The 288,358-nt window shown below is 32.9% G+C and overlaps 3 protein-coding genes across 7 annotated transcripts in view; 1 reads left to right on the top strand and 2 right to left on the bottom strand.

Moving 5' to 3' along the window:
* The window catches only part of LOC114326358 (eukaryotic translation initiation factor 4 gamma 3), a 394,838-nt gene extending 292,908 nt beyond the window's left edge, over positions 1 to 101,930 (bottom strand). The window contains exons 1-3 of one of the 3 annotated variants that reach the window (XM_050641532.1): positions 101,627 to 101,923; positions 101,413 to 101,574; positions 7,828 to 7,880 (exon numbers count right to left, since the gene is read on the bottom strand). In XM_050641532.1, coding sequence (XP_050497489.1) covers positions 7,828 to 7,880; positions 101,413 to 101,477 — 118 coding nt within the window. In that variant the 5' untranslated portion in view covers positions 101,478 to 101,574; positions 101,627 to 101,923. Of the gene's footprint in view, positions 1 to 7,827; positions 7,881 to 98,628; positions 99,312 to 101,412 lie in introns of those variants that run through there. The other 2 variants (XM_050641529.1, XM_050641538.1) reach the window with 2 other exon arrangements.
* Positions 101,931 to 123,071: 21,141 nt separating this feature from the next.
* On the top strand, positions 123,072 to 156,553 carry LOC126878754 (protein LZIC-like). 2 transcript variants are annotated; one of them, XM_050641625.1, is made up of 4 exons: positions 123,072 to 124,058; positions 140,428 to 140,563; positions 148,001 to 148,156; positions 152,753 to 156,553. In XM_050641625.1, exons 1-4 carry the CDS (start codon positions 124,018 to 124,020, stop codon positions 152,885 to 152,887), a joined length of 468 nt encoding a protein of 155 aa, XP_050497582.1. In that variant the 5' UTR covers positions 123,072 to 124,017; the 3' UTR covers positions 152,888 to 156,553. The 2 variants fall into 2 exon arrangements, with proteins under 2 accessions (XP_050497582.1, XP_050497581.1); XM_050641624.1 differs by lacking the exon at positions 123,072 to 124,058 and adding an exon at positions 129,394 to 129,577.
* A 6,105-nt stretch (positions 156,554 to 162,658) lies between these two features.
* On the bottom strand, positions 162,659 to 286,271 carry LOC126878692 (zinc finger MYND domain-containing protein 11). 2 transcript variants are annotated; one of them, XM_050641561.1, is made up of 14 exons: positions 286,164 to 286,271; positions 281,359 to 281,551; positions 270,756 to 270,810; positions 267,792 to 267,950; positions 240,549 to 240,794; positions 230,870 to 231,083; positions 225,092 to 225,288; positions 220,099 to 220,215; positions 210,902 to 211,129; positions 191,497 to 191,635; positions 186,318 to 186,459; positions 181,169 to 181,277; positions 176,774 to 176,941; positions 162,659 to 170,419 (listed from the first exon to the last, which is right to left on the bottom strand). In XM_050641561.1, exons 2-14 carry the CDS (start codon positions 281,547 to 281,549, stop codon positions 170,297 to 170,299), a joined length of 2,088 nt encoding a protein of 695 aa, XP_050497518.1. In that variant the 5' UTR covers positions 281,550 to 281,551; positions 286,164 to 286,271; the 3' UTR covers positions 162,659 to 170,296. The 2 variants fall into 2 exon arrangements, with proteins under 2 accessions (XP_050497518.1, XP_050497513.1); XM_050641556.1 differs by having other exon boundaries at positions 286,035 to 286,264.
* Between the last annotated feature and the right edge of the window lie 2,087 nt (positions 286,272 to 288,358).

Genomic DNA, 288,358 nt, shown 5'->3' with positions numbered 1-288,358 from the left:
ACCCCGTAAATCTTATAATTTTCCGAGTTTGGACCTCTATCTTGAAAATCCTTCATACGATTGAGTTGTGCCCATGAGAACTTTTTATCACGATGTTTCAAAGAGTATTTTCCCAAAGTATGAACGAAATCCACTGGGACCTATTTTCCATAAGGTTTGTGCGGGGTCCTTTAAATTTTAGAACGATTTTAAAATTTTAAATGAGTATAAAAAATAACTAAGGCCCGCTTGCTCATTCGGAGTTCAACTCTCGTTCAGCGCCATTATCGAGTTCAAGGCATGAAGCGCGTACCACCGTACAATGCACTTCATGCCTTGAACTCGGTAATGGCGCTGAACTAGAGTTGAACTCCGAATGAGCAAGCGGGCCTTAGACATTCGTTTTCACGAAAAAAATATATAACGTGTATTTTTGCATAATGTTTCACCCTGAATTTTTTCAAATTTTTAAAATTGGTGAAACGCACCTTTAAAAATAAAAAACCCTATATTTTCGTTTTTTGATAAAATTTTATACATATTTTTCAAAAAAGTAACACCGTCACTGGAGTAGGTAAAAAACTGAAAAATAATTGGGGTTTGCTTAATAAAAATTTTTTGTAACGCCATCCATTTTCAAGATACATGAAGAAAACAAAATTTTACACATTTTTTACGATTTTGCCGTAACTACTGGCAACATTGTAATAAAACTTGGCGGGTTTTAAGAGGTAGTTATTGTGCATGTTTTGACATACAATTAAGGATTTGATATTCATCATTGGCGCGCTTAGGGGTAATGGTCTGAAATTTTCAAAGAAAAAAATTAACAATCATTTTTGAATGTCTCGTTCAATTTGCGGTAAAAAAACTATCTTCTCATTTTTTCATACGAGGCGCCGTTTGGCTGCAAAAATTAAAATATCTTAACGCTTCCAAAGTATTCGAATTAGTTTTTATAATGGATGTACGAGTTTATGTAGATGTAGAAACTACTAATAGTATTTTATTTCATAGAAGTTCGAATACTTTGTAAGGGTTAAGATGTATTATTTTTTGAATAAAAATGGCGCTTCGTATTAAAAAATAGGAAGATAGATTTTTTGTCACAAATTGAACCAGGAATTCAAAAACGATTGTTAATTTGAAATATGTCAGTGGCGTACTATATTTTTTCTTTAAAAGTTCAGACCATAACCCCTATGCGCGCCAATGATAAATATAAAATTCTTAATTGTATGTCAAAAAATGCATAACAACTACCTCTTAAAACTCGCCAAATTTTATTACAATGTTGCCAGTAGTTTCGGCAAAATCGTAAAAAATGTGTAAAATTTTGTTTTTTCAACGCCCTGTATCTTGAAAATGGATGGAATTACAAAAAATTTTTATTAAGCAAACCCCAATTACTTTTCAGTTTTTTACCTATTATTTACCAAAAAACGAAAAAAAAAACCGAAAAAAATGCGGTTTTTTATTTTTAAAGGTGCGTTTCACCAATTTTAAAAATGTGAAAAAATTCAGGGTGAAATATTATGCAAAAATACACGTTATATATTTTTTTCGTGAAAACGAATGTCTTAGTTATTTTTTTATACTCATTTAAAATTTTAAAATCGTTCTAAAATTTAAATTTCCCGCCAAAAATTAAAAAAAAATTTCGGACAGATCTTTTTAAAGCTTAAAACTTTTTTTATTTAAAGTTTTTAGCTAATTCTCGATGCAGCTGAGATAAAAAATAAAAACCCTAATTAGGCTCTAGGTGGGTCACATGACCACCTAGGGGGCTAAAAATTTCAGAAAATTAGTTTCACTTTATATGCTAAACAGTGACCTATATGGAATTCGAATCGAGTTGGGGGCACTTTTCATCATCTTATCCGGCTAGGCCCTTTAACTATTATAAATTATTATAAGATAAGTACCTATGTATAACCGTTCAAAAGATACGAGAGGGTTAGGGGACTTTTGAGTAGTAGCCCGATCAAAGAACAATCTGACCCCAAAAAAAATAAAGGAAGGATGAAAATTTGGGAATAGGTAGTTGAAATTGTCTATTATTATAAGAAAAAGTTTACAATTCTACATCCCCTCCATTTTACAACAATGGAGGGGAATACCCCCTCTCGAAGGTGAAAAATATACATTCAAAATAAGACCGGAATTGGATAAAATGACTAATTCTAAACAACTTTAGTTCTATAGAGTTTTTTCGCTAAGCCAATACTTTTCGAGTTATTTGCGAGTGAATATGTTCATTTTTAACAAAAAAAAACATGTTTTTGGACGGTTTTTCGAAGATAACTCAAAAAGTAAGCATTTTATCGAAAAAAATATTCTTAGCAAAAATATAGCTTATAAAAAATTGAAAAAAATGGTGTATGCATGAGGTCTGTAGACCCAGTAGAAATAGAGTTGTAGCTAATGAAAAGTAGGTAGGTTCTTCTTCGTCAAATTCCAAATCGAATATTTCAATGTGAAATAACCCAAAAACGGAGCACTTTTTGGGGAAAATTCATTTCAACTTTTTTAAAGTGTTTAAAAAAGGTTTACTTTTGTTTTTTAAAAAAACTTTTATCATTAAAAGTAAGTGAGTTACGCTCAAAATATTGTTGGTCCCTTTTATTTTTTGGTAAAAAAAAATCACGAAAATCACCCCCTAATTAGCATCACAAATAAATTTTATCATTACCACTTGACAAGTTACTTTGCTTATGTATTATTTATATGATCTGTAAGTTTCATCGGTTCAAAGTGCTTATTTTTGAAAAAGCTGTAGTTAAAATGGCTTGAACGAGTAACTAATCACGAGTTTAGGCAAATTTTGAACAGCCATAGCATAACCAATTTTTCTCTAACAAGAAAACAAAAATCAAAAATATTCACAAAAGCAAAACGAACATTTTATTACTCTTTGAGATTTTTGGTATTACATACTAATAATTTTTAAGATAATTCCATAAAAAATTCTATTTTTTTCAGACATGAGCACTTTGATTAATGAAACCTATAGACAATATAAACAATACATAAGTAAAGTAACTTGTGAAGCGGTAACGATTAATTTTATTTTGGGAAGCTAATTAGGGGGTGATTTTCGCGATTTTTTTAGCAAAAAATAAAAAAGACCAGCAATATTTTGAGCGTAACTCGCTTACTTTTAATGTTAGAAGTTTTTTAAAAGCAAAAATAAACCTTTTTTTAAACACATTAAAAAATTTGTAATGAATTTTCACCGAAAAGAGCTCCGTTTTTGGGTTATTTCAAATTGAAATATTCGATTTGGAATTTGACGAAGAAGAACCTAGTTCATTAGCTAGAACTCCGCTTCTAGTGGGTCAATAGACCTCATGCATACACCATTATTTCAGTTTTTTATACGCTATATTTTTGCTAAGGATAATTTTTTCGCTAAAATACCTACCTTTTGAGTTATCTGCGAAAAACCGTCCAAAACATGTTTTTTTTGTTAAAAATGAACATATTCACTCGCAAATAACTAGAAAAGTATTAACTTAGTGAAAAAACTCTACAGAACAAAAGTTACTTAAGTAGAATTAGTCATTTTATACAATTTCGGACTTATTTTGAACGTATATTTTTTCACCCCCGAGAAAATATTTTTCACCCCGTATTTCCCAATTTTTGTAAAATGGAGGGGATGTAGAATTGTAAGCTTTTCCTTATATTTATAATAATAGACAATTTCAACTACCTATTCCCAAATTTTCATCCTTCCTTTATTTTTTTGGAGGTTTTCGTAAAGTTTTGTCTGATCGGTCTATAGCCTATCCTATAGCATTGTATAATTGAAAATAAGTTACCAACAGGTAAAGGAATGGAGCTCGTGTATGCTCTTAAAATAAAAAAGTACACATTTCGTGTATTCACGAGTCGAAAAAAAAAGGACAAAGAGCGAAAAAACTAAATGAGGATACAAAAATGAAAAGTAACACTAGAAGTGTAATATTGCTGCTACAAAAATTAAAGCGTATGCATGAAAATGATGTTAATGAGCTGGAAGAAATACTTTTGGTAGATTCTTCTTTTTCTTTAAGTGCTATCTCCGCGACGGAGGTCGACAATCATCATAGCTATTCGGATTTTAGAGAAGGCTGCTCTGAAAAGTTCATTTGATGTACATCCGTACCATTCTCTCAAGTTGCGCAGCCACGATATTCTGCGTCTCCCTATGCTTCTTTTCCCTTGAATCTTTCCCTGCATAATCAATTGGAGCAAGTTGTATCTCTCTCCACGCGTAATATATTATGTCCAAAATATTCCAATTTTCTTGTTTTGATGGTATTTAAGATTTCCATTTCTTTATTCCTCTCTCTCTCTCTCAGAACCTCTTTATTTGTGACTTGTTCTGTCCACGATATTTTCGAGATTCTTCTGTACACCCACAGCTCGAATGATTCTAGTTTTTTCATTGATGCAGCATTCAAGGTCCAAGCTTCCATTCCATAAAACAAACTCTAGAAAACGTAGCACCTACCCAACCTAACTCTTAGCTCACAACTTCAAATCTCTTGTACAGAACACTTTTCTCATTTTGTTAAAATTCGCTCTAGCCTTTTCTGTTCTGATTTTGATTTCCTGTAAGTAATCTCCTGTGGAGTTGATCATTGTTCTAAGGTATGCATATTTTGGTCGACTCGTTGGATACTGGATCCGTTGGATATTATCCGTTTTGATAGACTAAACAAAGAGTTTGACAGAAAACCAGTTAATATAGCTGAGATAATTTTGAACAGAAATGTGTAGGTATTAGTACCTACTTTTTTGTTTTTTTTTTCGTTATCTCAAAAACAACGCTTGAAGCGATCGGCGATTTTGAATGTCAGTTACGCGCGCAAAATCATTTTTTTAAATAAAATCTGTATCAACTCAATGGAAAAAATTCAATATCTTTTGATCGGAGTGTACTATCGACAAAAAACAAAATGCGTTTAGGTACAGAGTGCAGCTATCGTATGTAAATCTTTATTTGTGGCAAAGCTGCACTCTTCACCCTTAAATCGCATTTTGATGTTTTTCGATAGGACACTCTGATAAGAAAAGATATTGAATTTTTACCGTTGGTTGTGTTGATACAAATTTCATTTAGTTTCAATCAAAATCTGCGGTCTCCTCAAGCGTTGTTTCTAAAAGAACGGTTTATTCTACACAAAAAGTATGTACTAAATAAATATTGTTGTTCAAATTCTAAAGAGATGTTCTCCGTTTTTCCCTGTTTTAGAGGGAAGCTAGACGGTAGGAGTGGCAATCTTTTTTGCATCATTTTTACAGTTGAGTCCGCGAGTCTTTACCCGTGCATCATTAATACCTGAAGAGATAAAACACATACTTTTTATCTAGTATCATTCTCTTCCACGCATGAAACTCATGACAAACCAGCTGCCGTTTGTTATTAAGTAACAACACATGTTATTTTTATGAACCATGTAGACTCAGTGCATTGAAAAGAGATAGGTACACAAAAAGACGATTCGGTAAGTTTTCATATTTTAAGCACAATTTGTTTGACGTTTCTGCTTTGTTTACTTTTGTGTCTGTCAATCAGTTGAATTTTTTGCGGTTTTTGTCGAATTTCTGCGTTTTGAAGTTTCTTTATATTACACAAACAGTTGTTTTCACAACTAATTTTATATTGGGCTTTGAAATTTTAAGGTAAATAATTATATTTTGCCAATTAATATTTAAAACATACAAAGCTAACGTCATTCACACAGTAAAGAAATGATTGTGTTTAGATTTCCGTCAAAGTGAATAAAATAACAAAAATAAAATATGTTACTGATTTTTTTTATAAATTGTTTATTTATTTATAAATCAATAATAATATAAGAATTTATAAAGACCGCGTCTCACCATCAAATAATTTGATCAAACAGTTTGAGCAAACTTGACGTACTTGAGGAAGTACGTCAAAGTGACGTCACGATTGCAGTTTTTTTGAAATTCTAAAAATCTGTGCTCTCACTATCAGTCTAGTTTGATCAAATATTTTGTATTGAGTTGTCTAACTTGTTTGTACTTTATTTAAAATTAAAATTTTTCATTATTATCCACAATGAACACTCATGATGTGACGTCACTAACTGTCACTTTCAGTTTGCTCAAACCAGTTTGATCAAATTATTTGATGGTGGGCTACGGCCTTTAAGCTACTTCAAATGTAGCTGTAATTCTGCACAAAAATTTTGAAGCAAAACTTACATTTGACATTCTATATATTCAGCCCTGTGATGGATGACCGAAGTTATCGTTAACGTAAAGTTATCCTGTAGTTATGTTATAACCATCGAATTGGTGTGATGTATCATACTTAACTTAACTATTTGCGTTATTTCTTGACAGTTCTTGAGTTATCTGGCCACTTTATAACGCGACGTTAAACCTCAAGTTATGAGATAACTTTGTAGTTATGCAAGGTTAGGTTCATCTTTTGACTTTTTTTAGACAGAAATCAAGTGAATTTAGAAGCTAGTAATTTAATAATTAAGAATAGAAGGGTAATACAATTTTAAAAATTATACAAAAATCAAATCGAGCGATATAAGTTGAAATTTTATTTTAAGTACCTACTGAGCTTTCTATCCAGAGTTGCCAGATGATATTTTATAAATCCCCCACTTAGAAACTGAAATTCCCTGAAATTCAAGCTCAAATACCCCAAATTTAAATTGTTGCCGCATTTTAATAAATTATTAGTCAAATGAAGAGAACAGTAAAGCAAAATTAATACTACAATATCAACGAAGGCCATGGAAATAATTCATAGTTCCTATCGTCTTCGATTATATGTGAGTATAATATACAGTTCTATGTACATTCGCAAATTTAATTTACCATGACCCCTTAAAATCATCCATAATTTTCCGCCCCCAAAAAATCCCACTACAATTTCTGCTTAGAAAAATTTCAATGACGCTTTCAAATTAACCCAAAATTTTGGGAAAATACACCAATCTGGCAACCCTGTTTCTATCTACCGTTTGAAAGCAACTTAGAAACAAAAACGAACCCAAACAGGTGTTTGCTGTTCGGTCATCGGCGGTAGCCGACGACGGGTATGTTCGGAACAATCTCTCGCGCTCACTCCAACTTGTTCTATTTGTACATAAGGTTCTCTTTGTTACTTCAAAATTTTTTCCTCAAAACTTCTTTCTAATATAACCTTGATGATATAACTATCTCATAACTGCGAGCGATACATCACACCAAATTTTACCTATATAGTTATGGGCACGTTATTCCTGAGAGTTATCTTAACTTTAACTCAAACGTTAAACTTAACTTCGGTCATCCATCACAGGGCTGATTATTTGATAACGTCAAATTTTATAATAAAACCCGTAATCGGAACAGTAGCCACTTTCTGTCAGTTGTTGTTGCGTGAAATAGATTTCCGACTTATTTCGTATGCTTTAAATGATGACGCACGGGTAAAGACTCGCGGACTCAACTGTAGAGTCCCAAAGTTAACATTCTCGCCGGTATTGACATACTTATGAGCAAAACAAACGACAGTGTGGTTAAATATTAAATATGCAGTAAAATAATGCATAATTTTTAATATCAATTAATAGCACTAAGAAACCAAAGAAAATAGCATAATAATTAATTATTGTCCTCCTCTAAGAAGAGACTGTAAACGCTTTCACAGTGTACTTACTTAAAAAAAGAATAATAACATAGTTAAAATCTTTGTTCAAAGCTAAAAATATTTCAGACATACTTAAATACTGTAATTATTAAGAATAAAATGTAATTTTTAATGTCGTATCAGTGTTAAAATATATTTCATATTAAAAAAGCAAAACTAAAGGAAATGATACCTACTATAATTGTATTCATATTCGTTTCCTGGGACTTGCGGAGGTATTGGTTGGTACCTAAATCCCGACATTAAGGAAAATATTGTAACAAAATCACAATTATAAACATTCACCAGATAGATAGGTATATCCAAAAATACAGCAAAATATTTTCACTATTATTTCAAACTTCCGTACTCAATTAGCTTAAACGATAACTGTGGTAGTTTTCGAAAATTTTAACGAACTAATCTAATGACCAATTTGAATTTCATTAAATACAAAAATTTGTCTACCCCCGCTCAGGTTAAAATAAAGCTTTAATAGTACCTTGTCATAAAATAAGACAATAGCGTTCCGCGGAATTTGTGTACATTCATTGATAAAACCGGGCGGGCTTGTTCTTTCCAAAAAGTCATTACCTGAAGGATTTGTTTGTCTAGTTTCTAAACATTACTATGTACATACATACTTTCTTATTTTGTATAATTCTATAATATTGTCTATCTATGGTTGATAGATTTTTACAAATATTGAACACAAGCCATAGAACAGAAACGTAGATTTAAAATTTATATAAATGTAGCTAATAAAGAATAGGAATAACATTATCTACTTATAGTCTGGGCTAATTAGCAAAATTCATGGAAAAGTTATTTACCAGCAATTTTATTGCTGGAATCGAATTATAAGATCCTATATATTAATAATATAGGTATGCAAAGTCCGCAGATAGTGTGCTACTTTTTTTATAAACAAAATGGCGCCGACAAATCGTATTTTTTTTTTCAATTATTGCTCTATAACTCCGAAGATTTTAACTTTACAACAACAACACCCAAATAAAAATTCACCGCAATTAAATTCTGCATAGAGATATGTTTTTCACGATTTGCTCCGACGAAAATTTTCCTCGGAAAATGCCGGTTTTCCTAACAAGCTTTCCTTGGTAAGTGATAATTATTATTAATCAATAATTAAATAACTTAGTGACATCAAAGCTTTCTTGGTATAGATTGTAATTGCAGAAGCCGGTGAAAATTAAACGAATATTTTAGCAACAATTCAATTGTTAATTGACAATTTATGATCGCAATAATAACCAAAATAATCATGATACATTGATCAAACTTATAAAGATTATAAAGATGAGATGCTTATTTAATATTTTATCGACAAAATATAAATTTTTCTTTTTTTGCATTATCTTTAAATTTTGAAAAAAAAAATAGTTATAATACGCTGGTCTAATTAGTAAAGTACAAAGAAAGGTTATTTACCAGCAATTTTATGGCTCTAATCGAATTATAAGATCCTATATATTATTAATATAGGTATGCAAAGTCCGCAGATAGTGTGCTACTTTTTTTATAAACAAAATGGCGCCGACAAATCGTATTTTTTTCAATTATTGGTCTATAACTCCGAAGATTTTAACTTTACACCAAAAACACTCAAAATAAAAATTCACCCCAATTTAATTCTACATAGAGGCATGTTTTTCCCGATTTGCTCCGACGAAAATTTTCCTCGGAAAATGTGGGTTTTCCCAACAAAATCTCGAATTTTCAAATATTTTTTTGGGCCAGTAAATATTTATCAATAATTATATAGCTTGGTGAAATAGAAGTTTTCTTGGTATAGATTATAAATTCAGAAGCCGGTGAAAATGAAACGAATACTTTAGCAACAATTCAATTGTTAATTAACAATTTACAGTGGCATTAACAACCAAAATAATCATGAGACATTGATCAAACTTGGAAAGATTATAAAGGTGTGATGCCTAATTAATATTTTGTCGACAAAATATAAATTTCTTATTTTTTGCATAATCTTTAAATGCTTAAAAAAATTGTTATAAACAAATTAACATTTCTCAGAAATTGTTTATTATATTCTAATTTTAAAAATACTTAAAATGCGTATTTCATAGGTCTTGAAAATGAATGCTTTAAAGAAATTTTCCAACCATTTGCAAAAATGTTATGAAACAGCAAAGTAAATATACGATATCTCCGTTGTTTATAATTTGTTTTAATTGTTTCAAAGCTTAAAAGTGAGTCTATGGTACAATCTAATTACTCACAAAGAATGTCAAAAATTAGTGCAATGGTTATATTTTAATCGAAGATTAAAAATACTTTTTTTTTGTAATTTTTAGCGCAAAAGTAGGCCTGATACAGAGTCGGAGCTAATGTTCACTCGAAGCGACTGACACGCAGCATACATTATTTATTAAAAGTGTACGTCACGCGGCCGCCGGTCGTCGCTCCGAGTGAAAATTTTAGCTACAGTACTGTATTATTCTACTTTCGCGCGTGTAAATTACAACAAAATTTATTTATAATCTTTAATTAAAATATAACCATTAAACTTATAATCGATATTTTTTTGTAAATAACTAGCTTGTACTTTAAACCCACTTCTACGCTTTGAAAGAATTAAAAAAAATTATAAACATCGTAGTAATCGTATGTTTACTTTGCTGTTTCATAACTTTTTTGCAAATGGTTGCAAACAAGTTTTAAAGCATTCATTTTCAAGATATTTAAAATGCGCATTTTAGCTATTTTTTTTAAATTATAATATAATAAAAACTTTCTGAGAAACGTTAATTTGTTTATAACTATTTTTTTTAAACATTTAAAGATTATGCAAAAAATGAAAAATTTATATTTTGTCAACAAAATGTTAAATAGGCATCTCATCTTTATATGATTTCAAAGTTTAATCAGTGTATCATAATTATTTTGGTTATTATTAATTATTAATTAATTATTAATAAATTATTAATTAACAATTGAATTGTGGCTAAAATATTCGTTTAATTTTCACCAGCTTCTGGAACTATAATCTAAACCAAGAAGGCTTTTAAGTCACAAAATTATTTTTTTATTGGTAAATAATAATTACTTATCTAAAACTTTATTTGAAAATTAAAGATTTTGTTGGGAAAACCCGCATTTTCCGAGGAAAATTTTTGTCGGAGCAGATCGGGAAAAACACGTCTCTATGCAGAATTTAATCACGGTGAATTTTTATTTGAGTGTTTTTGTGGTAAAGTTAAAATCTTCGGAGTTATAGAGCAATAATTGAAAAAAAAACACGATTTTCGTGCGCCATTTTGTTTATAAAAAAAGTAGCACACTATCTGAGGACTTTGCATACCTATATTATTAATATATAGGATCTTATAATTCGATTCCAACAATAAAATTGCTGGTAAATAACTTTTCCCAAAAATGGCCTATTCTCCGATAATCAGCCCAGACTATTAATAGACATAAACTAACTAAACATAAATTAACTAAAATCTATAATATGTTTGTATTAATGAATTCTTACAAAAAGTAACGAATAAATAATATATATGTGCTTTAAATCAGAGTTGATGAAATTAAAAACAGTTGTAGGTAATGCTATTGTATCATCTAAAAAAAGTGATGTGGGAGAACGGGAGAAGACTGAAGAAGGAGAAAAATTTTAGTATTAATGTTTGACAACAAATGCATTGCAGGATATAGGCGACGAATCAACTGGAAGCATACTGCCCATAATTAGTTCCATTAAATGCAGAAGAATACAATGGGCGAGCCTTCTTTAAGAGTGAATGAATGGAGCAATGGTCTAAATCACTTACAAAAACACAGAAGATGTTAAGGGGCTATCCTAGTAGGTCTGGATCCCGCGTATGAAAAAAAGTTGATTAATAGCAAGCTGAAAATTTGTTAATAGCTTAAGTGTGTCTAGTCGGAAAACTTTGATATATGGGAACACTGGAACAGGGGTAGTTTTAATTGTGGAACAGGTTAAAAATTTGGAACGGTCAGACCACGAACACGGCACATTTATTTTGTCCGACAGAATAGAAACTCTCCGAACAGAGATTAAACTCTCATGCAAAAATCAGACTGCTATTTATCACCAAATGGGCGTTTTAATGAATGGAACATGTAGAATATGTCAAATGACAGGAATTATGACAGGTGATAAATAGCAGTCTGATTTTTGCATGAGAGTTTAATCTCTGTTGGGAGAGTTTAAGTCTATTCTGTCGGACAAAATAAATGTGCCGTTTTCGTGGTCTGACCGTTCCAAATTTTTAACCTGTTCCACAATTAAAATTGCCCCTGTTCCAGTGTTCCCATATATCAAAGTTTATGCGACTAGACACCCTTAAACTATTAACAAAATTTCAGCTTGCTATTAATCAACTTTTTTTTCATACGCGGGATCCAGACCTATAGTGTAAAATTACGAAATTCATAATTACTTATACTTTTTTGGGAATTTCTAAAATAAAAAGTACTGAACCAATTGTTTTGAAAATTTGCATGAGCATTTATTATAAAAAGAAGTACATGTTAAACAATTTTGAAATGAAAATAAAAACATAGCTCCACTGCTGCAGTGATTGGGACTAATAGAGATCCTGAAACATAAAATTAAAGTTATTATTGAAATATAAGGTATTTTCTATCTATACCATCAACTAGGTGTTTTTTGATCGGATAAAAAAATGTCAATTTGGCGGTTTTTTAAACTGAAAATGTTTTAGCTAATTTAAAAAAAATTCAATACTTCATTTTTACAAACTTTAAAATTTTTCAAAAATCCTAGTTGATGGTATAGGAAATAACTTATATTTCAATAATCACTTTGAAATTTTTTGTTTCAGGATCTCTATTAGTCCCAATCACTGCAGCAGTGGAGCTATATTTTTATTGTCACGGTGCCAGTAGATGGCGCATAAATCGTTTATTTTTCAATATTTTTTTATGAAAATTGTTTTACATGTACCTACTTCTTTTTATAATAAATGCTCATGCAAATTTTTAAAACAATAATTGGTACAGTACATTTCATTGTAGAAATTCCCAAAAAAAAGTATATGAATTTCGTACTTTTACACTGGATGGCCCCTTACAGAGAAATTTCGTATCTGACAAATGCTGGTGAAAGATATTTAAAACGTTGGTTGCCACTAAATTTAAAAATATGAGTCCTTACGGCCACGTTTCTATGCTATTGAGACAACTACGATGTGTTACGCGGTTGTTATCGAAAACAACATGGGACCCAACATACGTGTTTCACGGCAGCCAACGTGTTAAAAAACAACTCCAAACAGAAGACAAATGCAGAAAAAAATGGGAGATTTAATTATATGGTACTAACCTATCCTCATATGCCTACCTAGCTATACGATATTGTAGCGGAAGAGAAATCTTGGCCGATCCCCGTATAACAGTAAACACCTCGAGAATGACGTAATCGGATGTGCTAGGCCTCGCCGGAGAATTCTGGAAGGTACGTCACGTAGGCGGAACAAGCCGACAGCTCGAGATGGGAGTCGATTGTTCCAGAATAACAACTGGGTATAAATACGGGCATATTTTGTGAATAAGTTTAGTGTATAAGATAAATTCGTCTGTAACTTATATAAATAAAGTCGTATATAAATTACGAACCGCTAGTTTTATTGTAATTAGAAGTACAGTCGGAAAAATGAAAGAATACCCATGAACGAACATATAAAACACGCTGTATTTTCTTGTCACCGTGTCACAAAGAAAATTGTCCAGTGCAAGTACATGTAACAATAATTATTACATATACTTGCGCTGGCCAATTTTTTGTGTGACACGGTGAAAGAAAAATACAGCGTGTTTTATATGTTCGTTCATGGGTATTCTTTCATTTTTTCTACTGTAATTACACTAGTCACGTTACAGTTGGTGTCGGTGTTCGGTTAACTTAGTGCGATATAAATAAGTGAATTACAGAGAGACTTTAAAAGACTTTTGAACTTTATTCGTCGGGAATAACCGGAGTGCGTTAATTGTTCGGTATTCGGAAAGACTTTTGGACTTTATTCGTCGGGAATAGTTAAAGTGCGTTGATTGTTCGGTATTCGGAAAGACTTTTAAAAGACATTTTGGAAAGTATGTGTGTGCCGACCAAAGATGTTGCTACGAGAACTTACAGTAAAACAGCTCCGTGAACAGCTAGAGGAACGGGATCTGGACAGCAGTGGGCTCAAGATAGTCCTACAAGCACGACTCGAGGAAGTCCTAACGAAGAACGGAGATGATCCAGAGACGTTCCACTTCCAGTCAGCAGAACAAGCAATCTTATCGAAATTAAAAACTGTTTCTGAAACGATTGATGATACTTCTAAGATACGCAACGAGAAATTTGAAAGTGTTTCTCAAAAGATCGATGAAACTTCTAGACAGAACAACGAGAAATTTGAAAGTGTTTCTCAAAAGATCGATGAAACTTCTAGACGGAACAACGAGAAATTTGAAAGTGTTTCTCAAAAGATCGATGAAACTTCTAGACAGAACAACGAGAAATTTGAAAGTGTTTCTCAAAAGATCGATGAAACTTCTAGACGGAACAACGAGAAATTTGAAAGTGTTTCTCAAAAGATCGATGAAACTTCTAGAAAAAGCGATGAGAAATTTGAAAGTGTTTCTCAAGTAATAAAAGACGTTTGTAGACAGACTGACGAGAAATTTGAAGAAGTTTCCAGAACATTCGATAAGATACAGAAAAGTGTAGACGACAATAAAGAAATGCTAGAAGAGAAGATCAAACAACTAGAGAGCATGATAACTGATACAAAAGTACAACCATCAGTTAATGCAGTAGCTTTAGATCTTGTAGTGAAGGATGAAACACCGAGAGACGAAACATCGCATCATATGAGATTTAAATTACCACCATTCGATGGGAAGTCCTCTTGGTCCATATACCTTAGACAATTCGAAGCTATTGCGACCGCCAACCATTGGACCGAACAAGAAAAGGCTGTTTCCTTGACTGCTGCTTTGCGAGGTGATGCTGCAGATATATTAAGATCAATTCCTAAGGGTCAAGAAAAATGTTACCAGACCTTGTTCACTCGTCTAGAAAAACGCTATGGAGATGCCCATCTACAACAAGTATACAAAGCACAACTGAGAAATAGAAGTCAACGAGCAGGTGAGAATCTGCAAGAATTTGAAGCAGATGTGGCTCGTGTGGTGCGGTTGGCTTATCCGGAGTTGCCAGACAGCGTTTTAGAAGAAATTGCAGTAGATACCTTCGTCAATGGGCTGAAAGATAATGAACTACAGAAAGCTTTACGACTAGCAAGACCGAAAGTTTTAGATGAAGCACTTGCTATTGCCTTGGAACACGAAGCAGCTAGCCAAGCTTCACGAAACAATCGAGTAATAACCGTGGAAAAAGGCGATAAGAGAAAAGATGAACGTTTGGTGGAAATGGTACGGAGGGTGATTCGTGACACGATGCCGAAGAGACGCATGAAGAGGGCTGGAAGAGTTGGTTCAAATACAGATGCTTCCTCGATACGGCCATGCAGTGAAAGTTGTAATCACCGGCTTAAAGTAGATGAACAGCTTTGCCCTGTGAGACGAACTACCGTCGTTAATGAGCAATGGCAGCCACAACAGTTACAAGAAGCCCAAGAAGACGATCCATGTATAAAAAGAGTATTGGATTGGATGCGTCGAGGTGAGAGACCTAGTTGGCAGAACATTAGTGCATGTAGTCCAGAAGTCAAGGCCTACTGGAGCCAATGGAATTGCCTGGTACTAAAAGATGATCTTCTGTACAGAACCTTTGAGAACGATGATGGTACAGAATCTAAGCTTCAGTTAATTGTACCTAAAAGTAAAGTGTCAGAAGTATTGCGTCAGTTGCATGACGGTACATCAGGTGGACACTTTGGTATTACGAAGACTCTGCAAAAGGTTCGAGAACGGTTCTATTGGGTGAACTGTAAAGATGATGTAAGAAGATGGTGCCGAAAATGTGAACTGTGTGCATCCGGTAATGGTCCGGTTGGTAAAAAGAGAGCACCCATGAGACAGTACAATGTTGGAAGTCCTATGGAAAGAGTAGCTATCGACATTGCAGGTCCATTTCCAGAAACCGATGCTGGAAATAAATACATCCTGGTAGCCATGGATTATTTTACAAAATGGACTGAGGCCTATGCATTACCAAATCAAGAAGCTGCTACCGTTGCAGAGGTACTTGTTAAAGAATTCTTTAGCCGATTTGGTGTTCCCTTGGAGATCCACTCCGACCAAGGGCGAAACTTTGAGTCAGCTCTTTTCCAAAACGTTTGTAAATTGATTGGTGCCAATAAGACCAGAACAACACCCCTGCATCCTCAATCAGATGGGATGGTCGAGAGGATGAACCGAACGATGGGTAAACACTTGTCCAAAGTTGTATCTGAACATCAGCGAGATTGGGACCAACACATTCATTTATTCCTGATGGCCTACCGCTCGGCCGTAAATGAAACTACAGGTCAAACACCAACCTGCCTGATGTTGGGTCGTGAAGTTCGGTTGCCCTGCGACCTAGAGTTTGGCTGCGGACCTTCCGAGGAACATGTTGCAGGCGAAGACTACGTTGACCGCCTGAAATTACGAATGAACAACATTCATGAACTTGCCCGACAACACATCCAGATAGCCAGTGACAGAATGAAAGATCAATATGATTCTCGATGCAAGAATGAAAGCTTCGAAGTAGGTGATCTTGTCTGGCTTTATAATCCGCAACGTCGTCGAGGCTTATGTCCTAAACTGCAAAGACAATGGGAAGGTCCATATGAAGTTAAGAAGAAAATAAATGACGTAATATATAGAATTAAGAAGTTGCCAAACGGTAAACCAAAAGTTATTCACATAAATCGTCTTGCACCATATGCTGGCTCAAATGAAACAGAAGAAGCACGAGTCCTCCAACAGGAGATGAAAGATGTCGCACAGCCAAGTTTTAATCAATTTATGTCAAATTACGCAGCGAGAAAGAGTGCTAGATTCGTCGGGACCACAGAAGTTCAGCAAGATCTGTTTGGTGTTCCAGAAAACGTCTCTCTGGCCCACTGTGTTGCCCAAGACCTCGAGATGACTAAAGGAATATCGTCCGTATTCAATAGAAAGTTCGGCCGCCTGGACGAGTTAAGAAATCAGCAGCCTAAAATTGGAAGAGTACTGCGATTGGAAGATGGTCCTCGATCTTTGCTGTATATGGTGACCAGAAAGTCTTATACGGACACGCCAAGCTACGAGAACATATGGCGTGCTCTAACTAATTTGAAGAAAATCGTGTGTAATTATGACATCAAAAATTTGGCTTTACCAAAAATAGGCCATGCAGTAGAAAATCTGGATTGGAAGATTGTGAGAAGCATGCTTGAAGTGGTCTTCAGAGGAACTGGTGTACAAATCACTGTGTGTTGCATGAACCCGAAGATGTCGTACCCTTCAAAGACAGTAGACTGTTATTTCTTCTTGAAGGGTGTATGCAGAGCTGGAGAGTCGTGTAGATTCCGCCATCCTGGGCCTTCATTTAGAGTTGCTGATCGAGACGCTCAGATCTTAAGAGGGGAGCAGTGTAGCGGAAGAGAAATCTTGGCCGATCCCCGTATAACAGTAAACACCTCGAGAATGACGTAATCGGATGTGCTAGGCCTCGCCGGAGAATTCTGGAAGGTACGTCACGTAGGCGGAACAAGCCGATAGCTCGAGATGGGAGTCGATTGTTCCAGAATAACAACTGGGTATAAATACGGGCATATTTTGTGAATAAGTTTAGTGTATAAGATAAATTCGTCTGTAACTTATATAAATAAAGTCGTATATAAATTACGAACCGCTAGTTTTATTGTAATTAGAAGTAATTACACTAATCACGCTACAATATAATAATATACAGTGATGAGCGCACTAATAACCGGCAAAATAGCCCAAAAGATGGAAACCATGAAACATTGAGAAACAAAAAGAGATAAAACTATTGGAGGTGAAAATTATCGTTATAAACGTATATAGTAACAAAACATTACATAGTTTCCCACCTTTAGACGTATCAGAGGAGTATGACAACTGTCACTGTGAGAGTAGAATTTTATAAAATACTCCTCTCACAGACCTCTAAAGGTGGGAAACTATGTAATGTACATAATGTTAATTACTACGTTTATAACGATAATTTCCACCTCCACTAGTTTCATCTCTTTTTGTTGCGCAATGTATTATGTTTTCCATCTTTTGAGCTATTTTGCCTGTTATTAGCGCGCTCATCACTGTAGATAATATTATTAATAATTATTATGTAAACCGTTTAATCCATTAACCTAATAGTTTTATACAGAGCATCAAAAGTAATATTTTAGGAAGGGTTTTTGTTGTTTTGTAGTATAATACCAATTAACATACTGATTATTCATTGATTTTCATATAAACTGCTCGTAAAAAATAAGGATATTGCTGGCACACAAATAACATTCGTCACAGAAAATTCGTTAGTTAAAAGTAATAGTCCGATATTCGCGGTGTGCAAGTACTCGGAAGGGATACGCGAAACGATCGTGCGCGAATAGCGGAGAAATATTGTAACTTTCTTACATAATTCATATTGTCAATTGAAATTGTCAAATTGACGTACATTTCATACCTATTGTCATTTAAGAAGAAAAATTATATATTGCTTCACAATATTGATATATGCAATTACATATTATATAAAGGTAAATTTAATTAATTGTATTTTGCTTGCAGTACTGCATTTTAATAACTAATTTTATGTACTACATACAATTGTTTACGTTTTAATAACATAACCTAAATCTTATTTTTTCTTATTATTTTTTTTTGGACTATGGGCTTGACAATTATCCAGTAACCAGGACCATATGATTGGCCAAAATAATTAAAAGTGCGAATAAAAGTGCAGAGCGAAGAAACCAGGTGTCGCTTTTCCGAACTTGCACGGTCCCAATCAGGTCGATTTGCACCGATCTGTTTAATGGAAAAAAATTATTGGATATGTTAACAATTACAAAAAACAAGGGTTGCCCGTTCTAATCTTGTTCTAACTATAATTAATGAATAATTAAAAAATTACATTTTTTTATGAATTAAAAAAAAAATTTCTACCCGGGCAGATATTATTTCAGATATTTTGGATCATGTTAAACAAAAAAGGTCTTTTGTAATTTTTCTCTGAAGTTGATCGTTTTCGAGTTATAAACAATTAAAACTGAAAAAAGAACGAAAGATGACAATTTTCAAGGCTCAAAAACACAAGTAAAAAATATATGCCTCCTGATGGGAGACTAATAAGTTTCGAAACCGATAGAGGTGCTTGCTGCACTCTCTGATTGAACTGGAATAATGATGCGGCTGTAGTTTCGTGTTGTAACGAAATTGAAAATGGTTATTCATTTTTTATTTACATGTTCCCAGAGAAGGTTCCCATTGTTTTCAGTCTGATAGGATGTAGAATAACATTTTTGGATGCTGTTTTATGTGCTATTAGATTGAAAACTTAGTTTTTTGCTAGCAGTTGCCGCTAGGGCATCCCTGCCATTTCGTTCGTTGCAATCCGTGACTGCACGCCGGGGTTTGTCCTAGTTGGGTCAGAGAGAGGAGCATATGTGCCTCCTGATGAGAGACTAATAGGTTTCGAAACCGGTAGAGGTGCTTGCTGCACTCTCTGCACTCTCTATTAAAAATAGTCATATTTCGTTCTTTTTTCAGTTTTAAATTGTTGATAACTAGAAAATGATACTTTACGAGAAAAATTACAAAAGACCTTTTTTGTTTAGAATGACCTAAAAAATCTGAAATAATATCTGCCTGGTCGAATTTTTTTTTTAGAATTTATAAAAAAAAATTAATTATTAATTTAGAACAAGATTAGATCGGGCAACCCTTGTTTTTTGTAAATGTTAACATGCTAAATTACATATCCAATAATAATAATTTTTATCCATTAAACAGATCGGTGCAAATCGACCTTATATCGTATCTTAGACTATAAACAAAGTAAAGATTTTTATTCGCAAACAATTATTTAGGATTTTAGTTGCCATGAGACCTAGTCGTAGGGGCCCTCCATAATCGATCACGATAGCTAATTCTGTGAAGTGAGCGAAACCAAGTGGTGTAATTGCCATCAAATTATTGCAGAAAACTTTAATCTTAAACTTATTACAAAGTCTTTTGTATTTGAGTGGTGTGGTTAAGTTTCCAGTACAGGTAGAAAGTAATAATAGTCCAGGGTAATAAGGTTTTTTCCATGACACTTGAACAGCCAGGGTACTGAAGCGTTTTTTCGACAGGTAATACCTATAAGAGCAAATTGTAACTATTTCCTGCGTAGGATCTGGCGGTCATTTTTATTTATAAACAATTAAGTGTCAAAAAAATGGCATTTTTCACTTTTTTTTTCAAATCAATGGAAAACAGGAAAATTTATGGATTTTTTAGTACAAATATCTTCGAGATTATGGAAAAAGCTTTAAAATGACGTATTACAAAGTTTGATATACTCAATTATTGTTAATATAATTGCGAAAAAAGGTCGGAATTGCAAAAAAAATTATTTTCGCAATAACTGTTGTAAAAATTAGTGTACAGCTTTAAAATTTTTGTCAAATAAGGGTTCTTTGGTGCTTAATATGTGATAAAAATTTCAAAAGCGATTCATTCAATTGTTTAAATTTTATTCAAATTGTTTATCCCAGAGAGCACTACTTTTCATAATAGCAGTTTTCCAGAATATGAATTAAAATACGTAAATAAACAAAGTTTTCGTTATGATAATGCTCGCATTTTCAGCTTGTTGTTAATATAATTGCGAAAAAAGGTCGGAATTGCAAAAAAAAATTATTTTCGCAATAACTGTTGTAAAAATCAGTGTACATCTTTGAAATTTTTGTCAAATAAGGGTTCTTTGGTGCTTAATGTGTGATAAAAATTTCAAAACGATTCATTTAATTGTTTAAATTTTATTCAAATTGTTTATCCCAGAGAGCATTTTTTTGCAATAACATAAGTCAGAAGAAAATGACGTTAGAACCATTCCACAGGTGTAAAATGAAAGAGCATGAGCTATATTTTCAACTTGGTTTAAAAAAAGTGAATAAAAAATGCATTTATTAGTAATAAATAATTATGCAAAAGTATCGTAAATCTTTCCTTATAAACTTTTTATTTTGTTATATAAGAAATTATACATATTTATTACAACTTTTTATCAATTATGATATAGATAACATTACTTGGTAGTTGTGTACTTAAAACAGGGTAAAAAAGTTAATTTTTTTGGAAAAAGTTATTCAAAAAGTTTATAACGAAAAATTGACGATACTTTTGCATAATTATTTATTACTAATAAATGCATTTTTTATTCACTTTTTTAAACCATGTTGAAAATGTAGCTCATGCTCTTTCATTTGACACCTGTGGAATTGTTCTAAGGTCATTTTTATGTGACATGTTATTGCAAAAAAAATGCTCTCTGGGATAAATAATTTGAATAAAATTTAAACAATTGAATGCATCGCTTTGAAATTTTTATCACATATTAAGCACCAAAGAACCCTCATTTGACAAAAATTTCAAAGCTGTACACTAATTTTTACAACAGGTATTGAGAAAATATTTTTTTTGCAATTCCGACCTTTTTTCGCAATTATATTAACAATAAATGAGTATATAAAACTTTGTAATACGTCATTTTAAAGCTTTTTCCATAATCTCGAAGATATTTGTACTAAAAAAATCATAAGTTTCACTGTTTTCCGCTGATTTGAAAAAAAAAGGGGGAAATGCCATTTTTTGACAGTTTATAAATAAAAATGGCCGCCAGATCCTACGCAGGAAATATTTATAACTTGTTCCTATAGGTATTACCTGTCGAAAAAACGCTTCAGTACCCTGGCTGCTGAAGTGTCACGAACAGGGTATATTTTTGTCTTATTACCCTGGCCTATAAATGTTAATCTATTGTACGTTTAATTATTATACCTGCTATTCAGTATGTTTACCTGTCGAAATTTAACGACACCACTCAAATACAAATGACTTTATAATAGGATTAAGATTCGGTTTTCTGCAATAATTTGTTGGCAACTTACCTGCCTAAGGCCTAATTCCGGATACAAGGCGATACCCAGATTTCATTGGCCCACATGCATAGCTCTCAGCTCTGTCGTTCTCTAGTTTCCACTGGGACAAGAATGGGGTAAGAACAAGCAAAGAAACAAAAACCGCTCAGCAAGGACCCGGGAATCGATGCTTCTCGCACGGACCGTGAGTCTTTAATTCCAATTTGAAATAGACGTACTATACAAGGAAGTGTTTGAGAAAAGTATAGAATATTTTACAGTAAGCAAGTACAAATAATAATAAACAACAATGCTTTGCACCGGTGTCAGACACCAGTGTCTTAGTCTGAAAGGGTACTAAGATGCCACAATAAGATAGTTTCAGAACAATATCTATGAGATAGAACATAAATTTATTTTATTTACTTAATAAAGCTGATCAAATACAAGATACTTGCAGTGTAAAATTGTTCAATGACAAAGGACATCGCACACATCTTATGGAAAATATAATGTCACTCAAATTCAATGAAATTTATACGAATAGATACGTTTTAAATTAACGGTCAAATCTTATCATTGCGCCAACTCTATATTTTCAATAATAAGAGCAGAAATTGATATAAATAAATCTGAAATCAAATGAGTACGTACATAAGTTAGAGAGAGAAAAAATATTTTAAAATACCCAAATTGTCGGTACTCCATAAATCAGCGGATTAGTTTCACTAATCCGCTTAGGCCCAGCGGGGTTTAAGCTCCTTTTGAATAGCACCTAGAGCAATAGTGACACTTTTACTGACTCCAAAAATGTGATTTCGATAAACTTTAATTGCAATTTGCGCCGTAATTAATCATAATTAAGAGTTGGCGCAATGATAAGATTTGACCGTTAATTTAAAACGTATCTATTCGTATAAATGTTATTGAATTTGAGTGACATTATATTTTCCATAAGATGTGTGCGATGTCCTTTGTCATTGAACAATTTTACACTGCAAGTATCTTGTATTTGATCAGCTTTATTAAGTAAATAAAATAAATTTATGTTCTATCTCATAGATATTGTTCTGAAACTATCTTATTGTGGCATCTTAGTACCCTTTCAGACTAAGACACTGGTGTCTGACACCGGTGCAAAGCATTGTTGTTTATTATTATTTGTACTTGCTTACTGTAAAATATTCTATACTTTTCTCAAACACTTCCTTGTATAGTACGTCTATTTCAAATTGGAATTAAAGACTCACGGTCCGTGCGAGAAGCATCGATTCCCGGGTCCTTGCTGAGCGGTTTTTGTTTCTTTGCTTGTTCTTACCCCATTCTTGTCCCAGTGGAAACTAGAGAACGACAGAGCTGAGAGCTATGCATGTGGGCCAATGAAATCTGGGTATCGCCTTGTATCCGGAATTAGGCCTTAGGCAGGTAAGTTGCCAACAAATTATTGCAGAAAACCGAATCTTAATCCTATTATAAAGTCATTTGTATTTGAGTGGTGTCGTTAAATTTCGACAGGTAAACATACTGAATAGCAGGTATAATAATTAAACGTACAATAGATTAACATTTATAGGCCAGGGTAATAAGACAAAAATATACCCTGTTCGTGACACTTCAGCAGCCAGGGTACTGAAGCGTTTTTTCGACAGGTAATACCTATAGGAACAAGTTATAAATATTTCCTGCGTAGGATCTGGCGGCCATTTTTATTTATAAACTGTCAAAAAATGGCATTTTCCCCTTTTTTTTTCAAATCAGCGGAAAACAGTGAAACTTATGATTTTTTTAGTACAAATATCTTCGAGATTATGGAAAAAGCTTTAAAATGACGTATTACAAAGTTTTATATACTCATTTATTGTTAATATAATTGCGAAAAAAGGTCGGAATTGCAAAAAAAAATATTTTCTCAATAACTGTTGTAAAAATTAGTGTACAGCTTTGAAATTTTTGTCAAATGAGGGTTCTTTGGTGCTTAATATGTGATAAAAATTTCAAAGCGATGCATTCAATTGTTTAAATTTTATTCAAATTGTTTATCCCAGAGAGCATTTTTTTTGCAATAACATATAATTATTCAGATGCAACAATTAAGATTTCTTTATTTTTGTGGTGAATTCCGAAGTATATAATATTAAATTAATCATAATCTTTTCGGTGACTAATATTTTATCTAGTAAATACTGTAAACGTAAACAAATATTTATCGCTTTTCTAACTTAATTGTAGAAAATACCAATTGAAAATTGAACAAAAGAAACTCGTATTGTTTAAATAACAAAACCTTTGTTATGTATTGTTTGTGTATTGTAAACAAAAAATCACAAACAAATTTGCAATGTTGGTTTCAACACAAAATCGTAAAATCGTAATTTGTTTACTATGTTAGGAATGTACAGCTCCGTCCATTGAATAGTTTACACCCTATTTTTTTTATTTTTACCTCGTTTAAACACACCTTTTAAGTAAAAGTGGCGTTACCAGTGGCAAACCCAGAATAGTTTGATTAGAGCTAAAAAATCAAAACAAAATTTTACAAAACGTAACAAAATGGAAATTATAGAAATTATGAAAAATTATGGAAATTATAGAAAAGTTTTTTTAATCAAATTGGAACAAAATTATTATATACCCTATTCCACGAACATACGTCTGTTGTGGATTATCTCGACAACGAATATTTTACTGTGCAAATTATGAAAAACGAAAGTAAATTGCAAAATACATTGTTGTTTATTGGAACAATTATTAGAGCCATTTACTTTCGCACTTCTTATGTTGCACACTAAAATATGCGTTGTCGCGATAATCCAAGACAGTTGTATATTCGTGGAGTAACCCATAGTTTAGGAATTGCTCTTGTTTTAGCGTTTTATTTTATTTTTAATAGCGGGAAAGCTTTTGATAAGCATTTTGACATTTATTCAGTGACCACAGCTGTAGCTATAATTACCAGGTTTGCCAGGTTTTCAACACGTTATAATATGTTTCCATATTAGTATGGTTTCTTCTTTAAATAAACATACTATAAAGTTTAACAAGCTATCTAATCTAGAGACAAGAGACTCATTAATATTCAGCTCGGAGTGATTTTGTTCGAGATGCGAAATTCGAAATTACAGAAACAGGGAATCATTTCATAGAACAGGTAGATCCCTTGTTTATGGAATTTCACACCTTGAACAATAGTACCCCAATGAGCGGAATATTAATGAGTCTGTTAGATAGCTTGTTAGACTATGTACACATGTGCGTTGTAGATCAAATTCCTGAATAAAATGAGATATACTTATATATGTAATAACATAATTCGCTAAATAAGAAATTTTCTTGTCGAAATTAATGAACAAAAATTAAAAAATAAAATCAAGAACATAAAGACTTAAAAACAATCAGAGAAAAGATGAGGATTTACAGGTATTAATAAGTTTAATGATTTGGCATTACAATATGCCAACAATATAGGCCAATGTTAAGAGGAAACAGTAGCGATCAACAGGTAGCAAAAACGCGTTTCAAGATTGCGGCTGTAATTTTGAATATTTTTCGAGATATTTGGCACACGTATTCGTAATATAATAAAAAATGGCGGTACAGAGCCCAATTTGAAAAATATATTAATATGTGGAAATTACTCTGTAGTTTAATACAATATTAAAAAAAACGAGCCTGTACCGCCATTAAGAATAACAAAAAAATACACTTTCTTCAAATAAACTTTTTTATCCGATGCCTAGATTTTGTGTCATTTTGGAACTACTAAAAGTTTTTATTTCATTAGTAGTTCCAAAATGACACAAAATCTAGGCATCGGATAAAAAAGTTTATTTGAAGAAAGTGTATTTTTTTGTTCTTCTTAATGGCGGTACAGGCTCGTTTTTTTAATATTGTATTTAATTACAGAGTAATTTCCACATATTAATATATTTTTCAAATTGGGCTCTGTACCGCCATTCTTTATTATATTACGAATACGTGTGCCAAATATCTCGAAAAAACATTCAAAATTACAGCCGCAATCTTGGAACGCGTTTTCGCTACCTGTTGATCGCTACTGTTTCACCTTAATGGTAGGGGAGATCAAGCAAGGATTTTGCGCGTTACTCGAGCGCGTCAGAAAATCACATGAGGAGAAACCTTGTATTACCTATATTTAATTACAAAAAAAAAGAAAAACCTGTATTTTTTACACGGTAATTTGCAAAATCCTCATTTAAAATTATGTTAAAAAAAAAGAGACAATAATTATTCTTTTTAAAACCCAATTCCAACAATTTCAATTCCATGCTCTTAAGAATATCAAGGTACACCGCGAGTGTGGGCCGAAGAAATTTTAGTAAGTTGGTTAATTCATACAATGATAAAAATCTTAAAACAACGTAGTTGGACGGTGGACCACTAGCTCAGTCGAAAGCGGGACGCTTTAGTACCTGTATGTTAAATTTCTTTGTCACTTTACCGACAATTCACGGGAAAAAGCACGACGCTCCACAGGACAATAAAAATAGGGTAGAGGCCATAAATTAGGGTTCGGTAGGATCATAACATAACTAACAAAATTTGAGAGAAATTTCGCTATTTCACGTTGCGTTGAATCACGTCTTCAATTTTTATTTTTTTCTGTTATATTTTTCCATTTCACTCAGCCTGTGAATAAAATTGCACTATTTATTAACATTAGAAAATAATGAGTTGATATACTGACTATTGTATAAACATATTTTAGATATTAAACTTAAATTGTAATTGTAAAATATAGAGTAAGTATTTCTTGTAAATTGTTATTATTAAAAGAAAAAAACAAGAAAAAAATATACAGGGTGAGTCATGAGGAACTGTACATACTCCTACCTCGTATAGAGGCTCCTATGGGGAATAACAAATGACCATTAAAAAGTATCTGCTCCCATTGTTTAATAATATACAGGGCGAGTTTCGCATTTTGACAGAAATTTGTATTCGCCATAATTTTTGAACGGTCAGATCGATGTGTCTCTTATTTTGGTCAATCGTTACACTATTACCACCTTATCAACTGATTTATTCAAACTAGAAAAAAATCAGGTCCGGCTTCAAAAAAATTAGTTCGTTTAGGTCTTAGAAAAAATTTCACCCTGTATACGCTTTTTGAAAACTATAACATGAATTTTATAATGTTGTTCTGAAGCTATTTTCTTGTGGCATTTTTACAATTTTAACTATTTAGAATGGGAAATAAGCCACAATATTATTAAAAAATGATTTTTATTAACGTTTCGACGCCCAAATCGGGTGCCGTTGTCAAAATACAAAATACTATTAATATAAACAAAAATGTTGTTGCTTAGTAAAAAAATTCTTCTAATAATTTATTTAATTTGACTCATTTATATCGGCAATTCAGATACATATGATACATTTTAAAGTAGAAGACTTTAAAATGATATTGCCAATATTTATGAGTTGCGTTCCTGGGACGACTTTACTGAAAGATAGTTCATTCGATTACATGAAATCAACCCCAACTCAAGAATATCCGTCACAAAACGGAGTATAATAAAACGGCACCCGATTTGGGCGTCGAAACGTTAATAAAAATCATTTTTTAATAATATTGTGGCTTATTTCCCATTCTAAATAGTTAAAAATGAATTTTATAAATTAGACAAATAAGCAATTAAAATGACATATTTATTTTTTTCCACACACGATTACTTAATTTTTTATAAAAAAATCAATACGAATTAAAAGTTTGGTAAAGTGAACCATAGACTTAAAAAGAATAACTTTTATTACAAAAATTAATTTTTTTTGAACAAATATTTAATTTATGTTACCACCCAATCAACTGATTTATACAAACTAGAAAAAAATCAGGCCCGGATTTAAAAAATTAGTTCATTTTAGTCTTAGAAAAAATTTAACCCTGTATACGCTTTTTGAAAACTCTAATATGAATTTTACAAATTAGACAAATAGGCAATTAAAATGGCATATTTATTTTTTTCCCCACACGATTACTTAATTTTTTATAAAAAAATCAAATTTGACTATGAATTAAAAGTTTGGTAAAGTGAACCATAGATTTAAAAAAAATAACTTTTATTACAAAAATTAATTTTTTTTAACAAATATTTAATTTATGTTACCACCCAATCAACTGATTTATTCAAACTAGAAAAAAATCAGGCCCGGATTTAAAAAATTAGTTCGTTTTAATCTTAGAAAAAATTTCACCCTGTATACGCTTTTTGAAAACTCTAGTACGAATTTTACAAATTAGACAAATAGGCAAATAGGCAATTAAAATGGCGTATTTATTTTTTTCCCACACGATTACTTATTTTTTATTAAAAAATCAAATCTGTCAAAATCGGAATTTTACCATAAAAATAAAAAAAAATTAAACAACGTTTTTCTTAAAATTAAAAGCTTCACCATTTTTTTTTCTATACCACGTCTAGATCTAAAACCCATAACACTTCTCTTTGGACTCTATAGTTTAACATAGAAGTGATCAAATAGATAAACTTTAAATTTTTTCACTTAATTTTTGCGATTTAACTTTGCAATTAACGAATCTGCACCTTTCATTTTTAAAAATTCATAACTTTTATGAGAAGAAGACTGAAAGTCTACAATTTTCATAGTCTTCACAATGGTAAGAGATATGTGCTGTAAAAATTTCAGAAAAAAAATATTAAACTGGAACAGAGTTGTAGCGAGTTAAACCGTGATTTCATTTTTTTTCATTTTTAGGTTAAAATTCCGATTTTGACAAATTTTATTTTTTAATAAAAAATTAAGTAATCGTGTGGGGAAAAAATAAATAAGCCATTTCAATTGCCTATTTGTCTAATTTCTAAAATTCATATTAGACATTTCAGAAAGCGTATACAGGGTGAAATTTTTTCTAAGACCAAAACGAACTAAGTTTTTAAATCCGGGCCTGATTTTTTTCTAGTTTGAATAAATCAGTTGATTGGGTGGTAACATAAATTAAATATTTGTTCAAAAAAAATTAATTTTTGTAATAAAAGTTATTTTTTTAAAATCTATAGTTCACTTTACCAAACTTTTAATTCATAGTCAAATTTGATTTTTTTATAAAAAATTAAGTAATCGTGTGGGGAAAAAAATAAATATGTCATTTTAATTGCTTATTTGTCTAATTTGTAAAATTCATATTACAGTTTTCAAAAAGCGTATACAGGGTGAAATTTTTTCTAAGACCCAAACGAACTAATTTTTTTGAAGCCGGACCTGATTTTTTTCTAGTTTGAATAAATCAGTTGATTAGGTGGTAATAGTGTAACGATTTACCAAAATAAGACACATCGATCTGACCGTTCAAAAATTATGACGAATACAAATTTCTGTCAAAATGCGAAACTCGCCCTGTATATTATTAAACAATGGGAGCAGACACTTTTTAATGGTCATTTGTTATTCCCCATAGGAGCCTCTATACAAGGTAGGAGTATGTACAGTTCCTCATGACTCACCCTGTATAATAAAAAAAATAAAAAAAGAAGGAAAATATATATAAAAAATATACCTATACAAAAAAAAATATACAGCGTGTCTACTTGAGTTGGAAACATATGGGAAACTTTTTTATTATTAATTTTACGAAAAAAAGTTATTCTTTATAAAAAGTTCTGCATGCCCCAAAACCTAAGATTCAATTATCAGATATCAAATTTTCTCAATATTATACGAGGTATGTCAAAAAATATGAATTTCGGCTAAGGGTAAAGTACCTTTATTTCTCTCAATATCGAAAATTCTTATTATGAAAAGTTGTTTGGAAATAAAAACCAAGCTCAAATATGTAATTACATGCTTCTAATTGGAAAAAAATATTTTCCAAATTTTTCTCAAATTTATTGATACTAACTTCGTTTTTATTCATTACACATACGATAACTCTTTTATTATTACTTTTACGAAAAAAAGGTATTCTTTATAAAAATCTCTGTATGTCCTAAGACCGAAGATTCAACCAACAGATATGACATTTTATTAATTTTATACGAGTTATGTCAAAAAATATGAATTTCACTCAAGAGTAAAGTACTTTATTTTTCACAATATTGAAAACGGTTATTAAAAAAGTTGTTTAGAATTAAAAAATATGTGTCAATATGCAATTACATCATTCTAATTGAAATACTGTGAAATATAAAGGTGCTATAATATTGAGCGAATTTCATATTTTTTGACCCACCTCGTATAAAATTAATAAAAGTTGATATATCATGGTTGTGTCTTAGATTTTAGACCATGCAAAGTTTTTTATGAAGAATAACTTTTTTTCGTAAAATGAATAATAAACGAGTTATGATATTTGTAATAATTAAAAACGATGTTGGGTATCCATAAATTTGAGAAAAATATTTTTTTTTTCAATAAGAAGCATGTAATTGCATATTTCATCTTAGTTTTTAATTCCAAACAACTTTTTATCATAAGAATTTTCGATATTGAGAGAAATAAAGGTACTTTACCCTTAGCCGAAATTCATATTTTTTGACATACCTCGTATAATATTGAGAAAATTTGATATCTGATAATTGAATCTTAGGTTTTGGGGCATGCAGAACTTTTTATAAAGAATAACTTTTTTTCGTAAAATTAATAATAAAAAAGTTTTCCATATGTTTCCAACTCAAGTAGACACGCTGTATAAAAAAATAATAGAAAAAAAATATAATAATTAAAAAAATATAATAAAAAAAATATGTACCCAGATAAAAATGAATGACGAACTTGGACAGTCCATAGTAAAAAGCTTTCGAATTAAGTAGAGGGCTAAAGAAGAATGTTGCAGTTTTTGCTGTGGAACTCTGAAAACATCATTTAGAAAAAAAATACAAAAAGAAAAATATATTATAAAAATTTATTCAAAAAAAATACAAAACTAATTATTTATTAGTAGAATTGTTTATTAGAGATTAATATTAGTATTAGCTTTAATATAAGATACGAAAAAATTACTAATAAAATAAAAAAAATAGTAAAATTGGCGAATGGATTTAGTGTCCTCAGTCATATAAACCCAAATAAACAACAACACTCAGTCTGCCGCTTTTTAGAATGAAGACAGACAAGAAGTAGCGCTCAAATCATAGGTCACAAGAGTTTAACTAAAAGTTTGATTTACTTTTTATTATCAGGCTTTACTATTTAACATCCCCATTTTTTTCAACCGCTCTAAATAATCTTTGTGGCACCAACGTAACGCAGGCATGTGACAAAAAGCACTCAAAATACCACCTACTGGATAGAATAACAAATAATATAACAAAACAATTAATTAGGACAAATGTGATTAGGGTTGGCGATCTCTGTCTCCCTAATAAATATACAGCCACCCCAGATAGTCTTCACTTTCGGAAATACGCCTACTAAGGGCTAAAACCCCTGTGTCTAATGACCCAATGACGTAATACTTTTCACTAAAAGGGTCGTAGACCCCTTTATCGAATGATAGAAATGGAATGTCAATGGCCTGATTATGTCAAAAGGAGATACTTTTGTTTTTTTTTTTGGAAAATGAATTAACTATTTATTGACGAATTAGTGTATATTTATGTTGAGTAAGAACTTTACCCCTAAGTTTCAATTATTATTACCGAAAATTTTATATATTTATATTTTGTTGAACGAAGTATCAAATAACTATTAACGTTAAACAGACTGGGCGGGAAATAATTACTACATATTGTTTATCAAATATATCAGGATATTATGACTAGCTATATCGCGCAAGAAAAACATTGTAAAAATACAAAAAATGAAAGAAAGGAAAAAAATAAAACAACAGAGGATAGCAGGCCAACAAATATATTTATGATTAGAGAGCGGAATATATGCAAAGTGCATATAGATGAACACAGCATTGCATATTTAAGCTAAACACGATTTATTTTGCATATTTTAAAAATAAATTATATAAAAGTTTAAAATTTTCCTCTCTTAGTTGGAATTTTATAACTTCGATATGAACGAACTCGTTATTTATCTATCTCTGGACTTTCCCATTACTACCTGAATTTAACAATTATGGGTGTTCCCAGAAAAATATTTTTTTATTAGCGTAGCAAGTCGTAGGTACCTACCTGCTTTTAAGGGTCTAATAATTATTTTGTCAGTTTCCGGCCAACATTTGTTTAAAGTAAACGTTGTATCGTATTTAGTGTTTTTGAAGTGATTGGTATATATTAAATTTAAATATGTCTACCATTCAAAAAAGTGCTTGGATAAAGTGTTCCCGAGTTAAAGCTAAGTGGAGACAAAGTATTTTGCAAGGCCTGCTCCAAAATCGTAAGTTACATTCATTTTCACATTTCATTTTTTAAATGAGGAACTGACAAACAAAGGCATCATGTCCCACAAAAGAAATTTTTCTGGAAAGAGTGTTTTTATTCGACAAATTCGCTTTTACTTCTATAAAGACGGACATAGAGAGAAGCATCAAAATACAAAAATCCATCAAATTGTAGACAATTCCGCTTTTGTTCTTCAGCTTAAGTAACGTACTTTGTTCTTTAAGTAACGTACAAATTGCTAAAGAACTTATGTTCATAAAAGTTAATTTTAGTTTTTTACCAGATCTAATAAAGTCATTAGAACAAAGGAATTTAAAATTAAGTGATTCGGTTAATTTTGTTAACACTTTTTCTGCTCATTGTCAAAAAATTCCCGGAAATACAGGGATTACAAATTAGAAATAAATTAAAAAATGTTTTAGAAAAAAATGAGGGCTTCGATTGTTTGAGGAAAGTTGTACGTATTTTTGAAGGCAACTTTTCTGAAGATCTTACGACTTAATATATTGTTTTATTTTTGAGTATTTTTAATATGCATTTGCATATTTAGACAAATTTAGAAAAAATACCTGCATATTTGTAGTAAAAGTAATGCATATACAGGGTGTCCCGAAAAGATTGGTCATAAATTATACCACAGATTCTGGGGTCAAAAATAGGTTGATTGAACCTCACTTACCTATATACAATAGTGCACACAAAAAAAGTTACAGCCCTTTGAAGTTACAAAATGAAAATCGATTTTTTTTCATATATCGAAAACTCCTAGAGGTTTTTTATTGAAAATGGACATGAGGAATTTTTATCGCAGCAACATCTTAAAAAAAAATTATAGTGAAATTTGTGCACCCCATAAAAATTTTATGGGGGTTTTGTTCCCTTAAACCCCCCCAAACTTTTATGTACGTTCCAATTAAATTATTATTGTGGCACCATTAGTTAAACACAATATTTTTAAAACTTTCTTGCCTCTTAGTACTTTTTTGATAAGCCAGTGTTTATCGAGATATTTTGAACATTTGTCGTATCTACCACATATTTGTATATGGTTAAGTATGATTATAGACACCTGTTAATAATCTGAAAATTTATTTATAACTTAAATTTTTTGGTATATTTTGAAAAAGAAGCCATATCTCGATAAAACTTGACTTATCAAAAAAAGACTAAGAGGCAAAAAAGTTTTAAAAACACTGTGTTTAACTAATGGTACCACAATAATAGCTTAATTGGAACGTACACAAACATTTGGGGGGTTTAAAGGAACAAAACCCCCATAAATTTTTTATGTAAATATAGTAAAAAAGAAGCCGCATCTCGATAAAAACTGGCTTATTGAAAAAATACTAAGAGGCAAAAAAGTTTTAAAAACGTTGTGTTCAACTAATGGTACCACAATAATGAATTAATTGGAACGTACACAAAAGTTTGGGGGGGTTTAAGGGAACAAAGTCCCCGTAAATTTTTTATGGGGTGGACAAATTTCACCATAATTTTGTTTTAAGGTGGTCCTGCCATAAGAATGATACATGCCCGTTTTCAATAAAAAATCTCTGAGAGTTTTCGATATATTGAAAAAAATCGATTTTCATTTTGTAACTTCGGAGGGCTGTAACTTTTTTTATAAGCACATTTGTACTAAGTTAAGTTAGGTTCAACCGAACTATTTTTGACCCCAGAATGTGTGGTATAATTTATGACCATTCTTTTCGGGACACCCTGTATATGCGCATATTTTGGTAATGTTGTGTTGCATATATTCCGCTCTCTATTTATGATGAATCTATGTATAATACAAAATATGTAATTTCATGAAGATATATTTAGTCCTGTCGCCAGGGGGGAGTTTTTTGGGTAACAGTTGATCCGGATGTCGATAATATTGTTATAAACAAAGAACTCGAGGAATTACATAACAGCGATTTTTCGCAAAACAAAACATTTTTTTGTATTTTTTGGATGATTCTCAGCAAAAAATGTTCTTACAAGTTTTTTCGTAGGATGCATAGTTTTCGAATAATGCGGTTGAACTTTCAAAAAATCGAAAAAGTGCAATTTTTGAACCCGAATAGCTTTTGATTAAAAAATAAAATAGCAATTCTGCTTACTGCATTTGAAAGTTCAAGTCAAATTATATCGGTTTTGATTATTTGCATTGCTAAAAATTAATTTTTTTATTGTTAAACAAAGCTATAAACGCATAGTGTTTCCCGTGCCCAATGCATGCGTTTTAATCTACGTCGTAATCTACGTAGAAATTGTCTGTATGCGCGCCTACTCGTTCGATTTCAAATGAGAAATGCATTGAAAACATCATTCAAGCACTGTTTATAGCTTTGTTTAACAATAAAAAAATTAATTTTTAGCAATGAAAATAATCAAAACCGATAGAATTTGACTTGAACTTTCAAATGCGGTAAGCAGAATTGCTATTTTATTTTTCAATCAAAAGATATTCGGGTTCAAAAATTGAAATTTGTCGATATTTTGAAAGTTCAACCGCGTTTATGTCGAAAACTATGCATCCTACGAAAAAACTTGTAAAAACATTTTTTGCTTAGAATGACCCAAAAAATACAAACAAATGTTTTGTTTTGTGAAAAATCGCTGTTATGTGATTCCTCAAGTTCTTTGTTTATAACAATCTTATCGACATCCGGATCAACTGTTACCCAAAAAATTCGTGTTCTACGGGTCAAAATACATAAAAAGAACTTGGGTTAGTCTATCTGAATTACGGAGGCCGTTGTACCCCCACTGGCGACAGGACTAATTTGCCTATCTCCCCCCCTAACTGAATCAGTCAATTAAACATGATAATTAGTACAGATAACAATCCTGAGTATGTAGACAATAATTGTGTCGAACATTGTTTATTTGCTAACTAAACACTACAAATTCTATCTAGCAGTACTATTCAGCCTAATCAATATATTACAATTATTAGTATTTAACAGTGTTCTTGGTGTTGTTCTGAAGCTATTTCCTTGTGGCATTTTTATAATTACGTATTTTTTATGGGAAATAAGCCACAATTTTACTAAAAAATGAATTTATTAACGTTTCGAAGCCCAAATCGGGTTTCGTTGTCAAAATACAAAATACTATTATGAAACGTTAATAAATTCATTTTTTAGTAAAATTGTGGCTTATTTCCCATAAAAAATACGTAAGTGTTCTTGGTTGTATGGATCAACACACATGTAATGCCAAAAAGTAAAAAAAAAACTATAAACGTTTACAACCAGGGACAAAGCAAGGGATGCATTTCACGGTAATCTAAAGATGTCACAAGTTTCGTGGAAGAAATAGAAAGGCAGAAAAGAACGCAGGTCAATTCTAAGCTATTAATATGGACTAAACTAGGAGACTCTAGCAAGGTTACGGTAGATAGATAGATAGATAAGTAGCCTGGATACCAGGGCACGAGGGTCATAGAGGCAATGAAAAACCAGATGAAATGTCCAAACAAGGCTCATGAATGCCATTTATTGGACCGGAACGCTTATGCAGCGTTGCAAAAGCAATAAAAAGAACGGCTTCAAGAAAGTGGGTAGCATGCAAATCTCTGTAATGGTGGAGGAATTCACCAGGACAAAGACAGGTGAAACAGTTCATTATAGAACATTCGTCAAAATCTAAAGCAGACCTAATAAGCAAAGACAGGAAAACAGTAAAAGCCATAGTAAGACTGTCAAAAGAGCACTGTAAGCTGAATAGGCAGTTGAAGCTGATGATATTGGCAGATGATATACGCAGATTCTGTCACCTAGAATAGAAGAAGAAACTGCACAGCACATTTTGTGTCAGTGCGACAGCCTGGCAAATTTGCACTTCTTTACATTAGGCGCGGAAAAGCCACCAGCAAAGAGCAACATGGAAGGTTCAGCCTCGAAGCTATTAGATCTTTTAAAAGTCAGTCTAGAAGTCAGTATAGAGAATGTAATCTAGGATTAGAGGACCACAATAGATCTGAAAAGGTCGCGGTGGAATAAACCAAATACAACCTCATTGTTGTATTTAACTATCTGGATATATAACAATCTATCTATCTACGACTTCCAAATCAACAACTATAAAAAGCCAAAATCAATAATACTGCAAACAGAAGTGGAAATTGTCAAGAGTATGACTAATTATAGGATTATATTATTCCTTTTTATATTTAGTTTCTAGTGGAAAGCAATTTTCTAAAAGTCCTAGAGCATGTATAAGGAATTCTACTAAGTGGAGAAAGGTTAAACAATTTCACGTATGCTGATGGTGGTAATTTCTGCCAATACTGCACAAGGACTACAAAATAAGACTATGAACTCAACAACAAAAGTTAGTAGAAAATATGACTTAAAAGTCAACCTTAACAAAACAAAAATCTGATAATCGGCAAAAAAAATGAAGGTGTACAGCTTACCGTCAGTAAGAAAGTATTGGGACGAATGTCAACATACACATATAGGTCTGGATCCCGCGTACCAAAAAAAAATTGATTAATAGCAAGCTGAAAATTTGTTAATTAATACTTTAAGGGTGTCTAGTCGGACTAACTTTGATATATGGGAACATTGGAACAGGGGAAGTTTTAATTGTGGAACAGGTTAAAAATTTGGACCGTCAGACTACGAACACGTCAGATGTATTTTGTCGGACAGAACTTTAAATTGATTTGTTACCCTTTCATTAAACTCTCATGCAAAAATCAGACTGCTATTACTAACCAACATGATTCCTGTCCATTTGACATGTTATTTATTCCATTGATGATTCCATTTGACATGTTCTTCGTGTTCCACTCATTAAAATGCCAGTTAGTGATAAACACCAGTCTGATTTTTGCAGATTGGCAGATTGGAAGTTCTGTCCGACAAAACACATCTGACGTGTTCGTAGTCTGGCGTTCCAAATATTTAACCTGTTCCACCATTAAAACTTCCCCTGTTCCAGTGTTCCCATATATCAAAGTTTGTAACATTCATCAAAATATGTTTGATGCTAAGATAATGTTTGTCTTGTTATATAGAGTAGTGTTGGATCTTGACCGAATTGAATAAACAAAGAGGTTTTAGAGATGGGGTAGACGAGGGGGAAAATATTTATAACGAAAGGATTTAGTTCATAATAGATGCCGACGAAAACAATCATTTCCCTTCTATGTCTGTTTCTGCCGACGAAAACAATTATTTCTGAGAACTTTTTAGTATTATAATTTTCGTGGACCCACAAACAGAAACGATGTTTTTTGCTGATACTCCTCAAAAAATAAATTTTTGCGCTAACATTTTATTAGGGATTATAATTGTCATAATCATATAATCAACAAGCTGAAAATGCGAGCATTATCATAACGAAAACTTTGTTTATTTACGTATTTTAATTCATAATATGGAAAATTGCTATTATGAAAAGTAGTTTAGAATTAATAATTATGTTTTAATGTGCAATTATATCATTCTAATTTAAATGTTATGAACTATAAAGGTAGTTTACTTTTGATCGAAATTCATATTTTTTATATACCTCGTATAAAATTGATAAAATTTTACATGATGGGTTGCATCATAAATCTTAGAACATGAAGAGGTTATTATGAAGAATAACTTTTCTTCGTCAAATTAAAAATAAAAGAGTTATAAATGAAAATGTTGTTGGTATCTATAATTTGAGAAAAATCTTCAATTTTTTTCCATTAGAAGGATGTAATTGATTTCTAGTCTGGGCTGATTATCGGAGAATAGGCCATTTTTGGGAAAAGTTATTTACCAGCAATTTTATTGCTGGAATCGAATCTTATTATTGTATAAATTAATAATATAGATATGCAAAGTCCGCAGATAGTGTGCTACTTTTTTTATAAACAAAATGGCGCCCGAAAATCGTGTTTTTTTTCGTGTTTGTTAAAGATCTTAACTTTACACCAAAAACACCCAAATAAAAATTCACCGCAATTAAATTCTGCATAGAGACTTGTTTTTTCCGATTCACTTCGACGAAAATTTTCCCCGGAAAAAGCGGGTTTTTCCAACAAAATCTTTAATTTTCAACTAAAATTTTAGATAAGTAATTGTTAATCAATAATTAAGTAACTTGGTAATGTAAAAGCTCTTTTTGTATAGATTATAATTCCAGAAGCCGATGGAAATTGAATGAACAGTTTAGCAACAATTGAATTGTTAATTAAAAATTGACGGTCGCTATAATAACGACAATAATTATGAAGCATAAGAATAACCATGATTTTTTCATAAAAACAGACTATACCTATCTAACGTACTTTACAGAATTGAAATTGGACTATTTAAGCGGCCTTAGGAATATTTTAAAATTATAAACAATTTTTTGGCTTATAAACAAATAGAATATCTCGGTAAATATTAAACCAAAATAAATTATGAAAACGGTATTCGAAAATCAGCGTCAGGACGCTTCTTTTAAAAGAAAAAACGTTTAATTATAACAAGTGGTTCCTGAGATACAACCGGTCAAATTTGAGCGGAATTTACGGCAAAGATATACAAAATAGGATCATAATTTTCAAACAATCCCCTTTTTGTTTTTGTCCTCTTTCTCCACACCAATTTTCATATTTTTAAAATAGTCATAACATATATTATTATAATAAAAACTATCGATAATACGTGTGAAAATTGCCAAAAATAGCAAAATTCCAATCAAAAATTAGGTTGGAGAAAATGTAACCCTCAAAGTTCAAAATCGGTATACGTTAAAAAAATGCATTTTCTCGGCTTCCCATGGAGCAATTTCCTTCATTCTTTTTTTGTTCCCTAATAACTCGAGTAGAGCCATCGAACTAACGCATTAATAAATGTCAAACTTGCTTTTATTTGGTTATAATAAATTAATTTATTTATTATAACACAAAATTTTAATTTGTTTAAATAAAAATTGTTTAAATAATTATACAGCTTTCAAATGAGAATATTTATGTTTTTAACTTTAAAAGGTACACTTGTAGTAGGTTTATCTAAAAAAAAGCCTACAACTTGAAAAAATATGTAGTTTTCTGTTCTTATAAATAAATTAATCTATTATAACAAAACAAAAGCAAGTTTGACACTTAATAATGCGTTAGTTCGATGGCTCTACTCGAGTTATTAGAGAACAAAAAAAGAATGAAGGAAATTGCTCCATGGGAAGCCGAGAAAATGCATTTCTTTAACGTATACCGATTTTGAACTTTGAGGGTTACATTTTCTTCAACCTAATTTTTGATTGGAATTTTGCTATTTTTGTCAATTTTCACACGTATTACCGATAGTTTTTATTATAATAATATATGTTATGAGTATTTTAAAGATATAAAAATTGGTGTGGAGAAAGCGGACAAAGATAAAAAGGTGATTGTTTGAAAATTATGATCTTATTGTTTATATCTTTGCCGTAAATTCCGGTCAAGTTTGACCGGTTGTATCTCAGGAACCACTCGTTATAATTAAACGTTTTTTCTTTTAGAAGAAGCGTCCTGCCGCTGTTTTTTGAATACCGTTTTCACAATTTAATTTAGTTTAATATTTCCCGAGATATTCTATTTGTTTATAAGCCAAAAAATTGTTTATAATTTTAAAATATTCCTGAGGCCGCTTAAATAATCCAATTTCAATTCTGTAAAGTACGTTAGATAGGTATAGTAACTTTTTATGAAAAAATCATAGTTATTCTTATGCTTCATAATTATTGTCGTTATTATAGCGACCGTCAATTTTTAATTAACAATTCAATTGTTGCTAAACTGTTCATTAAATTTCCATTGACTTCTGGAATTATAATCTATACGAAAAGGGCTTTTGCATTACCAAGTTACTTAATTAATGATTAACAATTACTCATCTAAAATTTTAGTTGAAAATTAAACATTTTGTTGGAAAAACCCGCTTTTTCCGGGGAAAGTTTTCGTTGAAGTGAATCGGGAAAAACACATCTCTATGTAGAATTTAATGCAGTGAATTTTTATTTGAGTGTTTTTGGTGTAAAGTTAAAATCTTTGGAGTTATGGAGCAAAAATTGAAAAAAACACGATTTTCGGGCGCCATTTTGTTTATAAAAACAGTAGCACGCTATCTGCGGACTTTGCATACCTATATTATTAATACATACAATAATAAGATTCGATTCCAGCAATAAAATTGCTGGTAAATAACTTTTCCTTGTATTTTGCTAATTAGCCCAGAGTATTCGTATACTGTCGGTTCGCTAAACTCAGACACAACTGGTTAGTGATTTTAGTCAATAATTTTGCCAATTTGGCAAAAAAAATAATTACTAATTAGTTAATAATTACTAAATAATTAGTAATTTTGTCAATTTTGGCAAAACTCACAAAAACAAAAAAAATTACCTACTAAAATTACTAGCCAGTTGTTAATACCTTTTTAAAGCTGTTAATAAATAATTATTGCTTTTAAAATATACTCAAATTGTATTTTTGAACATCTTATTTATTTTATATAATAATTAAATTCACTATGAAATGTCATTGATGTTTTATTAATACTTAATTTAAAATTTAGTTTGACATTCACGAAGTGTCAAACTCAAATGTAAATAACCTATGCTTTGCTTAACAAATTGAGATTAAAAAACTAGCCTACTTAATAGCAACGATTTCAGCTGGACGTGTAGTGTGTCAGCAGAAAATAAAACGATTGTGACGTCACATTTTAGACTTTGAAGTCGATTATCTCGAAGACGGTTAGAAATATCGAAATGTCGTTTTCAGATTTGGATTCAGAAGGAAAAACTACATAAGAATCCATCGATAAATCTGATCTGAGTATTGCAGGAGCGGCAACGCAATAACACACACACTTTTGCGAATTTATAAACGAAATGTTTTCGTTGAAAATAATATTTTTCGCGGCGAGGCGTTCATTGAAAGTTCTATTCTTCGCCGCATATTTCGGAGTTATACTTTTCGTAGGCGGCGGCGAAATATGGTGTGTTAAATAGCAGCATCGCATCGGTTTCCTAATCTAACAAATTTAGCACACGTGGATCGAATAAATATCAAACATAGTCACAAAAAGAACGAAAATATTGATAAACCTACAGAATTCTAATGAAGCCCCTCCTCAGTTACGCGCCAGAAACGTGGACAATAACAAAAAGTGATGAAGAATTTTGAGCTTTACCGTCTTTATAGTGAGCCTAGTATTGGTAAGTCTATCAAAATAAACAGGCTGCGCTGGCTAGGTCACTTGAAGAGAATTAATGACATGGAGCCGTCGAAACACATATATAACCAAAGACCGGATGGGGTGAGGAGAAGATGCGACTTACGCTTTGTCCACATGAGGGCGGTTTACAAACGTCGACTGCGCGGTTTACCTGTTTTTAAACGCTTCTATTTAGTTCAATCGTTTGCGTCAAATCTTTAGACGTTAATTTGACTGCCTTTTTTTCAATGCAAATGATGAAATTTTGCAGACATATGCATTCGCGGGAACAATACACGAATATTCAATGAAACATTTTTTTTGTGTTTATTAATTGTTTAAACAAAAAAAAAACGATTTTAATTGAAAATGCTTAAATTCTCTTGTTTTTTACAATATAGAAACTTGAAACTTTTACAGATTTTAGCTAATTATATGAACTATACATAATTTCACTTTTTACGTTAATTGTTTACGTTATGCTTCATAAATAAACAATAATGTTTCAAATTTATCCAGTTTCTGTCCGATTTCTATCTAGTTTTCAGCGAAAAAGTTGTGGCATCGCAGAGAAACGAATGCTGCCCTTAGTATTGTCGTGGGCTTCGACTGTCCATAAAACGCAAGGTTCGACTGTTGACTACGCTGTCGTAAACTTGGGCCCGAAAGTGTTTGCGTAAGGACAGGCTTTAAAGCCTGCATTGAGCCTGCAAAGCTTACGTTGCATTCAGCTGACTGCGATCATTAAGTACGTATCCATACAAGGATGCACCTCGCTCGGTGTAGCTGCTCAAATGGATACGGCATGCTTTCCTCTACATATAAACCGCAAACCGGTTGAATCGAAGAGGGTGAGCGCCGAGCGGCAACGTATCCTCTATGTGGAGCTGCTACACCGAGCGAGGTTTACCTTTGTATGGATTACCTTTCGACGGCTTGCGCATCGAAGAACTGCATTGCGAAAAATTAACAGGGTCTACACCGTGCAATAGTAAAGCATTAAAAGAGATGGAAAGACTGCGAAAACTGTAATAGGTGTAAATAATGATTTTGATTTAAGAAATGTATGAAGAAATTACAGAAAATGTACAATGTATGTATCAAAAGTTGAAATAAATGCAAAAAATGTCTATCATAGATATACTTACATCCTTTTTTTTTAAACATGACGATATATTTTAATGTTTGAAAAATGTAAGACTAAAAAGTAAAAAATAAAAAAATATGAAAAAAAATTTTTTTAAGAAACGCTTTTTTTTAGTTGAATGACTAAAATTAAAAATATAAAAAATCAACTAAAAAGCAAAAAATAAAAAAATCAAACTCGAAGGATTATTCGACAAAAACGTTCGTTAAAAAATGAAAAAATCTAACATTCGTTAAAGAAAAGCGTGGGGCGCTATCCTCAAACCGTTTATTCGATGAAGACGTGCCCCACGCTTTTCTTTAACGAATGTGTTAGATTTTTTCATTTTTTAACGAACATTTTTTTCGAATAATCCTTCGAGTTTGATTTTTTTTATTATTTGCTTTTTAGTTGATTGTTTATAATATTTTTAATTTTAGTCACTCATAACTAAAAAAAAAGCGTTTCTTAAAAATTTTTTTTCATATTTTTTTATTCTTGGTAATTTCAAAGGTGGTATTAGGGTGTGATCAAGTAAAACAGGTAAACCGCGCAGTCGACGTTGGCAAACCGCCCTCATGTGGACAAAGCGTTATGAGTATTAAGAGTACGAAATTGGAAAACTAAGACGAAGGATAGGAAGGAATGGAAGCTGATTCTAGAACAGACCAAGACGTAGAGCCAATGATGATGACGATGATGATAATGTATCGAATAAACGTAAATCACGTAAAATTTATTAAACTATAAGGCAAGACACTGTATTAACTTGTAAATTGTAAAATTATACACAACTTCTGCCTTTTCACAAACTATTGCAAAATCAGACACGTGAGTTTTTTAATGGGACATTTTCTCATTGATAATCACAAATAACAAGCAATTAAACTGATTATAAAAAAGATAGTTCTTAAGTGCTTGTATACAGAAAATATTCACATTTAATGCTTATGATAATGTACCGGATGTCTCATTACCATTTATACTATTTTACCAAGTAAAACTTATTTTATTATAAATTCAAGGCATTTCTAGTCTTCTAGTAACCAGGGCTGCTTTATCAATTAGGCAATATAGGCAGTTGCCTAGGGCGGCAAATTATGAGAGGGCGGCAAAAATACTGTACACAAAATATTTGTATATAAAAATTAAAATCGAATATAAGATTTAAGTACATCGTACATCCATCAATGGAATATAAGTGGGCATTAATTTCTAGAAAACAAATTGAATTTTCTTAACACTATTCATTCAAAAAGGTCAGAAATCGTAAATTTAGGGATTATTGGGCCGTCGCGTCGGCAGTACCGCAAAGGCGGCAGGAGCAATGTTCTATAATTTTTTTTTAAACTGAATCCTTTCGGGTTATTCCTGGTTGAAAATTTGCCATTTTCATTGAAAAATGTCGTCTTTTCGGACGGTTTTTTGCGAATACCTTAAAAATTATGCATCTAACGAAAAAAAAACACTATAAAACATTTTTGTAGCTTATGAAAAATCAAAGAGATTCGTTCCTTCATAAGTCTTCTAGTGATATCAAAAAAAAAGGAGATATGGTAGGTGAAAAGAATTTTTGTTTGTCTATGCTCAAATGGGTGTGTTCAACTTAATAACAGAGAAATGGTCGATTTTAAGGGTATAATGGAATCAATATCATTTAAAGTACTGCCTGAAAAGGGGCAGACTGCAATTGCGCGCAGCGGTCAGGGTTCTCAACAGGGTGTCTTAAGTTTTATTTACTTCTTATTCGTTTTGAACGGAAATTTTGCTAATTTAAAAAAATTAATTAATTAAAAAAAAATAAATTATATTTATTATATATTATACAGTACAATTTTCAAAGGAGGAAGACCTAACCCTTCGGTCCAAACCTAACTTTCGGGTATTAGAGTGTAGAGTACCCCAGGAGGTATTTGACCGCTGCGCGCAATCACAATATACCGCTGAAAAGACCTTTAAAACGACCGCACTGTTAAATTTCGATTACATTTAACTAAGCGAGATATACAACAAAAAAGAATGACTAATTTATTTTAAGATAAAATGCGAAGTATGTATATTTTAACCCCTCATCCACCAGATTTAAATGCATAGTTCTGCTTCTACAATACCTTTTATTATAGTGTTATTTCTATTTTCTAAAAAAATAAAATCAAATATAGAGAGCATTTTTATTTTTTTTTAATTTCCCTTTTCTCCATGTAACTCGAAAATCATAATGAGATACAGTAATGAAAGAAAAACAAAATTATTATCTAAAAGAAAACCTACATTTTTGTAAGGTATTTTCTACGTATATCTTATCACTTTCGAATTACATGGAGAAAAAGGAAGATTTTTAAGAAAATTTAAAAATGCTCTCTATAATTTGATCTTATTCTTTTCAAAAACCATTCATTTTAAACCCGTTCAACTTTTTGAATATAGAAATAACACTATAGTAGAAGGTATTCTAGAAGAAATACGATGCATTTAAATTCTGGTGGATGAGGGGTTAAATATATTTTTCATTTTTCCTTAAAATACATTAGTCGTAAGTTTTTTTGCACCATATCTCGCTTAGTTTAAATGTAACCGACATTTAACAGTTCTCGTTTTAAAGGTCTTTTCAAGCACTACAAAAGGTATTCGTAGCATTATACCCCTAAAATCGACAATTTCTTTGTTATTTTAAGTTGAATACACCGATTTGAGCATGCACCAAAAAATATCTTTTTTCACCTACCATTTCTTTTTTATTAAAACTAGAAGATTTATGAAAAAATGAATCTCTCTGATTCTTCATAAACTACAAAAATGTTTTATATAGTTTTTTTCGTTAGATGCACAATTTTTATGGTATTCCCAAAAAAAGTCTCCGAAAAGTGTCATTCTTTAATGAAAATGCCAAATTTTTAACCACGAATAACTCAAAAAGTACTGAGTTTTCAAAAAATTTATAAAACAGTTATTGCTTAGAATTAGGTTATCTGACCACTTCCGGTGTTAGTTTGATAAAAATAATTCCACCCCTGAGAACGGGTGGGAACCACCCCTAAGTTAAAAGCGTCATAGGATATAGCGTAGACTTTGTTTCTTGAGCTATTCCCTGCTTACAGTAAAAATATCAAGTAACTTGATGCAGTAGGATGGAATTTGGAGCCAAATACCCTCACTGACTGCACTAATAGATACCTACAATCACCAATAATTTACATATCTAAATTATTATTAAAGAAGAGTGGATTGAAAGATATTTTCCCTAATTTTGATATTGCTTTGCGCATTTATTTGTACATCCCAGTTGCCAACCAACGTGTCCGCTAAAGGTCATTTTCGAAAATATCAAGAATTTAAAATATTCATGAAGATAATTTCAGATCAACTCCCTGAAAAGAGAAAAGAAGAAGTGGTAATAAACCGATTAAAAATTGGGCATACAACATTAACAAATAAGTACTTAATAACCAAAGAGCTACCACCACAATGCTCATACTGTAGATGTCTGATAACAGTCCAGCACATTCTTACAGAATGTCTACTTTACTCGTATGAACGAAGCATCAACAAAATTTCTGAAGAACCGAGTCAGCTGAAGAAGAAGAATATATTAAAGTATAATTTATTCAGTACAATGAATTATCTTAAAGATATAATGTACATTTATTTCATAAAATGTAATAATTATATTGTAATTGTTCAACATCCGCTAATAACCTTCCATGGTCGAAGCGGCTTTATGTAAATAAAAAAAAATCCGATCAAGTATGACGCAAGAACGTCTTAAAAATTTGTCGATATTGTCCATAGAAAGTGACGTAACAAAGGCGATAAAATATGACGACATTATAGATAATTTTTCCAAAGAAAAATCAAGAAAGAAATCTGATATGATCGAACTGGAACGACAATTTTTATGTATTCTTATTTAAATAAAAAAATCTGCTTGCAATTTTTTTTCGCAAAAAATGGTACATGCTCGTTGTGCGGCTACTAGAGAATTGCCTAGGGCGTCAATTGACCTAAACGCGGCCCTGCTAGTAACTGTGGAATTTGAATAAAATTATATAAAACTTCTTAGTTCTCACAAACTATTGCAAATCAGACACAGGAGTTTTTTTATTGAGGCAGTTTGTTATTGATAATCAAAAATAACAAGCCATTAAACTGATTATAAAGAGGATATTTCTTAAGTGCATGTATATAGAAAATATTAGACATTTATTGGTTATGATAATGTATCGGATGTCCCATTACGATTGAATAGTATTTTTCCGGCACGATAAATTTATTTTAGACGGTTATAGTCCAAGTAATGAAGCTTAAAATAGGACAAAACCTCGCAATTTTTACAGAATGAATCGATTTGCTTGATAATTTGAGAATAACTAGTGGATAGTCCAAGGATCAAAATCTATATGATGCCGAAAGGCGCTTTTACCATGGGGGTGCTTGCCACCCCATCTCGGGGGTGGAACTTTTTCATTATATTTTTACCACAAAAGTTGGTAAAAACACTCATTCTAAACAAAAAACGTTCTATACATTTTTTTGATAAAATCAAGATTTTTCGATTTATTCGCTATCGACAGTGTTAGTTTTATATCAAAAAAATGTTTTTAATAAGTTTTTTGGTAATAACTTCAAAAGTTTTCGTTTTATCAAAACAACTTTAATTAATAAAAATGTACCTTTTAAAAAATGAAACAAAACTCTATTTTTTAATTTTCTTTAAGACTAATAGTAATCGACTTTATTATATGTTAGCTCTTCTGCGTCAAATGCTAAATATTGTAGTTTCAAAGTCAAAAGACGGGAAAACTATGCATTTTTCGAGGATAACTTGTTTAAAGTAATTTAAAGTATTTAAAAATATCTATCTCCAGAAATACAAGAAAAGTCTCTAGCTAAAAAATTAAGTGACTTATAAGTAATGAAAAGAATGTCAGTCCCTATTTTTTTCAGCGAAAAAGTGATAGGAAGCAACCTCCTAATCACCACCCTAATTAAAATCAGTAATTGACCTTATTTTTTCTTCTTTATTTATGTATTATTAATAGGTTCTAGAAGGTTGACCGGCTTAGAATAATTAGTTTTAAAAAAATGGAGTTAAAAGCGAATAACGAATTTTTGTAGTTTGGAAAAAATGGCCTTTTCTTCAGAATAGAAAGATTAGCATCAGATATACGAAAACATATTTTTATATGATATTTTAACTTATTTAATTCCCAAGAACCTGGTTTGAAAATTTTTTTTCTACGGTAAAAATTGAGTGAGCTATTGACAATTAAAACTTGTAATAACTTGCATAAACCACCTTTACCAACCTTTTCAAAGACTGAGTTTCGCAAAGTTTTTGCGACTGAGAATTTTAAAAAGATTTAGTATTAATAAGCTTATAGATCTTGTAAAAACCTACAAAATAATTTTTTACCAAACTTTCTAAGATAAAAAATAAAAACGTTACGGTTAAAAAATCAATATATTTTTTTGAAAAAAAAAAAGAAGGAGAAATCCAATTGGAAGCATAATAATGTAAGTTAGCGGCGTTTTTAGTCATTGGCCTTATCCATTCTTCTTTATTTATGCATTATTAATAGACTGTATAAGCTTTACTGGAGTAGAATGATTAGCTTAAAAAAAACTGGAGTTAAAAGCGAATAACAAACTTTTATTTTGGTAAAAAATGCCATTTTCTTCATAATAGAAAGATTAGCATCAGAGATACGAAAAAATGTTTAAATATGAAATTGTAGGTTATTTAATTCCCAAGAAATTGGTTTGAAAAAATTTTTTTTACGGAAAAAATTGAGTGAATCGTAAATGAGTAGTATCGAAAAACATTGATTTTTTCGATATAAAACTTAACACTTTCGATAGCGAATAAACCAAAAACTATTAATTTTATCAAAAAAATGTATAGAACATTTTTTGCTTAGAATTAACGAATTTATCAACAGTTGCGGTCAAAATATAATAAAAAATTTCCATCCCCGAAATGGGGTGGCAACCACTCCCATGGTAAAAGCGCCTTTCGGAATCATATAGATTTTGATCCTTGGACTATCCACTACTGATTCTCAAATTTTCAAGCAAATCGATCCATTCTGTAAAAATTGCGAGGTGAAAAGCTTCGGTTCCTGGACTATTACTGTTCTGCTTGAATCAGACTATCAGTATCGTAACACGAAATGCAATGATCGGAATTTTTCCGATAATAATGTAAATTCCTGATAACGCTATTAACACATTTATTATGCATGCTATGTCCAACGTAAGTAAATAAATATTTTTTTCGATATAATTTACGTCAAAGTACTAACAAGAAACATAAATTCATATAAAATATATGGAGAATTATCCAAGCAGTATTTACCTTTGAAAACTAAAATAATTAAATCCAGTAAAAAACGTAAAAGAAACCGACAATTAAATGCTGTTTGTCAAATTATTGCGATAACTAAAGGGATATAAAATGGGCGAAAATGAGATAACAGGTACAATACGTTGATGATACCGTTCTAATAGCAAGCACCGCACAAGAACTACAAAATATAATAAATGCGGTAGTTCGCTATAACGAAATGTTCGGTTTAAATCTAAATTTTTCCAAAACTAGAATTCTAGTATTTTCAAAGATACCAATAAACGTAAAGGACACAGCACACATCTTATGGAAAATATAATGTCACTCAAATTCAATAAAATTTACATGAACAGATTTGTCTCAAAATTATAGTAAATTCATGTCGTTGTGCCAGCTCTGAGTTTTGCTTAATTAGGGCGTAAATTGATATAAATAAATCTAAAGTCAAATGGGAGTGTACGTGAGTCAAAGATAGAGAAAAGATGTTGTAAAACGCCAATTCGTAATCTTCAAGAGGCTTTATCTTATCTTATCGATAATAAAGTAAGTATAATTTGGTCAGTCGCACAAAAGTCTAATCGGCTTAGCAGACACTGGGAAACTATTTTCAATAGCCATTAGACTAATAGTATTTATGAATGACGGTTTTATGAACTTCAAAAATGTGATTTCGATAAACTTTAATTACAATTTACGCCCTTGTTAATTAAAATTCAGAGTTGGCGCAATGATATAAAATCATTGTAATTTTGAGACGAATTTATTAATGTAAATTTTATTGTATTCGAATGACATTATTTTTTCCATAAGATGTGTGCGGTGTCCATTTGTATGTGAAGGGTCAAACAATAGAATAGGTAACTTGCATAAAATGTTGGAGCAAATTTCAACAAATCCAGAAAAGTGCTCTGCACACGAGATTTAAACTTGAAGTTGAGTTACGTTGCCGAGGTGCTTCGTTTTCTCGACTTATTATATATGGAGAGAGATATAACTTGCTCCAACTGAATATGAAGGGAAAGATCTAAGGAAAGAGAAGCATAATAAGACGTAAAATATTATGGCTGCACAATCGGATTGAATCGTACGGATGTATGTACACCAAATTAACTTTTAGAGCAGCCGTTTCTACAGTTCTAATATCTATGATGATTGCCGACCTTCGCCGTGGAGATAGATAGGCACTTGAAGAAGAAATCGAGTTATTATTTTTTTTTTCATTAGTTTCAGGAAAAAGGACACAGACTCGTGAAAGCACGAACATCTTTATCAATTCTGGATATGTCAACTGCTAGTTGACGATGAATTCTTTCTTTTTATATTATCTTCCCTTATCGCGGCATTTGAATACATAATATTTAGATATATCATGTGACTCAGTGAAATGCGTGAATAACAAAATTAAAATCTAATGCAAATACGTTATACGTGATTTTAGTGCAGTCACTGAAGGTGGATATGAGCTATTACCTCCGATTTCGTTGAACCTCCATCGATTTCCATGAAAATTGGTGAGTGGTTAGAGGATATCTCAAGGAACAAAGGTGACATGGTGCCAACTTGCGCTTTTACCCTTGGGGTGGATGCCACCCCTCCTCGGGGGTGAAAATTATTTTATTAAAAATAACCCCACAATTCGATAGAGGGACAAATTATAAGGAAAATTTGTTATATAAAGTTATTAAAATAAATTAAAACTTTTTGAATTATTAAAGATCAAAGATTTTAATTCTTCGTGAGAAAAATTCATGTTTTAACCGATTTTTCATAAATAACTCAAAAACTATAAGTTTTTACAAAAAAGTTATAATTTTCAAAATTGAGGCTAATAAAAAATTAAATAAACTCCTTACTAGAAGAACCTTTCAATGTTAACTAGAAGTGAGTTATAGGTAATCGAATGTATATTTCTTTTGTCGAGTACCCAAATCTAAGTATTCAAGCTTAAATACCGGGAAAATGATGCATTTTATAACATAAACTTATTAAACATTTGTCAAAGTTCATAGAAATATCTATCAAATAAGCCCTCGAACAAGTTGATAACATTAAAATTTTCAAAATGTATCTTTTAAAAATTTTTCCAAAAAATGTTAGTTTTTTTGTAAATAACTCCGTTAATTTTTAAGATATCAGATTCACCTAAAAACTAATTAAAAGTTGATTCTAACAGCTATTAAAAAACGTCGAAATTAGTCTTTTAAACCTCTTACTTTTTTTAAAAATAAAAGGTTAAGGCCCCGGTTACATGGTTCTCGCAGCAAAATTGAAATTTTAAACGTTTCTATCTCGGTTATTTTTTATTCTACGGAAATAGTAAAATGGGTAAAGTATTTGGAACTAAAGAAACTAAAATTTAGTTATATATCATTTTTTACGTATATTGAGTATTTTTGGAGTTATTATCAAAAGAAAATGAAAAGTACGATAATTTTAAAAATTCTGATTTTTTTAAATTATATCTTCTTTTTCAAAAATATGCATTCTAAACCGGTCAAAATTGTTGAAATCATTAAGTATGTTAACCTAAAGAAATTTTTGTGAGGATTGCTACAAATTTTAATTTTTGTGGAAATGGCGTATGTTTTATTTTTCACTTTTTCCTAAAAAAAATCGAAAGGTTTCTCTTATTTTCATCATAACTTGCTTAATTTTGATGCTATTAACTACTGGAGCTCATTTGATAGGTATTCCGAAGTACTTTGACAAGTGCTTAACAAGTATATTCTATAAAATGCATCGTTTACCCGTTATGTAAGCTTGAATACTTAGGTAATAATAGCTTTTTTACAAAAGCTTACAGTTTTTGATTAATACGTGAAAAACAGCTTTAAAACATGCATTTTTTTAAGAAAAAATAAAATCTTTGATATTTAATAACTCAAAAATGATTGATTTATGTTAATAACTTTATATAACAAATTTTGCTTAGAAGTTCTCTCTTTAGAAGCCCCTCTATCGATTTCTGGTATTATTTTTAATAAAAAAAATTTCACCCCCGAGAAGGGGTGGCATCCACCACCCGAGTAAAAGCGCAATATGGCATCATTCACCTTTATTCCTTGAAGTATCTTCTAACTACTCACCAATTTTCATGAAAATCGATGAAGGTTCAACGAAATCGGAGGTGAAAGCCTTCAGTGACTCCACTATTTGGTAAGAGTGATAATCGTAAAGTATACTTCTCAGAGTGTACATTGTCAACTGAAGCTGTACTAAAACCGAAAGTGTGAAATATTTCCCACAGAAATAATTATCATCGAAGATTAAACAAAAAAGATTTAACAATAAACAGAAAAAGACTAAGATAAATAGAAAAATACCACTCTGCAGCGCTACTCTGTGGATCCACAAAGGGGCTGAAACAGGTGATTTTGTAGCCAATGATTTTGTAATGGACGCCACAGTGGCGTGGATTGGCGACCGTGGCCAGCCACTGTCGCTCGTGTGGAATGGCACGTTTAATTTACCGCTGTGTCTAGGTACACGCTAACGTGCACGCAAATAAAAAAGTTAGGTACACGCTATTCTATATAGGTCGATCAGATTAGCCAAGCGGACTGAGGCGCACGATTGACAAATCTAGTGGATATGCGGTCGAGACGATCGAGGTTCGTGCCCCAGCCCGGTGAATAGAAAAATAAAAAGGCTGACGTCGTAGTCTAAAATTCTAAAAAGAATCTACGACTTGGTCTGGAATAAGCTGGTGTCTGATTGGCCAATGGAGGAGCGGTACGGCAAGGGATAAGGGCTTGCGGCTCGGTGACACTCCTCCATAGATCCCTACCGGAAGGGCGTTGACGCCTAAAAAACGGTGTATATATAGGTACACGCGAGTTAAACTTCATCAAGCCAGTGACGTCATTATTTAGCGTGCGCAGTGACTGTATATTGGGTACACGCTATTTTGATATGAAGTGTTTGTTTAATAGAAAAATATTATTGTTATTAAGGGAAGGGAAGCAGAACTATTCAGATGTTTCAGACTTAATTGTAATAAATCAATGTATATAATATAAAACTATATTCAGGTTAGCAAAATAAATATGTATTTAGTTGACATCACATGTACAACATATTGTTAAAATAATTTTTATACCTAAGTTAATTATTATTGTGAAAGATTTAGGTCTTCCTTTTATTTTAATTTTGGACGGTAATACTATTTCACTTATAACTAAAAAAAATATATATTAATTTATAGTCTCTTATCTTTTTCATAGTGTTTTAAAATGTTGTTAAACTCATTAAAAGAACTAAATAATTGTCCACGCTCCATAGTTAATTTAAACACAAACACTCAACAAATAAAAAATAAGAAATCTCTTTACTAATTAATATTAAAGTGTAAACACAACGCGATTAGACAAATTCTAACACTCTGACTCTCTGACACTCAATACAGGGTGTCCAGAAACTCTCCCGACAAACGAAGACCGACGATTCTTCAGATAATTTTTAGACAATTTAACCCAATTCACCTAGTCCGAAACTGCTTCCTAAGGGAGCTAGAGCTCTTTGAAGATGGCGTCTTGGAATTAGTCTTTCTTAAATAATATCTCCAGAACGCTTCTATTTAGAAAAACGCAAACTGGTACTTTTATTTAATTTCCAGAGATAAATCGTTTCCATCAATTACGAATTTCTAGTACCGGTCATAGGCGCCCGTTTTGGGTTGGGAAACGGTTATTTTATCGCATAACTTTTTTGTGTTTAACTTATAAGCATTTCTTTCACTGGATTATTAAATTGTAAGGTATTCTAGTACTAAAAGGTACTCTTGCTTTAAGTCGGTAGGATTCACCGATTTCTAGAAAAATCGATTTGAAAAGTTTTGGTTTTTTGAATTGGAAAAAAATTTGAAAAATGTTTTCAAAAAAACACGGTGTTATTTACCGACTTAAAGCAAGAGTGTCTTTTAGTACTAGAATACTTCATAATTTAATCATCAAGTGTCAAAAATGCTTAAAAATTAAAGACAAAAAAGTTATGCTATAAAATAACCGTTGACCTGCCCAAAACGGACTCATATTATGACCGGTACTAGAATTTCTCAATTGAGGAAATCGATTTATCTCTGGAAGACAAATAAGTGTACCAGTTTTCGATTTTCTAAATAGTTTTTTTTTTATTTTTTTTTCCAAATTTAGCAAACGAAAAATTTTCAAATCGATTTTTCTAGAAAACGGTGCATCCTACTGCCTTAAACTAAGAGTATCTTTTAGTAATAGAATACCTCACAATTTAATAATCCAGTGTCAGAAATGCTTAGAAGTTAAAGACAAAAAAGTTATGCGATAAAATAACCGTTGCCCTACCAAAAACAGGCGCCTATGACTGGTACTAGAAATTCGTAATTGATGGAATCGATTTATCTCTGGAAATTAAATAAGCGTACCAGTTTTTGTTTTTCCAAATAGAAGCGTTCTGGAGATATCTAAGAAAAACTAATTCCAAGACGCCATCTTCAAAGAGCTCTAGCTCCCTTAGGAAGCATTTTCGGACTGGGTGAATTGAGTAAAATTGTCTTAAAATTATCTGAAGAATATCCGGTCTTCGTTTGTCGGGAGAGTTTCTGGACACCCTGTATATTTACCACAGCATACACGCGGCTCAAGTTAACGAGTATGCAAAAAACTGAAAAACCAGTAACAGTGCACGCTAAATAGTGACGTCACTGACTTGATGACGTTTCGCGTGTACCTAATTTTTTTATTTGCGTACACGTTAGCGTGTACTTAGACACAGCGTTAATTTACATAAAAATTTATGGATACTCATCGGATGCTACTTTTAGTCTAAGAGCTAGTGAACCCTCCGACTAACGGTCCTACCGTAAGGCTAGAAATTTTTCTAGTGATAATTCATAGCACACCAAGGCTAAAAACCATGACCTGGCAGGCCTCAGCGGTGCACGTGTATCTACCAGGTGAATCGAAAAGTGCAAATTTAGGGGGTAAAATAAACTTTCTCCTGTAAGGTTTAAATTTAAGTATGTGTTTGAGTAAGTCATTTAGAAGAAATGTGTACAATGACAGGCGATTCTGAAGAGCATAAGACCTTGCCAGGCGAGGGGAAAAATTAGGGGTGTTTCCTAAAATTATTCTTTTTGCATCGAACAATTTTTTTTAGGTTTTTTGAATAATTCCAAACAGAAAACGTTTTTAGTGATTTTTCTCTTAAGTTAATAGTTTTTGTTATATAAGCGATTGAAAATATTGAAAATTGCGAAATCGGCCATTTTTAACCCTAAATCGGACATTTATCTAAAAATTTCAAAGTTACCAAGTTACGTAGATATTCTTTAAACATTGATGGATGAAATACCGAAGAGTTATTTGCAATAAAATATCGAAAACCCCTTTGTTTTTTTAATTGCTAATCAAGCGGGCGCGACACTGTGGTATAGTGAGGACGTTTGAGTTGGCATAAATTCATTATCTCGAGAATGGGCAAATTTCGAGAGAAATCCTCAGACAGGACGATTTTTATTTTTAAATTAGGACTTTTTGGCATATATGTAATACTAGAGACGTCATCCATCTGGGCGTGATGACGTAATCGATGATTTTTTTAAATAAGAGTAGGGGTTGTGCGATAGCTCATTTGAAAGGTTATTTAATTCTCTATTCAGTAATATAAACATTAACATAATTATTTATACAGGGTGTACAAAAAAAATTTTTCTTCTATTTGTCAAATTTAATCAAAGTTAATTCAATAAAAAAAATTTTTTTGTACACCCTGTATAAATAATTATGTTAATGTTTATATTAGTGAATAGAGAATTAAATAACCTTTCAAATGAGCTATCACACAACCCCTACTCTCATTTAAAAAAATCATCGATTACGTCATCACGCTCAGATGGATGACGTCACTAGTATTACATATATGCCAAAAAGTCCTAATTTAAAAATAAAAATCGTCCTGTCTGAGGATTTCTCTCGAAATTTGCCCATTCTCGAGATAATGAATTTATGCCAACTCAAACGTCCTCACTTATACCACAGTGTCGCGCCCGCTTGATTAGCAATTAAAAAACAAAGGCGTTTCCGATATTGTATTAAAAAAATCTCTTTGGGATTTCATCAATCAATGTTTAAAGAATATCTACCTACCTTGGCAACTTTGAAATTTTTAGATAAATGTCCGATTTAGGGTTAAAAATGGCCGATTTCGCAATTTTCAAAATTTTCAATCGCTTATATAACAAAAACTATTAACTTAAGAGAAAAATCACTAAAAACCTTTTCTGTTTGGAATTATTCAAAAAACCTAAAAAAAATTTGTTCTATGCAAAAAGAATAATTTTAGGAAAAACCCCTAACCTTTCCCCTCGCCTGGCAAGGTCTTATGCTCTTCAGAATCGCCTGTCATTGTACACATTTCTTCTAAATGACTTACTCAAACACATACTTAAATTTAAACCTTACAGGAGAAAGTTTATTTTACCCCCTAAATTTGCACTTTTCGATTCACCTGGTAGATACACGTGCACCGCTGAGGCCTGCCAGGTCATGGTTTTTAGCCTTGATGTGCTATGAATTATCACTAGAAAAATTTCTAGCCTTACAGGACGACCGTTAGTCGGAGGGTTCACTAGCTCTTAGACTATTTATGGATCCACAGAGTAGCGCTGCAGAGTGGTTCATCTGTTTTAAACCTAAATATATGACACAAGGGGAAAATATTTTATAAAAGTACATGTCGGTACACAAAGCAAATAAAATAAAGAATAAATAAAACTATGTACTTTTAAAATAGTTTTTTAGTCTCAAATAAAACTACTTTTAAATTAGGTATGCCAATCTTGGGTGCTAACAAAGAACAAAAACCAAATTCAGACATTAAAGCATTCATCAAATAATAAGTTTGTCAAATAAATCCGATTTCTCATCTAAGTACTACTTAACCCTTAAGTACTCTCTCAGACGGGATCGCTTGTTGAAAGTGAGATATTTCCCTTCCTAGAAAAATTTGAAGGTCACCCGTTTATAACTTTTTAAGTTGGGTTGTTATTTAGTAGTACTGAATTCTGCAATTTGCTGCAGGTTGTTATTCGAAAGATATTTAGACTCAAAGTGTGATTTCTGTCTAATAGATGGGGTTTTAGTGTTTGTGCCCAGTTCGTCATTAAACATAATGTGCCCCAGTTCGTCAACAAGTTCAAATAAGGGGATAAATACTATGAGGAAACTCTTTTAAAATGACTTGATGAGGTAGAAGACGACATAAGCGAAGTGGGATCAAAATGTGATGAAAATGTTGCCATTGACTACTATTGCTACACTGTACAAATTTTAGTGCCTGTCAGTTTTTTTTTGTTTTAACATTTTTTTATTTTTTTTATTTTTATGTTTATTACTCTTTGTTTAACTCGATTATAAATTTTTATCAAGATTCTTTAATTTGTTTCATTTTTATCACACTTTTTTTCAGGAATAAAAAGTCACACAAACAATCCTTCCATTCTTGTTATAATGTTTTTTATTTTACTAAATACAGAAAAACTAGATCAATTACTGTGTTTTTTAGATAAGTAATACTTTCAGTAAGTCATCGAAATATTTTTTTGCATTAAAATATTTAACACAAAAAAATAACCAGTAAAATGTTAAGTCCGTCTGTCAGGCGGTTAGTTAATGTTTACGTCATTGATTTAAGATGTTAGCACTTAAGGGTTAATTATTATTTTGCGAAAATTGTTTTTTTTTTATTTTTGTTCATAAGACCAGATAAACTCGATTTGTGGGCCAGTGAGGGTATGGATTTGTTGTCGACCTTGGATTTTCTTTATACAGAGAGATAAGATAAAACTTTTGGAACTCGCTCCTTTATGTGTTGTTGGTGATAGTCGATATCATTCTACGAAAACGGTTCAGGTAAAAATAATTCCGTCGTCGGGTAAATTGTAAAAAATTCAAATACCTATACGCGCCTATACATAATCTGGGTTTTGAAAAGATACCTATTAAATAAATGCAAATGAAGTGAACTGTTTAGGAAAACAATGGTAGAATAGTTACGAATAATTTTGGATATTATTTATCCGAAAATGTTTTTGATCAGGCCACCTACATAGTCTCATTTTTACCTGCTTAAAACTTTATAAATTAGATAAAAACTGAAGTTCTTCTCAGAGCCTTCTTTCAGTGCGTCATTAATTTTGTCGTCACACAGGATTTTAAGAATGTCGTGAATCATTGCATGACATTTTAGTTAAATCTGACAGCTGTCAGAATCGTAATCGGCCAAATATCAAACAATTTTATCACAATTTGGTATACAAACAAAGCAACCGTGTTTATTGTAGATATTTATAAAAAGTTATGTTCTTTGATTTGTATAGTCGCATATATTGTATACAGGGTGTCCAGAAACTCTACCGACAAATGAAGACAGGAGATTCCTCAGATAATTTAACCCAATTCACCTAGTCCGAAAATGCTTCCTAAGGGAGCTAGAGCTCTTTGAAGATGGCGTCATGTAATTAGTTTTTCTTAAATACCTCCAGAACACTCCTATTTAGAAAAACGAAAATTGGTACGCGTATTTATCGTCCAGAGATAAATCGATTCCATCAATTGCGAATTTCTAGTACCGGTCAGAGGCGTCCATTTTGGGTAGGGCAAGGGTTATTTTATCGCATAACTTTTTTGTCTTCAACTTTTAAGCATTTTTGACACTGGATTATTAAATTATGAGGTATTCTAGTACTAAAAGCTACTCTTGATTTAAGTCGGTAGAACACAGAGTTTTCTAGAAAAAGCGATTTCAAAATTTTTCTTGCCGGAACATTGAAAAAATCGCGAAAAAAGCGAAAAATTTCAGCTTTTTTCCGCTTCCTTGCTCAAATCTCGAAAACTATTAACTTTTAGTAAATGGTCTGTCAACAGAAATTAAAGTACTTAAAATTATCTACAAATATCACTATTTACTTTTTTTTTCAGACGAACCGTTCGGTCTGAAGTACAAGTTGAAAATTGCCAATTTTTAACGGTCTCGCAAAACCCACTTTTTACATTCCAAAACTTTATTTTTTATTAGAATGCTGTCATTTGATAAATTTCGCCTAGTTTTCTGTACAAATAATAAATGTTAGTTCATATGGTATGTCTCTTGTGACAGCTTCCATGAATCCATTCCATCCTAAGAGGCCGGGAATGTCTCTGCTTTTCCCTTAGAGCCACAAAAGATCAGGCATAGATGGAGTCACAGTTTCAGTTGGTGTGAACATTTCCTTAGGATCTGTTATCCTTGAGGTTTTGTCCTTTTAAAATGAATTAGTTGAAAAGCTCCGTGACTTCCATAAACCTCAGACGCGGGTTTCTTTTTTATCCGAGGAATGGATTGCTTAGGAGCTACTGCATGTTTTGGTGCAATACAAGAAATGCCACATATGATGTGAAAAGTGTGGTATTCGTCGATTGTATGTACGTTAAAATCAGCGTTATCGTACACCTGCTGTGTAAAGCACGGCAGGTTAATTTTCTGCGGATTGCCTGCGAATGCTGACACTTCCAGGCGAACAGCTTCTGTGTATAGATAGGATGAACAAAACCCCACAGAGGAAACTACATCAACCTATTTTCTTGAGCCGTACTTTTTGTAGAGAAAACGGCCAACCCTTCAAGGAATGGTGAGACCAACTACATATCTGGGCCTTACTGCCGCTACAAGACTTTCGAGCAAGCGCGTTGCTTATCTGGAAGTGTCAGCAATCGCAGGCGATCCGCAGAAAATTGACCAGCCGTGCTTTACACAACAAGTGTACGAAAACGCTGATTTTAAACAACTTGAAAAAAATAATGTAATGTAAATTAACATTAAAAGTTTTCTATTGTTTGGTACTCCTTAAAACATGACACTACGCAAAGGCCGACTCCGCATCTTGCACACATGTATCTCGATTCGCTTCTTTTCTTTTCTGGTCTTTTCTGTGGCTACAAACGCTTCACCTTCTAGAAGCTACCTATAAGCGTTGCCACCAGTGCTACAATATTGCATATATCTAAAATATGTGAACAAATATATACGGAAATGGGTCTGCATGACCTGTCTTAGGTGCCAACATTTTGAGGCTTTGTGAACAATATAATCTAACATTTTCGGACATATTTCTACGGCATTGGGACACCAATGAGTCTAAAATTTTATAAGCAACGCATATTTTTGGCTTTGATAAATTGAGACCATAACACCTTGAACGTATATATACGGCGGCTGGGAATACAGACCCACTTTTTCAAAAACATATATATGCAGCGTTGGGACAGAAAGGGTTAACGTACATACAATCGACGGATACCCCATTTTTTACGTCATTGCACCAATTGGTGCATTGCATTCATTTCTTGTATTGCACCAAAACATGCAATAGCTCCTAACCAATCCATTCCTCAGCTAAAAACTAAACCCGCACCTGCATGAGGTTTATGGAAGTCGGAGAGCTGTTCAACTAATACATTTTGAAAGGACAAAACCTCAAGGTTTATCAGAAATCAAAATCCGAAGGGAATGTTCACACCAACTGAAACTGTGACTTCATCTGTGCCTGATCTTCTGTGGCTTTATGGGAAAAGCAGAGACATTCTCGGTATTTTAGGATGGAATGGATTCATGGAAGCTGTGAGAAGGGACATACCATATTCATATTATGAACTAACATTTATTATTTGTACAGAAAACTAAGAGAAATTTATCAAATGACAGCATTCTAATAAAAACTAAAGTTTTGGAATTACTCTGGGCTAATTAGCAAAATACAAGGAAAAGTTATTTACCAGCAATTTTATTGCTGGAATCGAATCTTATTATTGTATGTATTATATAGGTATGCAAAGTCCGCAGATAGTGTGCTACTTTTTTTATAAACAAAATGGCGCCCGAAAATCGTGTTTTTTTTTCAATTTTTGCTCTATAACTCCAAAGATTTTAACTTTACACCAAAAACACCCAAATAAAAATTCACCGCAATTAAATTCTGCATAGAGATGTGTTTTTCCCGATTCACTTCGACGAAAACTTTCCCCGGAAAAAGCGGGTTTTTCCAACAAAAACTTTAATTTTCAACTAAAATTTTAGATAAGTAATTGTTAATCAATAATTAAATAACTTGGTAATGTAAAAGCCCTTTTCGTATAGATTATAATTCCAGAAGCCGATGGAAATTGAATGAACAGTTTAGCAACAATTGAATTGTTAATTAAAAATTTACAGTCGCTATAATAACGACAATAATTATAATGCATAAGAATAACTATGATTTTTTCATTAAAAGACACCACACCTATCTAATGTACTTTACAGAATTGAAATTGGACTATTTAAGCGGCCTCAGGAATATTTTCAAATTATAAACAATTTTTTGGCTTATAAACAAATAGAATATCTCGAGAAATATTAAACTAAATTAAATTGTGAAAACGGTACTCGAAAAACAGCGGCAGGACGCTTCTTTTAAAATAAAAAACGTTTAATTACGACGAGTGGTTCCTGAGATACAATCGGTGAAAGTTGACCGGAATTTACGGCAAAGATATAAACGATAGTATCATAATTTTCAAACCATCACCTTTTTATTTTGTCCTCTTTCTCCACACCAATTTTCATATCTTTAAAATACTCATAACATATATTATTATAATAAAAACTATCGATAATACGTGTGAAAATTGCCAAAAATAGCAAAATTCCGATCAAAAATTAGGTTGGAGAAAATGTAACCCTCACAGTTCAAAACCGGTATACGTTAAAAAAATGCATTTTCTCGGCTTCCCATGGAGCAACTTCCTTCATTCTTTTTTTGTTCTCTAATAACTCGAGTAGAGCCATCGAACTAACTCATTATTAAATGTCAAACTTGCTTTTGTTTTGTTATAATACATTAAGTTATTTATAAGAACAGAAAACTACATATTTTTTCCAGTTGTAGGCTTTTTTTTAGACAAACTTACTACAAGTGTACCTTCTAAAGTTAAAAACATAAATATTTTCATTTGAAAGCTGTATAATTATTTAAACAATTTTTATTTAAACAAATTAAAATTTTATGTTATAATAAATAATTTAATTTATTATAACAAAACAAAAGCAAGTCTGACATTTAATAATGCGTTAGTTCGATGGCTCTACTCGAGTTACTTGGGAACAAAAAAAGAATGAAGGAAATTGCTCCATGGGAAGCCAAGAAAATGCATTTTTTTAACGTATACCGATTTTGAACTTTGAGGGTTACATTTTCTCCAACCTAATTTTTGATTGGAATTTTGCTATTTTTGGCAATTTTCACACGTATTATCGATAGTTTTTATTATAATAATATATGTTATGAGTATTTTAAGGATATGAAAATTGGTGTGGAGAAAGAGGACAAAAATAAAAAGGTGATGGTTTGAAAATTATAATCCTATTGTTTATATCTTTGCTGCAAATTCCGATCAACTTTGACCGGTTGTATCTCAGGAACTACTCACCATAATTAAACGTTTTTTCTTTTAACCTTTGTGTCTATACCCAGGTACCTGGGTATCATTGGTAATTGTTTTATCTAAATAATTGGCGATAGTAAAAATATTTTTATTCCAGCTTCTAGTTATTCCTAAAATTATTCAGAACGAAGAGATTTATAATAAAATCCAAATAAAAAAATGCATATAATATATTAAAAATACCTGTCAAAGTTTTTACACCATTAAGTCCACACCCGTGGCACACAGGTAACAATAATGTTTAGTAAATCATGAAGCTGTGTCTAGTTTTTTTTTATAATAAAAGTGATATAGAAACAAATAAAAATTACATTTCAAACATATTGTTAGCACTTACTTATTTTTACTGAGTGTTTGTTACATAGTGAACGATTACAAACATTACATAATTTTGGTGTCTTTCTTAGCCGTTTTTCTGGTAAAGACATGCAAATGTAGCAATTTCCAACAATTTTGAGGGGTCCAGTGTAATCTTGGAGAGGTAATGACTCTGCTGTATTACTTGAATCTGTAGGTAGAGGTTTTCCTAACATGCACTCAATTCCTGACCTGGATGAAAAATTTCGATATACATTTGGCAGTTCAGATCTAGCATAAATTGCAGGCATCACTAGTTGTTTCCCTAATTCTTGTAGAAACATTCTACGCTTACTAGTTTCAGTAGAACTCTGTGGATTTTTATTATAGGTTACTAGGCAAGCTACTTCTAGGATATGGTAAGGTAAAAGGAAGCTACTGGCCAACGCAAAGTTCTGCGTTTAGTCGAATATTGAGAAACCATTTTGTCTACGCCTCCTTCAGTTTTATTATAGTACTGAATTATTTCAGGTTTATTTTTTGAGCCACTTAAATTATCGTTGTCATTGTTGACAGCTAAATAAGGTTTTTCCTTTTATGGCACATAATGAACAAGTGGTAATAATATGACTGCACTGAATCCATATAATGATGATTCAGGCTCACGCTCTGGCGAAGGCAGCATTTCTTGTAGATTATAAATATGGTTTGTTTCTTTTTGTTATCATTAGTTAGTACCCACTAATGATAAATTTCAAGACAACAGGAGACGGGCTAGTGGAAGAGTTGTGAAAAATTATCCATTTTTATGTTTCGTCCAGAATTTTTGTATCTGTAACACAAATCTTTTACTACGCGTTCACCTTTAGGCTAAGGCTCCACGGGCGGGAAATTGACGCTAGCAGTAGCAGTAAAATGAACTTAAGGTTCCGCGGCACGGAATAGGGATAGCCGAACTGTACCGACTACAAGACTTGTGCGTAGTCGGTTCAGTTCGGCTATTCCCATTCCGTTTCGCGGAACCTTAAGTTCATTTTACTGCTACCGCTAGCGTCAATTTCCCGCCCGTGGAGCCGTAGCCTTAGTATTTTCACGTCCAGTTGAATTTTTTCCAGTATATATTTGTCTAGAAGTGGATACGAATTACCGTCAAGCGAATTATCGTCGAAACTATGAGCGAAGTGTACCGAAACAATGCCGGGTACCTGGGTAGCACGGGTATAGACTACCGTATCAGGTAGTTGGGTATAGACATAACGGTTAAAAGAAGCGTCCTGTCGCTGTTTTTCGAATACCGTTTCTACAATTTAATTTAGTTTAATACTTCCCGAGATATTCTATTTGTTTATAAGCCAAAAAATTCTTTATAATTTTAAAATATTCCTGAGGCCGCCCAAATAGTCCAATTTTAATTCTGTAAAGTACATTAGATAGGTATAGTGTCTTTTTATGAAAAAATCGTAATTATTCTTATGCATCATAATTATTGTCGTTATTATAGCGACCGTAAATTTTTAATTAACAATTCAATTGTTGCTAAATTGTTCATTCAATTTTAATCGGCTTGTGGAATTATAATCTATACAAAAAGGGCTTTTAAATTACCAAGTTATTTAATTATTGATTAACAATTACTTACCTAAAAGTTTAGTTGAAAATTAAAGATTTTGTTGGAAAAACCCGCTTTTTCTGGGGAAAGTTTTCGTCGAAGTAAATCGGAAAAAACACAACTCTATGCAGAATTTAATTGCGGTGAATTTTTATTTGAGTGTGTTTGGTGTAAAGTTAAAATCTTTAAAGTTATAGAGCAAAAATTGAAAAAAACACGATTTTCGGGCGCCATTTTGTTTATAAAAAAGTAGCACACTATCTGCGGACTTTGCATACCTATATTATTAATATATACAATCATAAGATTCTATTCCAGCAATAAAATTGCTGGTAACTAACTTTTCCCAAAAATGGCCTATTCTCCGATAATCAGCCCAGACTAAATGTAAAAAGTGGGTTTTGCCGAGACCGTTAAAAATTGGCAATTTTCAACTTGCACTTTGGACCGAACGGTTCGCCTGAAAAAAAAAGTAAATAGTGATATTTGTAGATAATTTTAAGTACTTTAATTTCTGTTAACAGACCATTTACTAAAAGTTAATAGTTTTCGAGATTTGAACAAAAAAGCGGAAAAAACCTGAAATTTTTTTAATTTCTCGCGATTTTTTCAATGTTCCGGCATAAAATTTTGTCCGCAAACCTCATATTCTGATTCAGCAGCCCAAAATCGACATATAATGAAAGAAATCAGAACTACCCCAAAACTTTCCCATTAGGGAGCTCGTAGAGTACAAATTGACTGAATCAAGTTCGCAGTTGTAAGAAGAGAATATTCTCGGTCAGAAAATTCTCGGCAAGAATTTTCTATATTTACAAAAACCGAAATAAAAACTAGATAGGTATGGGTCAAATTATTGTAATTTAAAAAATATGTATATTGTTTTTGCCAATTCACCTAGTATATTTTTTGCATCCCAAACATTATTATTCTTGAAGCCCAAACACCTATTTGCCGCTCTGCTCATGAAATATGAAATGCTTTTTCGCTTTGGTCGGCCGGGGAATCACGCGATTTTAGATAAAATCCCCGAAAATCGAAGTAGCCTGGGCTGAGAATCCCATGAACCACTAGCTAGGGTGTTTACAGTGTTAATATTTATTGTTTTGGTGCTATATTAACATACAAATAGTTAGAATGGTATTCATTTAACCCTACGTTAGGCGCGTCGTTATTGCTGACAAGCTTAGGCGCGTGGTCTACAATCGTAGACCAATAGTTTTTTGTCGTATAATACCGGATTTTGGCAAAATTAACAAATTAGTGGTTAATAACATTGTTTATTTATGTTCGCACTTTGATATTAGATATGTTTTGTTCCTTGGCTTTTCTCATTTTGACAGTGGTAAAATTAAAAACGAGGTCATGATTTTTTGGGTCTTTATTCGCAAGTAAATGAAAAATGGTCACAAAAATAAGCTCAATTTATCAACTCAAAAAGTAAAAAACACAAATATTTTTTATCTTTGAACTTATAGAATGACCAATAGGGATAAATAATAAAGAATAGAACTAAAAAGTAAAAAAGAACAAAACTATGAAATGGTCAAAGTGGCACAATTTTAGTCCGTCAAACATTCAGTGCAAATATCCCCAAAATGATCCTTGAATGCAAATGTGTCACATCTTTGGCATGCCCTTCTTGTTGACATATTGCAAATTCATGCACAAATACAACATCGTCCCACGTAATTTGTTGGAATATTAGGGGAAGGGAGTACGACTTCTTGAACTCCGAGCAGTACGCGAGCTCGTCGTCTAAGTTCTCTTAGCAGGGAAGGCATAGTTGATCCATATTCAATTTGCTGTTTGATTAGTTCCCATGCTAAGTTTTCAATGAAATCGCTTCTTGAAACATTTTCATTTATGTTATTAGCTTTATATACACAGCAGGCTACATATTAGCTTGATATATACAACTAAAAACTGGAACGCGCTTAGTCGCGTGGTCTACGGTTGTAGACCAGTGCTCTTTGAATAATGGTAAAAAAATAATGCAAACAGATCGGCGGCGTTTAGCAAACTGAAGAGTAAGTTGGAAGTATTAGTGACAGCTACTAAGCGGGATGGGGGCGTATGTGGAGTTTTATGCAATTGGCGACCACTTAAAGGAGAGTGGTCTACGATTGTAGACCACGCGCCTAACGGAGGGTTAAGAAGAGAAGAACAAGTTGAGGGAACTGAGTTTATAGATAATTTAGCAACTTTAAAATATAATGACTCGGCTGAAATAAGGGCAGATTTGGCATTTTATGGGTCTAAGGAGATATTTTTTGGAAAACCATACCTTGTAAAATCAATTGAAAAACTAGACCCAATCATAAGGTGGAAAGGTACATGTTTCGAAACAAAATTAACTAAAATAGCAGTTGATATATTAAGCATGCCATAATACAGTACAGTGACTGAAAGAAGTTTCAGTACTTATGGTTTTTTATTCACTCCTCTAAAATAAACCGGCTTACTGCTGAACGGGCTAGTAAGATTCCTCACAATTTAAAATTGTTAGACGTAGACCAATCCATGACTGAGCTGGCGACTCGTGAAAAACAAAATCCCACAACTTCTCATCAGTACATTGAAATGCAGAATGTAGATGACCAGGATGAGCTAATGATAGAAATAGATCCTGAATCTGAGGCCTCATCTTTTTCAGATTAGATCACTACATCCATTATTTGCTATTAAGAGAAAAATTTCATTTTTTAATCAAATAAATTTTGTGTTTTCCGTGGTTTTTGTTTTGCTGAACAAGAATACGCCATCAGAACCTACCTCCGGAGTACCTGGTGCCCAAAAACCATGCAAAATCCAGAAGAGAACATGCCTTAGCAGTGACCTTGGGCACCAGGTGGTCAGGGGATCAGTTATGATGGCGTATTCGTATTCAGCGACCCTAAAAACCGCCTGGATATCTATTTACATGCATTCGGTGCCTAAAACCTTCAAAACTCGAAACCTCGACACCGATGGCTCAGCAACCCCAAACCTTCCCCTGTAAACTGTTTGCATCAATTTAGTGCCGAAATCACTCGAACCTCCAAAAGATGACGTGACGTGTCATATTGAAGTCCATTATGATACAGGTATTGAAATCATAATGGACATATTAAAGTACGAGAAAAAAAAACCATTTTTGAAGTCTAGAGAATCCATAAATCACAAAAATGAGTGCCTCATTACCCATCCCACTCTATACAGTGCGTCCATAAAGTAACGCATAAATTCATTATTTCGTAAACCGGCGACTTTAAGGAAAAATCCCAAAACAGGTCGATTTTTATTTTTAATTTCCAATTTTTTGGTATATATATCAGACTAGTGACGTCATCCATCTGAGCGTGATGACGTAATCGATGATTATGTTAAATGACAATAGGGGTCATGTGATAGCTCATTTGAAAAGGTATTCAATTCTCTATTCACTAATGTAAACATTGACATAATTATTTATACAGGGTGTTTAAAAAAACATTTTTTTAATTAAAATAATTGAGACAAAAAGAAGAATGTATGTAATTTATTTAACTTAAAATGCGTTTTACTACTGTCAGAAAACAGAAAAAAAATTATTTGACAAATAAACATTTATTTTAGCTTGAACGAAATGTTCAAACTGGCAAGAGGCAGGTGGGTGGCAGCTTCAACATTGAATTTAAGCGAAAAACAATATTTATTTGTCAAATCAACATTTTTTTCCTGTTTTCTGACAACATTAAAACGTATTTTGAATTAAATAAATTACATACATTCCTCTATTTGTCTCAATTATTTTAATAAAAAAAATGTTTTTTTGAACACCTTGTATAAATAATTATGTAAATATTCATATTAGGGAATAGAGAATTGAATACCCTTTCAAATGAGCTATCACATGATCCCTATTCTTTAAAAAAAAATCATCGATTACGTCATCACGCCCAGATGGATGACGTCAGTAGTATGATATATATGCCAAAAAATCGGAAATTAAAAATAAAAATCCATCTGTTTCGGGATTTTTCTTTTAAAGTCGCCGGTTTACTAAATAATGAATTTATGCGTTACTTTATGGACGCACTGTATATTAAAAGCATACATTATTTACGAATGGATACTTCTAGAAACTTTTCTTTATTTAATTGAACCATTTTTATTAGTTTTATTTTAATATGTAAATGTATGTGTAGGAGCCAACGACCCGATGATTTTACGTCGAGTTTATCAAATCATGACGAAATTATGACAGAATTATTAAAAATATAAGTATAAATTAATTTTTAATCTGTCTATAATAATAATATCCAATACATCTAATAATAATTACATCTAAATTATAGGATGTTATTATTATTCGTTCGTATTCACGAAAGTGATTTTACGAAATGTTTATTCAATGCACATTGTATCCTAACTAACTTGGTAGAAGACGAAAACTTAGAAACGGCACATCAAATTTAACATAAAAGAAAATAGAGATGGAATTATAATACACTTGTGCAGAAGGGACAAAAATAATTATGTATATCAAAACGGGTGCACAACTAGAGGAACATGCTAACCGCCAATAATCTGGAGAACTTTTCTTAAAAGTCAAATATCTAAAGTCTATTTGTTTGCAACTGGCAGCACATTACAAAGGCAAATCTTTAGATAGAGGTAAATACGCAGGTTATGTAATGTATATAATATGTCAGATAATTTAATTACATAGGCTCCAGCATCACTACCCAGAAGACTCCAATGGGCAGGACACCTCAGAAGACATTCTGACCAAAGAAGACTAAGACTGGTATGGGAGGAAGTCCCAACTGAAAGAAGCCCACGCGGACGCCCTCGACCCCGGTAGCGAGATAATATAGCAGGAGACCTAAACACTATGGGCGTGGATAATTGGATAGAGGTTGCTCAAGACAGAGAAGAGTAGAGGCATGTTGTCAAGTCGGCTAAAACCCACGAAGAGTTGTAACGCCTCGGAGTAAGTAAGCAGCATCACTAACATTGGAGGGTGCGAAGACGCATCATAATGGCCAGATCGGCAACAGTCAAACTGACACAAATATGGAAGAACACTGACATTACAAAAAATACAGAAATATGGCTTTGTTCGAGCATTACTATTTCCTATAGCCACCTACGCTTAAGAAACATGGGCCATCAAAAAGGTTGATTCGAAGCGTATAATCGCATTTGAAATGTAAATGATGCCGCATATCACGGACTGCACGTCGCACAAATAATTCAATATAGTCCATTAAAATGTTACATTTTTTAAGCCATACCTTGCATTTGTTAGAGGACTCAATTTTATTTCTTTAATGTGTAGGGGGATCAGTAGAAATTTAAGATAAAGTTTTTAAGGTCGCCACCCGTGTCCTCCGGCCGCCATCTTGGAAATGGGGTGCAAAGGGGTTTCGCGCTATATCTCGTAAAGTACCAACCCTACGGAAAATCTAATTAAACATAAAATGTAGCAAATTAAATTTTCTACAATTTTCTTTCTATTACTTTTTATCGTCAAGTGACCAACAAAAAAGATATAAACAAAAATATGTACAAAATTTTTACCAAGTTTTCTTTTGGAGGTTATAACTTTTTTTCAGTTCATTTTAAAATAAAATAACATTAAAGCAATTTTGTAGAGGTCTTTCAGCGAACAATTTCCACTATAAAGTTGTTTAATTCTATTTTTTTATATAGGTTTTACAGCGCTCCAAACTTGACCAGATGCTCGAATGCTCATAGGGATACAATAAAAACAAAACGTTAGGCTTACTTTTCTATCTATATATATTTTTTATTCATACAATTTATTATGATTTTAACATTCCTATGCTATTCTTAATCTGTTCTTGATCTTTCTCCCCACTATAAAACTTATAACCCTAAGGATATATAGAAAAGGCCCAAGAAGTTCTTTGAAGACAAATTCGCCGGTCCAGAAAAAGAATGACGCAACCGAAAAATGCAAAATTCTTAAAAAGAGCACAAAAAAACGATTTTTGATATCAAAATCATAAAGTATGATCAAAATTAGCCATTCGCCACACCGTATTCAGGATCTCGAGATATAAGCGTTTTTTGGGGTGTCGCTTGTTTATGAAGTACCTAACATAACTTTTTTCGTATTGTACATTTTGACTTAAAATTTTCCAAAAAACTTCTTCATGAATTATATTTTATTGCTGTGTTGGTTAAAATTATAAACTAAAAAGTTTGTCACTCAACTTTTTTAAGTAAACATGAAACTAACGAAATGTGATGACAAAATGTTTAAAAATTAATAACTCCTTTTTTAATCTGTCTAAACATTTTGGACAAATTTCATTATTATCTAAATACTTCAAAAATAACACAGTAAAATTTTCAAAAGGAAATATTTACAGCGACCAAAGATACAAGCGAGGTAAATTTGAAAAACCAACTCTAGATAAAAACAAACTTCATATTCGGATTCAGCGACCTCTAAAACATAAAAATAGACGAAAATTTTTCATTAACCTTAAATTTGATTTTCGTGATCGGCATAACGGTTGCTGCCGCTCGCCAAATATATAGATAGAAAAGTATTGTTTTTATTGTATTTCTATGAGATTTCGAGAATCTGGTCAAGTTTGGAGCGCTGTAAAACCTAGATTCTAGATAATAAATAAAATTAAACAACTTTATAGTGAAAATTGCTCATTGAAAAATCCTCTACAAAATCGCTATGTTATTTTATTGTGAAATGAACGGAAAAAAAGTTATAACCTCCAAAAGGAAACTTCTTACAAAATTTTCTCTTATTTTTGTTTAGAACTTTTTTATTGGTCACTTGACGATAAAAAGTAAGACATAAAATTGTAAAAAATTTAATTTGCTACATTTTGTTTCATTAAATTTTCTGTAGGATTGCTAGTTTAGGAGATACAGTGCGAAAGCCCTTTGCACCCCCTTTTTCCAATATGGCGGCCGAGGGAAAAGGGTGGCGACCCCAAAAACTTGAACTTAAGCTTCTACTGAAACCCCCTACACATTAAAAAAATAAAATTGACTCCTCTAAGAAATGCAACCTAAATGTAACAATTCAATGGAGTAATACTAGAACTTAACATAAAACTAGACTAAAGACAACTACTATCAACCATGATATATATAAGGCTGTGGTCTCCAATAGACGCTGTAGGCTGCGTACAGCGTCACGCCGTAGGAAAATTGTTCATTTCCGTTACTTTTAATAAAATTTGAAGAACAAAAACTATCTTACAACCGAAAGTTAAAAAAGGGTAATTCTAAAACAAAGTAAAATTACGGGGTGAACTGAAGTGACCACCGACTTAGCCTGTTGTCTCCAATAGACGCTGTAGGCTGCGTACAGCGTGTATTGGAGACCATCGACAAGATATTTTGGACATATAACTAGAAAAAGAGAAACGTGGAAATAATGATAGTTGAGGCAAGGTAGCTGGCAAAAGGTCCAGAGGAAGATCTCCAGCACGTGGTCGAACCAAACAAACTGCATGACTGATTACTCATTCTCCGAAGCAAAAAACACGCACAGGATAGAGATAAATGTACAGAAATAGTCACACAAATTACATGACACCACTACAACCCTACGAAGGAGAAAAGATAGAGAAGTTTTCAGAGCGGCCGCCAAAAATGCAAATAGCTATGATGAAATCTCCGACAGAGCAACGAATCGCCAGAGGAAGAACATCTTTCTTCAGTTGGAATAAAATTTTAAAAACATAAATTCATGGTGACAACTAAAAATTAGATGAAACGTCAACTGAAAAATTTATAGTTTCTGCTTGAAATAGTGTCGTCTGTTTGCCTGTGCGATAACTACTGAAGGAAAAGTTTTGAGTTTTGAAATTTTGTACCGAAGTTCCTCTTGGTCCAATGAACCGCCACACTGAATTTGCAGCCAATAGGTGAAGGATAACCAAATTTACAGAAAAATCCGAAGAAAGAATTAGTGTTAGTGAAGTAGTAGTAGTAGATTGATCCGGTGTTAATGAATAACATATAATATAGTGGGGCTACTGAAATCAGGAGGACTTGTATAAATGGAACATCTACAAAAACTGAATTCGCTTTAGTACGACCGGGGTAGAACCGTCTGCTCCAGAAAAAAAATAGCTGCAAAATCTTGCTTCAATTTCTCCTAAGGCTACGGCTCCACGGGCTGGAAATTGACGCTAGCAGTAGCCGCAAAACGAACTTAAGGTTCCACGGAACGGAATAGGAATAGCCGAACTGAACCGACTACGCACAAGTCCTGTAGTCGGTACAGTTCGGCTATTCCTATTCCGTTCTGCGGAACCTTAAGTTCGTTTTGCGGCTACTGCTAGCGTCAATTTCCAGCCCGTGGAGCCGTAGCCTAACACCACTCTACTATACTTCAGAAATTTTGTTACAAACTGCAGATTAGAGGATTACCAACGCTAATCAGAACCCCGCTGTGGCTTAGTGGTAAGAGCGCCTACCTTTGGATCAAAAGGTCCGAATGGTCGAATCTCACCAGGGTCAGAAATTTTTCGTTTATTATAAATTAATAAATGAAAATAGTTTCTGTCCTTGTGGGATCGGTATTCACCGGAGGGACCGCACACGTTCGGATACAATTAGCGTCTCTTTGCAAAGACAATGACGCCGACTTTGCAAAGTATCAAGACACTTACTCAACACACACACTACACATGACACTAAGTACCTCATGTGACTGGCTGAATGATATAAAGTCCATGCCATAAAAAAAACGCTAATCAGGGAAACAATAGAAAACTAAGAAACCATTGACAATTAACCACAGCTCCAACCAATAAAATAATGTTTAATAAGGCTGAAATGTAAAATTAAAAATTCATAGTACAATTGCTTCACATTTTGCGACGGCTGAATTCCTTAATCGGCATAAGATCATGCAATCTACTTTATTGGCTTCTTCTTGTTGAGAATACCACTCGATGAATTATTGCATATGCTTCTCTAGATTATTTACGTAAATCTTTGTCAGTTACAATAGGTTCATCAACATAGCTAATAGCTACAGTCAAATTCCAAGTCTATGTCATGAATCTGTTTGGTTCGCCTTTGTTGTTATTTCAACGATTTCTTTATCTGTGAGCAATGGATAGCTGTTTGTGTCCTCATCACAAATAAAATTAACTTTTTTTTAATTTTTTTTACATTAAAATTTTTGCTTATGTAGTCAATACAACTTCTGTATATACCCTGACGGTTAACAGAGGTGACGGTTAATGGAGAGACGGATAATCGAGGCTCCACTGTATTGCAATTTCAAATAATTATATTTAACCGGCCCCAAACATTTAATCCACCACTCTGTACAAAAGATGAACAATGAATAATGAGAAAAAGCAGCTGAATTCGCCAATTGTCTAAGTCTAAAGAATATTCCAACCAAATCAGCAGACAGTCATGGGTCATGGTCATAACGAAAAATAAATCGATAGCTAAGAAAACAAATGTATGTCCAAAATTGATGTTTTCGGTAAAATCAATTTAAAAATTTGCGTTATCCATGACAAACCCTACATATTTTAAAAGTAACTAAATTACAGTTTCGTGTTAAACCTTTCTTGTGTAGCTTACTCAGTTCTATTTCTGTTAGGGTTAAATGTGAATCACATTTAACAATCTAAAAGTAACCCCCTGTATGGACATACAATATATTATTTCCATACTGCAATAATTGTGAAAATATCATAAAATCAGGTTTAAAATAGTACTAGTAGTACAAATCAATTTTTTATTAAGGGCGTAGGCGCAAAATTTTGGATCAATGCTTTTTAAATGCATTCATTTTTTTTCGAATTCTGAGAAAACCAATAAATATTTTTGAAAAATTTAAATGCAGAATGAAAGATTACATTATTACCGAGGGCCGAAATTCCCTAACAGCCATCCAAAAGTTTTTTTTTTGAATGAGATATTTGAAATTAAAAATTACACTAAATTTACTCTTTTTATCACCCCTGTAACTCATTAAAATAAATATTACAGAAGTTTTCAGGGACTTTCGGCCCTCAGTAATAATGTAATCTTTCCTTCTGCGTTAAAATTTTTCAAAAATACTTATTAGTTTTCTCAGGATTCGAAAAAATGAATACATTTAAAAAGCATTGGCTTGAAATTTTGCGCCTACGCTCTTAACGGAATGAACGTGCATATAGTCAAACACAATTAAACCTTAAGCTACCTTTACGTAGACGCGTCCAACACATACTAAACCGTTCTAAGAGGACATACATTATGAGCACAATAAAGATTTCATCTCGACTGGCATAGACCAGGGACTATCTCATTTTAAACAAAAATGGACATACAATATTATTTGTCCTCTTAGCCATCGAAATATGTAAATTTCTGAACTCGCCCTATCGAATTTAACCTCATCTGAAAAAGTTTTCAGTTCAACATTCCCCTTATCCATATGTCAACTATTTAGCAAGAAATACAAATAAGGCCAGTAGATAAGGATACATCAAAATTGTCTTTATGGTGCTTTTGGCGAACTAGTCATTAATAGTGACAGGATACAGAATCTTACAAAAAAGATATAATGATATGAAAAATATTGTTTTTATTATTACTTCTAAGGATATCCAATACCGTAATTGTATTTTATGCGTGAGGAAACTATTGTGCTTGAAAAGACAAAGGTGTGAAGGATAAATCTAATTCATATAATTATAATGTCATTACGTCCAAGTATATCCGAAAACAATTAAGTCGTTCGTTGATAAAAATTCCGGTTAGGGATGGTAAAGAGTATACATACTTCCAACCACTACCATAGTGGTCAAAAACTAAAATACGAGTGGTCAAAAACTAAAAAATGATGTTCTACTTAGATATTGATATCTGATTAACCTTGCTTCCCTCCTGTTTTTTTTTCAGAAGCCGTTTATTATTATAACCGGTCGTACTTCACCAATTAGCTGATTGTACATTTCCATTCATGTAACCTTTTGGCTAAGGCTTCGTACACATGAGTACGTCCGTTTGCCAACGGTTACGTTGCGTTTTACCTGAAAAACCCAAACGCCGCGGTTCAAGTTACCAAGGAACAAATGCAACCGCATAGTATTGTACACATGCAACCGCTCAACGTCGTTAAACCTCGGCAGTTGTAAGTTACCAGGGCAGGAATGGGACCGCCAGTCAAAAGCTGTCATGTGTACGGTACAAACGTCGGCTAATCACGGCGTCAACTGCTGACAAACTGCCCTCATATATGAGGGCGGTTTGCCAGCGGTTACGTCGCGTTTTACCTGTTTCCCTTGGTAACTTGAAAGGCGGCGTTAGGGTGTGATCAGGTACAACAGGTAAACCGCGACGTCGACGTTGTCAAACCGCCCTCATGTGGACGAGCTGTAAGGTTTTACGGCTTGCCAGGCGGTTGCGTTTTAGCGATCGTACATATGAGGGCGGTTTGCCAGCGGTTGACGCCGCGGTTAGTCGACGTTTGTACCGTACACATGACAGCGTTTGATTGGCGGTCCCATTCCTCCCCAAGTAACGTACAACCGCCGCGGTTTGACGACGTTCATGTGTACGATACGTTGCGGTTGCATTTGTTCTTTAGTAACTTGAACCGCGGCGTTTGGGTTTTTCAGGTAAACCGCGACGTCAACGTTGTCAAACCGCCCTCATGTGTACGAAGCCTTAGCGCTCGCCTAGCATTTTTGCTTTTATGTAGGTATATTTTCGATAGAGAAATCAAAATTTCAATTAAACTACCCTCCAAAATGGCGTTTGAGAATTGTAATTTGTTAATTTTTTAATACAAAAATTTGTTTTGTAATTTTGTAAATTACAAAAATTTTGTTAACTTCGCGGTTATCTTTTGTGACAATTTATGTTCACCACATTAGAGAAAAACTAAACCACTTTTCAGAAAAAAAATTTTAATTTAAGGTAGATACGAACATCATTATTTTTCAATACATATTTAATAAATATTCTACAATTTTTACTAAATGTAATTAGAAAAAATGACATAATTAAGTAGTAGAATTGATCAGAGGTGTAACCAGGATGATCCTAAGGGGAGGGGGTGTTACAACTACTTGATGGTCTGTGGGGGGTATGGAATAGTAACGGTGTTAAGCGTATAGAGCTCAAAGTACATCCAAATGGGGGGTTATAACCCCCAAACCCCACCTGGTTACGCCTATGGGATTGATATTATGTACGTAGTACTCACGCAGTTAAAATGTTTATTCATAAATAAACAAACTATAAATTTTTAAAGTTGGAAAAGCTATCCCCGCAAAAAATGGTCCTAAAAAACTTTTTTCAAGCGTTGTTTTGGACGGAAAATTAATTGAAGTTTTGATTTCTCTATCAAAGCTTTTATCGAAAATATACAAAAAAATGAGACCTTATAAAAGTGTATCGGCAACAACCGCGTTTTTGCAATTGAAAAAAATAGTAACATTTAATAAACAAATTACTTAAATATGTACCTCATAAGCTATAATGAATAATATCCATCCAATTTTTTTTGGTTTATATTGGTATTTAAGATAACGCAACTTCTCCTGCAAAATATATTATAGTGCTTATTTATAATGCTAATTTAACTGTTTGCAAGTTTGTTTTTCAAGCTAGATTTATAATATTTTAAATAGATTATGCGTCAAATTAAATAAGTCTTGTATGAAAGCTATTTCCTTCAACTTGCAGAAAAATATCGTAAAAACCTTCACAACAACATGAATTACCGAAGTCCCATTTTTCAATATTTAAACAATGATCCCCTCAGTAATATGCTTTCTTGAAAATATATTTTGTTTTCACCTAAACTTTTATATAAAGGACATCGCACACATCTTATGGAAAATATAATGTCACTCAAATTCAATAAAATTTATACGAATAGATTCGTTTTAAATTAACGGTCAAATCTTATCATTGCGCCAACTCTATATTTTCAATAATAAGAGCAGAAATTGATATAAATAAATCTGAAATCAAATGGATACGTACATAAGTTAAAGAGAGAAAAAATATTTTAAAACACCCAAATTGTCGGTACTCCATAAATCAGAGGATTATTTTCACTAATTCGCTTAGGGCCAGCGGGGGGTTTAAGCTCTTTTGAATAGCACCCAGAGCAATAATGATGGGTAACTGACACTTTTACTGACTCAAAAAATGTGATTTCGATAAACTTTAATTGCAATTTGCGCCGTAATTAATCATAATTAAGAGTTGGCGCAATGATAAGATTTTGGCCGTTAATTTAAAACGAATCTATTCGTATAAATTTTATTGAATTTGAGTGACATTATATTTTCCATAAGATGTGTGCGATGTCCTTTGTCCCAACTTGTACTACATTTTGATTTTATTGTATTTGATCAGGCCATAATATAATACATTTTGAGGTTGTTACATTGATTTAGTGCAATAAACAAAGCCTTCAAAACAATGTCAAAACGAGCCCGTTAATTAATAAGACTGCAAAAGGTTAGATTGTTTTTTTGTCTAATTTGGTCTTCATAGCAGACGACGACGGCGGAAATCATACGACAGCTCAATGACACGCGACGCGGTGTGTCTTGTTTAGACAAAAGCCACCAAAATTTATTGTAGGAGGTGCGGGTAGGTGGTCCGATGATCTCAAGTGGTCAAGGTCCTCTGGAAGCCAGTGGAAGCGGTCGTTGAAAGCGGGAGCGTTCGATCTACGACCTCGATGTCGAGATGGGTCGTTCCGAAGAAACCGAAAACTTAGGAACGGATCACTTAATCCAAATGAATCAAATTATTATTTATCTACTAAGCGAAAAACGTAAGTAGTTCTACCGGAAATACTTCGAGATTTGTTAAAATAAATATTTGTACTGTTACTAAATCAGCAAAGATCGAATGAAGATTAGGTATTTACTTGATTAAATACATTGCACGCCAGTTTCACGATCTATCAAAATACGTCTTCTCGTGTCAAACAAACGTAGAAGATAACGGTAACGTATCAGGCTTGATAATGCATTAGCGGACGATTGTCGACTAGTACAAAAAATAAAAATAGCTGCAATTTATTCGCAATATTGTTCTGAAGCTATTTTCTGGTGGCATCTGATGCAATTTGCTAGTTAAGTTGGATAAGGGACAATTTGAGTTTGAAACTAAGTCGAAACGTCAAATAAACTTGATTTAAAACTCAAATTGTGCCTTATTCCCAACTAAAATAGTAAATTATGTACTCATTTGCAATGAGCAAAAATAGGAATATGCAGAGTTACAGAGGAATATATTATGTACATGATATAGCTTGTTAAAAAAGCCAACTAAGTTCAAGAAACTAGAATAAATAAGTAGGAAACATTTTAAATGACAAGCAAAAGTGAATATGTACTTGGAATTTTTTTGGCTGCAATGCAGTGGACGCAAACGTAAAGAAAATAAAAAATATATAGTGTAGGAAACAAAGGTTGAACCTTGCAAAATGGACACAAGTCCGGTTTTATTTTTTTTCTGGTATATCAAGGGGTGCTTATTATAAGACTAACTTTTTCTGAAAAAATTTCGCCCCGGAACCTCCCTTTTCACCCCTTTAAAGGGGGTAATTTGTGGTTTTTGCGAAACGTAGCCCATCCTGTAACTTGTACAAAAAATTTCTTTTATAGAAATATGAAGAGGACTACATTTTCTACGATTTAGTTCCGACATCATCTCTCTATCATCCACCGTTTAGCGGGGGTGGCGCCCTAAAGTTGACAAGTTTTTAAAAAAGATGTTTTTAAAAAATATATGTTTTTCCCTAACTGTAACGGAAATTAAGAAGAAATCCTGCGGCAATTATTCACAAATAATTGACTGATTTTTTGGTATAGGTTTCACTTAAGGGTAATTGCCCTTTTTTTAATTACAGGGTGTTACATTTTAAAAAACCTCTTTTTATATCATCTGAACCGTTTATGCTAGAGTAAAAAGACTTTCAGCGATTACCCATGTACTGGTGCTATTTACAAATTTGTATAATGCACCCCCATTTTTTCCCCGGAACCATCCCAAAAAAAAGAAGAATTAATAAATAAATTGATTTTCTTGGAATCCTTCACACACAATGCCCTTTATTAATACGCTTCATATATCATTTTGTGCACGTTATTATTACCCATGCATGGACACCAAAAGCAATTTCCTAGTGCAACCTTTGTAGCAAAAAAAAAATAAATAAAATGGGGGGTTGAAAATTTTTTTTTGTTTTTTGCTTTTTGATCCATATGGGCATATGCTTCATCAATAGTGCTTTTCAAAAATATATATGGTTATTGCAACATCTCTGCGAAAACCACCCCTATCCTTGAAAATATACTGCAGAAACTACCCCTATCCCTTGGCGAGCATGTTTTTACGATTTTCTCATTACCTATGTATTCTTTTTAAACAAAACTTATACAAGGTTAAAGACCACTATTTACTCTAAAAATTATGTCCGATTCATTTTTTCGTATAAGCAATTGTTACGGCACAGTGGCGCCGTAAACCTAATATATGCTTTGACGGGCTCCAGTTTTTGTTTTTTTTTCGTCATCTGTTCGTTTTATTGATAAAGTACTTATGCAAAATAAAACAACACAGTGTAGCCTACAAATTATGACTTATGCACATTTTACATTCTTTGCTCCCCAAAGCCACAGTGGTGGCCCAAAATAAATTTTTGCATATTTTCGCCACCTACATGCATTTTATTGCATTAATGCTACCTTAACAGCACAATATTTACCCTTAGGTGGTCGCTACGCAGTGGCGGATCCAGGAAGGGGTGATGGGGGTGATCACCTCCCCCCCTCTCAAACCAAGTGATATTATATTCAAAGATTATAAAAATATTCATTTATTTTTATAGAGATTTAACCAATTGGCACTCCCCTCTTAACGATTCTGGATCCGCCACTGTCGCTAAAGCATAAAAAGTCATTCTTATAAAAATAATATTAATATAAGTATTTCTATAAAAATAAATGAATATTTTTATAATCTTCAAATATAATATCACTTGGTTTGAGAGGGGTGGGGGTGATCGCCCCCATCACCCCTCCCTGGATCCGCCACTGCTTAGCGACCACTTAGGGGTGAATATTGTGCTATTAAGGTAGCATTAACGCAATAAAATGTGTGTAGGTGGCAAAATATGAAAAAATTTATTTTGGGCCACCACTGTAGCTTTGGGGAGCAAAGAATGTAAAATGTGCATAGATCATGATTTGTAGGTTACACTGTGTTGTTTTATTTTACATAAGTACTTTATCAATAAAACAAACAGATGACGAAAAACTAAACAAAAACTGGAGCCCGTCAAAGCATATATGAGGTTTACGGCGCCACTGTGCCGTAACGGTTGCTTAAACGAAAAAAATGAATAGGACCTAATTTTTAGAGTAAATAGTGGTCTTTAACCTTGTGTAAGTTTTGTTTAAAAAAATGAATAGGTAATGAGAAAATCGTGAAAACATGCTGGATAAGGTATAGGGGTAGTTTTTGCAGTATATTTTCAAGGATAGGGGTGGTTTGCGCAGGGATGTTGCAATAACCATATATATTTTTGAAAAGCACTATTGATGAAGCATATGCCCATATGGATCAAAAAGCAAAAAACAAAAAAAAAATTTCAACCCCCCATTTTATTTATTGTTTTTGACTACAGGGGTTGTACTAGGAAATCGCTTTTAGTGTCCATGCATGGGTAATAATAACTTGCACAAAATGATATATGAAGCATATTAATGAAGGGCATTGTGTGTGAAGGATTCCAAGAAAATCAATTTATTTATTAATTCTTCTTTTTTTTTGGGTGGTTCTGGGGAAAAAATGGGGGTGCATTATACAAATTTGTAAATAGCACCAGTACATGGGTAATCGCTGAAAGTCTTTTTACTCTAGCATAAACAGTTCAGATGGTATAAAAAGGGGTTTTTTAAAATGTAACACCCTGTAATTAAAAAAAGGGCAGTTACCCTAAAGTGAAACCTATACCAAAAAATCAATCATCTATTTGTGAATAATTTCCGCAGCATTTCTTTTTAATTTCCGTTACAGTTAGGGAAAAATATATTTTTTTAAAAACATATTTTTTAAAAACTTGTCAACTTTGGGGCGCCACCCTTGCTAAACGGTGGATGATAGAGAGATGCTGTCGGAAATAAATCGTAGAAAATATAGTCCTCTTCATATTTCTATAAAAGAAATTTTTTGTAAAAGGTACAGGAAGGGCTACGTTCTGCAAAAACCATAAATTACCCCCTTTAAAGGGGTGAAAAGGGGGGTTCCGGGGCAAAATTTTTTCAGAAAAAGTTAGTCTTATAATAAGCACCCCTTGATATGCCAGAAAAAAATAAAACCGGACTTGTGTCCATTTTGCAAGGTTCAACCTCTGTTTCCTACACTAATATACCATATTACTTGTTGAACTACTAATAGCCCAGTAAATGAACGGGAAATTCGGCGATACCGTGTAATTTTCAGGGGCAACTCCGAATTGCATGAAAATTTGGATTAAGGTTCTACTTACCCTCCACTTCAAAGTTGAAATTGTGCCGTTGGTTGCTTTTACTTGGGGGGTGACAGTCACCCCTTCTCGGGGGTGAAAAAACATACGTTCAAGATAGGACCGGAAGTGGATAAATTCATAAAACAAAGTTGTAGCTCATGAAAAATACGTTCTTATTCGTCTAATTCCAAATCGAATATTTCAAGGTGAAATCACCGAAAAATTAAGCACTTTTCGGGAAAAACCCATTTAAACTTTTTTAAAGTGTTTATAAAAAGCTTTGTTTTAATCGTTAACAAAAGTTTTAGCATTAGAAATAAGCGAGTTACACTCAAAATAAAGTTGGCACTCTTTTTTTTTTTGTAAAAAATCATAAAAATCTCGCCGTGTTTAGGTCCCCAAATGAAATTAATCGCTACCGCTTTACAAACGATTTACTTACCTATCTATTTTTTATATGATCTGTCAGTCTCACCGGTTTAAAGTGTTTATTTTTGAAAGGGTTATAATTGAGAAAGCTTGAATTGGTCACTAATCACGAGTGTATGCAAATTTTGAACAGCCATATCTTAACCAATTTTTGTCTTACGGAGAAACAAAATGAAACTAGCATATTTATAATAGCAAAACCTACATTTTTTACTGTTTAAGATTTTTCTTATCACTAATACTTTTTAAGTTATTTTGAAAAAATGAAATTTTTCAAAAATTTTTAGAAATTTTTCTTTTTTTACTATAAAATCAAATGTTTTCAAAAATAAGCACTTCAAACCAATCAAACTTACAGATCATATAAACAATACACATACAGTTAAAATAGATGGTAAAGCCAAACGATTAATTTCATTTAGGGTGCTAAATAGAGGGAGGTTTTCACGATTTTTTTTTACCAAAAAAAGGGGCCAACTTTTTTTTCAGTGTAACTCGTTTATTTTTGATGCTGTAAACTTTTGTAAAAAACAAATAATAAGCTTTTTTCGATACTTTAAAAATGTTAATAAGGTTTTCCCGAAAAATGCTTCTTTCTTCGGTGATTTGGCGTTGAATTATTCTATTTGGAATTAGACGAATAAGAAAGTATTTTTCATGAGCTACAACTTTGCTTCTACTTAATTTGTAGACTTTACTGGTGCACCGTTTTTTTTGTTTTTTTATAGGCTACACTTTTGCTAAAAATATTTTTTTCGATAAAATATTTACTTTTTGAGTTATTTGGGAAAAACGGTCTGGAAACGTAGTTTTTTTGTCGAAAAATCAACGTTTTAAATCACGAATAACTCGAAAAGTATTGACTTACGTAAAAATCTTTATAGAACGAAAAGTACTAAAAATAAGTCAATTTATCCATTTCCGGCCTTATTTTAAACACGCGTTTTTCACCCATCGAGAAGGGGTAAATGTCACCCCCCAAGTAAAGGCAACCAACGGCACAAATTCAACTTTGAAGTGGAGGGTAAGTAGAACCTAAATCCAAATTTTCATGCAATTCGGAGTTGCCCCTGAAAATTACACTCCAAAACGGTCATTTATTGGGCTATAAATAATGATAGAGAATATAACTGAACCATGCACTTTAGACACTTTCTATGCAAGAGAACAAATGGTAGGGACAGCCCAAGAGGGGGTTTTGCGCTTTACTCCAGCGCGTCATAAAATCAAATGGGGAGAAACCTTGTACCGAGTAAATGTACCCCTACCATATATCATATATTTATGGACTCTTAATATAGAGGAGTGCGTTGGGGATAGTCCGTAAAAAATCTATCCTAAGAAAAACTTTTAAAAAATTTAAACGCAGAATGAAAGATTACATTATTACCGAGGGCCGAAAGTCCCTGAAAACTTCTATAATGTTTATTTTAATGAGTTACAGGGGTAAAAAAAGAGAAAATTTAGTGTGATTTTTAATTTCAAATATTTCATTCAAAAGAAACTTTGTTTACTCGTAAGGGACTGTCGGCCCTCGGTAATAAGGGGCCGTTTAAGTATTACGTAACGCCGATTGGGGGGGGGGGGGGTAAAAATCTTCAAAAATTGCGTTACGCAATAGTTAAACGCCCATTACAGTGCGTTACGTAGGGGGGTGAAAAATCGCGTTACGTAATACTTGAACGCTCCCTAATTTCGGCGTTCAAAAATAGTTATTATTTTTCTCAAGATTCGAAAAAAATGAATGCATTTAAATAGCATTAGCCCAAGATTTTGTGCCTACCTCCGTAACTTCAACATAAATAAAAATATATTAAAAATATATTTGACATATATATTATAAGGGCAACAATAAATGTTTTTTTTATTTTATGACGCGGAAAAGATTTAAAAAACCACCATACTAAATTGAAGTGTCAAGACCAATTTACATTTTTTTAAATACATTAGTGATAACATTGTCACGATAATAACCACTAGCTTATATAAACGATTCAAAAGAGAATCACTGCTAGATTCGGTTACAAACTGACATCTCTATCTTGATATCTTGTCGTCGATAGAGAACCCAAAAGGTGCATTCTGCATGGCGGTTAAGGGAAGGGGAAATTCATCCCGACGATGATGACGCTCTACGTCGACGTACTCTATTGATTTTTATTTACAGGTTTTAATGTTAGGCCAGTTATTAAACTCATTAAATTTTCTGTCAGACCAGTTTTTTGATACGCAATAAAAGAATGTTTCAATTAGATGTTTAGAAATCAATGTTGTACAAAGTGAAATTGCCTTGGCAAAATAAACATTGTAAATATACTTACAGGTTAAATTTTAGATATTTTAAAAAATGTATACACTGAAAATATTAATATAAATAATTAAACTATAAATAAATGTGTGCCAAATAAATGACGCTCCTTATCATTAAGGGTTTGGCGCAAAATTTCGACTCCAATGCTTTTTAAATGCATTCATTTTTTCAAATCCTGAGGAAACTAATAATAGTTATTTATGAAACAGTTCGTGAAGTATGCTTTTTGCGAACGCACGCGATGTTTAGATACCTACATCGCGTAAGTTCGCAAAAAGTACTTCATGCACAGTTTCATACAATATTTTATCTACGATAAACAAATAAAAAAACTGTAACTCTTCGTCACTGGAATTCATTTCTATTCTACAATTTTTAGAACTTTGAGATTTAAAAATTCTAACTTCTTTCAAACTACAAAACTGTCAAAACTTTTGTCGTAATTTATTGCTGAAAATGTCATCACCATGACAACGCGAAAGTTAAGGATATTTGATTATATGAAAGTCTGCCAAAAACAGTGCGAAAAAGTAAATCCCATTTAAAATACATTGTTACTTCACGCACACTTTAAATCCTTCACGCACTGCTATCTATAATGACAGTTTTCACAAACTAAAAACTTATACATAATATGAGTTAGAGTAGATAAAAATATTTTTGAACAATTTAAAGGCAGCATGAAAGATTACATTATTACCGAGTATTATCTTAGTCTTAGAATAAACAAAAAGTTTCTTTTGGATGAGATATTTTAAATTAAAAATCAGACTAAATTTTCTTTTTTTCAAGCCTGTAACTTATTAAAATAAACATTATAGATGTTTTCACGGACCTTCGGCCCTCGGTAATAATGTAATCTTTCATTTGGCGTTTCATCCTCTTAGATTTTTCAAAAATACTTATTAGTTTTCTTAGGATTCGAAAAAAAAATAATGCACTTAAATAAGCATTGATGCCGAAATTTTGCACCTACCCCCTTAAGAACTATGTATTTGTGGCTGGTATATCATAAAAACCATGTTCTTCTACTAGTCAACTCGTCAGAGATTTGACCTCTAAAATCAGAAGAGCAAGATGAATTTTGCTGAGAATGTCATTCTAAGTGTTTCGCCGCGCCGGCGAAATTAATTTTTTTAAATAAAATGTGTATTAACTTGAGAGTAAAAATTCGATATCTTTTGATTAGCGTGTCCTCTCAACAAAAATCAAAATGCGCATTAAAGATGAATAGTGCACCATGCGTATCCAATTTTTGCATTTATGTACTTAAAGTGTTTCTATAGTTGTTCCATTTTATCTTTGCCCATGCGTCATGATTTATTTTCAAACAAATTAAATTAAAACATAAAGTAAAACTTACGTGCATAGAAATCGGCCCACTTAAAAATTTGGTCATTTTTGATGTCTCATATTTCCTAAAACTGTTGGCCGATTTAAGTGATTTTTTAAACATGTTATAGCCTGATTCTTTAAAAATACCACTGGAATAATATTGTTGCTAAACAGGTAAATTTTCAATATATACTGGGTGTACCAATCAAACTGTTTTTTTTTCTCAAAGTTTGCGTCATCCTGTGGAATATTCTAGCATTTATAAAATACTGAAATTAAAACCCAACTATAGCCTCAGGTTTTCTTAACAGTATGTTTTTTTATTCTTTCGTTTATGCTGGATAATAAAAAAGTTAGGTACTTTAACAACTAGACATGTTCTTCATTAATACACGGCGCGGCGTTTTTAAATAAGTGCGACAAACTTTAAGGGGTAATTCTGCATGAAAAAATAATGACAGTTGGCTTTATAAATGTATGTCCGCAAATGTTTCGTTTCCGAGATACGGGATGTTGAATTTTTTTTTACAAACTGACGATTCATTTATTGCTTTAAAACTAGTTGAGATATGCGAATGAAATTTGGTAGGTTTTAAGAGATACACTCGCGATCATAAAAAGAGGGTCACTCGATGAGTTATTCAAGTTAGATGTCTCGAATTTTCTAAACCTGTTGTCCGATTTGAGTAATTTTTTTAGTATGTTATAGCCTTATTCTTTAGCAATATCGCTATAATAATATTGTTGCTAGACCGATAAATTGTCATTATATACCGGGTGTAACAATCATACTGTGTTTATTCCTAAAAATTCGGAACACCCTGTGGAATGTTTTAGCATAGATAACATGTTGAAATTAAAACTTTGCTGTAGCCTTAGGCTTTCTTAACATTTTCTTTTTTGATTTATTTGTTTACATTGGATAATAAAAAAGTTAGGCACCTTAACAACTAATCATGTTCTTCATCAATACAGGGTGTTTCTAAATAAGTGCGACAAACTTTAAGGGGCAATTTTGCATGAAAAAATAATGACTGTTTGCTTTATAAACGTATGACCGCAAATGCTTCGTTTCCGAGATACGGGATGTTGAATTTTTTCTTACATACCGATGATTTATTTATTGCTCTAAAATCGGTTGAGACATGCAAATGAAATTTGGTAGATGTTAAGAGGTAGTTATGGCGCATTTTCTGACATACAATTAAGAATTTTATATTCGCCATTGGCGTGCATACGGAATGTATCTAAAATGTTTATACCCGTATGCACGCCAATGGTAAATATAGGATTATTAATTGTATGTCAAAAAATCCACAATAACTGCCTCTTAAAACCTACCAAATTTCATTTGCATATCTCTATTGGTTTTAGAGCAATAAATCAATCGTCAGTTTGTAAGAAAAATTTCAACATCCCGTATCTCGGAAACGAAGCATTTGCGGACATATGTTTATAAAGCAAACTGTCATTATTTTTTCATAAAAAATTACCCCTTAAAGTTTGTCGCACTTATTTAGAAACACCCTGTATTGATGAAGAATATGGCTAGTTATTAACGTGCTTAACTTTTTTATTATCCAACATAAACAAATAAATAAAAAAAAAATGTTAAAGAGAGCCTAAGGCTACAATTGAGTTTTAATTTCAATATTTTATCTATGCTAAAACATTCCACAGGGTGTTCCGAACTTTTAGGAATAAACACAGTATGATTGTTACACCCGGTATACAATGACAATTTACCGGTCTAGCAACAATATCTAGTCTAGCAATATTGCTAAAGAATAAGGCTATAACATACTAAAAAAATCACTCAAATCGGACAACCGATTTAGAAAATTCGAGAAATCTAACTTGAATAACTCATCGAGTGACCCGCTTTTTATGATCGCGAGTGTAGATATTGCGGATTTTTTAATATAAAATTAAGAATTTTATATTCACCATTAGCGTGCATACGGATAATATGATCGGTCATATTACACGTATGCGCGCTAATAGTGAATATTAAATTCCTAATTGTATGTCAAAAAATGTGCAATAACTACGTCTTAAAACCCACCAAATTTAATTGGCATATCTCAACAACGAAGACTAACCTCAAAGTTGACCACATGTGTTTGTTATGCTTGTGATTTAATTTCCCGAATTTAACTAAAATAAGTGATTAAAAATAACTATTTTCATACTAAAAAGTGAAGATTGATAAAGTTCTTTGGATCAAAGTTGTTAGTTTGACATATATTATCATTGGGACTTCATTTTTTTGAATCAAAATTTTTGAGGTTATTCTATGAAAATGAAATCTTGTAATAAATGTGCAAAACCAATCAATGACGAGCAAATGGAGAAAGCTCCTAGATGTGATAGCTGCCGTGCGGTTTTCCACTTGGAGGAGAAATGCTCAGGACTTTGTGCAAGTGAGCAAAGAGCCATTGTTGTTCAAAAACGGATAATTTTGTTCTTCTGCGAAGACTGTGTGCTTTCCTTCAAAAAAATACCTGTTTTAACTAACAAGTTCATTCAACTAGAGGAGCAAATCAAGTCCTTAAAGGAGGAGCTAGACGCAATTAAGCAACAGCAGTGTGTTGGTGGTACAACTAATGTGGAAACATTATTGCATGAGGTTGAGGATCGTGCTGAACGTGCTAATAATTTGATGGTGTATGGCATCCCTGAATCACCAAGTAATAATATTCAAGAAAGAATAAATGCTGATAACAGTGCACTTACTCCTATCTTCAACAATATTGGTCTTGTTCAGAACGATGTGGTGAAGATATTACGTGTGGGGCAGACATCTGATGGCAAAAACAGGCCAATAAAAGTTATAACCAAAAACCGCCATATAGTCAAAAACGCAATTAATAAGCGCAATCGCATTGAGGATGGCATAAAAATAGGCTATGATAGAACGAAACTTCAACAGGAACAGTTTAAAACTGTTTTGGCAGAGTTGCGTGCTCGTGAACAGAAGGGAGAATCTGACTTAACTATTAAATTTATAAATGGACTTCCGACAGTTGCTAAAAAACCTTCAAAAAACCAACCGCAATAAACACCATGTCTATATATTATCAGAATCTTGGAGGAATACGTACACGTCTAGATGAACTTCGAACCTCCATCTCTCAATGCAACTACGATGTCATCATTCTAGTAGAAACTTGGCTAAATCAAGATTATTCGGATAATGAATTGTTAAACTCTGGCTACCACGTTTTCAGATTGGATCGTAACTTAAGAACTAGTACTAAGCAGCGTGGAGGAGGAGTTTTAATTTTGTTACGAAACCATTTTAAAGCTAAACAAATCAAATCTGACATTGATAATGTTGAGCATCTGTTTGTTCAAGTGGATTGTGAAAGTGCATCAGTTGTCTTGGGTGGAGTATACATTCCTCCGAACTCATCAGAAGATATCTACCTTGGTCATTGCTCAGCAGTTGAAACTATTAGAAACAATAGGCCAGACATACCAGTATATTTATTTGGCGACTACAATTTACCACTGGCTTCTTGGGCTCACTCAAATGAAGAGGGCTTGCTCGTTGACTGCCCACAAAACTATCCAGCAAAGCTGATATGTGAATGCTTCTCTTACCTAAACCTGAGGCAATCAAATATCATACCAAATCAACGTGGAGTATTTTTGGATCTCATTTTCCACAGTATTGAAGATTTTCAGAAACTGTCAGTCTATGAAGCAGTTGACACTTTGCTTCCCAATAATTTTCATCATGTGGCAATTACTTGTGATCTTAGTTTTAGTGGTAATGTTAAACAATTAGATTATAATACTACATATTTTGACTATCGTAATGCAAATTTTGTGGGTCTAAATAATTATTTTTCTTCTGTTGACTGGAATATTGTTTTTGATGATGCAAATATTAATATCTCAGTAAATAATTTCTATGAAGTAGTCTCTGAGGCAACATCACTTTTTGTTCCGAGAAAAATATATAAACCTTCAAAATTTCCTCGTTGGTTTTCTCCAGAATTAAAAAAACTTGTTATTTCAAAAAAAACTGCTCATACTAGATTCAAACACACTCAGTCAGCTGCTGATTATACCTTATTTTCAGATCTTAGAACACAATGCAAAACATTAACAAATCAATGCTATAGATCTTATATCTCCAACATTGAGGAATCTATTCACTCAGATTCAAAACAATTTTGGAATCATGTTAACTCATTGAATAAAAGCCATGGAATTCCAAGTGTTATGCATTTTAATGACTTGTCAGCAGAATCAAGTGAGGAAATAGCAAACTTGTTTGCGAGCCATTTCTCCAGTGTCTATCGCTCAGACAAAGTTAATTTAAGTAACTACGATTTTAAATTAAAAAATTCAGTCGACATTCCGTTTATTCAATTTTCACTTTCTGAAGTCTTTGAGTCTATGAATGGTCTCAAGGATAAACTTAGTTATGGCCCTGATAACATTCCAACATATTTTTTAAAAAGATGTGTGTACAGTTTATCTAAACCTTTACATGTATTATTTAATTTATCTTTGAGACTACATACCTTCCCTAGTAAGTGGCGTGACAGTTATATAACTCCGGTATTTAAAAACGGTGACAGAGACAATATAAAAAATTATAGGCCTGTTGTTATGTTATCTGCCATCCCCAAACTTTTTGAATTAATTTTAAACAAATATCTTACTTGGCACTGTAGAAATCTCTTGATTAATGAGCAACATGGATTTAGGCAGGGCAAATCTACGTCTACGAATCTTGTCTTATATCATGATTACATTGTCAGGGCTTTCGAAGATGGGTACCAAGTGGACTCTATTTATACTGATTTCTCGAAGGCCTTTGACACAGTGATCCATTCTTTACTCATCTTTAAATTAAGATGTATTGGTTTTCCTGAATGGTTTCTTTCATGGTTGAGTAGTTATCTTGATGAAAGAGTTCAGTTTGTTTTTATAAAGGGTTCACTTTCTATTCCTATCTTGGTCAGTTCAGGGGTCCCACAAGGCTCACATGTGGGTCCTCTTCTCTTTAACTTGTTTATTAATGATATTTCTGAGGTAATAAAAGTTTGTCAGTTTTTGCTATTTGCTGATGACCTTAAGCTATATTTCAAAGTTTCAAATCTGTCTGATTGTCTAAGGATCCAGGAAGACTTGACTTCTCTATACAATTGGTCTCTTTCCAATTGTCTCCAGTTAAATAAAGATAAGTGTTTTGTTATATCCTTTAGCAAATCTAAAAATAATGTTGTGTTTGACTATCACATTAATACAAGCGTTCTATCAAGAGTGACTGAAATAAAAGATTTAGGGGTGTTATTTGACAGTTCCTTGTCATTTATCCCACACATTAACAATTTGCCAAATAAAGCATACCGTAATCTAGGTTTTATCACAAGAAACTCTCGAGATCTTTCTGTACCTACATATAGAATTTTATATCTTACTTTCGTCCGTAGCATCCTGTCTTATGCTTCTATAGTATGGTCACCATACTATTTTAACCATATTTACACCCTTGAAAAAATTCAAAATAAGTTTCTCCGGATTTGTGCTTACAGATTAAATTTAAAGAACATGTCTTCGGTGGAATTAAGGTCAAGGCTAAATATCAGTTCCTTAGAAGACTATAGAACTAAATGTGATTTAATTTTTCTCTATAAACTACTTGATCATACCACTGACTGTTCTGATTTATTAAGTCTTATCAACTTTAGATGTAGCACTAGAATTCTTAGAGATATGCCCGTATTTTCTATAAAACACTATCACACCAACTATGGCAAATTCTCTCCAATTAACAGGATTCAGACACTGGGAAATGACTTTAGTCAATCTTATGATCTGGTGGATACAAGATTTGTAAGATTTAAGCACTGCCTGACTGAGTATGTAAGGAATCGAAGATAAGTGACCTTTGAATTGGAGTCTTCATTTCATTTGATTTTAATTGTCAGAGATTTTCATTTTAATAATATTTTCAGGAAGTTAATTTACTTAAATTATAATCATTTGTTTAACAATATTTATTAATTATTTAATACTTAGTTTAGTATTTGTGTTATGGTTAGGATACCTTATTTTTGTTATTTGTAAAAATGGGGACATCCCGTAATAAATAAATAAATAAATAAATAAATCGTCAGTTTTTAACCTTCCGATGACCAACCTTTTTTTGTTACACGGATGACCAAGGGGATGAAAAAATGACCCCAGGTCAAAAATGTCAAAAATGACAATTAACAAAAAAATAAAGTTTTTTTTTTAATTTTTATTTTTTTTTTGGCATGGACTTTATGTCATTCAGCCAGTCACAACATGAGTATTAGTGTCATGTGTGGTGTGTATGTTGAGTAAGTGTCTTGTTACTTTGCAAAGTCGACGTCATTAGCGTAAAACTACTTGTAATTACACATAATAGACGCTATTTTACTAAACATCAACTTCAGAATATACTTTTTATTCGTAAAATATAGGGAATTTTTTTTATTTCAAAATATGAGGATATCTAGAATGATATTCAAGTCAAATAAAAAAATAATGAGTTAAAAATTAAAAATAGATACTTTTGAATTTATTAAAGAAAAACATACGCTGGGGTCACAATTTCCCCCGCTTGGTCATCCGAAGGTTAACAAAAAATTCAACATCCCGTATCTCGGAAACGAAACATTTGCGGACATACGTTTATAAAGCCAACTGTCATTGTTTTTTCATGCAGAATTATCCCTTAAAGTTTGTCGCACTTATTTAGAAACACGGCGTAATGATGAAGAACACGTGTAGTTGTTATAGTAACTAACTTTTTTATTATCCAAAATAAACGAATGAGTCAAAAAATAGAATGTCAAGAAAACCTGAGGCTATAGTTGAGTTTTAATTTCAGTATTTTATAAATGCTAGAATATTCTGCCATAATGCCAGAATATAGAGTGATGCGAACTTTGAGAAAAGAACACAGTTTGATTGGTACACCCGGTATACAATGAAAATTTACCTGTTTAGCAACAATATTATTACAGTGGTATTGTTAAAGAATCAGTATATAACATGTTCAAAAAATCACTTAAATTGGCCAAAAGGTTTAGGAAATATGAGACATCAAAAATGACCAAATTTTTAATTGGGCCGATTTCTATGCACGTAAGTTTATGTTGTACTATACAGGGTGTTTCATTGGGAAAGTAACATACATTAATTGTAGAAAGGGGACACCTACGCGGTCTCAAAAATACCATACTTAATGGGTCTTACTTCATTAATAACAAAAATACTGGGTGATTTATCTATTTTGCCATTTTCTTATTTGGTTCATAACTTTTTAACCACACTCTATATTCATTTTATATTTGGCACGCAAATAGTCTTTAAGGTGTACAATCAATTAATTTATTTATAATTGTAAAAAATCCAGGTCCGGATTAAAAAATATTGAAACATTTTTCAGACCCAAAAACAACACCCTGTACAATAAATTTTTTGAAATGAATTTTGCATTTGAAAATAGGATGAAAAACTAAATTTAGTGGTATACTTTGAATTTTCGGCAAAATGATTTTTCAGGTAAAATTTTGAATTTGAATTCTGAAATTTTGTGAATTGCGAGAGCTCACTGAAATACAGTTTACAACTAACCACACTGTATATTTATTTTATATTTAACACGCGAATATTTTTTAAGGTATTTTATATTGATTAATGTTTCATATGAAGTTAAGAAGGTAGTTATTGCAATCTAGATACTATTGCATATACTTTTCTGTTTAATAACAATCATTTTCTAGCTTTCATTATAATTGGGTATTGTTTAATTTTAAGTAGCAGTGGATACATTTGTTACAAACTTATTAAAATGCAAGTGACATTTTAGAAAGAGCTATTATGTATGTCTTAATTAGTAAGAAATAAATTGAATAATTGACAAGAACATGTTAGCCACAATATTAAGTGCCATTTGTCATATGGAGCAGGTGCCACCTTATAAGCTTATTTTAAATTAAATCAGCTGTCAATGTAACACCCTATTTAGAATCTCCTGTATTACTTAGTACTTTCCTAGTTTTTTATTTGATTTTGACAGGCCATTTAAAAAAAGGTGACTGTTTAAGAGTTGTCAATGACCACTGTAAAAAAAGGTATAGAACACCCCTAATAATTTGATTGTCTTCAGTCCCCACACAGATCTGATATTTTTTCCCCTTCCCATATTCTGATAAAATTACTTTGTTTATCTGACCTCCGAAGCAGCTGGTGCTCAGGGTTACTGCTAAGGTACATCATCTAGAGTTTCGGGGGTTTTTGGCACTTAATTGTTGCTAACAGATTACTCGAGGGTTTTTGGGATCGCTGAACACGAATATGTCATTATAACCGACCCCCCGGAGCACCTGTTGCCCAGGGTCACTATTGACACTTTTGGAATTTCATGGGTTTTCGGAGGTCGTTTTTGATTGCATATTTGTGTTCAGCAACCGCAAAAACCTCTGAGTAATCTATTTGCGTCAATGTAGTGTTGATTCCTGGAAATTCCAGAAGATGAGTGCATATCAGTCACCCTGGGCACTAGGTGCCCTGAGGATAGGTTCTGATCTCATTTTCGTATTCAGCAACCACAAAAACCTCTGAGTAATCTGTTTGCATCAATTTAGTGCCAAAAACAATTTAGTATGCCAAGATGACATGCCTCACCACTCTCTAATGATGTACTTGTGTCCAGCAATCCCAAAAACTCTTGAGTAATTTGTTTGCATCAATTAACAGGTTGACTGCCACGCCGAAAATTCTATTTTTTTTTCTGTGTGGATAAAGTAATTTTTACTAGAAAAGTGTATTCCAAAATAGTTCCACACAAACTAAATTTTGTTATAAATTAAAAGAAAAAAATTACGGCCAAAATGACCACTCTGGCGTAGGCAGACGAAATAACCTGTTTAAGCCAGAGCGGTCACCTGTAGCGGCCACCTGTATCCTTTTGCTAAAGTAATAGTTCTATAAGGAAATACTGCAGTGATTGCTTCGAGAAGAAGACTACAGGAGAAATATCTAAAAACAAAGTGAAAAAAGTTACTACATATTGCACAGACTGCCAGGGACATCCTCATTTTTGTCTGCCTTGTTTTAATTTCCAGCATCTCAAACAACATTCAACAATGTAAGGACCTTTAAAATCATGTTATTTTTCAATTATTTCAGTAAACACTTCACTTAGGTACTTATTTCTATCTAAATCATTGATTTTTTACTTAAAATGTACAATTTTACAATTGTATGATATACACGTAATACATAGCGCATATGTAAGTAAATATATTTACACACATATCCACACAGGCCAGGCAGTCATGTTGCCTATACATTTTTAATGAAATCGGCGGTCATATACCTTTTACAGACATTTTTGTTAAGCCATGCATGGCAGACAATATGACTGCCATGGAGTGAGTTACTAGTACTATGAGCGGCCATAATGACCGCTGTGGCAGTCAACCTGTTAAGTGCCAAAACCCTCGAAACTCTAGATGACCCACCTTAGCAGTAACCCTGGCAACCAGGTGCTTCGGAGGTCGGTTTTAATTGCATATTCATGTTCAGTGATCCCAACAACCCCCAAATAACAAAATTTGACCCTTAATATACTGATTTTGACATGGACGGCGTTATGCATAACTCGACCAAGCGCCATTTCTTTAATATCTAGATAACACAGGATTCTGGTGAGACATAGCTAAAACTATCTTGGAAAAAATCCCTGTTATTGTCACGTTAACGGTTACTAAGAAAAACAAAATTAAACCAAGCGACATTAATCCACTTACCATTAAGCGACCATTAAGCAACCAAGAAACTAAAAACTTTGAAGCCATTTATCTCAAAACTATGTTTTGGCGCTTGGCCGAGTTATGCATAACGCCGTCCACATGTTCATGCACTTTTGGATGCAGGTTATAATGTAATTATGCATTTCCACCCATTTTTCTGTTGTAGACTTTTTCCTGTTCCCCTATTTCCCTAAAAATCGATTTATTTTTTCGTAAAAATCTAAAATCAAAAATAATATCTGCCCTTGCCGAAAAAAATTTAGTAAAATTTATAGTCATTTTTTAATTATTAATTAGTCTGGACAAAATGATATCGAACACCCCTTGTTTTTTATAATTTTTAACATATAAATTAGATATCAAATAATTTTTATCGATTAAATAGATCAGTGAAGGTCATTGTTTTATCAGATCTTATACTAATACAAAATACTGAGAAATGCAATTCTCGATATGATTACTTGTACCCAAATGCAAAAGTAATCATAGTAATCAAAGTAACGAATAATGTAAATGATTACTTTATACAAAAGTAATGATTAGTAACGAATACTTAAAAGTAACTATAATCAACATAACTACATACTTAGTTATCTTAGAGAACATATTGAAAGGACTGATACTTGACTAGACTTCTTGTATCCAATATAGCCAGTCTTGAATTTCGAACAAAAACCTTTCGGAATCAAAAGACATTTTACATGCTCACTATGTTAACTCTCGTAAAAAACTGCTACAGCTGCAAAAATAGACCCTCTGAAAAGGTTCATGCAACTTGTGGACGGCACTAGTAGCGGAGACAACTAATGGCGGGCTACTGTCACTCATCTGGAATAGCATTTTTAATTTACATAAGAATTTATGGCTAATCAGCGGAAGTTACTCTATGGCATAGGTCGGCAATGCGGCCCTTCAATAAATTTTAGTGCGCCCTTAAACTATTGTTAATTTACACAAGAAATTCAAAATGTATTTTCTTATATGTTTATATTTTTATATATTTATTAGGTCAAAAAAGAGTTGGCGCCCGTCATGAATTTTCAATTTAGTATTTCACTCTTTACATTAAAAACGTTGCCGACCTCTGCTCTATGGCATTGCTTAGCTACTCTGCAGAGTGGCCTGTGTGTTTCTACACTAAAGTATCCTATGTATATGTTTGCACTTAACAAAATATAACAATGCATTTCTGTGGAGGGTTTACTGCAGAAACTCATTCATGTTCAAAGATGGGGAAGAAATTACCAGCAACTTCTAATATGTTCTACTGCTCCTGATTCAGAAGTACACCTACCACATGGTTTTTACAAATGTAAAATTTTTGGGACAGAACAAGGGTGAGAAACATCAACATTTCAAGCTGAACCAAATCCAACAAAAGATGAGATAGTAGTTTTTTATGTTATTGATCTTGATTGAGAGAATTTGACAAATAATAGATCAATTTTAGATGATAAGTACTAGTTTTTTTTAACATTCTTCCTCTTAACACCTTTACTCTCTACCCTACTCCTTTATATAAGTATACTCAAATTCAATAAGCTATGAAGGAGATGTAAACATTAGACTAATCTGTTGTCGATGATCTCATCACCAGCGAAATAGAGATGGCTATTTTGTTTAGTTTTTGAATATCCTTGGACAATCGTTAATTGCATAATCGCTTAAAGCAGCTGTTCCCAATCGGTGGGTCGTGACCCACTAGTGGGTCACGAACGAATTTCAGGTGGGCCGGGGTGTGGCGCTTTCAGTAGCATGCAATGACCGTGCAAATCTGGAAATGGCGCCAGTCCATGGGTGAGGGATAGGTCGCGAATATGAAAAAACATCAGGTGGTTCGCCAGACATAAAAGGTTGGGAACCACTGGCTTAAAGTATTTATTGATTTAATTAATAGGATTATTTTTTCACTAACTATATATTCGGGGTTCAAATGGGGTAGTGAAGCGCAATACATGATGCTGTTTCCAGTTAGCATCTCTAGCCTCTCCTACTAAATTCCTATCCTCACCTCCACGAAGTGCGGCTTGGGCTGCACGGGTGAACCACGGAGAACCTGAGTAACCTTACCGGAGATTGGGTAACCAACCCCAGTGGAAAGTAGGGTCAGGGCTGACTAGGAAGGGAGAAATGGTCCTCCGAAAAGGGGGTTGGGCGATAGGCCAGTAACCTAATCTTGTAAAAAAGTACTACTACGAAACCTTCAGATAGGCCTCGGAATGGACGGATATCAAGACAACGACTTTGGCAACAGAAAATGGAATTTATGCAGGAACATGGAATGTCAGAACGCTAAATAGACCAGGAGCACAGAGGATCCTTCTACACGAACTGAAAAGATAATAGGAATCACTGCAGTACAAGAAACTAAATGGTTGGGAAAAGGTATCCGGGACACTAAAACACACACTATACTGTATAGCGGCCCTGTAAATAGCAGTCTGATTTTTGCATGAGAGTTTAATGAAAAGGTAACAAATCAATTGGAAGTTCTGTCCGACAAAATACATGGGATGTTTTCGTAGTCTGACTTTCGAAACCTGTAACCTGTTCCACAATTAAAACTTCCCCTGTTCCAGTGTTCCCATACATCAAACTTTGTCCGACTAGACACTGTTAAGATATTAACAAATTTTCAGCTTGCTATTAATAAACTTTTTTTTGGTACACGGAATCCAGGCCTTTTAAAATACAATTATATTGTTGTTTACATACCTTGCATCCCTTATTGAAAGTTAGTTTGCTATGAAATGGTCTAGCAAGCAGACCTTTAAAAAATACTCTTGGCTATGTAAAGGATAGATAAGTATATAAAAATAAGACAAGCGATTTGATTAAACACCTCTGAAAACAGAGTGTATTAAGAAATTAGGTCTACAGAACTACATATATTTTGAGAAAATACTGAATTGTATATGATTGCACTGGTTACCAGAATATAGCTGATATTGTAGCCAAAAATGGCATACTTAGATACCTAAACATTTAATTAAAAAAAAGTTATTTTTCCTTTAATCTTGGCAAAAATATAACTGACATAATTTAAAAAGAATAAGTCAAGAACTGGCCTAACGGCACGATCGGTCCTAGAAAACCGCCAAACACGTGTGATTCATAGCCACTAACTAGCCCTTTGGGAAAATAATTTTAAAATTGTTTTAACTTACTTTGAGGTGGAGGCATCATCCTGAATGGTTGTGGCAGCAGGCAAATGCCCTCCTGCTTCACGTTGACAGTGCCGTTAGTCATGTACCTCGAAACCATTTTCAGAGGCCGAGGACAATTTAACAAGGAATGTAATATATGCAGTCAATGAAAATTATCAATTCCTTATCGTAAACATAGCCGATGATTGCGATTTACTTAAAACGAATAAATTAACTAAAAAGAAGTGTATTTTGGATGAGAATTCGCTCGAATTTCGTCTCGACATGATGTGAATCACCACCGATTTCTGCAACCACTAGCGATGGGTGCATCAGAACATAAACACTAGGAAATCAAGCACAAAACGCAGTGTCACTCGCGAAACTAAAGCCTTGATTGCTGTTGAATTACGATGAACACAATTTGGTGATTAGAAAAAGAGTCTGTCTGTGTTAAATAGAAAATAGCAAAACTCGAACATGCCAAGCACGTCTCGCTGCACCCAACAGCAAAAATCAATAAGGGCGTTTTACAAATAATTTCCCTAGTAAAAAACAACCACAGTGCCACAGGAAAACCCACAGCCTGTCACTAACACTTAAACTTTTAGGTTACAGTGCACAACCTTATAACTCGTGTATAATCTTGATAAATAATTAAAAATTATATTCTTATCAAAGTCAAAATAGAATTTCGGCGACACACGCCATTGTATCGACTGTGACAGACAGTGACAGTAGTTCCAGTATCTGCCACTAGGAAATGACAGGGCATGCGCTATCTTTTTTAACCTATCAAATACGTACGCGGTGTTGCCAAGATTGATATTATTTCTAAGGAAATATATTTTCACTTTTGATCATCGAAATTTTAAAAACTGAACAAATAGAAAGGAATTGTACAAGATAAACGATAAAAAACAAAAACTATACGATTATTATAGAATAAATTCCATTGATGGAAAACGCAATACACTGGCATGGCAAATAAAATGGCAATTTGAAGATTTTGGATGCATTTTTGCAAATTGTGTTCTTTTGATACCAAATTTAACACACTAATTATTCTAAAGCACGTTTATACCAAGTTTCAACTAATTTCTCTCTATACGGAATTATCATATAAGTTCAATACGATTCTTTCGTGGACTAAGTGAAATCTATGTACCCAGTTTCAAAATTTGTGGGGATTGGGTGGGAAAACCACTGAAATCTAGTAATCCATAGATATTTATAGGAACTCTAATGCATTTTTCACACAACAAAAAACAAGTATGTAGTTAATAGTCACATAGCCAAAAGTAATTGGAGAATAATTATTAACACATGTGAATGGCCACAGATGATCAGACAAATAATAAACTGAAAGTACAAAATCCCGAAAACCAGATTAAGAAAGAAAATAAAATAATTCTCGAAGCAGCCTAGAATAGAAAATACATTAAGCATATATTAATGGAGACACATGTCTAACAGTGAGCACAACTGGGAGAAAGTAAAAATGAATCTGTTTTTTGATTTTCAACACGGAATATAAAACATCTTTAATATTCGAATAATAATGTTCTAAAATCATAAAATTAGTCATTATTGTTACAATTTCACCAATGATCATAATATATTTACTAATAATGTATCAACAAAACAAAAAATAAGAATGTGCAAATTGAATTTTAGCATTTCAGTATATAATAATCAGATGTATTATTTGTTAATTACTATACTATTCAACTGTTCTAAATAATTCATAAAACATAATATAAATATAAATTCCAAAAAAAATATTTTTAAATCAAGAGTTTTTGTTTATTCGCAAATTTAAAATAGATGTGGCAACGCCGCAAGGGAACTTTTAAATTTCGCAAGAAATTCTACATTGGGAGCAACATGTGCACGATGGAGATAATTTTGATTAAGCATTAATAATTTTAAAATTCTTGTGCCTCATAATATAAAAGTAAATTCACCTTTGCAAATTTAAAGGGTGCTTTTCACAAGACTCACTAAAAATTCGGGTAACAAGCCGACCAGTTTTATTCAATTTTTAATGTACACAACGTGGCATAAAAATGATTTGTCTTCCCAGAGAATAGCAATAGAGAAGCTTATGTAACTATAACATACATTACACTTAACTACTTACAGTAATTATTGTTATTAAACATATTTTACCTAGGTCATATGATGTAATAAATACCACAATAAAACACGTCACACGTTTTTAAAATTAAAAACTCACGATTGGCTTGTAGGGAAAAATCTATCAGTTACTTTCGCAAATTTCGAGTTTTAATACTTTTACCACGAAACTAAAAAATACCGACTATTATGTACCATATGGACTATTAAACTAAGCAGTTATGCATAAGCTGGTGAATGTAGACAGACCTACCTGATTCTGGGTAATACCTATTGAGTAATAAAAGTTAGCATGCCTCCACTTGACATACCAAGATCAGGAAATGCATCGATGTTATGGTTGTGTCTGACTGATTAAATTTTGATAGCAAATTATTGTCGTCAAGAATTTAATTCCCACTTATATTCTTTTCTATCAGCCTCTATTTGATTATGAAATTCTGATAAACTTACATTGATTTAAAGATTTAATTGTGGGTTCAAAAAGTTGGAAGTAGGTCTTTGATATAAATGAATAGAATATTTATATTTATAAGCACATACTTTTATACAGGTTTTTTTCAATTAGAAAAGATCTCTGTACTTTGCAATAAACAATATTTTTGACATTTTGATTTTGGTGTGACAGATGGGTGTAACTAAGATTAGGGTATTTGAAAAGGATACGGTGACGAAGTGTATCTTTGAGTCTGCGGCCCACCTGCCGCCGTTTGCTTTTGATTACTGCTCATTTCAGCCTTGGAGGGCCCAAAGTCCCTTACAGCAGCGGTGGCAGACCGATTCTTGACTTAATCTGCATATGTTCAGCATTGACACATTATTGCAATTCTACGAAAGTACATATTCTACTTGTTGGCATTTTCACTAACAGCGTACTTACTTTCGCGCTGATTAATACGAACTTAAAAAAATATAACACTAAACAGTTTAAACTATGTATGGAAGAAGGTTAAGAATATTCCAAAATGGCGGAGTATTAAACCAAAAACATATTTTCACTCTACGTCCTTGTTCATTTCACCTTAAATTTATTTAAGGGAAAGAAGTAAAAACACTGAATGTTTGTTTTTCAGTTGTATGTACAAAATGTCAATTTATACTATACAAATTAAAAGTTATAACTTTTCACTTTATCGAAAATGACACGCGGCTTTCACGTTTTCATAAAAGCACACCCAACGGAATATTGCCAAACTAACATAACCAATCAAAACTGAATTTTCCGTCATCTACGACTGACGGATATTTATCTATCTTTGTCGACTGATAACAAATTAAATTAGTCCAGTATTTGAGGTTATTCGTACCTACTTATATTTGGCATTGTTGGAGTTAAAGATACAGAGTATACAGGATACAGTAGCGATCAACAGGTAGCAAAAACGCGTTCCAAGATTGCGGCTGTAATTTTGAATATTTTTACGAGCTATTTGGCATACGTATTCGTAATATAATAAAGAATGGCGGTACAGAGCCCAATTTGAAAAATATATTAATATGTGGAAATTACTCTGTAATTAAATACAATATTAAAAAAGCGAGCCTGTACCGCCATTAAGAAGAACAAAAAAATACACTTTCTTCAAATAAACTTTTTTATCCAATGCCTAGATTTTGTGCCATTTTGGAACTACTAATGAAATAAAAAATTTTAGTAGTTCCAAAATGACACAAAATCTAGGCATCGGATAAAAAAATTTATTTGAAGAAAGTGTATTTTTTTGTTCTTCTTAATGGCGGTACACGCTCGTTTTTTAATATTGTATTTAATTACAGAGTAATTTCCACATATTAATATATTTTTCAAATTGAGCTCTGTACCGCCATTCTTTATTATATTACGAATACGTGTGCCAAATATCTCGAAAAAATATTCAAAATTACAGCCGCAATCTTGGAACGCATTTTCGCTACCTGTTGATCGCTACTGTTTCCTCTTAAGTATATTTTAGTATTCTTAGATGCGAACTTAGAATAAATTCTTCTTTACATAAAAAGAATGAATTCAATTTTAGAATATAATACTACATGATAGAGCTTATAATATAACATATATTATAGGAGGGTTCCCGCTCGCTACTATAGCAAGCACGTGCAGTTTTCGACAAAGATGAAGACATTTCCTTAATACTTTTATTTTTTCAACATCAACTTATTGTTGCATTTTTATTAAATTTAAATGGTTTAAATATGTAATTTAAGGGTCATGTCCATGTGATCAAGTTCTGTGTCTAGTTTCAACTACGATGACTTAGAGTGTAACCTGATGATGGTCTGATATGACCGAAAACCTTCGTTCTGTGATGTATTTAATAATCCAATTTGGATAATTTTTAAAAGAAATTTTTAATAAAATTCACATACTAGTTACAAAGGAAGTATTTTAATTTCTTCAGTATTCTTACAATATAAGTGCAATGTCTAATAGGGATGTTCACTAATTTTTAAATATAGTTAAATTCAATAGATTATAAGGTATATAAAAACGTAACAATCATAAAACTGTTTAAAAATGTATATTTTTTAAGATAAATGAGTTCATAATGTTGATTTTCTTGGAGGCTAGAAAAACGGTACCCTGCAGTGAGGCTACGGTCTGTGACGTCAGCAGTCGTATCGTCTTTGGTCGACTAGTCTTTTATACTTATTTACGAAGTGTATTTGAATGTGTGCAGTTCTTTACGTATTTAATTAGTAAAAATGAAACCAAATAAGTGGTGTTTTGCTCCTTGGTGTGTAAACACCTCTAAAAACAATTCTGACAAGATTTTTATTACAGTTCCAGCTAATTTAAGTCGTAAAAAGAAACGTAAAAAAGAAGTATATGTATCAATAAAAACCAAGCTTTTTTCTTGCGAATATCACTTCTTTATTGTAAGTTATGGATTATGGATCTTTTCCTAAATAAATGGGTTTTTAAATTAAGTACTCCTTTTTCTCTATTAAGTACTCATTCTATGATATGTTTTAGATTTAAGTTAGCTTGGTTATAAAAAAATAAATTATAAAAATTCTTAGTACCTACAGTCGAACACTTCGTATTTTGGACTTCTAAATATCTGTTTCTAAATATCCAGGCAACGAAATGGGTTAGCAAGAAAATTTTTACAAGAATAAAAAGTACCTATATAGTTTATGATCTTTCAATTTGTCTGGAGGTTTAAAAGACTTGGTGTCCATAACATAGTAATGAAGTAGGTAATTTATTACCGACAGACCCTATAAACTAGACATCATTTAAATTAGTAGGGCAAAGTCTATGCAAATGCTATTTAAATGCATTAATTTTTTCGAATCCTGAGAAAACCAATAAATGTTTTTGAACAATTTGAACACAGAATTAAAGATTACATTATTACTGAGGGCCGAAAGTCCATTAGAATAAACAAAAAGTTTCCTTTGAATGAAATATTTGAAATTAAAAATCACACTAAATTTTCTCTTTTTTTCACCCCTGTACCTTATTAAAATAAACATTCCGCTACTCTGTGGTTGATTTATTTCTTTACAAGATGACAAGGAATCAGACACCATTGTTACATGTACAGTACGTAGGTTAAATCAGCTATTTTAAAACCTTTCATTTTATTTATTTATTTGTACCAGCCAAAATATGTCCTTAGAAACGTATATCCACTTTAAACTAAACAAATTCACCATAAAACTCCACGTTAGTCCTGATAAATCAATAAGAGAACAAAATACAAAATAAAATGACCTGAACTAACGTCAAATAGGTACCTACCCAAAGAGAAAGATACTGTGGCTGTGGACATGGCGCGCGCTGGAGTATTCGAATACGACTAGTGACGTCAGAAGCGTTTTCTTGAAATTTAAAATAATGCTAGATTTCTAATTAAGTTTTTTCATAGAATGGTTTTTTTAATTTTCTTAATATTTTAGACAATTATTCCTAGGGTGTTTCTTAATCGTTTTACATGTTTAAAATGACTATTAAATTTTTTGTGAATATCCCTATGTGGCTAATATCGGCAGCGATATAGTTTTTACACAAAGTAATGCACTCGTATTACTGTCTAGAAGATTTTATAAAATTAGGATCAAGTAAGTATGTAATCCAGATTCAGATAACTTAATAGATAGTTCTGCTAAGTCATTGGATTAAAGACAAAGCGAAACTAACAGATGTCGGAAGACAAATAGCAGAAGTAAAATTGCAATTTGCAGGGCACAACAAATATTATAAATGCAATGTATAGATGACCTGAAAAAATTCGCAGGCCCGAGGTGGATGACTATAGCAGAAATCACAGAAGAATAATAGAAATAAAGAACAATAAGAGTTAAAGACTTTAAAGTTTAGACACACAGTAAAATACATCACTTAAGAAATGCACTCTACCGAAACAGCTGTAGTGACATTAACTTATAATAAATTTTACAGAAGTATTAAAAACAAAAGCTTTTCAGTGATTTATTGTTAGACAAAACGAATGGACAGGACTTACAATGTAATTTCATTGTTTAAATCAGTTATACAGTATACAGGGTAGCGAGAAAGTATGGAAACACAATAATTTCTCGGAAACAGCTAGAACGATTTTTATAGATTTTGGTGGGTAATGATCTTCTAATGCGGCCGATATTACAGTGGTAATTACATTGTTGTCACATCTTCCGATTTTCTGAAAATCTAATGAACTGTCTTATTTTAAATAGAACACCCTGTATATTTTTTGCGTTTTGAAGCTCTTACAAGATACTCATTATTTTTGATGTTATATTCCATATACCTAAATGCCATAATTTCGGAGTTACTGCTACATTTATCTTAAAAAAATTAACCAAATTATAAAAATCAATTATTTCGGTCGAGATAGACATTATTTTAGGTTTTTTTTTGATCATTGGAAACAAAAAAGACTTTTTATAATTTTCCTCAAAAGTTATTCGTTTCCGAGTTATGGACAATTTAAACCCGAAAAAATCGAAAAAATACGATTTTCAAGGTTCAAAAACACAAGTAAAAAGTACTATTTTTGAAACCACAAAGTATCTAATTTCAAGTTCGAACCTTATTTTATCAGGCACCGATAAGTAATTTGGTCTTATGTAATTTTAAAACATTGGTTTTTAGTTGTTAATGCAGCCCGATCACCCGTCCTCTCATATGCGCTTTATTAACAATTAAAAAAGAAACAATGTTTTAGAATAAAATATGCCAAAAATTCTTATAGGGAGCTGATAGAAGATGGTTTGAGATTGAATTTAGGTACTTTGTAATTTCAAAAATTATTTTTTTTCTTGTGTTTTTGAACCTTGATAATTGTCATTTTTAGATTTTTTTCAGTTTTAAATTGTTTATAAGTCGGAAACGATTAACTTTTGAGGAAAATTACAAAAGATCTTTTTTGTTCCCAATGATCTAATCTAAAGAACTTAAAATAATTTACACACGGGTCGAAAAAATGTGATTTTTAAAATTTGTTTAAATTTTTTTTTTTATAATTGTAGCAATAATTCCGAAATTATGGCATTTAGGTATAGGAAATATAACATGAAACATAATCAGGTTTTTTAAACCAAATAATATTTCAAAAAGATGGTACAAAATAATTTAAAATTTGCCTCCGCTAATGAACATTTAATTTTTTTACTATAGAAAAAAAAAATAGTATGTAATTCGTTTTTAAAATTTTTATTGTGAAACATTTTAAACTATATTAAGATATACACTATTAGTCGGCTAGGTTATCTAAAGACTACGATTACTTACGGAGTGTAAGATTAAGACGGAATTACTAAAATTACGTAATGCAATTTTGTGGACGACATATCACTATGATATGCTGGAGATAGCAACAGATTAGATATGGTTATTAACACATTCTTTCACAAGAAAGACAGAAAACTTTACAACACACGAAAGTGGACAAAATCGATCTCAAATTGATTATTTCATGACAAGCAAGAAGATATACGTAAATGTAAGGCCTGCAAGGTGATAGTTATTAACGAGACTGAGTGTTACTGAGTCAACAACATAACATAACATAAAAAACATGAGATAGAGGAATATTCAGGGCAAGAATAGTAGAAAAAGGAGCTGTAATATTAATATAAAAGGAGGTCAATACAATTTGTAGGAATGTAGTTAGTATCAATAGAAATATTGCTATTGAAATACTTATAAAAACATTAGCAAAGATGTTTGAAAATAAAGATACCTTGTGATGGTCAAACGAAGTACCTACAAGAAAAAATAAATGAGAAGGGAAAATATAATATAGTCCATATAAACAGTGGCAAGAAAATAGGTCAAAAATATAATATTTGGTTGTTAAAAAAGGAAGCGAAAGTAGTAATAACAAAATTTAAAGCGGAAACATATACAGATCTATACAATCAATTAATAGTATAGTATAGTTGATCCAAAAGATGGCATAACCCAGACATCTAAAGTGAAAGTTATTCTTCAACACCAAATTGTTCTATATGCTCCACACAATGTCAACAAAAAAGTCACACCATTTTGAGCGTCGGGTTTGGGTGGGAGAGGGGGGAGAAATCGGTAAATTCGTAGTTTTTTAAGTTTTTCGCCAATATTTATAAAACTATGCGGTTTAGCATGAACAACCTTCTATACAAAATTGTTATACATTAAATTAGAAATAAAAAAGGCCCTATACATAATCTTTCTAAAATGCATGGTTCCAAAGTTACGGAGGTAGTATAGTATATCTGGTCCAAAAAAAGGCCTAACCCAAACATCCAAAGTAAAAGTTTTCCTCCAACACCAAAATGTTCTATATGGTCCACATATTGTTCAGTAAAAAGTTACACCATTTTGAGCGTCCGGTTTGGGAGGGAGATGGGAGAGAAGCCGGTAAATTAGTTGTTTTTTAAGTTTTTCGTCAATATTTCTAAAACTATGCTTTAGCGTAAACAATGTTATATACCGAAATGTTCTACATGAAATTTAAAACAAAAAATATTCTATACATAATTGTTATAAAATCAACGGTTCCAGAGTTACGGAGGGTGAAAAGTCGAGGTTTTCGATACTTTTTATATTTTTTGGGCAATATTTATGATATAACTATACCAAAAACCCAGACATCCAAAGTGAAAGTTATCGTCCAACACCAAATTGTTCTACATGGTCCACATAATGTTCAGAAAAAAGTCACACCATTTTGAGCGTCGGGTTTGGGGGGAGAGGGGGGAGAAATCGGTAAATATAAAAAGTATCGAAAACCTCCACTTTTCACCCTCCGAAACTCTGGAACCGTTGATTTTATAACAATTATGTATAAACCTTTTTTATTTTAAATTTTATGTAGAATATTTCTCTATAGAACATTTCTTACGCTAAAGCACAGTTTTAGAAATATTGACGAAAAACGTAAAAAAACTACTAATTTACCGATTTCTCCCCCATCTCCCTCCCAAACCGGACGCTCAAAATGGTGTAACTTTTTACTGAACAATATGTGGACCCAGGGCCGGACTGGCTCCTAAAAAAGGCGCCAACCCAAATTCTAAAAAAGGCGCCAACCCAATCTCTAAACAAAGGCGCCACACCCCCTTCTAAGCTTTTGCATCAAACTTTTTTGAAATCCTAGTGCATTAGGCCTGGATCCCGCGTACCAAAAAAAGTTGTATAATAGCAAGCTGAAAAGTTGTTAATAAGTTAACGATGTCTAGTCGGATAAACTTGGATGTATGGGAACACTGGAATATGTGAAGTTTTAATTGTGGTAACAGGTTAAAAATTTGAAACGGCAGACTACGAAAACTCTCACATGTATTTTGTCGGAGAGAACTTCCAATTTATTTTTTACTCACTCATTAAACTCTCATGGAAAAATCAGACTAGTACCAACTGAGCATTTTAATAAGTCAGACACGTAGAATATGTTAAATGACAGAAATTATGTTGGTGATAAATAGCAGTCTGATTTTTGCATAAGAGTTGAATGAAAGGGAAACAAATTAATTGGAAGTTCTGTCCGACAAAATACATGGGACGTTTTCGTAGTCTGACGTTCCAAATTTTTAACCTGTTGTACAATTAAAACTTCCCCTGTTCCAGTGTTTCCAAACACAAGTACATCAAAGTTTGTCCGATTAGACACTGTTAACTTATTAACAAATTTTCAGCTTGCTATTATACAACTTTTTTTGGTACGCAAGATCCAGGCCTACATGTAAAGTAAATTAATATTACTTGTGAATTTTTTTAAGTTTAATATTAATTTAAAACAATAAAGTAATTTACCATTTTTCAACTGCTTCTACAGAAGAATCTACTGGTTCAAAAACATTGATCAACAATCATGATCATTGGTGTTCAACAGAAGGTACTTTTAAAATTATTTCGAATTCTTAGAGCGCTCTAAAATAGCAGAGTAAACCTCGATAAAAAAGCCGCAATCACACTGTTTCAGGTGATCCGTAAATGAGCAGTGAATGGCCTAATGTCAGTCGCTCGCAAACGGAGCCCTCGGAGAACTGGCGAAAGTCCTTTGTAATTCAAGCCTTAGCGTGGGCAAGGGCTCACTGCCTCGCCGGACAGTATAATTCTCTCCTAATCGCGGGAACTATATGGATAAGTATTTAATCACTTAGGAAAAAATAAAACAAAACGAAGTGAGAATGGAGCGTGTCACCGGTGGTGGTGCAGCTTTAACAAGGTATGAATGAGATGATAAGGTGTTCATTCTAGTAAAGGGAACAAAGGAAAAATTCTAAGCGAAGAGGGAAAGAGGAAGAAAGAGACTATGATCTTCGGAAGAATGGGATCTGTTCGAAGATCTCCGGTCAGTGGTAGGGACCTGAACAAGACGGATCTCCCAGGGGAGACAACCTTGCAAAGGAGCTCCTCACTTGGGGAGAAAAGACCTAGAGAGAAGGAGGAGAGCTCCGACATAACAGTCATGGTAAGAACAATGGATAAACTTACCAGAGTTTCAAATAATTTAGTGAAACTAATGTCCGACCATACAAACACGAAGGTCGAGATCAAGAATGAGGTAAAAAACTTAAAGATAGTCACCAAAGACATGAAAAGCAATCTCAGACAAGTCGCCCTCGGCAGCATTGAGAAACGAAATAGAATAGTAGAGCAAACCGGTGAGGAAGGAACGACTAAGGAAACGGCAGGAGTGTCCACACAGGTCGGCTTCGAAGAGTTCTTTCCCGAAAAACTTAGTGAAGAAGAGATAGAAATGATCGCAACGGTTCTGAACTTAGGAGAAAGAGGCTTTAAAAAATAAAGGACATCATAAAGATGGGAAGAAGCTCACTGTAGGGTCGCCAAACGGGAAGACAGGATACACCTACATGCGACTTAGTAGTGGTCATGGATTCAGTGAGGGGGAAAGGTTCCACAACCTGACAAGGAAAAACAGGAACTGGGAGTATGTGCAGGAGGTACATACAGACCAGGAAAGGTGGAGTACTTCCAACTTAGTACTATGAGCACGATGACAAGGACGGGTCAGAAGGAAGAGAACCGGGAAAACCGTCAGAATATTTTCATGGTCCCTGTAGAGAAAGGGGTGACGGAAATCGACGGGGACAAGAGACTACTGGCAATTATTTCTAAATTGAGGAAAGACATGGAAATACTGGGGACCAGAAAGGCGTCCCTAAGAGTAGTGGGGGCTACAAAGGTAGAAACTTCAGGAAGCTCCTGGAAGTTACATTTATGGGTATGGACTTTCACCTCGCGCAGGTGGAGTATGAATGCGGGGAAAGTAGGATGTAGACGCAGAAGGTGATCATGAAGGAAGGTAGAAAATCCCATGCCGAATTGCTCAAGCAAATCAAGGGTAGCCTAGACACAAAGAAGGAGGCGATTAGCATCAAAAGCGCTAAGAATACTACGGACGAGGACTTCACCCTCAAAGTGGCAGGGAAAGAACAGGCCAAGCGCCGGAAGAAGAATATCGTGGCCCGCACGGAGGAAGGGAAAATAGAGAAGGGAACACAAACGTCATGGTCGGACTGAAACGCATCACAGCCAAGAAGCCCCTGGAAAGAAAACATATACCAATTGACTGGAACTCGTGCAAGATTCGAGAGAGACTGCATGCCCAGCGCTGCTTTAGATGCCTGCAGTTCGGGCATAGTAAAACCGACTGCAAGGGAGAAAACATGACGGACTCCTACTACAGATGTGGCAAAGGGGGCACCAGGCACGATAGTGTAGTAGTAAGGCGACTTTTTGCCTCACTTGTAAAGAACCCGGTTACAGAGCTGACAGCTTACAGTGCCCGCAGTATAAAAAACTCATCCTCGAAAAGCGGGGGCTTAAGAGACACCTGGCCACAAGGGATGAGGAAAGGGTGGATGAAAGCACCTAGGACCAGAACTCAGACAGCCTATAGGTATGTTAGAGAGATAAGAACCATCTAGTTCGAAGTTCCTTTAAATAAATATGGGAAGGGCGAGGGCCGCTCACGACGTTGCAGAGGTACTCACACGAAGGGAATGTTATCACATTTAGTCTCTCAACAAAAAATCATTAAAGATAAGAGATCTAACGTGACCATATACGTGATGAACCGAGGAGTTGGCATCACCAGACACTTTGTTAAGAATCGGTATGTTGAAGTACAAGTTTGATACCTGATGGTGTGCAATTGCTATGTTTCACCAAATGTCCCGCTTTGAGTATATGAAGAGTATATTGACTCGATTATCCAAGAGGCTGAGACGGAGAGTGTACCGGTCTCCGGTTACCGATGGTAAAACCCATCGTCTATTTGTTGACTTCAAAGCCACGTACGACAATGCTAAGAGAACAGTACTATACCAATCAATACATGAGTTTGTTACACCAGAATAACTAGAATGACCAACTCCGACCAACTAGAATGACAATGTCTGACTTAAAAGAGTGCGTAAGTATAGAGAAATATAATTCTAGAACTTTTGAAATAAAGGATGGACAAGGGGATGCGCCGGTAACCTGAATGTGAACGATCGTCCATGGAACCAAAGAGTTCAAGATGGGAGAGGAAAATACCTATGATAATGGATCCATGCACCTACGTTCGTAGGTAATAGTAAATACTTTCCGGACATCTCGCTGGTTTCAACGTTACTTCTAAACAGGGTCGTAAGCTGGACTGTTTTAAAAGAAGAATCACTCAGCTTACATAAATATGTGAGTTTTGAACTAGCGAGCAAAAGGAAGAAACGGAAAGATGAAGATATCGATCTAAAGAGATTTTTAAATGAGTAAGTCTTTGTGGGTGCTTTTAGCTTGATTGGTCTGAGATGCGAGGATGTGAGTGAGTTGATCGAGGATCTGAGTGGGGCACCGGAGTTGGCTTGTGTTAGGTCAAATGGGTGGTATGAAAGAAAATAACCGTACTGGTAGAATGAGGGGCTTGAATATCAGAGAACGAATTGTATGAGAGTAAGAATGGAGTGGAAGAGGTTATTAAAATTTCAAGCAGGAAAAAGAGAATCAATGAATTAAAGCGAATGCAGAACCAGTACAGAAATGAGATTACATGATTGAAGAGAGAAAAGTGGAGTAACCTGCTTCAGGTTCTCAAAAGAGGTATCTGGGGACAGTGTTTCAAGATGGTGTGTATCTAACAGAAGGGGAAAAGACACACTATCCCCTGCCCGAGGAGAAGAGACTGTTTAATACGGGAGCGCTTTCCTCAAGTGGAGAACAGACGTTTAAGTGTTACTTGTTTCATAGAGGCGGTACCTTTTACTGAATTGGAACTCGGCGAGGCCGTTGGATGGATAAAGATCCGAAAGGTACCTGGCATAGACGGAGTCATACCGGAGAAGCTAAGGCTCGCCGCACAACTGAACCAAAAGAGGTCAGAAAACCTGGGTGCCATTTTCGAGCTATGTGTGTTGGCCTTTGATTACCTGATACGAGTTGAATTTTGTTGTACTCACTGGCTTCATTATGATGTATGATTCTAGGGTGCAAAAATCCTGCATGTATGATTTAGTTATGGCGCGCAGAAAACTGCACTCATTAGGCCAATTGTGGGATGTAACACTATTGTAATATAATATAAACAGATGACATTGATACCTACGAAAGGCTCCTGAATCGTAAAATAGCCGCGCGACTCATCTAAGCTATTTATTATAACAGAAACCGTGGATACGAAAGGCGCCCGAATCTTAAAAATGGTCTTCGAGGGCGCCGCGCGTCCTCGGAGCAGATAGTGATACCAACAAAAGGTCTTCGAGGGCGCCGCGCGTTGCATCTAAGCTTTTTATTATAATAGAAACAGCGGAAATTGATACCCACGAAAGGCGCTCAAATCGTAGAAATAGTCTTCGAGGGCGCCGTGCGTTGCATACAAGCAATTTATTATAATAGAAACAGTGGATGTTGATACCTACGAAAGGCGCCCGAATCGTAAAAATTGTCTTCGAGGGCGCGCGTCCTCGGAGCAGATATTGATACACACAAAGGCGTTCGAATCGTAAAAATGGTCTTCGAGGGCGCCGTTCGTCGCATCTAAGCAATTTATTATAACAGAAACAGCGGACATTAATACCTACAAAAGGCGCCCGAATCGTAAAAATGGTCTTCGAGGGCGCTGCGCTTTCTCAGAGCGGATATTGATATCCACGAAAGGCGCCCGAATAGCCTACGTTATTTGATTATCTGATATCTGGTATTTTGTTGTACCCACTGGCTTCATTATGTAGGTTTCTGGTGCCAAACGGCGAAATCACAAGCAAGTAGAAACATTTTTTAGGGGAATGGTAGCTGCATCATATTTGTGTAACAGTTCAAAAAAAAATTTTTTTCAGCGTTTAATTTTTTTTAATGGATAGATAGTAACCAAGGCAAAAGGCGCACCGGCCCGATGGCCGGTGGGCCGGCGGGCCAGTCCGGGCCTGTGTGGACCATATAGAGCAATTTGGTGTTGAAGGAAAACTTTTACTTTATATGTCTGGGTTAGGCCTTTTTTTGGACCAATTATACTATACTACCTCCGTAACTTTGGAACCGTTCATTTTAGAAGGGTTATGCATAGGGCCTTTTTTATTTCAAATTTAATGTAGAACAATTTTGTGTAAAGGGTTGTTCATGCTAAACCGCTTAGTTTTAGAAATATTGACGAAAAACCTAAAAAACTAGGAATTTGCAGATTTCTCCCCCCTCTCCCCCCCAAACCCGACGCTCAAAATGGTGTGACTTCTTTCTGAACATTATGTGGACCATATAGAACAATTTGGTGTTGGAGGAGATAACTTTCACTTTGGATGTCTGGGTTAAATACCAGAGAGAGTGAAGCAAATTTATATAAAATAGTTAAACGTATAGCACAGAAAATAAAAGATTTTAATCAGATTCGATGTATTCGAGATGAAAATAATAAAATAGGTTTATTTAATACAGACTTTGACCGGTAATCAGTTGAGCATATGAGTACAGCAACACCTATGGTCACCAAAATAACAAACAAAGAAAGTAAAGCAGTTCGTCCAGATGATCTTCTTGGGGAAATATGGACATTTTTAAGGGAGACAGTAATCAGTTGGCTAACAGGTTTGTTTAATAGAATTATGGAAGTGGAACAAATGACAGACGAATGGAGAAGCAGTATCTATATAAACAATGGCAATATAGTATACCTGTTTACAGGGCCATAAAACACCATGCAAACATATAGGATAGAGTAATAATTGTTAGATGGCGGGACGTCAAGATTTATGCAATAGAGATTAACAATAGATGCAATTTATATTGTAAGACAAAAAGTTAGACAAAAATATAGAAGTAAAAAATAAACAAGAAAAGAGAATCAAATAAGAATTGAGCTCAGTAACGGCCGTTTTCACAAAGTAAAGTTAACTTGTGGTTAAGAGATAACCTCAAAATTACCCCAAAATATGCGTTTCAGTTTTATAATTGTTACCCTTCTGGGTATACTCATAAGGGTAACCCACTCCAACCTCTGGTTAAAAATTCTGTGAGTTAACCATACTTCGCCGTTGACCTGAAACTAAAGCGCATATTTTGGGGTAACCTCTGATTATCTCTTAACCACAAGTTAACTTTACTTTGTGAAACCGGCCGTAAGTATGTGAAAATTACGAGTGAACCTAGAGGGTAATATTTCCTGGCCTGGTGTGGTGTTTAATGTATGCCGAGGATGTACTTTTACTAGAAATTACTGAAAAGATTTAGAACAAAAACTGAAACAGTGAAGACAAGCTTTTGAAGGAAACTGTTTAAAACTTAGTAGAATAAAAAATAAGTATAAATACTTCGGAGCAATTATAAACTCACAGTTAGATCAAAATGAGGAGATAAAGGTCCGAATAGAAATCGCTCGAAAAGGATTTATAAAATATAAGTTAATGTTTACAAATAAGAAATTGAGTATGGCTGTCAGATTGAGGTTGGTCGGATAATATGTTTGGTCTTCTTCTTCATGTACCATGTCCTTTCAGAACGTTGGTTACCATCATAGCTATCTTAATTTCGTTAACTGCCACCCTAACTAGCATGCTTGTATCAACACCATACCAATCTCGCAAGTTCTTCAACCATGAGGTTCTTCTTCGTCCTGGACTGCGTTTGCCTGATATTTTTCCTTGTATGATATTTTGTAGCAACCTATATTTGGGACCTCTCATTACATGTCCGAAATACTCCAGCTTTCTCTGCTTGATGCTTTTTATGATCTCAGTAGTCTTGCTGAGACGTTCTAGTATTGTGGAGTTTCGAATCTTCTCCAACCAGGAAACTTTTAAAATTCTTCTATAGCACCACATTTCGAAAGCCTCAAGGCTATTTAGATCGATTTTATTCACAGTCCAGGACTCGACACCATAAAGTAAGACCGAGAACACGTAGCAGCGAAGTAGGCGGATCTTCAATGCCAATTTTAGGTCTCTGTTACATAACACCTTGGACATCCTTCTAAAAGCGGCTCTAAGGTAAACGATTTTATCAACTTGCTCAAGTTTGGTATTATTTACATATATAGACGGTTTTATATGCTGTTGTTTACTTATTATGAGTATTTTGGTTTTCCGTATGTTCAGATCCAGACCTGCCTCCCTACAACTCTCAACGACACTATCAAGTAGTGTTTGCAGATCTTCTTGACTAAAAGCTAGGAGTACTGTATCGTCCGCATATCGCAAATTATTGATGACTTCACCGTTCACAAATATTCCTTCTTGTTTTTCAGAAAGTGCTTTTCTGAAAATTCTTTCGGAGTAAACGTTGAAAAGCAAGGGTGACAAGAGGCATCCCTGCCGTATTCCTCTTTTAACATTAAGAGCCTGTGATTCCACACCATCTACTAAAACTGATGTTGTTTGATTCCAATAAAAATTTGCAATTATTCGAACATCTATGCCGTCCAAGCCAATGTCTTTTAGAGCTTCGATCAATATAGAGTGCTTAACACGATCAAATGCCTTTTGGAAGTCAATAAAACAACAGTATATGTCTACAGATATATCTTGACATCTTTGAGCAAGTACGTTCATTCCAAAGTTTGGTCGCAGCTCGGTGTGCAAGTACTTGGAAGGGAAACGAAAAACGACCGTGCGCGAGTCGCGGAGAAATATTGCAACTATCTTAAATAATTCATATTGTCAATTGAAATTGTCAAATTGACGTATATTTTATACCTTCTGTCATTGAAGCAGAAAAATTCTATATTGCTCCACAATATTGATATGATATGCAATTATTATACAGGGTGTCCCGAAAAGATTGGTCATAAATTATACCACACATTTTAGGTTCAAAAATAGATCGATTAAACCTAACTTACCTTAGTACAAATGTGCTCACAAAAAAAGTTACAGCCCTTTGAAGTTACAAAATGAAAATCGATTTTTTTCAATATATCGAAAACTGTTAGAGATTTTTTATTGAAAATAGACATGTCGCTTTCTTATGGCAGCATCATCTTAAAAAAAATTAAAGTGAAATTTGTTCACCCTATAAAAATTTTATGGGGGTTTGGTTCCTATAAACCCCCCAAACTTTTGTGTACGTTCCAATTAAATTATTTTTGTGGCACCATTAGTTAAATACAATGTTTTTAAAACTTTTTTGCCTCTTAGTACTTTTTCGATAAGCTAGTGTTTATCGACATATTTTGAATATTTGTCGAATCCACCACATATTTTTGTATATGGCAAGTACGAATGTAGAGACCTGCTAATAATCTGAAAATTTATTTATAATCTACATTCTTATGTATATTTTGAAAAAGAAGCCATATCTCGATAAAAGATGACTTGTCAAAAAAGACTAAGAGGCAAAAAAGTTTTAAAAACACTGTGTTAAACTAATGGTACCACAATAATAGTTTAATTGGAACGTACACAAACATTTGGGGGGTTTAAAGGAACAAAACCCCCATAAATTTTTTATGTAAATATATTAAAAAAGAAGCCGCATCTCGATAAAAACTGGCTTATCGAACAAATACTAAGAGACAAAAAAGTTTTTAATACGTTGTGTTTAACTAATGGTACCACAATAATGAATTAATTCGAACGTACACAAAAGTTTGGGGGGGTTTAAAGAACAAAACCCCCATAAAATTTTTATGAGGTGGACAAACTTCACTATAATTTTGTTTTAAGATGTTCATGCCATAAGAATGATACATGTCCATTTTCAATAAAAAATCTCTAATAGTTTTCGATATATTGAAAAAAATCGATTTTCATTTTGTAACTTCAAAGGGCTGTAACTTTTTTTGTGAGCACATTTATACTAAGGTAAGTTAGGTTCAATCACTCTATTTTTGACCCCAGAATGTGTGGTATAATTTATGACCAATCTTTTCGGGACACCCTGTATAAAGGTAAATTTAATTAATTGTATTTTGCTTGCAGTACTGCATTTTAATAACTAATTTTATTTACTACATACAATTGTTTACGTTTGCATAACATAACCTGCATCTTATTTTTTCTTCTTATTATTTTTTTGGACTATGGCCTTGACAATTATCCAGCAACCAGGACTAATATAATTGGCCAATATAATTAAAAGTGCGAATAAAAGTACAGAGCGTAGAAATAGAGGTCGCTTTGCCGAACTTGCACTGGGACAATCTGTCAAAAAATTAGAGCCATTCGAAATGTGGATATGTAGACGTATTCTGAAAATTCCTTGGACTGACAAAATCTCAAACGAAGAAGTGTTAAGACGAATTGGACATGATAGAAGCAGAAAGCTTATGAACACAATTAAAATATGAAAAATGTCGTATCTGGACATACTTCGAAACGATAAATAATCTCTGCTACACGTCATCATGCAAGGAAGAGTAGAGGGAAGAAATGGCTTGGGAAGTAAGAAGAAATCTTGGCTGGGCAATATCAGAGATTTGACGAACCTCAGTGTTGAACAGATATTTCACGTTGCAAAACATAGAGAAGCGTTTATTGAAGTGATCGCGAACCTTCGTTAAAATACGGAACAATAAGAAGAAGAAGAATAAACATACCTATTGTACTTGAAATGTGTATTTGAAGATGCAGTTACCTCTACAAATAATATTATAACTTTGGATCACGAAATGACTTTGAAAAGTAATCATATTAAGTATCTACCCTGCGATCGGCATTACAGGAGTAATTGGCAAATAGATGGAAATACACTCAGTATAATTGGGTCGAGATGGATGAAGTTGAAGAAAGCGATGGTATGTGGTGTGAAAGAAAGATTGGAATGTAACAAAGGAAAATTCTATAAAACTGCAAGAAAATCAACTATGATGTAAGGAACAGAATGTTTTAGTTTAAAAAAAGAGGAGCAACGAATGTACAGTCCATACAATATACATACCGGTGCACGTCATTATCTACGTCAGAGATCTAAGTTGACATTGTTGCCCATATAATAAAACAAATAATATAAATATAATACAACAAATACTTATAGTAAAGAACAAAAACAAATCTGAAGTGTCAATATCGCAACTGTCAAATAAATGTTACCAATTTATGCCAAAATGTCACCTTTGTTCGATCGCAGTTAGAGTGTAATCCGGACAAGTGTGCTTTATAAAAACGCTTTATATTCCACTTATACAAATTAAATTAAACAAGTTAGGATATGTTTCTTTAAATTTACATTAATAGCGATCTGCCAATATTATTTCTATGAGTATATAATAAAATATGTCTAGTGGCTGTAATTCCAGTGTACTCAGCTAAACGATTCTAAAAAGGAACACACCTACGACTTGAATACTTTGTGTTGGTATCATGTGACGCCACGTGCTATGACGCGGATGACGTGCAACGGCATCTATATTGTACGCACTGTATGTATTGGTAAACTTCATAATGCTTTACGTGATCTCTGTGATCATGATTTTTATTTCATTGAAATTAATCTTTAATCTGTATCTAATTTTAGGGGTTATCATTCTTCTCGTTAGAAATTGTTATTCATTTAGAGAATATTAACGTGCCGTCTTTCGTGCCATCATCATCATTAAGGTCTTTCATACCGAATGTTTGCCGCTCTTACTTAGAAGACTCTGGTTAGTTTATTGCGGTGAATCACTTCTCACTCTTCTTGTGTATTGTCAAAGTTTGTTGTATGACTTGGCTCTCGTTACAATTTTCTTCCACTTATTTCGATATGTGCATAGTACCCTCCAGATTCTCACTTTCAGAATTTTGATATTTCTCATGACCTGGTCCTTCCATCTCTCTCTGGGTCCTACCTTGGCCTTTCAGTTCCTCTGGTGAGCTTAATTGGTAGGAAGTGTTTCCTTCTCTCTATGTGTCTCAATCATGTCAGTCTCCGCGCTTTAATAAATCTAAATATATCTTCTCCCTTCATTATGTCTCTTAGTTCATGGTTTATTCTTCTTCTCATTTCTCCGTTTTTTATTCTTATCGGAACCATAAATCTTCTAAGAATTTTCCTTTCGAATAATCTTAAATTTTCTTCATCTTTATCCGTGAGGCATATTGTCTCAGCAGCGTATAGCATATGTAACTACTGGTCTGAGGTCTGATTGCAACTCTATATATTTTCAGTTTTGTATTTCTGGATAAGTTCTTGTCCTTCACTAGCCTGTGTAATGGCCGTCTTTAATGTGTAGTAATTTGTACCGTGTTTGTCTGAATACATTTTATGTATATACTAACCAACACAGGACTTGCCCTGAATAGGCCGTACCAAAGTCCGGCTGCTCCGGATAAAGTTCTTCCTTCGTATTTGTGTGCCTATCCGTGACGAATGTTGGCGATCACCATAGCAGTCTTTATTTTATCTGCAGCAACGCGAAAAAACTGCACATATGTTGTGTTGAGCCAGGTTCTGATGTTCTTTAACCAGGATGTTCTTCTTCTTCCTGGACGTCGCTTTCCAAATATTTTTCTTTGCAGGATGGCTTGTAGCGGCATATCTGGATTCATTTCGCATAATGTGTCCAAAGTATTCCAACTTTCGAGATTTGATAGTTGTTAGTACCTCTCAGTTCTTCCCCATTCTTCTAATGATTCAATAAAATTGTGTTTTGTCTAGGAAAGTTTTGGGGTAGTTCTGATTTCTTTCATTATATATAGATTTTGGGCTGCCGAATCCGAATCTGAGGTTTGCTGACAAAATTTCGTGACGGAACATTGAAAAAATCACGAAAAAAGCGAGAAATTCCTGCTTTTTTCCGCTTTTTTGCTTAAATCTCTAAAACTATTAACTTTTAAATATAGTAATGAAACACAGACTTACTCACAATCATTTAATTATACTTTGACGACCGGTTTCGATCTCTACAATATACAGATCATCTTCAGGTCGGCGTTACAAGTAGTTAAATGCTACAATAAGAGAAAACTTGTGTTAGACCAGTGTCTGATTGAAGAGATGTTAATAGAAAGCCAAATTTAAAAAATTTTTTATAAAATTTTTTGAAATAAAGGTTTGCAACTGTTGACATTTCAGAATATTGGTATATACAAAGTCAAACCTATGAGTAAAAATGCTCATAGGCATGTATGTGCAAATGGGTGCATACAGTTTGAATTTGTTGAAATTAAAATTTTTTAACCATTAAAAACAAACAAAATAAACATAAACTGACTTAAATATGCTTCCAAATTCAAAGTAGTAATAATAAAAGAGATAGTAATATTGTTCTAATCTACTTACATGCCGTTACAAGGATTGCGTTGCGACTTAGTTGTTGTCATATTAGTACGTCCAAATTATGCTAATTGGTTTGTTGGGATAGTGATAGGGTAAACAGACATGTTACGTAGGTTAAAACACAGTAAGATTTCGAATTTGGAATGGATCCTGAAGGAAGATGCGTATGTGAAACGGGTGATGTTTTGTTCGAATGGAGAAAGACAATGCTCCAGGAGTTGCGTATTAATTGTAGCAAAGTATGAAATGTTATTCTAGGCTCTTGTACAAATGTGATGGTCTTAGCTCGTAGATGTTATACGATGCGGGCAGAGGTCAAAGCATAGGAAATGACAAATAGGAAAATGTTGTCATAAATTAATCTAATTTAAGATATGTTGTTCTCAGTAAATTAACTGAGGGATGTCATAAGTATAATAATGTCATAATATTATGAAGTAGTAAGTGCCATACACTGTGAAACTATGAAGTGTATAGAAATTAAAGGAAAGCTAGTTAGTTAAATGAAAAAATATTATTATCAAAACATCGGTTAAGAAACTTTAAATTGAAAAATTGAAAAAGGTAAGAAATTGATAAAATTAAAGATTATTTTGTTTGAGCTATTGTATAATGGGATATGTACAAAGAAAAAGAAAAAGAAAGAAACGAAATATTAATGGAAGGGTGTAGGCACTTACTTGAGAATAGTTTTTAACTAAATAAATAAATTAACACATAACACATAGGGTTTAAAAGCACAAAGACATAACAATTATTGGTAAAAGGTTTTTTAAGGGAGGTAGCACTACATTTCCCCAATTACTATTTAACTTAGTTTTTACTTCCTAAATTGAAGTCTAGTTTTTGTGTTTTCAAGAGGGAATATTGACAGTGTAGGCAGATGTAGGTTATCTGAAATGTCAAAACACTTCTTCTCAAATGTTGTACAGTGGTTGCCTATTTTAATTAAATCTCTTAGTAACATAAAGTATACAGCATTTTCAAATTTTACAAAAAAGGTAGTTGTTAATTTATAGTATTAATAACAAAATCTAAACTATATGTGTAACCACTATTGTGAAAAAATGGTGTAACAATAATAAAAATACATGATTAATTATTCTACATTAGTATTCAAGTAGAGAAGAATTAAAGTAGAGAAGAAGTGTTGAGTTTAAGTTTAAGTAGGCAGTGCATAATCTAACGTACAAGCATATCACCTGTTGCATAATTGTAGATGAGTAAGATAAATTGATTAGCCTAGTCTATTTAAATTTAGTAAATGAAAACAGATATAAAACGTGAAAGTTATAACGAAGAAAAAGAAAAAGAAAAGAAAGTAGGTTGGTAGTATTGTTAATATTGCAGTCGTGGCAATGCCACGTCAACGAGGTCAAAGGAAGCGGAATGTTTAATGACAGGTGTGTGGAGGGAGGTAGGGGGGGTGTTAATTTAAAAGAGAACCTAAAGTTTGTTTAAATCCTATTTGTATTTAAGTATTGGTGCCAACCAACTTCCTCATGCGCCATAAATGGTAAGTTATAAATTTAAAGTATTTAAGATTAAAAGGTTTTGATAACTTGTACAAAATGATCATGCACTTCCATAGCGGAACCTATTAAATTTATAAAGCTATAATATAAAATGTGTAGTCTTAGTGAATTCAAAATAATTTAGGGTGACATTTTTAAATTGAGAAACACGTGTTTAATGTTTAAGAATATTGCACTGATCAAACTCCGTATTAAATGTTCAAACGGTCAGGCACCTATGGGATATTAACAGAATGAGCTCAAATGCCATACCAGCAAATTTTCTGACATTTTAAAAAAGTTGTAGGTTACCATTTTTATATCACCACGTGGAAAAGTGCAGATGGTAATTGATTGTCCAGTAATGAAGCTAAGATGGGAAAAATTGGCTGTGTACTGAGCTACAAAATCATCAAATTCAACAGGAAACGAACAATGGAGAATGGATTTGAATAAAATTAAAATTAGCGGGAATTTGGAAATTAAGAGTGAGTAGTTGTTGTAACTTTTTTAAAAATTGTAAGAGTGTGTATAAGATTGTGAGTTGAATTTAATTCTTCTCTACTTGAATACTAATGTAGAATAATTAATCATGTATTTTTATTATTGTTACACCATTTTTTCACAATAGTGGTTACACATATAGTTTAGATTTTGTTATTAATACTATAAATTAACAACTACCTTTTTTGTAAAATTTGAAAATGCTGTATACTTTATGTTACTAAGAGATTTAATTAAAATAGGCAACCACTGTACAACATTTGAGAAGAAGTGTTTTGACATTTCAGATAACCTACATCTGCCTACACTGTCAATATTCCCTCTTGAAAACACAAAAACTAGACTTCAATTTAGGAAGTAAAAACTAAGTTAAATAGTAATTGGGGAAATGTAGTGCTACCTCCCTTAAAAAACCTTTTACCAATAATTGTTATGTCTTTGTGCTTTTAAACCCTATGTGTTATGTGTTAATTTATTTATTTAGTTAAAAACTATTCTCAAGTAAGTGCCTACACCCTTCCATTAATATTTCGTTTCTTTCTTTTTCTTTTTCTTTGTACATATCCCATTATACAATAGCTCAAACAAAATAATCTTTAATTTTATCAATTTCTTACCTTTTTCAATTTTTCAATTTAAAGTTTCTTAACCGATGTTTTGATAATAATATTTTTTCATTTAACTAACTAGCTTTCCTTTAATTTCTATACACTTCATAGTTTCACAGTGTATGGCACTTACTACTTCATAATATTATGACATTATTATACTTATGACATCCCTCAGTTAATTTACTGAGAACAACATATCTTAAATTAGATTAATTTATGACAACATTTTCCTATTTGTCATTTCCTATGCTTTGACCTCTGCCCGCATCGTATAACATCTACGAGCTAAGACCATCACATTTGTACAAGAGCCTAGAATAACATTTCATACTTTGCTACAATTAATACGCAACTCCTGGAGCATTGTCTTTCTCCATTCGAACAAAACATCACCCGTTTCACATACGCATCTTCCTTCAGGATCCATTCCAAATTCGAAATCTTACTGTGTTTTAACCTACGTAACATGTCTGTTTACCCTATCACTATCCCAACAAACCAATTAGCATAATTTGGACGTACTAATATGACAACAACTAAGTCGCAACGCAATCCTTGTAACGGCATGTAAGTAGATTAGAACAATATTACTATCTCTTTTATTATTACTACTTTGAATTTGGAAGCATATTTAAGTCAGTTTATGTTTATTTTGTTTGTTTTTAATGGTTAAAAAATTTTAATTTCAACAAATTCAAACTGTATGCACCCATTTGCACATACATGCCTATGAGCATTTTTACTCATAGGTTTGACTTTGTATATACCAATATTCTGAAATGTCAACAGTTGCAAACCTTTATTTCAAAAAATTTTATAAAAAATTTTTTAAATTTGGCTTTCTATTAACATCTCTTCAATCAGACACTGGTCTAACACAAGTTTTCTCTTATTGTAGCATTTAACTACTTGTAACGCCGACCTGAAGATGATCTGTATATTGTAGAGATCGAAACCGGTCGTCAAAGTATAATTAAATGATTGTGAGTAAGTCTGTGTTTCATTACTATATTTAATATGGACTCACATATGCAACCCATTCAATATTTTATTAACTTTTAGTAAATAATGTGTTAACAAAAATTAAAGTACTTAAAATTCTCTACAAACATCACTATTTACTTTTTTTTTTCAGACGAACCGTTCGGTCTAAAGTGCAAGTTGAAAATTGCGAATTTTGAATGGTCTCTGCAAAACCCACTTTATTTTTTATTAGAATGCTGTCATTTGATAAAATCTCCTAGTTTCTTATAAATACATAATACATTTCTCCTACTTATAAATAAATAAGAATTATTTCCAATAATTCTTCTTTTTTTTAATGACAGTAAGATTAATTAAGCTGTTAAGAGCGTGAGGTCGTAAACATTACAATGATGTAAAAATGATTAACGCTTACTTGAAGAAAGTTGAGGAGGATAGGGAGCAAGTTCAAAGACGTTCTACTGCACCACCTTTTAATTTCAAAACTAAATGTTTTATGTGTGGTCTCGTTCATAACACTTGAGTTTATAGCACAGCAAAGTAAAATGACAACCAACCGCAATATGGTGTATCAGGTTCGAGTTTTAAAATTTAAAGAAACTGTTATAAAACGAGCAAAAGAACGTGATGATCAGTATGGCAAAGCCATAATCAAACGCCTTTTGCCTGTCTCAGACTTAGTAGCCTCTGATTGCCGGTATCATAGTTTATACATGAGAAAACTGTACAATCGCCCAATCACTCAAAAAAAGATTAAAAAATCGGGTCCATTTGCCGATGATGTTGAAAGAGCAATGCAAGATGTTTACAATTATTTAGAGAATAGGGATGGGGAGTGCCAATTTTGGCTCGATGAGTTGATCGACCAAATCAAGGATAAATATCGTCCTGACAAAAAGGCAGTCTAAGCTCATCTACTCAAAAAATACAGAAGCGATATAATTATTACCATGTCCCGAAACAAGAAGTCGGTCGTTTGTTTCAAAGACACAGGTTACAAAATCTTGAACGACGCTTGGTACCAACAAGCGTTAAAAAATGAAAGACTACGGATTCTTTAAACGGCTGCTGCCATTATTGTTGAGGATATCCGGAGCCAGGTTTACGAGACACAGGAATACCACCCACCGGATAAGTTTTTAGAAGGAAATGAAGAACTAATTCCTGAAACACTCACACTACGAGCATTTATGGAAAAAGTTGTACTTCATAAAAAACGTGGGGAGGATGATAACTGGAAGAAGAAAAGCAACGCGCTTGCTCATAGTCTTGTAGCGGCGGTAAGGCCCAGATCATTCGTCTCACCAGTCCTTGTAGGGTTGGCCGTGTTGCTCTAAAAAAAGTACGGTTCAAGAAAATTGGTTGATGTAGTTTCCTCTTTGGGGTTTTGTTCATCCTATAAAGAAGCTATTTGTCTGAAAAAATCAGCAATCGCAGGCGATCCGCAGAAAATTGACCAGCCGTGCTTTACACAGCAGGTCACTTTTCACGTCATGGGTGGCATTTCTTGTATTGCACCAAAACATGCAGTAGCACCGAACCAATCCATTCCTCGGTTAAAAACGAAACCCACGCCTGTGATTTATGCAAGTCAGGGAGCTGTTCAACTAATTCATTTTTAAAGGAAAAAACCTCAAGGTTTATCAGAAATCAAGATAATAGATCCGAAGGGAATGTTCACACCAACTGAAACTGTGACTCCATCTGTGCCTGATCTTCTGTGGCTCTATGGGAAAAGTAGAGATATTCCCGGCCTCTTCGGATGGAATGGATTCATGGAAGCTGTCACAAGAAACATGCCATGTGAACTAACATTTATTGTTTACCAGCCATTTATCAACGCTCCGCCAAGTGATTATGATACAATATTTACAGAGTTGTTGAAAGGAGTAGAGAAAACTAAATCCTTGAAGCAAGTTACATGTCTGGTGACATTTGACCAACCCCTCTACCTCAAGGCAAGATACATCCTTGCTAGTCGTCCCGATGATCCTGATCTGTCAAATGTTGTTATAAGGCTCGGTGGATTTCACTATTGATATCCTTCATGGGGACAATTGGTTACATTATGCAAGGTGGTGGATTGGCTGAACTTTTCAATACCATATATGCGGCAAAATCAACCGAAAAAATTATGTCTGGTCACGCTTACACAAGGGCAGTACGAGCTTATATGTTGGCTCACAGAACTCTGGCCAAAATAGTGATTAAGTCAATGGCCCTATCATCAACAATGGTGGATCAATTAGAGTAGATCTTGTTCAACTTAGACAGAATAGTGATTATTTCTAATGATGTAAAAAATATTGTAAAATATGTGCCAGAAGAATTTAAATCCAAGCTTCAACTGTTGGCAGAACGTGGCCCCCTGTCTGGCCTGTTGTGATACTGAATTTGTACAATTTCGACTTTTTTCTTTTTAATTACTTTTGCAGAAAACTAGCAGAAATGTATCAAATGACAGCATTCTAATAAAAAATAAAGTTTTGGAATGTAAAATGTGGGTTTTACAGAGACCGTTGAAAATTAGCAATTTTCAACTTGCACTTTAGACCGAACGGTTCATCTGAAAAAAAAGTAAAAACTGATATTTGTAGAGAATTTTATGTACTTTAATTTTTGTTAACACATTATTTACTAAAAGTTAATAGTTTTCGAGACTTAAGCAAAAAAGCGGGAAAAAGCAGGAATTTTTCGCTTTTTTCGTGATTTTTTCAATGTTCCGTCACGAAATTTTGTCTGCAAACTTCAGATTCGGATTCAGCAGCCCAAAATCCATATATAATGAAAGAAATCAGAACTACCCCAAAACTTTCCCACTAGGGAGCTCGTAGAGTACAAATGAACTGAATCATAAGGACCTTCTCATTTGTGACCCGGTCAGTCCACGGGATTTTAAAAATTCTGCAATATAGTCACATTTCAAATGCTTCCAATTTTCGGCACATATCTTCATTCAAGGTCCATGATTCAACACGTAGGACAGAGAAGGCGTAGCATCGCAGCATTCTTACTTTTTTACCAAGAGAAAGGTTGTGGCCCTTGAAAAAGTTCTTCCAGGATAGGTATCTTTAATATCACGTAATAACGCTTTTGTTGTAATATATAAAGTCTATATAGTTATTTGTGAGACTGGCAACTGGGACACAGTGGCGGCTCGTGGCTTTAGGGACAGGGTCGGCAAGGCTTTGTCTCCAAAGGCTTAAATTTCATAGGAGATCTTTGGTTTTTGTTTTTTTTTTATTATTTTTTTTTTGTTTTTTTTCCTATAAATTTAGAAACTATACCTGTTTATAAATTAACTCTAGTCTATGTTGTTTCGAAGTAGCAAAATGGGTTATAACGTAATTGTAAAATTTATTATTGTTTTGGAGGGATTTTAAAAGTTTTTTTTCTATCGACATTTGAGACAAGTTTGACATTCTCTCCTGTTTCATGGTGTTTCGACAATACGTTTTGACTCTTTTGAGACAAGAGAAATCCCGTTCATTTGAGACAGAATTTGCCCACATTTGAGCACAATAATTTATTAATTTCGGGAACAGTTTGTTGTACCTAATGAATTGCAGTATATAAAATTATACATAGTCTGTAACTTATCCCACCTTCCGAGAATATTTGGATCAGAATATAAAACTGTTAATCCATTTTCTTATTTTATTTGATTAAAAAATGATGGATAATTTTTAATGAACTTGTCTAATATATATTTTGAAAATTCTTTGGCGTAACTTTTAAATTTTGAATAATCAAAGAGGTCAATGACTTATAACAGTGAGTAAATAATAGTTTTGCTTGGTGCAATTGTTTTAACTTTTGTCCGGAGACCATACAATTCACTGGACATCAAGACAGCCCCGCCATAAATTTGCCTTACCAATTTATTTTTAAAAATTCTTTAAAAGTCCTTTAAATTAAAACACCAAAAATATATTCTGTCTTATGGCTTCTACTCACGTCTGAAAACCTAACAACCTCTCATAAATATTAGACGTAACGCGTATCGAAGAACAATTATTGATACTTGTGAATGACATGTTACCTCTATCAGAAGTTTCGTCTACTTCTACCGAAAAGGATCAAAATGTAACTACCAATTGATTCTTTCATTCTGTGCTGTTTTAGGTACGCCGCTATATTCTTCGAGTCAGAAAATAAATTAGAAAATTCCAGATCGTATTTGTTAAACAATTTTATTTGTTCTCTATAATTACCTTGATTTAACGAATGCTCCGATACATCCTGTCCCCTAAATGGTAATTCCTAACAACTTAAAATAATTAACAACAATTCCTAACAACAAATAATTAAACGACGTAAAACTACTTACCTATTTCATAATTTTATCCCGAGCGCGCTAGCAAGGCAATACGTGGCTACGTACGTGCCTTTCTGCCGTTTGCAGATCACCGCTCGGCAGAGGCTTCTTATTATAAGCAAATCGTCGATCTGGGGACGGCATGCCGTGCCGGGCTTTATAATAAGAATTCACACAATCGCAAACGGGTGCGGGTGCATGGCTATAGGATCATTAATTTGAAAAGTCTCTTACGCACAGCACACAGGGATCACTTAACTAACGTATCGGGATCGAATTCTTTTAAAAACAATGAATAAAATTTAGTCTGTATTATCTCATAGATAAATTTTTTATTTCACAGAAACGAATATCATTAACTCCGATTAAATTAAATATTTCAAAAATCTATAATGTGTCCATAAATGTGTGGGTCGGCACTGCCGACCCTGACGAGCCGCCAGTGCTGGGACAGTTAAAAGTTAATAAAGCAGATTTACTTTAAAACCCCTAAAAAAATATAAAGCCATTATCACATAGACACATCAATACCTGGCCTAACTATGCCGTATATCTGTGATCGTTTCGTGATGTACGAAATTGACCGACAGACAACTGTCAAATATGTCAAAATAAACAAACCCCGGTCCACTAACCTCAAAATTAAAAAATGTCAAGAATTTAGGTTTATATCTTTAATTATTATGGCTTCTCACGGAAAAGCGGAAACTGAAAAACTAAAGCAAAATTTGGAGAATCAGTTGGACAGATTAGTGGAGCAGCTGCAGGATTTGGAGAATTGCAAGCAAGTTTATTTCATATTACTATTAGAAGATAAGAGAGATATACTGATATAAATACTTCACTTCCAAAAAATGAACTATTTGGCTTATCACAGATGTATTGAAATACTGGAATAGTTTTAAGCTGAGCGGCCTGAAAGGATTATTTGTTCTTTTTTGTGATATAAAATATTGTCTAATTATATGTTTATATTGTCTGCAATGGATATGCTGACATTGTATTGATTACATTCAGCTGCATAACAGTTACCCCAGCAGCAATTTTCATAATATTCCATTAAATACGAAAGGGATACAGTATGAAAAATTTGATTATAGAAACATGTAGATAACATATAGAAAAACACTAAATATTTCCATATGGTATTTACAAAATGTTGCTTTAAAGACTTTTGATTCTGATCAAATATTTTTGCATGTAAGTATATGCTAAAGAGTATTGCAACTTCAGTTCTAACTTTGAAGTCTAATTTATCCATTAAATTTCTGGTTTTTTAGCAAACTTTTCTTCAATGGAAGAAAAAGATTTTGCATATCTCAGATTTGCTGAAGTCTCTATTGATGTATTTTTCATGCTCATTTTTATCCTGACACTTACTGGTCTTGTTTCTCCCACATACAAATTATTGCATTATACATGCAATTCTTTGATCTTTCTTGTGTGTTGTTGGGTTTGGTTTTGGTTAGGATAGATCAGTGATGTGGGAGGGAGGGGATGCAGCATATGGTGAAGTAGATGGGCTCGTTTCACTCGCAAAAACGCTCCATCCAATATGGCGGAACAACTCTTTGGTAGTTTATTCTGCTCTATATAAAATATATAATTACAAAACTATATTATATTACATAAATATATAAATAATTAATAATTTTAATAACTAATTAATAACATATTCCATATATAACGTATAAAAACCTGCCTGTTGCCATATTGGATGTAGCAAAAAGTGGCAAATCAAGTGGTCCCATCTAGTAAATACAAAATCTTCCCTTATGTCGTATCCCCTCTCTCCCACATCACTGGGATAGATCAAAGTCTGTTGGTTGTTTTGAATGTTGTTTTGGACCACAGTTCTTAGACATTACTATGGTTGCCTAGATCGACTAACCAATGAACATTAAGGGTGCGATTACGTCATGACTGAGAGTGTACTGTCATTTGAATCGTAATATGATTTTTTTCGAATCCTGAGAAACTAAGTATTTTAGAAAAAATTAAACGCAGGATGAAAGATTATATTATTACCGAGGGCGGAAAGCTCCTTAGAATAAACAAGCAGTTTCTATTGAATGAAATATTTGAAATTAACTATCACACTTCTCTTTTATTTTCAGCCCTGTAACTTATTAAAATAAACATTATAGAAGTTTTCAGGGACTTTCGGCCCTCGGTAATAATGTAGTCTTTCAGTCTGAGTTTAAAATTTTCAAAAATATTTACTAGTTTTTTCAGGATTCGAAAAAAACGAGTACAATTAAATCACATTGAGAATTTTGACATGCCTCAAAATTTTGCATTAACTCAATGTAAAATTCTAAACTGTTGAATTCCAGCTTCCCTAATTATTTTACATCAAAAGACATTAGAAACTATTTGTAGATGATTGAATTCTGTATTGAAAACACCTGTTAAAATTGGTCTATGTAATTAAACATATTCCAAATTTTGTAAAAATGTAATACATTTCAGTTTTCAGCCCAAACTTAGGCCACACACAATTCAATAATGTTCACATTTTTGAACTGTCAATATTTTTTTTATCATCTATTGTTTAAAAACAATACAGTTGATAAGATACCCTCAGTTGCGGAGAAAATATTAATATTAAAGATTTTTTATTCAGTCAATGGTGTGAGCACTGTCAGTTAAATAGTAACATGTGGCCTAACTTTTACAATCATACCTATTGTGGCAAATGTATCCTATTTTTCAAAATTTTGGAATGCATTTAAATCGTCGAACAACTTTAACTTTTGATTTTAATACAGATTTTAATTCTCTACAAGTATTCTCTCATGACTTTTGATGTAAAATAATTAGGGAAGCAGGAATTCAAAAATTTAGAATTTTACATTGAGTTTCCTATCGCTCATTTTAAGATTCACCACCCAGTATAAGATAAAATGTGTACTATTTGTCTTATTATTTCATAACACAAATAATACACATATATACACAATAACACACATTAAATGATCGAAAATCATTTAAAAATATGGGATTGTGTACTCTTGTGAGGTAAAGTCAAAAATATAAGTCTCCCCACCACCGTCGGTCAAGGCAACCGTAATAAAGTCTAATAACCGTGGTTTTGGACATCATTAAGTTGGAAGATCTGAGAAGTTAGTCACATTAGATTTTCACAGAACGTTGAATTTAAGTTTGACAGTGTTGCCATGTGCCATGTGATTATAATGTATATAATGTATAATTCTTTGCATGCTTCAAATATACAGAGAAAGCTTTGAAAACTACATTTTTTACATTATTTTATGGATTTTGCTATTTTTTTATTTATGTAAAATACGAACGAATAAATATTTGTTGTTTGTTTTGATATTAACTGCAGTTAATTATAATTTTTTTGTGGCAATTGCCCTGCTAGATTACTGGATAGATTTGGCAATAGAGTCAGAACGTTTAAATTTGTGTTTGCCAGATTGCACAGATGTTCCAAAGATATAAATTTATGACTTTCTTTTTATTCTTTTATTATTTATTATTTGGAATGAATGTACAGTAAAACCTCGATATAACGGACCAATTGGGAGGACGGGTTATCCGTTAAAGCCGAAAGTCCGTTATACAAAGATATGTTTAAAATGAATCAAAAAACTTTTTTTTTTAAGTTTTGTTTGCACTTTTGAAGTTTGGTCTTTTTTATACTATGATTAGAAATATGTCCGCATTATGCTATAATAAAAATTTTATTGAAATTCTTTGTAAAATACAGAGACGTTTTAATTTTTTTCACATTTGAGCGGATTTTTTTGTCCGTTATATCCGAAGTCCGTTAAATAGAGGTCCATTATATCGAGGTTTTACTGTACCTGAATACTGATATGCTGTTAGTTAATGAAAAGTGTTCACTTCGTCAGTACGTTATTTTTGTATTTATTGTGTGCCTTTTTAAAATATTAAAGCGTCTACAACTATATTGCACCACGTGAAAGTTTTTCACTGTTTTGCTTTATTATTTATACAAATCGTATTTTCATATAGATAATAATAAACTAAAAGTATATAGTAAAATCTTAAAGCAGCAGAATTTTACTTATTTTACACTTTTTAACTTTAATATTAATATTGATTCTAAAATCTTGGTATTTCGACATAATTAAAGAAATTTAAAATTTTTTCTTGTTATTTTAACTACATAGTTTATGTTTTCTATGTTAATAAATAAATTAATAAAAATATATCATATGCTCTTTTCCGATTTATTCTAAAAACACATTGCAAAACTGTTATGCCTTCATATCCTTATATCTGTAGCTAACTTCTCGGACCGTCCAATTTAATGATGTCCGTTGTTTTGATGTACTTACTTCTTCTCCTTTTCAATTTTTCTGATAAGCATATACATATAAATAAAGCCAAAGAGACCTTGGGTCTACAAAAAAAGGTCAAATCAACTGAAGTGAAGTGGTTCGATGAAGAGTGTCGTAACATAACAGAGAGAAAAAATAATGCATATCAACGACTACAACAACGACATAGAACAAGACAGGCAGAGGAGGAATATAGAATGCTAAAGAGGGAAGAGAAGACAATACACCGCAGAAAAAAAGAGAACACATAGAAAAAGAACTCCAAGAAATTGAAGAATTAAATAAACCAACAGAAACCAGAAAATTCTACCAAAAACTTAACAAAAGCAGAAACGAATTTAAACGAAGAACTAACAATGATGTGCAGAGACAAAGAAGGAGATATAGTAACTCAACAGAGTGAAATACTGCAACGATGGACTGAATTTTTCAAAGAAAAGTTTGAACAAAACGGAGATCCACTATATGATGAAATTATACTGGATCAAACAGATACCAGAGAAACAACACCCCTTCTGTAGCTGAAATGTAGGAAGCAGTTACCAGACTGAAAAACAACAAGTCACCTGGATTGGACAACATTAGCGCAGAATTAATAAAAGAAGGCGGAGACTCCCTATTGAATGCGATACACGAACTTATAGTGAACATATGGAATAATAAACAACTGCCACAAGACTGGAATACCGGAGTAATCATTCCACTACATAAAAAGGGAGATCAACTTAAATGTAAAAACTACCGGGCAATAACGCTACTGACTGTGACATATAAAATACTGTCAAATATTGTGTATGAGCGATTGAGACCATAAGCGGAACAAATAGTTGGGGGATATCAATGTGGTTTCTGCAGGCAAAAGTCCACAATAGATCAGATCTTCGTTTTGAGACAAATCTTGGAAAAGACTAGTGAATTTAATATAGAAACACATCATCTCTTCATTGACTTTGAGAGTGCCTATGATAGTATCCATCGAGAATTTCTGATCGACGCCCTGAAAGAGTTTAATATTCCAACTCATCTCATTCATATACTAAAAGAAACACTTAAAGTACAAAGCAGGGTTCGAATTCAAAATACACTATCAGATACAATCCATGTTAGAACGGGCTTACGACAGGGAGATGCCCTATTCAACATCACATTAGAGAAAATAATTAGAGAGTCAAAAGTCAACACCAGAGGAACAATAATAACAAAAAGTGTACAAATATTGGCATTTGCAGATGATGTTGATATCATAGCTAGAAGCAAAAGAGAAATGATAGAAGCATTTAATGCTATAGAAAGACGGCACAAAACAGTGGCCTAAATATTAATGAAATAAAAACCAAATACATGAAGGCCAGCAAATCGACAGGCCAAATAAACCTACAGAATCTGACAATAGGAGACTATAACATCGAAAGCGTAAAAAATTTTACATACAGTTGAGTCCGCGAATCTTTACCCGTGCGCCATCATTTAAAGCATACGAAATAAGTCGATGATAAGTCGGAAATTGAAATTTACTAAACGCAATAGCAAGTCACTTAGTGTCACTTGCTGTTGTGTTTAATAAATTTCAATTTCCGACTTATCATCGACTTATTTCGTATGCTTTAAATGATGACGCACGGGTAAAGATTCGCGGACTCAACTGTATCTAGGTTCACTAGTTACCGCAGATAACAATGTCAGCAAAGAAGTTAAGAGAAGAATACATATTGCTAATAAAACATATAATGGACTTATTAAACATCTAAGATCTAACAAGATCACGAGAAAAATTAAATGCAAAATATACAAAACCCTGATAAAACCGGTCCTTATATATGGATCAGAGACATGGACACTGTCGAAAAGTGATGAGAACTTATTAGGTACGTTTGAACGAAAAATCCTTAGAAACATATATAAGGGGGTGAAAGAAAATGACGTATGGCACAGAAGATATAATTTTGAACTATACGCAGCATACAACGAACCCGACGTCATAACATCCATAAAGATCTGACGTCTGCGCTGGATGGGCCATGTTGAACGAATGTTGGAGAGTGAAACACCAAAACATATAATGAAGCAAACACCAGTAGGGAGAAGGTCAAAGTTAAGACCCAAACTTAGATACATGGAACAAGTGGAACAAGATCTGAAAACGCTTGAAATTACCCACTGGAAGAACAAAGCAAGGAACAGAACAGAATGGCGGAAAATCCTAGAACAAGCCAGGCCCAAAAAGGGTTGTCGAGCTACTGATGATGATGATGATATACATATAAATATGGCATTGTTGGCATCTTTGTACAGATTTTTGTGAGTGTTTCTGGATTGCTTGTGGTGTTGTGTTGTTTCCTTTCTTCAACCTTTTGAAATTCCTTGTTTATAGATGACAATGGGTGGTAGCAAACCTATTCGCAGAATGTAGCAGGCTTTTGTTGCTAATACTAAATAGAAGAAGTCAACAACAAAAACATACCACCAATAGCAGATTAAAGGAAGTTGCAATATAACATATACAGTGATGAGTGTACTAATAACTGGCAAAATAACAGAAAACATGGAAAACATAATATGTTGTGAAATAGATGAAACTATTAGAGGTGGGAAATTATCAATAGAAACCTATAAAAATTTACATTATATTGATAGTTTCACACCTTTAGACTGCCACGTTTCACAGTGACAGATGCCACACTACTCTGATATACTACTGAACTCGCTTTGCCAAGATTCACTTTGACACATTCGGAATAGGAAATATACAACACAAAAATTCCTACCTCACACCATTAACTGCACAAATCAACTTAATCTTTCATTAAAAAAAAGAAGAATTATTAGAAATAGTGGGAGTGCATACTAATCTCATTAAATTTTGTGGAGTTTATTTCTACAAAATAATTTTATTTTGTACAATAAATGGGTACAATTTTGTACAATAAAAGGTTTATGTTTCTATCCAATTTTGTTTATGTTACTTATGTCTGTTTACTATTAATAATATTGGCTAAGAGCAGGCATGTTTGGTTGTGTAGTAATTTCCAGTCACGGCTAGCAACTGAACTTTCCAAAAAAGAAATTACGAACGTCACTAGACATTTGTGTCTCAGACAAGCGAATCGACTTTACATCTATTCTCACCCCTACTAGTTTCATCTCTTTTGATTTCACAACTTATTATGTTTTTCGTCTTTTGCTGTATATAATATATGTAAACACACACACTTTATGGTAAGTAGGGGGGGGGGGCAGGTAGAAAATCATTAAATAATAATGATTAAACATAATTTGGAAAATGATTTTTTTTTTATTTAACACCTTAAGCGCTTTGTGTGTAAAATATGTACACAGTTGTTGGGTCCAGGACGCCGTGTGTGTGGATAATATTCACAGGGCATAGCTGTATAGTAGGCCGTAAATTTTTTATAGTGCCACGGACCCTACCTCAAAGTATAGTTCGGCCCTCAATGTGTTAAACAATTAAAATACACCTAATCTACAAGTTTAATCAGTATTTTTTCTTTCACCTAATTTTCGTAAAATTGTTTGTAAACTAGATGTCACCTGGTCCATCCTACCTTTTTTTGACATGAAATGCCCACTTCTTTGTTGTGGCTACACAGCACAGCACTGATTCTGCTTTTCACTAACTGCTCTTTGTTGTGGCTACAATACAATGCACAGCACTAACTAAGCCCGACACAACTTCACACATTACACAAGTTCGCACGGTTTACTCCTCTTGAGCCTTTGCATCTGGAATTGTTTGACAAGAAGCTGAAGTACTTCGTGGTTGGGATGCTTATGGAGCCTCTCTTTATGTCTCCTGGCGACTTTCTTAATTTCATTTGGAACAGATTCAACTTTAAGGTTTCTACACAAATCGTCATTCCGAACATACCAAGGAGCACATACAATATTCCTTAATATTCGGTTCTGGAGTGTTTCTGTAATTGCTAAGAAATTTCTGTAATTGCTTTTTTTGGTACAGCCCCATAATTGTAGGCCATAGGTCCACACCGGTTTCAATATCTGTTGGTAAACCAGTGCTTTGTTCTGAATGGAAAGTTGAGAGTACCTACCTATTAGCCAATACATATTTTTGTACTTTATCTTCAACTGTTCAGTTTTCTTTTTGACATGATCCTTCCATTTGAGTTTGACGTCCAGATTTAAACCCAGGTATTTCGCTGTTTTCTTATTGGGAACAATGTTGTTGTTTAACTTTGCGGCACGGAAACATTCAATTGCACATGTAAAATGACCTCACTTTTCAAGAAACAATTGATAACCATTTGCGTTTGGCTGATAATTAAACCATAGGAATTTTACCAATTAATGATTATACTTAATAGGGGCAGAGCGAATACAGAAGTACATAATACAAACCTCTTGCGTATGTGTATCTTGATAAAAATAAGTTAGTAAGTGGTATATTTTGTGGATCACTGTGCAACATGTAGCAAACATTTGGTGGTTCAAATTTCAATCCGGTGTGCTAAAAAGAGTTAAGATAATTGGAAGATTATTTATTTTCTTGTTAGTGAAGTTAATATGAACTGATTTCTGTTCGTTACAACTTTATATGCCATTTTTTGGACCAGGGTTCTATTCCATTAATTGCATTTTGTAGGTTAATAGTAGATTCCTCTATATTTGCTCCTATTGTCAGGACTGCTGTATCATCAGGAAATGTGGCTAGATAAATGGTTTCCTTCTCCGGAATATCAAATGTGTACAAAAGGTATAGGACCGGTCCAAGAACGCTACCTTGTGGAACCCCTGCGTTTATTGGCTTTAACTCAAGAGTACTCGTTTTCCATTTTAACTATAAATGTTTACTGGTGTAGGTATGACTGCAATATTTCAATGAGTTGCACAGGAAATATTTTCTTTAGTTTCATTAACAGACCGTCATGCTATACTTTGTCAAATGCTTTTGCGATATCCGGGAATACTGCTGCACAAATTTTGTCCCCTTCCAAAGGTTTCTCTATTTTGGTTATTATTCGATGGATCTGGTCAGTTGTGGAGTGTTTATCACGAGTGCATAACAAGTACCTATATTAACCTTTAACTACCCGCGCATCAAGTTATGACATAACTACACGCGTGGCGTACTTTATACGCCACAAGAAAATACACAATAACAGCCGATTTGTTTATTTCTTTTTTTTTGAAAAAAATACACTTAGTTGTTTGTTATAAACCTTATTCGACATCAGTGAATACTTGGAGTTCCTTCTCAGTAAGCCAATTGGGATTTATAACTGGAATCATGGAATAACCGTATTCCACGATAAATAAAATTGCTAATAAAATTTTTTTGAAATGTGATTTTTTACGGGAGAAAAAGTATTGTTTATAAAGAAAAATATATGTTGTGCCATAATGACTAAAAAACAATTGAAATATGTACTTATATTACTACTTATATTAATATAATCGTGGCGTATATTGTCCACCACCGGAAACAACAAATAATAAACTGATTACGATCTTCCCAGAACGCCGATTATAACGAACGAAACTAAAACCAAATTGTAAAGCACATTCCAGTGATAGGTTAGAGATATAAACAAGGTCAAAAATTAAATTTTTAAATATATTTGCAGTAGAATTCTTATATCTGGCGTACAAAATACGCCAGCGCGTGTAGTTAAAGGTTAATCTTTAAACATGTTGGGATTTATTCTTAGAAAGTGTAATCAGTTTTCAGTACAAAACTTTAAAAATGTTATACTTTAGTTTAGTTCGATCAGTTTTGGAATATGGTTTTCTCATTTGGCCTCCTTCATATAATAGTGACATCTACGTACAGTATTGAGAGAGTTCAAAATAAATTCTTGAGGGTATGTGCTTACAAAATCGGTTTTATTGGACAGCAATAGACATGCATACAAGATATACTGTCAATACTGAATATCTCGTCACTACATCATAGAAGGTTTGAAGCGGATTTATGTTTCCTTTTTAAGATCATAAATGGATAGGTATGTTCAAGATCCAGAGTTACTAAGATTAATAAGTTTTAATGTTAATACTAGAACTCGTAACATTGAGATTTTCAACATTCCATTCCACACTACAAATTATGGTCAAAATGAACCCATTACAAGAATTTTACGAACTGCCAATAAGCACAGCAATAGTTTAGAATTATTTGGAATGACTACAACAACATTTAAGAAATCAGTTGAGATTTTGAGCATTACTTAATAACATAAGCTACTAATTTAATTGAATTTTGTTTAATTTTGATTTGTTTTTGTAACGCAACCTATGCTTTGCAAAAGGTTGACGTTATATTTTTGTAAAAATGGTATATCCGTAAAATAGATAATAAACAAATTTATGGAGCAGAAACATGATAAGACTATAACTAAAAAGCTACAAAAAAGGCCATACATTGATTTGATAAAATAATATTTTTTGTTGACAAATTCAGTCATTTGCACATTTTCTTGATCTGGTGAGACATTTATAAGCAGTGGCGGCTCGTGATTTTTTACAATAGGGGAGGCTGTACCTAACTGTAAAATATCTAGACAAATTTGCACTAAAAAAAAATCCGCCAAAAAAATCTAATTTAAGGCCCCTTTTTTGACCATTTTTTATTTACATTTTATAATATCATCATAATTCATAATTTCATAATATCATATCATCTTAAAAATAGTTAGTCTAGGTAATTGTTAAAGTGTATTACCAAAGTTTGTGTCGTTTATTTGTTAACAATAATTATGTCTCTGTAAGTAGATATGCATATCAAAATAAATACAGATTTAATGTTTAGCAGTCCATACAGGTTTATACAGTCCATACATTGTTTAAGATACTCAACTGAAGTTTTTTAATTCTAAAAGCGGCCTACTGCGAATCCAAACACACGGTAAATTACCGATATGTTGCTTTGACGGTAAATGACCGATTTCTGACTACAAATAATGAAAAAACTAAAAGTGCGAATTTTGTGATGAAATTTGGTATGTGGGGTTAGAACATTATGTGGAACAACTTGTTCAAATAACTTTTTCCGATATCGCTAACGCGAAGCAAATTAGCAAAGTAAACAAAACAGTGTAGCATGTGTAAAAAGTTTATGGGTAGGCTAAGCCTCCCTTGCCTCCTCTGACCCGCCGCCACTGTTGACAAGTATTGTAAATAATCTTTTGATGGTCATGTGTAAAGTTTTTATGTTCCAAAATTCAGTTTTAAAAAATCTATTTGTTTCTCCCATATAAACTTTTTATTGTTAAGTACTGTTGCTTTTTCGTTCCTGTTTCCCGGTATATAATTCATTTTAAATTTATAGAAATGAACTGGATAAAGAGGAATATGAGGAAACAAAAAATGACACTATGGATCAACTTAAGGAACTTAATGATAGTTTAAGTAAATTAGTAAAAGGAGACATTTCTCTAATTAGTGCACTAAGTGCTGTTCAGCTGGTAAGTATTGTAGTTATTGCTTGTTTTATAACCTATTATTTGAAAAATTGAAGCGTTTATTTGAAAAACAACACATGTCCAATACACAAGCAACTTTATGTAGTGTTCTCATAGAATAGTAGTTTCTTACTCCATCAGACACATTCAGTTCAGTTGTGTAAAAATCTCAGATGTCCGGAGTAAACTACATAGAAAATTTGGATAGTTTTAGAAAAACAACAGATGTCGATGTGTTTTTTTTGTAAAAACAACACTTGTCCCATCTTAGTAAACAGTAATAGCTGGGCGTGAATGATCTTATCCGTAAATTTATCAGTTGTTTGCGTTCTTTGTTAGTAATAGGTGATGTTTGTTTCTTTTGTATGTATTAGGAATGAATAGTTCAACGTGGCGGAAACTGTTGAACACAATACCTCTATATTTTCCAATATACACATAGTTTCAAAAGTTATGCATCACTTAAAACTATGCTCATTTTCATAGTTGATTTTTTCGTGAACAGATTAAGGCCGATGTCAGATTATGCGTTTTGACCGGATGCGTTTCCGCCGCATCCGGTGAAAACGCATAGTGTGACAGATCGGTCCGGTTGCGTTGGAAACGGATGCGTTTTGAGTCATCGGTACGCGCTTACAAACTGCACCAGACTAAACGCATAGTGTGACAGGTCGGTCCAGTTGCGTTGGAAACGGATGCGTTTTCACCGCATCCGGTCAAAACGCATAATGCGGCATCGGCCTAACGGATTCCGCTTATGTTTTTTATTATTTTAGACTTTTCTTTGATATTTACACAGTTGGGCAAAACTATACTCAAATTTCTCTTTTGAACATGTACCGGGTGCAAAAAAAGATATGTTTTTCTGATGTTAAGTTTGAGACACCCTGTAGAGAGGACGACGTATAAGTGTAACGATTTGTTAAGCACTATAAGTATCCGATTTAAGAGCAATCACCAAATGTTAAGTAGATTCTTACAAAAGTTATAAACAATTAACTTATACAGGGTGTTTCATTAATATAATTGTCCATATAGTAACTGGAGAAACCTTAGCACAAAATACGAAGATATAACCTAAAACACTTAAAAAATGTGGTTCCTTACTGAGTTACAGGGTGTTTTATCTAAAAATTTAAAAACTATTTTTGATCAGCATTTTAAAACTATTCGACGTATCCTTTTCATACTTGGCAGAAAGTATAGGTACTGTACAAACTACTAAATTGCATTAAACAAACGTTTCTGGCTATTACCAGAGGCGTACGACGGGGGAAAGTGAATGGTTGACCCTTTCCAAATTCTACGCCACAGGCGGAATTGCTATTTTAGTTCAATTTTTGGATTCTCCAATACTTTCTATGAAAATAATATACTCTTCATTCGTAACGATAAAGTCATTAGTTTTCGCGATATTTGAAGTTAAAAATGAAACGACACGGTTATTTTGATTAATGTATTGTGTCGCTTCATTTTTAATTTCAAATATCTCGAAAACTAATCATTTCATCGTTACGAATGAAGAGTATATTATTTACATAAAAAGTATTGGAAAATCAAAAAATTACACTAAAATAGCAATTTCGTCAGTTGCGTAGAATTTGGGAAGGGTCAACCAGCCACTATCCCCTGTCGTACGCCTCTGATAGTAGCTAGAAACGTTTATTGATCTTAATTTAGTAGGGTGTACAGTGCCTACACTTTCTGCCAAGTATGATAAGGATACGCCAAATAGTTTTAAAGTACCTACTGGGTACAAATAATTTTTAAATTTTAATCATATTTTGAATCATATCATAAATTAATCAAAAGAACAACTAGACATTTTTAAAATATCTATAGGTCCCAGGTCGACTCAGCCTGAATAAAATGAGTACCTTGGGTAAAACCAGGGGTAATAATAGGCGGTTGAAGCGTAGCACTGGCCCTGTTACCTTCCTTGTATACCGTAGACCCTAGATAAAGCAGACTACCCTGCTATAATCCCAAAGCCGCGTCAGCGGTATAAAACGGGAGACTATTATATTATAAACAATTAACGCCTAATTTTGCTGTTTTCGGGCCGCCTCTCCCGCTTGGCTATTTGACTGGCTTGGCTCAAATATCATATGATGAGCTCTTATATGTATAAACATAAAATATCAGTATCAGGAGTTTTTCAAAGTTATTTATAAATTAAATGTATGAAGTTGAATGTAATGTTTCTGGATTCCACGTTAAGCATTATAAATGGTCGCCTTTATAGCATTCTCTCTCAAATGATCTAGTGTCCATCGAATGTACACTAGATTTTTTTCTATTCGAAATAGACTAAAAAAAATATTGGGATGGCCGGTGAATGAACTCGGATTACCCTATCAATTTAGCGTCGTAACCACTACAACTACATAAACCATTTCGGCGATAATGGTTAAATGTATTATACCTTCGGAAGTCGATAACTTCTGAACGGCTTAACTGATTTTGATCATTAAACATGAGTTTGAAACGGAGTGACAAGTAGTATCTGATGCATCTAAGGTCAAGTATGATAACTGAAGGTATTACAGGAATTATTGAGCTTGAAAAACCGTTTTTCACATAAGAAATAGATTTGATCATACTTATGAAGCCTATGAAACTTAAAAATTCGAATTTTCCCAGATATGTGGTATACACCGTTAGATACATCTAGAGTCCCCCTAGAAACGCTAAGTTATTGGTGCAATTCGTAGCTTGAAATTTTGAGTAGTTGTCGAAAAACCCAAAATTTTCAAAGTTTAGCTCTTCAGTTTTTCGGCTATACTGAGCCGTGTATAGGTATGATCTTGACCGCTTAGGCGCTATTTGAAAGCTTAACTCAACGCTATTGATTTGGTGTATTTGCAGCTTTCCTGTCTCTCCTTGAACCTAAGATATATACGCTCAAAGAATATGCCATTTTGTATCTACCTAGCCCTATAGCTGGCTTATGGGTGGTCAAAAGTCACAATCTACACCGGTTCTGAATCGGCCCTGGCCCCCTCTTTAAACACAAAAAGAAATCAAAAATGAATAACCATTTTCAATTTCGTTGCAAAACATATGTGCCTCATATGAGAGCAGCATATGTGCCTCCTGATGAGAGACTAATAAGTTTCGAAACCGGTAGAGGTGCTTGCAGCACTCTCTGATTGGACTGGAATATGGTTCGGCTGTATTTTCGTTTTGCAACGAAATTGAAAATGGTTATTCATTTTTGATTTACATTTACTCTGTGTGGAGTATGAAGGGAACCAGTCTCGTTGGAACTTTACCGCGCTGAGCAGATGTGACGTGAATTGTAAATTGTAGAATTCCCTCATCTTCCTTAGTCTCAGCATCCGTATGGCTTGCAAATTGTAGAAGCCTCGGAGGTGTAACCAGAGAAGGTTCCCATTGTTTTCATTCTGGTGGGATATGTTATATGCCATTAGAGTGAAAACTTAGTCTTTTGCTAGCAGTTGCCGCTAGGGCATCTATGCCATTTCGTTCGTTGCAATTCGGGACTGCACGCTGGGGTATGTTTTGGTTGGATCAGGGAGAGCAGCATATGTGCCTCCTGATGAGAGACTAATAAGTTTCGAAACCGGTAGAGGTGCTTGCAGCACTCTCTGATTGGACTGGAATATGGTTCGGCTGTATTTTCGTTTTGCAACGAAATTGAAAATGGTTATTCATTTTTGATTTACATTTACTCTGTGTGGAGTATGAAGGGAACCAGTCTCGTTGGAACTTTACCGCGCTGAGCAGATGTGACGTGAATTGTAAATTGTAGAATTCCCTCATCTTCCTTAGTCTCAGCATCCGTATGGCTTGCAAATTGTAGAAGCCTCGGAGGTGTAACCAGAGAAGGTTCCCATTGTTTTCATTCTGGTGGGATATGTTATATGCCATTAGAGTGAAAACTTAGTCTTTTGCTAGCAGTTGCCGCTAGGGCATCTATGCCATTTCGTTCGTTGCAATTCGGGACTGCACGCTGGGGTATGTTTTGGTTGGATCAGGGAGAGCAGCATATGTGCCTCCTGATGAGAGACTAATAAGTTTCGAAACCGGTAGAGGTGCTTGCAGCACTCTCTGATTGGACTGGAATATGGTTCGGCTGTATTTTCGTTTTGCAACGAAATTGAAAATGGTTATTCATTTTTGATTTACATTTACTCTGTGTGGAGTATGAAGGGAACCAGTCTCGTTGGAACTTTACCGCGCTGAGCAGATGTGACGTGAATTGTAAATTGTAGAATTCCCTCATCTTCCTTAGTCTCAGCATCCGTATGGCTTGCAAATTGTAGAAGCCTCGGAGGTGTAACCAGAGAAGGTTCCCATTGTTTTCATTCTGGTGGGATATGTTATATGCCATTAGAGTGAAAACTTAGTCTTTTGCTAGCAGTTGCCGCTAGGGCATCTATGCCATTTCGTTCGTTGCAATTCGGGACTGCACGCTGGGGTATGTTTTGGTTGGATCAGGGAGAGCAGCATATGTGCCTCCTGATGAGAGACTAATAAGTTTCGAAACCGGTAGAGGTGCTTGCAGCACTCTCTGATTGGACTGGAATATGGTTCGGCTGTATTTTCGTTTTGCAACGAAATTGAAAATGGTTATTCATTTTTGATTTACATTTACTCTGTGTGGAGTATGAAGGGAACCAGTCTCGTTGGAACTTTACCGCGCTGAGCAGATGTGACGTGAATTGTAAATTGTAGAATTCCCTCATCTTCCTTAGTCTCAGCATCCGTATGGCTTGCAAATTGTAGAAGCCTCGGAGGTGTAACCAGAGAAGGTTCCCATTGTTTTCATTCTGGTGGGATATGTTATATGCCATTAGAGTGAAAACTTAGTCTTTTGCTAGCAGTTGCCGCTAGGGCATCTATGCCATTTCGTTCGTTGCAATTCGGGACTGCACGCTGGGGTATGTTTTGGTTGGATCAGGGAGAGCAGCATATGTGCCTCCTGATGAGAGACTAATAAGTTTCGAAACCGGTAGAGGTGCTTGCAGCACTCTCTGATTGGACTGGAATATGGTTCGGCTGTATTTTCGTTTTGCAACGAAATTGAAAATGGTTATTCATTTTTGATTTACATTTACTCTGTGTGGAGTATGAAGGGAACCAGTCTCGTTGGAACTTTACCGCGCTGAGCAGATGTGACGTGAATTGTAAATTGTAGAATTCCCTCATCTTCCTTAGTCTCAGCATCCGTATGGCTTGCAAATTGTAGAAGCCTCGGAGGTGTAACCAGAGAAGGTTCCCATTGTTTTCATTCTGGTGGGATATGTTATATGCCATTAGAGTGAAAACTTAGTCTTTTGCTAGCAGTTGCCGCTAGGGCATCTATGCCATTTCGTTCGTTGCAATTCGGGACTGCACGCTGGGGTATGTTTTGGTTGGATCAGGGAGAGCAGCATATGTGCCTCCTGATGAGAGACTAATAAGTTTCGAAACCGGTAGAGGTGCTTGCAGCACTCTCTGATTGGACTGGAATATGGTTCGGCTGTATTTTCGTTTTGCAACGAAATTGAAAATGGTTATTCATTTTTGATTTACATTTACTCTGTGTGGAGTATGAAGGGAACCAGTCTCGTTGGAACTTTACCGCGCTGAGCAGATGTGACGTGAATTGTAAATTGTAGAATTCCCTCATCTTCCTTAGTCTCAGCATCCGTATGGCTTGCAAATTGTAGAAGCCTCGGAGGTGTAACCAGAGAAGGTTCCCATTGTTTTCATTCTGGTGGGATATGTTATATGCCATTAGAGTGAAAACTTAGTCTTTTGCTAGCAGTTGCCGCTAGGGCATCTATGCCATTTCGTTCGTTGCAATTCGGGACTGCACGCTGGGGTATGTTTTGGTTGGATCAGGGAGAGCAGCATATGTGCCTCCTGATGAGAGACTAATAAGTTTCGAAACCGGTAGAGGTGCTTGCAGCACTCTCTGATTGGACTGGAATATGGTTCGGCTGTATTTTCGTTTTGCAACGAAATTGAAAATGGTTATTCATTTTTGATTTACATTTACTCTGTGTGGAGTATGAAGGGAACCAGTCTCGTTGGAACTTTACCGCGCTGAGCAGATGTGACGTGAATTGTAAATTGTAGAATTCCCTCATCTTCCTTAGTCTCAGCATCCGTATGGCTTGCAAATTGTAGAAGCCTCGGAGGTGTAACCAGAGAAGGTTCCCATTGTTTTCATTCTGGTGGGATATGTTATATGCCATTAGAGTGAAAACTTAGTCTTTTACAAAAAGAAATATTCAGATCGGTGTAACTTTTTCACACACATACATACATACATACAGTTCACCAAATATAGCTGAAAGTGTGAAAATAACTACGATTATGATGCGCATTCGTCAAACGACGGACCTCGCACTCGCACTGACGGTCCAAACCCAGACCCTTTGTATGTGCGTTCTCACTTCATTGTTAGCGCAGGCAATGGGAATTTCACACTTTCAGCTATTGGGACCGTGCAAGTTCGGCAAAGCGACACCTATTTCTACGCTCTGCAACTTTATTCGCACTTTTAATTATATTGGCCAATTATATTAGTTCTGGTTACTGGATAATTGTCAAGGCCATATTCCAAAAAAATAATAAGAAGAAAAAATAAGATTCAGGTTATGTTATTAAAACGTAAACAATTGTATGTAGTAAATAAAACTAGTTATTAAAATGCAGTACTGCCAGCAAAATACAATTAATTAAATTTACCTTTATATAATAATTGCATATCATATCAATATTATGGAGCAACATATAATTTTTCTTCTTCACTGACAGTAGATATGAAATGTACGTCAATTTGACAATTTCAATTGACAATATGAATTATTTAAGAAAGTTGCAATATTTCTCCGCTATTCGCGCACGATCGTTTCTCAATTCCCTTCCAAGTACTTGCACACCTCGAATATTTGGTGAACTGTACATACATATCCACAAACATTTTCCCCTTTTTAAATAAAAATTGAGTCATACTTCTGAGCTCGGTAACTTTTGAATGGTATAACCGATTTTCAAAATTAGTCATGCGTTGGAAAGGTAATGATCACTATGATCAGTGCTATCAGAAGCCGCAAAGGTCGTATTTAAATTTTTGGACATTTTTGTGAGTTTTGGGGACGAGAACAAAAAACAGACCCTAAATGGGAAGGGCCGTAAAATCCACATCCTTGGACCAAAATGGAGAGTTGACATATGGATGGACGAGTCTTTTCCTAAACTTTAAGATGGGATTTGGCCCAATTTTCAATTCAGTCAGATTTATAAAATCGAAAATTTCGTGTATGTATAATATATAGAGTCGTGTAGGGGTGTTGTGCGCCACTGGCGAGAACTGCCGTTCTTTGGTAATAGACGAGAAGCTTAGCTTAGAATATTGGATTTGTTTAGAATTACGTTTTGTTTTATATTTAAGGTAAACTTACTATGTTCATTTTATTTTAGGCTACACAAGCTGCCATATCAAAGGCCTTTAAGACGCCAGAAGTCATAAGACTTTTTGGCAAAAAAGAACCTCAACAATTGCGAGAAAGGTTGTGTATAATAGACGAAGAAGTGAAGCTAAATAAGCTCAGTTTAGAAGCTAGGGACAGTCAGAAGGTATTTAACCGTTATGACATTATGTAATTTATTGGCAGGTAGGATATCTGTTGATTTCGCTGTGGGCCTTTCTCTGATTTTCGGATTATAGTTTCCACTTTTCTTCTACACGTATTCCTGCGGGTTTCGACAGCATCGTTAAATTCTACATTTCTGTTAATACCAACATCGACCAGGCGAGAGGAAGGTGCAACAGTCAGACGAGTTTTTGACCGAATAGGCCGATGGGATAATGAATCAGAGCCTAAGAACTCTGAGATTTAGGTATCAAGACACTTTAGAGGACGATTTAACATCTATTGTAGTTAGAGCATGGAGAAGAGTTGTCAGAGACAGGGGCGAATGGAGGATTGTTCTGAAGAAGGCTTTGGCTCATAACGAGCTATGATCCAACTGATGATGATGAAACCTATTTAAACTCCTAGAACCAATTGTTGACATATGAATAAAGTATATTGGCGATCAAGTACGCTTAATTTTAATGTGTGCCGTCAAGTAATTAATTTTAATACAGATTTTTTTTCTCAAGTCAAGACAACCATTTTATTTTGATTGTACCCACCTTTCTTCTTTATGCTAATGACTTTTACCCGTGCCAATATTTAAAGGTCTTTTCAAGTATGTACTTCAAAAAGTGTAATATGAGTTTTTTTTTTCAAAAAAGACTTGAATGTTTAGGCAGTCCGCACATCAAAGAAACATGAAACGTAAATTACGTTTCATGGAAATAAAACACTGCTAAACAAATATACGTCCGGCCATTTATGAAACTCTCCGAAAATAAAAATGTGTCATGAGCATGAATCACACTCGTTTCATTGGTAGGCGGACTTTGAGGTTTGTTTAGCAGTGTTTTATTTTCATGAAACATGTTTCACGTTTCATGTTTTTCGTTTCATGTTTCTTTGGTGTGCGGCTTGCCTAAGGAGTCGGGTTCTATACAACCTACAAAAGTAAATAAATTTTTTTGTTATTTTATTAGGTACCTTTATTTAGGTTTATTATCATGTTTTTATAAAACTTTAGCTTTTGAGATATTTGCAAAAAACATGTTTTTTTCGATTAAAAACGACCACATTAGCCGCCAATATCATATCTCAAAAAGTTTGTTTTCTCAAAAGTACTGTAAAAAATTTTTACAGAATATTTTATTTTTTATAACAAAAATTCCAATTCTCAGATAGGGTGGCATCTACCGCTAGGGTATAAGCACACATCGGCACTATATAAGTTTTGTTTCTTGGGCCACTTTACTTTCTAGCTACAGTTCTAAATTCATGCCAATCCATCCCTTCAGACAAAACAGGCAGCCAAATGCTTGAGTGATTGTTCTATTTGTCGACAATTTGCATTTGATATTTCCTGTGTACGAGGTAGTACCTACTTAATAGTGTAAAATATTTCAGCGAAAGACAGTTCATGTTTCCTTTCGACTCATAGGCGGTTCAGCATCCCCAGACAACTGTTTCTGTCTCTAGACTTCTTCAGTGCGGCTACCTGAAACCAAACTGTGTATATAAGCAGAATTATAAGGACACTATATACTTTCTTTCTTCTTCTTTAAGTGCCATCTCCGCGACGGAGGTCGGCAATCATCATAGCTATTCGGATTTTAGAGATGGCTGCTCTGAAAAGTTCATTTGATGTACATCCGTACCATTTTCTCAGGTTGCGCAGCCACGATATTCTGCGTCTTCCTATGCTTCTTTATCCTTGAATCATAGACTACCACTAGAACCACTCTAGACCAGTGTTTCCCAACCTTTTATGTCTGGCGACCCGCCTTCTGATGTTTTTTCATATTCGCGATCCATCCCTCACCTCCGTCGGTTGTAAGCTCGACACATTTGGACCAATTACTTCCATTTTCGTGAATAAACTTATTCAAGGAATCGAAAATGTATTGGCCAGTTGTAGGAGTGTTGAGTGTGTGGCAAAATAACATTTCTTCTTCAACTGATTCATTGAAATTAAACATTACTAAGCATAACGAATTAACTTTGTCAGCACTATCTGTACTTTCGTCTAATTGTAAAGAATAAGTCATTTTCTTTCATAGCAGATATTAAACTCTCCTTTACGTTAACAGACATTTCCGTGATTCGGCATTTCACTGTAGTGTTGGATATGTAGTTTACATAGCTGTTGATCTGTTTTTTCGTCAAACAGAAGTGACGAAATTATTTCTGTCCCGGACAAAATGAGGTTTTCGCCTGCTGTGTGCGGAGCGCTATTTTTTGCTATTAGCCATGCTATAGCTATAGTAAGAGGCCATGGTAATTTTATTTATTACCTTGTCCCGACGCCATATTCGACCTGGTCGAAATCAGTTCTTTGAAAAAATATCAAAGGTTTATTTAAGGTTTCTAGAAGTTTAGTTGAAATGAAGTTTTGAAGGCTTCATACTTTCGAAAGGTTTAGCCAATGTTTCGAAACAAAGTGGTGCATTGTGGTATATCTTCTTTTTCCGTACCTATAAGCGTGAAAAATGATTGAAGGTATTCAGGAGAATATTTTCGTAAATTTTTCTTCCCTTTCTTAAAATTTGGAAATACTGGAGGTACGTTAGCGTCATTGCTAGAAGATGGACGAATAAAATCACCTTCGCCAGTAGATTGCAGTTTTCTCTTAACACAAGACCCACTTTTTAGCCAGATTTTCATCGTTAAATACACTAAACGCAAAAAGTATCACATAATTTTTGAAACAGCAAAAAAGTTTAAAAATAATTTTTAATTTTTAGCAGAATGTTATAATACCCGTCTATCGTCTTCTTTAGGTGTCTACAAACCCGTAGCATTTCAAGTTGAAGCGTGTTTTTGCCGAAAAAAAAAAAAACAGGAAACAAAACGCTGTTAAAGCAGAAAACTTCACTACTTTTAAACGAAAACAACGTTAGAAAGAGGATCAAGCCACTGTGGTATGTTATTACTCGGGCAAATACCAGAGCCAAACTGAGAAGAAGAACCGAGTGTTTGGATCCGAGCATTGATTAATAAATACTACACAGGGTAGTTTTTAATCAGTGGTCCGAGTTAGAGGGCAAGTGGGAGAAAACCGGTCGGACTGGCGTCTGGGAGAAAATCGGTCTGTCGCTACTCAGCTACTACTGTACGTGATGTTGATTATAGTTACTTTCGAGTATTCGTTACTTTGATTACTATGATTATTTTGTTACTTTTGTATTTGAGTACCGGTAATCATATCGAGAATCGGATTTCTCAGTAGGTAGGTATTTTGTATAAAGTAGGTAATAATTTACAGTATTCTTTACTTTGGTTACTATTATTACTTTTGTATTTGAGTACCGTTAATCATATCGAGAATCGTATTTCTCAGTAGGTAGGTATTTTGTATAAAGTAATCATTTACAGTATTCGTTACTTTGATTACTATGATTACTTTTGTTACTTCTGTATTTGAGTACCGGTAATCATATCTAGAATCGTATTTCTCAGTAGGTACTATTTTCTATAGGCATTCCGATATAACAACGACCTTCACCGATCTGTTTAAGGGATAAAAATGATTTGATTACTTTGATTACTTTTGTATTTGAGTACATACCGGTAATCATATCGAGAATCGTATTTCTCAGTAGATAGGTATTTTGTATAGGTATTCCGATATAATAACTACCTTCACGAAGTACGAAGTAATCAGAGTAATCAAAGTAGATACAATAGTCGTTACTCGCTCTGTTACAATTGGTACGAAGTAATCAGAGTAATCAAAGTAGATATAATAGTCGTTACTCGCTCTGATACGATTGGTACGAAGTAATCAGAGTAATCAAAGTAGATACAATAGTCGTTACTCGCTCTAATACGATTGGTATGAAGTAACGAAGTAATCAGAGTAATCAAAGTAGATACAATAGTCGTTACTAGCTCTGATACGATTGGTACGAAATAACGAAGTAATCAGAGTAATCAAAGTAACGATTTGCCTCTCTGTATAGTAATCGTTACTTTCGGTATTCGTAAGTAACGAGTACTTTGTAACTAATAGTTACTTTTTCAACATCACTACTGTACGTGCCACGCCGCGACCCACCTGAAATCCGTCCGCGACCCACTAGTGGGTTGCGACCCACTGGTTGGGAAACGCTGCTGTAAAAGTTGATTATAAAATTATTTTTATAATTCTGCTTATATACACAGTTTGGTTTCTCTTCGATTCAGAGGTGTTCAGGTAGCCGCACTGAAGAAGTCTAGAGACAGAGACAGCTGTCTGGCGATACCTCTGAATCGAAAGGAAACATAAACTGTCTTTCACTTTTATCTTTACTCAGATTTTTGAGTACCAGGAACTAGCTTTCGGATCTTTTCATAGACGGATGAAGCGAAATGTGACTGCACATTGTAGATGTCTTTTCGTCTTCTTTATTCGTCGTCTCTTGTCTTATAAATTTTAAAAATCAGATATTTAGGATGTTATTACCAGAAAGTTATTCCACGAAAAGTTTTCAGATTTAAATTATTATTTATTATTTTTAATAAATGTTGCATCTGGACTTTTCATCTTTTCTAAAATATTTTAATTTTAAATGCATTTTAGTTTTGTGTTATTTACATGTATGTATATTAATTTTAGGCTGAAATTTTAACTGCATTGAGACAATTAAACGAACAATTGACCACAGAGGAACTAAGATTTTTGGAACAACATAACCACATTGCGAAAGCATTTTTAGATTTTAACTTTATAGAAGTGCCAGATGACGAATAAACGGATTTGATGTTTAAATATGTACTTTTATACGTAACCAAATATATAAGCCATTGGGTAGAATAGGAAGTAAATACGAAAAGTGAATTTTTAATCATAAATAAGAAACTATGTGGTGGTACTGATCCAATTATTAGTCACCTGGTAAAATTTGATTTTTTGTTTAAAACGGTTTATAATTAGCATATAAAATACACGTACGGTATTTGGTTGGATAGTAACTACCAGCCACTTCCAAATTAATTATAAATTTTCGAGTCACTTATGACTGAATTTAGACTGATGTCTTTAAATCCTGATTACAAAATAATTTCGTATTTACCAGTACAATTCACTATTGTCACAGTTACAATACTGTCATTAAAATATTGTAAAAAAATGGCATGAGCTTTTTTTGAAAAAACTTTTTAAATAGAAATAAACATGCAAATATAGTTATATAGTAGCTAAGTTCTGAGTATACTTTAAACTAAAAGTCCAGTTTTACCTGATGAGTCATAATACTTTAATATTAATGATCCACTATACATTTAATATTTTCTAAAAGTTGCCATAAAGCCAGAAAATAATCTATGGCGATGATTTCTGCAAAAACTAGGGACACGCTCAACATACGTCAAAGTTAATAAGAACAAAACGAAGCCAAATGAAAAATAAATTCATAACTATTTAATAATAAAAAAATGTTTAAAATGACCTTTTATTTATTCACCCTATAACCGGTGTCTGAAAGTTGGTCGAGAACACTTCATCGACGGAAAATTAGTCGAACAGTTGGTCGAATGCACAATTCATCGAATGTACAATTCGTCGACGAACATTTGATCGAATGGATTTTTCGTCCACAAAGACCCAAAGGGTAGAAATAATAAATAAATAAATAAAAATACATGGCGGAAACACGCCAATATACAGCGTGTCTGCGTAACTTGGAACCATATGGGAAACTTTTTTATTATCAATTTTACGAAAAAAAGTCATTCTTTATAAAGTGCTCTGCATAGTCTAAAAACCTAAGATGCAATCATCAGATATCAAATTTTATCAATAATATCGAGGTATGTCCAAAAATATGAATTTCGCTCAAGAGTAAAGTGCCTTTATATTTCACAATATCAAAAATTGTTATTAAGAAAAGTTGTTTGTAATTAAAAATTATGTTATAATACACATTTACACTCATCTAATTGAAAAAAAAAAATTTGAAAATTTTCCTCAAATTCTGGATACCCAACATCATTTATATTTAAGATAAGTCCGTTATTATTAATTTTGTGAAAAAAAGTTATTCTTTATAAAAATGTCTGAATAGTTAAAAAACTAAGATGCAATCATAAGATATCAATTTTTTAAAATTTTATACGAGGTATGTCAAAAAATATGAATTTCACTCAAGAGTAAAATAGCTTTATAGTTCACAATATTTCAACTAGAAGGATGCAATTGCATATTGAAACATAGTTTTTAATTCTGAACAACTTTTTATAATACTTTATTCTTCAGAGAAATTCATATTTTTTGACATACCTCGTATAAAATTGACAAAATTTAATATCTTATAATTTTATCTTATTTCTTAGACTATGCAAAACGATTTATAAAGAATAATTTTTTTTTCGTAAAATTAATATTAACGGAGCTATCATAAACAAAAATGATGTTTGGGTGTCTGATTTGAGGAAAATTTTCAATTTTTTTTTTAATTAGAAGACTGTAAATGCAGATTATAACATAATTTTTAATTACAGACAACTCTTCTTAATGACATATTTTGATATTGTGAAATATAAAGGCACTTTACTCTTGAGCGAAATTTATATTTTTTGACATACCTCGTATACTGTTTATAAAATTTGATATCTGATGATTGCGTCTTAGGTTTTAGACTATGCAGAGCACTTTATAAAGAATAAGTTTTTTTCGTTAAATTGATATTAAAAAAGTTTCCAATATGGTTTTAAGTTACGCAGACACACTGTATAAAGTTAGTTTCTTTGTACCATATCAAAAAAAATTATTTTATAGATTGCCAGTCCTAAGCCTTGGATATAGTGTAAAGGGAAGTTTATTTTCACGAGTTCTTTACTTTTTCATTGATATTGACTGATTATTGCAGTCAAAACATTGTAAGGAAATGTCTCGATTCCCTAACAATTTATTTCCTCAGCATCTCGCATATTTCGTCTTGTCCGCAAGTGCCCCCAAATTTGATTGGTCCGGAAATGCTCCGTTCGCAAGTCCGCCGACACCAAAAAGAAGAACGGTACAACATCACTAACTGGTCCTTAAAGGCAAAATAGAGGGCCGTAGAGGTGTCGAAAGAAAACAAGTTTCTTGGTTAAAAAACATTCGTGAATGGACTCAGATATCAAATGCAGGACAATCATTCCATATCGTAAGGTCGAGAAGCCTTCGCAGTGGTGATAGCCAACGTCGGATAATTCTGATATGGCACGTGAAGAATAAGAACTAATGTTTAAACACCTCAATGGTTTACTTTTCCTTCTCTTCTGCTTTAAAGGTTTTCTTATTTAACCTCAGATTTCAGAGTAACACATACACAGACTACTTATAATGGTGCACGACAATTAGACCGAAATCATTAGACCGAACTCACTGGACCTAAAAGCACTTTACCGAAACCTCACTAGACCGAACAGCATTAGACCGAAATGGTACATAAATTAAAAAAGATTGCAATAAATTATGCTAAGATTTTGTATATCTGTCGTTTTGTTTATTGTATTTTTTTGTATTATTTTATATATATAGACTGTGTAAATTGTTACTCCGTACATTCTGATATGAAATAATTTTCATCCGTTAAACAAAAGCACTGCAGAGAGAACAGAGTTTGAACGAACTAAGAACAGAACAATATTTAGCTGGCGAACAACCACCCACAAGCCAGAAAAAATACAGAGATTCTGCTGACAGATTAAAACACCTCGTCTGTAACTTTGATGTTCATGGTAACATACTTAATTACTTAAGGGGGATTGCACATAACTTTAATTTTTAGTATTGTATTAATTTAATTTTTAGTATTGTACATAATAAATAAAAAATAAATGCACCCTGTATTATGTACCTAATGCTTTTTGGTCTCCTGCTTTTCGGTCTCCTACTGTTCGGTCTAGTGAGGTTTCGGTAAAGTGCTTTTCGGTCTAATGATTTCGGCCTCTTTACAGTAAACCACTTATAAGAAGTGAGGTAGGTGATCTATAAATACTAATGAAGTTTTTGAAGATTTTTTTTACTCTTGTACTAGTCTGTAATTTTGAGCTCATCAGTACCTATTAAGTTTTTTCTTTGAATAATTTTATTAATTCAAAGAAACATAAATCTTTTTGTTGAATCTAAATCAGTGTTGGATTAGTACTTTGCAACTGAAATTGATCCGAGATGTCAAACCATTTCGAAAACCAAGAGTACGGGTGAAATGTGTTTTTTTATATAAAATTCACTTTTAAGAATTTACTGCAAGTCAAATTTGTTATTAATTTTTTATGAATGTTATGTGCTTTTTATGTTTAATATTTCTTTTAATCAATTGTTGTCACAATGAAAGCTTTTATATGTGTAAAATTTAAAAGTAAAACCGTTTGATACGAATTTATACTTTGATATATGTATGCATATTGCTATAATAAAAACTTAATATTATTTTTTATGATTTATTGTTCTTCCTATGTGCCCAGAGACGTTAGTGCTGAACTGTGAATACAAAGTTCTATATAATATGTTGATATTGCTTTTCAGAATTTTCAAATGTAAAATTTTCTTGTATTTTTCGTGCAACCCGTTTTGATACAACTATTTTATACTTTCTTGTTATAAGTCCCTTCAGGTAGTATTTTTCAAGGAAAATTTTGTTTTCGTTTATAAATTCGCAAAGTCTGTTCGTTCGTGCGTCTCCTGCAATACCTGGAGCCCTATGTAGCAGTGGCGGCTCGTGACATCTGCTATAGGGTGTGCTGCATGAACCACGGCCAATATAAAATAATAGAAATAGAATAACATACGAAAACAAAAACAATAAAATTAGCTTTAATACTAATTAATAGTAACTAATAACGACATGCTATAAAAATCTGATTAACTTACATTTATTGCATTTTTCTAAATTGGAAATTAATACGCCGGTCCTTTTTTGTCGCAAACTTTTCGATTACTTTATCGTTACCTAAGAATTTCTAAACACGGCACAGATGCAACGGTCACGAATAACTGTCGTGAATTGCAGCTCGCAAACACATTTCCGAGGCCGTTAATCAGCCGATTGCCGAAGCACATCGGCTAAGATCGCCGTTTGCCTAATAAATGCATTTTACCGCTGCCAGTGTTTCGGTTCTTATCGACGCGGCTTCACTGGAGCAGCAAATACGTAAAAAGATTGCTTCACTGGAGCACCAAATACGTAAAAAAATTATACGGTTTCACTAGAAGAGTAAATACGTAAAAAAAATAATATTAATCATCGTTGTTGGTGAATTATTATTAACAGTTGATGTTTAATATGATAATATGGCAGATTTGAAATAAAACTATATTAATTATTCTTTAATAATTAAGATTTGCTATGGTTGTTTGGTAGTTCTGCAGCTCAGCAGCACATAAAGAAAAGCCGCCACTGCTATGTAGTTTTGTCTCCTGAATCCAAATCTGAAATCGGCATTTCGATATCTCAAAATATCTTCGAGATAACCGACCTCAAAGTCAACTTGCATCTCGGGACAGCAATTTAGGATCTTTTAACCATTTTAGATAGCAAAATAATAATTGTACAATGGAAACATTACTACAAACGCATTAAACCTAATGTACGTAAAATGCAAATGAAAATTTCATATTATTTCAAACCAGCGCGTGACTTCGACTGACATCAGTGACATCTACAGTCCGTCTAATTTACTTACCGTTGCACGTCATTATCTACGCCAGAGATCTAAGTTGACATAGTTGCCAAAGTATAAAAAAATCCTGAATCCATTTTAAATCAAATAGATCACATAATTATTGTAAACGTGCAGTGCCGGATTAACCATTAGGCAAAGTAGGCAGTTGCCTAGGGGCCTCGGCTCCAAAAGGGGCCTCGTAGGGCCCAAAACGAAAAAATAATAATTATAATTAAATAAAAACTATAAATCATATTTGTTGCAAATTCAAATATCGCGCAATACCATAAACTCGGTTTCGCACGGAAAGCCACAGCTACTGAAGCTGCAACCAATGGAAATTCACGTGAAGAAATATAAATAGCTGAGGGAAACATAGCTTACGTAACTGAAGAAGATGAAAAAACATACAATGACAGTTCTATCCCAATTCAAGATAAGAACCAGAAACAGAAACTAAGTTAGAAATTGAAGTTATAAAGGTAAATTGGGCCCAGAATTCGGAAACAACATAAGATTATGGAATACCTACCATAACTGAAGAAATATGGAAATTTTGAATTGGGAAAGGTTCTTCAGAATGTAAAAATCTTAATGTAAGTTTTTCAGCATCAATAGAAATTTTGAAGGCATTACAAGATTTTTTACACAATCTATGGTTTTTCGAAAATATATCAGTGTCACAAATATTAAAAGAGATTGGCTAACGCACTCTCCCTCAAATGGAAATGTTTACTGCTTTCCATGTACATATTCCTTTTTTCGAACATAGCGAACACTCATCGACAGGCAGCGCCTTCATGGTCGAATTGACAGCTCTTTGCAAATTTAATTTAATCAAGAACGAGATTACTGGATTCAAGTTCTGAAAAGAGTAGTCTCTGTGGTTAAGTTTCTATCTTCTCGCGGATTAGCGTTTAGAAATGATACAGATATCCCTCGTTCACAAAATAATGGGAACTACTTAGGCATTTTAGAGCTACTTGCAGAGTACAATCCTCTTTAAAAGCTCTCATTTAGCTAATTACGGCAAAAAGGGTACTGAAAAGCCTTCTTACTTATCTTCAAAGATCTAGGAAGAAATAATAGAAGTAATGGGAAAACACGTTTTGAATACAACAATTGTTAAAGAAATTAAAGAAGCCAAATACTACTCCGTAAGTGTCGATTCAATACCAGATTTGTCTCACATTGACCGAGTAGCCATACTGGAGGAAATCTTTCTTTTGCTGTTTTAATCGTTTTAAATGACTGTGGCAGTGATCTAAACGACATACGACATGAGGGGAAAATCATTCAGCAAACATGTCAGGCAAATATAATGGTATCCAGGTTGATTTATCTAAGATTAACAAACTTGCAATTTACATTCCTTTTGCCGCACACTAGCTTAATTTAGTTGGAGTAAGTGCTGCTGAAAGTGGCGTTGGAGCAATATCGTATTTTGGGTTTGTTTAAACCGTGTACAACTTTTTCCAGCCTCTACCCACCTTTGGAAAGTTATGATCAAATGCTTAAACGAATCTCCACTAATCGATCCCATTCGCCACGGTATTAAAAGAACAAGCACGACAAGCAGCATTAGATGGAGTGCAAGGGCTGACGGCGCTGACACAACAAGAGTCTAAAAGTTACGTCTTTAAATCTGCTGTGCATTCTCTTGCTGAAAACACTAATCAAAAGGATGAAACAGTTTAAGAGGCTAAGTGTTTGTTGAAAGAAATATCAAAAAAATAAACATTCGTAATTAATGAGTTACAACGCTGTCAGTAAATCATTACAGAGAGAAAATTATTGAACTTAAAACTGCAGATGAAGGATGGAGATGGAGGGGTTACCCGAGGTGGTTTTGGAGGGAGAAGACGGAGGCCTTAAGGGGCCTCATACCTTGGGTTGCCTAGGGGCCTCAAGATTCTTAATCCGGGACTGTAAACGTGGATTATACAACAAACCAAATTAATATTCAATGTAAATAAGTAAAAACTTAAGAAATAGAGAACAAGAATTGAGTTATAATTGTGCAGTGCAAGCATTTTTGCACTGCATTGTTAATAATTAAAAAACGGCTCCGAACTCTTCGCATGAAGCCGGTAGGTTTCTTTGTATAAGTCTACAATAACAACTAAAAAAGTTGTCAGATATCTCGATTATTCCAAGTCATGATAAAATTAGGTGGAATTTATATTTTTACATTAGAGGATCCTTTTATAGTAAAGTAAATAATAAAAACAGTAAATATAATAAAACAGATACTTATAGTAAAGAATATAAACAAATATGAAGTGTCATCACCGCAACTGTCAAATAAATGTTACCAATTTATTCCAAAATGCCACCTTCGTTCGATTAGACTTACAGTGTGTTCCGAACAAATGAGCTTCATAAAAACGCTTTATAATCCATTAATACAAATTAAATGAAACATATTATTGTGTATTTCTTTAGGTTAACATTAATAGAAATCTTCAAATATTATTTCTACGCGTATATATTAAAATATGTCTAGTGGCTGTAATTCCAGTGTACTCGGCAAAGTGATTCTAAAAAAGAACACATCTACCGCCTAAATATTTCGTGTTGGTATCATGCGACGTCACAGGCTATGACGCGGATGACGTGCAACGGTTAGTAAATTAGACGAAGTATATAAATGCTTGTGACCAGGACCCCAAATTTCTGTCCCGAGATGCAAGTCTTTGTTTAATTTGACACATAAAGGTCAAATGAATTGAAATGTCAAATAAATAAATTTTATCTACTCTATGTCATATTATGTATAAGTTTTTAGTTTTTGAAAACTGTCATTATAAATAGCAGTGCGTGAAGTGTTTAAAGTGTGCGTGAAGTAACAATGTATTTTAAATGGGACTTACTTTTTCGCACTGTTTTTGACACATTTTCATATAATCAAATATCCTTAACTTTCGCGTTGTCATGGTGATGAAATAATAAACAATAAATTACGACAAAAGTTTTGATACTTTTGTGGTTTGAAAGAAGTTAGAATTTTTAAATGTCAAAGTTCTAAAAATTGTAGAATAGAAATAAATAAATTGTATGAAACTGTGCGTGAAGTACTTTTTGCGTACTTACGCTATGTATAGCACTCGCTCCGTTGCCGCACGTGCTCTAAACATCGCGTGTGTTCGCAAAAAGCATACTTCACGAACTGTTTCAAAATTAAGAAAGAAAAGGGAAACTATTTGGCTTAAGTTTGTACAAACTTCGAGGAATCCATACACTTACATACACCCACAACTTCCGCAAAATATCCCACATATATTTGATTATCACGTTACTCGATTTTATTCCACATCCCTAAGTCGCTTAAGATTAAACCATGGCAATTTTCCTGCACATTTAGCTAAAATAGGAATGCGTATGAACTCTCTCTGTTCATGTGATAACTACTCCACTGCAGATTTAAATCATATAATCTTTAATTGTGAACTTAATAAAAACCATACGAAAGCACTAATTGCTAGACTTCATGACCGGAATGTAAGTTTACCGCTGAATATTTCACATCTACTAAGCTTCAATACCAAAACTATTAATGATATTATCATACAATTTCTTAAAGATTCTAAAATAAAAATTTAATATGACATCTTCAATCTTCAACTTTCAAATATCTGTGGCAAAAAGTTTATCTAATGCCATCCCCTCTTTGTGAACACACACACACGAACTGTTTCATAATAGTTATTTAATAGATTGTAAACTATTCTTCAACTTATTATGATGGGTAAAATCGAAGGACACAGAGGAATTGGTAGAAAGCAGGCCTCTTGGTTGAAGAATATCCGGGAGTGGACAGGAATAAAGAAAGCAGAACACCTATTTAGAATAGCTCGAGACAGAGACAGTTTCGCCATGTTAATCGCCAACGTCAAGGGGACTTGATAGGGCACGTTAAGAAGAAGAAACTATAAATGTATAATTGGTTGACAATAATTACAATACTCTAAATTCATAACCAATCCATGATGCGAATAAAGATAATTTGAAACAAAAGTAATCTATCGTGACAGTATTTTCACAATGTTAACGGATAAAATGACAATTATTCTAATTGTAGGTTAAAAATTTGTCAACGATGTAAATATTTTATGTCTTTGGTATATTCGGACATTATATAGTGAAATTGTATTCTATATTTATATATTGTTTCCTTAAAACATTTTAAATATTGATATTCTGGCAAATATTTATGTAAATATTGATATTTAAATAAACATAAATATTCTGACAACTGTCCGATTTAAATAAAATGTCATGCAGTGATTCGCGACACTCAAAATCATGTATGACGTCAAAATTAATGACGCACTGAAAACAGTGTTTGGGATCAACTGTATGTCATTTTTTAAACTTAACCATGTATAACAGTTTGTGGTCTTTATCTAAAAAACATTTATTTTGATCCTGATTACTTGTGTTATAATAAAAACATACCTAATATGTGAGAACTTGAATTGTAACCAATATTTTTGGATATAAAGACAAGTTTTAATGATATAAAACATACGTCTGGCTTTTTCAGTATTAATACGCATTTACAGTTACAGTCATCCCAATTTATTCAAATTACATTCAATTATATAGTATTTTTTACCAGGTTATTTACAACACTGGTCTTGTTTTCCTGCCCCTTGTCTCACCATCTCCTTCTTAAATGTCCCCTTTTTCCTTCGTTCCTTTGGTAACAACTTTAATACCCATTTTGGCCTTTTCTTGTTTTGTTTATGTGACCAAACCATCTAGGATATCTTTGTTTTGCTCAATTTTTCATTTTATCTCTTCATTGCGGATTCTATCCGCAATGATACTTTTAGGACAGACCACTAAGTTAAACGATTAAAAAACAAAATAAGCTTGGCTTATATCTTTATTTATAATCACAAAAAATTAAATAATAAAAAAGGACAGTTACATAATAGTTGTCAAAAGAACCATTAAATATATCGTACCACAAAAATACATAAACCGTGCATAATTGTTGATTCTATATTGCAATATTACTTCTTAAACAAAGATTTAACAACGAAGAATCTCACATTACTAGAAAAAAAAATGATGAAAGCAAAGTCTTGTAATTTTTAAAGTTTATGACAATTTATGTCAAAGAAAGTCTACGTGAAGCATCAAAACAGTATTTAGTATTTAGTTTGAATTTGTTATTTCGGATATCAGTTTCATTTTTTTTTGAGCGAATTATATGTGTTGGTGGCAGTAATATTAAAATCAGAACGAGTCAGGGAATACAAACCGTACTAGAATAAATACATACACTGCGGTGCAAAAAAATCGATCCACTAAAAATTTGGTAATTTTTTATGTTTTGAATTTCCTACAGGAAATTTCTAAACAGGGTGTTTCTAAATAAGTGCGACAACCTTTAAGGGGTAATTTTACATGAGAAAATAATGACAATTTGTTTTATAATCATATGTCCGCAAACGCTTCGTTTCCGAGATACGGGATGTTCAATTTCTTTTTTACAAACTGACGATTTATTTATTGCTTTAAAACCAGTTGTGATATGCAGATCAAATTCGGTGGGTTTTAAAACGTAGTTATTGCACATTTTTTGACATACAATTAAGAATTTTATATTCACCATTGGCGTGCGTACGGTAATATTATCGGTCATAATGCCCGTTTGCGCGCCACTGGTGAATATTCTTAATTGTATGTCAAAAAATGTGCAATAACTAAGTCTTAAAACCCAATAAATTTGATTTGCACATCTCAACTTGTTTTAAAGCAATAAGTAAATCATCAGTTTTTAAAAAAAATTTAACATCCCGTACCTCGGAAACGAAGCGTTTGCGGACATATGATTATAAAGCAAATTGTCATTATTTTCTCATGTACAATAACCCCTTAAAGTTTTGTGCAAATATTTTAGAAACACCCTGTACTGATGACGAACGTGGCCAGTTGTTAAAGTACCTAACTTTTTTAATATCCAACATACGCGAATGCATCGAAAGACAAAATGTTAAGAAAACCTGAGGCTATAGTTGGGTTTTAATTTCAGTATTTTATAAATGCCAGAATAGTCCACAGGGTGATGCGAACTTTGAGAAAAAAACACAGTTTGATTCGTACACCCGGTATACAATGATAGTTTGACTGTCTAGCAACAATATTATTACAGAGATATTGTCAATGAATAAGGCTATAACGTGGTAAAAAATCACTTAAATCGGACAACAGGTTTAGGAAATTCAAAACATCAAAAATGACCAAATTTTTAGTAGATCGATTTTTTTGCACCGCAGTGTAGATAGGTGGATGTAAAAGTTCCGGAAAGTTGGCTTATAAAAAGCCCAAGGAAAAATAGGAGCAAAGACATAATATCATCAATAAAACCAAAGATAATGGAAGAATGAACTTTGACTCTGTATATCATATTTTTTGTGGACGCCCACGTTTTTCATGATTATGACGGCCATATAATATGACGTAAATTGATAGAGCAATAAAACGAATAAGGTTTAGAAATAAACGTAGACAAGACGAAATATTTATCCATCCCAGGGCAACAACAAAAATTGGTATAAGAAGAAAATGAATAAATAATAACAGTAAAGCTTTTACATGACGTAACACGCAATGCGACGATCAAGCAAATAAATAAACTTGAGATGAGTCCTAAATGACGTGGAAATAAGTCCTATATATCGAAACTCGCTAAACCACATTTGAACCGTCTTGTACATAGTTTGTACAAAAGAGTACATAGTTTGTTACTCATAATAACATAAGATGCGCACTGTTTTATTGGAGGTTTATGTCTAAATAACAAAACTAGTACGCTGACGTGCTTAGCCAAAACGCCGTATCTGCAGAGACATTACATTCGAGTAAAATCGATTTTAGTTTAAGAATTCGTATACATTTACACAGGATACGGCATAAGACGCGGTGTGTTTAATGTGTTTTGGCTTAACTTACGTCTTTTTAGTAAGCAAATAAGATAGATATGCACATTTGGGTTAGAAAGAAGTAAAAATTTCATTCTTTCAGATACGGCGTTTTCGCTAAGCACGGCAGTACGGCCGAACATCATTTATACATGCTATTAGCAGATTATCAAATTGTACTTGAATTGGAAAGAGCACTTCAAGACTAACGAAGATATAATTAAAAAAATAATATGTATTTCATGTATGTCATAAGCAAATAAACCAAACCTGTTCCACCAAATGTTTGATGTTTACTTAGATTATGAAACTGCAACACTTGTACCATATACTATATTTATTTGAAAATATTTTAAAATCGCAAACTCTAAAAAAAATCGACAAAAATATATAGTCGATTCGCTAAACTCAACGCTAGACACAACTGGCTAGTGATTTTAGTAGGTAATTTTTTTGTTTTTTGCCAATTTTACCAAATTGGCAAAATTACTTACTAAAATCACTAGAAAGTTGTGTCTGAGTTTAGCGAACCGACTATATCAGCAGTAACCGGTTGTTTCTAATTATAAAAAAATAATAGTAAAATCAAATTCTATCGTTTGAAACTTGTTTTGTTTTGGTTTTTTTTATTGACAACACTATGTATGTGAAACCTGTTTAACAACACATATATATTAAGAAATATAATTTTACTAATCTAACATTACTAAAAGATATATTATTTAACTCTTCGATCAGATATCTGTTTTACCTGTATCTCACTGAAAAAGTTGGATAAAAATACTGAGCAGGACAGAAACGAAAAATTATAAATTGTAGCATTACTAGATCGGTTTCTGATAAAATAATATAATAAAACAATTGCATTATCTGAACATTGCTTCTTATAAAGTACAATTCGCCTAGAAAATAATAGATATAATAGTCTCAGTCTAAGATTTGCAGAAAATAATCTATTTATTATTAGTAAAAATTATTTCTTTCAAATTATTCCAGGAGAAACTTATTTCTTCATAAGTAAAAACAAAATTTGACGTTGACTTTTTACAAATTATTAGAGTCACACATAAAATTGAACTTTTTTTTAGATACAGAAATAGGAGGTATGTTTTTCAAGCCTTGTTTTCATTAGTAGAATTAGGGGTAGAGTTCTCTAGCATGATTTTTAGCCGAACTACTCTACTTTCTAGAGTAGCCGTTTTCACACGAATTGAAAATAGTGGTAGGGGAACATCCATAAACTACGTCGTTGAAAAGGGTGAGGGGGGCCTTTGCTTATTACGACGGTATACGACAGGGGGAGGGGGGCCATGAGTGCACATCACGAATATAAAAAATATACCATATTGTAGGATTAAAAAGAATTAGTAGGTATATTACTTTTATCGCATACTTTTCATTTCGTTTTTATAACTCACAGCCTTAATAATATTGCTAGCAGTTTTGTACAGAATAACAAACAATAAAACATTGTTTTATGTATTTAAACAAACGCTTCTATACCGAATAACGTCTGGAAGCAATAAATAAAAACTGTTCATTTATTTACTGAATACTCTGTGTGAAACAATTATTCTACAATAATGAATAGAAATAAAATATTCTATTTTATTTAGTTAGTACATTGTACTTATACTTAGTAAAAGAAATTGTATTGAAATCAAAACAAAATAAGTATCAAGATTTATATGATGCAGTTAAGAAAGCAAAGGAACTCCGATAAAAGTATTGTCTTTTGTCCCAATAAAGCTAATTAGTTGTACAGTGAATTGAGAGAAAAAAGCGGATATTAATGAGCTACATACTAATACTGATTTGTATACATTCGTAAATAAACTTTGATAGGCAACTTTAAAAGAATCCAGAAATAACATGGAATTAAAAAAAAACAATAAAAAGGAGGGTCATGAGTTGCAATTGCGACGTCGGTATGAGGGGGGGGGGTTTCAAATGTAAACGACGCTTTAGCACGGAAGGGGGGTATTACAGGGGGTATTAAAAAGTCCAAAATTTTTACGACGTAGTTTATGGATGTTCCCTAGAGTCGTACAGAAAAAAACGCACGATGAATATCAGCCGTCGTCGTCGTGCCGTGAGAAAGTGTGATAAACATTACTAATGTTAAAAAATAAAAATGTATACCATTTTTATTCAGTTGCAATGCGAAGACTAAACTGTCTTAATTTTCACTTAGTCCAGAGAGCGCACCCAGCACTCTTATCGACGATTTCGCCACTTTTTAGTGGCTCATCAGAGAATGCATAGGTTGCTATCTCGGAACCAAGTTTAAATCACCCAGTCTACTAGTCCCGCATTGCAACTAACATGATGGTAGGTGCCTAGTGGCATCTGCTAGATACAAGTCAAAGGTTTCAACTTAATAAAATATTACTACTAATATTACTGAGAGAAGTAACCTGAGCTATTGAGGAAGAACAAAACAGAAGAAAGAAACTTTGGGCGAGAGATTGGCTCAAAAGAAGGCATAGTCACAGTATAATGCCAAAGAATAAGTAGGGTCATTCATCGAAAAATCTTTTGTTCTCTATGTTTGGTGGGTTCCATGACATCTCGTAACGCGACAGTTCGTAACCGGACAATTGATAACGGACAATACGTAACAGGGACAGTTCGTAACGGCAACAGTTGGTAACTATAAGTTCGTAACGGACAATTCGTAACGTCCAAATTGAATTATGCTATTTATTTTTGTTAACGTGGAAACTACTGTTATTACAGTTATAAATGAAATTATGTTTATCAATTTAACGAATCAGTATCAGGATAAACATTTTAAGGCATTTCATATTTTGTGTTTCAGAATATGTATAATAAAAGTATTTAAACACGCAAATAAAATACTTAGAAAAATGTTTACTTAAAAAGTTAGGAATGTCTAAAGACGGTTGTCGGCTTAAAGATTTCACGAATTACTTCATTATTCTTTGTCTAAGTAGGTATATGCAAATTTAAGGAACAATAAGAGGGATAAACTTTTAAAAATATTGTTGAAAGTTTGTATGTATTTAAATATTTAAAGTTTGTATGTGTTTAAAGACTTTTAATATATTCTTAAACACGAAATATAAAATGTGTTAAACATGTTTATCCAGGTACCTACTATTTCGTTAAATTGATAAACATAATTTCAATTGTAACTGTAATAACAGTTAGTTTCGACGTTAACAAAAATAAACAGAATAATTCAATTTGGACGTTACGAATTGTCCGTTACGAATTTGTATAGTTACGAACTGTCGCTGTTACGAGTTGTCCGTTACCAATTGTCCGGTTACGAAATGTCGCGTTACGAGATGTCTGGTCACGGTTTGGTGACAATGTCACCAAATTGTCCCAGGAGTGGATTGCATAATTGGAATCGTCAAAATTCGAGACTCAACTAACTGATTCGTTAGCATTAAACTGTGGCATAGTCATGGGGCATCTACTCTTCCTTTAACACCAGAAGGGCCAGCTGACGGTTGCACTTAGTAAAATGGAAATTTTCTTTTCTATTTTGTTTAAGTTCATGATATTTATTGAATTTTATTAAGTTTTGGTTCTTTATACAGCACTGAAATATTATGTCAATTCCGCTTTTACATTTTATGATATAATGACTCATTTTGACAGCATTATGTTTATGCCATTTTTAGTATATTTATATGGTAGCTTTATTTTGCACATTTGTTTCATTCCTAATTCGCCTTTATCAGTGGTAGGACCTAAAGTGTTTTGTTTTGTTGGATTTTGTTTTCTATTTCATTATGAGTTCGCGTAAATTTTTGAGTGAGGTGGAAATACTAGAAGAATTATTAAATTTCCCAAATATATCAGCTGACGTGTTAGGTAACGACAGTGATAATGATAATGGCACGGTTTTCCATGATGACTCCCTTTGAGATACTGATTTATTACTACTCTTCGTCCAGTGAATCAGAGTCAGATAAATCTTTTCTTGAATTACCCGTCCCAAGCACATCCACTGAACATAGTTCGAATCAAAAATAATTATGCGAGGTTCCGGCACACGTGGTAGAATGTCTAGAAGAGTTGGCCGAACCTCACGTAGCGGGCAACAATCTACTCCATGCAATTCAGTTCCTACTTTCGATGATCTCCTCATTTCCAGTGAAGGAACAGAGTGGACTTGTACTGATCTCAGCGGAGTAGGACGTCGCAATCAACAAAATGTTCTAAAAGAATCTCCGGGCCCAACAGCGTTTACAAAACGATATGTTCAAGAGAATAATGTGCTAACGTCTTGGCGATTATTTATCAATGATTCAATGCTACGTCACATAAGGATCTGCACAGAGTCTAAAGCCCGCCGACAATCAACTAATGAAACATAATGAACATTTCTCTTCCAGAACTAGAAGCAAGCATTTATTGCTTTGCTTATACTCGTAGCGCCTATAATGTGAGTCACTTGGATATTGATCTCTCGTGGTCCAATGTATGGGGATGAGAAAAGACCGAAGAGGGCAGATAGGACAACGAGCAAAAGGAAGACCGAGACTTAGGTACCAAGACAACTTAGAGAACGATTTAAAATCAATTGGAATTAGAGAATTGAAAAGAGTTGCCTGAGACAGGGCCGAATGGAGGATTGTTCTTAAGAAGGCTTTGGCTCATAAAGAGCTGTGACGCCACTGATGCTGATGATATTAAAAAAAATCTTTACATATTTTGTTTACACATACGCCTGCAACCAACGTTAAATTATGAAATTGTTTAACAAAAACGATTCCAGCAGATTAGCTCTTATCTCAGTTTTCACCTTTAAATTGTTTAAGCCAGTTTCAATAAAGCCTTAGACTTGATAAAGTAAATGTGGCGACCTTGCCAAGAAGGGACTCATGTACAAAGTAAAGTTAAATAAATATAAAATACCGGTTTTCCCTGTTTTATTCCAATAAATCTGCATACCAAGTTTATAATAAGAATATGACAATATTGCATTGGTTGTTAGACGGTGATATATTATTTTCATCGTGCCATTCCATATGCGAATCTTGTATTATTAAGCAAGAAGGTTTCATAAGTATAAGTCTTATGAAAACTACTTGTGCTCTCCCGATATAACTCCTAAACTGACCTTGCTGTATTATACATTCATTTTGTAACTTTTTACCAGGTGACTCTAATAATATTGTTAACCCGGGGCAACGTAAGAATGGTATTACGTTTAGTAATAAAAAGAATAAAAATAAAAAACGATAAAAACGAACGATTTTCGCGAGAAATTAGACATATCGCTAGTATAGATATAAAATGTTAGCCTCTATTTTGTGTTACTATCAAAACACAGATTAAAATTCTTCTTAAAAGATGTTCTTTTAAACTTAGAAGACAGGTATTAAACCTACCACGACATATACTGAAGATACAAACAAGATAAAGATTTTCAACCGTTTATGAATAAGTGAACGAATAGACTAAAAATACAGTGATGATCCCCGTTAAGGTTAACAAAAAGTCGCATACCCTATTTAATTAAAAACTAACAATAATTACTAATGAACTTATATCTAAAAGCTCCGTGTTTTATCAACAATCAACTTATATTCTTCTTAACGTTTCCGACGGCATACTCTCTTATGTTCGGCTATCCAATGTTGCTGTTGGCAAGTTTGAGAACAGTATGCAGTATTCCAACAACAGTGGTAAATGGCTTCTTGTTCGCAGTTATAACACTAAAACGGTAAGATCGATTATTATTACCAAAAATATTTACCTAATTTTATCAAAAAATAAATATTGACATTAATACACTTTTCCAAGAAATTAACGCACCACCTTAAAAATGGGTCCTTTTTGATGTCTCGAATTTCCTAAACCTGTTGTCCGATGCAAGCGATTTTTTTAATATGTTACAGCCTTATTCTTTAACAATATCGTTGTAATAATATTATTGATACAAAGGTAAATTGTCATTATATACCGAGTGTACCAATCAAACTGTGATTTTTTCACAAAGTTCGCGTGATCCTGTGAAATATTCTAGCTCTATCTATAAAATACTGAAATCAAAACCCAACTATAGCCTCATATTTTCTTAACATTCTGTTTTTGATCCATTCGCTTATGTTAGATAATAAAAAAGTTAGCTACTTTAACAACTAGCCTTGTTTTTTGTCAATACAGGGTATTTTAAAATAAGTATGGCAAACTTTAAGGGGTAATTCTGCATGAAAAAATAATGACAGTTTGCAAAATGCTCCGTTTCCGAGATACAGGGCGATGATTTTTTTTTAAACTAACGATTTATTTGTTGCGCTAAAACAGGTTGAGATATTCAAATGAAATTTGGTCGGCCAAATTTCAATTGCATATTTCAACCGGTTTTAGAGCAATACATAAATCGTCAGTTTGTAAGAAAAAATTCAACACCCCCTATCTCGGAAACGAAGCATTTGCGGGCACACCTTTATAAAGCAAACTGTCATTATTTTTCATGCAGAATTACGCCTAAAAATTTGCCATACTTATTTAAAAACACCCTGTATTGATAAAAACAAGGCTAGTTGTTAAAGTAACTTACTTTTTTATTATCCGACATAAGCGAATGAATAAAAAAAAGAATGTGTGTGTACTTTGTACGCACGTAAGAAGTTATACTTCTATTATATGATTTAAACGAAATTAATATACTTTTTATTTATATTTTGTTTAAATATTAAACTAATTTATACTTACTACTTCTCAAACATTTTTATTAGAACAGTGCCAAAAATTAAAATAATAAAAGAATAAAACACACACACAAACACATTAAACAAGCCACAAATGATGTCTGAACATTAATTGTCGAAAGTTTTTTTAACTAAATACGTATTTTCTGAAAATACAATTATATAATAAATATACTTACAATCATAAAATGTATTAAAACAAAAAACAAAAAAGAAAGTTTCTATTGGGACTCGAACCAGCGCTGATAAGCGCGGTTGGTATTGGAATTCTTTCGCCTTCAACGCTTAGCCACGGACACTATGTGTCATTATTTTCGAAGATCGACTAACTAAACGGATTAAACTTGTGATATTTTGATATTTTGAAAATTGATCAAATTATTTTAATTTTGAATTGAAATGATTTAGAATTGAAAAAATACAACAAAACATAGAGTAAGAAAACAATATATTAGGTGAATATTGATAGAAATTTTGATGGTAATCAAATTATATAAATAAAAGTATTACATACCTACTATGTATTTTGGCAGATCAAATAGGTAGGTTTATACTCATGATACATTAACAATTATTACGTACCTGTTGCTTTTAAAAACTATTTAAAAGTCACTACAATATTATAAACTTTTTTGTTTCTGTCCTCACAACAATAAAACTAATATATTATACATTTGTTTACCTTTACCTTTACCTCCAAACCACAGCTGTCCTACAGCTGCCATATCGGATAATTTTTGACATGTCATTTGAACATCCAATCAGAACAAAGTTATAATGCGCATGCGCCGGGCTGATAGGTTTTAACATATAAAAATTCACCCTCTATCGCCGGTAAAGAAGTATAACTTCAAAAAACATGAGGCTATAGTATTTTATAAATGTTAGAATATTCCACAGCGTGACGCGAACTTAAAAAAAAATTAATTTGATTGGTACACTCGGTATACAATGACAATTTACCTTTCTAGTATTTTAACAATATTATTACAGCGATATGTTAAAAAAATCACTTAAATCGGACAACAGGTTAAGGAAATTCGAGACATTAAAAATGACCAATTTTTAAGGTTGTGCGTTAATTTCTTGGCGAAGTGTATTTAATGCAACTTTATACAGTATGAGTACATGTATATATTCTTTTATTGCCAGGAAAATGTAAGGGGCCAAAGTCTAACGATATAAACTAAAAAATTGTATATGTTAAAAAGGCCCTCAACAATTTGGACCCAAGATTACTAGTGTTTTTGTTAACTAGTCAGTCAAGACTATTTTTTCTTAAAAAAAATGCATTTTTGGGATATTCTTATTTATTTTTTTGTACGTAGGTATTTATAATTCAATTGCGATTGGTTCATTTTAATTTAGAAAATAAATATATTATCCGACCCCCTGAAGGTCACTAAGGAGATTATGAGAAAGAAGAAGAAAATATATTTCTCTCCACCATTGGTAATTTGATTAAATCGGCCAAACAGGGTGAAATGGACTATAGCAGCTACTTGAGCAAAGTCACTCTAACCTATTTTCAATGAAATTTGAGAGACTATTATGGCGGCACTACACTTACACGCTATGTGTTATTTATTATGCGCCTTATTCGGCCGCATAGGACAAAGTGTGGAGGGATCATTCGTCAATATTCGCTTTATGCGCATGCATAGCGCATAAGCAAGCATAGCAAATACGCCTATCCGTCCAGTTGTTGGTTTTTGACACACTTCAAAGGACAAATATTTGGGCGCATACAGCGTAACCGCATAACAAGTAGCACATTGAGAAGTGTGGTACCGGTATTATATACCACGACTTTTAGAACAAAAAACACCGGAATAAATCGATTTTTAAATACAGCACCTATCGACTAATCGACTTGCAACTTTTTGCATTGTGCTCAGGCACTGGCGGCAATTTTTTGTATTGTGTTCAGAATGACGCCAGGAAAAAAGTCTACAATAAAAAAATGAGTGGAAATACATACAGTTGAGTCCGTGAATCTTTACCCGTGCGTCATTAATAGAGCTATTCATCGATTGTCATTTATTTCGAGATTCCGTCATGTGTCGTCTAATATTAATAGATCTACGTCATACGTTATTGGTATATACCAATGATACAAACCAAAGACGTATGGCGTAGATATCTTAATATTAGACGACACATGACAGAAGCTCGAAACAAATGACTGTGAATGAAAAGCCCTATACCTGGTGAGATAAAACACATACTTTTTATCTAGCATCATTCTCTTCCACGCATGAAACTAATGACAAACCAGCTGCCGCCTGTTATTAAGTAAAAACATATGTTATTTTTATAAACGATCTAGACTCAGTGCATTGAAAAGAGATAGGTACAAAGAAAGACGATTGGGGATGTTTTCGCATATTTTAAGTACAATTTCTGACGTTTTGGTTTGTTTACTTTTGTGGCTGTCAGTTTGTTGAATTTTTTGCTGTTATTTTGTCGAATTTTTGCATTTTGAAGTTTTTTTATAGTATACAAACAGTTGTTTTTACAACTAATTTTATATTGGAGTTAGAAATTTTATGATAATTTTATGTTATTTTGCGATAAATTTTGACAACGTATAAATAACCTCATTGTTGACACATTTAAGGAATGCTCGTGTTTAATGTTCCGCCAAGGTGAATAAAATAACAAAAAGAAAATATGTTATCGAATTTTTTTATAAATTGTTTATTTATTTATTAATCAATGATAATAAAATAATTTATTAAGCTACTTCAAATGTAGCTGTAATTATGCACCAAAATTTTAAAGCAAAGCTTAAATTTGACATTACATTTATTTGATAACGTCAAATTTTATACTATAACACTAAGACCCGTGATCGGAATAATACCGACTTTCTGTCACTTACTGTTGCGTTTAGTAAATTTCCGAATTATTTCGTATGCTTTAAATGATGACGCACGGGTAAAGACTCGGGTACTCAACTGTAATTGCGTTTACAGTGCATAAAATACATCCAAAACTGAAAATTTTGGAATTTTTTGGTCATATAGAATTTTATGAAAACATGTCAAAATCGGTACATTATTTTGTTATTCTAGGGTTTTTGGGGTCGTCGAACACGAATACTCCATCAGAACCGACCCCCGGAGCAACTGGTGCCCGGGTTTACTGCTAAGATACGTCATCTTCTGGAGTTTCGAGGGTTTTCGGTACTAAATTGATGCAAACAGGTTATTCGAGGGTTTTTGGGGTTGTTGAATACAGAATATGACATCAGAACCAACCCTCGGAGTACCTAGGAGCTAGGGTGACTGCCATGGATGTATCTTCTGAAATTTCGAGGCTTTCCGACACTAAATTGATGGAAATAGAGTACTCATGGATTTTTTGGGGTTACTGAATACGAATATAACGTAGATAAAGGTCTCTTGAGTATCTGGTGTCCAGGGTGACGAATATCAATATCAGTGCCTAATAATAACACGATCACATTAGAATATAATACATCAATCTTAAAATAAAGGAAAAAAATATAACTCTAACATAACAACAGTAGTTAATTTAATAAAAATTCAACAAATAGTAAAAGCATTTATTTTCCATCAATTTGGACTCTTGCCGTGAAGTTTGGTCTACCTCATAATCGTAATCAGCAACCCCAACGGTCTCCACCCTCCCGAGTAATCTATTTGCATCAATTTAGTGCCGAAAACCCTCTAAACTCCAGATGACGTACCTTAGTAATGAATCTAGGCAATAGGTGCTCCGGTGGTCGGTTCTGAAGGCGTATTCGTGTTTAGTGACCTCAAAAACTCGTCGAGTAATAAAATCTGGTCCTTAATACAGGGTGTTTCATTAATAATTGTCCATATAGTAACTGAAAAAACCTTATCGCAAAATACGAAGATTTAACCTAAAACACAAATAAAATGTGGTTCCTTACTGAGTTACAGGGTGTTTTATATAAAAATTTAAAAACTATTTTTGCTCAGCCTTTTAAAACTATTCGACGTATCCTTTTCATACTTGGCAGAAAATGCGACTACTAGACACTCTACTAAATTATGATAAACAAACGTTTCTAGCTACTACCAGAGGCGTACGACAGGGGATGGTGAATGGTTGACCCTTATCAAATTCTACGCCACTGGAGGAATTGCTATTTTAGTGCCATTTTTGGATTTTACAATACTTTCTACGTAAATAATATACTCCTCATTGATAACGATAAAGTCATCAGTTTTCGAGATATTTGAAGTTAAATATGAAACGGCACAGTTATTTTGATTAATTTATGATATGATTCATATGATGAAAATTTAAAAATTATTTGTACCCAGTACTTTCAAACTATTTGGCGTATCCTTATCATACTTGGCATAAAGTGTAGGTACTATACACCCTACTAAATTAAGATAAATAAACGTTTCTAGCTACTACCAGAGGCGAACGACAGGGGATAATGTTTGGTTGACCCTTTCCAAATTCTACGCCACTGACGAAATTGTTATTTTAGCGTAATTTTTTGGTTTTGCAATAGTTTTTATGTAAATATTCTACTCTTCATTCGTAACGATAAAATGATTAGTTTTCGAGATATTTGAAATTAAAAATGAAGCGACACAATACACTGATCAAAATAGCCGTGTCGTTTCATTTTTAACTTCAAATATCTCGAAAAATAATGACTTTATCGTTACGAATGAAGAGTATATTATTTTTATGGAAAGTATTAGAGAATCCAAAAATTGAACTGAAATAGCAATTTCGCCAGTGGCGCAGAATTTGGAAAGGGTCAACCATTCACTTTCCCCCGTCGTACGCCTCTGGTAATAGCCATAAACGTTTGTCTAACATAATTTAGTAGCTTGTACAGTACCTATACTTCCTGCCAAGTATGAAAAGGATACGTCAAATAGTTTTAAAATGCTGAGCAAAAATATTTTTTAAATTTTTATATAAAACACCCTGTAACTCAGTAAAGAACCACATTTTATTTAAGTGTTTTAGGTTAAATCTTCGTATTTTGTGCTAAGGCTTCTCCAGTTACTATATGGACAATTATTAATGAAACACCCTGTATACTGATTTTGACATGTTTTCATAAAATTCGATATGGTCCCAAAATTTGAAAGCATTTTATGTACTGTAAATGTAATTATGCATTTCCACCTACTTTTGTATTGTAGACTTTTTTTCTGACGCCATCCCCAACACGATGCAAAAAGTTACAAGTCGATAGCTATATTTAAAAACCGACATATTTTTTCCTAAATGTCTATTAGACAACTTGATAAATTTTTCCATATCGAATTAAAATAAAGTATTTTTTAACACAGCAATTCTTGAATAATAATGTAACAATAGTTTACTTACCCACTGCCTTTTCTTGACATCAGAAATTTGCTGGTTATGAGATTCAAATAATCTTTTTATGTACTCGTTATGATCACTGCCAATTTTATCTATTTCAATCTGCATACAATCCATAGCACATTTTATTATTTCCTTCTTATTGGGAAGATCCTCTAGTTTTCTTCGCATCTAAAAAAGAACAATTTATACTTATACATAGAAAAAAACTAAAAAAAGTATAATTGATGGCATCTACACCATTTGCACACATTTGCATACAAGTTGCATTAAAAAAAGGGTTTTACATAAACCCAAAAACTCAGAAAACTTTTTGCTGAATATGGGTGTAAGTCCAAATAAATGATTGTATTTAACAAGCAAGGGATTGGGTAGAAAATTGAAGAAACCAAACATCTTTTGGCTGATCGAAATAAGCAATTTTTTGCTGTGTTCCTGACGAATAACATTTATTAATCAAAATAAATTTTAGATTGTATTACAAATTTATCTATTCAGTATTCATTATCATATTAATTACTCTGAAATGTTTTACCAAGGTAAGGAGCTGAAATAAACTAAATTAATCAATCCATATCATTATTTACGAGTCTAAATAAAAACAGTATATCACATTTAGTTCTATAATTATGCGTGTAAGCACAGCGAAGATACAAATATAAGACTCCTTTTGAAACGCTATTTAACGACTTTATAATATGTACCGGGTGTCCCAATAAGAATGGCCCTAGGCCATATCTCAGGAACCGTTTATAGTGCAACTTTGAGAAAAATATTTATAACAAAAGTTGCCTCGGGAAAAGCCTGGAAATTATTTTCATAATTGTAGGTTCACCGCTAGAGGGCGTAATTGTATATCAAAAATTATAAAATTAAAATTTTACAAAATTTGCCTAACGAAAGGGCACTGGAAATCCGAACATCGTATTCTTCATAAATTTCTTTAAGTCTACCTTTGCAAATAAGAGGTAGGGGTGAGTGGGAACCTTGTTATGAAAAAATGGCCTTAAGTCCGGTTCTGCTAAATCGAATTTTGCAGACTTGGTCTTGTTGAAAACAGCTCTTTTTCGTCAGTGTGAGAGTTATAATTTCGAAACAGCCTATTAAGTCATATGCCAGCTAGGAGGCGTTATTTAATTATTTTCAGAAATCTAGTTTTATTTGGAAAATATTAAATACAAGTATGCATTTTTAATCCTGTATTACAAAATTAGATAATTAACAGAATAGCGAAAACCGCATGTCGATACCTTTTTTCTATCTCGAGATATCTTAACAAACGTGTAAATTTTAAATGTAACTGTTACTGTCACCGGTAAACGAAGAAGGAAAGGTAGTGTGCTGTGGAAAAAACAAAGAAACATTTTTTAGATGTCAACGTGTATTAATTTAAAACAACAATGGGACAAACAACACTAAAACATATAACAAAGAAATAAAAACAACTACTTAGTGACGACTTAAATGTTCAAATTATGGCCCATAATTTTCGATGCAAGTATTTACTCTTTAAGTGTTACTCTTGAACAGCAGTCTCAATTTCTGCTTTCGCAATGCTTTGCATGGCGTTTCCTACTCTCTGGATCATGTTTTCTTGAGTAGTGGAATTAGCGGCAAAAACAAGGTCTTTAATCCGCTCCCATAAATAAAAGTCTAAAACAGTTAAATCTGGTGATCTGGCTAGCCAAAAAATAGGCTTCCACGTCCTATCCATCTATCAGCGAATGACTCGTCTAAAAAATCTCTTACTACTCTGGAAAAATGCGGGACAACCATCGTGCTAAAACAACATGGACCTACGAACTGCTAGCGGTACACCTTAAAGAAGAAGAGGCAATTCAATCCTTAAAACAATTAGATAGCATTCACCAATAATAGCATTATCGAAAAGAAAGGGTCCAATTATCTGACTATCACCACGTTTAACTGTTTGGTGTGGGGACGGTTTGGTATTTCACTTTAATTTAGGTATAGGGACGGATTAAAGTCCTTGTTTTTGCAGCTGGGCCTACTCGAGAAAAAATGATACAGATAATACGAAACCCCATTCAAAGCATTTCGAGAGCAGAAATTAAGACTGCTGTTCAATCCACTCTTGAAAGAGTACATGTTTGAATAAAAAATGATGGGCAATAATTTGAACATTTAAGTCGTCACTAAGTAGTTGTTTTAATTAATCATATACGTTGAGATTTGGAAAATGTTTCTTTGTTTTTTCCACAGCACACTAACTTTCCTTAACTTCGTTTACCGGTGACAGTAACGGTTAGGTTTAAAAAATTTACACGTTTCTTAAGATATCTCGAATAAAAAAAAAGGTATCGACATACAGTTTTTGCTATTCTGTTTCTAATTTGATCTAATTTTGTAATACAGGATTAAAAATGCATACTTGTATTTTAATATTTTCCAAAGAAAACTAGATTTCTGAAAATAATTAAATAACGCCTCCTAGCTGGCATATTACTTAATACGCTGTTTCGAAATTATAACTCTTACACTGACGAAAAAGAGCCGTTTTCAACAAGACCAAGTTTGCAAAATTCGATTTAGCAGAACCGGACTTACACCCATTTTTTCATAACAAGGTTCCCACTCACCCCCACCTCTTATTTGCAAAGGTAGACTTAAACTTGTGAAATCAAATATGCGCAGAATTTTATGAAGAATACGATGATCGGATTTCCAGTGCCCTTTCACTAGGCAAATTTTGTAAAATTTTGATTTTTTTAATTTTTGATATTCAATTACGCCCTCTAGCGGTGAACCTACAATTATGAAAATAATTTCCAGGCATTTCCCGAGGCAACTTTTGTTATAAATATTTTTTTCTCAAAGCTGTACTATAAACGGTTCCTGAGATGTGGCCGAGAGCCATTCTTATTGGGACACCCGGTACATCATGATATTTTAAGACGTATAAATAGAGATCATGAAAGGAATTATTAAAAAACGGAAAACATCTTATATTGGACATATATTCAGACACGACAGATATAACTTCCTTCAACTAATAATGGAAGAAAAAATAGAAGGAAAGTGTAGTCCAAATGAGTGGTGACAAATCACCTGGCTGCGTGACATTGAGAAATTCACACCGAGAATGCAGTACGGCTAAGATAGGGTAATAAATTTCTAATGGGGAATAAACGCACAGGGCTGTGGGTCTTCACCAGTTGTTGATTGCTCTCTCAAGAACGTCGCACAGGAACTGTGGCAACACTGAATGCACATTCCTATCTTAACCGTACTGCAATCCCAGAGTGAATTTCACGTTAGACCTCCAAACCCTAATAAGAAAAGCATAGAATACATATGAATTTGCAGAAGTCATAACTATTTTCCACTCTATACAGTATGGTGCAAATGAAAGGAATAAATTCGTTATTTCGTAAACCGGCGACTTTAAGGAAAAATCCTGAAACAGGTCGATTTTTATTTTTAAATTATGATTTTTTGAGATATTATGTATTATACTAGTGACGTTATCCATCTAGGCGAGATGAAATTATCGATATTTTTTTAAAATTAGAACAGTGATAGTGTGATCGCTCATCTGAAAGGTTATTCAATTCTCTATTTAGTAATATAAACAACGTAAATATTTATATAATAGTCTCCCGTTTTATAAACATTAACCGTAAATATTTATACAGGATGTATAAAAAAAATGTTTTTGAATTAAATTAATTGGCACAAAACGAAGAATGTATGTAATTTATTTAATTCAAAATACATTTTATTGGTGTCAAAAAACAGAAAAAAATGTATATTTAATAAATAAACATTGCTTTTCGCTTAAATTAAATGTTCAAACTGACAAGAGGTGGGTGGGTGGCAGCATGAACATTGAATTTAAGCGAAAAGAAATGCTTATTGATCAAATAGACATTTTTTTCTGTTTTCTTACAGCAGTAAAATATATACATATTATATTCTTATTTTTGTGTCAATTAATTTAACTAAAAAATAAATTTTTTTGACATCCTGTAAAAATAATTACGTTAATTACCCTTTCAAATGAGCTAGCACACCACAGCTATTCTCGTTTAAAAGATAATCGATTACGTCATTACGCCCAGATAGAGGACGCCACTATTATAAATGTCAAAAAATCACAATTTAAAAATAAAACCCGTCCTGTTTCAAAATTTTTCCTTAAGTAGCCGGCTTACGAAATAATGAATTTATTCTATTCATTTGCACCAAACTGTATAATTGTAACTAACGGATTAGCTTTATTTCAGTAAGTGACTGTTATTACTAAAGTATTTCGAATTAATGTTGCAGTTGAGATATAATTTATTACTTTGTCATGTAAGTATTAATTGCGAGAATATTTAGAATAATTCATAAAAAGTGATAAAACGTATAAAAAGTATAATAATGTATATTTACCTTCTCAACGGAATCACTATATGGTTGATCTAGAGGCAGCATACCTGGTTCACCAGATTTGCCAAAGTTTTCTGTAGAACTTGTGACTTGCTCGTATGATTCCTCCCTACTGAAATTCAAGAAATGTGAGTGATTTATTAAATGGTTATAGCCTCGGTGTTCTATACGTTTTTGTTGGAGATACGGTTCCCTTATTGTACGCTGAACGCCGCGTGCAACTGTGGTACGCGGCTTCAAGGCGGTGGTCACCAATAAACGCATTATGCCGCGTACAGCGCTACGCCATACGTCGAGTCTGTATATGTACCGGGTGTCCCAATAAGAATGGCTCTCGACCATATCTCAGGAACCGTTTTCAGTACAGATTTGAGAAAAAAATATTTATAACAAAAGTTGCCTCGGGAAAAGCCTGGAAATTATTTTCATAATTGTAGGTCCACCGCTAGAGGGAGTAATTGAATATCAAAAATTAAAAATCAAAATTTTACAAAATTTACCTAATGAAAGGGCACTGGAAATCCAATCATCGTAATCTTCATAAAATTCTGCGCATATTTGATTTCACAAGTTTAAGTCTACTTTTGCAAATAAGAGGTGGGGGTGAGTGGGAACCTTCTTATGAAAAAATGGCTGTAAGTCTGGTTCTGCTAAATCGAATTTTGCATACTGGGTCTTGTTGAAAACGGTCTTTTTCGTCAATGTAAGAGTCTTATTTTAGAAATAGCCTAATAAGTAATATGCCAGCTAGTAGGCGTTATTTAATTATTTTCGGAAATCTAGTTTTCTTTGGAGAATATTAAATATAAGTATGCATTTTTAATCCTGTATTACAAAATTAGACCAAATTAGCAACATAATACCGAAAACCGCATGTCGATACCTTTTTTCTATCTCGAGATATCTTAAGAAACGTGCAACTTTTAAACAATTGTTAATGTCACTGGTAAACGAAGTTAAGGAAAAGTAGTGTGCTATGGAAAAAACAAAGAAACATTTTCCAGATGTAAACATATATAATTAATTAAAACAACAATAAGACAAACACTATAAAATATAACAAATAAATAAAAGCAACTACTTACTTAGTGACGACCTAAATGTTTAAATTGTTGCCCATCATTTTCGATGCCATTTACTCTTTCAAGAGTAGATTGAACAGCAGTCTCAATTTCTGCTTTCGCAATACTTTGAATGGCGTTTCGTATTCTCTAGATTCTAGATCATGTTTTCTCGAGTAGTGGGCCTAGCGGCAAAAACAAGGTCTTTAATCCGTCCTCATAAATAAAAGTCTAAAACAGTTAAATCTGTTGCTATTCAATCTACTCTTGAAAGAGTAAATGCTTGCATCGAAAATGATGAGCAACAATTTGAACATTTAGGCAGTCACTAAGACTAAGTAAGTAGTTGCTTTTATTTTTTTGTTATATTTTATAGTGTTGTTTATCTTCACTGTTGTTTTAATTAATTATATAAGTCTACATCTGGAAAATGTTTATTTTTTCCATAGCACACTACTTTTCCTTAACCTCGTTTACCAGCGGCAGTAACAGTTATGTTTAAAATTTACACATTTCTTAAGATATCTCGAGATAGAAAAAAGGTATCGACATGCGATTTTCGGTATTATGTTGCTAATTTGGTCTAATTTTGTAATACAGGATTAAAAATGCATACTTGTATTTAATATTTTCCAAAGAAAACTAGATTTCTGAAAATAATTAAATAACGCCTCCTAGCTTGAAACGAAACGCCTATTTCGAAAATAAGACACTTACATTGACAAAAAAGAGCTGTTTTCAACAGGACCAAGTATGCAAAATTCGATTTAGCAGAACCGGACTTACATTTATTTTTTCATAAGAAGGTTCCCACTCAGCCCCACCTCTTATTTGTAAAGGTAGACTTAAACTTGTAAAATCAAATATGCGCAGAATTTTATGAAGAATACGATGATTGGATTTCCAGTGCCCTTTAATTAGGTAAATTTTGTAATATTCTGATTTTTTAATTTTTGATATTCAATTACGCCCTCTAGCGGTGGACTTACAATTATGAAAATAATTTCCTGGCTTTTCCCGAGGCAACTTTTGTTATAAATATTTTTTTCTCAAAGCTGTACTATAAACGGTTCCTGAGATATGGCCGAGAGCCATTCTTATTGGGACACCCGGTACATATACAGGGTGAGTGGGGAGGAACGCGCCAAACTTTAAGGCTGTATAATATACGTAAAAATAATCAAAAATAACTCATAGGTATGTTGTTATTCGATTTTCATTTGTTTCCGAGATATGGGGTGTAAAAATTTTTCTTACAAACTGACGATTTATCTATTGCTGTAAAACCGGTCGGGGTGTGCAAATGAAATTTGGTGGGTTTTAAGACATAGTTATTGCGCATATTTTGACGCACAATTAAGAATTTTATATTCACCATTGACGCGCGTACGGATGAGTCTGAAATTTTTAAAGAGAAAAAATAGTACGCCACTGAGATATTTCAAATTAAAAATTTATTTTGAATTCCCTGTTCAATTTCTGACAAACCACCTATCTTCATGTTTGCTCATACGACACTTCGTTTTCATGCAAAAAAAATAAAATATCTTAACGCTTACAAAGTATTCGAAACTTCGTCGAAAACTTTGTAAACTTTAAGATGTTTTATTTTTTAAATGAAAACTAAGCGTCGCATGAAAAAAGCTAAAATAGATTTTTTTGTCAAAATTGAACGAGGATTTCAAGAAAGATTTTTAATTTGAAATATTTCAGTGGCGTACCATTTTTATCTTTAAAAAATTTCAGACTATTACCCGTACGCGCGCCAATGGTGAATATAAAATTCTTAATTGTGTATCAAAACATGCGCAATAACTATGTCTTAAAACCCACCAAATTTCATTTGCACACCTCAACCGGTTTTAGAGCAATAAATAAATCGTCAATTTGTAATAAAAATCTTAACACCTCGTATCTCGGAAACAAATGAAAATCGAATAACAACATATGAGTTATTTTCGATTATTTTTACGTATGTTATACAGTCTTAAAGTTTTTATCGCGTGCCTCCCCATTCACCCTGTATATACAGTGCACTGGAATAAGTGTTACTCCCCCTTATTAACTTATTTATTTTTACCACATAAGCAAAACGCTCGGACAGGTCGATTTTTAAAATAATCATAGTATTTTATAGCATCAATGTTTCGAACTTTGCGCGATCCCACTTCAAGTGACAGGCATAACTTGAATTTTTTTAAGTGGGAAAGTACATCATGTGACACCTCATTTAAAAGCTTTTGAAATACTGATTACAAAAATGTATAATACCTTAATCTTTTTTGAGAGCGTAGGCGTAAAATTTCTGTCGAATTTTTTTTAAATGCATTAATTTTTTCAAATCCTGAGAAAACTAATAAGTATTTTTAAAAAATTTAAACGCAGAATGAAATATTACAGTATTCTCGAGGGTCGAAAGTCCCTGAGAATTTCTATGTTTATTTTAATAAGTCACAGTGGTGGAAAAAAGAGAAAATTTAGTCTGATTTTTAATTTCAAATATATCATTGAAAAGAAACTTTTTGTTTATTCTAAGGGACTTTCAGCACTCGGTAATAATGTAATATTTCATTCTGCGTTTAAAAAGAATTCGACCGAAATTTTGCGCCTTCGCTCTCAAAAAGGATTAAGGTAATATACATTTTTGAAATCAGTATTTCAAAAGCTTTTAAATGAAGTGTAACATGATGTACTTTCCCATTAAAAAAAAAAATAAAAGTTATGCCTGTCACCTGCAGAGGATTCGCGTAAAGTTCGAAACATTGATGCTACAACATACTATGATTATTTTAAAAATCAACCTCTTCGAGCGTTTTGCTTTTGTACTAAAAATAAATAAGTTAATAAGGGGGGAGGTAACACTTATTCCAGCGCACTGTATAATATATATAGTCTTTTTGCTATAAAAGCAAGATTACGTAGGTCAAAATTTCTGACGTCAGAGCACTGTCAAATCATTAGAATGTGACTTTTCATCATGGCCACGTTAATGTCATTACTTGTCAGATATTTTCTTTGTTTTTGTTTACTGTACAAATAATATCTCTAATTCTTTATTCTAATTAATGATTGTCAATAGGTTTTCATTTCTTGCCGAAATATATTAATAATACGCCGAAATATTTGTAATGTTAATTAACGTAAATAAACATCAACTTTCAAATTGACATTTCTCTAGCACAGCTATAAATAAGACACCCACACGGAACTGACCGATGTTGCAAAAGTGTCAACATGGTATTATAATAAGAAAAACTTACATCGCGATTACATTGAAAATTTTAGAATTATATTAATTAAATAACCAAAAACATTTTTTATTATTAATAATATAAATTTTATGAAACAATCCTTTAAGTTAAATACTCCAGAAAATAATAATTGTATTTAAATATATTAGACAATCGTACGCTACTGATGTGACAGTTCTGTGTTGCTACATTTTTACTTCATTTCGTACACGATTTGATTCAAAACACTGTACTGTTTTTATAAATACCTACATATTAAATATAGCTTAATTTAAAAACTATTGTAATTATTGTTGTGTACCTATATTGCATATTGTGTTTGTTTGTATTGAGAAACATATGCCAAATCAAATTAATATATTATTTTGAACAAGAACGAAATAATGGGATTCCCTTTTACCATTAACTGCAGATAAGTAAGTTAAAGAATTTAGATTTCTTAGATAAGATTATTATTGGATTTAAAGATCAGAAAGTTTTCTTATGAATTTTAGCGTTTGCAGTACTTAGTTTTAAAAATATTAAATAATCCATTTTAATGATTATACCTACACTATGATAATATTGTTGTTAATTAATATATTTCGGCCAGTAATGAAAACCAATGGACATCATTAATTAGAATAAATAATTATAGATATTATTTTCATAGTAAACAAAAAAAAAAAAAAAGAAAAATATCTCTGACAAGTAAGGACATAAACGTGGCCATGATGAAAAGTCACATTCTAATGTTTTGACCGTGCTCTTACGTCCGAAATTTTGACTTAGGTAATCTTGCTTTTGTAGTAAAAATACTATATCCATGTATTACAATAACAAAATAATGACTAAACATACCTGAAAGATTCCGTAGAAGTATTTTGTCTATATGAATATTCTTCACAGTCTTCAATCTCTCCATCCGAAATATCTATCACATTAGTAGAATTAGCTTCTGCAGTTGATGTCTTAGGTTTTTTGGTTTCCTCAGAATTAACATCTGTGAAAAACATGTTATTATTAGATTTTTTGAAATTTTTTTTTGATTCTTAATTTTTGAAATTGAACTAATTTGATACGAACAAATGTGTCAAAACGCTTCCACGTTTCAAGTTATTTATTTTCTCTTTATTTTTCTAATTTCGTGAGACATCCCGTGTAGTCTCTGCGGCCCATGCTCACTTTTATTTTTTGTTTTATTATTATTAAAATTAATACATAAAGTCCCCTTCTAGACCAGTAAGGATCTGCGAAAAAAACGTCTATTTTTGGATGTGAGAGGTGGCATTCGGATTTTTGCAGATAAAGTTAGGTGACACCTTCAGTAATAATAATTGACTTATGCTCCTTCTCAAATATGCCCGGAACATTAATAAAAAAATTTAAATATTTAAAAATTTCGAAAAACATCGATTTTTTTCTGCTTTCTTTGCTTATAAATTTAAAACGATTCGTTTTGGAACAAAGTCGTAGAGAAATAAAATAAAGATAATTGAATTTTGTATGATATACGACTGGTAAAAAATGTCTGAAAGTATTACCTTTTCTGCAATATAGCAATAAATACAAAACAAGGGGGCATAATAAGTCTGTTGTTATTCAATATTTTTTAACCACTTTGGTGGCACTTAGAACCTTAGTAGTTCTCTTAGGAAATTCTTTGTAACATACTTAAATCGTATACCAAATTTCATTAAAATCGACCTAATAAATTTTGCATAATAAATTTGCAATCTAAATGTTTTTAAAAAAGTTCAAATTTTTTAAAATCTTTCTGAACAAAAAGTAGACCATTTAGAAGTTGGCTAATTTTTTTACATATAAAGAGGTGCTCTACCTATCTAATACACTTTACAGAATTAAAATCGGATTATTTAAGGGGCCCCAGCACTGTTTTAAATTTATAAACAATTTTTTGGCTTATAAACAAATAGCTTTGTTTAATAATAAAAAAATTAATTTTTAGCAATGCAAATAATTAAAACCGGTATAATTTGACTTAAAGTTTCAAATGCTGTCAGCAGAATTGCTATTTTATTTTTTAATCAAACGTTATTCGCGTTCAAAAATTGCAATTTCTCGATTTTTTGAAAGTTTCACCGCGTTTATCTCGAAAACTATGCATCCTACGAAAAAACTTGTAAGAACATTTTTTGCTTAGAATTACCCAAGAAATACAATATTAATTGTAAAAAATTAAAATATTTAAAAATTTAGAAAAACATCGATTTTTTTCTTGTTTTATTTTGCGAAAAATCGATTTTATGTAATTCCTCAAGTTCTTTGTTTATAACAATCTTATCGACATCCGGATCAACTGTTACCCAAAAAATTCGTGTTCTACGGGTCAAAATACATAAAAAAACTTGGGTAAGTCCATCTAAATAAAGGAGCCCGTAGCACCCCCTCCTGGCCACAGCACTAACTTTTTTATAAGCCAAAAAATTGTTTATAACTTTAAAACATTGCTGAGGCTGCTTAAATAATCCGATTTTAATTCTGTAAAGTGCATTAGATAGGCGGAGTACTTCTTTATATGTAAAAAAATTGACAAATCTTTGTATGTTCTAGTTTTTGTTGTGCAAAATTTTAAAAAATTTTAATTTTTTAAAAAAAGTTTAGATTGCAAAATTATTATGCAAAATCTAGTAAGTCAATTTTAATGAAATTTGGTGTACGGCTTTAACACATTACAAAAATTTTCTAAGCCAATTAGGAAGGTTCCAAGTGTAACCTAAGTGATGGAAAATCATTGAATAAAGACAGGCTTGTTTTGCCCCCTTATTTTATATTTATTGCTATTTTGAAGCAAGGGTGATAAATTAAGACATTTTTAACCAATCGCATCTGATAGAAAATTTAATTATCTTTGTTTTATTCCTCTAGGATTTTGTTCTAAAATAAATAGATTTTAAGTTATAAGCAAAAAAAAGTAAAAAAAAACGAAATTTTTTGAAATTTTTAAATATTTTATTTTTTTTTATTAATGTTCCGGGCATATTTGAGAAGGAGCATAAATCAATTATGATTAACGAAGTTATCACCTAACTTTATCCGCAAAAATCTGAATGCCACCTTTCACATCCACCTAAAAACAGATCCTTACTGGTCTATTCACCCACCGTATCTTTTTAACGATTATATAGTGAAATTTGGAGGGACGACATAAACGAACGTAGGCTTCTCAAATAGTCATAACAGGTGACGTAATAGTGACAGATGATGTTACAGAGTCACTTTGACCGATAATTTTAAATGAGACCTTATGGCAGGTGATATCTCGTTTGAAAGGTATTGAAAATACCTATTCAATCATAATAATTTTGTTTGGATTTAAGTTGATTTTGATGAATGAATTAAATGAATACTAAAATTGTAGTTTCGCATTTAATTAATAAAAATTCAAACGTCCGCCTATGGTTACTTGTCAAAAAGTTGACATTTTTCAATTCTCTAGTTGTTTTTACGGCAACGTTAACTTTTTTGACAAATTATATTAATGAGCCTATACAGGGTGATTGATTAGTAGGGTAAAGCTCAATAGCTCCGCTATAGTAATAGATAGCAATAAAAGTTAATAACAAAAATTTTAGCCCCCTTTGAGCTTCACATTACAAAATTAGTTAGAATGTTACAGGGTGTTCGATAACACAGTGGCAGACCAAACATGTTTTTTTAAATGGAACACCCTATATTTTATTTTAAATTCAAAATCCTGTTAACTTCTCCATCACAAAAATATAAAGGTTTGTTATGTTATACAGGGTATTTACAAAGTTATAACCAATTTTATATGAAAATCGTAACAAGTTCAACTACCTGTATAAATAAAAATAAGCAAAACAACAATGGCTTATTAATGCCATATTTTTTAACGTATTGTCAAAATTTTCAAGAATGGTCGATATTGCTAATTTTCTTTATATCAAATACAGGGTGAGTCAAAACGCAAGTACATTATTTTCTCAGTAATTTTAAATGGAACACCCTGTATTTTATATCACTATTGAAAAATACCATTACCATACTTTAATTTTTAGATAACATTCCCTATGTCTAAATTTATTAGTTTTCGAGATATTTTCATTTTTCAATGGACCAGTAGCGTGGCCACCCAAATCACCAGAATTTAATAAACTGGACTGATTTTTTTGGGGTTACCTTAATAATGAAGTTTATAAAATACCTCCAACAACAAGGGATGAGATGAAAAATAGAATACAAAGTGTATTTCGATGTGTTAATTTACAAAAATGCTCCGTATAGTAAGTAGCTCATTCAATGATCGTTTTTAGGCGTACATAAATGTGTTAGGAGATAATTTTGAACACCTTATGTAATTAAATATTAAAAGTAGCTTCTGATTTTTTCAAACATATTTTTTTGCAAAATGTATTACTGATAAATTATGTTTCTTTCTTTATTTGTTATATTGTTACATTTACATACAAAAGTAGTGTTTAATTGTCTTCACAAAATATTGTATTTTGTGTTTGTGTGTTTTTTTGTAAAATTTATTACTAATTTTCTTTCTTTATTTGTTGCATTTACATAAAAAGATAGTTTTTAATTGTTTCAAAAATGTTGCATGTAGTGGTTGTGTTTTTGTTTGTAAAATGTATTACTAATAAATTATTTTTATTTCTTTATTTGCTACAGTGTTACATTGATTACCGGATTGATAATCGGTAATCTTCAATTGTCAATTCAGTCATGGCTTACTTAAAATTTAGATAAATTTAAACACCTAAAATAATTTGCTCTGAAAAATGAAAATATCTCGAAAACTAATAAATTTAGACATAGGGAATGTTATCCAAAAATTAAAGTACAGTAATGGTACTTTTCAATAATGATATAAAATACAAGGTGTTTCATTTAACATTACTGAGAAAATAATGTACTTGCGTTTTGACTCGTATTTTGACTTGCGTATTTGATATAAAGAAAATGAGCAATATCAATAATTCTTAAAAATTTTGACAATAAATAAAAAAATATGGCATTAATAAACCATTGCTGTTGTGCTTATTTTTATTTATACAGGGAGTTGAACTTGTTACGATTTTCATACAAAATTGGTTATAACTTTGTAAATACCCTGTATAACATTACAAACCTTTATATTTTTGTGATAAAGAAGTTAACAGGATTTCGAATATAAAATAAAATATAGGGTGTTCCATTTAAAAAAACATAAGTTAGGTCTGCACACTGTGTTATCGAACACCCTGTAACATTCTAACTAATTTTGTAATGTGAAGCTCAAAGGTGGCTAAAATTTTTGTTATTAATTTTTATTGCTATCTATTACTATAGCGGAGCTATTGAGCTTTACCCTACTAATCAATCACCCTGTATTATATTGAGAAGCCTACATCCGTTTATTTCCTCCCTCCAAATTTCACTATTACAAGTATAACAATTCAAAAAACACAAGGGGGAGGGGACTTTTAACTAGCACTGTATAAAAGGAACCGAGAAACATTGTTTTCCACCTACCTCTACCGAAAGTATACTTTTCCGGACCTGATTGTAGGGAGCAAAGTTGTACTTTTCCTCCCTAGGGAGGAAAAGTAAAAGTGACGTCATGGTATTTCATTCGTGAAATATAACTTATTGGCGCCCTGTACAATACCTATTTTCTATTACGTAAGTATCTATACATTTTAACGTTTATTTAAAAACACTCTGTATTTTGCAGAATGGTAAAAAACAGTAAATTGTTATTCTGATTTAACAATGTTTACATTAATAATTTGACTTATATTTGACAGTTGACAGTTATATTGTACCTACTTGTTAGTTTTAGTTCTAATAAATTTTGTTGGTTAGTTACATAAATAAATCAAGTAAAAATGAAAAAATGACTTGTTATTTGAGGAAGGTGGAAAAACCATATGTATAACATGGGAGTAAAGTGCCTTTTCCTCCCTTGAATGATTACTTCCCTCCGCTACGCGTCGGGCAGTAAACTTCATTCTCGGGAGGAAAAGTAGCACTTTCCTGCCTTGTTATACAAATAGCTATTACTTACCAACTGTTTTACTTGTACTACTATGTGTAGTTTTATTTGTATCACTTAGTTTTCTTTTAGAAGCCCGAGTACTCGAGACGTTTGGTGAGTTTTTGGAGGAACTTGTTGAGGGTTTGCTCTTAGATTTCTTACTTGTGGCCTAAAAATATTAAATAAAGAAAATTAAATTAGGAATTAGTACCCATATCACTTTAAAAGTTATACAGGGTGGGCCAAAGAAAAGAGTCCACCTCGATATTTGGCAGTAGTTATTAGGCTTTTAAGGAAATGCCAAAACAGGTCGATTTTTATTTTTAAATTATAATTTTTTGATACATATTTCATACTAGTGACGTCATCCATCTGGGCGTGATGACGTAATCAATTATTTTTTTAAACGGGAATAGGTGTCGTGTGGTAGCTCATTTGAAAGGGTATTCAATTGTCTATTCAGTAATATAAACATTATCATAATTATTTAAACAGGGTGTCCAAAAAACATTTTTTAATTAAATTAATTGACAAAAAAAAAAGAAAAATGTATGTATGTAATTTATTTTATTTAAAATACATTTTACTGTTGTCAGAAAACAGAAATAAATGTTAATTTTACAAATAAACATTGCTATTAGCTTAAATTCAATGTTCAAGCCAGCTCCCGCCATCCACCTGCCTTTTGGAAGTTTGAACATTTAATTTAAGCGAAAAACAATGTTTATTTGTGAAATAAACATTTTTTTTCTGATTTATGACAGCAGTAAAATGTATTTTGAATTAAATAAATTACATATATTCTTCTTTTTTTGTCAATGAATTTAATTAAAAATTGTTTTTGGCCATCCTGTATAAATATTTATGCCAATGTTTATATGACTGAATAGAGAATTGAACACCCTTTCAAATGAGCTACCACATAACCTCTATTCCTATTTAAAAAATCATCGATTACGTCATCAGGCTCAGATGGATGACGTCACTAGTATGAAATATATGCCACAAAATTGCAATATAAAAATCGACCTATTTCGGCATTTCTTTACAATCTAGTAACTACTGCCAAATATAGAGGTGGACTCTTTTCTTTGGCCCACCCTGTATATTTCAATGAATATCAGTAGTGATGACGTAATTGTTAGTTTGGTATATTAAGGGCCAAAGTGCAAAATTTCGCGCCAATGTGTTTTAAATGCATCCATTTTTTTTTTCGAATCCTGAGAAAATTAATAAGTATTTCTCAAAAATTTTAACGCAGAATGAAAGATTATGCATTATTACCGAGGGCCGAGGCATTAATAGCGCGAAATTTTGCGCCTACGGCCTTTAAATGTATTAAGGGGGAAGTCTACTGTGACATAGGAAAAAACGCCGATTTTCCGGATTTTTTTTCTAACAAAATATGACTCGTACATTAAATTAAATTAAACCGGCATCTTTACTATATACAGGGTGTAACAAAAATACAGGTCATAAATTAAATCACATATTCTGGGACCAAAAATAGTTCGAATGAACCTAACTCACCTTAGTACAAATATGCACATAAAAAAAGTTACAGCCCTTTGAAGTTACAAAATAAAAATCGATTTTTTCGAATATATCGAAAACTATTGGAGATTTTTTATTGAAAATGGACATGTGGCATTCTTATGGCAGGAACATCTTAAAGAAAAATTATAGTGAAATTTGTGCATCCTATAAAAATTTTATGTGGATTTTGTTCCATTAAACCCCCCCAAACTTTTGTGTACGTCTCAATTAAATTATTATTGTGGTACCATTAGTTACATTCAATATTATTAAAACTTTTTTGCCTCTTAGTATTTTTTCGATAAGTCAGTTTTTATCGAGTTGAAGCTTATTTTTCAATATGTTTACATAAAAATTTTATGGGGGTTTTGTTCTTTTAAACCCCCCAAATGTTTGTGTACGTTCCAATTAAAATATTATTGCGGTACCATTAGTTAAACACAGTGTTTTTAAAACTTTTTTGCCTCTTTGTATTTTTTCGAAAAGGCACCTTTTATCGAGATGTGACTTCTTTTTTAATATGGTTCAAAATATCCCTAAAAATGTAAATCATAAATAAATGTTCATATTATTACCAAGTCTCCATAATCGTACTTACCCATATACAAATATGTGGCGGATTTGACAAATATTCGAAATATCTCGATAAAAACTGACTTTTCCAAAAAGTATTAAGAGGCAAAAAAGTTTTAAAAACATTGTGTTTAACTAATGGTACTACAAAAATAATTTAATTGGAACGTACATAAAAGTTGGGTGGGGGGGGAGGTGGGGGGTTTAAAGGAACAAAACCCCCATAAAATTTTTATGGGGTGTCCAAATTTCACTATAATTTTTTCTTAAGATGATACTGCCATAAGAATGCCACATGTACATTTTCAATAAAAAATCTCCAATAGTTTTCGATACATTCGAAAAAATCGATTTTCATTTTGTAACTTAAAAGGGCTGTAACTTTTTTTATGTGTACATTTGTACTAAGGTAAGTTAGGTTCAATCGAATTATTTTTGGTCCCAGAATATGTGATTAAATTTATGACCTGTATTTTTGTTACACCCTGTATATTCAAGTATTTGTAAACAAATTTTCAAGTCGAAATATTCAAAATTGCAGTCGTGGCACTCCTTCAAGCGCAGGTCCTTTTTTTAGGTTCCCAAACGGTGTACATGAAATCTCACGTCTGGGTGATCTGAAACAAAAAACAAAATATGGTTATCATCTACATAGTATTGACTCTCGTCTGACTGAGGATTTTGCCGATAAAAAATTTTGGCGCCGAAAAAAAATTCTTGAAATTTTTTTCTATTTTTTTGCCCAAATTTGATATTATTATTGTTTATAATAATTAAACAAAAAACGATATCAAAAAAATCCTCCGTCAGACGAGAGTCAATACTATGTAGATGATAACCATATTTTGTTTTTTGTTTCAGATCACCCAGACGTGAGATTTCATGTACACCGTTGTAGTGCCACGACGGCAATTTTGAATATTTCGACTTGAAATTTTTTTTACAAATACTTGAATATATAATAAAGATGACGGTTTAATTTAATTTAATGTACGAGTCATATTTTGTCAGAAAAACAAATCCGCAACATCGGCCTGTTTTTTCTCTTGTCACAGTTGACTTCCCCCTTAAATGCAACTTGCTATCGTTTGCGACTTTATGGGCCGGTTGTTCGAAAGCTAATCAGCAATGATCATTATCAAATATTTAATTACTGTCCCCAACTGTCAATGTCAACTTTGTTTGGGTTGCTGAAAACATAATATGAAATTACTTAATCAATTATGTTAATAATTGTTATGTTAATTGAGTAACTAATCTCATAATTTTAATCAATTATGTTTTCAGCAACCCAATAAAAGTTGACATTGACAGTTTTGGTGACAGTAATTAAATATTTGATAGTGATCATTGTTGATTAGCGTTCGAACAACCGGCCCTTAATCTCTGGAGACATTTATGTCATATTTTATTAATAACTAGAATAAGAATAAATCTTCACAAATTTTTTCTATTGTATCCCATCCATCAAAGACAACGTTCGAAGCTAACAAGAATTTATGAAATTACTTGTGTACACTGTCCACTAGGTTCTTCTTCTTGTAGTGCCTATCCGTTTCGGATGTTAGCAACCATCATGGAAATCTGTACTTTGCACACTTAGGGGAGTGCATATAGATTTTCACTTCGGAAAAAATCAAACAAGATAGAACTTTTTGTAATTTCATTAAGAAATGTTTAATAAACAACATATCAAAAAGTTCTACTGGAGAAGTGGGTGCTTAATTTTTTATTAAACCAATGAACTACGAAATTAGATGGTTTTTTTAATAACTCCGACAATATAAATTTTAGAAAAAAATTGACTTGACCATTGAAAAATTCAGAAAATTTTACAAAAAAACCTTATATAAAGAATTTTCTAAAATTAAATCAGTATCTTCTATAATTTTTTATTTATAACGCTAAAGTAACCCTTCTCACAAACATTGGCACACTGTAAACTAACGTACGGCGAAGTGCACGGTTGAGTTATTTTAATGTAATTCTTTAACTAATGGATCAAATGGAATTTTACAAATTTAACATAAAAGAAGAATAATTAAGCTATCTTATGGTTATAATAGAAAGAAATAAAATGTATGGGCATAAGTACGATGTAGGTGGAAACTAAGCCTTACATGAATTTTGTTTAAAAATGATTTAAAAATGTGTAACTAATACAATTTTTCTTATAAAACGCTCAATTTTGCACAACTTACCTTTCAAGCATCTTACTAAATCGACACCCCCATCGAACAAGGTTGTAACTCATTTTTAGCGATTTTACAGGGGAGGCAAAAAACGAAAACATAAATTTTTAAAAATTTGTAGCGAAATGATTAAACCCTTTTACACTAATGTGATATGATATTTATAACATAATAAGGGATTACTGTGAGATGTATGCTTTGTAATTTTATTAGCTATTGAGAATCATGAGTTTGATCGAGATACAACCTTGAGATTAAACATTAGTATTCGTAGAAAAAGGTTATAACTCGCCTAACAACCATTTTACACTCTCCGTGTTATTTATTTTTCCCGTTTAACTATTAAAAGGTTGTATGTTTTGAGTTATTTGAAATATAGCTAGGAGAAAATTAGTTTTTATGGTATATTTAAACAAAATATGAACTCACAGTTTACACAATTTTAAATGGAAATTATAAATTTTACAATAACAATAATATTCTATCACTATGAAAAAACCGTGGTATGAAATATCTCAAATTTTTCGCATTTTTATTGCGTATCTGTAAATATTTAATTTTAAACCATTTTACTTTATTACTTTACTCTTTTACTATTAATATTTACTTCAAAATTAACATGTGTGTCCTTAAAAGGGTTAAAATTTAGAATTTGCTTCTGATTTATTTCAGTTACGGATTTAGGGTTGCCTGATGCTTTGGCGTATCGTATCATGGTTATCCATTGGTGTGGAGCATATACGACTCAATGTTTTTTCCTTTTTCCATAAGGGCATGCATTGAATCACCGCAACTATCAAAAAGGAAAAAAAACTCCGTAAATCCGTTTTTACTTTTATTTCGATAATTTGACTTATGACATGCACCATATGTTTGACTACGTTATAAATTAAACATACGTGCAACAAAGTTGTAACTCATTTAAAAACCTTGTTAATCGTCAAGTATAAAGAAAGTAAATATTTTACATAGGGAGTATCCAGTGTTACTGCCTTTTTCACGCTAAAATGGCACGCGTTAGTTAAAATACAACTTTTTTCAATGGAGTATTAGCCAAACTATTGAGAATTAAACCATTTCGTTTATATTGATGTGTGCGCAATTTTTTAGTGAATTCGCCTGTGTTAAAATCTGAAAAAAGATGTAACTTGAGTTACAACCTTGTTCGATGGGGGTGTCGAAATGATGTTTCATTCAAAAAAATCTCAAAAAGTTAATTCAAATGATATATGACGTCTCAAAAAATGTAATTTTTTAAATATTCGTAGTTTTATAGAATTACCACAACTTTAAGACGGTATTACTCAAGTTTGAACAGATCTATTACAGTTTTATAAGTGCTTTTTTAAAGCTTGGGATGTAATCTTTAAAATGCACTAAATTATTTTACTTTAGAAATGAAATAAACTATTTCTTTTTAATAAAATTAAGAAAGATAACAAAAATGTAATATAATACAAAAACCGAAAATTACTAGCTAAAAAAATGTTTATACAAAGTGATCAAAACTTTTCTCTGTAAAACTTACCTAAAATACATTTAATAATAAGCTTCAACAATAATAAATGTTCAGCAAAAAAAATTTTTTAGCTCTTATACAGTATGTTTGCGTAACTTGGAACCTATTGATAACTTTTTTATTATCAGTTTTACGAAAAAAAGTTATTCTTTATAAAATACTCTCCATCGTATATAATATAAGATGCAATCATCAAATATCAAATTTAATTAATGTTATACGAGGTATGTCAAAAAATATGAATTTCACTCAAGAGTAAAGTACCTTTACATTTCACAATATCGAAAATTGTTATTAAGAAAAGTTGTTTGGAATTAAAAAGTTTGTTTTAGTGTTCAATTACACCCTTGTAATTAAAATATTGTGAATAATAAAGGCACTTCACTTAAGAAAAATTCATATTTTTTACATACCTCGTATAAAATTAAAAAAGTTTGATATCTGATAGTTGTATCTTATATTCTAGACCAGGAAGAGCACTTTATGAAGAATAACTTTTTTTCGTAAAAGTGATAATAAAATAGTTATCATAATTGTAATAAAATGATGAGTATCCGTAATTTGAGAAAAAACTGAAATTTTTTTTTCTATTAGAATAATGTAATTGTATATTTAGACAAAGTTTCTAATTTCAAACAACTTTTCATCATAGCATTTTTTGATATTCTGGAATATAAAGGTACTTTACTCTTTAACGAAATTCATATTTTTGACATAACTCGTATAAAATTGATAAAATTTGACATCTGATGGTTGAGTTTTAGATTTTTGACTATCCAGAGCATTTCATTAAAAATAACTTTTTTTCATAAAATTGATAATAAAAAAGTTTTCCATGTGGTTCCTAGCTACGCAGACACACTGTATAAGAGCTTCTGTATACGAATTTTCAAATTGCAATGCTATATTCGGATTCAGCATAATCAAAAACAAAATAGAAACATATTTGATCAAAGTAAAATGATGAATTTAATGATATTTTTAAAATTATTTATACAAAACAATTGTTATTGTTTAAACAATTAATAAACAATTAGCGGCCAAATCTGCGAGTAGAAATTTTTACTAACATTTATATAAACTAACAAAAAAAGTTTTAGAAAAATATAAGCTTGTTTGAATTTTTCCTAAACAATGCATGTTTTCGTTCTGTTACTCTGAAAATAATTGAACCACGTACGTAGATATTTCAGCCAGGAAATCTTTGGCTTTCTTCCTCCCCTTTTTCTTTCTACTTTTCCCTGTAAAATTAGTTGCAGCAGTCCATATCTCTCGCTGTTCCTCATGTTGTGACCGAGGTATTCGATTTTCGCTGTTTTTATTCCTCAGTTGTTCTGAAGCTATTTCCTTGTGGCATTTTTATAATTAACTATTTAAATGGGAAATAAGCCACAATTAACTTGAAAAAAATAATTTTATTAACGTTTCGACGCCCAAATCGGGTGTCGTTGCCAAAATACTACTAAATAAACAAAACTGTTGTTGCTTAGTAAAAATTCTTCTAATAATTTATTTAACCTGACTCATTTATATTGGCAATTCAGACATATATTATACATTTTAAAGTAGAAGACTTTAAAATGATATTGCCAATATTTATGAGTTGCGTTCCTGGGACGACTTTGCTGAAAGATAATTCATTCGATTACATGAAATCAACCCCAACTCAAGAATATCCGCCACAAAAAATCATAGCATGTGATCTGCTTTTAAAAAGAAAACCAAATGCAACGGTGACAGTAAAATTCTCGCGTTAGCGATTCCATAGTAAATCACGAGGGAAAACCAGGAAAAAAACCTCGTGATACTATCACTCTCAAAACTAATACCAAATTCTGACTTTAATATACAATATATATGTTATTTAAATTATAAATAATATTAATAATACATAGATATATAAGTACAGTAGACTCCCGTAAGTTCGGCCTCGGTTAGTTCGGTCTCCGCTTAGTCCGGCTGGCTCTCTGAGCATTAGTCACACACTTTGCACATCAAAAATCATTAGAAAAGAAAATTCAGAAAAAAAATTACTGACTTTTTTTAAGTGTTTAAGAAGCCAAACCACCAATGTGCAATAATATTTTTAAATTTTATTAGGCCTAGAGTTCTGTAAGTATTGTTTTATAGTATTTTTGTAACTATCTTTTCATATTATGTTAAATATATGTCAGAGTATTCCTCTGTGTTGTCTTCTACTTAATGTACAAGCGTTTTGTTTTTGCTAGATCCATACAAACAATAAATGGGCATTTTTTAAATAAGCATCGGTTAGTTCGGCCACTTTTAAGTTCGGCCTAGGGTCCGGTCCCGAGGTGGCCGAACTTACGGGAGTCTACATACTAAAATATAAAATATTTACAACTCAATATATTATTGACTTACTACTCGTGGTATTTTATTTCTATTGACTTCCCCTTTCAGTATGGGTGACCACATCCTACTGCATTCTACCGAGGAATTTGCGACACAATTGGTTTCATTTAGCATAATTAGAGCCGCTTCTTTGATTTTTCTCTTTTTACTATCTGTTTCTTTCAGGACTATACCCCAACTAGACTATATCTCCCAACTGAACTCGTTCATTATCCCATGCGTGTTGACATATTTGAGATCTATCAAATTCTTTATTTTTAATATAAGACTGATGTTCACTTATTCTAACGTTTAATGGTCTTGGATGTTTCACCTAAATAAAATTGATCGCATTCACAAGGTATTTTATAAATGTAATTCTTTGTTCTTTCTTGCTCACTGTTAGGTTTAGTTTTAAATAGAATAGATCTCAATGTGTTTGTTGTTTTGAATGTTGTTGAAATGTTGAATTTATTTCCTATTGTTTTCAGTTTCTCGGATAGTCCTTTTATAAATATGGTATTGATATTTTCCTCTTGTGAATGTTGTAGGATCCCGTTCGAAGTTGTTCTGTTCCATTCGATCCAATCTTGACAATTCCTTATCTATAAACGATAAAGGATAATCATTTTTTAATAAAACAGATGTTAACAATTGTTTTTCTTCTAAAAATGAATTTTCGTTAGAACAAGTAATTTTGGCTCTATCATATAAGGATTTAATGATTCCCTTTTTAACGTTGATGTTGTGATTTGATTTGTAATTGAGATATCTGTTGGTGTGTGTTGGTTTTCTATACACTTGAGTCTCATATCCAGTATCCTTCTTTGAGACTAAAACATCGAGGAAAGGCAAGGTGTTATTATATTCCTTTTCCATTGTAAATTTTATTGTCCCTTCTTGATCGTTTATAATATTTAGGAATGTATCCAACAATTCTGATCTATGAGGCCATATTGAAAACACATCATCTACATATCTCCACCATACTGTGGGTTTTCAATTTTGTTTAGAAATGATATTAGTTTCGAAATCCTCCATAAATATATTAGCCAATAATGGAGATAAAGAAGAGCCCATTGCTAGACCAAAATTTTGTTTATAGAATTCATTATTTAGTTGAAAATAGGTATTATTAGTACATAATGTCAATAACTCCATTATAGCTGATACATTTAGTCTTGTCCTAGTTGTCAATGTATTATCATTCTCTAATTTCGTTTTGATTATGTTTCAAGTTTTATCTAATGGCACATTTGTAAATAAACTTTTTATGTCAAAACTTTATTTACAAAATATTATTTGGATTAAATTCAATATTTGATAATTTGTTTAAAAAATGTGTATTTTTTATAAATGTGTCATTATTATTTGCAAATGGTTTTATAATATTTAATAAAAATTTTGATAGTTCACTACAAGGAGAATTAATGGTACTACAAATGGGTCTAAGTGGTATATTCGCTTTATGAATTTTCGGCACTCCATAAAAATGTGGTGTCTTACTGTAATGAGGTGTCATTAATTTTATTTGATAGTATGTTAGATCATTTTTAAATTTGAATAAAGATCTATATATTTTGTTTTCCAGTGTCTTCGTTGGATCCTTCGTTAATTTCGTATAAGGTCCATTTGTAATTAGATCTGTAATTTTGTCCTCATATTGTATTTTATCCATTATTACAGTTGCATTTCCTTTATCTGCTGGTAGGATTGTTATGGAGTCATCATTTTTTCTTATATCTGGTTAACAGCTCTTTTTCTTTTTGGATTCTTTATAAAACACCCTGATTAGTAACGTATAAGATATCTTCAGGACTCGACCATAAAGCCACATTTCTTCTTCTTTTTGTGTAGACATGACTGTGTTTCTCAATATGCCGCCAGTAAGTTGTCATTTCATCGTTTTTGAGGTCTTCCCACTGATCGTTGACTATTTGTTGTCATTCGGCTTATGTGGTCGTTCAATTCTACTCTACGTCGTTTTTTACCCAGTTCTTAACGTTGTTCACCTTGCATCTCCGTCGTATATCTGCACTTCTAGCTCTATCCCATAGTGTCTTACCATCGATTTTTCGAAGGGTTTTCATCTCCGCTATTTCGAGCAATCTTTTTGTTCTGTCTGTGTCGGGTCGTGTTTCTGCCGCGTATGTCATTATTGGTCTAATGACTGTTTTGTAAATTCTGCCTTTCACTTCTTTTCCGATATTTTTATTTCTCCATATTGTTTCATTCAGGTAACCTGCTCCTCTGTTTGCTTTATTCACTTTATCTCACACTTCCGTTTCGAGCTTTCCGTAGCTAGATAGTGTGATGCCTAGATATTTAAACTCGATCACTTGTTCTATCATCTGCCCGTCCAGCTCTAATTTACATCTTATTAGATTTGCTGTTATAACGATGCATTTTGTTTTTTGGGGAAATTAACATGTTATATTTTCTCCCGGTTATATTAAATTGGTGCAGCATACGTTGTAAATCATCTTCACTTTAAAAGATTAATATTGCGTCGTCTGCATAGCAGATTATTTTATTTTCGAAAACATTTCGAAAACCATTTTTCTTGCAGGTGGCGCCTGTGAGAGTCTACCAGATTTTATGGGTATTGATAAATCATGATATTTGAATAGCTTAGCCATTCTTTGAAATTCAGGTCTTACATTATCTAGAAAATGTTGGACTATCTTGCAGATCCACTAGGTTGAGTAGGTGAAATCAATCGAAGAATTAAAAAAATAATCTATGACCAAAACCATTTTTCTTGCAGGTGGCGCCTGTGAGAGTCTACCAGATTTTATGGGTATTGATAAATCATGATATTTGAATAGCTTAGCCATTTTTTGAAATTCAGGTCTTACATTATCTAGAAAATGTTGGACTATCTTGCAGATCCACTAGGTTGAGTAGGTGAAATCAATCGAAGAATTAAAAAAATAATCTATGACCATTCCATTTCAATTCGCAAGTCCGATTCAATTTCTATTCTAGCTCAGCAGCATATTTGGAAATTTGAGAACTATATACCCAGTGGCGTAACAAACTCCGTCGGGCCCCCCCGAATAATTGGAAATGGGGCCCTCTTTAAAAAGTTACTAAATACGACTTGTGTAACAAAAACGTATATGTAATAGTCTAGTAAATAACCGTGAAATACGGAGATTCCGTGTAATTTTCAGTGTCACCACCGAAGTGATCAAGTCAATACTTATTAAATTATTTGCGAGTGAATAGGTTTATTGTTCAACAAGAAAACCACGTTTTCAAGCGGTTTTTCGCAAATAACTCAAAAATAATTTGATCTAAAAAACATTCTTAGCAAAAATGTAGCTTTTAAAAAAATTATGTCTATCGGCCCAGTAAAAACAAAGTTGTGACTTATGAAAAATTTTTCTTATTCTTCAAATTCAAAATCGAATATTTCAACGTGAAATAACCAAAAAATGAAGCACTTTTCGGGAAAAACTCATGGAAACTTAAAAAAAAGCTGTATCTTTATTTTTTATACAAGTTTCTAGCATCAAAACTAAGTGAGTTACACTCAAAATAAAGTTAACCCCTTGTTTTGGTAAAAAATCGTGAAAGTCTCCCCCTATTTAGCAACCCAAATTAAACTAATCATTACCGCTTTACAAATTACTTAACTTTTTTTTATATGATCCTGTAAGTTTCACTGGTCCAAAGACCTTATTTTTGAACGAGTCACTAATCACGAGTGTATGCAAATTTTGAACAACCATATCTTAACCAATTCTTGTGTTAATTACAAAATAAAACCATAATATTTATAAAAGCAAAACCTACATTTCCTTACTATTTGAGATTTTTTGTATCACTATACTTTTTAAGTTATTTTGAAAAAGGGCATTTTTCCAAAATAAAAAACCCTTTCCTACTAAAAAACCAATTTTTTTCAAAAATAAAAACTTTGAACCGGTCAAACTTACAGATCATATAAACAATACATATATAAAGTAAATGGTAAAGCGCTAACTATTAATTTTATTTGAGGTGCTAAAGGGACATTTACACGATTTTTTTTACCAAAAAAAGTGGGCCAACTTTATTTTGAGCTTAACTCGATTAGTTTTGATCCTAGATACTTTTATAAAAAAATAAAGCTTTTTTTAAACATTTAAAAATTTTTTATTGAGTTTTCCCCGAAAAGTGCTTTATTTTGGTTATTTTACGTTGAAATATTCGATTTGAAGTTGGACGAATAAGAACAATTTTTCATGAGCTTTAACTTTGCTTTTACTGTGTCGATTGACTTCATTACTAGACCATTTTTTTTTGTTTTTTTATGAGCTACATTTTTGCTAAAAATATTTTTTTGATATTATTTGCGAATCACCGCCTGAAAAAGTGTTTTTTTTGTTGAACAATAAACAATTTCACTCGCAATAACTCGAAAAATATTCAACAAAAGTTGTAGTCCACAGTACACTGTCCTGTTTGGAAGATGATTAGAAAAGTCTTAAAAATGGCTTCGTTTGAGCGAGTCTATCACTTTCTGAAAAATTTTAGAGTGCAGGTTGGACGCGTTTTCGCGTCCCGCTTCATTAACATATTTACGTTGCGGGACTATCGAAACGCAGCTGTAAATTTGTCGGACAAGAGATCGACAATCTTTAATAATTACATATGTATAGGTACTTTAACTGAAAATTGAGAGCTTTGTGATAACAAAACTACCGCACTAGAGTGATATCTTGCGGGTGTTGGACTTCAAGATTTTGTGATTACAAAACCCTTAATTTTCAATTTAAAGTACTTATATTTATATAATAAAGGTTGTCGAACAAATTTACAGCCGCGTTTCGTAGTCCGACAACGTAAATATGTTAATGTCGCAGGACGCGGAAACGCGTCCAACATGCACTCTGAAATTTTTCAGAAAGTGGTAGACTCGCTCAAACGAAGCAGTTAAAACCATTTTTAAGACTTTTGTAATCATCTTCCAAAACGGACGATGTACTGGACTATTGCTTATAATTAGTCAATTTAACCGTTTCGGGACTTATTTTAAACATATGTTTTTCACTCCCCCCAAGTGGGGGTTAAGTAGAACTAAAATCCAAATTGTCAAGCAAATCCGTCGTGACGCTGATAATTACACTCCAAAACGGTCATTTACTGGGCTATCAGTGTATTCGTGCACTGTTTATGACAACTTATATTTTCCATATTTATTGGTATAGAATAAAAAAGAACAAAAATTAATAAATGATTACAATATTTCATAGTATTATTGATGAGAGGAACAACTTTCTTCGTGTACTACTATCAGCGAATATATCTACAATTTTATTAATACATATCTATCTGATGGACAACTTTATTTTCAATACTACACAGCTTAAAAACGTTGCGTATGTACTTATGTCTATAATAATATAAAAATGACACATTTTTACATATCTTAGACGATAAGATGGAGCCCCTAACATATTGGGGCCCCCTGCACGCTTCACGACTCAAGCATGTAATCCATATTCTGTATAATAGAGAAGTTCCTGTAGAATAGATGGACAACTTCAGAATCCATAGACATAGGCAACGGAATAAGGCATGGGACTCATTGAGCCCAATTCTCTTCAATTTAATCAGCATCAACAAAGGAAGAGGATACAGAGTGGGAAACAAAGAATGGGAAACAAATACTCTGTTATGAAGACGACGCAATATTGATAGCACATGCTACGGGGGCCTCTGTTACGCCTCTGGAAACTACTGCCGATAATTGTATTGAAATACTAAATGTAAAGTGAAAACCCATTCCTAGATTTAGAAATATTGTTCTGAAATTCGGCAAATTGCAATTCTCAAATCTTTCAATGGTCACGTACAAAGCAATATATGTAGTTTATTGCCGTTACCATAAAAATTCGTGAGACCGGAAAAGATTAAGTTTATAGATATGAGATAATTCACTTGCCGAACATGCCTATTTAGAAATTTAGTACATTCTTTCACGGTTTTCCTCTAAATTTTAAAGAACCGCTTGTATTGACATGAAATTTGGCATACGCATAGCTTACATGTCAAAGAAAAAAAGTGATATTGTGCCGATGTGTGCTTTTAACCTGGGGGTGACTGTCACCCCCTATTGGGGGTGAAAAATATATGTCCAAAATAAGTCCGGAAATGGATAAACTGACTAATTTTAAGTAACTTTTGTTCCATAGAGCTTTTTCGCCAAGTCAACACTTTTCGAGATATTTGTGAGTGAATATGTTCACTTTTCAACAAAATAACTACATTTTTAGACGGTTTTCGCAAATAACTCAAAAAGTAAGTATTCTGTCGAAGAAAACGTTCTTAGCAAAAATATAGCCTGTAAAAAAGTAAAAAAAAAATGGTGTCCGCGTTAGGTCTCTGGACCTAGTAAAACCAGAGTTATAGCCAATGAAAAATAGATTCATATTCACCAAATTTCAAATAGAATATTTCGAAGTGAAATATCCAAAAAATTAAGCACTTTTTGGGTAAAACCCATTATAACTTTTTTAGTGTTTAAATAAAGTTTGTCCCTTTTGTTTTGGCAAAAAAAATCGGAAAGACCACTCCCTAATTAGCAACTTAAATGAAATTAATCGTTACCGCTCCACAAATGATTTTACTTATGTTGTGTTTATATGATATGTAAGTTTCATCGTTTCAAAGTGCTTATTTTTGAAAAAATTTGGTATTAAAGTAAAATTTTTAAAAATTTTAATTTTGAAAAATATGCTTTTTTTCAAAATAACTTAAAATTTGTTAGAGATACCAAAAATCTCGAAAAACAAAAAAAAGTTAGCCTTGCTTTTCTGAATATCATGTAGTTTTTTGTTTTTCTGTTAGACAAAAATTGATTAAGATTTGGTGTTTCTAAATTTGCATACATTCGTGGTCAGTGACTCGTTCAACCCCTTTTAACTACAGCCCTTTCAAAAATAAGGACTTTGAACCGACGAAACTTACAGATCATATAAACAATACATACACGAGTCAAGAAACTTGTGAAGTCATAACGATTAAGTTCATTTGAGATACTAATTAGGGGGTGATTTTCCCGATTTTTTTACCAAAACAAGGGACTAACTTTATTTTGAGCGTAACTTGTTTACTTTTGATGCTAGAAATTTTTTTATAAAACAAAAATGAAGCTTTTTTAAACACTTTAAATAAGTTGTAATGAGTTTTCCCCGAAATGTGCTTTATTTTTGGTTATTTCACGTTAAAGTATTCCATTTGGAATTTGACGAATATGAACCTATTTATAATTAGCCATAACTCTGCTTCTACTTGGTATAGAGACGTCTTATATACACCATTTTTTAAAATTTTTTACAGGCTATATTTTTGCTAAGAATTTTTTTTCGACAAAATACTTACTATTTGAGTTGTTTGCGAAAAACCGTATAAAAAGTGGTTATTTTGTTGAAAAAATGAACATATTCACTGGCAAATAACTCGAAAAGTATTGACTAAGTGAAAAAACTCTATAGAACAAAAGTTACTTAAAATTAGTCAGTTTATCCATTTCCGGACTTAGTTTGGACGAATATTTTCTCACCCCCCAAGAGGGAGTGAAAACCACCCCCGGGGCAAAAGCACATATCGGCACAATATCACTTTTTTTTCTTTGACTGGTTAGCTATGTGTACGCCAAATTTCATGTCAATCCAAGCGGTTCTTTAAAATTTAGAGGTTTTGCAATATTTTACCGTTAAAGAACGTACTAATTTACTTTCTTAAATTTAAATAGACAACGTAAAATAATATACCAATAACAGATTTTTACATAATATCAGACGACAAGATGGGCCCCAGATCAATTGGGGCCCCCCGCAAGCTTCATGCTGCGGGGGCCTCATGCTGCTGTTACGCCCCTGTATATACCCACCAAAGTCAGCTGATGGATTAGTTGGATAAGAAAGAGTTCGCAGTTCGATGAGGCTCATTCATTGATCCATATGCAAAGAATTTAAGACGCTAGAAAACCAGAATATAAAAACTGTTAGCTGTTAACCTACATGCTTTACTACAAGCGACAGTGGACTTTCACACACGTCTATTTATGTGTATTAAAATAACCATCTTTGAGATTAAAGTGTCTTATTTTTTCTAATTACATTAGTCACTTGACGCTATTCAAAATAGTTAATAAAAATAATAACGTCATCACTTTGAGACAATGAAATGTAAAACGTAGGCTATAGTTTTTCCATTGTATCTTTGCATATGCATGAAATTTTTTGCATATACCACAGAAACTAGTATCGCAAAATTAAAGAAACCACAATAAGTTCAACAAGGATAAACAATACGGCATTAGATATATTATTTTCTAAGAATTTTGACGTTCATTAGTTTCAGTGAGATTAGCGCATTTGGTGTGTTTACAAAAAATGGATTTTCATATTATTTAAACTTTTAGTCTGTGTTTGTACCGGGTGTCCCAATAAGAATGGCTCTCGGCCATATCTCAGGAACCGTTTATAGTACAGCTTTGGGAAAAAAATTTTTATAACAAAAGTTACCTCGAGAAAAGCCTGGAAATTATTTTCATATTTGTAAGTCCACCGCTAGAGGGCGTAATTGAATGTCAAAAATTTAAAAATCAAAATTTTACAAAATTTACATAATGAAAGGGCACTGAAAATCCAATCATCGTATTCTTCGCAAAATTCTGCGAATATTTAATTTCACAAGTGTAACTCTACCTTTGCAAATAAGAGGTGGGGGTGAGTGGGAACCTTGTTATGAAAAATGGCTGTAAGTCCGGTTCTGCTTAATCGATTTTTGCAAACTTGGTCTCGTTGAAAACAGATCTTTTTCGTTAATGTAAGAGTTATAATTACGAAACAGTCTAATAAGTAATATGCCAGCTAGGGGGCGCTATTTTATGTTTTTCAGAAATCTAGTTTTCTTTGGAAAATATTAAATACAAGTATGCACTTTTAACCCTGTATTACGAAATTAGACCAAATTATCAACAGAATATCGAAAACCGCATGTCGATACCTTTTTTCTATCTCGAGATATCTTAAGAAACGTGTTAATTTTTAAACATAACTGATGATGTCTCCTGTAAACGAAGTTACGGAAATCAAAGTGGAAACAAGTAGTGTGCTGTGGAAAAAAATTAAAGCGTGACACTTGCGGAATGCCGACAGAAGTGAATACTTATTATAGATTCGATTATATTCGTTTGATTCAATTAGATTCCATTCGATTTGATTTAATTTTATTTAATATATATTATATCTATAATTTAATATAAATATATAATATATACCTAATTTAATACATAATATTATATACTAGTGATTTTACCCGTTAAAATTAGGATTAATAAGATATAAAGATACATAAAGCTTTAAATTATTATTTTTCTTAATAATGTAACCGATATTTTTTAATTTAAAAATTTAATTACTGATGAAGTATAGTAAATACTTCGTGTAAATTTTAATCGTAAATAATGCATGGAAGAGTTCATTTATTTTTAGATACTCTCATTAAAGGGGAGGCCGTTAAACAAAAGTGACTTTTTTAAATCTGTTGATTACATTATTCCTTTCAACCTACTTATCCTCAAATTGTATTTTTAAACATCCTATTCATTCTATATAATAATAATTAAATTCACTATCAAATTTGAAGTAAAACTTCTTTTGAAGTTTGTTAATTCTAAAATTAATGGGTAAAATCACTAGTACAGTTTGTCAAACGTAGCAAAAAGTTTAAAAATTTCGGCGATTGTAAGATTTTCAAACTCTTTCCTACGTTTGACAGACCATATATAACGAGCGATCCACAATTATTGGGATCAAAGCTAGCCGTGCAAAAAATTACGTATGTTGTGTTTTAATCTGAATTTATATCATTGGTTTATCAATGAATTTTGATTAACATTATAAAACATAAAAAATCAGTCAAAACCAGAACTTTAATCGAATATAAAAAGAATTAACAAAATTATAAGTAACAATAATAAATAAAATCAAACAAGATCTGTACATAACCTAACTTTTCTTGTTAAGTTGACGTAAACTGGAAAGTATATCTGAATTAAGAATAGACATGCACTGTATGCATCTCTGTCGTTCAGAGCCACCTATGGTGACAATAATTTTGGATCACACGTTATTATGTATTAAATTGGGTATATTTTAAATATATTAAATTATAAGCATAATAAATTATAATAAATAAAATTAAATCCAATTAAATGGAATCGAACCGAATATAATTGAATCTATGAGAAATATTCACTTCTGTCGGCACTCCGCAAGTGTACCGCTCTAATTTGTTTCCATAGCACACTACCTGTTTTCACTTTGATTTCCTTAACTTCGTTTACCGGTGACATTATCAGTTTGTTTACAATTTATACGTTTCTTAAGATATCTCGAGATAGACAAAAGGTATCGACATGTGGTTTTCGATATTCTGTTGATAATTTGGTCTAATTTTGTAATGCAGGGTTAAAAGTCCATACTTGTATTTAATATTTTCCAAATAAAACTAGATTTCTGAAAAAAATAAAATAGCGCCCCCTAGCTGGCATATTACTTATTAGACTGTTTCGTAATTATAACTCTTACATTAATGAAAAAGATCTGTTTTCAACGAGACCAAGTTTGCAAAAATCGATTAAGCAGAACCGGACTTACAGCCATTTTTCATAACAAGGTTCCCACTCACCCCCACCTCTTACTTGCAAAGGTAGAGTTACACTTGTGAAATCAGATATTCGCAGAATTTTGCGAAGAATATGATGATCGGATTTTCAGTGCCCTTTCATTATGTAAATTTTGTAAAATTTTGATTTTAAAATTTTTGATATTCAATTACGCCCTCTAGCGGTGGACTTACAAATATGAAAATAATTTCCAGGCTTTTCTCGAGGCAACTTTTGTTATAAATTTTTTTTTCCCAAAGCTGTACTATAAACGGTTCCTGAGATATGGCCGAGAGCCATTCTTATTGGGACACCCGGTACATTTCATCGTAATTTTTATTTTCAAACATAATTGTTATAACGACTAATTGTTGCTTTCTTAATTTGATTACTTCCGGTAAGTATTTATTTTTTGCGATAATGAGACAACTAATATTTTCTAACGTACAGATTGTGTACATTGACATTACATATCAAAGATATTAATGTTTTGATTTAACTTGTTTGGAAATTAATCATGACGTTTGTGCAAAGATATAATGGAGTAACTATATCTGTTAATTTATTCTGATGCATTTTTTTGTTACATACCTGCTTACTAGTACTTGGCATATTAGCATTGATTTTACTAGTTTTAACAGGGGTTTTAGCGGGAGTTTTGGCAGGTGTTTTGGGTAAACTAGGTTGGGGTTTGGGCAAGGATTTGCGTTTCTGCTTGGATTCTGATATTAATCTTTCTACTTCTACAGGATCATTTATCAGTCGTTGATGGTATCGTAGTTCTTCAAGAGCTTTATCCGCAGCACTAGATGGTTTTATCTAAAAACAAAAGTATCTCAAACGTTATTTTAAAATCCAAATTTAAATATTATGCAACACGATGAACAATAAAATTTTAAATAAAGTTATAAAAACTCCAGCTTACAGCTTCTAAAGTTTCTATTTAACAATAGTACAAGTACAAGTTGTAGTATCTATAAGTCACATCGAATAATTCAATGATCAGTCACAACAAAAACCTAAAGCACGATAAACTAGCTACAGTTTATTCCAAACCCTTTTTTCAGTGCGTCATAGTTTGTCGAATTCGCTCTAACGCATTAAGCTCGAATTAAGCGACAGAAAAAAACGTACATTATACACGTGATTATTATACCTACATAGAACTTCGAAAATTATGTATTCCTTGAAAGGTATTTCCATATTAAAGCGACTTATACTTATATAATATTATGTATAATGGGTCTAGGACGTTTCATCGCCGCCAGTTCATCGCCGCCGTTTCGATGCCGCCAGTTCATCGCCGGCCGATTCATCGCCGGCCGATTCATCGCCGGCCGTTTCGATGCCGCCGGTTCATCGCCAGTCAGTTAATCGCTAACTGATATATTTCCGAATTTTCAACCAATTTTCGACAGTTACATTTATTATTTATTTTTAGTATTAATTAGGAATTCTAGGAAATACGAGATATGACCATTCCCGTTGCCATACTTAATCTTTTAATAGACTTTTCAACTTTTATAATATAAAATATAATTTAACACCACAAATTTAATACTGTTTAGTATCAAATTTAGGGGAAGTAGAAATAGAACAGTAAATTAATATAATAATATTTTTTATCTATTTATTTGTCTGAACTGAGTTTTGAAGTGAATTTAACGTCGTGTCGTGTCATCTCCCATAATACAAGATCAACTGACTAACTGGCGATGAAACGGCCGGCGATGAAACGGCCGGCGATGAAATGGACTGGCGATGAACCGGCGGCATCGAAACGGCGGCGATGAACCGGCGGCGATGAAACGTCCCATTCCGTGTATAATTGGTTGACAATTATACTCTAAATAGATAATCAATCCATGATGTGAATAAAGATAAATTGAAACAAAAATAATCTATAGTGACAGTAGTTTCACAATGTAACCGGATAAAATGACAATAATTGTTATTCTAGGTTAGAAATTTGTCAACGACGTAAATATAAAAATTTTATGTCATTGATATATTCGGACATTGTATAGTGAAACTGTATTCTATATTTATTTATTTTTTCCTTAAAATATTTTAAATATTAATATTCTGGCAAATATTTATATAAATATTGATATTTATATAAACATAAATATAAATATTCTGACAACTGTCAAAGGGTACCCCCCGTTAAGATAAGCAAAATGCCCTCACTCCCAGAATTCAATATATTTATTTTTTTTACGTTCTATGCAATTAAAAAATGAGATAACGCGGATTTTTAGGTCGCCACCCCCCTTACCCCTCCCCCCAGCCAAAAAGGTAGATTTTTAGATTTAATTTTTTTTAGTTGGGTTGCAGTTGATTTAAACATTTCAAAAAATTCACACATGTATCTGAGACTTTTACAAAACATGTCCATTTTTTATGGACCCCTAGGTCGAGTGTACATAACCTCAAATTTTTTTTTTAACTTTTTTAAAGCTTATAACTTTTTCTTGGAGGGGGCTGCAGATCCAATTTTTTTTGCATTTTGTGTATTTTATCAAAAGCTATCTCTCTGATTTTTTTTCAGATTTTTCCGTTACCTGCGCCATCTTGAAAAATCCGGAAAACTGTTTTTTGAGGGTTTTTGGGGATTTTCTCCATTTTATAGACTGCAACATAGATCAACTCAAGGTTTTGTTAATAGATTATGTAGAATTTGAAATAACTGAGTATTTTAGGACTATCAAAAATTGGGCAAAACACGCCAAGCCCCCCAAAAACCATGTTTTTTTAAGTTATATAAGGGTTTTTGTTGGCTTAATGATATTTTTTGAGGTCGATACAGCCTAAAAATTTTGAATTTTTTCATTTTTTTACTTTATATGTTATTAAAAAATAAGACGCATCGCATTTTTAACCCACCGCCCCCTCCCCCTGCCCCCACAAAAACGACAATTCTTCTATTTTTTTTATTTAGTTAAGTTGCAATTAATTTAAACATTTTATGAGGCTTCTAAAAAACATATCTATTTTTTATAGACCCGTAGGTCAAGTGTACACATAACCTCAAAATTCCTTTTTTATTTTTTTAAAACGTATTTTTGACTTCGATCGATACTTGTTTTATCGATATTTTTTAGAACGTCCAATGAATTGTACATCTCTCGCGGACGACCGCCTCAATACGTGCTTAGCGCTCATTTTTAATTATTAAAATTAATAGTTAGTAATAAAATAATGACAAAAATTTCTTCAGGCTCTTGTAGGGGGGGCTTTAAACTTTGATTTGGTCACTTTCTGACTTTCCTAATAATAATTTTTAATCGAGTTATTAAGCCTTGAAAATGGCCATTTTCGCGTTTTTCAAATTTTAAATCGCGTGTAACTCGACAACAGTCAATTTTAGAGCAAGATCACAAGAGACCTTTTTTGTTCAGGTTGATCCAGATAATCTAAAACAGATTTGTCCGAAGTGAAAAAATTGATTTTTTGAACTCGTTTAAAAAATTGTTTAAACAATTTTCCGACCGCGGTACAGGTGAATTTGTTTAAAGGACCTGTTTTTGAGTAAGTTTGTGCAAAAAAACGAATCGGAATAATTTACCTAACGGGGACAAGCATACGTCGTGGACTATTTGCATTATGAGCCAAATGTAGATGGTTTGGAAAACATTAAACGATAGATATCTATGTCTTGTATATATCTTGTAGATGCGAGTTGCGCAATCGGCAACATAACCATAGGCTGTTCTGTTGTTCGCATGTAGCTGCCATAGTATAATATTTATGACATGGAAGATATTCTACAAAAATCATCATGCCAGCAGAATATCTTGCAAAACTGTTTGAAAATACAGATGTTATACCTGTAATAGACGAAGACAGAGATGAAGCCTTTAGAACTGTTAAGTGTAATACCAACGAATATAACTCTCCGAATACTCTATGAATATACCTATACGGAGCTATATATTCTTTGGTAATACTTTCCTCATTCTTTTTATGGTGTTTTATGTGGCAGTAAACGTGAAGCAAAGTGTCATTATAGGCAGAGATACATATAGGTTATGTAGATGGTACAAGCAGATGTTTGAATAATTAGAATATGTATAATGTAAGGTAATATTAGGGTACCTACTAAATACAAACTAATAAACAAAGGACAAAATGATTTGATTCACAAAACTACAAGAAGTATGATATATTAAAATGTACTTTTTGTAATTTATAATTTAATAATTATTAACTATTCTAAATGGGAAATAAGCCACAATTTAACTAAAAAATGATTTTATTAAGGTTTCGACGTCCACCACGTTGTAAAAATACAAAATATTAATAAATTAAACAAAAATGTAGCTTGGTAAAAAATCTTATCTTAAAAATATCTAATAATTTAATTTAATCTGACTTATTTATATAGATCGCCCCGAACCCTTTTTTCAGTGCGTCACAGATTATCGAATTCTCTCTAACGCATTACAGATGGAAAATAAAATCATTTTTTTTAGTTAAATTGTGGCTTATTTCCCATTTAGAATAGTTAATTACAAAAATGCCACAAAGAAATAGCTTTAGAACAACATTTTCGATTTAATTGCAAGCCAACTTAAAAAAATAAAATCGAAAAATTTACGTTTTTGGCTGTGGGGAGGGGTAATAGGGGAAGTGGGCTAAAATTGCGGTGAGTCATAATTTTTTAATCACATAGAACGTAAAAAAATAAAAAAAATATTCAGGCTGTATCGACCTCAAAAAATATGATTAGACCCGCAAAACCCGTACAAAACTTTAACTAAATAAAAAAATAAAAGAAATAACGTTTTTGTGGGGGCATGGGGAGGGGTTGGTGGGCTAAAAATGCGATGAGTCTTATTTTTTAATCACATAAAGTAAAAAAATGAAAAAAATTCAAAATTTTTAGGCTGTATCGATCTCAAAAAATATCATTAAGCCAACAAAAACCCTTATATAACTTAAAAAAACATTGTTTTTGGGGGGCTTGGGGTATTTTGCCCAATTTTTGATAGTCGTAAAATAATCAGTTATTTCAAATTCTACATAATCTATTAACAAAACCTTGAGTTGATCTATGTTGCAGTCTATAAAATGGAGAAAATCCCCAAAAACCCCATAAAAAAACAGTTTTCCGGATTTTTCAAGATGGCGCAGGTAACGAAAAAATCTGAAAAAAATCAGAGAGATAGCTTTTGATAAAATTTACAAAATGCAAAAAAAATTGGACCTGCAGCCCCCTCCAAGAAAAAGTTATAAGCTTTAAAAAAGTTAAAAAAAAATTTGAGGTTATGTACACTCGACCTACGGGTCCATAAAAAATGGACATGTTTTGTAAAAGTATCAGATACATGTGTGAATTTTTTGAAATTTTTAAATCAATTGCAACCAAACTAAAAAAAATTAAATCTAAAAATCTACCTTTTTGGTTGTGGGGGGAGGGGTAAGGGGGGTGGCGATCTAAAAATCAGCGTTATCTCATTTTTTAATTGCATAGAACGTAAAAAAAAATAAATATATTGAATTCTGGGAGTGAGGGCATTTTGCCTATCTTAACGGGGGGTACCCTTTTAACTAAAATGTCATGCCTCGATTCACGACATTCTTAAAATCTTTTATGACGTCAAGATTAATGACTCACAGAAAAAAGGGTTTGGGATCAACTGTATCATAGTTGTGTGGTCGGTGGACGAAAGCAGACAAATCAGTCTTTGGGAAACTTTCTTATTTATAGACCCGGATCCCGTGTACCAAAAAAAGTTGATTAATAGCAAGCTGAAAATTTGTTAATAGCTTAACGGTGTCTAGTCGGACAAACTTTGATGTACGGGAACACTGGAACAGGGGAAGTTTTAATTGTGGAACAGTTTAAACTTGTCAGATAGAACATCCAATTGATTTGTTACCCTTTCATTAAACTCTCATTTAAAATCAAACTGCTATTACTAACGAACATGATTCCTGTCATTTGACATGTTCTTCGTATTCCACTCATTAAAATGTCCAGTTGGTGACAAACATCAGTCTGATTTTTTTGCATGAGAGTTTAATGAAATGGTAACAAATCAATTGGATTTCTGTCCGACAAAATACATGAAACGTTTTCGTAGTCTGACGTTCCAAATTTTTAACCTGCTCCACAATTAAAACTTCCCCTGTTCCAGTGTTCGTATACATTAAAGTTTGTCCGACTAGACACCATTAAGCTAGTAACCAATTTTCAGCTTGCTATTAATCATCCTAAAAACACCTAAAAAGCAAAATGTTAAACGTGTAGTTTCATATCAAATAGTGATATTTTTCTGTTTTATTCACAATTTTAACTTTAATTGATTAATTTTAACTTGAAAACTCAAAAATTGACTTGTCTGCTTTCTCCGCCGACCACACAGTTGATGATGTTAAGAATATTTTCTAGTTTTTTTGAAACCGTTAAGTAGAAACTTTCTATCTAAGAGCAATAATTTATCAACAAGTAATTCATAATGCAAAAAACATCAGAGAATCGCAAAGAATGGATAGTTGAAACAAAGTGAGAGTGGCATGAGACAAGTGGATTAACCGGACAAAGTACTGGTGAAGTGCCGAAAACCTGTAGAAAAGATGACGGCTTTTTGAAGTAAATGATGACTGCATACATTGATACCAATGCTTTATGCACTAAACAAATTATTTCCTTGAGATGAGGATGAAATAAACAGGGTAAAACACTAAACTGTAATGAAAAAAAAATCAAAATAATAATCAAAATTTAAAATAATAACAAATAAAAAAAAACCATAAAATATGTAATATGTACGACTTAAAATGCTAAATAAAAGAAGATATCAACATCAATGGAACTTATGAGCGGGTTTCTGATATACCTAAATGAAGCAGTTTCAAAATCCATTTTAGTTGTAAATCTTCATAATGGAGATTTATATGAATACTCACGCAGTATTATTTAATAGACACAAACTTCAATTTTAACCTGCAGACACAGGAGATACCACAGGATCCACCGAGATACCGGGGATTAATAAACGTGCTGATGAAAACTTACCAGAAAAACAACTGCTTGTCGCAGAAATGAGATTGATTTGATTAATGAATGGAATGAGACAAAAGTATATGATCATAAATTGATGCATTAGTGGCAGATTCAGAGCTAAAATTGGAGTGTAAAGAAGGCTGGAGAATGAGAGATAAAATGGCTAAAATAGAGCCAAGATGAGAGTGTAAATAAGAACGGGGAACGAGAGATAAAATAGCTAAAATATAGGATTAGTAAAACTATTGACTATGATAAGGACCAGTATTCGATACTGAAAAAAGTGTATGGCCGGTGAACAGTGCCGGTTTAACCTAACTTCGGGCCATGGGCGCTGGAGGTTTAGGGGCCCCTTCATTGCTATTCATTGTCAGTTTTTTAACAAGAAAACACATGCATTAACTATAAAGGTTTATTGTAAAATCCATAAAACATTTTTTTAAACAATCTAGAAGAATAGCAAACGTAAAAAATAATCCAAAAAATACATTTAAAAACATAAATAAAAAACAGAAAGTTCCACAAAACAACACATGACAAACAAAAAAACATATTCTAAAAAATACATTAAGACAAAAATAGATCACTTTTTTTCTTGACTTGGCATTCGCAAACTGCCATATAATAATATTATCACAATTCAGTTTCTCCAGTTCTTCATTCTCTATATACAATAGTGATAATGCGTCTAGGTTTTCTTGACCCAAATTTGACCTTAAATATGTTTTTATTCTTTTTAAAACCGAAAATGACCGCTCGCCTGACGCATTAGAAATTGGTATCGTCAAATAAATTTGCAGTAAAGTTAAAATATTGGGAAAAGTTGCTTTTACATCCTGGAAGAATCAAATTTTTCATAAATTGTATGATGTTTATTCAAAATTTGGCATAACGTTACAAAATGGGTAATTTCATTATGCAAGTTCTCTTTGGTTTCATCAACATCGTTTTTATGTTTCTCGCATAAAGTATATTGACGTCTTGACTTCTTCTTTATCTCTAGATTAAAAAAACATCTAAAAGATGATGCTACATCCTTGTAGCATTCAATTCGCGATTCTGAAAACAGCGACTAATTTTCTAGACTCTAGATTTTCTGCGACAGCGATTTTTTTGTCGCTGCGACTACAAATCGCAAGTGGAGTGCTAGCCTTAGAGGCCACTGTATAATGCCAAACTGCAATTTTTGTAATCGTTTTACTGTTGAATGTTTGAAAGGGTGTCTACCTATTGTTTGGGTATTGGCATTTTCGAGAATAATCTATTCTTTATCTATAAATTAGATTTATTTATATCTATTTTTGTCTTTCGTTTAACTATTTTAAAAGGACTTATTTGGTTACTATTTTAAAAGAACTTATTTTAAAGCCGAAAAGTTAGATAAATTATTATTTAAGCCCCACAATTCAAAATGAAATTATTAGAAATTAAAAAAAAACTCCGTTTGTGCGATTATTTTGGATACAATTCGAGACATGGCCATTGATTAATAACCTACACAGTTTTTACCCATTACCTGGGTAGTTTTTAATCAATGACATGGCGAAATCTGACAACTTTCTGTAGTTTTTGGAAAATAGCCCCGCCACAAACACTGACACGGGGCCCCTGTGGGCTGTGGGGCTAGGCTACGGCACTGTGTATAGGCGTGAAGAGATGTAACAATAGAACAAAGGCGTTTGCAGTGAATTGGCATATCTGCGTATGAGATTTTTTTCGGAGAATATGTGAATTATTTAGCGACTTTTTTTTTATAATTAAAAGGCCCGGGCCCCTGGGCGCCCGCCCCAAGCGCCCAGCGGATATACCGGCACTGCCGGTGCAAGAGGAAGACGGTACATGGAGAACCAAGAGAAAAGACGAAGTTAATGAATTGAATGGAGGGTATGACATTGCAAGATATGTGAAAAGTCAAAAACTGTCATGGCTGGGACATGTCCAGAGACAAGAATTGTTAGGTGCTGCAAAAGCATTACAATGGAAGCGATAGGAAGACGAAAAAAAAAGGCACAGAACGGGATGCTTGGATGACGACCTGAAAACCATGAATATAAGACAATGGAGAGAAGGGCACAAGAGAGATCTGAATAGAAGGGCATAGCCAGACAGGCAAATACCCATCCAGGATTATGATACCAAAAGAAGAATAAGAACCAATATTGAAACAACTTTTTCATATTACCAAATCACGCTGATTAATTCACTTACAAATTACAGTCATGTAAAGAATATTTTGTCAAAAGGTTTTCAGTGTCAGAATTAAACAATATAAGCTATTTCATAGACAATTCTTTCAATTTTTCGCAGATATAGCGTTCCTTCTTCTTCTTTACGTGCAATCTCCGCGACGAAGGTTGGCAATCATCATTGCTATTCTAACTTTTGACAATACAGCCCGAAAGAGTTCAGTTGAACTGCATCAAAACCATTCTGAGATTTCTCAGCCAGGACATTTTTCTGAACGCGTTCTATCGTCTTATTATTTAGGTGTGTAGAATGATGTTTCTAATATTTTTCTTTGATATAACCATGAATTTTGTTTTCTTTATGTTTAGTGACAGACCAAATTCTTCACTCGTTGCAACAACCTTATCTAAAATTCTTTGTAGATCTGTAATAGTTTCTGCTACCGTTTCTTAAACCACTGTAAATATTATTGTTTACACTTCTATGAAGATATAAGTTAAGAAATCTATAGATTATGTTAAACAACAACTTCATTAAATAAGTTCATAGCAGAGACAATATAGATATGGAGCATCAAAGTGTAACTTACCATCAGTTGTTCCCTCGGTGTATCTATATCTTTTATACTATTAACTTTAAGTGTAGCTCTTTCATATTTTCCACCAAAAAATCTTACGTCATAGTTTGACTCTATTACTCTAATAATCTAAAAAAGAAGAAATATTTATATTTAATAAGCTACTAGAAGAGATACCAAAAACTAATGAGGATTTACTACGTACTCGTAGTGATACCAAAAACTAATAAATATATGAGATAGAGAGGGTTAAAAATTATTAGGAGTACATTTATAAGAAATGGACCTCCATACCCAGAACTTATTCAGTGATCAGTGCTCTAATAACCACCAAAATAACGCAAGGGACGGAATACATAATACGTTGTGAAATAAGAGATGAAACTAGTAGAGGTAGGAAATTATCCATAGAAACCTATAAATTTACATTACATTGCCACTATACGCTCTGAGCTTCACTGGTGTCGCTCCTGGCGGATTACTAATTCTGGTAATTTTTAAATTTATTATTTAATTGTTATCGCTTAATATCTACAACGCTAAAAAGTAATTAAATTGTAATAGATTTTTTTAAGATTTTGCTAATCATTTTGACGTTCTATTGATGAAATATTAATTTCTTACTTCGGATACTTTCACAATTATCGTGTAGATGGCGCTAAGATTAATTTATAATTACATATTACGGAACATTAAAAAACGTAATTCAGTATCTAAAACGTAAGTATATTTAAGGTTAAAATATATACCACAGCTTTGACCACCTAATATTTTTTATAATGAATGTTTTTAATTTTAATTTTAAATTAATCACTTTGACATTTATGTCAAATTTCCGGTAAACGTTTACAGACTTGCCACTACTGGCGCTCGCGAAGTTATAAATATCCCCTCTACGTACGAGCTCACAGCGTATAGATAGTTTCCCACCTTTAGACGTTAGCTTTAGAGCTATTTGACTTCAGTCATAATTATAGGTATGACATTAACACGTTTTTAATTTTAAAGAATTGACAGAGCTGTTAGAAGTAATATATTGAGTGAGTTTGAAAGCAAGGCTGCCCATAAATAAATAATAAAACAGATTATTCCAATGAATTAATAATTTTGCTTTAATTTTTAAAATATTTTTTATTTCTAATTTCAAAATTTAACACAGTTTTGCCATTTCCTCAGGACAAGAATATTCAGCTACTACTCTGTCATGTTTTGACGTTTTAACTCTAATTGTTAAACTCTAAAAGTTGTCATCTAACTGTCGTCATGTAGAGACACATCAACTCGCTTTGCAACCCACGTGATGGGAGAGCCATACTGTGCCAAGGGCATAATTCTTCACAAATATTATCCATCCTATGGAATTTTAAGCAAGTATGCGATTATAACATTTAATACTGATGATGATTTTGTTAAACGTCGAAAACGGTCTGTGAGGTAGCCCTTAAAGGGATTTTAATAAAAGTTTTTCATACCTTTTAAAGAGTTTTTCATTAAAATTATTGTGATTAATGGTATACAGCCAGCTGCAGGAAAAATTCTTTCTTTTCCTTTTGGAGTTTATTATTTATGACTCGGTTTACCGCTGAATAAAGTAATGTTCAATGCTAATCACTCTATCTTATATTCATCAAAGTTTAAGGTTAAAACTGCACAAAAAATAATAATTTTTACCGTTTAAGTATTCGCTCTGAGCATGACTGACGCGACACCTAGCGTCGTCACCTGACATTTTTGGCGACAACAATTTGAAGTTAAGCATATGATAAATAAATACAAATTTGTACACTATTGACTTATAACTTTCTTAGGTTAATTAATTATATCGGCAATTTTTGGTAATTTCTGAGTTATTTCTTTAATTTTTAGATTTTTAATCTCTCTCTCTCTCTCTCTCTCTCTCTCTCTCTCTCTCTCTCTCTCTCTCTCTCTTTCTTGTCGTTTCCCCATTACTGAGGATCGTGATTTCTTCCAATATTCCTAACAATGTTTCTCCATTGGTCTCTATCTTCAGCTGCTCTAAGAGCTTCGCAGAATGTAGTTTCCAGCTGAATGATTTATTTGGTCAGACCATCTAGTTGGTGATCGTCCTCTTGATCTTCTCCCCGAAACGTTTCCAGAAACAATTAATCTCTCCAAACTGTCGTCACCTCTGCGAACCACGTGACCAAAGAATTGCAGAATTCGTTGCAGACATATTGTGGACAGCCTTTTTTTAATATTGAGTTGGTTTAGAATGGAAACGTTTGTCCTATGAGCTGTCCAAGGTATGCGCAGCATTCTTCTCCAGCACCACATCTCAAAGGCATCAATTTTTTGGCGCTCGCATGCGCGAAGAGTCCAAGTCTCTGCTCCATATAGATATATTGAGAATACAAGGGCATTCACCAGTCTTATCTTGATATTTTGAGAGATAGATCTGTCTTTCCAAACTTTAGTTAGGCGACTCATCGCATTTTTTGCCATACCTATACGTCTCCGAAATTCTGCTTCACAGTTACCATCGTTAGTTATACTAGACCCGAGATAGACAAAGGTGTTCACTATCTGGTATTCCTGTAACATGTTAGTCAGTTGAATAGTGTCGAATCTGTCGACCACCATTATTTTTGTCTTAGCTTTATTGATTTTCAGACCAAATATATTGCTTTCGTACTCAACTCTTCGCAGAAGATCAAACATTTCTTGCTCATTTGCTGCTATAAGTGTAGTGTCATCAGCAAATCCTAAATTGGAGATTTCCTACCAGCTACTGTTACTCCACCGGCCCATCGTTCTAAAACCATCCTCATGACATGTTCACCATAAATGTTAAATAAGTCAGGTGACAACACGATCCTTGTCTAACACCTCTCTCGGTCTTTACTGTCGCTACTCTCTAATGTCGCTATATTAGACTGGTACAGATTTTTAGTAAGTGTCACCAGGTGCATTGGTGCGCCCATTTCTATTAAAATTGACCACAGACTTATCCAGCTTACACATTCAAATGCCTTTTGGTAGTCAACGAAGCATATAATCATAGGTACTTGAAATTCTCTAGACTTTTCAGTGAGTTGTCTCAGGTTCAGGATTTGTTCCCTTGTACTTTAATCCTTTACAAACCCCGCTTGTTCCTGAGGTATTTGGTAATTTAGATAGGTTTTTAATCTGTTTTTGATGATACGAAACAAGATTTTACTAGCATGTGTTATTAGTGACAGTGTGCGGTAGTTTTCACATCTGGTAGTAGTTCCTTTTTTGTGTAGTGGGATATAAATTGAGGTACACCAATCAGATGGCCATTTTCCTGAATTCCAAACAGCGACACAGATAGAATGGATGATATGTAATCCTTTGTCACCTATTAGTAGCTATAGTATTTCACATGGTATTGAATCAATGCCTGGGGATTTATTTCTCTTTAGTGATTTAATTGCATCTTTGACTTCAGCGAGTAAGACAGTAGGTTCTCTAGGGTAGTCAGAAGGCCACTGATTTTCTGATGATACTTCGTTATTTTTATATAGCTCGCCACAGTAGTTTCGCCATGTTTCCAATATTTAATCAGTATCGGTCTTTAAATTACCTTCCTTATCTATTACAGACCACGTTTGAGGTTTAAATTCTCTGGTAAGGAGTTTGGTCTTCTGGAATAAGTCCCTCGGTTCATTTCGACAGCCATGTTCCTCTATCTCTCTGCATATTTGAGAGACGTAATCAGCTTTATCTTTGCGACACTGTTTTCTGATTTCTCTCGATAACGCTCTGTATTCATCGCTTGTTCCGTATCTAGTTTTATGTTCGTTTCTGCGTTGAATCACAGTCCACGTATTATCGGATATCCATGGCTTACGGCCAGTGGAAACCGCTGCCTCACAGTCTTTTGCAGCCTCGATTACCTTATCTTTGAGATAGATCCAAGTGCTCTCAGGGTCACTATCTACTTGGTCTAAAGAAAGAGCATTTTCTAGGTTTTGTTGGAAGTCATTGATTTTTGATGGATTTAGAGACATGACTTTTCTCTGGGGTCTTTTGGGGACTTTAAAAGGAAGTCGAACGTTCAATACCAGGAGTTGATGATCGTTTCCACAGTCTGCGCCAGGATATGTTTTACAGTTGATGGACGACGACTTCCATCTTGATCTTATTAGGATGTAGTTTATTTGATTCCTTGTTCGTCCATCTGAGCTGCGCCATGTGTATAATCTCCGTGGATGACGTTGATATAACGTGTTTGTAATTGTAAGATGTTGTTCTATACAGAACTCCACTAGACGGTCGCCATTCTCATTTCCCTGTCCCAGTCCATTTTTTGCCCAGCACTCCTTCAATATTTTCATTAGATGACCCCACTTTGGCGTTAACATCTCCTAAAATTATGACGAGTTCACGATTCGGAATAGCGCGAACTGTTGATGTCTTCCTTCTTGTGCAGCTGTTGTAGGAGCGTATACCTGGACAAGGTGTAGGGTATTGGTGGATATTCTCATTTTAAGGGATATTATCCTGTCATTAATAGTATTATATCCAATTACGCAGTCGTTAAGTTTATACATTTATAGATTTTTAATCTGAATTTATATAAAAAACTGTTGTTTTCAGAACTCTTTAGAAAATTTTTATTATGTCTTATATTATATATATTGTCTTATAAGTTGTCCGATACTGATTACTGGATTACCGTCGACATGGTCAACCAAAAAAGAAGATGAATCTGGTGATTAATTGGTGTGAATCTGTCTTTTGAGTTTATTCCTTCTAGTTTAAATCTTTTCTCTAATTTATTTGTCATTATTGGACATCTATAGAAATTACGCTTACTTTTTTTGCCTATTATTAGCGTAATTAAATACTCACGCAACATTTATTTACCATTTTTGATAAAATTTGTTACATAAACAATGACACTGATATTAGAAAAAATCGCCAAAATTGTCATATTTCGCCGATACGGACGCTGGCATCGTTTCGTGTATCACCACCATGGTCACGCACGGACCGAATAGTTACTAATATTAATACTTACTTTTGCAGGCCAATAAGGGTAACCTTTCTGCTTGGCCCAAACTAACTCATGTGGTACTCTACACGGCAAACAAAACCATTTTGCGTTAATTTTTTCATTACTATGTTTATAACAATCAACGCAATTTGTCAGTTCAGTCAGATCGTGCAGTGTATCTCTGACCATAAGTTCTGCAGCACCATATTCTTGCGATTGATCTGGAAAAAGAAAAACAAACTGGTTACAGAAATAAAATTTGATGAGAAGGATATACGTGGACGTAAGGAATGCAAGGTAATAACTTATGAGACTGTTACGACAGCAATATAAGTTGCTTACGTTAGTAGCACAAGAAACGTATCTTGAAGTAAGATCCTAAAACAATATCAAAATATTGAATAGGACACGATAATATTAAATAGTGGTTGTTAAAAGATGAGAAATAAAGCGAATTTAACAGAAATTAACGTCAAAAAAATTTGATGAAAAATTTTCTTTATAAAAGGTATATTTATTTAAAAAACCCAAAAATGGGGCTACAAATATAACAGAACGTTTTCGTTCTCTAAAAAGAGCATCATCAGTGTCCTTATAAGCTTGACATGCTAAGCCACCAAAAATACATCGGTGAGAGTTGACTCTCAACGTTCTCAATGTAAAGACACATAATTTTTACGTAACAACCCACGTGCTTCGTGGAAGTCATATAATGCCTTAGGACAGATCCTTAGGGATTTTATCCATCCTTTGGATTTTTTATTTAATATTCCAATGTGAGACATTTAGTCGATATGTTTAAAAGGTTTAACTGATGTATTTTTGGTGGTTTAGCAAGGCAAGCCTGTAAGAACATTGATGATGCTCTTTTTAGAGAGCTAAAGCGTTCTGTTATATTTGTAGCCCCCTTTTAGGTTTTTTTTTTAAATAAATATACCTTTTATAAATAAAATTTTTCATCAGTTTTTTTTAATTAATGGTATACTGCCAGCTACAGGAAATTCTTCCTTGTGGAGAAATTAATGTAATATTTCTGGTATCGTTATATCCACTAATAACCCTGCGCGGTTGATGTGGTTCTGTATAAATAAAAAAAATCCAATTAAAGGTTTTTTTATTCAAGTTATGCATATTTGATGCATTCGAGAAGAAGACTCGAATACTATAAAATACACGAAACGTACATAAAAATTTACTGGAAGAAATCCACTGGTGATTGAATAGACATAGAAAAATATTGAACCAACAGGGCTTTTCATTCACAGTCATTTGTTTCGAGCTTATATATTATACACAGATTATACAACATATGACAGAAGCTCGAAACAAATGACAATCGATGAAAAGCCCTATAGAACCAACTGGTCAATATAGTAATTGCAATGATGTTCAAAATAACAAAAGATAGATGCTCAAGCCATATGTAAAATAAAGAAATAAAATTGGATGACAGGTTTAATAGAATTCTTGAGATAAATAAGCATCTTTATTTCAAGATATACGACGGAGATGCGGTGAACAACGTTAATAATTCGGTAAGAAACAGAAGAGTAGAATGGAACGACCACATAAGGCGAATGATAACAAATATGGTAGTGAGGACAACGAGAGACGTTCTCCAATAGGCAGACGATCAGTGGGAAAACCACGAAAGCGATGGAACGACCACTTACTGGAGGCACATTGAAAAAACAGACAGTGTCATGTCTCCACAAAAAGAAGAAGCAGCTTAACCGCGTAGAAAAACAAATGTGTTGTTCTTAATTTTTAACCTATATTCATTTGCTTGAGGACACAGGTCTTACTCCACTGATATCTATCTTGTGCTATTCGTGTCCTTACTCCACTGATATCTATCTTGTGCTATTCGTGTCCTTACTCCACTGATATCTATCTTGTGCTATTCGTGTCCATAGTTTCCTGATGTAGTTTGGATATCATTCACCCACCTTTTCTGGACATTGATACACATAAATTCATTAACTCGGATGATAGATGAGTACAGAGTCATTTTAGCGATTCATCATATGTGTAGTTCCTGTCTGGCGCATTCAGGGATATGGGTGAAAACAGCAATGTCAGGTATGGCATAAAAAATAACTACGAAATAGAAGCAGTACTCCCTAGATTTTAGATTTTGCTATACAATCTATCGTAGCATCTGAAACTAAATCGGATGGTTACAAACAAGGTATGTTGTTCATGTTAAAGGAGGCTGAACGAAATACTTACTATGGCTAATAAATGTCCGGTACCTCATAAATCCATTTGACCCAATCTTAAAGATAGGATCAAATTTGCAATTTAAATGAATATGATATGAAAATGTCTCTTTTTAATTCACTACTGATTTCTAAGTCTTCTCGTAAATTCAATTGATATTCAGTACGCTCTCCAATAGAGCAATAAGCATAATAATTGTAGAAGACGTTTCGGTTAGAGGCATGGGTACGAAGGGGTGCCCACAGAGGGAGAAGGGGTGCTAGCATCACTCCTCTGGAAGTTTTAGACACCCTGGTTGACACTCAGAAGGAAGGGCTTCTACACAATAGCCTATGTATATGACATGGCTGTCTTGCAAAGCGGTAAGTTTGAAAAAACACTATGTGAGAAATTACAAGTTGTCTCAGACTAATAGAAATATGGTATAAGGAACACTCCTTACTCTCTATAAATCCAAAAAAGACAGATGGTATTCTTCACCAGAAAAAGAAAGATCACGGGCTCAAAACCCCCAAGAATTCTAAACTGCAGTCTAAACTTCTCTGACGAGGTGAAATACCTTGGTATTACCCTTGACAGGAAGTAAGTCCAACTTAGACAGTAGAGGTCCTCCAGGGTGATTCGCCTAGAACTACACTACTGTCATTAGGCCAATGCTCCCTTGCTTGGTTGCTTGGGCAATAGCACCGTAACATAGGGAGACGTCGCAAATCCGTAATGCATATACACTGATGGCTCCAAAATGGCAGAAGGCTTAGGATGCGGGATATAGCCCAGATCACTGAACCTAAGTATAAAGTAGGGTATGGACAAAAATGCCAGCGTAGTCCAGACTGAACTGGCTGCTATCTCCATAGCCGCAAAATAGATAACCCAAAAAGGTATAGCCGGTAAAGCTGTAATAATCGGCACATACAGCAGACAAGCGCTACTAACCCCGAATAGACCACGTGTCACATCAGGGTTAGTAATGGAGTATCATGAGTCACTAGACCAAGCCTCGGATGGTAACATCATCCTGAAGTGCGTTAAAGGATGCAATGGAAATAAAGGCAAACGCATTGCTGACCGGTGATTTTTTGGCTGGTCAACTACAACAATCGCCGAAGAAGGGTAAGGATGTAGACTTGCCAAGGTAACACTAAGGAACCTTGGTAAGTTAGCACCAGAAAAGTACTTGGAAATGACCAGGAAAACCCTACGCTTGGCAGTTGTTGTTGTAACTGGTCATTGCCAACTAAGCAAACACCTCCACCACTGGGGCTAATAGACACACCTCTATGCAGGAAGTATGAACGAGAATACGAAACTGTCGAGCCTGTCCTAGGTGAATGTCCGAAGTTATCGTCAATACGAGATTATGCGTTCCGCGAGTCTGGCCTGCACCTGCCGACATAAGAGAGATGTGCCCTGGCGACTTGTCCAGCTTCCTGGAAATGACAGGATCGACAATGAGCTAAGGAAGACAGCTCCCTGGGAGGATGCACAATGGGTCAATTCTGGCTTAAGTGCCGTGGGACTTGACTCGCCTCCCCTACTGTACAGATACAAATACACACAGTATCAAATATTTTTGAGAACATATGACTGTTACTAATTTGACCTAAAGAAATAATATACGAAAAGTCAAACAATAAGGAATGCACGTAATTTTCTCCTTGTTACCATATTTATTCTAAATTAGAAAAAATATATACGGATTAATCAGATTTTTTTGACATGCCGTCATGTTGAACCCGTTGACGAGTTTTTATGACGTCATTATATTTGGTGAGCTTGTAAATGGTAACTGACACTGTCATAATATTGGAGGTTGAATATAATGTCAAATTATTGTTTTCAAATTATATAAAACTGTCATTATAGATAAAAGTACGTAAAGGGTTTAAAATGTGCGTGAAGTAACAATGTATTTTAAATGGGATTTACTTTTTCGCACTGTTTTTGGCACACTTTCATATAATCAAATATCCTCAACTTTCGCGTTGTCATGGTGATAACATGTGAGCAATAAATTACAACAAAAGTTTTGACAGTTTGGTGGTTTGAAGGAAGTTTGAATTTTTAAATGTCAAAGTTCTAAAAATTCTAGAATAGAAATGTATTCCAGTGACGAAGAGTTGCAGTTTTTTTATTTGTTTATCCTACATAAAATATTGTATGAAACTGTGCGTGAAGTACTTTTTGCGCACTTACGCGATGTATAGCACTCGCCCCGCTCGTGCTCCAAAAGCATACTTCACGAACTGTTTCATAAATAACTATTTATTCATTTAGTTTATATTTTAACGACAGTTTATTTTTTAACCAACTTCACTTTCCCTTCCATATCCTTGATTGTTCGATTAGGTTCGTAATAGTTTTGTTGTATGGTAGGTTTAGTTAGGCGTTAATTTTAAGAAATGTTGCCGGTTAAATGGGCACAACTTCCAAAGGCCATGAAAGAAGAAGAAAAAAAAATAAACAAACAAAAATCTTACATAACCTTCTATAGGACCACATGCCTTGGACACTTATATTACAGATAGTTATCTTTGTTTCACACGCTTAAAGCCAAAGAGAAACAGTGTAGCCGGTAGTTGCTGTGGTAAATACATATATGTTTTTTATTTGGCAACAGCGCTCTCCTGCCAAACTTGACGGTAGCGAAAAAACTAATATATGAGGAAAAATTTGTTGAATTTGTTTGCCGTTAATTGTACCGGTGGGTTATGATGTTATTCAATCTATGACGCGCATTCCAAATTGTTTGACTTTGAGTTTAGCCGCATACATACAGATACAGTTGAGTCCACGAGTCTTTACCTGTGCGTCATCATTTAAAGCATAGAAATTAGTCGGAAATTTACTAAACACAACAGCAAGTGACAGAAAGTAGGTATTACTCCGATCACGGGTTATAGTATAAAATTTGACGTTATCAAATAAATAGAATGTCAAATTTAAGTTTTGCTTTAAAATTTTGGTGCATAATTACAGCTACATTTGAAGTAGCTTAATAAATTCTTTTATTATCATTGATTAATAAATAAATAAACAATTTATAAAAAAATTCAATAACATATTTTCTTTTTGTTATTTTATTCACTTTGGCGAAACATTAAACACCAGCATTCCTTAACTGTGTCAAAGAGGTTAGCTATGTACGTTGTCAAAATTAATCGTAAAATAACATAAACTTACCATAAAATTTCAAACTCCAATATAAAATTAGTTGTGAAAACAACTGTTTGTATACTATAAAAAACTTCAAAATGCAAAAATTCGACAAAATAACAGCAAAAATTCAACAAACTGACAGCCACAAAAGTAAACAAACCAAAACGTCAGAAATTGTACTTAAAATGTGAAAACATCCCCAATCGTCTTTTTTTGTACCTATCTCTGTTCAATGTACTGATTCTAGATTTTTCATAAAAATATCATGTGTTTTTACTTAATAACAGGCGGTAGCTGGTTTGTCATTAGTTTCAAGCGTGGAAGAGAATGATGCCAGATAAAAAGTATGTTTTATCTCGCCAGGTATTAATGACGCACGGGTAAAGACTCTTGGACTCAAGTGTATATTGAAATACTTACTTCCATGGAAAATTGTAATATTATGTTGAACAGTTAAAATGTCTCCTAAAAATTCTGCAAACTTAGTGTAAGTCTCCGTGTTCAGCTTGACCTCAATCACAGACATATCAGTATGTTCACAAAATAACTGGCTCGCTCTCCATGTCAATTCAGATTCTGACATCCACTCAGGCTGATCTTCTGGCGCCATTGTTCGCGTTATATTTTTCGGTAGCTAAAATAGAAATTATTATACACCAGAAACTCTCCTGACAAACGAAGACCGGAGATTACTCAGATAATTTTAAGACAACTTAACCCAAATCATCTAGTCCGAAAATGATTCCCAAGGGATCTTTCCTGATTTAAGTCGGTAGGATACATCGTTTACTAGAAAAATCGGTTTGAAAATTTTTCGTTTTTGAATTTGAAAAAAAAAAAAATAAAAAAAAGGTATATTTTAACGACTTTAAGAAAGACTAACGTGTAACGTTACAAACGTCACATCTCTGTAATTTTATTTTTAAATAATCATTTTAACCTTCTTTATTAATTCATTAATAATAATCTTCTTCTATTTGTTTTACCTGTTTTCCCCGTTAAAAAGTGGTTGGCACCCTGTTTCTTTATTTATAGGCATATCTAGAGATTTAAAATTTCCGGAAAAATTGGGTGCAGGAAAAAACCTGTTTTTCCGCTGAAATCCGGAAAAAAACAGGAAAAATACGGAAAAATTGACATTTGGTACAATATACTAAACAAATTCTACATCCCGTATCAAAATCGATAAATTTAGTACAATTCGATAGATCTATATTATCAGAAGTGACTTTTGTCTTTAAGTAGGTATCTATTAAAAAATATTCCCCAACAAGTTAACCAGACTAGTTCTCTTATCGAAAGCTTGCTAAAATATGTATGTTGAAAAACGCTACGAATTTTGTTCTAAGCTGATTCACTTTGCAGCCTATTGATGCTCGCTTTAAAGAAGAATAATTGAATGAAGACCAACTAATGGAAGCCATACACTTCATTTCTGAAATGGCTTATTCACTAAGGACCGGTCTTTTCCCCTCCGAATAACTAGTTATGGGGAAGTTTATTTGACAGATTTACATGTAATCTGCCGGATAAACTTCCCGATAACTATTTATTTGCAGGTGAAAAGACTGGGCCTAAACCTAGATGTAGGGAAGGTGGTGGCAAATCTAGCCCAATTTAGAACAAAAACGGGATTTTTTAGTCGAAATTCTTTATGGGATAGTGCAAATATGTAGTACTAATCCCGTTATATGGTAGCAAGGTTTATGTACATCGCAGCCACTTATGCCAATTGCCTCCCGAATTTTAAATGGACCTCCATATTCCGCCTCTTCAGAAAGAAACTGGTCTTTACACGGCCTCATATATACAAGCAAAAAAAAATATGTTATCACAGGATAAAATTTATAAGTTGTTGGTATTCATTTAAATTTGGTTATAAACGAAAAACAGATATCTATTTACGATACTACACCAGATCCACTTTTAAAAGAGACTGACAAAAATCATGTTGTTTGTGTTATCCGTTCAGGATGGTGAAGCGGAGAACGAGTCTGAATCAGATGCTTGGTCTGAAGATTCAGATTCAGACTCAGATAAAAATATACCACTGAGCAATTTGGCTAAACAATGTGCTTTCTACCTTTGAAGTTTCGGTTTTGACACTTACAATTAAAGTCTCTTAGTTTAACTACACTTAAGTCTAAATTAAAAAATATTTTCAAATTTTCCCATTTTTTCCAATTTTTCAAATGGTCTGGAAAAAACCTGTTTTTTCCCAATTTTTCCTGCTTTTTCCGATATGTTAATTCTCTAGGTGTATCTCAACATTCTTGTTCTATCTCAGCATAAAAGATTCTTATTCAATCGTTCTGTGGTTCATGACAATGACATCTCACTGTCGTTTCTCGTTTCAAATTTTAAGCCCCCCACTCACGAAGTCTGTGAATGTCAAGTGAAACCTCTTGTCAAAATGGACGAACATTTTTTCTTTCAATTTTAAAATCTACTTAAGGCAATTGTCCGGCCTCATAGCCACATTTTCAAACAGACGTTCTTATTTGGGTTTTCTGGATAAATAACCAACATCTGAACAACCCATTACTCCGTGGGAGGACTTCCTCAAGCTGGAGCCTCCAATGTCGCCGGCGATGCAGCGATAGCAACTAGACACCTAGCAACCGACCAACACCTTTAGGCCTGGTGGCCAGAACATCCACGTCGCCAGAGCCAGTGTAGAAATAACAGCAAGACACCAAGAACCCGCAGACAGATACCAAGTGCCATCGAATAAGTATATCTCTGATCTGTTTCGGCAAGGTCTTGTATATAACTTTTAATACATCACTTAATTATGTCTCTTATGAAAAATAAACATGATTATTTAGAATATTGTTTTACTTGCTCGATTCTGGATTTTCATTGTTCATGTTTTTGATTAGGACAAGGTGGACTCACAACTTGGGAGATTGAGCTAGTCTAGGGTAGACGATGTAGCGCGACAAATGGATAAACATGAAGATATATAGATCTGACAAAATTCGTGCTACAAAAATTTATTAAGTACCTCGGTTGCTCAAGTCATCAAGAGATTTAAGTGAGTGGATTCTTTAATAGATGTCATGATATACTCTTATTAGCTTAGAACAATTAGAAAGATAGAAAAATCGGAATATGGATGTGAAATAAAAAAATAAAGAAAAAAAATAAAATATTGGGCGCCACTGGTTACCTAAGGAACCAGAATTTATACAAAAAAAATATTAAAAGAAAAATGGTATTAAATCAAAATAAAACAGAAAATAGTCAAATAAAAAAATATACATAATATACAGAATATTATAACGTAACTTACCTTATTTATTCAGAATTCTATACTCAGTCAATTTTTTAATGTTCTTACGATTCAAGAGAGAAGGGAAGAAAATAAATTATATGTTGAAAATCAAACATTATTTATTGAAAACAAAAAAATTAATCTCTGATCTCTCTGTTATAATTAGAGACCAGATTACCAATTAATCAAAGATGAAACGAAACAGTTTTACAAATATAAAAATTATACCTTAACAATTAGTGTCCTGGCTTCTTCCTCGTAGCTTGATTCGAAAGTCCAAGGCGCTATTGCACTCGCGAAACACTTCACTGTCGTTAGTTACAGCAAACAGCAAACAGTACATTGTTTATAAACAAACATTATTATAGAAAAATTCAGCTTTCACTTGAACATAAATAGTTTAAAAGTTCGTTAAACTGGATCAAATTTTACTTTTACTCGAATAAAATTATTTAGTTAGACTCGAACGTGATTATTGAAAGTTCATTAACTTTGACCAAAATAAAGTATGTGAGCATACTACATGTTTTAACTGCACTGTTAAACATAGTAATGAGAAAATTGAAACTCTTCTCTCCTACTTCTGGTTCTGACTGCTTAAAAGAAATTAGTGGATACCAACATTGGTATAAAATGATAACGACGATTTGCTTAGAAACAGCGGGAAAATCGCCGGAGTTCACGATACACCATCACATTCGCCGGGCTGGAATCATCCTAGCCGGCTGGGAAACTGGAAAACTACATTCCGAAACACTCAATGGAACTCAACTCGCATGACGATGGCCCTAAAGGAACCAAAACTCAACTTCTCTTGATGGTGACTTCTACGGAACTCAACTGAACATGATGATGGCTTCTACTGAACTCAACTGAACATGTTGATGGCTTCTACGGAACTCCTTCTAGGACCGCTAACTCGATCCTTCTAAAACTTGGGTTCCTTCTCCCAAAATAAGTGACTTCCTACTTAGACCAATAGGAATCATACCAGATATTTCTCTACCAATCAAATGGTCAGAAAAACTCTCAAGACATCCCTCGAACGCCATGATAGTTTTACTTTCAACCAATTACAAATACTTAAACTTCGCAATAACAAAATCCCTTGAGTTTACACGAAATGCGATGACTCATAGAAATACAGTTAGTTTTTAGAACCAATATTTAAGAGCTTTACTAAAAGCAATCGACTAATCCTTCCTGCTCTAATACAACCCTCAATAAATTTGTGTCTGAGAAAGGCATAAACCTAAGACTCTAGTCTACAAATGCCATAAAAACCTTTATACTCTTGAGTCTTTACTTAACGTGGAACCTCTTTGAAAAATATTCCGTTTACAATTGAAGACATAAGTGGATAAAGGTCATATGTCACATTTTTTGAGAAAATTGTTTTATTAGGTTTTTGTTCTTCTAATATGTTGTTTTACCTTTTAAAATTTTAAAATAACCTATTTTTAGCTAAATAAAAATAACAAGAAGGTATTAAAGCAATATGTCCCACTAGATTTTCGAATTCTAGTGGATAAAGGTATTATGTCCAAGATCGCATTTGGACATAATACCTTTATCCATGTGAAATGTGTAAATATGGAGAATTTTTTCTACTATTTTGAAGATCTGCTGACGAACCTCTATTTATGTAAAAAGCAAACAAACACTTCAAATCAAAAGGTTAATTTTCGTGTTACGTAAAATGGATAAGAGTGGACGAATTTGGCTTCTATCTCTATAAGACATAGATACCTTAATGACTACATGCCATTTCAGCAAGTAGATTTAAGAAAAAAGAGGACAGTACATCTGACCACAACTGAATATAGACCAAGAAGACTGGAAAATAAAACTGGTAGTTTGAGTTTGAAAAAACTGGGAAATTTAAGACACTGAATAAAATTTGTTCCCGAAGAGTATAGATGATTTTATGAAAACGCGATAGAGGAAAATAAAGAAAAATCCCAAAAAGAAAAGAAGAACCTACTAAAAAATATGTTTTTATTAATTTTACAGTTTGTATTGCAATTTTTTTTGACAATCAATGCCCATTTTGGATACTTAACTCTTTTATCCACTTAACCCTAACATTTTTTTAATTATTTTTACTATGTGGATAAAGGTAATATGTCCACAAAATTTAAAATATTAGGCTTAAAGTAACTTTTTTTAAATTCAATTTAAAGTGTGAAAAAAGTACCTTCAAATACCTGTTTAAAAAAGTGTAGCAATGCAAATTTATAAAATAAATAACTAACTTATGACAAAAGACACTAAAATGCTCATTACTCAAAAACATTATTTTGTGACATATGACCTTTATCCACTTATGTCTTCAATTGTGTAGGATATAAACAATTTGGGGCACCTTTGTACACCAATTTTCAAAGAATCGCAAGAACCGAAATAAACATCCAAATCCCGTGAGAATTGAATAACGCCATACTCTGCCTATGCGGAAGATCGATATACAGGGCGTAGCGAAAGTGTACAACTGTAAACTGAGTCGGAGTTTCAAATATTTAGACGGTGGGACTTTGAGCGTGTTTCAACGATAACTATCATAGTTGATTGAAATATTATTCTTCAATATTATTTCAATTATCTGAGGTAGTTTATGCCCGGTTGCACCAACAGATCTTAAGCTTAAGTCGAGAATATCATAAGAATTAATATAATATAATTATAATATATTACAATAAGAATACCATAATATAATAATAGATATAATTGTTAATAAGGTAAGAATCTAAAATTATGGTGCAACGTAAGTGATACTCAAGGAGACCATATTTATAAGTAGAGCTTAGCTAATCTGGAACTTAAGATCTGTTGGTGCAACCAGGCATTATTGTATCAAACTCCTAGTACTAGAATACATCATAATTTAATAATCCAGTGTCAAAAATGCTTAAAAGGTAAAGCCAAAAAATTATGCGATAAAATAACTGTTGCCCTACCCAAAACGACGCCTATGACCGGTACTAGAAGTTGGCAATAGATGAAATCGATTTATCTCTGGAAGATAAATAGGCGTACCAGTTTTCGTTTTCTAAACAGAAGTGTTCTGGAGGTATTAAAAAACTATTGTTGTTTGTTTGGATTTATATGACTGCGGACACTAAATCCATTCGCCAAAAAAACTAATTACAAGGCGGCGCGCCATCTTCAAAGAACTCTAGCTCCATTAGGAAGCATTTTCGGACTAGGTGAATTGGGGTAAAATGTCTTAAAATTATCTGAGGAATTACCTTTCTTCGTTTGCCAGGACAGTTTCTGGACACCCTGTATAATAATAAATTTTCTTATTTACTAATAAAATATTTTCATGATGGAATTTGATATGAAACACGTCCAAGAATAATGTAGAAAGTTTGGTATTGAATAAAATAAACAAAGTAAATATAATCAAATAAGTTGTTTATTTTTCTTCACATATACACTGGGATGCAAAATTAACCGGACACCTTAACAATGGGTCATTTTTGATGTCTCTAATTTCCTAAACCTGTTGTCCGATTTAAGTGATTTTTTAATATGTTATAGCCTTATTCTTTATCAATATCGCTGTCATAATATTGTGGCTAAACAGGTAAATTTTCATTGCATACCGGGTGTACCAATGAAACTGTGTTTTTTCTCAAACTTCGCATCACCCTGTAGAATATTTTAGCATTTGTAAAATACTGAAATTAAAATACAACTACAGCCTCATGTTTTCTCAACATTTTGTTTTTTGATTCATTTGCTTATGTTGGATAATAAAAAAGTTAGGTACTTTAACAATTAGCCGTGTTTTTCATCAATACAGGCTGTTTTTAAATAACTATGGAAAACTTCAAGGGGTAATTCTACATGAAAAAATAATGACAGTTTACTTTATAAACCTATGTCCGCAAATGCTTCGTTTCTGAGATAGAGGGTGTTGAAATTTTTCTTACAAACTCACGATTTATTTATTGCTTAAAAACCAGTTGAGACATGCAAATGAAATTTGGTGGGTTTTAAGACGTAGTTATTGTACATTTTTTGACATACAAGTAAGAATTTAATATTCACCATTGGCGCGCGTACTGGTAATATAAGCCCTCATATTACCCGTATGCGCGCCAATGGTAAATATTAAATTCTTAATTGTATGTCAATAAATGTGCAATAGCTACGTCTTAAAACCCACCAAATTTCATTTGCATAGCTCAACCGGTTTTAAAGCAATAAATAAATCGTCAGTTTGTAAGAAAACTTTCAACACCCCCTATCTCGGAAACGAAGCATTTGCGGACATACCGTTTATAAAGCAAACTGTCAATAATTTTTCATGCTAAATTACCCCTTAAAGTTTGCCATACTTATTTAAAAACACGCTGTATTGATGAAAAACATGGCTAGTTGTTAAAGTACCTAACTTTTTTATTATCCAACATAAGCAAATAAATCAAAAAACAAAATGTTGAGAAAACATGAGGCTATAGTTGTATTTTAATTTCAGTATTTTACAAATGCTAGAATATTCTACAGGGTGCAGCGAACTTTGAGAAAAAACACAGTTTGATTGATACACCCGGTATACAATGAAAGTTTAACTGTTTAGCAACAATACTATTACGGCAATATTGCTAAAGAATAAGGCTATGATATATTAAAAAATCACTTAAATCGTACAACAGGTTTAGAAAATTCGAGAAAAAGACCCAAATGTCCGGTTAATTTTGCTCCCCAGTGTATATTGGAGTGCATCTAGCAATTTTCCACTGTTAGTCGGCAATCCTCCTCATTGCTTGCGCCCTTGTCACAATCTTTTTGGAGTCTTCCTGTTGGTCTTCGGCCTTCTACCTTTCATTCTACTACCAACAGTTATATGGTCCCCGTTTTTCTCGCTATGTGGCCGAAGTAATTTAAGTATGCTGGGATTACTTTTTTTAATAGCCCGTCTTTTATATGAAGCCCTTTCAGAATTGACAGGTTGGTTGGTTCTTTGTTCTGTACAGGACATGTGTAGAATTCTTCTGTAGACCCACATTTTGAAGGCTTCTATTGATTTTTTTGTGAGTCCATATTTCAGCTGCGTATGTAGCAATGGCAAAAATAAGGGCATTTACCAACCAGAGCTTACTATTGCTTGTTATTGTTTGATCTTTCCATATTTGAACTAATTTAGCTGTTGCGGTTCGGGCCATTGCTAGTCTAGGCTTTATTTCTGAGGGGTAATCGCAATTGTTGGTTATCTGGGAGTTTAAGTATGTATACAAGAAACTCGTCACTTGGCGTATTTGCGGTAGATTATTATTTGCCCTGTCTACGATCATTTGTAGACATACATACGTACGTGGGTGATCCGATAAGTACTTAGCCTCTCCGCCCGATGGCGCCACTATCGCAAGAGAAATCTACCATCGTGTAATACATTCTTGTAGACGGCCTATTTCAAAACATCAGCCAAATCGGACACGTAGTTTTGTTTTGACCGCGTGTGTAAGCGGGCGTGTTTGGGGATTTTAGAAAAATGAAAAAAGAGCAATATCAGTCGGTGATAGGATTCTTGTTTTTAGAAGGGAAATTCTGCAGCGAAATCAAAAAGCGCTTGAATGCTATAAATGGTGACTCTTCTCCTTCGACGGAAGCTGTCAAAGTTGGTTTAACGAGTTTCACCGCGGTGGAAAGTTGGTTTTTGATAAGTCACTCCCAGGTGCCCCAAAAACGGCTACCACTGAGGATAACGTGAAAGAAATCCACGATCTCGTATTGGCAGACCGCCGACTGAAGGTGTGTGGGATAGCTGAGACAGCACGCGTCTCAAAAAATCTCGTTGGTTATATCATTAATGAAATTTTGAACCTAAAAAGTTGTCGGCGCGATGGCTGCCGCATTTATAAACTCCGATCAATAAACGCAATCATGAGATCACTTGACAGCAGTGTCCGATGCTGTTCAAGCGTAGTCCAAATGCGTTTCTATGTTCTTTCAAAACCGTCGACGAAACATGGTTCCACTGGTACACACCGGAGACCAAAAAACAGTGATACAGTGGACGTCTTCCCGCGAACGTGCTCCGAGGAGGGCGAAAATTGTCCAATCGGCCGAAAAGGTGATGGTCACCATTTTGTGGGATTCACAAGGTGTGATCTATATCCACTTTATGGAAAAGGGCAAAACGATCACGGGGCTTAACTATGCCAAATTATTACACGGGGCTTAACTATGCCAAATTCCAGGAAAAACAGCCCCAATTGGGAAAGAAAACAATATTTTTCCACCATGACAACGCTCCGACTCACTCCTTCACCATCGCCATAGCCAAATTGGTCGAATTGGGCTACAAACTGCTGTTCCACCCAACTTATTCTCCAGATTTGGTCTGTACGACTTCTCTTTGTTTTCAAACTTGATAAAGCCACTCGCCGGGCAGAAATTTAAGTCGAATAAGGAGTTCATCACCGCCACGGAAGCCTACTTTGCAGACCTCGAGAAAAGGTATTTTTCAGACGGGTTAAAGAAGTTGGAGCATCGCTGGGTCAAGTGTATCGAGCTAAAAGGAGACTATGTTCAGAAATAAATCAGCACTTTTCCAAAATTTTCGTTTTTCTTTCGAAGGCTAAGTACTTATCGGACCGCCCTAGTAGACAACCGCATTCTTTGGTTATTCGGCTTAGTAGTTCGGTGATAATAAACATTTCTACTAGTCAGCTATAAATGAGGGTATTAAAACCAAAGCGGTGTAAGTCAAAAAAATTACTGGAATATTCTGCATACCTACTTAAAAACATTGAAAACATAAATATCTGCATAAGTCTAGTTAATATGTTGACTCAAATTGTAAACACTTACCCAATTTCTAATCCTGGTTAAAACAAATTTCAATACGTAATTGAGTTCAGCCTTTTCCATGACAGCAGATATATCTATTTTTTCTGTATTACATATTGAACATTTGCTCTCATCGAAAGTTGCTGAATTTGACAAACTCTTTGCTTCACTAACTTTCTCAGGTTCGTCATCAAGGACAATTGTGTCGGGGTCTGAAGACGTCCCCGGTTGTGCCTCTTTTGTTCGTGCTGCCCTTTGAAGCACTTTCTAAAAATCCATAAATGATTTTTTAATGAAATGAAAAGACACAAAAAATAATTGGCTCTCTACATTTATACTCTGGGCTAATTAGCAAAATTCATGGAAAAGTTATTTACCAGCAATTTTATTGCTGGAATCGAATTATAAGATCCTGTATATTAATAATATAGGTATGCAAAGTCCGCAGATAGTGTGCTACTTTTTCTATAAACAAAATGGCGCCGACAAATCGTATTTTTTTCAATTATTGCTCTATAACTCCGAAGATTTTAACTTTACAACAAAAACACCCAAATAAAAATTCACCGCAATTAAATTCTGCATAGAGATATGTTTTTCACGATTAGCTCAGACGAAAATTTTCCTCGGAAAATGCGGGTTTTCCTAACAAAAACTATAATTTTCAAATAAAGTTTTAGGTAAGTAATTATTAATCAATAATTAAATAACTTAGTGACATCAAAGATTTCTTGGTATAGATTGTAATTCCAGAAGCCGCTGAAAATTAAACGAATATTTTAGCAACAATTCAATTGTTAATTAACAATGTACGATCGCAATAATAACCAAAATAATCATGATACATTGATCAAACTTATAAAGATTATAAAGATGAGATGCTTGTTTAATATTTTATCGACAAAATATAAATTTTTCTTTTTTTTTGCATAATCTTTAAATTTTGAAAAAAAAATAGTTATAATACGTTGGTCTAATTAGTAAAGTACAAAGAAAGGTTATTTACCAGCAATTTTATTGCTTTAATCGAATTATAAGATCCTATATATTATTAATATAGGTATGCAAAGTCCACAGATAGTGTGCTACTTTTTTTATAAACAAAATGGCGCCGACAAATCGTATTTTTTTCAATTATTGCTCTATAACTCCGAAGATTTTAACTTTACACCAAAAATACTCAAATCAAAATTCACCCCAATTTAATTCTACATGGAGGCTTATTTTTCCCGATTTGCTCCGACGAAAATTTTCCTCGGAAAATGTGGGTTTTCCCAACAAAATCTCCAATTTCCAAATAAATTTTTTGGGCCAGTAATTATTTATCAATAATTATGTAGCTTGGTGAAATAAAAGCTTTCTTGGTATAGATTATAAATTCAGAAGCCGGTTAAAATGAAACTAATATTTTAGCAACAATTCAATTGTTAATTAACAATTTACAGTCGCAATAACAACCAAAATAATCATGAGACATTGATCAAACTTAGAAAGATTATAAAGGTGTGATGCCTATTTAATATTTTGTCGACAAAATATAAATTTTTCATTTTTTTGCATAATCTTTAAATGTTTAAAAAAAATTGTTATAAACAAATTAACATTTCTTAGAAATTGTTTATTATATTCTAATTTTAAAAAATACTTAAAATGCGTATTTCATAGGTCTTGAAAATGAATGCTTTAAAAAAATTTTCCAACCATTTGCAAAAAAGTTAGGAAACAGTAAAATAAATATGCGATATCTCCATTGTTTATAAGTTGTTTTAATTGTTTCAAAGCTTAAAAGTGAGTCTATGGTACAATCTAATTACTCACAAAGAATGTCAAAAATTAGTGCAATGGTTATATTTTAATCAAAGATTAAAATTACTTTTTTTTGTAATTTTTAGCGCGAAAGTAGGCTTGATACAGATCCGGAGATAAAATGTTCACTCGAAGCGACTGACACGCTTAAACTCGCGCGAGTTGTGTATGTGGGCGGGTAGCTACGGTACTGAATTATTCTACTTTCGCGCGTGTAAATTACAAAAAAATATATTTATAATCTTTAATTAAAATACAACCATTAAGCTGATAATCGATATTGTTTTATAAATAATTAGCTTGTACTTTAAACTCACTTCTACGCTTTGAAAGAATTAAAAAAAAAATTTAACACCGTAGTAATCGTATGTTTACTTTGCTGTTTCATAACTTTTTTGCAAATGGTTGCAAAAAAGTTTTAAAGCATTCATTTTCAAGATATTTGAAATGCGCATTTTAGCTATTTCTTAAAATTATAACAATAAAAACTTTCTGAGAAAAGTTAATTTGTTTATAACTATTTTTTTAAACATTTAAAGATTATGCAAAAAAATAAAAAATTTATATTTTGTCGACAAAATGTTAAATAGGCATCTCATCTTTATAAGATTTCAAAGTTTGATCAGTGTATCATAATTATTTTGGTTATTATTGCGACCGTAAATTATTAATTAACAATTGAATTGTTGCTAAAATATTGGTTTAACTTTCACCAGCTTCTGGAACTATAATCTAAACCAAGAAGGCTTTTAAGTCACCAAATTATTTAATTATTGGTAAATAATTACTTATGTAAAACTTTATTTGAAAATTAAAGATTTTGTTGGGAAAACCCGCATTTTCCGAGGAAAATTTTCATCGGAGCAGATCGGGAGAAACACGTCTCTATGCAGAATTTAATCACGGTGAATTTTTATTTGAGTGTTTTTATTGTAAAGTTAAAATCTTCGGAGTTCTAGAGCAATAATTGAAAAAAACACGATTTTCGGGCGCCATTTTGTTTATAAAAAAAGTAGCACACTATCTGAGGACTTTGCATACCTATATTATTAATATATAGGATCTTATAATTCGATTCCAGCAATAAAATTGCTGGTAAATAACTTTTCCCAAAAATGGCCTATTCTCCGATAATCAGCCCAGACTATTAAGAGTTTTCCAAATTGACATTAAATTCGATTTTACATTACATGATTTATCATGTGATTTATCATGATTTGGCCCATGCCAAGATAGAACGAAAAGATGCATTGTTTCGAAAAAATTCAAACAAGCTTTTTTTAAAACTTTTTTTTGTTAGTTTATATACATGTTAAAGTAAAAAGTTCTACTCGGAGATTTGCCCGCTAATTATTTATTAATTGTTTAAACAATAACAATTGTATTGTATAAATAATTTTAAAAATATCGTTGAATTCATCATTTTACTTTGATCCAATATGTTTCTATTTTGTTTTTGATTATGCTGAATCCGGATATGGTATTACAATTTGAAAATTCTTATACAGAAGCTCTTATACAGTATGTTTGCGTAACAACGAACCATATAGGAAACTTTTTTATTATAAATTTTACGAAAAAAAGTTATTCTTCATAAAATGCTCTGCATAGTCTAACATTTTATACGAGGTATGTCAAAAATATGAATTTTGTTAAAGAGTAAAGTACCTTTATATTCCAAAATATCAAACATTGTTATTATGAAAAGTTGTTTGTTTATTATCAATTTTAAAGTTATTCTTCATAAAATACTCTATTTGATCTAAAGTCTAAGATACAACCATCAGATATCAAACTTTTTCAATTTTATACGAGGTATGTAAAAAAATAAAAATTTTGCTTAACAGTTGAGTGCCCTTATAGTTCACAATATTTCAATTGAAAGGTGTAATTGAACACTAAAACATATTTTTTAATTCCAAACAACTTTTCTTAATAACAATTTTCGTTATTGTGAAATATAAAGCTACTTTACTCTTAAGTGAAATTCATATTTTTTGACATACCTAGTAAAAAATTAATAAAATTTGATATTTGATGGTTGCATCTTGGATTATATATGATGTAGAGTATTTTATAAAGAATAACTTTTTTTAGTAAAACTGGTAATAAAAAAGTTATCAATAGGTTCCAAGTTACGCAGACAATAGGTTCCAAGTATAAGAGCTAAAAATTTTTTTATGTTAAACATTTATTATTGTTGAAGCTCAATATTAAATGTATTTTAGGTAAGTTTTACAGAAAAAAGTTTTGATCACTTTGTATAAACATTTTTTTAGCTGGTAATTTTCGGTTTTTGTATTACATTTTTGTTATCTTTCTTAATGTTCTCAAAAAGAAATAGTTTATTTCATTCCTGAAGTAAAATAATTTAGTGCATTTTAAAGATTACATCCTAAGGTTTAAAAAAGCACCTATAAAATTGTAATAAATCTGTTCAAACTTGAGTAATACCGTCTTAAAGTGGTGGTAATTCTGTAAAACTACGAAGATTTCAAAAATTACATTTTTTGAAACGTCGTATCATTTCAATTAAACTTTTGAGTTTTTTTTTGAATTAAACATCGTTTAGTAAGATGTAAGGTAAGATGCTTGAAAGGTAAGTTGTGCAAATTTGAGATTTTTATAAGAAAAATTGTATTAGTTAAACATTTTTAAATCATTTTTAAACAAAATTCATGTAAATCTCATTTTCCGCTCACACCGTAATTACGTCCATACATTTTATTTCTTTTTAATATAACCATAAGATAGCTTAATTGAACCTCTTTCATGTCCAATTTTTAAAATTTCATTTGATCTATTAGTTAAAGAATTACATTAAAATAACTTAACCGTGCACTTCACCGAACGCTAGTTTACAGTGCGCCAATGTTTGTGAGAAGGGTGACTTTAGCGTTATAAATAAAAAAATATAGAAACTACAGATTTAATTTTAGAAAAATCTTTATATAAGGTTTTTTTTGTAAAATTTTCTGAATTGTTCAATGGTCAAGTCAGTTTTTTTCTAAACTTTATATTTTCGGAGTTATTTAAAAAAACATCTAATTTCGTAGTTCATTTGTTTAATAAAAAATCAAGCAGCCACTTCTCGAGTAGAACTTTTTAATATGTTGTTTATTAAACATTTCTTAATGAAATTACAAAAAGTTCTATCTTTTTTGATTTTTTCCGAAGTGATAATCTTATGCACGGTATGCTGATTATGATTCGCCACCCAGCAACTTTATATACTAATGGCACAGTATATAGAGGTTCCACAGTAAAATCACTCTTCTGTCGGCGCTTTGATCTCAGGAAGTAATACCGGCAGTACGCAATTGGTAATTCACCAGTGGTGGATGCGGGTTTTCCCTGTTAAAAGCCGTACGTTTCTATGCGAATAGCAATGTGAGAGTGGGGCAAAAGCGACTGCCAACATTGCGCGGTCGCCATGCGCGACTACAGATTTTACTTCAAATTTTTCGGAGAGTTGTTCTACTGTCCCTCTTTATACTGTGCTAATGGCAAAAAATGCAACACTTTGTGTAAGTTATTTATTAGGATCAAAAGTATTTCTTTGTAAGTCGTATCTAAAAATATGGTACATACTACCATAATATGCGGTGTACCTGTCTCTATCTAAACTGCGCGTCATAGAAAACGGGCACCCCAAAAAATGGGTAATTTTTGAGGTTGCGTATCTCCTAAACCTGTTGTCCAATTTAAGTGATTTTTTGAATATCTTATAGCTTTATTCTTTGTCAATATCCTTGTAATAATATTTTTGCTAAACAGGTAAATTTTTATTGTATACCGGGTGTACGAATCAAACTGTGTTTTTTTCTCAAAGTTCGCAACACCCTGTGGAATATCCTAGCGTTTATAAAATACTGAAATTAAAACCCAACTATTGCCTCAGATTTTCTCAACATTCTGTTCTTTGATTCATTCGCTTATGTTGGATATTACAAAAGTTAGGTACTTTAACAATTAGATATGTTCTATTTCAGTACAGTGTTTCTAAACAAGTGCGACAAACTTTAAGGGATAATTCTGCATTAAAAAATAATGACAGTTTGCTTTATAATCGTATGTCCGCAAATGCTTCGTTTACGAGATACGGGATGTTGAATTTTTTCTTACAAACTGACGATTTTTATTTATTGCTTTAAAACCAATTGAGATATGCAAATGAAATTTGGTGGGTTTTAAGACGTAGCTATTGCACATTTTTTGACATACAATTAAGAATTTTATATTCACCATTGGCGTGCATAAGGGTAATATGATCGGTCATATTACCCTCATATGCACTCATATTGCACGCCAATAGTGAATATAAAATTCTTGATTGCAAGTCAAAAAATTCGCAATAACTATCTCTTAGAACCTAGCAAATTTCATTTGCATATCTCAACCGGTTTTAGGGCAATAAAAAATTCAACATCCCGTATCTCGTAAACGAAGCATTTGCGGACATAAGTTTATAAAGCAAACGGTCATTATTTTTTTATGCAGAATTGCCCCTTAAAGTTTGTCGCACTTATTTACAAACAACCTATACTGATGAAGAACATGACTAGTTGTTAAAGTACATAACTTTTGTATTATCCAACATAAGAGAATGTGTCAAAAAAAAAAAGAATGTTCAGAAAACCTGAGGCTATAGTCGGGATTTAATTTCAGTATTTTATAGAGGCTAGAATATTCCACAGGGTGTTGCGAACTTTGAGAAAAAAACACAGTTTGATTCGTTCACCCGCTATACAATGAAAATTTAACTATTTAGCAAAAATATTATTACAAGGATATTGACAAAGAATAACGCTATAACATATTCAAAAAATCACTTAAATCGGACAACAGGTTAAGGAGATACGCGACATCAAAAATGACCCATTTTTAGGGTGCCCGTTTTCTATGAAGCGCAGTGTATTATAGTGTGCAAAATAAGCTAATTTCGTGGCTTATTCTCAACTAAAATAGTAAAATCTGACAAAGTATTAATAATTAGTAAAATAAAAAGAATAATTCTTCTGATTTATACGTTTTATTCACTTTGTAAAGATTTTTTTGTTGGCACTGTACCACAGCATAATATACGAAACCAGCAAGGACACTCCCCGATGCCGCCTTTGAAGTTGAAAAGTAGAGTCGCCATTTTTAGCGTAGTACATCTCAGTGGTGATGTGATGTGTTCGTTCGTCAGTGTTGCCGATGTCGCTATATGAAATTATATTAAGCCACTGCTAAAATGATCAGATTTTGCCAAAAATTATGTTAAAATTTTTGATGTTGGTAGTTTCTAAGGGTAATAAAAATACATTAAGAAAAAAGTTATTTTATTTAACTTGTTAATTCAAAAATACTTGTAACAAAATTATTTATAATATACAATAAAACTACATCTGGAACGCTTTCAAATAATATTTCCTCATCCTCATCTTGTGAAAATGAAGACTTTATGTGATTAAAATAATTTAACATTTTTTGTCTGTTTGAAAGGAGTAACATTTTTTTACTCCTTCACTTTTGCTAACACTAATTTAATATTTGCTGACACATCGCATTTAAACGTCGACAGACAACGATATCTAAGAAAACGTGATTTTTTTTATTTCTGCATTGGTGCAGTATCAGTTATTGCACTAACTGTATTACCCGTAAGAGATTATTTTTGAATATTTTCTGAAATTTCTGCTAAAGATTAACAATACAATCGCCATTCATCGTCAATATTTTGTGTTTTGTCCCAATTATTGACATAATTCCCACAGGCATACGTATAAAATTATGTTAAAAAAATATTTATTATCAGAATGTCATAAAAGTTAAGTAAATCTTATAATTATGTTCAAATCGGCAACACTGTCGATTTTCTACACTGTCTGGTACTACGCACAAAATGGCCGACGATCTGCGCAGTAATAGTGCGCGAACTTTTCCCGCCTTCTAGTGTGTCACTGCTGTTGCGTTTATTATGCTGTGACTGTACACCTACGTGTATGGCTAAACAATACATGACAATACCATAATCTTTTCTCAGAAGGGTTTGCACACAATAATGAAAATCTCCACAAAGTGAATAAAACGCATAGATCCGAAGAATTATTTTTAATTTTACAAATTAGTACTTTGTCATATCAATCTATTATTTTACTTAGGTACTTACTTACTTAGTCCTAAGGGCTATCTTAACGTTTCAAAGTGTTCTATTATTTTAATAGGAAATAAGCCACAAAATTGGCTTATTCTCAACTAAAATACTAAATAGAGATATAACAAAAGATTATTTGTAAAAATAAAATAATAATTCTTCTTATCTATGCGTTTATAAACGCCACGACGCGAATTTAGACCGCATACTATAGTAGCACCAAAAATATATTTTTACGTTAAGGGTTAAAAAACTGAAAAACCTTAACTTTTTTTGATTACTATTAAAATTTTATCAATCGAAAGAAACATTCATAAATTCAATGAAATATTTACTGCAATTATTGATCATATTATATCTATCACAAATATTTGAAACAGTTAGTTAATTATTTGCAACGTCATCATTTCACAGAAATCTCTAAAGGTATTAATCATCTAAGCAGCATTATCGTACTAACATTCCAATTTACTCATTGAAGATACAAAAACATTTTTGTATAATTATTCATGACTTTTGAATAATATCAAACAATAAACAGTTATCGACTCCTATTTCATTGGAAAGTTCTTAAAAATATAATGGGAACAAAGAGATAAGAATTCTAAAAGGCTTTCATGCAATTATCAACAGTTATTAATTTAGTTTTACGGTTTTTTGATAAATTTCACTTTTACATTATCATATTTAAATATTTTTCTTGAATAATAATTCAACACGTTATGAGGCACAATAAATATAGAGTACTACAGCTAATCGTATATGCGCTCAACAGGCTGTTGAGAAGCAAAAATATATCCCGAGGAGCAAAGTTAAGAACCTACAAAACCGTAATAAGGCCAATCGTAACATGCATCTGAGACATGGATCAAATAAAAAAAGCAAAAAATTCTATTAGTTTGGGAGCGAAAAGTGCTGCGCAAAATCTTTGGTGGGAAGAACGTAAATAGACAATGGATTCGAAGAACAAATAAGGAGCTATCAGAGCTTTATCAAGAACCTAATATACTAGCAGCGTCTAGCAGTAACAAGAGCTCAAAGAATTAGATGGCTGGGTCACGTCCAGAGAATGAGTTCAGCGAGAGTTAATGATAATATCTATATACCAAAAATGATAATATCTAGTGCGTTGGCAGGAAGAAGGGGAAGACCGAAGTCAAGATGGAGCAATTAGGTCAAAGAAGACATGACAAGACTTAACATAGGCAACTGGAAAAGGAAAGCTAACGATAAGCGAGAATGAAAGAGAATAGTACATCGAGCCATGGCCTGGTGGACCTGTAATGCTCTTATATTATTATTATTACTACAGCTAATCATCGAAGGGAAAATAGACAGCAGAAGGGGTCCAGGGAGGAGGAGACACTCGGGGCTCCAAAACTTGCGCCAGTTGTTCGGATTGTCATCTGCCGAACTATTCAGATCTAGCGTAAACAAAGTCAGAATAGCCATGTTAATTGCCAACGTTTGGAACGGACATAGGGATGTTCACTAATTTTTAAATATAGTTAAATTCAATAGATTATAAGGTATATAAAAACGTAGCAATCATAAAACTGTTTAAAAATTTATATTTTTTAAGATAAATGAGTTCATAATGTTGATTTTCTTGGAGGCTAGAAAAACGGTACCCTGCAGCGAGTCTACGGTCTGTGATGTCAGCAGTCGTATCGTCTTTGATAGACACGACTAGTTTTGTATACTTAATACTTATTTACGAAGTGTATTTGAATGTGTGCAGTTCTTTACGTATTTAATTAGTAAAAATGAAACCAAATAAGTGGTGTTTTATTCTTTGGTGTGTAAATACCTCTAAAAACAATTTTGACAATATTTTTATTACAGTTCCAGCATATTTCAATCGTAAAAAGAAACGTAAAAAAGAAGTATGTACCTATCAATAAAAACCAAGCTTTTCTCTTGCGAAGATCACTTATTTATTGTAAGTTAGAGCCGTTTTACATGACCGAGATTTACTTCGAAAATTATTTCAAGAATATTGACGAAAATTTATGTAGTAAAATTATATAATTTTTCCATTGTTCCTTGTTTTACACCTACAGTTAAATCTTAAATATAATTGTTGTGAAACGCATGCGTAGTGTGTAATGTGGCTGACGTTAAATAGAATTTTGTTATAAATAAAAGGCCACTGATGAAAGAAAACTAAGTTAGAGGGTACCATAAGAAAAGAAGAAATGTGAAATGACATTTTAAGGTTAGAAGTTACAATGTTGTTCTGAAGCTATTTTCTTGTGGCATTTTTATAATCAAGTATATTCAAATGGGAAATAAGCCACAATTTTACCTAAAAATTATTTTATTAACGTTTCGACGCCCAAGTCGGGTGTCGTCAAAATACAAAATAATACTAAATAAACAAAAATGTTGTTGTTTAGTCAAAAATTCTTCTAATAATTTATTTAATCTGACTCATTTATATCGGCAATTCAGACACGTATTATACATTTTAAAGTAGACGACTTTAAAATGATATTGCCAATATTGATGAGTTGCGTTCCTGGGACGACTTTACTAAAAGATAGTTCATTCGATTACATGAAATCAATCCCAACTCAAGAATATCCGCCACAAAAATCATAGCATGTGATCTGTCTTTAAAAAGACAACCAAATGCAACGGTGGCACTGAAATTCTCGCGTTAGAGATTCCATAGTAAATCACGAGGGAAAACCAGGAAAAACCTCGTGATACTATCCCGACATCGTAAGTATTTGGGTTTACATTTAGTTTACTCTCAAAACTAATACCAAATTCTGACTTGATATTTTAAATTTTAAATAATACTAAAATACTAAATATGTACTAGCTCGATATGTTACTGATTTACTAATTGGGGTATTTTCTTTCTATTGACTTCCTCCTTTAATATGGGTAACCACATCCTACTGCATTCTACCGAGGAATTTGCGACACAATTGTAGTAAAAAGTAAACTAAATGTAAACCCAAATACTTACGATGTCGGGATAGTATCACGAGGTTTTTCCTGGTTTTCCCTCGTGATTTACTATGGAATCTCTAACGCGAGAATTTCAGTGCCACCGTTGCATTTGGTTGTCTTTTTAAAGACAGATCACATGCTATGATTTTTTGTGGCGGATATTCTTGAGTTGGGATTGATTTCATGTAATCGAATGAACTATCTTTTAGTAAAGTCCCAGGAACGCAACTCATCAATATTGGCAATATCATTTTAAAGTCGTCTACTTTAAAATGTATAATACGTGTCTGAATTGCCGATATAAATGAGTCAGATTAAATAAATTATTAGAAGAATTTTTGACTAAGCAACAACATTTTTATTTATTTAGTATTATTTTGTATTTTGACAACGACACCCGACTTGGGCGTCGAAACGTTAATAAAATCCTTTTTAGGTAAAATTGTGGCTTATTTCCCATTTGAATATACTTGATTAGAAGTTACAACTTTCATTTGTTTATGTTTTAGTAATATATTTGGACAGAGAAGTAAATTCTTATGCAAAAATAATTAATTTGAACAAAGCAAAGATGCTTCACTGAATAAACAAATAGTAATTATTGTGATAGATAACAACAAAGTTGTAATTATAAAGGTTATGTTATCGTAAACACCACCGCGTTATTTAACGTTCTGCGCAGAAACTCGCGCAGTTTACTCTGAAAACTTTCTAGAATACAGAATAGGTTCTAAATTTTTATATTGAAAATTATCATGGTAAATTTCAGAGTAAATCCTGTGTTTTATATCTAATATTTTTATTAAATAATTTTTCATGGTAATTATCAGCGTCAGTTTGTAAGTAAATCTCGGTCATGTAAAACGGCTCTTATGGATCTTTTATCAGAAAGCCACTGCGCATCCGCTAGGAAAAATATTTTAATTCGGATTTTTTGCACAATCTTACTCAAAAAGGACTCCTTTTATCAAATTTGCATGTTGCCAGGACCAAGAGGTGGTCAAAAAATTTTTAAACGATTTTTTTTTGTTTTTTTCCTAAAATTATTTTTTTTGCATGGGAAAAAGTTTTTTTTAGGTTTTTTGGATCATTCCAAACAGAAAAGGTCTTTAGTGACTTTTCTCTAAAAATGATAGTTTTTGACATATACGCGATTAAAAATTGAAAAATTGCGAAATCGGCCATTTTTAACCCTCAAAAACTATGTGAAAAACTGAAAATTTGAATGTTGCCAAGGTAGGTAGATATTCTTTAAACATCGATTGATGGAATCCCGGAGAGTTTTTTGCAATACAATATTCGAAGCTCCTTTGTTTTTTAATTGCTAATTAAGCGTGCGCGACACTATTTTCCACCGACAGTATGGTGCAAATGAAAGGAATAAATTCGTTATTTCGTAAACCGGCGACTTTAAGGAAAAATCCCGAATCAGGTCGATTTTTATTTTTAAGTTATGATATTGTGGCATATATAATATACTAGTGACGTCATCCATCTGGACGTGATGACGTAATTGATGATTTTTTTAAATGAGAATAGGGGTCGTGTGCTAGCTCATTTGAAAGGTTCTTCAATTCTATATTTAGTAATATAAACAATTACATAGTTATTTTTAGAGGGTGTCCAAAAAATTTTTATTAAATTAAATTATTTGACAAAAAGAGAAGTAAAAGGACACCCTGTATAAATAATTATGTAAATGTTTACATTACTGAATAGAGAATTGAAGAACCTTTCAAATGAGCTACCACACTACCCCTATTCTCATTAAAAAAATCATCGATTACGTCATCACGCCCAGACGGATGACGTCACTAGTATACCATATATGCCACAATATCATAACTTAAAAATAAAAATCGACCTGTTTCGGGATTTTTCCTTAAAGTCGCCGGTTTAAGAAATAACGAATTTATTCCTTTCATTTGCACCATACTTCTTCTTTAAGTTCCATCTTCTATCGAAGGTTGGAAATCATCATGGCAATGCGGACTCTGTTGACTGCCGCTCTAAATATCTCTGCACTACTACATTCGAACCATTCCCGTAAGTTCTTAAGTCAGGATGTTCTTCGTCTTCCCACATTTCGCTTTCCTCGGATTTTGCCTTGCATAATAAGTTGTAATAATGAGTATTTTTGCCCTCTCATCACATGTCCCAAGTACTCAAGTTTTCGTCTTTTGATAGTTAGTATTATTTCCGGTTGATTTCCTATCCTTCTAGTTACTTCCACGTTCGACATTCTTTGAATCCATGATATTCGTAGGAAATCCATGATATTCACCATACTGTCGGTGGAAAATAGTGTCGCGCACGCTTGATTAGCAATTAAAAAACAAAGGAGCTTCGAATATTGTATTGCAAAAAACTCTTCGGGATTCCATCAATCGATGTTTAAAGAATATCAACCTACCTTGGCAACATTCAAATTTTCAGTTTTTCATATAGTTTTTGAGGGTTAAAAATGGCCGATTTCGCAATTTTTCAATTTTTAATCGCTTATATCTCAAAAACTATAACTTTTAGAGAAAAGTCACTAAAGACCTTTTCTGTTTGAAATGATCAAAAAACCTAAAAAAACGTTTTTCCATGCAAAAAAGATAATTTTAGGAAAAAAACAAAAAAAAAAAAAACGTTAAAAAATTTTTGACCACCTTTTGGTCCTGGCAACATGCAAATTTGTTAAAGGATTCCTTTTTGAGTAAGACTGTGCAAAAAATCCGAATCAGAATATTTTTCCTAGCGGATGCGCAGTGGCTTTCTGGACTATAAATAAAACAGTTTTTAAATAAGTACATACTCATTTTTACCCAATTCTAAGTATAGTCGGAGAGATAGAAGCGGATTTTGTGCGTGATAAGTAATATGGAAAAACTATACGGGGGTATGTTGAATTAGTTGTGTACATGACTTTCACCAACGACCGGAAACCAGAGTTGGGGCCGAGGGTAGTTATAAGGGGTCAAAGTCGCGGATTTTATTATTTTTTTTATGACGCTCATGATCGAGTTAGTGCACCAAAATTTGGGAATAAGTAGGTCATGACGTAACTAAGTAAAATCTCTAGGGGTGGAACGCTGCGTGGCCGACAAAGGGGTGGGGGTGGGGGTGAATATAAAAAATATAAAGGGTTTTTGCGACGTTCGTGATTGAGATAGTGGACCAAAATTTGAAAATAAGTAGATCATGACATCACTAAGTAAAATCCCCAGAGCCGGAAACCAGAGTTGGGGATGAGGATAGTTATAAGGGGTCAAAGTCGCCGTTTTTATTATTTTTTTTGTGACGCTCATGATCGAGTTAGTGCACCAAAATTTGGGAATAAGTAGGTCATGACGTAACTAAGTAAAATCTCTAGGGGTGGCACGCTGCGTGGCCGACAAAGGGGTGGGGCAGGGGTGAATACAAAAAATATAAGGGCTTTATTTGCGACGTTCGTGATTGAGAGAGTGTACCAAAATTTGGGAATAAATAGACCATGACATAACTAAGTAAAATCCTCAGAGCCGGAAACCAGAGTTGGGTATGAGGGTAGTTATAAGGGGTCAAAGTCGCTGTTTTTATTATTTTTTTTGTGACGCTCATGATCGAGATAGTGCACCAAAATTTGGGAATAAGTAGGTCAGGAGGTAACTAAATACAGTCTCCAGGGGTGGAACGCTGTGTGGCCGATAAAGGGGTGGGGGTAGGTGTGAATATAAAAAATATAAGGGGTTTGTTGCGACGTGCTAGATTGTGATAGTGCACCAAAATTTGGAAATAAGTAGACCATGACTTAGCTAAGTAAAATCCCCAGAGCCGGAAACCAGAGTTGGGGATGAGGGTAGTTTTAAGGGGTCAAAGTCGCAGTGTTTTTTGTGACCCGGCACAACATTTGTCCCCCACGCAGCGTTCCGCCCCTGGAGATTTTACTTAGTAATGTCATGATCTACTTATTCCCAAATCTTGGTGCACTATGTCGATCACGAACGGCAAAAAAACCCCCATATATTTTTATACTCACCCCTGCCTACCACCCCTTTGTACCCCAAGCAGCGTTTTGCCCCTGAAGATTTTACTTATTTACGTCATAAGCTACTTACTCCCAAGTTTTGGTGCACTATCTCCATCATGAGCGCCACAAAAAAAAAATAATAAAAACCGCGACTTTTACCCCTTATAACTACCCTCGTCCGCCACTCTGGTTTCCGCCTCTGGGGATATTACTTACTTATGTCATGGTCTACTTATTCCCAAATTTTGGTGCACTATCTTAATCAGGAACGTCGCAAAAAACCCCTTACATTTTTTATATTCACCCCTGCCCCACCCCTTTGTCGGCCACGCAGCGTTGAGCCCCTATAGATTTTACTTAGGTACGTCATGACCTACTTATTCCCAAATTTTGGTGCACTATCTCGATCATGAGCGTCATAAAAAAAATAATAAAATCCGCGACTTTGACCCCTTATAACTACCCTCGGCCCCAACTCTGGTTTCCGGCCGTTGGTGAAAGTCATGTACACAACTAATTCAACATATCCCCGTATAGTTTTTCCATATTACTTATCACGCACAAAATCCGCTCCCAGCTCTTAGACTAGTATGATATGTTTTAGATTTAAGTTAGCTTGGTTATAAAAAAATAAATTATAAAAATTCTTAATACCTACAGCCGAAAACTTCGTATTTTGGACTTCTAAATATCTGTTTATAAATATCCAGGCAACGAAATGGGTTAGCAAGACAAATTTTTACAAAAATAAAAAGTACCTAGTTTATGATCTTTCAATTTGTCTGGAGGTTTAAAACACATGGTGTCCATAGCGTAGTAATAAAATATTATTACCGACGGCCTTATTATTATTCTACATTAGTAGTATTATTATTCTACATATTTATTACCGACAGCCCTATAAACTAGACATCATTTAAATTAGTAGGGCAAAATCTGGGGCAAATGCTATTTAAATGCATTAATTTTTTCGAAACCTGAGAAAACTAATAAATATTCTTGAACAATTTGAACGCAGAATTAAAGATTACATTATTACTGAGGGCCGAAAGTCCGCTACAATAAACAAAAAGTTTCCTTTGAATGAAATATTTGAAATTAAAAATCACACTAAATTTTCTCTTTTTTTTTTCACCCCTGTATCTTATTAAAATAAATATTCTACTACTCTGTGGTTGATTTATTTCTTTACAAGATGACAAGAAATCAGACACCATTCACCATTGTTACATGTACATTAGGTAAGTTAAGCGAATCAGCTATTTTAAAACCTTTCATTTTATTTATTTATTTGTACTACCCAAAATATGTCCTTAGAAACAGTCTATTCACTTTAAACTAAACAAATTCACCATAAAACTCCACGTTAGCCCTGATAAAACAACAGGAGAACAAAACACCCCACCCTCTTATCTATGGAACAAAATACAACGTCAAACAGGTACCTAAAGAATAACACTGTGGACAATGTGGTCATGGCCCGCGCTGGGGTATATGACTAGTGACGTCAGAAGCATTTTCTTAAAATTTAAAATACCTAATGCTAGATTTCTAATGAAGTTTTTCATAGACAGGCTTTTTTAATTTTCTTAATATTTTAGACAATTATTCCTAGGGTGTTTCTTAATCGTTTTACATGTTTAAAATTACTATTAACTTTTTTGTGAACATCCCTATTCAGCTGAGCTAAAGTTTGGGAGACATCAAAAATGGGAATAGGTGTTTGATTTATATGGCAGTATTTTTGCAAAAAGAGAGTAAATCATATAGGTATCCATATTTAAGCAATACGGCTCTCATTCCTTTAAGGGGAAAATTTACCTATACATATACCTACAGGATCAAAATGATTGAGGTCTGGTGGGGAGCTTTCTGTGTTACCGAGCCCTAGGCGATAGATTGGAGTATCTCTACTATTCCTATATCTCTACTTCTTACCTATTGTTAGTAGAAATAGTAGGTATCGTTTGGGTACTTTCCATTCTCAATTGTCTCCTTATTTGTACCTCAAGATCTCTGTACTTGGCGATCCTCCAAAATATTGTTGTTACAATGATACAAATATTGTTGTATCAATTAGTGCTGCTTATCTAGTTAATTTTATTAACTAGTATGAGATCCGGTCTATCATGTGCCACTAATTGGTCTGTGAGTACAGTGCGGTGTCAGTTTATCTTGTAGTTGACGTATTCAAGGATTCTATCATGAAAGTGTTCATAATAAAGGAGATGGTTGGTTTCTGGGGATGACATCCATATTGGCATTAGTCATTTTGTACTTGAGGGCCTTTCACCAGGCGCGGATCTAGAAATTCATAATAGGGGGGGGGGCTGGACTTCCCGAAAATGTTATTATTATTATTATCCAGATTTAGCCATACGGCTCGCGCTCCCCAAGGCCCTGAGTTGCGGTCCCAGTATAGCTTGTAGTTGTCGTTTTGAAGCATTTAGTCAAGGATGTATTGATAACAAGGGAGATGGTCGGTTTGGAAAAGTCCCAGTTTACTGGTAAATTCCTGGTGAATAATCTTTCCTCTGCTTCGGCAAATATCCTTCCTGATATCAACCAGTAGTTCGACTCATCCAGGTTTGCATTTTCTTGCTTAGAAAAGTGGTTTATGCTAATTGCTTTTTCCATCAGTTTAAGCCGCGCTGTTTCATCTAATGCCCAAATTGCGCGATTTAAATAGATATCTCGGCTTGCGTCTGAAAATAGGTTTTTAAATTAGCAACCAGCTTTTGTATTTGCTTGCCTATACACATAAGTCCTCTTCCTCCTGGATACCGCTGTAATGTTGTTCTCTCTACTGCACTCAATGGATTGAGCTCTGGTGCTACTATGTCTATGCTATCTCTATCTACCCTATCTCTTTTCGTGCTACTGAGCCCTAGGTGACTTAGTATGCTGGAGTATCTCCCAAAAATAAAATTTTCGTGTATATCTGGTCGATGAAAGTGGTACAACTTTCAGCATGGTCTATACAGATGTTCATTCAAACCCAGCTATTTTATGTTTTCTAGAAGGTTCTTCGGAATGACTCCAGTAGTAGAGAGAATAATAGGTAGGTATTGTTTCGGTACTTCCGAATCTCCGTACTTGGCTTTCTTTTTATTATATTTGACTCGCAGATTATTGTTGTTAGGTATCGCCACATTAATTAGTGTTTTGTATCATGCATTTATTAACGAATGAGATATGTTCTATTATATGCCACTGTTTAGTCTGCTGTCCCAGTAATTGTAATTCTCAAGCATACTCTCATGGACGAATTTATAATATGGGAAATAAGCGAAAATTTTACTAAAAAATGATTTTATTAACGTTTCGACGCCCAAATCGGGTGTCGTTGTCAAAATACAAAAAAGTTTAATGTTTTTTGTATTTTGACGACACCAGATTTGGGCGTCGAAACGTTAATAAAATCATTTTTTTTAGTAAAATTGTGGCTTATTTCCCATCAAAACTAGTTAATTGCAAAAATGCAACAAGAAAATAGCTTCAGAACAACATTACAATATGGGAGATGGTTGATTTGGAGAAGTCCCACTTTGATACCTTATCTGATATACCTGCCATATCTGATTTGATATATCTGATCTCTTAATGAAGGATTTTTCCCACTGAGTCATGCCGTTCCTTATTCAGTTGCAGCAAACGCCTGACATCCCCCGGTAAGATATTGGATGGTTTCTTGGGATTGACATCCATATCAGAAATTGTCGTTTTGGATCTGATTGTCTTTAAATAATGCTAGTTTTGCTACACCCAAACCGAATTATAACAGTGAATCAACTGTATTGAATGTTCCAATGTTGCCACATAGGCTCGACGACCGTTGTGTGAATGCATTCGGACATACTGTTCATTGTTTAAAATGTGGAAAACATATTGTTGCATAAATTAATAATTCAAATCAAACATTCTGCGTAAAACAGTTACACAAAATGATTTTATTTATAGCAGTAATGTTCCTTTGCTTACGTCGGGACAATTGTAAAACTGTAAAAAAATAATATTTGAGACTAAGTACAATAGGGGGGTCTAAAGCCCCGTTGACCCCCCTCTGTATCCGCGCCTGCCTTTCACCATATATTTCAGAGATATTTGGGTGGAGATTACACATGTTCCTGAATGATGTAGAAAATCCTGTTTCAGAACATATCTTTCCTGGTGTCAACCAATATTTTGAGGTTGTATTGTCGACATAAGCTTCAATGAGATATCGCCCATCTAGAGGTTTACCTATCCACGTGCGCAGTTTTTCTTGCTTAGAAAGATAGTTTATGCGTTCTTGATCCCTCAGATTACTGATTGCGTGTTGTAAAGTGGATGTGTCGACTTGCTTCCCAAAATTAGTTCTTAAATCACACCAAACTGTTTTACCTATAAATGCTCGCTTATGTCCAAAAGTTCTCTACCTTCTAGATACCGTGATAATGTTGTTCTGTCTCTACTGCACAAAGTGGATGTTTTTATGGTTTTCTTTTTTAGATTTTCTATATTGTTTTTGACCACTTACAATACCACATGACTAGCTAAGCGCTATAAATAAATAAAAAATAAAGGAGGCCAAGGCTCAATTTGGGCTGTAGTGCCGTAGAAGAAGAAGCTAAGCGCGGAAAGTGCGTAGATATTGAATGTCTTTAACAACTTTTTACTTTTAAGATATATAGAGATTTAGCTATCTTACTCTTCGTGCGAAATCGTAAGATAATTCGATTTTCATTTTTATAATAGGCGGTTGAAGCATAGAGCTATTAGTCCATTCTTTCACGGTTTTTGCTCTAAATTTTAAAGAACCGCTTGGATTGACATGAAATTTGGCACACTTATAGCTTACATGTCAAAAAAAAGTGATATTGTGCCGATGTGTGCTTTTGCCCTGGGGGTGACTTTCACCCCCTCTTGGGGGTGAAAAAATATATGTCCAAAATAAGTCCGGAAATTTGTAAACTGACTAATTTTAAGTAACTTTTGTTCTATAGAGCTTTTTCGCCAAGTCAACACTTTTCGAGTTATTTGCGAGTGAATATGTTCATTTTTCAACAAAATAACCACATTTTTAGACGGTTTTTCGCAAATAACTCAAAAAGTAAGTATTTTGTCGAAAAAAACGTTCTTAGCAAAAATATATCTTATAAAAAAGTAAAAAAATGGTGTACGCGTTAGGTTTCTGGATCTCGTAGAACCAGAGTTATAGCCAATGAAATATAGATTCATATTCACTAAATTTCAATTAGAATATTTCGACCTGAAATATCCAAAAAATTAAGCACTTTTTGGGGAAAACCCATTATAACTTTTTTAAAGTGTTTAAAAAAGCTTTATTTCTGTTCTTACAAAAAGTTTCTAGCATTAAATTTGAGCAAGTTACGCTCAAAATAAAGTTGGTCCCTTTTGTTTTGGCAAAAAAAAAATCGGGAAGACCACCCCCTAATTAGCAACTTAAATGAAATTAATCGTTACCGCTCCACAAATTATTTTACTTATGTTGTGTTTATATGATCTCTAAGTTTCATCGATTCAAAGTGCTTATTTTTGAAAAAATTTGGTTTCAAAATAAAATTTTTAAAAATTTAAATTTTGAAAAATATGCTTTTTTTTTCAAAAAACTTAAAAATTGTTAGAGATACCAAAAATCTCGAACAACAAAAAAAAGTCAGATTTACTTTTCTGAATATCATGTATTTTTTTGTTTTTCTGTTAGACAAAAATTGATTAAGATTTGGTGTTTCTAAATTTGCATACATTCGTGATCAGTGACTCGTTCAACCCCTTTTAACTACAGCCCTTTCAATAATAAGGACTTTGAACCGATGAAACTTACAGATCATATAAACAATATATACACGAGTCAAGAAACTTGTGAAGTCGTAACGATTAAGTTCATTTAAGATACTAATTAGGGGGTGACTTTCTCGATTTTTTACCAAAACCAAAAGGGACTAACTTTATCTTGAGCGTAACTTGTTTAATTTTGATGCTAGAATTTTTTTTATAAAACAAAAATGAAGCTTTTTTAAACACTTTAAATAAGTTGTAATGAGTTTTCCCCGAAATGTGCTTCATTTTTGGTTATTTCAAGTTAAAGTATTCCATTTGGAATTTGACGAATATGAACCTATAACTCTGCTTCTACTAGGTGTAGAGACGTGATATATACACCATTCTTTAAAAATTTTTACAGGCTATATTTTTGCTGAGAATGTTTTTTCAACAAAATACTTACTATTTGAGTTATTTGCGAAAAACCGTTCTAAAAGCGTGGTTATTTTGTTGAAAAATGAACCTATTCACTGCCAAATAACTCGAAAAGTATTGACTTAGTGAAAAAACTCTATAGAACAAAAGTTACTTAAAATTAGCCAGTTTATCCATTTCCTGACTTTCTTTGGACGAATATTTTTTTCACCCCCAGAGGGGGTGAAAACCACCCCCAGGGCAAAAGCACATATCGGCACAATATCACTTTTTTTCTTTGACTTGTTAGCTATGTGTATGCCAAATTTCATGTCAATCCAAGCGGTTCTTTAAAATTTAGAGATTTTGCAATATTTTACCGTTAAAGAACGGACTATATCCCCGTTACCTTTCTTGTATACCGTGGACCCAAGAAATAGCAGGATACCTTGCTGTACTCTCCTAGATTTCACCATTAGAGTGAAGAGTGACTATTGAGTCGATACATAGCCAGGAAAAGGAGTAGAACTTTGATACTGTTGATTACTTTAATTATCTAGGAAGGAGTAATACTATGAAACAAATTAAAGAAAACCTTGAAATCACGAAAAGAACGGCTAAAGGTAAGAGTGCTGGAAGCCAGGGCCGTCTTAACCCGGGGGTGCAAGGGGTGCGAAGCACTCGGGCGCCAAGTCCAAGGGGAGCAAGCCGAACTCTTGCTAGGCTAAAACTTGCGCTTCTTGTCCTCAAAAAAAAAACTACAAATAACAAAACTATACAAGTGCACTTTCGGTATTTTTTACAAAGGCATTCATGCTTACTACACCTACGATATGAAAATGAAATATGAAACACATTTAGATTAGGAGCAAAGTTCCGATGCTGCTGACAACAGTATAATTATTGCGGTTTTGCGGAGCTATGTATGTAGGTAAAGGCGCCACATTACTATGTAGTCGTTATTTTTTAAAGGTGGCGGTAGAATCCTTTATGATGGCCGAAGTTAGTCAGTTTTTTACCGGTTACTGATACTACCGAACAAGGATTAGCAGATTATTTGTTAGAATGTTTGAAATTAATGAATATGGATTTAGATGATTTATGACTCCAAGGGTACGATAATGTGATAAATATCAGAGAAAAAAATATGGGCCTTCAAAAAAATGTTTAGCCTTAGATTAATCCTGGTGTTCTTATGTTCCTTGTGCAACTCATAGCCTTAATTTAGTTCTAAAATTATGCTGTTAAATGCTCATTGGAAATAACAATTTGTTTTTTTAATTGTTCAAGAAATGTATGTTTTTTTCCTCATCAACATTACGGTTGAATGTCATAATGAATAAGATACCCACTTTTACATTAGAAGAGCTTTCAAATACGCGATGTGGGAGTAGAATTGACTCATTAAAAATACTTCGTTTTAATATGGGGAAAATTTACGATGTATTATCCTCAATTGTTGACAACAATAACTACGACAATGACACAAGAAACATCGCAAGCTGATTGATGACAAAATTAAAAAAAATTAAGTTTATCGGCTCTGTCGTGACATGGTACAATATTTTAGCAAAGGTTTAATATTATTATCAACAAAACTTTGCAAACGAGCGATACTATTATTTTCGAAGCTGTCAAGATGCTTGATCAAGTCAATAAAGATTTAGCCAACAACCAGAGGAGGATTTGAAGATTTGCTGTCCCTGGGCTATCCACAATTCGCCGCCCTCCCCTCCGCATTTTTTCCTCTTTTACCAAAATTTGCCGCCCCCTAAATTCTGCCGCCCTGGGCTATAGCCTATTCAGCCCATATGTAAATCTAGCCCTGTCAATAACCACACTGACACCGCGTTTGAGCAGATATTAATTGACTCAGTATCAACTGCTAAAGAACTAGACTGCGAAACTAAATTATCTGAAACTGTTCGTCCATGTCCCCGAAAAATACATCTCAATCTCAATTACGAGGCTGCAGACGAGAGACGAGCCTCTTTTAGACTCAGAACAAAATTTTAAAGTTAATTTATTATTATTTATTGGACATTGTCATTGCAAAATTAGTTGAAAGATTTGAAATGTTGAGCAAACATAATTATAATTTTTCTTTCCTGGAAAATGTATTGAGTTGGAGAAACTCCGAAGAAAACTTAAAGATAACGCAATGTTTAAATTGAAAAAAAAACCAGCGCATGAAATGAGAATGAATTAGAATTTCTTACCAATATTTTTTATAAATAAAGACATAACCCCACTCGATATTATCAGTTATATGCATATTCTAATAATTTACTCTGTGTTTTCCCAAATTTTCTAGATGTCTAAGAATATATTTAACACTTCCAGTAACAGTAGCTGAAGATAAAAGGTCTTTTTCTAAACTTAAATTGACAAAAACTTATCTGCACTCAACAATGACCCAAGACAGATTAACAAACCCGGCTTTAATACTTGTATAGAAAAGCAAGTAAAAATAGATACTACCGAAGTAATAAAAATTTTTGCAAATTAAAAGCTAGAAAAATTGACTTTAATATGTGTTATAGATTGATCTCGTTTGAATACTGAAACCACGTTTTTTTTAATATAATTTAATTAGTTTTAATTTTACCGTAACTATAACCTATACAATCTTCTGACCAAAGGGGGCGCAAAGATGAGTATTGCACCCCGGCGCCGTGTGTGCTTAAGACGGCCCTGCTGGAAGCCTATATATATTATTAAAGTACAAAAGATGTACAGTTGTCAATGAAAGTAAGACGTGGAAACCCAATAAATGTAAATGTTGGAAAAATATTTAGAAGGGATTTTTGGAGGGGAAATGGAAGAATATATTTGCGAAAGATGAAAAGTAACGAAGTTTTGGAAATGCTTTAACCCGACAGTAACAGTCATTGCCAAAAGACAGAGACTAAGATGATATATCGCTAGAATGAAGACTGACAGAATCACATTACTCTTACCACAGACGCGTAGGTACTAAACGAGACAGATATCAGGTAAAAATAGCTGTAATTGTTTGGAAAACCAATACATACCATTATAGCTTTGGAATGGAAAGGCCTTATATTATTATATTATATGTATATGGAATACACAGAGTGTCCAGAAACTCTCATGACAAATGAATACCGGAGATTCCTCAGATTATTTCATTCATAGGAGATTCTGACCAATAGAAAGCTACAGAAATAAAAATTAAACTGATAATTTTTGATAATATCCCGTTGTCAAGTATATTACGTCAGATGCCCTTCGTTGCTACGAAAAAATACATTCAGTGACATTAATGACAATTAATGTTTTAAAAATTATAAAAGTGATGACTTTCAACCGTCAAATATTTATAGCAACTGTGTGTTTAATTGTACTAATTTGTACTTACATAAAAAAATTACAATAAAATTTTGGTTCTGAACAGATTTATTCATGAAATAATTGCAACAAATTGCACTCAATCTCTGAAATTATTATCGAATTCTTGCCCTCGTGACACTTTGACATAATTTCACTCCCCTTCGGGGAGTGAAATTATCTTGAAATTTGAGAGCTCTTGTGCAATTACTACTGATAATTTTAAGAAAATACAGGGTGTTTGGTAAATAATGGGCCGTAGCTTCTTAGATTCCTGAAGTTAAAATAGGCCGATTTAAGCTAACTTACCTTAGTCTAAAAGTTGATAATAACCGAAACACAGGGTGTCAAAGTTAAACTTTTATTTTATTTATTCTTGAATATTTCCTGACAGGCATGGGATAACGACACGAAATTTTTTAAGCGGAGGTTTTTTGGGATGAGAAATCTAAATTTGCCATCAAAAATGATTTATTCAGAGGGCACCACATACGTATTTCTTAGCTCATTTAATACGTTCAGTTTTTTTATCCCCCACTCTACATACTTTCTGAGTCAAAATTTTTATTCTTTCAATATTTTTACTTAAAAAAGGTATATTACATTCATATCGCTAAACTCAACTGTTTTCGAGATAAACGCATTTTAAATCTGCGATACAACATATTTTTGTGCATAATTTCATTGTAGTTAGACCCGAAAAAGAAACTTGAAACCATAATAATTATGCCAGTTCTCATATTTATGTCATTGTATCGCAAATTCCAGTTGAAGAAATTTGCGGTTTTAAGTTATTTTTCGGGTGTAACTACAATGATAAAATGCAAAAAATTATGTTGCAAGATAGATTTAAAATGCGTTTATTTCGAAAACGGTTGAGTTTAACGACATGGACGTAGTATACCTTTTTTAAGTAAAAATATTAAGAGAATAAAAGTTTTGATTCAAAAAGTATGTAGAGTGGGTAATAAAAAAAATTGAACCTATTTAATGAGCGATGAAAGGCGTATACACAATTTTTGGTGGCGAATTTAGATTTCTTATCCGAAAAAAACCCCGCTTACCAAATTTCGTGTTATTATCTCATGCCTGTTAGGAAATATTCAAGAATAAATAAAATAAAAGTTTAACTTTGGCACCCTATATTTCGGTTATTACCAACTTTTGTACTAAGGTAAGTTAGATTAAATAGACCTGTTTTAACCTCAGGAATCTAAGGTTAAGCTATGGCCCATTCTTTACCAAACACCCTGTGTAGGTGACCCAATTCATCTAGTCCGAAAATGCTTCCTAAGGGAGCAATAGAGCTCTATGAAGTTGGCTCCTTGTAATTAGATTTTCTTAAATATCTCCAGAACGCTTCTACGGTATGCGGCAAAATAAACAGTACTGACTGGTTTCCGAACGTTGTTATGTACTTATCGTATGTGAATGTCGTGATAATGTTAAGTGCTTCATACTATTTTCGGTCATACGGAAAAGGTAACGAAAAAGGTCCAAGCTGAAAATCAACAATGGTTTCAGCAGAACGGGACAACCTGTCACACTGCCAGGAAGTCTCTTCAAATACTGCGCGATCATTTTGAGAGTTGCTACTCACCAGAACTTGCCAGAACTAACGCCACCAGATGCGTACATATGGGAATGCTGAAGGAGCTAGACAGATCCACCGTCTACCATTTCGGAATTGCAGACTAGAATTTAAGATTTTTTTGTCCCAGAGGCAGTGCGGATCTAGAAATTTGCTTTGGGAGGGGAAATTTGACAATAAAAAAGATAAACTCAGATTACATAAAAGACATACATAATAACTTATAGGCATTAAGTTCCTTTAATTTTCCTAACTAGCGTGTTTATTGGGTTGAATTTGTCTTTCTGTGGTTTCGGTTTCATGTCAGCCAATATGTTTTTATGTTTGAACAATTGTTTTTTCTTTAATTTTGGACCTTGTTAGGAGGGGAATTTTCCATTCCCGTAGATCCGCCACTGGTCAGAAGGCATCTTTAACATCTGTTTTTATCGGGAACGTGCGTCGTCGTGAATGTTTGCCAGACTATATCATGTATACTTATACTTAATATATAAATAAATCATAAACATTTTAATATTCATTTCAGTACTGTTTATTTTACCGCATACCGTATTTAGAAAATCGAAAACTGGTACGCCTATTTATCTTCCAGAGATCAATCGACTCCATCAATTGCGAATTTGTAGTACCGGTCATAGGCATCCGTTTTAGGTAGGGCAAATTGGAAAAAAACATTGAAAAAAAAAATACAAAAAAAAAAACGGTTTATTTTACCGACTTCAAGCAAGAGAAACTTTTAGTACTAGAATAATTTAATAATCAAATGTCAAAAATGCTTAAAAATTAAGGAAAAAAAAAACAGTTATGCAATAAAATATCCGTTGACTTACCCAAAACGGGCGCATATTATAACCGGTGCTATAAATTCGCTGTTGAGGAAATCGATTTATCTCTGGAAGATAAATAAACGTACCAGTTTTAGTTTTTCTCAATAGTTTTTTTTGGAAATTTTTTTCAAATCCAAAAAACGAAAAATTTTCAAATTGAGTTTTCTATCCTACCGACTTAAAACACCAGTACCTTTTAGTACTATAATACCTCACAATTTAATAATCCAATTAATACGCTTTACAAGTTTCAATACTATTATTTAAAATTGCTTTCACTATGAACTGATTTTTTTATTAATATAACTTTACATCAATTAACTCCATAAAATCTTTTTGGGGTTGGTCTTCAGCAAATTTTAGGGGTTTAGCAAATTAAAATATTTTAAAAATTAAAAAGATGTTGACTTACATGATTGGCAAAGTTCAATATTCCTCTGTGGGTGTCAAATCTTTTTCTGGCGGCCCTAATACAATTCCTGTGGAATACACGACAACATTTGGTGCATTCTATAACCTCACCCGCCAAATGACACTCAAAACAGTACCAGTCTTTACCATCAGTGTTTGGCTAAAAAATAATTGGTAGAATAACTAGAATTAAACGAACAGAGAAAAAATTTTTATACAGAGACAAGTAATTGTACCCCAGTGAGTAGAACAGTTCACAGTCAATTTAACACCTTGAAGATCTGTTCTACGTATTTTCGAGAGACCAAAAGCTCAAAAAATGATTCAAAGGCATTTCTTTATAAAATAGTTAAGGAGATAGGCGCAAAATCTTGGTCTAATGCTATTTAAATGTTTTCATTTTTTTCGAATCCTGAGAAAACTAATAGGTAGATATTTTTGGAAAATTTAAACGCAGAATGAAAGATTACATTACTACCGAGGGCCGAAAGTCCCTGAAAATTTCTGTAATGTTTATTTTAATAAGTTACCGGGGTGAAAAAACAAAGAGAAAATTTAATGTGATTTTTAATTTCAAATATTTCATTCAAAAGAAACTTTTTGTTTATTCTAAGGGACTTTCGGCCCTCGGTAATAATAAAATTTTTCATTCTGCGTTTAAATTTTTCAAAAATATTATGTGTGCTATCGGATTTCTTTGACCGTGGACTTAATCCTTTAGCCGAACTAAAATTACTCTTACGAGATATCTCTTATCAATCAAATTGTGTTTTGACTAGGAAAGTTTTGGGGTAGTTCTGATTTTTTTTATTATATATGTATTTTGGCCTGCTGAATCCGAATATGAGGTTTGCGGACAAAATTTCGTGACGGAACACTGAAAAAATCGCGAAAAAAGCAAAAAAGTTATGCTTTTTCCCGATTTTTGACTTAAATCTCGAAAACTGTTAATTTATAGTGAACGTTCTGTTAACAGAAATTAAAGTACTTAAAATTCTCTACAAATATCACTATTTATTTATTTTTTTCAGTCGAACCTTTCGGTCTAAAGTGCAACTTGTCAGCTCTTGTAACATAATGACCTAATTTGTTACCTTTGACCCACTTACAACGTGTGGGAGTCATATGTTATCCTAGGGCCATATCCTTAGGGATTATATCCATCCTTTGGAATTTGCTATGTTAGCATTTTGATGTGACTTTTAGTCCATTTTTGAAAGGCTTTGACCTTCGTATTTTTTGGTTGGCTCACCATGTTCTTGCAACACTGATGATGCTCTTTTTAGAGCGAAAACGTTCTGTTCGATGTTTGTAGCCCTATAGGGCTTTTTAAAATAATATACCTTTTACCAAGACCAAAATTTTTTATTAAATTTTTTTAAAATGCTTTCGAAAAAACTCTTGCATTAAAAATATGCTTTAATGATTACTAATTTAATGATGACTTCACCAAAATCATTTCAAATGGAAATATTTTTATCTTAATTGACGTTAAGATCCGTTTGCCTCAATATCCGGGCCACTGACCCGGAACTGAACTGATTCAGACCCGTGCTTCAGATATCGAAAAAAAAAATCATATTTATTGTCATCACTCCTATGAAATATTGGGCGTTTTTTGTTTTTAAATTTTGGGAATATTCAAATCATTTGTTTATAGTACGGGAGGAAAGTGTGCTAAATTTGCAGTCACTCGAGCGTTATGGTTTTCCATTTCCAACAATCGTTTTTTCCGATTATCTCGCCATCCTATCCATAATTTGAAAAAATGTCTCGAATAAAAGTTACTTATTTTTAAGTAAGGAATCCAAATATGCAATAAAAATGGGGGCTCCTATTTAAAATTTTTAATTTACCTCCCACCCACCTCCGTGGGGGTCGTGTTTGGTGCCATTCGATAGATTTTTCAAAAATATTGAATAAGTGTATTTTGCAGTTTTCCGATCTGATGTTTATTTCGCGAAATATCGCGGGGTTCCTATTTAAAATTTTTAATTTACCTCTCACCCCTCTCCGTGGGGGATCGTGTTTGGTATCATTCGATAGATTTTTAAAAAATATTGAGCATGTTTTTTTAGTTTTTCGACTTGACGTTTATTTCTCGAAATATTCGCTTTTTTCTTGTGAAACTTTGTGTCTCACACATTTCCTTACGCCGCGCTAAAACCGTCAGATTTTTGAAATATACATACATGTTCTGCATATATTTAACTTACCTTATCTTAATCTGACTATTTCGAGTATTTCTAATGATAGATTTCTTTTTCGGGCCCTCCCTTAACCCGGGAGTAGTCGCGCTCACTTCTGTAACGTCGATAGTCGCGTGTGAGATTCTATCTCAAAATAGGAATTTAAAACAAATTTTTATTTTGTACTATTTTTATCTACTTTTTATATTGAAAATATATATTTCTAACAATTTTATTAAAACAACCTGTGTTAACGGCCACCTGCCAACATCGGCCACCTGTCCTAACAGCCAGTTTAAAAATTTCCTTCTTTCATTTTTTAGTGGTCGTTACTGACAAATTTTACTGTACATATTACGAAAAAGGATGGAATGTGAGATTCTATCTAACGGCGCGACTACTCGCGGGTTAAAGCTAATTGGCTCTCCCCAAAGCCATAAATTCCACAAAAAGAAGAAGAAGAAAAAAAATTCCTACGCATTACTACACACCCTTCCACCTTCCACGAAGCACTTCCGAAATTTTTTCAAAATTGCAAAATTTTTCATCAAGTTATCGCGAAAAGGGATAAAAATTGAGATTCTATCTCACCGCGCGACTACTCGCGGGTTAACGAAATCCTCTGTATTAAGATCCAATATATTGTAGAGGTACATTTACAGGGTACAAGGTTTCTCCCCATGTGATAATCTGACGCGCTCGAGTAACTGCAAAAATCCCCGCTTGGGCTCCCCTACATTATGTATATTAGCAGGTCTTAATAAATGTTTACTTACTTCTTCCTGCATAGGAATTTTGTATGTATTATTTGGCTCACCTTTCTTCACTGGGCTAAAAATTACAAACATGTTAATAAGAGAATTCCGGATGGAAAACTTTTGAAATATATTTTTATTCTGCTATTTACCATATTGAAGGTAGGATTGCAATCAGTTTACTTTTAGTCTAAAGCAGCGGTTCTCAACCTTTTTGAATCATGTACCACCTACAGGTATTTTTATTATTTTTGGTACCACCTATATTTTTAGAATGTACAAGATGATTCAGTGAAACGGTACGATTTGACAACGCTGCTGACGATAAAATAGAGGAGCAGCGGGCTTGCGACGTAAACGTTGTGAATCTAGATAGTGGGAAGTTTAGTTATCATGGAGGCGTGGTCTTGTCAACAACGAGCATTTGCTGTGAAAGCTTATTACAAAAATGGTGAAAGTTTTCTGCATGTACAACAAGCATTTCGTTTTCACTACCTTTTGCCCCCCCCGCTGCATTTCCGTCTAACAGGGCTATTAGGACTTGGTTTAGGAACTTTGAAAGTATTGGTTCAATATCACAGAAAAGAGGGGCAGTGTCAGAACTGCTCGCACACCACAGAATATTGAAACGGTGCCAAATTCATTACATGCGAGTCGTCGCAGGGATCTTCGAGCACTCGCGTGTAATGAATTTGGCACCGCTTCAATATTCTGTGGTGTGCGAACAGTTCTGACACTGCCAGTTTTTGTCTGTGATATTGAACCACTACTTTCAAAGTTCCTAACCCAAGTCTTGTAACTTGGTCTTGTGAACGGGCGGCAAATGGTAGTGTAAACGAAATGCTCGTTACACACGCACAAAACTTTCACCATTTTTGTAATAAGCTTGTAAGCTTTTGTAATTGCTTTTGTAATAAGCAAATGCGCGTTGTTCACAAGACCACGCCTCCATGATAACTAAATTTTCCAGTCTCTAGATTCACAACGTTTACGTCGCAAGACCGCGGCTCCTCTATTTTATCGTCAGCAGCGTTGTCAAATCGTACCATTTCACTGAATCATCCTTTATTATCAAGATTTACTAAGTACTACTATTTTAATTTTTTTGTGTTTTGTGTACCACCGCAAATAATGATATGTACCACCAGTGGTACATGTACCACAGATTGAGAACCTCTGGTCTAAAGCAATCAGGGGTCCTATGGAAACGATTTAATCGACCAATCATTTCACCGCCGTATCACCAGAGAAAACGAAAATGATGACTAACCAACGGTTTCTTTCGAAACAAACCTTGGTGACGACTTCAACCAACACTAAAGGAATATCCGGAGAATATTATAAAGGATATTTTATTAGTAAAAAATATGAGAACTGTTTTTAAAAGACCTTATGATCAGTATGGAAGTGTAATTTTTGATAGGCCATATACAGATAGGGAACAATTCTATGGTGGGTATTACAAATTAGTCAGAGATACCAGCATTCTATTTAAACGTATTATAGCCCGGCTACACAATACGTCTTGCCTGTGCAGGTATGACGGAACAATAAGATGGTACACCGTACGTTGTCTACACGTGAAGACTACGCAAAAACTGAACTGCGCAAACTTCAGTCTTTCGAGAACTCGACACGATTAGCAGCACGGAAGAGGCTTTTTTAATGGAAGCGTTATTGTATTTCAAAAATGAATAACCATTTTCAATTTCGTTGCAACACGAAACTACAGCCGCATCATATTCTAGTTCAATCAGAGAGTGCAGCAAGTACCTCTACCGGTTTCGAAACTTATTAGTCTCTCATCAGGAGGCACATATGCTGCTCTATCTGACCCAACCAGGACAAACCCCGGCGTGCAGTTACGGATTGCAACGAACGAAATGGCAGGGATGCCCTAGCGGCAACTGCTAGCAAAAGACTAAGTTTTCAATCTAATAGCACATAAAATAATATTAAAAACATCCCACCAGATTGAAAACAATGGGAAACTTCTCTGGTTACACCTCCGAGGATTCTAAAATTTGCAAGCCATAACGGGATATTTTTAATATTATTTTATGTGCTATTAGATTGAAAACTTAGTCTTCCGTTATAGCCTAATAAAATAAAAAAAGTCAAAATGTAAATTCGTACAGGTTAAAACAAATTTTATATCAAAATTTACTAGGGTACAAAATATATTTTCAAGAAAGTATCCAAATCATACAAAGGGATAATTGTTTAAATAATTAAAAAGGGGTCATTTTTGCAAAAAAAAAATACTTTTTTAACTGCTGAGGTAATTCACTTATTAATGAAGGTCTATGGGATTTTTTTCTGCAAAGTTGAAGGGTAAATCATTTACATAAGACCTACTAAATTAAATTTGACTCCCTATTTATTTAAATAATTGTATATAAAACTTTTAAAACAAATTTTGCAAAAAAAATATTTTTAGCGTTTTAAATAAGCACTATAAAATATCTTATTTTACAGACTAAGTTGCGCTATGTTACCAGAATTAAGCAAAAAAAATTGGTCGAAAAATATTTAATATTTTTTGAGGTATTGAATTTGTTTATTAAATGTTACTATATTTTCAATTGCAAAAACGCGGTTGTTGCCACAGAAATATTCACCTGCTTAAGATCTCATTATTTTTATTTTTATGTATATTTTCGATAAATGTATTGATAAATTCAAATTTCAATTAAACTCCCCCCTAAAATGGCATTTGAAAATTATTCAAATTTGTTTATAACTTGTTTTTATAATAACGTCGCGGGGATGAAGTATTTTGAAATGCCGTATCGATAATTGGGTTCCTGGGAATTTTTTACTAATTAACAAAATTTTTTATCGTTTTTTCTTCTACTTTTTTTTTTCTTGGAGTTATATTACTGCGGGCCCCTTTAGGGTTAAATTTTATTAAGGATGTCGAATCTCTAAGTTGTAGATTCTATACCTAAAAATATTAAGATTTAACTAAAATCTCTTAACTAAAATGTGGCTACTTACTGAGTTACAGGGTGTTTTATTTAAAAATTTAAAAATTATTGTTACCAAGTACTTTAAAACTATTTGAGGTATCCTTATCATATTTGGCAGAAAGTGTGGCTATTATACACCCTACTAAATTGTGATTAACAAACGTTTCTAGCTAGTGCCAGAGGCGTACGACAGGGGATAGTGAATGATTGACCCTTCCCAAATTCTACGCCACTGAGTGAATTTTAGAGAAATTTTTCTACGCCACTATTTTAGAGAAATTTTTCGATTCTCCAATACTTTGTATGTAAATAACTTTATTGGTATCGATAAAGTCATCAGTTTGAGAGATATTGTTAGTTTAAAATGAATGAATGAATCAAAATAACTATGCCGTTTCATTTTTAACGTCCAATATCTCGAAAACTAATGACTTAATCGTTACCATTAAAGAGTATATTATTTACATAGACAGTATTGAAGAATCTAAAAATTTCGCTAAAATAGTAATTCCCTCAGTGGCGTAGAATTTGGGAAGGGTCAACCATTAACTATCCCCTGTCGTACGCCTCTGGTAGTAGCTAGAAACTTTTATTTATCACAATTTAGTAGACTGTATAGTACCCACACTTTCTGCCAAGAATGATAGGGATATGTCAAATACTTTGAAAGTACTTGGTAAAAATAATTTTTAAATTTTTAAATAAAACACCCTGTAACTCAGTAAGTAGCCACATTTTATTTAAGTGATTTTAGACCAATCTTAATATTTTTAGGTCTAGAATCTACAACTTAGAGATTCGACATTCTTAATGAAACTTAACCCTAAAAGGGCCCGTAAACTCCAAGAAAAAAAAAGAAGAGGAAAAAAGACAAAAAAATTTGTTAATTAGTGAAAAATTCCCAGGAACCCAATTATCGAAACGGCATTTCAAAATATTTAATCCCCGCGACGTTATTAAAAAAACAAATTATAAACAAATTTGAATAATTTTCAAATGCCATTTTAGGGGGAAGTTTAATTGAAATTTGAATTTATCAATACATTTATCGAAAACACACATAAAAATAAAAAGATTTAATACAGGTGAATATTTCTTTGGCAACAACCGCGTTTTTGCAATTGAAAATAGAGTAACATTTAATAAACAAATTCAATATCTCAAAAAATATTAAATATTTTTGGACCAATTTTTTTTTTATTAATACTGATAATATAGCGTAACTTCTCCTATAAAATATAAGATATTTTATAGTGCTTATTTAAAACGCTAAAAATAATTGTTTGCAAATTTGTTTTTAAAGTTTTATGTATAATTATTTAAACAAATAGGGGGTCAAATTTAATTTAGTAAGTCTTATGTGAAAGATTTACCCTTCAACTTGGCAGAAAACAATCCTATATACCTTCATTAGTAATTGAATGACCTCAGCAGTTAAAAAAGTATTTTTTTTTGCAAAAATGACCCCTTTTTAATTATTTAAACAATGATCCCCTTGTATGATTTGGATACTTTATTGAAAATATCTTTTGTACCCACCTAAACTTTGATATAAAATTTGTTTCAACTTGTACGAATTTACATTTTGATTTACATGTAGTGTAATTTTATTTTACTACTAGACTATTATTGTATTGCTTATTAATAAATAAGCAACAAACAAAAAAGCAACGACGCTGTAGAAATAAGTGGAGTAAAAAGTGGCTCTAGAGGAGAAACATGTTAACTTAATCGAAGATTTGAGAGAAGATCCTGAAGACTGGCGTGGTTATCTTAGAAAGGATGCAACAGCCTATATTGACTTACTGCGTCTGGTGACACCCATAATTAAAAAAGAAGAGGCTAGGCGGCATTCAGAAGGCAATGTCGGACGAAGCTGGAAACTGGCAACCGGAAGGCGGAGAACACTATAAAAATCCGGGATAATAATAAAAATGTTATGTCCACTATATTCTTTATTGGATTGTTAATGCTGACTTAATGAAAAAGCTGGAAGCTTTTGAGATGTGGCTTTTTAGCGGAATTTTAAAAATACCATGGATCGATCATATTACGAACGAAATAGTGTTGCACAGAATGGAAAAGGAACAGAGAACTTTGGACCATCATTAAAAAGAGAAAGACAGTAAGGAGAAAGGGCACGTACTTAGAAATGATAACGTAAGTAAGTAAAATCGAAGAAAAAGGGGTCCTAGTAGACGACAAATACCCTGGCCGAAAATATTCGCAACAGGACCGTGTTAAACACACAGACGCTTTTAAGAAAAGCGAAGATAGATATTCATTATGTATACGAACACTAATACTGTTGATTTCAGTAAAATCGTATAAAAGAGATTAAGAGCGTAGGCGCAAAATTTCGGACCAAAGCTTTTTAAATGCATTCATTTTTTTTGAATCCTGAGAAAACTAATAAATATTTTTGAAAAATTACATTATTACCGAGGGCAAAAAGTCCCTTAGAATAAACAAAAAGTTTCTTTGAATGATATATTTGAAATTAAAAATCATACTAAATTTTCTCTTTTTTCTCACCTCTGTGATAAACATTATAGAAGTTTTCAGGGACTTTCGGACCTCAGTAATAATGTAATATTTCATTCTGAGTTTAAATTTTTCAAAAATAAGTATTAGTTTTATCAGGATTGGAAAAAAAATGAATGCATTTAAAAAGCATTGCGCCTACGCTCTTAAAAAAATTGCTTGAGGTATTTCTCAATGGGCCGGATAAAGTAATCAAAAGGGCCGGATCCGGCTCGCGGGCCGGCTTTTGCCCACCCCTGCTGTATAGAAATCGTATCTACTGCTTCTACTTGTAAATTTATATATTATATAACCATCCATTATCAAAACCCTAGTGTTCCGAAAGCCAACCAACTTCAATAACTAAAAATATAATATTGCGACAGTAGATTTTGGAGATAACCAAAGACCAAAACGAATGAGGAGAACAGGCAGGACCAGAGCATGATTTAAGAACCAGGTAATAGATCCTAGAACAGGCCTAGACTCACTAGGAGCTGTAGAGCCAATAATGATGACGGACGGGAGATTTTAATGGGCACAACACTCCTTGGGGTTATAAAGAGACGGACCAGAATGAGGAAGCAAATCTTTCCCATTATGGTTCAGAAATGGGAAGAACAAAAATACTTTGAGTTCATTTATAATCCAAAGTTACCACATTCTATCAATAGTAGGAGATGGAGACGTGGGTACAACCCCGACAGTATATTTATCAGCACAAGAAGAGCAGAAAGAACAAACAAAATAGTTACCGATATCCAGAACACAGAGCCATCGATTTTAACATATAAGTTGCGGTAAACCCTGAAAGATCCCGCCTTGGCAGAAGAAGTGAAAATATCTATAGAAAAACTAAGGAACCACAAATCCCTACTCAGCTATGGCATCCCAGCAGAGTTATTTAAGCAAGGTGGAGAGCAGATCACCAAGGTGATGCAAGAAATTGTTTGTAAAATTTGGTTTGAGGAGCAAATGCCTGAAGAATGGAGTTTAGGCTTAATATGTCCGTTACACAAAAAGGGAAACCAACTGGAATGCAATAATTAGTTCTCGCGGAATAACTCTCCTAAATACAGCATACAAGATATTGTCAACATTCTACACAGGGCACAAAATATCCATGATATTTATATAAATATCAAAATATCGGATATATATGATATATATCCGATATATATCCAAAATGTGATATTTATATGATATTTATGATAATTTGAAAAACATTTCAATAGAGAAACTAAATTGACCAAAATAAGACTCTAAATGTAGAATGTAACAGTATAAAAGATATATTTTTACTTAAATAAAAAATACAAAAATATAAAAGTATATATTATGTTACATAAACAGAAAACAAAATGATACTAGTATCCAAGTAACAACTAAATTAACTAAAAATTTTTAAAACATTAACTTAAACATACTTATAGGTATTTCTATTTTTCCAAAATAACTTAAAATTCTGAACACTTAAAAAACAAAATCAAAATTTAGAAAATTAATTAAGATGATGGTTCAACATCGGAAGTGTCTGAATCAAAACCACTAAAGCACTCAAGACTTAATTCTGCCTCTTCATTTTCCCTTCTTTCAGTTTCTTGTTCAGGCCAAATCCATTCCAAATTGTCATGTTTTGGTATGAAGAACTGTTTAAATATTTAAACATGAATACAAGTTTAGCAGCCTTTTCGGTTCCTAAATTATTTCGTAATTTGGAATGCACTAATTTGGAATGCACAAGTCCAAAACTTGAAAAGCACCTTTCAATGCCTGCCGTTGAGGCTACTGCTGTAAGTAATTGGTTAATTTGTTCTAGAAATATGTTTTTATTAGTCCAAGCAGATTCAGCGATTGGAACAGACTTCCATCATAATAATGAAGATGTTTTTTTGAAATTTGGACCATACATGAAAGACGGAAAAGGTCCAAAAAGTCCAAAATACCAACTTCGAAGTTAGGGCCATTACAAACGGAACAAAATCTGTGTTGATTGAATTTAAATATTCATAAGCCCGTTCTTTTTGTTCGGCAGTAAGTCTTTCTCCCAAAACGATGGTCCAGTAAGTTTGTCAAAAAATGAGGCGAAAATTAGTACGAAATAAAATACTGATATACAGGGTGTCCCGAAAAGATTGGTCATAAATTATACCACAGATTCTGGGGTCAAAAATAGGTTGATTGAACCTCACTTACCTATATACAATAGTGTACACAAACAAAGTTACAGCCCTTTGAAGTTACAAAATGAAAATCGATTTTTTTTCATATATCGAAAACTCTTAGTGATTTTTTATTGAAAATGGACATGTAGCATTCTTATGGAAGCCACATCTTAAAAAAAATTAAAGTGAAATTTGTGCACCCCATAAAAATTTTATGGGGGTTTTGTTCCTTTAAACCCCCCCAAACTTATGTGTACGTTACCATTAAATTATTATTGTGGCACCATTAGTTAAACACAATGTTTTTAAAACTTCTTTGCCTCCTAGTAATTTTTCGATAAGCCAGTATTTACCGACATATTTTGAATATTTGTCGAATACACCACATATTTGTATATGGTTAAGTACGATTATAGAGACCTGTTAATAATCTGAAAATTTATTTATAATTTACATTTTTAGGTATATTTTGAAAAAGAAGCCACATCCCGATAAAAGATGACTTGTCAAAAAAAGACTAAGAGGCCAAAAAGTTTTAAAAACACTGTGTGTAACTAATGGTACCACAGTAATAGTTTAATTGGAACGTACACAAGCATTTGGGGGGTTTAAAGGAACAAAACCCCCAAAAAATTTTTATGTAAATATATTAAAAAAGTAGCCGCATCTCGATAAAAACTGGCTTATCGAAAAATACTAAGAGGCAAAAAAGTTTTAAAAACGTTGTGTTTAACTAATGGTACCACAATAATGAATTAATTGGAACATACACAAAAGTTTGGGGGGGGGGGTTTAAGGGAACAAAACCCCCATAAATTTTTTATGGGGTGGACAATCTTCACTATAATTTTGTTTTAAGATGTTCCTGCCATATGAATATGAATGTTCATTTTCAATAAAAATGTTTTTATAGTTTTCGATATATTGAAAAAAATCGATTTTCATTTTGTAACTTCAAAGGGCTGTAACTTTTTTCATGAGCACATCTGCACTAAGGTAAGTTAGGTTCAATCGAACTATTTTTTACCCCAGAATGTGTGGTATAATTTATGACCAATCTTTTCGGGACACCCTGTATATCATGATATATATAATATAAATATCATGATATATATCACGATATATATATCATGATATATATCAGTGGATATATATCCTCGCGCCCTGATTTTACACAAGAGATTGAATCCTTATACCAAAGCGTTTCTAGGATTCAGGCGTGGATGTTTAACCATTAACCAGATCTTTACACTACGACAGATTCTTGAAAAAGCGCAAGAGTTTAACATAGAATAGATATGTACCATATCTTTGTCGATTTTAAAACGGCATATGACAGTGTCATAAGACCAAGTCTTTACAATGCTATGAATGAGTTAGTAATTCCAAAAAACTCATATGTTTGATAAAAGTGACAATGGCGAAGATACCATCAGCAGTAAAAATTCAAAACGATTCGTCAACCCCATTTGAAATACATAGGGGGTTAAGGCAGGGAGATGCGCTGACGTGTCAGCTTTTTAATGTAGCCTTAGAAAAAATTGTACGAGACAATAATTTAGATATCAGGTGAACAATATTTAATAGATTAGTCAAAATTCTAGCATATGCAGACAACGTGGATATTATAACAAGAACCAGGGCGAGAACTGCGGAAATCCTAACCGATCTAGTAGCAGTAGCAGAACAAATGGGGTTACATATAAATCAAAATGAAACCAAATTCATGGCGACTAAGACAAACACAAGAGCTGGAAATGTTAACGCAGATCTAATCATCAATGACCAAAACTTCGAAGCGGTCAAAGAGTTCATATATCTAGGGACATCGGTTAACCCCAATAATAACACATCTGAGGAAATAAAAAGGCGGATAATAATTGCAAACATGGTGTTATCATGGTCTATCGCAGTACTTATCTAACAAACGTCTGTCTTAAAAAACTCATATAAGGCTGTATAGAACATTGATAGACCCCGTTCTCACATATGGATCAGAGGCATGGACGCTAACTAAAACAGATGAATCCGCTCTATCGATTTTTGAAAGAAAAGTGCTACACAAGATATTTAGAGCAGTCTGTGAGAACGGAATATGGAGGCGTAGATATAACTTTGAACTGCAGAATATCTACAAGCATACGTTTGGTGAAAAAGATATTATCACTGTAATTAAGCAAAGCCGCCTTCAGTGGACAGGATATGTAGCCCAGGCCCCTGAATCGAACATGATAAAAAAGATTTTAACAGCTCAACCCGTGGGAATGAGAAGACAGGGTAGACCAAAGTTGAGGTGGATGGACGGGGTAACACAAGATGGGGTAAACAATTGAGCTTGGCGAAAATTTTATGAAAGCGATATCTAACACGAGAACCGAAAGATGTAACAATTTACTGGAAGAACTAGACATAACAAAAAATAACACCTTATGTGGAAGCTGTGTAAAAATCTTATCAATGACCCTACAACTTCATAACATGACATAACAAAAATAACACCAGACCAGATTGCATGCCATCTTTTACTAAATGGACAAACAATGGGAAGGTAAGGACAGCTAGAGCTGAAAGCTTAGCTGATGTAAGCTAATAACGTAATCTTTATAACAAACCTTTTTAAAGCCTCATAATAATTATAAGTTTTAAGGGCTCTTATGCCCGGTTGCACCAACAGATCTTAAGCTTAAGACGAGAATAACATAAGAATTAATATAATATAATTATATTATATTAAAAATATCGTAATCTAGTAATAGATATGATTGATAATAAGGTAAGAATCGAAAATGGTGCAACGTAAGTGATACTCAAGGAGGCCCTATCTACAAGTAGAGCTTAGCTAAGCTGGAACTTAAGATCTGTTGGTACAACCAGGCATTAAAGACCCATATAATGTACAATTAATTTTAGGATAAAACATAAAACCCTTCAACATATTTATTATACAAATAACTGTATACTTACCAAATTAACTTATCATTAAGTGCTTGTTTGAGATAGAGATCAACTTTTTCTGAAGTATAACCACTTTCTAAAGTTTGCAAATATTTTGTGATTTTTGTCACATCTGCAGAGATGCGTTGATGGTTTGCTGTTCTAATAGCATCCCATATTCTAACTACCTGAATGGGATCAGTCTGCCTCCTTGTGGTCATTTCTAAAAATTAAATAAACCATTTACTAACACTAAGGTAAACATTTTTACACAGAGACAAGCTTCTTTATGAGTGCGATAAAATAAGTAACTTAGGCATCAATTATTGTATCAAAGAGTAAACTTCAACAGTAATAATAAAATCGATGCACATTGATTTAAGAATACAATTAACATAAAGATGAAATAATAATCATTTGTGGAAAACTTTGACTCTAAGCCCTGTGTTAATAGTTGAGTCTCAAAACCTCGTCGATGTTTGAGACTGACTTTGAATAAAATTTGTGTGTAAATTAAAGACAAATTTGATTCAAGGTCGGTCTCAAGCAGCGACGTCGTTTTGAGATTCAACTATTATATTAATACGGGCGTAGGAGTAAAAGTCTATTCTTTGGATATATGTAGGTTAGGTTAGGGATCTAACTGCAGAAGAAAACTGATATAATATAGCTTTTAAAATACATGTATAACAAAGCAAGTTCTGATGTAGCTTTAAAAAAGATCTTTAATGATACACAAACGAAAATATTCACAAACAAATTTTATATGTCGGATCAATAATACTGCATTAAACATATTAATCAAGAACCTGCTAAAACAACTTCGTACTGATAGGTAAAAGAAAATAGAATAAAAAGAACAAACATAATATAAATATTTTAACAAAATCCAAAAGATCAACATTCTGAGAATTAAATACTGGAGAGGATGTCACTAACATCTATTAACCAGGTAACCATTAACAAAGACAAAAATAGATCATAAAGGGAACCAAGAGCTTCCAATAATAACACACACACACACACACACATGCAGGGTGTCCAGGAACTCTCCTGACAAACGAAGACAGGAGATCCCTCAGATAATTTTAAGACACTTTAACCCAATTTACCTAGTCCGAACATCGCAACAACAAATTAAGTTAATGGCCCAACACCGAAAGGTATCAATGGGTCTACTGATTAAGTAAGTAAGTACCTAGTCCGAAAATGCTTCTTAAGTGTACGTTCAGAGTGGAGTGTAGAAAGAGTGTGAGCAAAGAGGCAAAACCAAACTACTACTGGGAAACGGAGGTACACAGACTGGGGCGTCATCCGAAGGCCGAGCAATCTGCCTAGCGTTTCGCCACTTTGCTCACACTCTTTTTACGCTCCACTCTGAATGTACACTAAGGGAGCTAGAGGTCTTTGAAGATGGTGCCTTCTAATTAGTTTTCTTTAAATACATCCAGAACGTTTTTATTTTGAAAAACGAAAACTGGTATTGTATCCCTATTTACCTTCCAGAGACAGATCTATTCCATTGAGAATTTCTAGTACTGATCATAGGCGTCCGTTTTGGGTAGGGGAACAGTTATTTTATTGCATAAATTTTTTGTCTTTAACTTTTAAGCATTTTTGCCACAAGATTATTAAATTGTGAAGTATCCGTTTCCTAGAAAAATCAATTTCAAAATTTTTCGTATTTTGAATTTAAAAATTTTTTCAAAAAAAACCATTGTATTTTACTGATTTTAAGCAAGAGTAACTTTTAGTACTAAAATACCTCATAATTTAATAATCTAGTGTCAAAAATTCTTGGAAATTAAAGAGAAAAAGTTATGTGTTAAAACCCAAAACCATTGACCTACCCAAACGGACGCATATGACCCGTATTAGAAATTCGCAATTGATGAAATCGATTCATCTCTGGAAAATAAATAAATGTACCAGTTTTCATTTTTCTAAATAGCTTTTTGTTGAAATTTTTTTTCAAATTTAAAAAAGGAAAAATTTTTAAATCGATTTTTCTAGAAAACTGTGTATCTTACCAACTTAAAGCAAGAGTACCTTTTAGTGCTAGAATGCCTCAAAATTTAATAATCCAGTGTCAAAAATGCTTAAAAGTTAAAGACAAAAAAGTTATGCGATAAAATAACTTTTGCCCTATCCAAAACAGATGCCTATGACCGGTACTAGAAATATGCGATTGATAGAATCTATTTGTCTCTGGAAGGTACCAGTTTTCGTTTTTCTAAATATAAGCGTTCTGGAGGTATTAAAAAAAAACTAATTTCAAGACGCCATTTCAAAGAGCTCTAGCTCTCTTAGGAAGCATTTTTGGACTAGGTGAATTGGTTTAAAATTATCTGAGAAATCTCCTGTCTTCGTTTGTCAGGAGAGTTTCTGGACACCCTGTATAAAATGCTGAGAACAAAGCAATTGAAAGAGGACTGAAAGCAGAAAATTAGAACTCTAAATATGAATGAATAATTACAAGTAAAGGAAAACAGTGACAATTATCAAACACTTATAATAGGTCAAATTAAATTTATGAAAAAATACCATTGCATGACAATATTAGGTCACCACTAAAATCTCTCACTTGCAACAAAAGTTACTACTTAATCCTTTTATAAACTAAAATCATTATTTGTGATATCAGAATGTAATGTTTCTCAGATACTTCAAATAATTTTAAATAAATTAAACAATAACTCCAGGTGGCAATAAGTATTTCTTATCTACCTGTGTCCCAGTTTTCTCCTGATTATTGGAATACCTTAACTAAAATCAGTAAAATGTAGGTATATAATTATACATGTATGTAGCTGTACTCTTTGTTTGATAAATCATACAGTTATATAGATAAATATACCCCCATTATCCTAAAAAGATTATGTGGGTGCCTAACAAGAACAGTACAAACATTTTAAATATTGAGTAAAGACATTCAGTAGTGTATTTCGTGCACAATGTTAGAAACATACTCTGTTATTGGTGCAGTCCTGACATTAGCAGGTGCTGCATATGTCTACATATTTGTGAAATACATTTTGCAAAACAAGGCTAATAGTGAAGTAGTTACTGCAGTGTCAGAAGCATTAGTTACAATTGCCATAGGTATTTTTTATATTTATTCCGCTGTGACTATATCGAATGTATCAAATACAGAACTGGTAAATTTTACTAATACTATAGGTGATATACTAATAAGAAATGACACTTTTGACCTTTTCTTTGTCACCAAAAAACCAGATTTAACAACAAGTGAAACCATTGCAAATCATGACTATACCCAATTGAATGAAGAAATTGAAGAAAATATAGAAAACTACACAATTGATTTATTTGCTGAAAATATGGAAGAAGAAACACCAACTACGGAGCATTCCATAAGTACTACTATGGAGCATACCACGAGTACTAGTACGACACAAAAACCAACACAGATTCCAGAAATTAACAAAACTGAACAGTTTGTTAAAAACTATCAGAACTTTATTAAAGAGATGATTAAACATAGAAGGACAAATTCTTCTATACTAAACCAAACTATCGCCAATATGAAGTATGGTCCTCCTATGATAAAAACTTCTAGAGCTATTAAACTTGAACCTGAGGAAAACAATTGTAACTACAATTTTTTTATCGAAAATGCTTTAGTTCTTTTTTCATTTGTACATTGTTTAATAACTTTAATAAAAAATACTATACAGTGCCGCGAGTGTCTTAGAAAGGACAGTAAGAACGAAACAACATCAACGAGTGGCAGTAATAGCAACAGCAACAGTGAAGTGCTTAATATAAGTGGCAGTGAAAAGAATGATATGTCAGCTCCAGTGGGTCCCCTTTTCGAGAGTGGAACTAGTAGAAGTTCACAAACTGGTCCAAACTTGAAGCTATTTGAAGCAAGAGGAACAACACCAACGAGATCCAATGAGGTTAAAAAACAAATTAATTTTTATCAAAACCGTAGATTGATTATACAGATCTTGTTAACATGGTTGCTACCTATATTAGGAGTCACAATCTTATACTTTTCGAGTAGAACAGAACACAAATATCCTAATTATGAAGAAAACATTTTATCCAGGGCAAACTTTACTATGCCTCCTATGGATGCTGATGCAATTCCACAGGCATATAGTTCAGCAAATGTTTCTTCAGAAGTAGATAGAGTGGTAAACCAAATCTATGATATAGTTAGTGAAGTACAAGAAAAAGTGGATCAAAAAACAACTCATTTTACGCCTATGATGACAGATGTAATCTATTTCGTTTCACAAAAATCAAGAAATGTTACTGACACTACCAACATATGTTCAAAACCAAGTGTTTTCTTAAAGGTATACTACTTTCTTATATTCATAGTCTGTTATTTTATTGCAATCATGTATGCTAAGACAACACAAACATTGGCTAAGGAAACAAACTTTGAAAAGGCTCAACAACAAAACATCTGTTTGTTAACATTTACAGTGCTTTGGTTACCTAGCATTTTAGAGATATTTTATCGAATGTTTGTATCTTATGGAGACTCTACAGTTATCTCAGATATATTTATGGCTTTAGGAAACTCCAATAGAATTCAAACTATGTTCACAGATCACACACTCATAAAAAAGATTAAGCCAAATTTTGTTAATCCTGTATAAAGTGTACTGAAATTTTTAATGTGTGTGTTATTAAAGTTTTAAAAGAAACGTGTAATAAAAATTTCTTACTTATGGATATTCCTAGTTTATTTATATTAGAACGGCTGTTTGCACATCAATAATTAAGAAACTAACAAGTTTTAACTTATCGCAAAAGCTATCAACCACACTTTAATACATTATCTTTATTTTGGGCACGTAGTTAATAGAGTACATAAATGTTCAAACCAGTTCAAACAAACTACAAAATTAAGATTTTTTGTTGTCACTCCAAAAGTCCAAATTATTCCGATATTTAAATATGTCAACCGTCAATGTCACTGGTCAGACTGTCGATTATTTTTTCGATTTTTCTCATTGGCTGCATTCAGCAGAAAACTGCGATGACTAATCGATTACTTAGCGATGTGTAATCGCTAACGATTCTTCTGAATGGTATACTTTCATGTAAATACGAAAAAGGTTATGACAACTGTCACATTTTTCAAAATGATTTGCAAATACGTGAAAGACACCCCAAGAACAGAAATGAGAATTATTATGAAATGGTAATTTATAAATAACCCCATTTAATTCATACATAGTTTCAAATTCTTGAATTTCTTGCGACATAGGTAAACCTAATAGGTACATACGAATAATCCAACAAAGCAGTTCAGATATTTATCAGTGTGATTTATATGCCTTTCAGCCTTCCTTGCCTTCAATTCATGTTTTTTTAAGATACATAACTTAAAATATACGTATTAGACACACGTCATACGTCAATCTTATTTTGATTTGCTAAGTAATCATATTTCAAAACCGATGTTTAAAATGGCGACCGATAAGTCATCGAATGATAACTAATCGACAATTTATGTGGCATTCAGCAGAAAATCACTAAGCGATTAGTCATCGATTGAGTCTGCTGAATGCACCCATTCACTGGCCACTGACTCAATGTAATCTATAATGTGATACCGGTAACCGGTATGCGGTAATACCGGTAAAGGTTTTTTATTACTTTTTATACTGTTAGTTCATTTACTCACGGTTTTTGTTCCAAATTTTAAAGAATCGCTTGGATCGACATGAAATTTGGCATAGGTACAGCTAACAGCTAACATCAAAGAAAAAAAAGTTATATTATGTCGATGTGTGCTTTTGCTCTGGGGGTGGCTTTCACCCCTTCTCGGGGGTGAAAAAATAAACGTTCAAAATAAGTCGGGAAGTGGATAAACTGACTAATTCTAAGCAACTTTTGTTATATTAAGTTAAAATTAAGTCAATACTTTTCGAGTTATTTGCGAGTGAATATGTTCGTTTTTCAAGAAAAAATAACACGTTTTTATAACACGCAAATAACTGAAAAGTAAATAAATATTTATTTAATAAACAAAAAACATTCTTAGCAAAAATATACATATGTAGCTTATAAAAAAGTGAAGCAGAGTTGTAGAGCTAATGAAAAATAGGTTCATATTCACCAAATTCCAAACCGAATCTCTCAACGTGAAATACCTAAACAAAAAATGAAGAAACTAAATTTTGGGGAAAATTCATTTCACCTTTTTCAAAGTGTTTAAAAGAAGCATTATTTTTGCTTCTTAAAAAAGCTTCTAGCATTAAAAGTAAGCAAGTTGCGCTCAAAATAAAGTTGGTCCCTTTAAAAAATTGGTTTTAAAGTAGGTACAATTTTTTAATTTTTAATGCTTTTTATAACTTTAAATTGTTAGTGATACCAAAAATATCAAACAGTAAAAAATGTAGGTAGGTTTTGCTTTTCTGAATATTTTTAAATTATATTTTTATTTTTTTTTTGTAAGATATGGCTGCTCAAAATTTGCATAGGTATACTCTTGATTAGTGACTCGTTAAAGCCCTTTCAACTAAAGTTCTTTCAAAAATAAGCACTTTGCACCGATGAAACTTACAGATCATATAAATAATAATACACACACACACACACACACACACACACACACACACACACACACACACACACACACACACACACACACACACACACACACTTCTTCTTCGTCATGTGCCGTGCTCGATTATCGAACGTTGGCTATCAAATTGGCTATAGTAATTTTGTTAACGGCAGCTCGGAAAAGGGATGCAGAGGATCTGTTATACCATTCTCTCAGGTTTTTAAGCCATGACGTTCTTCTTCGACCTGGCCCTCTTCTTCCGTCTACCTTGCCTTGTATTATTAAATGGAGTATATTATATCTCTCTGGGTGTCGCATAACATGGCCAAAATATTCAAGTTTTCGATTTTTAACTGTTCTGACGACTTCTGTGACTTTTCCCATCCGGTGCAAAACAACTTCGTTACGAACTCTATCCACCCAACTTATTCGTAGGATTCTTCGGTATACCCAAATTTCAAAGGCTTCCAATTT

The sequence above is a fragment of the Diabrotica virgifera genome, chromosome 1 (assembly GCF_917563875.1).
Source record: "Diabrotica virgifera virgifera chromosome 1, PGI_DIABVI_V3a".
Classification (NCBI taxonomy): domain Eukaryota; kingdom Metazoa; phylum Arthropoda; class Insecta; order Coleoptera; family Chrysomelidae; genus Diabrotica; species Diabrotica virgifera.
Note: the sequence above shows the minus strand (reverse complement) of the source record. Positions and strands in the feature narration are given on the sequence as shown.

Bases quoted from the DNA above. Each gene is read 5' to 3' on its own strand.
- LOC126878692 (XM_050641561.1), bottom strand. From the start codon at position 281,549: ATGACCACAAGGAGGCAGACTGATCCCATTCAGGTAGTTAGAATATGG. The intron at 220,216-225,091 runs GTAAGTATTAAT...CTTCTTTTTTAG, and splicing joins ACCCTTATTGGCCTGCAAAA to ATTATTAGAGTAATAGAGTC. The intron at 176,942-181,168 runs GTAAATATACAT...GTTCTTTTTTAG, and splicing joins ATAGTGATTCCGTTGAGAAG to ATGCGAAGAAAACTAGAGGA.
- LOC126878754 (XM_050641624.1), top strand. From the start codon at position 129,477: ATGGCTTCTCACGGAAAAGCGGAAACTGAAAAACTAAAGCAAAATTTG. The intron at 129,578-140,427 runs GCAAGTTTATTT...TTAAATTTATAG, and splicing joins CAGGATTTGGAGAATTGCAA to AAATGAACTGGATAAAGAGG. The intron at 148,157-152,752 runs GTATTTAACCGT...TATTAATTTTAG, and splicing joins AAGCTAGGGACAGTCAGAAG to GCTGAAATTTTAACTGCATT.